The sequence below is a fragment of the Bos taurus genome, chromosome 1 (assembly GCF_002263795.3).
Source record: "Bos taurus isolate L1 Dominette 01449 registration number 42190680 breed Hereford chromosome 1, ARS-UCD2.0, whole genome shotgun sequence".
Classification (NCBI taxonomy): Eukaryota; Metazoa; Chordata; class Mammalia; order Artiodactyla; family Bovidae; genus Bos; species Bos taurus.
In genome coordinates, this window is record NC_037328.1 from 99,804,178 (window position 1) to 100,065,887 (window position 261,710).

Here is a 261,710-nt window from a genome sequence, read left to right on the forward strand (position 1 = left end):
TTATTAATGAGGAGTAGGCCCAGCTGAATCAGTCTACCCTGGCTGTCATGAAATATCATAGCCTACATGGCTTATACAACAAAATTTCATTTTCTTGCAGATTTGGAGGCTGGAAGGCCGAGATCATAAACAGGAAAGAGGATCAGCGAAGAGAACGCTAGGAAAACTGTTGAACTTCAGTTATGTTAAGGAAGACCTAAGATAGACGGTCTCATTTGCTAAAATTAATATTAAAGGAGGGAGGGAACCCATGAAAGAAACACACAAGAATTTAAAAATGAATTTGCATACCATGCCTTTCAACTACAAGAAATAAGCAGAAAAAAGAAAATGTTCTGAAGATGATTCTAAATAACATTACCTTGTAAATGTGCTAAAATGTTTCACTCAGCATGAAATAATCAAGATATTTGTTTTGTTTTGTAAAGATGCTAAATAAGAGAACAGAATGCTTCAGAAATGATGTCTCATCACCTGGCACACTGCATGAAAAGCTAAAAATTATCCACAGGATATTATTCTAAATGGAATTTGAAAAAAGAAGAAATTATATAGATTGAATTCCAAATGAAATTAAGATTTAAGGTGGGGGCAAGTATAGTGATCTATTTCACCTATTTTCTTGATTGACATTTATATTTGACCTCTTTTATAATGTTTATGCATTTCTCTTTGCTATTACACATTTTCCAGAAATTGTTTTAGAGCATTTTTATGATTTTGACAGTTTGACATTTATATTCCAAGCAGAAGCGCTAAGCTTTTTCAAGCATGTGTTACTAAGGTCTTTGAGAAAATAAACCCAGTCATTTGATACCACTGCAGGGAAATAGCAGTCATCTTTCTAAATCACATCAGCTATTCATAACAGCATATTTAATATCTCATTTCATCTACAACTACCCTTCAGGGTCTGGCTTTGTGAATATAGTTGGAAAATTATTCTCCAAATACCATTATACTTACCAGCATATTTCTTATTTTCCTCTTTTTTTGATGGTACACACAAGCCCCCCATGAGTTACTTCCTCCAGACTCTATCCTTGAAGGAAACTGCTCCATTCATGGTCATTGCTGAAGAAAAGGGATCCTGGCTGTTTCAATGTGACGTTTCCCATCTACACTGATTGGAACAGGGGTGGAAACCTTATCCAAGGACAAAAATTACTGGGATTGGCTTTTGAGATAGCTGTTCTGTAGTACATCTCTGCTCAACCATGGCCACTACAGCCAGGCCACTTCAATCTTGCTCTAAATTCTAAGCTAGGTAATTCTGAAAGTCAGCTGACTATGGGAAAGGAAACTGAAATGATACAATGACGCTATAAAGCAGAAGAAGCACATACCAGCCCACAGTAGGAGGAAGCAGAAAGGATGAGGTGGAGAAAATTGGCCAGAAGATAAATTGTCAGTTTGTAGTGAAAAAGTAGGTGTAGAAACAAAAATAAACAGCAGAATCACTCAAGTTACAATTGAGGTGAAAATTCAATTGACTGCTATTGAGAGAAAATAATCCAATTCTCAGCCCTAGTTTGGTTCTAGAATGACCTTCCAGTGCTGCATCAAACTTGGCTCTGCTGTGCAGACATATCTCAGAGATGTTGCAGGTTCAGTTCCATATCACCACAATAAAGCAAATCCAGTTCTTTCATTTCCCAATGTATATAAAAGTTACATCTATACTGTAATCTAGTAAGTGCACCATAGTTTTATGTCTAAAAAACAACACACATGCTTTAATTAAAAAATACTTTATTGCTAAAAGTGCTAGCCATCATCTGAGCCTTTGAAAGATGAAACTGTTAGTCATTCAGTCATGTCTGACTCTTTTGTGACCACATGCACTATAGCCCGCCAGGCTCCTCTGGCCATGGAATTCTCCAGGCAAGAATACTGGAGTGGGTAGTCATTTTCTTCTCCAAAGGATCTTCCTGACCCAGGGATCAAACTGTGATCTTCTGCATTGCAAGCAGATTCTTTACCATCTGAACCACCAGGGAAGCCCATCTAAGCCTTTGAGTTGTAATCTTTTTACAATAGTAATATCACAGATAACTGATTACAGATGACCATAACAAATACAATAACAATGAAAAAATTTAAAATATAAAAATTACTGAAATGTGTCATGAAGATGCAAAATGAGAGATGCTACTGGAAAATTTGCTTGACACAGGGTTGCCACAAACCTTCATTTTGTAAAACGTGCAATATCTGTGAAGCATAGTAAAACAAGGTATACCAGTAATTCCTTACTTCTTCAGGGGTGCCCAATGTGTCTCTCTCCTTGCTTTTAGTCATATTATGTAACAAATCCCCATTACTTGGTTGTCGGAGCAAGCCTGGTTCTTACAACCCATATAGCCTGACCTACATTGCCTTATAGTAGTGTTTCAGTAGCTCTATTGTGAAGTATTGGAATATAGGTACTCAATTTTCTTAACCTATTATTCTCTTTTAATTTCTCTATTCCCCTCCCCCCACTTCTTTTTTTTTTTTTTCCTGTAAGTTACCACTGAAGTAAAAGCTCTATTTGTGGAGTATTGGTATTTAGGTACTCATTTATTTTCTTAACACATCATTCTCTTTTAATTTCTCCATCCCCTCTTTTTTTTTTTTTTTTTGCTGATAAATCACCACTGAAGTAAAGGGAGGAAAAGAAGGTGGGCTGATCTGGAGAGTTATCAGCTATAGAACTCTCCTGACTAGTCAGAATTTCTTTCTAATTTAGAACAGAATGGTCTCTCAATTGTACTTACCACTCTCAAATAAAAGACAACTAGATTTCTAAAAACTGTTTCTCATTTTTTCTTTCCTAACTAAGAGAAAAAAATATATATATACAACAGGTACTTCCCAGGTAACAGAAATAGCACAAAGGAAAAACAGTCCCCACCTGTTCCTTCGCCTCCTGTGTGTTCAAAAATACAGAAGGTGGAGAAATATGGGAAAATGATTTCAGGTGTCACTTATCTGTGATGAGTGCTCAGAAGGCTGATGTACATCATCCTCTCACCTTGATCTCCCTCCTTCCTCCCCTGAATCCATCATTCCAAATTCAAAATGCCTAAGGAAACACTCCAGCACTCATAGTTGCTTCTTGATTGGACACCCCAGTTAGCTGGTCCTCAGAAACCTAGATTCAAAGTCTAAAGCTGCACTTGTTGCTTGTGTATTCTCTAGTATTTTCTAACAAGGCGAATGGTGTGATCATCTTCCTAAAATTGTATCTATTAAGAACATGAGGCTTCCGAGGTGGTGCTAGTGGTAAAGAGCATGCCTGCCAATGCAGGAGACATAAGAGACATGGGTTCAGTCCCTGGGTCGGGAAGATTCCCTGGAGGAGGGCATGGCAACCCATTCCAATATTCTTGCCTGGAGAATCACATGGACAGAGGAGCCTGGCAGGGTACAATCCATGGAGTCACACAGGATCGGACACAACTGAAGCAACTTAATGTGCACACACACATTAAAAACATACTAGTTTGTGAGCAGCAACAGGAGGTTTTTATTTTTTTTTTATAAGACATTTTTTTAAAAAAGAAAGTTGCTGATGTTGGTTAAGTGACACCACTTACAAGATTTTTGAAGTGTTTCCTTCAGCTGCTTCAGTGGTGGAGTCCAGATTCAGGGCAGGATGAAAAGAAGAGGGGGTGCCTTTCCTATTTTATCATGTAAAACAAGAACCTTTCCAGGGCCCTGTTAGTCTTCTACCTATAGTTTCATTGACCAGAATTATGTCATTGTGTCATGTGGTCATCTCTGCCTGTGAGGGAGTCTGGGAAAACAACCTGTCTTGCCTTGTGTTGGGTACAAATTTCTTCTCTATGAAAAGGGGATTCTCTTAGCAAGGAAGGGACAAGGAAGGAATGTTGAGGGGGAAACCCAAAATTCTTGCAAGATGGTGAGAAAAAATTTACACCTGGTTCAGTGGCTTTTTCAAGCCTTGAAATGCCTTGCATTTGACCTTTTTTAGAATTGCTCTTGCCACATTAAGTCTAGGATTTATAGGGAGTTTATGTATCCTGGACCTAAGAGAAACGAGTTTCTAAGGACTCTAACAGTAGGATTTATAGGGAGTTTATGTATCCTGGACCTAAGAGAAACGAGTTTCTAAGGACTCTAACAGTTCAAGCACCTGTACTTGTGTTGTGCTTAGTCACTCAGTCGTATCCAACTCTTTGGGGTCCCATGGACTGTAGCCCCCCAGACTCCTCTGTCCGTGTAATTCTCCAGACAAGACTACTGGAGTGGGTAGCCATGCCCTCCTCCAGGGGATCTTCCCAACCCAGGGATCACACCCAGGTCTCCTGCATTGCAGGCAGATTCTTTCCAATTTGAACCACCAAGGAAGTTGCAAATGACTTTGTAAATGACTTTGGAGAAATTAATAACCAGTACTATGAGAGGCAGGCTGTGCTGGAGAGTGGGCACCTGGGTTGGAGGAGGATGCTGGGTGACTCCTAACTGTAAAAACTGAAGTGACCCCAAAGTCAATGGCTTCCCTGAATGAAAATGTCCTCAGACACTCAGCTGGGCATCGGTGGGCACTTCCCCGAGCTCAGGCTCAATCCTGAAATTTGCTCTTTATCTGAAAAAAAATGTAAAGCTACAGAATTGTAAGAATAATACAATAACATATGTCTATGTATCAATATTTAGAATTGTTATATAATATATGATCATTATTGTTGAGTCCATTGCAAACATTACAAGCATCATGAACCTTATCCTCAATACAACAATCACCATGTATCTCTAAGAGTAAATACATTCTCTTACATAACCACAGGTCAGTTATCAAATTTGGAAAATTTCATATTGATTCATAACTATTTCCTAACAGACAGTCCACATTTAAACGTTGCCTCTCCTCCCCATGCTGGTCCCTCCTTCACGCAACCCCGATTCGAGGAGCCAATCAGGGATTATGAGTTGCATGTAGTTGCTTTGTATCTTCAGTCTCAGTGATTATCTTTTCATGACACTGATTTTTTTTGAAGAAGATGGTTGGCTGTATGGAATTCTGTCGATTTGGATATGTCCGATTGTTTGTTCATGACAGACTCAGGTCTGGGTTTGGCAGGGATGTTGTGGAAGTGATGCTGTGTCCTCGGCACATTGCATCCAGATGCACATGGTTGTCAGTCTGTCCCATTGTTGGCCGTGTTAACTCCGATAACTTACGCCCCTGCAAGGTACCCCTTTGCCTTGTGCAATACAAGTAATCTGTGGGAAATATACTTTGAAATTGTGTAAATATTTTATTTTTTAAGAATATTTAGTCAACTGATCTTTTCCTGAATCAATTATTAATAAAGTTGGTTATAAAATAGTGATTTTCTAACTCTATCAAAATGTACCTCTTTTTATCCCCTCCCTGTCCTGTTCCTTCCTTTCATCCTTCCCTTCCTCCCTCCCTCTCTTGTTTCCTTCTTTCCACTTTCTTTATATATATACAAATACACATATATTTGTGTCAATAAAGAATGATGGACTGTTCTTGAAAGTTCTCTGTTACCCATTCCTCTCATTCATTTTGTTGCTCAAATTGACCCCAATTTGGCCAGTGTGAGTCCCTTTGTGCCTTCTCCTATTCCTTTTTTTATGTCTCTCATTTTTAAAGCATTTTTTAAAACTTTCTAGCAAACAAGATACCCAAGGTTTATCTCGTACTGCTTCTTTCAGGGCTCAGAAATCATTTACTTCTCCAAAGAGAATGGTATTTAGAAATGAAGGCCTAGGCTAGATGTGCTTATTGCATTTGAGATGTCAGCAGTCAGAGCTAGGAATTAAGTTTGTGTGTGTTTGTGTGTGTGTGTGTGTGTTTGTGATTAGTTTATATTTTTATCTTTTAATTCCAATGCAATATTATAGAATTCTTCTTTGCCATGTTTGTGTCTCTCTTCTGCTACAAAGAAAATCCTGATTCCTAACAAAATCAATGTTCATTTATTGGTGCCACCCTGCAGTAAACACAAAATAGTTTTAAAATAACTGAAATCCATGTCACTGCTGTCAAGAAAACTATTGTTCAAGATACTTTGTAGTTCTGTTTGTCCTTCAGTCAGTTAGTTCAGTCACTCAGTCGTGTGACTCTTTGCGACCCCATGAATCGCAGCACGCCAGGCCTCCCTGTCCATCACCAACTCCCAGAGTTCACTCAAACTCACATCCATTGAGTCGGTGATGCCATCCAGCCATCTCATCCTCTGTCGTCCCCTTCTCCTCCTGCCCCTGATCCCTCCCAGCATCAGGGTCTTTTCCAATGAGTCAACTCTTCACATGAGGTGGCCAAAGTACTGGAGTTTCAGCTTTAGCATCATTCCTTCCAAAGAACACCCAGGACTAATCTCCTTTAGAATGGACTGGTTGGATATCTTTGCAGTCTAAGGGACTCTCAGGAGTCTTCTCCAACACCACAGTTCAAAAGCATCAATTCTTCAGTGCTCAGCATTCTTCATAGTCCATACAAGACCACTGGAAAAACCATAACCTTGACTAGATGGACCTTTGTTGGCAAAGTAATGTCTCTGCTTTTCAATATGCTATGTAGGTTGGTCATAACTTTCCTTCCAAGGAGTAAGCGTCTTTTAATTTCATGGCTGCAGTCACCATCTGCAGTGATTTTGGAGCCCATAAAAATAAAGTCTGACACTGTTTCCACTGTTTCCCCATCTATTTCCCATGAAGTGATGGGACCGGATGCCATGATCTTAGTTTTCTGAATGTTGAGCTTTAAGCCAACTTTTTCACTCTCCTCTTTCACTTTCATCAAGAGGCTTTTTAGTTCCTCTTCACTTTCTGCCATAAGGGTGGTGTCATCTGCATATCTGAGGTCATTGATATTTCTCCCGGCAATGTTGATTCCAGCTTGTGCTTCTTCCAGCCCAGCGTTTCTCATGATGTACTCTGCATATAAGTTAAATAAGCAGGGTGACAGTATACAGCCTTGACGTACTCCTTTTCCTATTTGGAACCAATCTGTTGTTCCACGTCCAGTTCTAACTCTTGCTTCTTGACCTGCATACAGGTTTCTCAAGAGGCAGGTCAGGTGGTCTAGTATTCCCATCTCTTTCAGGATTTTCCACAGTTTATTGTGATCCACACAGTCAAAGGCTTTGGCATAGAGGTAATATAGTCAAAATCCTGTGGACTTGTTCTGTTTTTGTTTTCCCTGTAGTTTTGTTTTATCTTTGGTTAAGTTCACTTGTTTCTATTTGTTCTCAATTTTAGTTTTGCCCCCCTCTTATTTAATTAGTTATATTTTAAAATATTTAAACTATTAAAGTAGTTTCTGAAATCTAAACCATACAATAAGATTTCAGAATTGTGCCAATGCTTATCCTGGATTTTTCTCTCCTCCACACTTATCGAATATTCTCTCTTGTATTTATGATAGTTTTCTGGGAAAAAATAAAAGCCATCATCAGCTCTCAGCTTTATTTCCTCAGTTGCCTCCTAGCTGATCTTGCCTCCTTTTGATACAGTAGTTCTGAGTCTTAGTTGTACAATCTTAGAATGGAAGCATCTGAGGAACTCTAAAAATTACTGGTGACTAGATTCTACCTCCAGAGACTGTAAATAATTGTTCTGAAGAGGAACTTGGGCATTGGATTTTTAAAAGCTATCAGATCACTTAAAAACTACTGAGATGAGAGCCACTTGGCATCAGTGATCTTCCATAAATGCACATCTCATCATGTTACATCCTCTGCTTAAAATTTTCCATAACTCCACTGCCCTCAGCGTGAACACCCGACTCCCCAGCAGGGCTCTTACAATCTGGACCAGCTTACTTCTCCAGCCAGACTTCCATCCCTTCCCGCAGCCCTCCTTCCCTATGCTGTATGAGCCATCCAGACTAAATTGTTTTTATCCCCAGGAATCCACCATGAACTCAGTCATCTCCAGACCTTGGCTATTTCTTCTGTTTAAACTCCCTTCATCTTATTCTTTATCTGGCTAATACTTACCCATCATTTGGTAGCCATCATGATTATAACTTTTTTCAATAACACTTTCCTTTTCCATTCTTTCCAACTCTGTTAAAGCCCCTGTATGTTCTTCCTTGAATCCACTTGCTCTATTGAGTTGTAAGCTTTATGAGAGTCGGAGCCAGTCTGACTTCATCCCTTGATAGCACCAGTACCTTCCACTATGTGTAGGCCACTCTGTCAATCACTATATGGTGAAATGGATGGCTGGGTGAATAAGCAAATCCATTTGAACTGTATTCTTTTGAGAGAATCCTTTTGCGATAATCAAAAGCTGAAATCTCCACTGCTAATCCAGTGAGAGAAACAGGTAGTCTTGGGGTGAGAGTGTGGCAGGTGGGCAGATGCTTGACTGACAGGTCCCATTAGTTAGTCCATATGATAATTTATCATCAAAAAAGTATTTATGATGTCGAAAGTTGTGTCTTGGGTACTGTGGGTAAACATGAAATACTACTACCTGGGACATGGACTATTTTCTTTTTCTGCAGAGCTCACAGGGTTCTTATGCCCCCCCACCCCACTTCTTAAAATTAGGTAATAGAGGAAACTTTTAAAGATCATATGATTTAATCTTTTGATTTTATAGATGAAGATTCTGAAACCGGAGAAGTTGAGTAACTTCCCCAAGGTCATGCAGCTGGTTATGATCATAGATTTGTATCATTTTCCTGTTCAGTTGAAAATCTGACTCACTTCTATAAATTTAGCATCCCACTTGGTAAATTTGTGTTCCTGACCATTACCACAGCTATATTTTCCCAATAGGTGGATGAGATTTTTCCTGAGCTAACTGGCCCCCTACACACACACATCTGTAGAAATATGAACACAGTAATCAAGCCCTCCTGCCATCTGCTCTGAACATGCCCAACTCCCTGTCTCATTCCAGAGTGCATTTTTAAAGCTTTCTTTGAAAGGGCCTTGTGTTTTTTTCAGACATTGTCAAAAATTCATCTTGAAAATTACAAAACCAAAATATGTCGAGTAAATTAAGATCCATTTTCTCTGACAGCATTTGGTCTAGGCAATGATTGCAAAAGTTCCATCTGCATTTTATAAGACGCTTCTCTATGAGTACAGTTTCAATGACTTGATTTTGGAGTGTACTTCCGATGTGAATTTGACCATTGCTGTTTCTGCCGCAGACAAATAGAGGCCTGTGGTCTTCAGGGCTTTTCATCAGAGCACCATGTCCGAGAGCATTCCTTTCTCTGAGAAATATTTGTTGTGGCAGTGTTCTCTCTCTTGGGATCATAGCTCTCAATCTTTTAAAGTGCTATTTGTCTCAGAACTTTCATTTTTACAAGTTTTGAATTCCTTTTTATTGCCTTTTTTTATTTCTTTACTTTCCTAGACAGAATTTCTTGGAGTAAACACAGGGGAATTGGCAGCATTTTTCATAGGAGTGTGGATTTTTCTTTTTCTTTTTTTTTGCATGTGTGATAAGTAAAGGGTTGGCCTGGAGAAGAAAAGAAAGTATGAAACAGATAAAAAATACATATATTTGATGCCAATCTATTCCTCTTTCTGTGATCTCCGTTTTATTTATTAAAATATTCATTCAATAAGTATTTATTTGGTGCCAAGTATGTGCAAGCACTGTGCTAGGTGCTTAATATTATATAATAGTATATTACCTAATATACTATTGTAAAATCTGTCCATGGGATTTCCCCGGCAAGAATACTGGAGTGGGTTGCCATTTCCTCCTCTAGGAGATCTTCCCGAACAAAGGATCGAACTTGGTTTCCTGCATTGCCGACAAACTCTTTATTGATTGAGCCACCAGGGAATCCCACATAAAATATTATCAGTTCAGTTCAGTTGCTCAGTCATGTCCAACTCTTTGTGACCCCATGAACTGCAGAATGCCAGGCTTACCTGTCCATCACCAACTCCTGGAGCTTGCTCAAACTCATGTCTATTGAGTCTGTGATGCTATCCAACCATCTCATTCTCTTTCGTCTCCTTATCCTCCTGCCTTCAATCTTTCCCAGCATCAGGGTCTTTTAGTTACCATATTATTGTATTATAAATATTGTATTTACATTTTATTGATTTAATAATAATAGTAAATATATTAATAACACACATTTATATACATAAACTGTCTTTCTTGTATTACCATATAAACAACTGTATGAATTTCCAAGGGCTGCCATAACAAATTACTATGGACTGAGTGGCTTCATTAAACAACAGAAATTTATTATCTGAGTTCTGGAGGCTGGAAGTCCAAAATCGAAGTGACAGCAGGCATGCTCCCTCTACAAGCACTAAGAAAAGATCTGCTGCAGGCCTCACTTGCTTCTAGCTTCTTCTAGTTCCTTAGCTTGTAGCAGAGTAACTAAAATGCCATTGTGTGTGTGTGTGTTTATGTACAAATTTCCTCTTTTTATAAGGACACCAGTCATACTGGATTAGGGGCCTACACTACTCCAGTATGTTCTGCTGTTCCTGCATGCATGCATGCTCAGTTGCTTCAGTCATGTCCGACTCTTTGCGATCCCATGGACTATAGCCCACCAGGCTCCTCTGTTCATGGAGATTCTCCAGGCAAGAATATTGGAGTGGGTTGTCATGGCCATCTCCAGGAGATTTCCCAACCCAGGGATTGAACCCAGGTCTCCTGAATTGTAGGCAGATTCTCTACGTAACACTGAGCCAACTGGGAAGCCACCTTATCTTAATTTAACTGATTGCCTCTGCAATGACCCTGTTCCAAATAAGGTTACATTCTGAGGCATCAGGGGTTAAGACCATATGAATTTGGGGGATACATAATACAAGCCATAACACCAAGTTTAATGCCACCTCTTTTAAGGCTATCTTTGCTCCATCCAAAATGCCTCCTCAAATATATGTAAGCAATCTCTTTCTTTACCACTTCCACATAGTACTTCATCTATAACACTTATTTTACCTGAATGAATCATTTTGTAGACTTTATGTCCTTTACTATAGGACCCATGACTGATAACCATGGGTATCATGACAGTGATACCTTGCACATGTTGGCATAGAAATATTATAAAATGAATGAATGAATCAACATCAATCAACATCAAATATGTATTCACACAGCTGTCTCTGTTTTCACATATGTTGTCCCCTTTGAGCCTTAAAGTGAGTCTTTGAAGTAGGCACATAGGAATTACTATTTCCATTTATAACTGTAGAAAACTGAAGCTCATAGGTAAATATCCAGTCTTACATGGAATAGTGGAACTACATTAAAATCCTGGTCTCCTGACTCTGACTTAGTGCTTCTTGTCTCCTTATATTTTATCTGTTCTGGATATTTTTGTCTCCTCTGGATATTTTTATCTCTGAATCACACCTGGTTAGTGATCAGTGCTCACCCAAAGGTTATGCTTGCCCACGACTATCCCTTGCTTTTGAGATAACTCGTCTAGAAGCTCCCAAAGTTACACTCCTAAACATGTCTCCTCCTCTCTCTCCTTCTCTCTCTGTATGCATACATATGTGTTTAAATTTATGTACACATATCCTCCCTTGAGGTTAAGCCATCCAGAGAGTTCATATTGAATTAAAAATCCAGTTCCCTTTTAAAACAGAGTTTTCAATGCTTTATAAACAAAACATCTGATTCTGGGGATTTGGACACTTGAATAGTAAGAAAGAAAGACAGTAAAGTCTCTCAGTCATGTCCAACGCTTTGCGACCCCATGGATTGTAGCCTACCAGGCTCCTCTGTCCATGGGATTTTCCAGGCAAGAATACTGGAGTGGGTTGCTATTTCCTTCTCCGGGGGATTTTCCCAACCTAGGGATTGAACCCAGGCCTCCCATATTGCAGGCAGACCCTTTACCCTCTGAGCCACCAGGGAAGTCAAATAATAAGAAGCTCATGTTATGACAGACAGTGGTTACACGGTTTCAGTGATGGGAAATAACTATTTCCATTATTATTAAAGACAGATTCAGCACCAAGCAGATTTCTGTAGTTACCATCAGCTCTAACTAACTCCACACAGAAAATGTTTTTTCAAGGTGTTAAATATAACATATACACACACATAATAAATATTGTATTTAATAACTAACCTTGAAATTTTTTATATGGCATTGATCTCTCTGGGATGGATTCAGACATAAGAACTAGGAGCAATGAAAATTCCTAGGAGCAATGAAAACGATGATAGAATATCAGCTTCAATAGTAAATGTCATGACATGGATAATTTTGCTTCATTCTGCTTTACTTACAGTATTCCAGCCTCTCCGTGAACTCCTACACAATCTTTCTGAGTTTGAAGGGATTTCCCTTGCACTAACAGTGTACTAATATTAATGCTAATTCATGTGCATAATGTTTTTACCGTTGACAGACTTTCATCACCTTATGTCATTTCAACCTTAAAACTACTCTGAGATAAGCAACACTATCTTCATTTTGAGAAATGATCCAGCTTGCTCAAGAAATAAAGGATTGAAAGGGAGAGAATTAAGACTTGAACCTGGTGTACTGAGTCTAAATTCTAAGTTCCTCTGACTTTATTACCAAGTATATGCTTTCTCATTTCCTCACTTTTCACACATCTCAGCTGCTAAACTAGATCACAACTTAGTCTAGTGTCTAGCAGAGTACTCTGCACAGGGTTTTGCACTGTGGAGAACATAGAAGGCTGAGTTTTGAATTATAGTTTGCTGGGTCACCTTAGACAAGTTATTTAAGTCTCAATTTCTTCACCTATAAAATGGTGACCATACGATGCCCACATCATAGGATTTCAAGGAGAATTAAATGAAAAATTAAGTGTCAAGTCTTGTTGTTGTTTAGACTCTAAGTCATGTCCGATTCTTTGAGACCCTGCCAGGCTCTTCTGTCCGCAGGATTCTCCAGGCAAGAATACTGGAGTGGGTTGCTATTGCCTTCCCTAAGGGATCTTCTGGACACAGGGATCGAATACATGTCTCCTGTTTGGCAGGCAGATTCATTACCACTGAGCCACCTGGGAAGGCCATGTATCAAGTCTTAGAAGAGACCATAGTATGATATTATTGTGTTATACAATTTCCAAGTTGTGTGAAGTTGGGAAAGATACTTCCTCTTGTTTAGTACCATTATCAGTAAAAATCAATTTGGAAAATATTAAGTATCTTGCAGGGATATTATGAGGCTTAATAAAATTACCCTTGCAAAAGTGCCTAACACAGTGTTTGGCATATACTAGGGACTCAATAATTGTTAATCTCCCACCTACCTGCTTTCTTTCTTTATTTAAGGGTGAAATCAATAAATGTTTACTGGATTTTCAGTGAGCCCTTTCTTGCAATGATTTTATGACTACTTTTTAGTGTTTCTATACATGGATGCAAGTGTTCGATATCAAGGTGACTTTGACTAACTGTTTGCAAGCTCCAAGTGGAATAAAATGCAGCATTCTCTCAGAGAGGCAACATAAAGGAATTTGGTTACCTAGTTCAGAGTAATTGTCCAGAAAGTGGCTCCCTGGTGAAAATCCCACTGACAAACAAGTCCATGTGTGACTTTGAACATGGACATTGGATTTCTTTTTTTTTTTATTTTAATTTTTTTTTTCTAGGGACAGAGGAGATGAAGGCTCAGTGCGGGCAGTTGATTCCTAAGTCCCAAGTCTTCTGGTTAGGGCGTGTAATCGTGAGAAAATGAGAAAGTGTGTTTGGATGCAGAAACTCTCTGGACATGGACATTGGATTTCAAAGACAAAAATTTGTTAAACCAAAGAGGGCCTCAAAAACTGATTAACTGTTGGGAACACCTGTCAGGATTTACATAAAAATTGAACTTTAGAATATTTTTAAGCACTGATTCTCAATATTTAGTTCAGTGGATCTGATGTATCTACTGGTAAAATAAAATCATAGTTGCTTTTTTCAAATGAGTAGGAATGCTTAAGTCAAAAATTAGGATTTCCCCAGTTTTACCTTCCACTTCCACATATTGAAAATTTAGCTAACATTGCTTGCTTAGACTAGAACTTGACATATGATGATATGCAATTTATTGCACAATGATAAATTTAATTATTTTACTATATAATAAATTACTATTTAATGAATTTTCAGTATTTAAATATTTGAACAGTCTGAGAAGTGCTGTTGTATAAAGACAGTTTTCTTAATTTGGGCATTGTACAGCAGATCAAAAAAATAAAAGGCAAATATTATGTGGCGTAAGAGTTAACAGGGGACCTGCTTTCTCAAAAGATAAAATTAACTTAAAACCAAAATTGACTTTTTAAAATTTTTGTTCTGGGTTTGGGTTTTTGTTGTCTGTTTCTTTTTGGCTGTGTCGCATGGCTTGCAGGATCTTAGCTTCTGACCGGAGATTGAACCTGGGCCCACAGCAGTGAAAGTGCCAAGTCCTAATCACCGAAACCGCTAAGGGATTCCTCAGAGTTTACTATCATGTCCCTGAGCAACAGTGAGCACAGAGCACTAGCTCATTCATTTTTGCTTTTCTGGTGTCTGGATCAGTGACCAGAACAGAGCAGGGCCTCAACAGGTCTGCATCTTATGTAGAAATTGCATGTATTAAATGGAACACTTTGTTTCAAGTGTTCTCAAACAGTTTTTTCTAAGAGCCTTGAAGATACAATGGCAAAGTTGGTTTCCCTCATTAATTATTTTATTGTGGAATTCTACCTCTATTTCAGACTCAATACCACCCAGGAAACTGTCCTGAAAACTCAAAGCCACAGGAGAATTTCCTTTTCAGCCCATCTTATTTTACAAATAAACACACACAACCGTGCCGCTGTGCAGTTTATACAAAGCTCTGTGTTGGGCCATGTTAGGCTGTAAGCTTTAGTGAGGTACTGTCCTTGTTTTTAGGGAGTTAGTGTGGTGGGAGAGAGACAGAAACACAGGCAATTAATTATATTGCAAGGCAGAAAGAAAAACTGCTGTGGTTAAAGTGTAAACAAAATGCTGTGGTTGCAGAGTGAAAGGAGTAATTAATTTGAGCCAGGAGGATCTGGAACAAGAAAGGAGAGAAACTAATATTTATTGAGGGCTTAAAATGTGCCAAGGGTGGAGCTGGTCCTTTCTCTCAAGCTCCGAGAGGATGTGATGTTTAAGTGAGCTGGGAGCTGAAAAGAGAGGGCTGTAGGGGTGTGTTTGGCCACTGGGACCATGTTGGGAAGGTGTGTCTTCAAGAAGCAAGGAGACTGTGGGAAAACACCCTGCTACTGGCCCCAAGGGAGGGGACTGGGGCAAGGAGCAGCCTCAACTTGAGATGGTTTGGTGAAAAAGGGGGTTTGTAAGGGGAAGCTGGTTTCTCTTATGTGAAGGAGATGGAGGGAGAAATTTTGTCAAAGATTATGGCTCGGTGGTAAAGAATCTGCCTGCAAATACAGGAGACTCAGGAGATGTGGGTTTGATCCCTGGATTGGGAAGATCCCCTGGAGGAGGAAATGGCAACCCACTCCAGGTATTCTTGCCAGGAAAATCCCATGGAGAGAAGAGCCTGGCGGGCTACAGTCCATGGGATCACAAAGAGTTGGACATGACTAAGCGACAGAGGGTGCACAAGAATGTTGATAAGAACAGGCCTTGGTGTGCGGAGAGGAGAAACAAAGGGAAGGAAAATTGAGAGGAAAGGCGGGGCCTGCTCTTTGTGTTGGTGGGTGTGAATTATGGGGGAGGAAGAGAGCAGAGATTTGGGGGTGGACTGGGAATTGTGACAAGGACACATATGGGAGTGTCTATTCAGTGGGGATAATGATGCAGGCCCAAGGTTCCAAAAAAAGCAAAAGCTAGTGATGTATCTGCTTGCATGGTCCTCTTGGGTGCCTAGTGCTCTTCTGTGCTGGTGACTGTTGGCTGGTCCCTGCAGGAGAGAGGGGCAAGTGTTAGTCAGTCAGCTTTCTCTCCAAACTAGAGCTCCCACTTTTAAAAACAAAAACTTTAGGCTGCACTGGGTCTTCGTTGCAGCGTGCAGTCTTCTCTTGTTGCAGCGCATGGGCTCAGTGGCCACATGGCGTGTGGGATCTTGGTTCCCCAACCAGGCATTGAGCCTGTGTCTCCTGCATTGGAGGGCAGATTCTTAACCAGCGGATCACCAGGGACCTTCCACTTTTTAAGAGCACAGACTGTCATCACTTCCCTGTCCCACACAGAGCCTGGGATGGGACTGGGCAAGTGGCAGATTTTCACAAACTCATAACTGATGCTTGGAAAACAAGGAGGGTAAATTTCAGCATAGGCAAGAGTTGCAAAGAGTTGGACATGATTGAGCACAGGTACACACAAAAGACTAGGTATAGACTTTTTAAAGTGGTAGAAGTTTAACCTGAAAACTAACCACACCATTACAAAGAAGGTGAAAGCCATGGAAGGCTTTGTAATTGAGAATGATTTCTAATGCCATGATTTTACAGGAAGGAAGCTGTGTGAATTGATTAACTTCTACGGTAATTTGTTGGCTGCTCATTATAGTCTCCTGTTTTGACTAATGAATACGTTTAGAGCTTCATCTCTGTGCAAGCTAAGGCATCCAGGCAGTTTGACTGTCTTAGAATAATTAGAGAATTTTGCATTGTCAGCCAGTGGGATACTTACCTCTCCCGGTGAGCTTCACAGAGTATTTTTTCCTATTTCCTCTTCCTTCCCTCATTAGTGTCTGTTATGGAATTAAGCCCAACTCTCCAACAGATCACTATAAAACATTTTATAGACATTTATAGGACTGATCTGACTGAACTAAACTATTATTAATTTGCTAATTAGGATGGTAAGAAGACAGATGTTATTCTTATGTGAGATAATTTAGGGGAATTTATCATATTAGGGCTTAAAGATGTTTTATCTAATTTACTGAAGGGCTAAACCAGGAAAGTTAAATGTGTGATAAACATGCCCCCCTCAACCCTTTTGTGCCTGTGATACACATTTATAATTTATAATGCCGCTCTTTTCCTCTGAGCCTGCAAATGACTTCACAATTCTGCATACAGCACTGGAAACAGCAAGAGCTTGGGACCTGACATGAAAGATGAACCAGACAGCTAATTGTTCCTACAAGACTGTAAGTCCCTCAGGGGTAGGCACCGGGTCCAAGTCAGGACTCGACACACAAGAGACTCTTAATAAATGGTTTTCGGAATGAATGATAGAGAGATGGATAAATTAATGGGTGGGTGAATAGTATTTCATTTTTTTTACTACTGGTTCAGGAAAGCCTGTGGGATGCATCTATCTCTGTGTTGTAGGGAACGTGCTTTGCATCACCTTGCGCCTGTGAACACTAGCTCACTGAATGATGTTGCTGGAAGAAAACTTAGAGAACATCTTTTCAGTTTTACAGAGATGAGAATAAGGTTCAGAGGAGGCATGCATCTAAAACCAGGAGCCACTCTGCCATTTCCTACACCTTACTAACTGTGAGACTTTTGGGGTCAATTTTGCCGCTTCATCTGTAACCTGGAGTAGGAAATGAAAACCTACTCCAGCATTCTTGCCTGGAAAATTCCATGTATAGAGGAGCCTGGCGGGTTACAGTCCATGGGGTCGCAAGAGTCAGACACGACTGAGTGACTTTCCCTTCATCTGTAAAGTGGGAAGAATGAGCTTGTCTGCTTTTCAGGATTATTGTGAAGCTTTAACAAGATAAGGAACTACAAAGTGCTTAGTGTAGTGCCAGGACTTCCCTGGTGGCTCAGGCGGTAAAGCGTCTGTCTACAATGAAGGAGATCTGGGTTCGATCCCTGGGTTGGGAAGATTTCCCTGGAGAAGGAAATGGCAATCCACTCCAGTACTATTGCCTGGAAAATCCCATGGACAGAGGAGCCTTGTAGGATACAGTCCATGGGGTTGCAAAGAGTCGGACACGGCAGAGCAACTTCACTTCACTTAGTGTAGTGCCTGGTACATGGTAAATGTGAAAACAAAATGTTAACTTTCTCCTTTTTCCTTTATTTTCATTAATATTAGCTGAACCAGTGATGGTACTCGGAGAAGGCAATGGCACCCCACTCCAGTACTCTTGCCTGGAAAATCCCATGGACGGAGGAGCCTGGTAGGCTGTGGTCCATGGGGTCGCGAAGAGTTGGACACGACTGAACGACTTCACTTTCACGCATTGGAGAAGGAAATGGCTACCCACTTCAGTGTTCTTGCCTGGAGAAGCCCAGGGAAGGGGGAGCCTGGTGGGGCCTCACAGAGTCGGACACGACTGAAGTGACTCAGCAGCAGCAGCAGCAGTGATGATACTGTAGGTAGTTTTATCATAAGATTTATCATATTATGTTATACTGTGTTCTCCTTCCATATTTTCAGTGAATTGAAAACCTATGCTACCTGTGGATACAGAGCACCTACTGTAGACTGATGATAATTTTACTTTCAGATGGGACAGAAAATGAAATATTTGCTTGGAGAGCTGGATTAATCTCTTATATGAAGTAATTAGCATTCCCTCTGACATTTGCCATTTGGAACTGCGCATTGTTCCCAGTGCTGTCAAAAGTCCATAGTAGAGTACACACTGCTATATTCGAAAGGGATAACCAACAAGGACCTGCTGTATAGCACAGGGAACTCTGCTCAATGTTAGTGCCAGCTGAGATGGGAGTGGGGTTGGAGGAGAACAGATACATGTTTATGCACGGCTGAGTCCCTTCCCTGTTCCCCTGAAACTATCACAGCATTGTTAATCGGCTATACCCCAATACAAAACGTTTTTGGTATTAGAAAATAAATAAAATTTAAAAATATATATAGTAGGTGCTCAATAAATATTTATGAAAAGAATGAAAAAAAACAGGCTAAACGATTCCCATTTTATACACATAGAAACTAAGACAAAGAGATGATAAGAAATGGGTTCTTATTAAACACAAATGAAACATTTTTTACATAGAAAATGTAAAATTCCTAAATTCATTGTTGTTTTCTTTGAATAATCATCTTGCTTCATAATACATTACACGTTTCATAGAAAATACGTTTATAAAAATTGTCTTTAAATAATGCAGTGATGAAGTTTAATTTTAAAAAATGAGTGGGCTGAATTGTCCTTGAAAAAAAACCTCAGTGTTTATATTGTTTATTCAAACCTTCAGGTCAGTCATTAGTTGCTGGACGGGATGGGGGTGTGAAGAGGAGGAGAAAAAGGAGAAGCCTTAGTTGGCTTCACACTGGTTGCCAGGAAGCACACAAAGACAGCATGCATGCATGCAACAAACAAGGCCATGTTGCTGGGAAGGTAGTCATCAGAGGCACACACTTCACTGGGACAGAAACCCTACGGCTGTGTCACCTTACACCTCAAGACAAGAAAACGGAGTTTAAATCCATGACATATGAATAAAAGCAAGGTTAGCCAAAGAGATTTTGAAACATTGCTTTTCTAATGCATTTTAAATGAGTATTAGAAGTTGCATTTTGTGTCAGTTGCTATAAACCCGGCAGAAAGCTTTTACACTCTTGTAATCAAGCCAGGTTAAACAGAATATCAGTGGTGGTGGGGGGAGGTGTTTTAAAAGGATTCAACAGTGGACTTGGAAAATAAACTGGAATTAAGGAAGAGTGAGGGTCAAGAGCTTTCATTCCCTGCCTCTGGGCTTGAATTTTTTGCCTCCTAATTGAGTGCCTTTAAAAGTACTTTTATTTTGGAATTCGATTGCTAAGTTGTTTCTTTTCAAAGGCACCTGTTGAGGGATAAAGAAAAAAAAAACTTATAGAGAGAGTTGAAGACTGCTGAAAAGAGGTGAAGCCATTATGAGTTGCCAGAATGCTACCCCTGGGTTGAACAAAGGATCTCAGCCCCGGCCAGAGAACCTGGAGAAGACTTCACACGGTGCAACTGCAAAGGAAGACGCCAGCACAGTGCTGCTTGAGAACCAACTCACCCCGGGCGACTTTGTCCAAATACAGAGAGCCTTTGAGGTAAGCACTCATCTTATTTTCTGGAGAGTTTGAGTTGTTTGTGAAAGGGGCAGGGATGGAACAAAGACTTTTCTCTTAAAAGATTTTTTTTTTTTAAATATACTTAATAGTTAAAAGGGCTTCACAGGTGGCTCAGTGGTAAAAAATCTGCCTGCAATGCAGGAGACACAGGTTCAATCCCTGGGTCAGAAAGATCCCCTGGAGCAGGAAATGGCAACCCACTCCAGTACTCTTGCCTGGGAAATGCCACGGACAGAGGAGCCTGGCAGGCTAACAGTCCATGGGGTCATGAAAGAGTCAGACACATTTGAGAGACACAACAACAACAGGGAACTGAAGAGAATTAATCCGACTTGGATTTAACACGAAGTAACTTTATCCATTGGTTCACTGGGTGAGATAAAATTATTTAGTATGAAATTGCTGCTACTGAATATCATTACCATCCAGGAAGGAAAATGAATTCCTGGACAATTTTTTTTTAAGAGATCAATGTACTTTTGGAAAATAGAAAATTATGATGCTAAGAAGGGGAAGCCAGATCTCTAGGGTGACTCCCAGTAATAACCCTATCCCTCTGCAAATGCAAATAGGCACCTCCAGGTATATGGGCTTCCCAGGTGATGCTAATGGTAAAGAACCCACATGTCAGTGCAGGAGACACTAGAGATGCAGGTTTGATCCTCGGGTTGGGAAGATCCCCTGGAGTAGGAAATGCAACCCACTCCAGTGTTCTTGCCTGGAGAATCCCACGGACAGAGATGCCTGGTGGGCTACAGTCTGTGGGGTCACAGAGTCAGACACGACAGAGCGTGCTCCCACGCATGCACCTCCTGTGTGAAGACATTCTCCCCTGCCTCACCCTAAGCAACATGGCTCCTTTTCATAGCAGGTAATGGCACTTCATTGTCCCAGATCTCCTGTGAGGAATCAGTCTGCCACTCTTTTTTGCAAATATTGGAGCAATGCCAATGAAAACAAAAAAATTTAAATTTTAATTCTACATATAAACCTTAGGAATTTTAGCTATAAATGAATAAGTCCCTTCTCTCTATCTCAATTAAGTTGGAACTCTGCCGATGTGCAGAATGAACAGCGTACATCAAAATGACTTTTAGCCTCTGTGCTGATAGGAAGTATTCTTCCATGCTGTGGAATTTCAGTACATATGAGCCTCCATCCTTTCTACTTCATTACACTTGCTAAAATATGCTCTCAGGGCTTCAGGATGTCCTCTGAGGGTGCTTGAGAATGTCATGTTAATTTGAAACAGACATACAATGTTTGGGAATACCACCTTGAAACTAATAAAGCATGGTGAAATCTAACCATTCTATTGCCCTATAATTGGCACAAATTTTAATCTTTACCTACCCCCCAAATAGTTGCTAGCCACTGAAAAACAACTATATCCTATTTTGTATAACCAGTTAAATTCTACCTGTGTTGATAATGTCCCATTAGTATCAATCATCTCTTTTTAATAGACTCTATCATATTTAGTAGGACAGACATGCTCTACCCTACACTTTTCTCATTTTAATCTTCATGTTTTTGCAGTTCACCCAAACCCACTGGTCTGAAAAGACTTTTAGTGCTGCTCATGTCCAATGCCCTAAATGAATCTGGCATATTTTGATAGACATTGCAAACATTTTGACAGCTTGAGGGCATTCAGAAAAACGTAACCACAGACTTTGACAGCTTTGACTCTGGAATGAACAGAAAAGTGGGCAGTTTTGTTCTGGTGCTCAGAACATGAAGTAGAGTACTAGGGTCTGTTAGGAGAGTCTATGTTATAAAGTCCATGGGTTAGAGAGGGAAACTGCTACAAAAGGTTGGGGGTGGATGTTCTTTCCAAATTACTGATTAGTCTGGAGTGAACCAAAGTAAAATGGGACAATTCAGTTTCAAGATCTTTTTTTTTTTTTTTTTTTTAATCTCTAAATGTTTCAAAGACTGGATCACTTTTTTTGAAATTAACCACTTTGAAGATCAGGTTACCACTAATGGATCGAAAAGGAGAAAGAGATTACTATTCAGAGCTTGCATGAACCTAGAGAATCTAATGACAGCATTTAAAAAAGAAATTGAGCTTTGCAGGCTTACTTCAAGGAAAAGTGAAAGTCCATCCAATTTTAACAGACTCAACAGACAGAATGGAATCATCCAATGGCAAATGTACAACCAGGAATAAAAATTAGGCCCTCGATACAACACAGTTTCCACAAACACCACAGACACCTAGAGAAGAATGATACACTAGATGATTTCCACAAACTCCCTTCCATCTGTCGTGAGGGATGGGCCCACAGGTCACAGGTGTAGACTGCTGTAAAAGGAAAAATTGCCCTCAGGGGTTGTTCTGCATCATAGAACTCCGAAGGCAGTTATTTGTAGTCCATTCATTAAAGACACACTCTCAGAATGCCACAATTCTGAAACTGGATCCTTTTATCTCTTGTTTTGTTTTCTTGTACCCAGATTGCTTATTCGGAGCTGAAGAGTTGTCAGGTAATAGGCGAAGTCCATGTTCTTAAATAGCAGTAGCAATGCTTACTTGAAAAATGGAAAGATGAGTCTTTGAATTGTGTAGTGAATGTTTCACATGTTTCCAGATGAGTTATTACGTACCATATAAATCTTAGTAGTAACATTTAGAAATAAAGTGCTTGGGACTTCCCTGGTGGTCCAGTGGTTGAAACTTGCCTTCCAAGGCACAGGGTGCAGGTTTGATCCCTGGTTGGGGAGCTGAGATCCCACATGCCCCGTGGCCAAAAAACCAAGACATAAAACAGAAGCAATATTGTAAAAAATTCAATAAAGATGTTAAAAATCAGTTCAGTTCAGTTCAGTTACTCAGTCGTGTCCAACTCTTTTCGACCCCATAAATTGCAGCATGCCAGGCCTCCCTGTCCATCACTAACTCCCAGAGTTCACTCAGACTCACTTCCATTGAGTCAGTGATGCCATCCAGCCATCTCATCCTCTGTCGTCCCCTTCTCCTCCTGCCCCCGATCCCTCCCAGCATCAGAGTCTTTTCCAATGAGTCAACTCTTCGCATGAGGTGGCCAAAGTACTGGAGTTTCAGCTTTAGCATCATTCCTTCCAAAGGAATCCCAGGGCTGATCTCCTTCAGAATGGACTGGTTGGATCTCCTTGCAGTCCAAGGGACTCTCAAGAGTCTTCTCCAACACCACAGTTCAAAAGCATCAGTTCTTCGGTGCTCAGCTTTCTTCACAGTCCAACTTTCACATCCATACGTGACCACTGGAAAAACCATAGCCTTGACTAGACGTTAAAAATGGTCCACAACAAAAAATTCTTAAAAAAAAACAAAAAAAGGAAAGAGAACCTGAGTAGTGCTTACATTGTTTGGTGGTATAAATGAGTCAGAATCAGTGTTTAAGAGTCGGGGGTCAGACTTCTTGGATTTGATTCCTTGTTTTGTCACTGACAATATAACTTTGTGCAAATCACTTAATCTCTCTGAGTCTCAGTTTCTTTTATTTCTAACCTGGGGATAGTAGGGTTGTTGTGAGGATTAAATGAAATATTACCTGGAAAGCACTTGAAAGAGTGCTTGATATAGAAAAAGTGCTCAGTCAACATAGTTATTATATTTTCAGTGAGTAGAAATTGAACAACATGGCCTTTAACAGTCTCTTAACTTTAACACATACATACCCCCCTAAAAAATTAAGCTTTGAATAACACTCACAACTATTCTTTTATATTCCTTTTGGTTGGGGTAGGAAGTGGAAACAATGAGTTGCAAAGACACAAATTCACATAGAAAAATACAAAAGCTCATCTTTTCATCTCGTATTTCATATTTGATTAGCATGTGAAAGATGTCAAGATATCTTGATCCTCTTCTTTAAAACAAAGGAGTTATCTGGATAGAAGTACTAGAAAAGTAACTATGAGTTTTGTTTTGTTTTGTTTTGTTTCTTTTAAGTGATGGTATCCAAAAAGCCATATTTCAGTTTGCAGGGAATGTAACTTGTATTAGTCATAGAACTGTAAAATGCTTGTTACCCAAACTTCCCTACTTAAAGAAATGATGTGCTCTCTGGATAGTCACATTATTTTAATGTTGAACATACTTTACATTTTCTTAGATACTTCAGTAGCCCATTATTGTGTGAAGAGGGATGCCTATGATTTGCTGATCTGATAGGAATCTTGAGAAGTAGAAATTAATGGTCCAAGGGAAATGGGATTTTGGAAATGCTGCATTGAGACTTGATATATTTTGATTTTTTTTCCCCAAGACTGTGACTATGTAGGTTCTTGATATTTCTTTTCTTGACTTCTCCATCATTGACTTCTTTATATCAGGACAATCTGCTCTTTGATCTTGGAAGCCTTGTTGCCTGTTTGGCTTGGGTCTATAATTTGCTATGCTGCTGGACTCCCTGGATTGGGTCCTGACCTGCCTCTGTCAGCCGCGCTGTCTGTAGCATCCCTTGGTACATCCTTTTTGGCCCTACCCTGTCTGCTCTGTGCTGCCATTTGCCCAGTTCAGTTCCGTTCAGTCACTCAGTTGTGTCTGACTCCTTGCGACCCCGTGAACTGCAGCACGCCAGGCCTCCCTGTCCATCAACAATTCCTGGAGTTCACTCAAACTCACATTCATTGAGTCCGTGATGCCATCCAGCCATCTCATCCTCTGTTGTCCCCTTCTCCTCCTGCCCCCGATCCCTCCCAGCATCAGAGTCTTTTCCAATGAGTCAACTCTTCACATGAGGTGGCCAAAGTACTGGCGTTTCAGCTTTAAAATCATTCTTTCCAAAGAACACCCAGGACCCATCTCCTTTAGAATGGACTGGTTGGATCTCCTTGCAGTCCAAGGGACCTCAAGAGTCTTCTCCAACACCATAGTTCAAAAGCATCAATTCTTTGGTGCTCAGCTTTATTCACAGTCCAACTCTCACATCCATACATGGCCATTTGCCCAAGTCCTACTAAATCTTAAGCTTCAGTTCAGTTCAGTTCAGTTGCTCAGTCGTGTCCGACTCTTTGCGACCCCATGAATCGCAGCACGCCAGGCCTCCCTGTCCATCACCAACACCTGGAGTTCACTCAGACTCACGTCCATCGAGTCAGTGATGCCATCCAGCCATCTCATCTTCTGTCGTCCCCTTCTCCTCTTGCCCCCAATCCCTCCCAGCATCAGAGTCTTTTCCAATGAGTCAACTCTTCACATGAGGTGGCCAAAGTACTGGAGTTTCAGCTTTAGTATCATTCCTTCCAAAGAAATCCCAGGGCTGATCTCCTTCAGAATGGACTGGTTGGATCTCCTTGCAGTCCAAGGGACTCTCAAGAGTCTTTTCCAACACCACAGTTCAAAAGCATCAATTCTTCAGCGCTCAGCTTTCTTCACAGTCCAACTCTCACATCCATACATGACCACTGGAAAAACCATAGCCTTGACTAGATGAACCTTTGTTGGCAAAGTAATGTCTCTGCTTTTGAATATGCTATCTAGGTTGGTCATAACTTTCCTTCCAAGGAGTAAGCGTCTTTTAATTTCATGGCTGCAGTCACCATCTGCAGTGATTTTGGAGTCCAGAAAAATAAAGTCTGACACTGTTTCCACTGTTTCCCCATCTATTTCCCATGAAGTGGTGGGACCGGATGCCATGATCTTCATTTTCTGAATGTTGAGCTTTAAGCCAACTTTTTTACTCTCCTCTTTCACCTTCATCAAGAGGCTTTTTAGTTCCTCTTCACTTTCTGCCATAAGGGTGGTGTCATCTGCATATCTGAGGTTATTGATATTTCTCCCGGCAATCTTGATTCCAGCTTGTGCTTCTTCCAGCCCAGCATTTCTCATGATGTACTCTGCTTAAATAGTTTGAAATAAAGCTCCTAAACCATATGTAAAAGGTGAGCTATTTATGCTTAAAGTCGGAAGGGCCAAAACAGTTCAGTGTGAGAAAGGCATGGTAAAAATCCTAACAGGAAGTCCCCAGAGATGTTCAGGGAAGGTTCTCAGAACACAGTTATCTTGGGAGATGAATGGAATCTAAACACAATGCACTTGTGCTCACTTAACCTCGATAGACCAAAGTTCAGGAGGTATTTGCAGTTCTGAAAATTGTGCTTAAGGTATAATAAATGATTAAATCCACAGAATTTATGATGTATTCATGCTTGATTGTCTCTATAAAAATTCCCAACATTTTTGTCTACAGCAGGGCCTATGAACAATGTTTCCCTTGTACCAACAGGACCAAATCGAGAGTTCTGATGCCCTGCTAGGCAGGGTAGACTTTAAGGAATCCAGAAAGTCACTGTTATCAAAAATTTAATTACATGCATTTACAGTTAGATAAGTCATATTAAACCCCTCTCCAAACAAACAAACAAACAAGAATGATCTCGGTCTGATCCTCCTGTTCCACCCCTTCCACCCTCACCTCTCCCAGACATGAGAAGGAGAAATTACTTGAGTAACCCAATTGATGGTGACAGTGTTGGTCTGTATTTTTAAAGTAAGTGGTGGGTGGGTGGGTGGGGGGTAATCTATTAAAAGGATATGAGATTGAAAAAAAAAAAGATTCCCACTTTTTCCATTATTTGGCCTTTCTTTTATATATATAAATGAATTTGTTTTATTTATTTATATCTTGTCCATGCCACTTGGCATGTGAGATCAGAGTTCTCTGACCAGGTATTAAACCCTAGCCCCTGGCACTGGAGGTCAGAGTCCTAGCCCCTGGACTGCTAGCGAAGTCCCTGTCCTTCTTTCTAAACTCTTAGGACTCTCCCAGTTCATAAGGGACTTGCCTTCTCATTTCCCACTGTATCTTTGCTATTAATTTACCCAAATGGACAGGCCTTCCTAAATGTAGCTCCTGTTCCAGAACTCTTCTTACCTCTTGCTTCTTTTTTTTTCTACTCTAGATATCACCATCCCAAATGCATAAATAAAACCATCCATCTTTGTTTCACCTCTCCTCAGAACTGTTAGATTTTGCTTGTCTCTGTCAAAATATGATACAGTCCATGAAGATCACTTAAAAATTATTTTTAAGGTATCACTGATAGTTAACAACTGTATAGTATGGTATCCAATGAAGTTCTGAAATTAGAAAATTTTACAGGGTGTACAAATTGTGTAAAGTATATGATAGCACATTCATGATAATGGTTTATTTATCACTCATGTAGAGGGCAGATATTTCTAATTGGCAGCAGCTCCAAGTAGGGATTCTAATAGGCAAGCTCCTTCCATCTTCTGCCTTCAGGCTGGCTGTGTGTCAAGCTAGTCGTGGGAGTAAGAGCTTGAAGGAGCACATAGGGGAGGTTTCATGGGCCAAATTCCCCTCTCTACTGCCAGGGCAGCTGGAAAGGGGAGGCAGGCGTGTGCCCAGAAAACAGTCTCACTCACTATCCTCAGAGTGTAATGGTAGGAAAATTTACATCTCTCCTAATAAACCTGTGTGCTATATTTCATAGATTAAGGAAAGCTATGTACCTAAGGATGCTTTATGTTTTGCCTTTGTTGCCAGGAATTTCAAAGTTAAATTTAATCTTCGATTGATACAATGATTCTTAACATAAATTTTTCTGAAACAATTATCTTCTATTTTCATTCTATAATCCTTGTTCTTTTATCTTGATTTTAATGGTCTGACTGCCTATGTACTGTAACTGAACACTCAAGTTCTTTCTGGAAATCAGTGGAGGTAAAAATGATGAATAAAAATTTAATGTCTTTGAAGTATGGTGAGATTTTACCAAATACCTCTGTAGGTATTGTGTGATTTGATCCTCTCACCAGCCTGGAATGTAGTCAAGGCACGTATTTTTATTTCCCGTTTACACATGAGGATAATAAAGCTCAAAGATATTTAACTGAGTTACCCTATAGAGCAGAGCCAGGGCCCTGAAGTAGATTGTCAATCTTCTAGCCCTTCCTATGGCAGGGCTCCCACTGGCCACCAGGCACCCATCCTTTGGGATTTGATCTAAGGAACAGGAATCCAATAGGATACGGACTTTAATAATCAAATGAACATGTCAAGTTAGTACCACACAGACACTGTGCCTTGGTCACTTGGAATTAATGCAAATTAGCAAATAATAAGCCACGTCCGAGGTCAGCGGCAGAAGCTGGGAGGACCCCATGCCCGAAGGGCAGCGGCCAAGAGGAGTTACCCCACATCCGAGATCAGGAGCAGCAGCCGAGAGTACCAGACTGCGATGGCGCAGTAACAGCCGAGAGGAGCTACCCCGCATCCGAGGTCAGGGGCGGCGGCCAGGAGGAGATACCCCACGCCCCTAAGCCCGAGGCCAGGGGCGGCGGCGGGGAGGAGCAACCCCACGTCCAAGGAGCCCTGGCTGCGGGGGTGCAGGAGGGCCTAGAGGAGCTATCCCACGCTGAAGGTCAGAAAGAGCTGCGGTGAGGAGATACCCCTTGTCCAAGGTAAGGAGCAATGGCTGCGCTTTGCTGGAACAGAGGTGAAGAGATACCCCACGCCCAAGGTAAGAGAAACCCAAGAAAGACGGTAGGTGTTGCAAGAGAGCATCAGAGGGCAAACACACTGAAACCATACTCACAGAAAACTAGTCAATCTAATCACACTAGGACCACAGCCTTGTCTAACTCAGTGAAACTAAGCCATGCCCGTGGGGCAACCCAAGATGGGCGGGTCATGATGGAGAGATCTGACAGAATGTGGTCCACTGGAGAAGGGAATGGCAAACCACTTCAGTATTCTTGCCTTGAGAACCCCATGAACAGTATGAAAAGGCAAAATGATAGGATACTGAAAGAGAAACTCCCCAGGTCAGTAGGGGCCCAATATGCTACTGGAGATCAGTGGAGAGATAACTCCAGAAATAATGAAGGGATGGAGCCAAAGCAAAAAGAATACCCAGCTGTGGATGTGACTGGTGATAGAAGCAAGGTCCGATGCTGTAAAGAGCAATATTGCATAGGAACCTGGAATGTCAGGTCCATGAATCAAGGCAAATTGGAAGTGGTCAAACAAGAGATGGCAAGAGTGAATGTCGACATTCTAGGAATCAGCGAACTGAAATGGACTGGAATGGGTGAATTTAACTCAGATGACCATTATATCTACTACTGCGGGCAGGAATCCCTCAGAAGAAATGGAGTAGCCATCATGGTCAACAAAAGAGTCTGAAATGCAGTACTTGGATGCAATCTCAAAAATGACAGAATGATCTCTGTTCATTTCCAAGGCAAACCATTCAATATCACAGTAATCCAAGTCTATGCCCCAACCAGTAATGCTGAAGAAGCTGAAGTTGAATTGTTCTATGAAGACCTACAAGACCTTTTAGAACTGACACTCAAAAAAGATGTCCTTTTCATTATAGGGGACTGGAATGCAAAAGTAGGAAGTCAAGAAACACCTGGAGTAACAGGCAAATTTGGCCTTGGAATATGAAATGAAGCAGGGCAAAGACTAATAGAATTTTGCCAAGAAAATGCACTGGTCATAACAAACACCCTCTTCCAAAAACACAAGAGAAGACTCTATACATGGACATCACCAGATAGTCAACACTGAAATCAGATTGATTATATTCTTTGCAGCCAAAGATGGAGAAGCTCTATACAGTCAGCAAAAACAAGACCAGGAGCTGACTGTGGCTCAGATCATGAACTCCTTATTGCCAAATTCAGACTTAAATTGAAGAAAGTAGGGAAAACCACTAGACCATTCAGGTATGACCTAAATAAAATCCCTTATGATTATACAGTGGAAGTGAGAAATAGATTTAAGGGCCTAGATCTGATAGATAGAGTGCCTGATGAACTATGGACTGAGGTTCGTGACATTGTACAGGAGACAGGGATCAAGACCATCCCCATGGAAAAGAAATGCAAAAAAGGAAAATGGCTGTCTGGGGAGGCCTTACAAATAGCTGTGAAAAGAAGAGAAGTGAAAAGCAAAGGAGAAAAGGAAAGATATAAACATCTGAATGCAGAGTTCCAAAGAATAGCAAGAAGAGATAAGAAACCTTCTTCAGCGATCACTGCAAAGAAATAGAGGAAAACAACAGAATGGGAAAGACTAGAGATCTCTTCAAGAAAATTAGAGATACCAAAGGAACATTTCATGCAAAGATGGGCTCGATAAAGGACAGAAATGGTATGGACCTAACAGAAGCAGAAGATATTAAGAAGAGATGGCAAGAATACACAGAAGAACTGTACAAAAGGAGCTTCACAACGCAGATAATCACGATGGTGTGATCACTGACCTAGAGCCAGACATCCTGGAATGTGAAGTCAAGTGGGCCTTAGAAAGCATCACTACAAACAAAGCTAGTGGAGGTGATAGAAATCCAGTTGAGCTATTCCAAATCCTGAAAGATGATGCTGTGAAAGTGCTGCACTCAATATGCCAGCAAATTTGGAAAACTCAGCGGTGGCCCAGGACTGGAAAAGGTCAGTTTTCATTCCAATCCCAAAGAAAGGCAATGCCAAAGAATGCTCAAACTACCACACAATTGCACTCATCTCACACGCTAGTAAAGTAATGCTCAAAATTCTCCAAGCCAGGCTTCAGCAATACGTGAACTGTGAACTTCCTGATGTTCAAGCTGGTTTTAGAAAAGGCAGAGGAACCAGAGATCAAATTGCCAACATCTGCTGGGTCATGGAAAAAGCAAGAGAGTTCCAGAAAAACATCTACTTCTGCTTTATTGACTATGCCAAAGCCTTTGACTGTGTGGATCACAATAAACTGTGGAAAATTCTGGAAAAGATGGGAATACCAGACCACCTGATCTGCCTCTTGAGAAATTTGTATGCAGGTCAGGAAGCAACAGTTAGAACTGGACATGGAACAACAGACTGGTTTCAAATAGGAAAAGGAGTATGTCAAGGCTGTATATTGTCACTCTGTTTATTTAACTTATATGCAAAGTACATCATGAGAAACACTGGACTGGAAGAAACACAAGCTGGAATCAAGATTGCCGGGAGAAATATCAATAGCCTCAGATACGCAGATGACACCACCCTTATGGCAGAAAGTGAAGAGGAACTAAAAAGCCTCTTGTTGAAAGTGAAAGTGGAGAGTAAAAAAGTTGGCTTAAAGCTCAACATTCAGAAAACAAAGATCATGGCATCTGGTCCCATCACTTCATGGGAAATAGATGGGGAAACAGTGTCAGACTTTATTTTTCTGGACTCCAAAATCACTGCAGATGGTGACTGCAGCCATGAAATTAAAAGACGCTTACTCCTTGGAAGGCAAGTTATGACCAACTTAGATAGCATATTCAAAAGCAGAGACATTACTTTGCCAACAAAGATTCGTCTAGTCAAGTCTATGGTTTTTCCTGTGGTCATGTGTGGATGTGAGAGTTGGACTGTAAAGAAGGCTGAGCACCAAAGAATTGATGCTTTTGAACTGTGGTGTTGGAGAAGACTTTGAGTGACCCTTGGACTGCAAGGAGATCCAACCAGTTCATTCTGAAGGAGATCAGCCCTGGGATTTCTTTGGAAGGAATGATGCTAAAGCTGAAACTCCAGTACTTTGGCCACCTCATGTGAAGAGTTGACTCATTGGAAAAGAGTCTGATGCTGGGAGGGAATAGGAGCAAGAGGAGAAGGGGACGACAGAGGATGAGATGGCTGCATGGCATCACTGACTCGATGTACGTGAGTCTGAGTGAACTCCGGGAGTTGGTGATAGACAGGGAGGCCTGGCGTGCTGCGATTCATGGGGTTGCAAAGAGTCGGACACGACTGAGCAACTGATCTGATCTGATAATAAATCAATGCAGAGAAGGGTGGAAGAATGTAAGGGAAGGATAGGAGTAACTCATTGCTTTTTTATTACTTTTTCCTTTCTGAAGGCATTCACTGGAGGCCTGTGAGAAGTTAAACAAGTAAAGCTTAATCTACTACTGTATTCCATAGTACAGCGTGCATCCAGCAATCTCAGTCAGTCCATCACTTGCTGACCAAAAGCAGCAGGTCAGAGCATTTCTCACTCCAGCTCCCTTAGAAGAATCAAAAAACCTCATTTTTTATGGCAGCAGAAAATCGGTGAACCCTGCAGGTGCCCATCCTCATCATTAAGGTAATAGCATGAAGACAAATTTCATAGCCCTGCAGTTGGCACAAACGGGAACGACAGAGGATGCTTTGGTGGTTTTGTCTGAGTTGTTAGAATTCATGGGGAGGTTAACAAAGGATGCCATCATTGGAACACAAGCAAGTGAAGTTCTCTGTCAACACACATGAAAAATCGGCCTTCCTGAACACTGCTGCCCTTGTGCTGAATTTTGTGACAAGTTCTAACAGCTTCATGTCTTTTCTAATTTCTCTGTTTGCTTTCAGAAATGTCATTTATAAAAATTAATCTAGATCAGAAAGGGTGATGAAGAGTACTTTTGAGGGACAAACATTTTAACCTTAAGCTTTGGCCAGGATTGGAGTAGAGAAGGCAAGCAAGAAACTTGTTATAAAGGAGAAAGAAAGCAAGCAAATATGCCTACTGCTATTCATTTGTAGTATATCAATTTAACGAGACCTTTACACCATGGGCCTGTGTGCTTCCTCAGTCACTTCAGTTGTGTCCAACTCTTTGTGACCCCATGGGTCATAGCCTGCCAGGCCCCACTGTCCATGAGATTTCCCAGGCAAGAATACTGGAGTGGGGTGCCATGCCCTCCTCCAAAGGATCTTTCCAACCCAGGGATCGAGCCTCATCTCTATGTCTCCTCTATAGCAGGCAGATTGTTTATTGCTGAGCCACCAGAGAAACCAAGATGAAGGGCACAGCCTACCTTTTCAAATTTCCTAAAAATTAAGAAAGAAAAATGAGGAAAACAGACAATTGGAGAGATATAATTTGCGCTGTTTTGATTTTGCATTTGTGCTATGTTAGCAAGTATAGTTACACCCAATGATTAGACAGGAGCCCTCTGAATTGCCCTTCATGATTTCTGATCTTTCCCTGAAGCTTTGGTCAGACACAAGTCCCTCGGGTCATTTTTTCCTCTCATCAGGTGTTACCAACATATTATGGAAAAGAGTCTTGTTAGATCTTGACTCTGGGCACCAGCATTCTCTGCTGAGGACTTCCAGGGATACAGTTTTCCTATACTCTATTGCTTCCCATGTTCTCTCTTCTTAATTCTCACAACCTCTGAGGCCAGCTTCTCACACTGGTCTTTCTCCAGATCTGTCCAATATGGCAGCCTTGAGCCAAAGGTGGCTATTTAAATTAAAATGAAATAAAGTTCAGTTGAGTTCAGTTGCTCAGTCATGTCTGACTCTTTGTGACTCCATGAACTGCAGCACGCCAGGCCTCCCTGTCCATCACCAACTCCTGGAGTCCACCCAAACCCCTGTCCATTGAGTCGGTGATACCATACAGCCATCTCATCCTCTGATGTCCTCTCCTCTTCCCGCCCTCAATCTTTCCCAGCATCAGGGTCTTTTCAAATGAGTCAGCTTTTTGCATCAGGTGGCCAAAGTATTGGAGTTTCAGCTTCAACATCACTCCTTCCAATGAACACCCAGGACTGATCTCCTTTAGGATGGAATGGTTGGATCTCCTTACGGTTCAAGGAACTCTCAAGAGTCTTCTCCAACACCACAGTTCAAAAGCATCAATTCTTCAGCACTCAGCTATCTTATAGTCCAACTCTCACATCTATACATGACCACTGGAAAAACCATAGCCTTGACTAGATGGACCTTTGTTGACAAAGTGATGTCTCTGCTTTTTAATACGCTAAGTTGCTCATAACTTTCCTTCCAAGGAGTAAGCATAATAAAGTTAGAACTTACTTAATAAAATAAAAGTTCAGTTCCTCACAAGCACCAGCCATGTTGAAAGTATTCAGTAAGTACATGTGGCTAGTAGTCACCACAGTGGAGAGTACAGATTATAGAACATTTTCTTCATCAGAGAAAGTTCTATTAGACAATTAGACCTTTTTCTTGGTGTCCAAGTAGCTTGCCCCCTTTCCATACTTCTGGTCATATATATATGGCCAACAGGCTACTCTCAGCCCCTCAGTACCCCCTGGAAGTATACCAGACTCCTCATTCCTTAGAGCCTGGAGGCCAAACTGATTATTAGCTCCGGTGATTGTTGGTGTTGTTCAGTCACTCAGTCATATCCTACTCTTTGCGACCCTGTAAACTGCAGCATGCCAGGCTTCCCTGTCCTTCACTATCTCCCGGAGTTTGCTCAAACTGATATCCATTGAGTTGGTGACACCACCCAACCATCTCATCCTCTGTTGCCCCTTCTCCTCCTGCCCTCAATTTTTCCAACATCAGGGTCTTTTCCAGTCAGTTGGCTCTTTGCATCAAGTGGCTGAAGTATTGGAGCTTCAGCTTCAGCCTCAGTCACTTCAGTGAATATTCAGGATCGATTTCCTTTTGGATTGACTGGTTTGACCTCCTTGCTGTCCAAGAAACTCTCAAGAGTCTTCTCCAGAACCACAATTTGAAAGCATCAATTCTTCAGTGCTCAGCCTTCTTTACAGTCCAACTCTCACATCCATATATGACTACTGGAAAACCATAGTTTTGACTATATGGACTTTTGTTAGCAAAGTGAATGTCTCTGCTTGTTAATATGCTGTCTAGGTTTGTCATAGCTTTTCTTCCAAGGAATAAGCCTCTTTTAATTTCGTCACCATCTGCAGTGATTTCAGAGCCCAAGAAGATAAAATCTGTCACTGTTTCCGCTTTTCCCTCATCTATTTGCCATGAAGTGATGGGACCGCCTGCCATAATCTTAGTTTTTTGAATTTTGAGTTTTAAACCAGGTTTTTCCACTCTCCTCTTTTACCCTCATAAAGAGGCTCTTTAGTTCCTCTTCACTTTCTGCCTTTAGTGTGGTATGATCTGCATATCTGACATTGTTGATATTTTTTTCTGTCAATCTTGATTCCAGCTTGTGAGATATCCAGCTTTGCCCCTAGAGATACCAGAAAATATTTTCCTTTTTAATTTAGTCTAAGACCCATTTCTCCATTTTACCAGGACTGTAGAGAATGGGGACATCCATTTCTCTCTAAGGAATCCTTACCTCCCCCCTTCAAGCCCAGAGCTCACCTCTCCCCACTGGTATTCAGTTAGGCTTACAGTTCTAACAAGTCAGTCACAAAATTATCTGACACTGGATGGAGCATTACCCATATTGTCCATTCTTGTAGCATTTTAGTTATTAAGTGTATTCCTGTTTTAGAACCTATCATATGCTGGTGCCTCAGGTTGAAATATTCCTGCTTCTCTCCCCACTATCTCCAGCTAATTCCTATTCATACTTCATGTTTAAATACTGCTCTCCCCAGAAAGCCTTCTCTCTCCACCCTGGCTGGATTAATATCTTAATATCTATTCCTGTCTCCTTTCCTCATAGCTCCTGTATGTTCTTCTCTTGTACTAATTGCAGATGCTCTGATTAAGTACAACTAGAGCCAAGTAGAAGGATCAGAAAGGCAGAGAGAAATCCGTGTGGGATCCCGGAAGGTGGAGACCCTGGGTTCAAATGAGATCATCTTGAGGAAAGAGCCCAGTGTCTAAGACTGGATCTTAGGGAAATCCTTCAAGGGGGTAAAGAAACAACTGGAGTCCTTACATACAATACAATACAGAAAGAGAAGCAGGGTTATTTCCTAGAAATAACCTAGGGAGGAGAAACAGGAAACAGGAAAACAGGCAAACAGGAAAAGTTGGTGCAGCCAGTCATACACAATTTCATTTAACAATCCTTTTAAAAACAAGTTAGAATGAATACAACATTTTCATGGTTATAAAATCAAATGTATCATGTGAAATCCCCTCTGGCCCACCTTCAGTGACGAGTCTGGGTAACTACTCCTTTTTTTTTTTTATGGTAGTTGTGCTTTTTTTTATTGTAATGGTTTTATTTTTTAATTGAAGGATGATTTCTTTATAATGTTGTATCACTTTCTGCCATACAATAATGCGATTGTTAACTATTCAATGCTGCATCCTTCCAGTGTGTTTTTTGTTCATATCTACCCATATATGCACATATACATATCATATGTAGCTTTATTTTACATACAATGTTATTTTACATATAATATATATTACATACTTCGTCATATTTTGTGCATTCAAGGAAAAGTACCATATAAATAGCTGCTAAACATGTTAAAAGATGCTCAAATTCACTAGGAACTGGATTTGAAGTTCTAAGCAAGAAAGAAGACAGGCTTTTCATTCATCAGCTTAGAAAATATTAGAAAGATAGATGATATTTTCTGTTGGCAAAGAATCAGGGAAATGGACACTATTACTAAGACTATAAATTGTCAAGGCTGTTTTTGGTAGGCAATTTTCCAAAATATATCAAATGTACAATTTTTGAACCAGCAATTCTAATTCTACAAGCTGTCCTAAATAAATTATGACAGGGGCAGAAATAAAATTTGTATAAAATGTTCATTGTAATATTGTCAATAAAATGGAGTATTTAAAATAGCCCACATGTTCATCAATAAATTAATGGATAAATAAATTGAGGTAAACTTCTACTACTCTGCTATTAAAAAGAATAAGGAAGACACCAAATTGCCATGATTTACTATTCAGTGAAAAGAAGAAAATAACAGAAAAGTGCATAATATTATTCTAAAATGAAAAATGTGTGTTTTTGTGTATGTGTACAAGGTCTCAATTATGGAAAAATAGAACCATGCCTGTAGCAAGGTAAGGTATGCCAAATGGCTTTGTGGGCTTTTTATCTATACCATAATTCGATGCAAAGATAAATGTTATTAAAATGTCAGTATATCTTAATAGCCTAAAGACTTGTTGCTACTATTTTCTAAACATATGGTCTAATGATGCTGAATTTAAAAGCAGGACCATTTTTGGACTTTCCTGTTGGTACAGTGGTTAGGACTCTGTGCTTCCATTGTAGGGGCATGAGTTCAATCCCTGGTCAGGAAACTAAAATCCTTTATGCTTCTCTGTGTGACAAAAAAAGATTAAAAAGTTAGAGTTAAAAAAAATAAAAATAAAAGTAGCATCTCCTCTAGATATGTTGTCTTAATATTACGTAGTTTTCTTCAGGAGAAGGAAATGGCAACCCACTCCAGTGTTCTTGCCTGGAGAATCCCAGGGACAGGGGAGCCTGGTGGGCTTCCGTCTATGGGGTCACACAGAGTCGGACACAACTGAAGTTACTTAGCAGTTTTCTTCATCACTTTCCTTTCACTGAGCTTTAGCATCAAGAGAGAGACTACAGAGACCTATTTTATTGCCTATATTTTACAGATGAGGAAACAAAAATCCAAATGAAAGGATTTATCCAGGTTCATTTGACTTGTTGGCAGAACCAGAATATCACCCAAAGTAGTCTGATATCTATTTCTGTCTGTTTATTCTTAGTGAAGAATGCTAAACTTCACTCAAACTTACTTCTAATTTTCCAATGTTATTTTATACAGTGTTATCTTATAATTTGGGCTTTCTTTACTACTCTGACCCCCACAAAGTGAAAGTCACTCAGTCGTGCCCGACTCTTTGCGACCCCATGGACTATACAGTCGATGGAATTCTCAAGAATCGAACCCATGTCTCTTACGTCTTCAGCATTGGCAGGCAGATCTTTATCACTGCACCACCTGGGAAGTCGAGTGTGGTTATGTGTACACACACACACACACACACACATATACATATACATATACATATATACAGTGTCTTACTCCTTCCAGGAGACTTAATACAATATGACAGATGGGTAGCTTACAAACAACAGAAGTTTATTACTCACACTTCCAGGGACAGGGAGTCTGAGATCAGGGAACCAGGATGGATGGGTGAAGACCCTCTCCCAGGCTGCAGACTTCTTGCTGTGTCTTCACACGGTAGAGAGGGCTAGGGAGCTCTAGATGTCTCTTATACAAGAACACTAATTCCATTCATAAGAGCTCCATATTCATAAACTATCAGTTTCCAAAGGCCTCACTGCCTAATATCATCATGTTGGGCATTAAAATTTCAATTGGTGAATTTTGAGGGGACACGAATATTCAGACCATAGTACATCGTTTTACCTCAGTCATTTAAAAGTGAGTTCAGGCATGATAATAGTTTGCCCCAGTTAGCTCAAAATATATCTTTTAAGAACAAGGGCCTTCTTCTAAATTTAACTTCATGTATTACCTAATAAAATGTGTATATTAAAATATCCCCATTTGTCCTAATGTCTTTCACTTTTTTTTTAATTACAGATCTTTTCCAGGATTACACATTTCCTTTAATTTCCTTTAATCGAGAAGTATAATCCTACTTTTTGTGATCTATCATGATATGGACTTTTTGAGGAGTCATGCCATGTCTAGAACATCTCACAATCTGCATTTTCTCGTTAATTTGATTTAGGTACACTGTTAGATTTAGGCTCACCATTTTTGGCAAGAATACTTCATAAGAAGTGTTATGTCTACCTCTTGAGACATCAGAGGCACAGCATGTTGCTTTCCCATTACTGGTGATGCTATAAGCTGGATCCCTTGATTAAAGTGGGTCCACTAGGGGTTTTGGATTCCCAGGGGGCACAGTGGTAAAGAATCCGCTCGCCAGTGCAGGAGATACAAGAACAGAGGACAGAGGAGCCTGGCGAGCTACAGTCCATGGAGTCACAAAGAGTCAGGCATGACTGAGTGACTGTTCTAAACATAGCATTACTCTGTAAAAAAGAGGCTTCTTCTTTCTCACGCCTTTTGTTCTCTTCCCTCATTATCACTTTGTCTCTGTATCTCGAATATTACTACAGACTCATGGAATCATTGATTCTATTCAATGCATTATTATCTATTATCATCATTATTCTTTCTGATACTGGAAATTACCCCAAATTTGATCAGTGTCAGTCCCTTCAGACCAGCTCCCACATCCTTTTTACAAGTTTCCATCAATCTTTTAGGGCTTCCCTGTTGGCTCAGATGATAAAGAATCTGCCTGCAATTCAGGAGACCTGGATTCAATCCCTGAGTTGGGAAGGTCTCCTGGAGAAGTGAATGGCTACCCACTCCAGTATTCTTGCCTGGAGAATCCCACGGACAGAGGAGCCTGGTGGGCTACTGTCCAAGGGATCACAATCAATCTTTTATTACTTCCTTGCTTTCTGGCAGAGCTTCTGCCCAACAGTCAACCTTGATCAACTGTAGACTTTGGTCAGTGAACAGACACTGATAAATACTGCCAGAAACAAGACTGGAGCTTTTCCCATCACTAATGTGGTGTGATCAGGCTACTGTGAAGTTCTGGGGAAGGGAAAGCTCCCAAAGCAATCGGTCATGAAGACCAAATTCTTCAGCAGAAGAGCAGAGGAAGGGATTGAGAATGTGTGTATATGTGGAAGCCTTTATCCTAGTGGCTTGAAGTCACATGGAGGGAGGTTCATGAAAAGCTAAGTATTTATATGTATAAATTTTTTTTGAGCTATGTTGCCCGTGGAATTTTCTCAGTGGCCATGTCACCACCTGCCATCTTGTCTCCCATCTTGTCCACCTCCCCTATCTGACGCTATTCTCTTCCCAGCTGTTTAATCAAACAGCAAAAACTACCAAATTCTTCTTCTCTCCTTTAGAGCAGCTTGAACCTTTTTCTTTCTTGATTGATGTCTTTCATGTGCCTCAAGTTTCACTTTCTAACTAAATAGGAGTATCAAGAATCTGAAACAAAGATATTTTGGCATCAAAATTAACTTGGTATATTTTTCCTTATAAGAATTGGAAAGAATCCACTAGAAGATTTAGCTACAAGTTATTAATCCTCATAGTAAGAACAGCTTCAGTGGAGGGGAGGGGAAAGAAGCTGGATTGCAAAGACTGAGTAAGTTGGAGGAGAGAGAATTGAAACAGTGAAAGAATATGATTCCTTCAAGATGGCTGTTCGAAAGGACAAGGGTGGGGCAGTGGCTAAAAGAGATGGGAATGTCGGGTAAAATTTTTAACAGTTCAAGTAATTTGATTATGTTGACATGCTAATGAAAAGGAGTCAATAAACAGCAAGAGAAGATATTCACTGAGGTGGTGGGGGAAGGACATATCTAGGAAACAGGAGAATTTCTGTTGCCACAGGAAGGAAGAAAGAAATGGCTACAGACACAGGTCAATCTCTGTGTGTATGCAGAAGACTGAGGAAGTTCCCATCTGGTTGATGCTCCCCAACCCCCCGTTTCTTCTCTCTATTCTCCTTCTTCTTCATTTCTGTGAGTGAGTAGTCAGATTTCTGTTAGGAATAGACAAGGAAATGATGAAGTAGGTGTTTGAGGAAAGCAAATGAGTTCAGACAGGAAACATGGAAGGGTTCCTATTAGCAAAAGAGGGAGTTTTTGAGGTTGGAGATCCTGTATTTTATCATAGTGGTACCATTCAGCCCATTTCTGTGATGTTTGTTCAGCAACCTGGTTGTAGGCATGGAGAAGACGGTTTTCCAGGGTTAGTGTTTTGCTGGACACCTGGGACGAAAGAGTGACATCAAAGAAATAAGTATAAGGACCAGAGATTGGTTGAAGTATTGGATTTCTGGTTTGAAAAGGATACAACAGCAGGAAAGAGCTAATCATTTGGTTTAAAAAAAAAAATGTCCTTTAGAGCCTGGGATGGACTCTTTCTCACTCATTTCCTGCTTACTTTGTTGATTCAGAGTTCATATGTATATTTTAAGTACCTCATCAGAAAGCTTCAGTGTGAAATTGAAAGTATTAGTTTCTCAGTCGTGTCTGACTCTGCAACTCCATGGACTGTAGCCCACCAGGCTCCTCTGTCCATGGATTCTCTGGGCAAGAATACTGGAGTGGGTGGCCATTCTCTTCTCAAGGAGATCTTCTTGACCCAGAGATTGAACCCAGGTCTCCCACAGGCAGTTTCTTTACCATCTGAGCCACCAGGGAAGCTTCAGGGTTCTCAGTAAATAGCTTTTATTAAAATTTCATGAGGCTATTTGCTGAGCCACAAGGGAAGCCCATTTTTTTTTGGCGGGGGGGAGGGTGGTGTATGCTGCTGCTGCTGCTAAGTCGCTTCAGTTGTGTCCAACTCTGGCGACCCCATAGACGGCAGCCCACCAGGCTCCGCCGTCCCTGGGATTCTCCAGGCAAGAATACTGGAGTGGGTTGCCATTTCCTTCTCCAGTGCATGAAAGTAAAAAGCAAAAGTGAAGTCGCTCAGCCATGTCTTTCTCTTAGCGACCCCATGGACCGCAGCCCACCAGGCTCCTCTGTCCATGGATTTTCCAGGCAAGAATACTGGAGTGGGGTGCCATCGCCTTCTCTGGTCGGGGGTGGGGGTGGTTATGGGAGAGCTTAATTCTAAACCTTCAATTCAGTACAGGGGTTTCAAGGTTTGTGTCTTTGTTAGTCACAAAACTTTAACTCCATTCAGATTTCTGAATTCTTCAATCATTGATATCATAATGTAAATGAAAATTATAACCAACTAAAATCCATTGAAGCAAGAAAAAAGAGCAGTATGAACTTTGGCTGGCAGACTAGTCTCTTCTGTTCTGTTGTTCAGTCTCTTATGAATGTTCATGGGTAGATGAAAATTGCAGGGGATGATAGAAAATGATGCATCTGTTTTGAAATAACATATCTAATCTTCTGCTCCAGAAGATGTTCACAATGTTTGACAGCAAACTCTAATACATATTCATAACCAACGCACTTTGTAACCACGGGAAATTGAGGCAAGTGCAATGGAATAAAGTGTGAGGAAGCAGCATGCTAATTTTATATTTAATTAGAGAGATGGGGAGAAGGATGCATTGAGATAGTATATCCTCATTCAGCTGTCATTGAACCTTACCCAAAACTCATGCCACAAGTTTGACAGAAAAAAAAAATAATAATTTTGGTGAAGTGATTGATAAAACTAGCAGTTCTGGGGAAAACAAGATTCTGAGATCCTACTAGAAACTATTTTTTTAAATTTATTTTAAGTTGGATAATTGCTTTACAATAGTATGTTGGCTTCTGCCATACAAAAACGCGAATCAACCATAAATATACTATTTTTTTTTAATGTAGAGAAAAAGAAGCACTGCAGAATTCTAATCATTTTAAGACAATTTTTTTTTTTTTCAGAGAAAAGAAAGATTTCTGGTCCATGAAAGATTTCAGTTCATGGAATGTCTTTGACATGTTTAAATCCTAAATTCAGTTTGAAATTAGGAAAAGCATTAATTACTGTGATTCTTGTGATGTTATTACTTTGGGTAACCCAGAACCACATGTCATTCAGTGTGATCAGTATGTTTGGGATCCTCACTGCAGTATAAGGATTCGAAGAGCAGAGACCTCTGCTGTCTTTTTTTTTTTTTTTTCTCTGCTGTCTTATTCAGAGCTGGTTTGGCATGGATCAGACGTTTTACAAATACTTGTTCAATGAATGAATAAATAAATCTACCTCATGCTGCCTTGTATGGGCTACATGTTCAATATATGTTAATAAATAGGTCAATGGGTAGATGGATGGAAATATTTCTCTAAGTGACTTAAAACTCACCATTTGATATTAATTTTCAGAATCGAAGGAAAATGCTTAACAATGGGTAAGGGCAATGAGTGTGACGTATTAACCCACTCTCAGTTTTGAAAAATACTCCAGATTTCTGACCAGATTGGATTGTGCTCTGTCCATGGTTTTAAAATTGTGCTCTCTCCATAGTTTTAAAGCAGAACTTGTATTCTTGTCTTAGGCAAGTCCCTGGTTACAGAATAGGAAAAAAGAAGAAAAATTATCTTTCTTTTACTCATTATAAAATATTGCTATAGGAAAAAGTTAAAGAAAAAACAAACATAAACAGCATTTCTAAGAGTTGGTGTATTTTCAAAGAGTTAAATGTCTGGTTTGGGAATATTTCACTCTGTATTGCCAGCAAGTATGTCAATGCTCAGGCTAACTAGAACTATTTTTTAGAAACGCATCAGTGACTCTTAAAAAAGAATAAGAATACCCCAGCTTGGTGAAGGTCTCGCATGTAAGCAATATCATACTTTGTTAATGAAAATGTAAATTTTTTTGGTCTTTTGCAGGACGATTTGGCAAAATATACCAAAAGCTTTAAGAATGTGCAAAGTCTTTGATGCAGCACTTCTAAGGAATTTCCCTCAGGAAATAATTTGATAACTAAGCAAGGATGTATCTGCAAGAATGCTTGTTGCAGGGTTGTTTACTTGGAATGGGAAAGCACTGGAACAATTGAAGTTTTTAATAATGGGGAGTATAATTGTATTTCTTCTCTACAGAAGATTGTGTGGCCATTAAAATGATGTTAAAGACAAATATATATTACACAAGGCATAGCTAGAAGGTATGATATAAAATGGAAAAAGCACACAAGGTATACATTAATAAATCATGACACCATTTCGTAAATAATGCATAAGTATTTCTATTTCTGCCTAGGAAAAGAGTCTGGTAGGCTGATGGCATTATGGAGGATTTTAAATTTTGGCTTGTGTATATTTTGTCTTTTCTATAGTAAACATGAATTATTTCATGCAAAAAGTAAATAATTTTAAAAATGGGTTGGCACCCTCATATGTTCTAATTGAAAGTACATGATCTCTTCTTGATGAAAAGAAAGGGCTGTCAAGTATTTTAAAAAGCTGTATTTTCAGAAATTTGAACTTAGGTTTAGTGCTCAGTTTTTATATAAGTTACAGTGAAATCCAAATCTTGACAAAGCTGAAAAGCTGAAGAGAATTTTATAGAGTTCATGCTTTTTAATTTTTTTTTTTAATTTTAAAGCTCACAAGGACTGACTGTAGCTGCAGAAGATGCTTTCCAGGCAAAAGAAAATGATTTTTAGAATATTCTTTGAAAGGGATTCAGGAAGACAGGAAGACTTTTAAAGGTCTAAAGTTGTGCTTGCTGAGATAATCAATCAGACATTCTGAGTATATTAGCTTCCTTGCAGGAGCAGTTGGAAGCCTTCGCTGGTTATTTTCTTACTCAGTCATTACATAGACACAGCAAAATAAATTTATTGGCATTATCTTAGCAAGGGCTGAATAAGAATACGTTTTTTAATAGATCATTCACCCTTTGCTTTTATTAGAAGAGGAGTTCTAATAGATGCAGGGGTACTAATTTTTACTTAAAAAGATTGACATGGTCATGACTAATAGGAGCAAAACTAACAGGAGTGAAAGGGTGTACTTTAAACACTGTGTGGTAGTTTTTATTTGGAAATCCTACATTCAAGTTAGAACAAGCTGTCTATGGGAAGACAGATTTGTTAAAGCCATACTAATTACATTTTTAATTGAAGAGAGAATTATTTTGTACTCTGTTTTATAATGAAATCTGATTTCCTAAATTCTTAATATTTTGCCAGCTATACTAACTATATGCTTGTGAATTTAACTTGATGTGGATGTCTTCAACAATAATAAATATTGCTTGAATAAAATCATTTAATGCAAAAAGTGTTAATTGCTGAGTCATGTCCAACTCTTTGTGATCCCATGGACTGTAACTCACCAGGCTCCTCTGTTCATGGGATTCTCCAGTCAAGAATACTGGAGTGGGTTGCCATTTGCTTCTCCAGTTTAAAGATGGCCTTGCTGCTGCTGCTGCTAAGTCACTTCAGTCCTGTCCGACTCTGTGCGACCCCATAGGCGGCAGCCCACCAGGCTCCCCTGTCCCTGGGATTCTCCAGGCAAAAACACTGGAGTGGGTTGCCATTTCCTTCTCCAATGCATGAAAGTGAAAAGTGAAAGTGAAGTCGCTCAGTCGTGTCCGACCCTCAGCAACCCCACGGACTGCAGCCTTCCAGGCTCCTCCATCCATGGGATTTTCCAGGCAAGAGTACTGGAGTGGGGTGTCATTGCCTTCTCCAAAAGATGGCCTTATATACATATTATTTTACTGAAGCCTTATAAAAACCCTGGGAAGATTATGACTAACCTATGGTCACATAAATATGTTGTAAATTCAGGCATAAAACTCAGATGTTAACTAAATTAGGACTAATTTAAGTACATGCCAAGCCATGCTAAGTTGCTTCAGTGTGTCTGACTCTTTGTGACCCTATGGACTGTGGCCCGCCAGGCTCCTCTGTCCATGGGATTCTCCAAGCAAAAATACTGGAGAGGGTGGCTGTGCCCTCCTCCAAGGGATCTTCCCCATCCCGGAACTGAACTCATGTCTCCTGTGGCTCCTGCATAGTAGGCGGGTTTTTTACTGCTGAGCTACCAGGGAAGCCCAATTTAAATACATATCTATATGTATATAAATGTTAATATATAAAAATATAAATGTAAATTTATGCATACCTACATATAAACATATAAAAATATATCCAAAGATGACTCAAAGATAAATTATTTTGCCACTTAGCACTGAACCTAATACAGATTGAGAGTTTGTAACAACTAAATCATGGTATGTGCAAACTCATTTTTAAAATGAAGGATTTTCTTCCTTCTTTCCATGAAATTATCTATTGCCAAGAAGAGAGGAACAGCAGGCTCACCTGAAATTCATAGAGTGACACTATAAATAGCTCAAGACAAGATAGGAGCTGCAATTACGGTGATGAAAAGTCAGTGTTATATATGTGAAATACTCTTGGTTGCTGAGAAGAGGTAAACTTCACTTTCAGTGGACTCACTGAGGACAGTTTTATATTTGTGCCTCTGAGGAAGAGCAGCTGAAACTGTGTGCATTTGCTGTTCCATATTAAGGCAAAAACAAGCATCTGCTCCTGTGACCGCAGTGGTCATAGAGAGCTTCATGTAACCCTGTGAGTGGACATATTCTTCAGACCCACTAAGATCATTTTTAAGACCATCTAGCTAGTAATTAACCACCCCTGATAGATAAGATCAATTTACTAAAATTAGTAATTATGCATACCTCCCAAGCCTTACACACACACATACACATAATCAACAAATGAGTTTAGCTAAATTCTCAGGGAATAGTCATTGCCGGCATGATGACTCAATTTATAGCTCTTTTTCTTTTTTAAGATTTTTGATGTGGACTATTTTTAAAGTCTTTAGTGAACTTGTCACAATATTGCTTCTGCTTTATGTTTTGGTTTTTTTGGCTGCAAGGCATGTGGGATCTTAGCTCCCAGGTCAGGGATCAAAGCCATACCGCCTACATTAGAAGGTGAAATCTTAATGACTGGATCACCAAAAAGTCCCAATTTATAGTTCTTTTCTTCTTTAAACTCTTTAGTAGTCAATCAATAATAAATAAGGGCTCCCTTGGTACTTAGACGGTAAAGAATCTGCCTGTAATGCAGGAGACCTGGGTTCGATCCCTGAGTTGGGAAGATACCCTAGAGAAAAGAATGGCTATCCACTACAGTACTCTTGCCTGGGAAATCCCATGGACAGAGGAGCCCGGCAGGCTACAGTCCATGGGGTCACAAAGAATCAAACACCAATAACACTTTCACTTTTTGACTTTCAATAGTAAATAAATAGTGACATACAAAGGATGGGGAACACGTGTATACCCGTGGCAGATTCATGTTGATGTATGGTAAAACCAATACAATATTGTAAAGTAATTAACCTCCAATTAAAATAAATAAATTTATATTAAAAAAAAAGAAATGTGTTGAACTCACGTTAAACGACCCCATGTGGTATACATACATTAAATTATCAACTAATCCTGATAACAGCTCTGTTATCAGGGCTGTCGCTGCTGTCACTTCAATTGTGTCCAACTCTGTGCGACCCCGTGGACGGTAGCCCACCAGGCTCCCCTGTCCCTGGAATTCTCCAGGCAAGAACACTAGAATGGTTTGCCATTTCCTTCTCCAATGCATGAAAGTGAAAAGTGAAAGTGAAGTCGCTCAGTCGTGTCTGACTCTTAGCGACCCCATGGACTGAAGCCTATCAGGCTCCTCTGTCCATGCGATTTTCCAGGCAAGAGTACTAGAGTGGGGTGCCATTGCCTTCTCCAGATAACAGCTCTAAGCATTAGTTATTAGCTCTACTTAGAGGTGCAAGCTGAATCTTCAAGCTCCTATTATGCAACCACACAATCTCCCTACTACAACTTGTGATACAAATAATACAATGGAATGAGTGAATGAATTCTAATCCTAGAGCATAAGTGGAGGCCACTGATAAAATGAGAATTAATTGTTCAGTAAAAGTTAATGCATTTATGATTCTGAGCTTGAATCAAAGTTCATATATTTAATTGTACATTGAATTTATTAAAACTGGCATAAGATAGAATTAATAAACACAAATCTCACACTGATCAAGGCATAATGCTTCTTGAACAAGTTAGGATTTTTTAATAAACAGCTTTCTAAATTATAACCAAATGTATGGCAAAATCATGGTTTTAGTTTCAGACTAAAGCAAATAAAGCTAGCGAGTGAACAATCAGTAATAGAATTGTCAAGAATATGGTACAATTGCACATTTCTGTCAATTTCATAAATTGGAAGTATTTCTTAAATCTTCCCCCACTGTATATTGGCACTATCAATGTACATAAAATTATGAAGTTGATTGTATGTATTACTTTGGGGAAGAAAATTTATTTTTGTCCTTGTTTATGTTCCATTTGCAATTCCATATTCTAGAATGTAAAAAAGAAATTGTCTTGGTATTTGTCAGTCAAAACAGTTTATTGATTGTAGAAATAAAAGTAAATTACAAACACAGGAAGAGAATATTTTGATTCAGCTTTAAAGTGTTTTTTTGTTAAATGGATTAATAACATTAATAAATGGATTAATAACAACATACATTTGAGGCATGGATTGATGTCATTATGTAATAGTTCAAAGGGTCTACATCTACTTAGCTTTCAGAAACAGTTTGCAGTTTGGCTCAAATGGAGTATTTTCAGGATGAAATTTCTTTCCACATTGTTAATATCTGGGTCACTGAAAAGTTTCCACCTCTTTGAACTTTTAGATTAAAAATAATTTAACAAAGACAAGAATGATGGACTTCTGAGTAGTTCAAATTTGCATTTTCCATTTAGGTCTGTGATCCATTTTGAGTTAATGTTTGTGAAGGGAATAAGGTCTGTGTCTAGTTCACTTTTTTGCTATATGAATGTCCAATTACTCCAGCACTGTTGAAGATGTTATCTTTTCTCAAATGTATTGCTTTTGGTTCTTTATCAAAGATGAGTTGACCATATTTGCTGCTGCTGTTGCTAAGTTGCTTCAGTCATGTCCAACTCTGTGCGACCCCATAGATGGCAGCCCACTGGGCTCTCCCGTCCCTGGGCTTCTCCAGGCAAGAACACGGGAGTGGGTTGCCATTTCCTTCTCCAATGCATGAAAGTGAAAAGTGAAAGTGAAATCACTCAGTCGTGTCTGAATCTTATCGACCCCATGTTTACATGGGTCTATTTTTGAGCTCTCTATTCTGTTTCATTGATCTAGTTTATATTCTTATGCCAATATCACAAATGTCTGGGTTACTGTCATTTTTTAATAAGTCTTGAAGTTGGGTAGAGTCCGTCCTCTAACTTTGTTCTTATCCTTCAGTATTGTGTTATCTCAGTATTTAGCCTCTCCATGTTGACTTGGAGTCAGTTTGTCAGTATTAATAAAATGACTTATTGAGATTTTTATTGGAATTGCATGGGAGCTATAAGTTGTCTTGGGAAGAATTGAGGTCTTAGCAAAAGTGAGTTTTCCTATCTATTAACATGGAATATTTCTCCAATTATTTATTCCTTGATTGTGCTGATAGGAGTTTTGTAGTTTTCCTCATATAGATCTTACACACATTTTGTTAGATTTACATGTATTTCATTTTTGAGGATGCTAATGTAAAATGGTATTGTGGTTTTAGTTTCAAATTCTTCCTGTTCATAATTGGTGTACAGGAAAGCAATAGACTTTTGAATGTTAATCTTGTGTCCTATAATCTTGCTATAATCACTTATTATGATGGTTCCAAGGGTTTTTCCATTGATTCTTTCAGATATTTTACATACATAATCATATCTTCTATAAACAGACAGTTTATCTTTCTTTCCAATCTTTATACTTTTACTTCCTTTTCTTGCTTTATTTCATTAAGTAGAGCTTCCCATATGGTGTTGAAAAGCCATGGTGAGAAGACATCCTTGCCTTGTACCTGATCTTAGTAGGAATGCCACAAGGTTCTCACTGTTAAGTATGATGTTTTTGGTTAAGCTGTATGTTTGTGGTAGATACTCTCTTTCAAGGTGAGGAATTTTCTTTCTATTATTAGTTTACTGAGAGGTTTTTTTTTTTTTGTAATTATAAATTGGTGTTGAATTTTGCTGAATGCTTTTTCTTCACCTATTGATGTGCCATTTAACATTCATAATCATTTTTCTGAGACTGGCATTTTGCTATATCTACTGGCATATATGGTTTTTCCAGTGGTCATGTATGGATGTAAGAGTTGGACTGTGAAGAAGGCTGAGCACTGAAGAATTGATGTTTTTGAACTGTGGTGTTGGAGAAGACTCTTGAGAGTCCCTTGGAATGCAAGGAGATCCATCCAGTCCATTCTGAAGGAGATCAGCCCTGGGATTTCTTTGGAAGGAATGATACTAAAGCTGAAACTCCAGTACTTTGGCCACCTCATTCGAAGAGTTGACTCATTGGAAAAGACTCTGATGCTGGGAGGGATCGGGGGCAGGAGGAGAAGGGGATGACAGAGGATGAGATGGCTGGATGGCATCACCAACTCGATGGAGGTGAGTCTGAGTGAACTCCGGGAATCGCTGATGGACAGGGAGGTCTGGCGTGCTTCGATTCATAGGGTCGCAAAGAGTTGGACACGACTGAGCAACTGAACTGAACTGAACTTTGCTATATCTACTGGCATATCTACTTTACAGATGGGAAAATTAAGCCTCAACAATGAAGTAACTTTCTAGTAGTTCCCACATATCTGGTGAAACCAGGATTAAACCTACAATTGTTCGACCTCCTCTACAACATGCTGCCTCCCAGTGATTACTGTCAAATCTGATGCTTTGGCTCTGAGACAGTAGGAAAACAGATTCTCTCGCTGTGAAGCTCACCAAACTAACCAGCCTATCAGTATTAAACTACATAGTTATTTGGAATACAGATGGTTCTCATCATTGTCAGATTTTGTATTTGTGAATTTGCCTACTTGCTAAAATTTATTTGGGTCCCCAAAGTCAAAACTCAGGTCACCTTCATGATCATTCACAGACATGTCAGTCAGTCAGTCAGAGAGTTCAGTCACTCAGTCGTGTCTGACTCTTTGTGACCCCATGGACCGCAGCACCCCAGGCCTCCCTGTCCATCACCAACTCCCGGAGTCTATGCAAACTCATGTCCATCGAGTCGGTGATGCCATCCAACCATCTCATCTTTTGTCGTCCCCTTCTCCTCTTGCCTTCAATCTTTCCCAGCATCAGGGTCTTTTCAAATAAGTCAGCTCTTCACATCAGGTGGCCAAAATATTGGAGTTTCAGCTTCAACATCAGTCCTTCCAATGAACACTCAGTACTGATATCCTTTAGGATGGACTGGTTGGATCTCCTTGCAGTCCAAGGGACTCTAAAGAGTCTTCTCCAACACCACAATTCAAAAGCATCAATTCTTCATTGCTCAGCTCTCTTTAGAGTCCAACTCTTATATCCATACGTGACTACTGGAAAAAGCATAGCATTGACCAGACAGACCTTTGTTGGGAAAATAATGTCTCTGCTTTTGAATATGCTGTCTAGGTTGGTCATAACTTTCCTTCCAAGGAATAAACGTCTTTTAATTTCATGACTGCAATCACCATCTGCAATGATTTTGGAGCCCAGAAAAATAGTCTCTCACTATTTCCACTCTTTCACCATCTATTTTCCATGAAGTGATGGGACTGGATGCCATGATCTTCATTTTCTGAATGTTGAGCTTTAAGCCACCTTTTTCACTCTCCTCTTTCACTGTAATCAAGAGGCTCTTTACTTCTTCACTTTCTGACATAAGGGTGGTGTCATCTGCATATCTGAGATTATTGATATTTCTCCTGGCAATCTTGATTCCAGTTTGTGCTTCTTCCAGCCCAGTGTTTCTCATGATGTACTCTGCATAGAAGTTAAATAAGCAGGGTGACAATATACAGCCTTGATGTACTCCTTTTCCTATTTGGAACTAGTCTGTTGTTCCATGTCCAGTTCTAACTGTTGCTTCTTCCGCTGCATACAGATTTCTCAGGAGGCAGGTCAGGTGGTCTGATATTCCCATCTCTTTAAGAATTTTCCAGTTTATTGTGATCCACACAGTCAAAGGCTTTGGCATAGTCAATAAAACAGAAGTAGATGTTTTTCTGGAACTCTCTTGCTTTTTCCATGATCCAGCAGATGTTGGCAATTTGATCTCTGTTTCCTCTGCCTTTTCTAAAACCAACTTGAACATCTGGAAGTTCATAGCTGGAAGTTCATATTGCTGAAGCCTGGCTTGGAGAATTTTGAGCATTACTTTACTAGCATGTGAGATGAGTGCAATTGTGCGATAGTTTGAGCATTCTTTGGCATTGCCTTTCTTTGGGATTAGAATGAAAACTGACCTTTTCCAGTCCTGTGGCCACTGCTGAGTTTTCCAAATTTGCTGGCATATTGAGTGCAGCACTTTCACAGCATCATCTTTCAGGATTTGAAATAATTCAACTGGAATTCCATCACCTCCACTAGCTTTGTTCATAGTGATACTTTCTAAGGACCACTTGACTTCATGTTCCAGGATGTCTGGCTCTTGGTGAGTGATCACACCATCATGATTATCTGGGTCATGAAGATCTTTTTTGTATAGTTCTTCTGTGTATTCTTGTCACCTCTTAATATCTTCTGCTTCTGTTAGGTCCATACCATTTCTATTCTTTATTGAGCCCATCTGTGCATGAAATGTTCCCTTGGTATCTCTAATTTTCTTAAAGAGATCTCTAGTCTTTCCCATTCTGTTGTTTTCCTCTATTTCTTTGCATTGATCACTGAGGAAGGCTTTCTCATCTCTCCTTGCTCTTCTTTGGGACTCTGCATTCACAGCCATGTGCAGAATGTCAAAAAGTTGCAGTCTTCCAGTGTGTCTATTTCATGCTGAGATCAAACTTGATGACACCCTGCCTTCTTTTATTTTCTAATTTATTTACTTTAATGGAAGGATAATTGCTTTACAGTGTTGTATTGGTTTCCTCCATACATCTACATGAATCAGCCATAGTTATGCATATGTCTCCTCCCTCTTGAACTTCCCTCCCATCTCCTACCCCATCCCACCCGTCTAGGTTGTCATAGAGAACCAGGTTGAGCTCCCTGTATTATACAGCAACCCATTAGCTATCTATTTTACGTACACACTTTGCCTTCTTATTCCAGTTCTTGCACTTTAAACAGGTATTCTATTTGTGCTCCACTTAGGGTAAAGTTTTTGCATTTTGAGCTTTTTTTCTTGGTGATTTTCACTTTTTAAAATGACTCCCTAAGTGTAGTATAAAGTTCTGTCTAAGTGCAAGAAGGCTATGCTGTGCCTTTTGGAGAAAATACATGTGTTAGATAAGCTCCATTCAGTCATAAGTTATACTGCTGTAGGCCATGAATTCAATGTTAATGAATTAACAATATATATTAAAATGTCTTTCAATGGAAACAGACATAAAACAAAATTACAATTTGACCAGTTGATGAAAATATTGTGACCAGAGGCTCATAGAAACCTAACAGTCTCTTTCCATAAAAGTCATCATTCAGTATCTGCTAATTTTGTGTTTGTAGAACATAACCATTATAGTACATAACTATCATGAATAACCAAAATCAACTTATAATGTTTCACTGGTTTTGTAATTCTGTGTTCATAGAGGTGATTTCTTGCTCTTGGATTAAAGTGTTACTGTGATACTATTTTACTGGCAGTGCTAAACTCTCCTCAGGTATTCATCTATTTTCTCTAAACCATTATATTCATTTCCTATTGATGCTATAACAAATTACCACAAACTTAGTAGCATAAAACTCATAACTATATTATTTTACAGTTCTACAGCTCAGAATTCCAAAATGGGTTTTCCAGAGCTAATATAAAGGTATGGTCAAGATGGTTTTCCTTCTGGAGACCCTCTGTTTCCTTGCCTTGTCCAGCTTTTAGAGGTCACCTGCATGCTTGGTTCACAGTCCTGTGTCACTCTGACCTCTGCGTCCACCATCATATGAAATCTCTGGCTTTCCTGCTTCCCTTGTCAATTCCCTCATCTGTGATTGAGGATGTCAACTTGCAGATCTGTCAATTATTTGCTTCACAGCCCAAATTCACTTCAGTATAACACCATTGTAAGGTAAAAGGTATTCTTTGCATCTTGGAAGAATTGCTGATGAGATTCACCTTTGAGGGTAGCACAACGGTCTCTTTCACTGATATCTTATTTTTGTTCTTGTTTCTAGCCCTCAGAGCCCAGTCAAACCATTTGTATGTCCAGAGAAGAGTTTGTGCAGAGGATGACAGAGATTGTTGGCTGGGGTACAGAGGAAGAATATGGAGAGCTCTTTGATAAAGTGGATGTGGCCCAAGAGGGCTTCATTAATTGGGACAAGCTGACTTCATTTCTGCTGTTAACACTTTATGAGAAAGATGAACAAGCAAAGGCAACTGTGGTTCCCCAGTGGAGAGACCTTGAATTTCTCCCAGTGAAACACAAGGATACCATCCAAAGAGTAATTTTCTTAAAAAGTTCAAGTCGTTATCTGACCATAAGTAAGGAAGGTTCAGTAGGAATCTGGGGAGAGAATTTAAAGCTGCAAGAAATGCTTCCCATCACTTCAGATGCCACCAAGCTAAAGCACCTGTGGGTGACAAGTATGGTTTCTCTGGAAAATGTAAACAAGGTACAGAGGCTGTATAAATAAATTTATTGCTTGTTAAAGGGGGGAAATGATGGGACAGGACTCCTGATAAATAGCAAGTGTAACACTAGCAATGATAGAGAACTGCATTATTCTTCCATACCTTTAATATGACCTGGAGGGAACACAAGTCAAGCTAAGTGAATATTTCCATTTCCCAAACTTTTCTGTTGTGTGCCTTTAAATGACAAAACCGGTGGTGACTCAGATTCTTGGCTCTGTCCCCCAGGAGGTCAGTGTACATTACTAGTTGATAAGACCTTTATACCTCTGTAGTTTTTAGCAGTCTGAAAGTATATACATTTATATGCAGAGTTGAGAGGCTGTATAAGTGCAAGGCACAGATCAGAAAATTTCAGGAAACCGCTGATCTGATTTTGACTGCTGGATTAGTCAATTTCTTAATTTTGATGGGTAGGGCCCATTCAGTCCAGATACCCTCATGTAACCATACCTATATGGAAGATAACATACTGAAAGGAAAGTCAGTTTCTGAGGGAATAATGAAGCTTAAATAACCCATATTCTTATTATATTACATTAAACAGATGGTAAATTTTACTATGAAAAAATTAAAGTGCACACACAAGCAGAGATAATCCCATTAAGAGCCAATATTCATCCTTAGCCATTTCCAATCCACAGCCCTCCTGTTTCTTCTACATCTCCTCTTTATACTGAAATCCAAAATTCCAATCATTTAATCTGTAAATACTTCAGTATTTCTGAAAAATATCTCTTTAGCACAACCATAATACCGTATCACATTTTATACCAATAACAATAACTCCTTAATATAATGAAATATCCAGTCATGAACATATTTCATTGTCTTATGATTTTTTAATAGTTTGTCATTTGTTTTGATAGTTTGTTTGACTCAAGATATGAATAAGGTCCAAACATTATGAATGGTTGATATGCCTTTTTTGATTCACACATTTTCCTCCATCTCATTTCTGTTTTGTATTTTGTTGTTGTTGCTATTGCTATTGTTCAAGAAGCTAGGTGTTTGTCCTTTGGAGTTTCTCACAGTCTAAATTTCTCAGACTGTTTGCATGGGGTTGTTTAACATGGCCACTTGCTCTCCGTGTTTCCAGTAAATTGGTCCCCAAGTTGAAAGCCTTGATCATTTGTATATTTTGGAAGAGGTGTTCTTCAGTCACAGGGCATAGAATGCCTGGTTCCATCTCTTCTTGGGATGTTAACAGATATTATGGATTATTCTTAGATACATCAATTTATCAGGAGTTGCAAGATGGTGATATTCTAATTTCATCATTTCCTTTTTCTTTATAAGCTGGAATACCTCTATAAAATAAAGAAACTCCCTGTCATTAGCTACTGTGTAATACAAATTGTTAACAAAAGCAGAATAAATGCCCAGGTCTTTCCTTTTATTCACCAGTATTCAAAATAATTAGCTAGTTTTCTAATGAGATGAAAAATGAGTGCTATATCATTATTGTTATCAATATCATTATAAACTCATGGGTTTAAACAAACTTGATATATCTCAATCCACTGAGGTATTATCCTGCCCCCTAAATTATACCATCTTTGGACAATGGAACTAATACAAGTTAGCTGGAGTCTTTTCTGATATAATCCTATCTGTCTTTCAAAGCTTCCTCGTTTCCTGGTTAGACTAGACGTTCCAGGATCATCTTGTGTATTTATTAGAGCAGACCCAGGACCAGCCATTTGAATGGCTCCAAGAGCCAGATTCTTTCAAGTGGGGAATAGCATGTTCTACTGCCAAGAATCATCAAAAAATAATCATCATGAACATTAGCTTTCTATGTACACATGCCTTGCTCTGTTAATCATCTCCAGATCACCTTGTTGTTCAGTCACAAAGTGGTTTCCAACTCTGTGACCCCATGGACTGCAGCTTGTCAGGTTTCCCTGTCCTTCACTATCTCCTGGAGCTTGTTCAAATGAATTTTCATTGATTCCATGATGCCGTCCAATCATCTCATTCTCTGTCACCCCCTTCTCTCTTGTCCTCAGTCTTTCCCAACATCAGGGTCTTTTCCAATGAGTACTCTTGGCATCAGGTGGCCAAAGTGTTGGAGCTTCAGCTTCAGTCCTTCTGATGAATAATCACTTTTGAGGGGATTTATTTCCATTTTAAGAGAGACTGGGCAAGGAGAGGTTGTGAAACGTGCCCCATGTCACACAGGATGCAATCAGCGTTGCAAGAGTTGTAAACTAAGGTGGCTTGATTTCAGAACGTGTGCTTCAGAATCTTTGCTGTGTCCCTAGTGGCAGTTGACATCATATCCAGTTCTTTCTTGCTAAGGATCTGATGTTAATGTTTAGCTGGCGTGGATTAAAAATGTTTCTAGTTTATCCTTTTTTTGGTATGTGTGTGTAGCATTCTGTGCATGAGTGTGTACTCAGTTGCTTCAGTCATGTCCTACTTTTTTGCAATCCTATGGACTGTAGCCTGCCAGGCTCCTCTGTCCCTGGGATTCTCCAGGCAAGAATACTGGTGTGAGTTGCTGTGACCTCCTCCAGGGAATCATCCCAACCCAGGGATTGAACCCACATCTCTTACATCTTCTGCATTGCCTGGGTTCTTTACCACTAGCACCACCTGGGAAGCCCTTGTAACATTCTGTATTATCATGTAATGCTTGTGTTGGTATTGGGTAATGACTATGTTGCACTGTTTCTGCTTTCCAGGACTGATCATTAAATCTTAGCCTTTCCTTTGTTTAGGAAAGCTTTGTTCAGGTGTGATTATACAAAATCCACTGTATATATTAAAAGTATCCAAGTTGACAGATTTTAATATATGTACATAGCTGTGAAAAATCAATAGTATGATGAAGATAATGAATGCGTTTTTTCACCCTCAGATTTTCCTAGAGTAGTTTTGTAATCCTTCATCCAGCCCCTCCCTTCCTTACTTATCAAGTAACCACTGGTACGCTTTCTGTCACTATAGACTAGTTTGCATTTTCTCATCTGTTATGTAATTGACATTATACAGTGTATACACTTTCCTTTTATGGTCTGGCTTCTTTAACATAATTAGCATAATTATTTTGAGATTCATCTATGCTGTTGGATATATGAGAAATTTATCTTTTATGGTTGTGTAATATTCCATTTTTGATATAACATGTTCTCGCCAATACTTGGTATGATCAAGTTTTTTCCTTTCTCTTAATATTAGCCCTTTTAGTAGGTTTGTTGGAGAAGGCGATGACAGCCCACTCCAGTACTCTTGCCTGGAAAAGCCCACAGACAGAGGAGCCTGGTAGGCTGCAGTCCATGGGGTCGCGAAGAGTCAGACACGACTGAACGACTTCACTTTCACTTTTCACTTTCATGCATTGGAGAAGGAAATGGCAACCCACTCCAATATTCTTGCCTGGAGACTCCCAGGGATGGGGGAGCCTGGTGGGCTGCTGTCTATGGGGTCGCACAGAGTCGGACACGACTAAAGCGACTTAGCAGTAGGTTTGTATTTTGTTTTATCGAGGTTTGATTTCACTTTTCCCTAATGAGTAATAATGTTGAGCATATTTTCATGTGCTCGTTTCCTACCTGTATATCCTTTTCAGTGAAGTGTTTGTTCAAATTCTTTGACCATTTTTATTGGGTTTATTTTGTTATTATTGAGTTTTGAGAATTCTGTACATATTCTATGTATGTGCAATTATGTGATAGATAATTTACAAATATTGTATCCCAGTTTGTGCTTTTTCTTTTCATTCTGTTAACATCCTCTTTGATAATTTCATTTTCAGATTGTCCATTGCTAATTAATATAAACAGATTTATAAACTTGATCTTATACCCTGCAACTTTGCTGAATTCATTTATTAGTTTTAATTGGTTTTGCTGTTGTTTATTTTTCATGCTTAATTTCCCTGGATAGAAACTCTAGCACAGCGTTGAATAGAAGTGGTGAGAGTGAACATCCTTGTTTTATTTCTGATCTTAGGGAGAATACACTGTTGTTCACCATCAAGTATAATATCAGCTGTAGATTTTTGCTTTCTTGTACAATCTCTTTATCAAATTTCTTTCTATTCCTGATTTGTTGAATATTTTTATCATGAAAATGCATTGGGCTTCATGAAATGCTTTTTTGCAGACATTGAGTTGATAATATAGCCTTTCTCCTTTATTCTTTTAATATGGTGTATTACATTAGTTGATATTTGTATGTTAAACTAACCTGGAATTCCTGGTGTTGGGAATAACATGTATATCAGAAGTATCTCAGATGAACTGAGTAACTCACCAAAATGTCCAAAGCCCTCACCTTAAATACCATCTTTGTTGTTGATGTTGTTTGGTTGCTAAGTCATGTCTGACTCTTTGCAACCCCATGGATTGCAGCATGTCAGACCTCCCTGTCCTTCACTATCTCCCAGAGTTTGCTCAAACTTATACCCATTGAGTCGGTGATACCATCCAACCCTCTCATTCTCTGTCAACCCCTTCTCCTCCTTCAGTCTTTCTGAGTATCAGAGTCTTTCCCTATGAGTCAACTCTTCATATCAGGTGGCCGAAGTATTGGAGCTTCAGCCTCAGTATCAGTCCTTCCAATGAATATTCAGGGTTGATTTCCTTTAGGATTGACTGATCACCTTGCAGTCCAAGGGGCTCTCAAGAGTCTTTTCCAGAAACACAGTTCAAAAGCATCAACTCTTTGGCACTCAACTCAGCCTTCTTTATGGTCCAACTCACATCTGTATAGTGGAAAAACCGTATCTTAGACCATACAGACCTCTGTTGGCAAAGTAATGTCTCTGTTTTTAATATGCTGTCTAGGTTGTTAAAAATACCATCTTTAGGAAAGACAGAAGAGGGTGTTGGAGTGGTGGTTTAGTATTTCGAAGGGGATAAAGACAATTTACATGAAGACCGAAAAGTCAATTTTTGGTGTACAAAGGTTTGCTGGGCCATACAGTGATGCTGGGACCTGGATCTCTTAGACCCTGAGTTTCTGCCACCACACAACTAGCCTGTAGTCTTTGCAGATATCTCTGGTGACACCTCTGTTCTGGTTTTTGTTGTTGTTCAGTCGCTCAGTCATGTCCGACTCTTTGCGACCCCATGGACTGTAGCATGCCAGGCTTCCCTGTCCTTCATCGTCTCCTGAAGCTTCCTCAAATTCATGTCCATTGAGTCAGTGATGCCTTCCAACCATATCATCCTCTGTTGCCCCTTCTCTTCCTGCCCTCAATTTTTCCAACATCAGAGTCTTTTCCAGTCAGTTGGTTCTTCACATCAAGTGGCCAAAGTATTGGAGATTCACCTTCAGCATCAGTCCTTCCAAAAAATATTCAGGATTGATTTCCTTTAGGATTGATTAGTTTGATCTCCTTGCAGTCCAAGGAACTCTCCAGAGTCTTTTCCAACACTACAGTTCAAAAGCATCAATTCTTCACTCAGCCTTCTTTAAGGTCCAACTCTCACATCCATACATGACTACTGGAAAAACCATAGTTTTGACTTATATGGACCTTTGTCAGCAAAGTAATGTCTCTGTTTTTTAATATACTATCTAGGTTTGTCATAGCTTTTATTCCAAGGAGTAAGCCTCTTTTTATTTCATGACTTCAGTCAACATCTACAGTGATTTTGGAGCCCAAGAAAATAAGTCTGTCACTGTTTCCATTTTTCCCCATCCATTTTCCATGAAGCGATGGGACTGAATGATTTGCATGTCTTCTTTTCATTTTCATTTCACTAAATCCATCAAAAATGTTTTCTGATTTTATTCTTTGTTACTTTAGATAGCAGTGGCTTTTACAAGTAAAGAGATTTGTTTCTATGATCTACTGTCCAAAGAAGAATTTCCTTGTCAATATAAACTCCAAGGCCTGAAAGGAACACCAATTTGTATGGATTATTGGTACAACCCTCTTGATGCCAATGAGTCAATTCTTTCTTTTGGGGACATAACTGGAAAGGTAAGTGAGGGGAGGATAAGGTTGAACATTATGGATTCAATCATCAAGCTATAGCTCAAAATAGAAGTAGAGTGCAATGAATGTGACCTCCTAATTGAACTGCTTTATAGATGACAAGGCCACATACCATGGATATGAAAAGATGGACTAGGTCATAGTTCCTCTTCTTGCCTATGAAAACCAATCTTCACTGTGGTTTTCTTGCCTAGGTATAGACTCATTTTCTTTGTTTAGGAAAGAGTATTTGCTAACTTTTTCACCATAGGATGCTTAATCTATTAGATTCCAATGTGAATCAGCATATAACGCTAAATGTCTAAAGTTATGTCTCACAACCGTTTCATATTGATTATTCAGATTTTTATTCACAAAGTTTCAGGCTTCTCAGTAGCAGACTCCCTGGACATGCTTATTTCCTGTCTCAAGTGACGAAGGAATAGATGCATTAAAGAGAGCAGCACCAAACCTCAGACACTGCATACAGTGATTTCTGTTTTTCCATCAAATTCTATGACTCTGAAAAATGATTTTTAATGAATGACATAGACAGAATATGTCTATGAATGCTGAAATAGTCTAATTTGAACAATTTCATTTCGTAATTATGTAAGTTTTTCATCCTTACTGTTTTTAATGACAAATATATCATAAAAGCAAACAAATAAATGCCCTTGGTAATTGCCTTAGCAACCTTGTAGTGTCATGCCTTTCAATATAACTGCCTGTGACCTTTAAATAATATTAAATAAATGCCTATTTGTTCAATATCTATTCCTTATTAATCTTAAAAAACATAGAATCTTCTATCGACAATCACCCTATGCTTATTTATTTTTCTTGCAATGTCTCTCTCAAGGTTCAAGTAATTGCTTTCACAACGGCCTTGATTTCCCTTTTTGAGCATCCTGCTGGTGCATGTGAAGATGAAGAAGCAACAGTGACCATTAACTGGGTAGAGCTGTGCTCTGGACATCACAAATGTTGCTATACGTTAGGGCACAAACTTCATCATGGAGACTGGGTCAGACAAGGTACTTAACCTAAACAGCAATGAAACAATCACCTTAGCCTTCTACATTTGTATTTTTTCATGAAAATATTTCACATACAGTGTTCAAGTCTAGAAACTAATAATTGATTCCCAGGAGGTTCTGACCTGAACTCTGCTATCCCCTACATGCTAGCAGGAATTACTTCTTTCTTTCTAAAATTTATGCCTCATACAATTAATTCAGATGGACTGTGCAGTCAAGAAATCTCAAGAGAGAGGAGAAAATTATCACAGAATCCATTTAACTTCACCCCAACTCTGATGCTAACTAATTTTGTGTAGTCACATTCGGATCTACTTAATAAAAGAATTTAACAAGAGCCCTTAAAACACTCCCTTGTTTTCTTTATATTCTCATGAGAGGTGTATTAGTTTGACTGTCTTCAAAATGGAATCTTCTTAATTTTCTTTTCTTGTTTCTCTTTTTCTATGTAATGACTGAACTGCTTTGATCTAGAGTACTTGAGTGGCAGTTCTCTGTGAGATAGGAGTGTGTTATAAAACAGTATCTATGGAAGGTCAGGACTTTTTTAAAACCTAGTCAACAATGAGTTTGCTAATTTTGTATTATGCCTAACTTTTACAAAATTTGCATATGATGGTTTAAGATCCAAATGTGCAGTATCTGCTCTGATATCTGTTTTGGTCCAGACACTAAGAGTATGGTATTTTTCTCACTTTAAAACTATTACATAAACAATACTCACTGAAAAGAATGGATCAGTCTCATTGTTATATTGCAGGTATATTCTTAATGTACTTTGAAGAAGAGATAGTCAAAATGGACCCAACAATTGGCTGGTGTGATAGCTTTACCCTCTTTGAGTTTTAGGAGTTTGGAACTAACTCTTTAATGCATGACCCATGATAATAATATCCCACATGATGAACTGTAAGTTCTGCATTTTTTTCTTTGGTACAAATCATACCATGTCTTTTGTAATTTCTGTGCTGTGTTGTGCTTAGTCGCTCAGTCATGTCTGACTCTTTGTGACCCTATGGATGGTAGCCCACCAGGCTCCTCTGTCCATGGGGATTCTCCAGGCAAGAATAGTGGAGTGGGTTGCCATGCCCTCCTCCTCCAGGGAATCTTCCCAACCCAGGAATCAAATCGGGGTCTCCTGCATTGGAGACAGATTCTTTAACAGCTGAGCTACCTGGGAAGCCCTTTGTACTTTCTACCTACCCTTAATTCTCACATGATATTAATCATGGGTAAACAAAAAATAAAATTTTTGGTCATCCACTATGTGTGACAGGCACAAAATTCTGTGTTATGTTTTCATAACATGGAAACAAGTAAGTACTAGAAAGTGAAGAGAGTACTTGAAAGTGATGGAAGGTGTTACAGCTGCTTCCAAACAAGTATTATATTTTCATATATAAACTAAAGACTTAATATTTTTTGTGCTTTAAAACTGTCTTAGGCATTGGTGGCAATAGAAGAAAGATAAATTACAGACTTATTTCAAAAAACTTAATATACAAATAAGAATGAAAGAGTAATATAAAATAACTTATTTAAACATTGTACAGTGGTGCTGAAAATTAACTACTAAGTCATATAAACAAGATTTTGCCTCTTTCGGAATTTGTAAGCAGGAAAAGACACGAGAAAAAGCTTCAGGGGTCAGTGGAGGTAGTTGAAAGGATGAATGAGGGGAGAGGAAGAGAGCACAGTGAACATGAGGAAATATAGGCAAGCAGGCATAGTAATGCAGCAGAGATGAACATGAATAGATTAGACATGGAGTATTAAGAAAATAACAACGCCAAGATCGACAGGGATATCTATTGGAAGATCTTGACAACCAGACCAAGTTCACATTTAAAAGAAAAACGAAACAGTGATGCACTGAAGGTTTTTGAGGAAATCTGTGCAGACTTGATACAGATAGCGTTTAGGAAAAGTTTATTTAATAGTTCTGTCCAGCATAGATTGGAGGACAGAGAAAGAAACTGCAATCAAATTGGCTAGTTGGTCATGAGAAAATGGAAATGATAAAGCAAGGAGAGAAACAGGCAGCCTTTAGAAATGGGATCTTCAGAACTCAAGGTCAGAAATGTGGAGTGATGAACAATATTAGAGTATCTTATAATGACTTCGATTCCCAAGTAGGGAAATGTTCTTTTTACAGATGACAGATGCTCTCTGGGGGCCAATGCTTGGACTCTCCCTAGCTCACTTTCTCAATGTTGACTACTTCTGAAGGAGTATTTATTCTGAGATATTCTAGATCTGCCACCAAAGAAGAATCTTCCTTGCCAGTATTACTACTGGAACTTCTCTTCCCTTTGTCAAGCATCATATTTGTCTCTTCAGCCATCACGTGCAGGTGGACTCTTCCTCGTGTAATTTGCAAGCTCCTCAGTTCAGGCTCTGCTCTTGGGTTCCTATAAACTTCTGTTCTCATATCAGAATCTTGGTTCTGTCATAACCTTCCTAACCCCAGCAGGAAGTTTGGATGCCTGACATGCAAATCACACTTATACAGAAACTGAAAATTAAAACACTGTATTTAGGGCAGGAAATACGTCCTTTATTCTCATTAGGGTGCACTCTAACACATAGTACAATGTTCTTATGGTCCTTCCATTTCTCACTGATTTTAAGCAATTTGATTGTAATGTGCCTTAGTTTTCTTGGGTGTGTGTGTGTGTGTTTATGCTGTTTAAAATTCACTGGGATTCTCAGATATGTGGATTTAGAATATTCATTAAATTTGAAAATGTTTCTATTGTTATTTTTTCCAAAGGTTTCTGTTTCTCTCTTTTTCCCCCAGGGACTCCCATTATTTATATGTAAAATGCTTGATATTGTCCTACAAGTTATGGAGGCTTTTTCATTTTTATTCAACAATTTTTTTTTAAATAACTATGTTTTAGATTTGTGTGTGTGTGTGTTCAGTTGCATTTGATTCTTTGTGACCCCATGGACTGTAGCCCACCAGGCTCCTCTGTTCATGGAATTTTCCAGGCAAGAACAACAGAGTGGGTTGCCATGCCCTCCTCTAGGGGATCTTCCTGACCCAGGGGTTGAACCTGCATTTCTCATGTCTCCTGGATTGACAGGCTGGTTCTTTACCACTGCGCCACCTGGGGAACCCATGCTTTAGTTGAGTTAGGTTCTATTACTGTGCCTTCAAATTCCTGGATCTTTTTGTCTTGAGATATTGCAGAGTGGTTTCAAAGGTGAGTGAGGCTGCCTCTGTGGTTCAGGTGAGCCAGCATGCCCCGGCCTAATGCCTTGGTGGGGGAACCTGGCAGAGACCTGGTGTAGGCTGCATCCAATAGAGCCCTGACATGAGTGGAGCCACCTTAGAGAGCTGTGGCATGGGTGGGGCCACTGCCACAGCACGGACAGTAACTTTGAGGGTGACATTGCTATCCCAGTGGGTCTGGAAGGCAGATAACCAGACCAAGAGGGCTATTCTTGATCCATAATGTTTAATGGAGGTTTCCTTGTCAGGTTTTGTATTTACTTGAGACCTATCACTTCCTTTTTCCTCTCTTTTGGAATAGAAATACTTATCACATGCCTGTTCTACCATTCTATTTTGGAAGCATAGAACTCACTTGGTTCCACAGTTCATAGCTTGGAGAAGGATTTGCCTCAGGATGGGTTGATTGTATCCTGAGTCCTACCCAAGTCTGATTTAGATATTTAGATGAGATTTGAACTTAAGACTTTAATGTTCTTGTTGGAATGAGTTAAGACTTTCAGGATTGTTGAGATGTATTTTTCGTGTGATAAGGACATGAATTGGGGGAGAGGGCTAGGGGAAGAATGTATGGACTGGCGTTTTGTGTCCCCTCCCCCCAAATTCACATGTTGAAGTCCTAATCCCAGTCCTCCCTCCTCATGATTGTGCCTTTGGGACATGATTAAGTCTTGAAGGTGTGGCTCTCATGAATAAGATTTGTTGTTGTTCACTCCCTAAGTCATGTCCAACTCTTGCGACCCCATGGACTGCAGCCTGCCTGGCTCCTGTGTCCATGGGATTCTCCAGACAAGAACACTGGAGTGCATTGCCATTGCCTGCTCCAGGGTATATTCCTGACACAGGAATCGATCCTGTGTGTCCTCCATTGGCAGGTGGGACAGGTGTCCTTTACTGCTGAGGCACCAGGACAGCCCCATGAATAGGATTCAGTTCAGTTCAGTTCAGTTGCTCAGTCGTGTCTGACTCTTTGTGACCCCATGAACTGTAGCACTCCAGGCTTCTGTGTCCATCACCAACTCCCAGAGTTCACTCAAACTCATGTCCATTGAGTCGGTGATGCCATCCAGCCATCTCATCCTCTGTCATCCCCTTCTCCTCCTGCCCCCAATCCCTCCCAGCATCAGGGTCTTTTCCAATGAGTCAACTCTTCACATGAGGTGGCCAAAGTATTGGAGTTTCAGCTTTAGCATCAGTCCTTCCAATGAACACCCATGGCTGATATCCTTTAGGATGGACTGGTTGGATCTCCTTGCAGTCCAAGGGACTCTCAAGAGTCTTCTCCGATACCACAGTTCAAAAGCATCAATTCTTCGGTGCTTTCTTCACAGTCCAACTCTCACATCCATATATGACCACTGTAAAAACCATAGCCTTGACTAGATGGACCTTTGTTGGCAAAGTAATGTCTCTGCTTTTGAATATGCTATCTAGGTTGGTCATTACTTTCCTTCCAAGGAGTAAGTGTCTTTTAATTTCATGGCTGCAATCACCATCTGCAGTGATTTTGGAGACAAAAAAATAAAATCTGATACTGTTTCCACTGTTTCCCCATTTATTTGCCATGAAGTGATGGGACCAGATGCCATGATCTTCGTTTTCTGAATGTTGAGCTTTAAGCCAACTTTTTCACTCTTCTCTTTCACTTTCATCAAGAGGCTTTTTAGTTTCTCTTCACTATCTGCCATAAGGGTGGTGTCCTCTGCGTATCTGAGGTTATTGATATTTCTCCGGACAATCTTGATTCCAGCTTGTGCTTCTTCCATCCCAGTGTTTCTCATGATGTACTTTGCATATAAGTTAAATAAGCAGCATGACTATGATTAGTGCCCTTATAAAAGAGACCCCAGAGGATTCTCTCACTTCTTCCCCATGTGAGGGCCCAGTGAGGAGAGGGCATCTGTGAACTAAAATGTGGACCCTAACCAGACACTGAATCTGTCAGGACCTTGGTCCTGGATGTCCTAGCCTCCCGAACTGTGGGAGATAAACATTTGCTGTTTACATTACTAGGTCTCTACATTTTCTTATAGCAGCCTGGAGTAAGACATTGGGCAAATATTATTAAAATATTTAAAAAGAAAAGAGAAACCAAGAGAAATCTTGCTAAATATTGGTAGCCTTCTTTTTTTTTTAAGAGGGATAATTTATGGTAAAGAGGAAAATGTCAAAGTGAGAAAAATACATTTACCAATAATGTGTAGTTTAATACTTTGCAATGGCTGTTGAGGAAAATGTAGTAGAAGAGACGATAACTGAAAAAGGAGAAAGTAGAGTGTGTAGAAAGGTGAAGTATCTATATAAGATTCTCTTCTTTCAAAGTTGAGATTTGAAAGGGGATCTGCTTCAGTTTAAGGCAATGGGTGACTGCCTTTCTCCAGGTTTAGTCACTGGGACTTGAAGCTTAACTACAACTGTTTCTTGGCTTCTTTGCAACTCAGGTGTTTTGCTATGAGACAAAGGGAGGAAGGCTGAAATGAGGAGGCAGAAAAAAGAGGAAAGCAGGCTGGAATCAAACACAGGACGATGGTCGTGGTAGCAATTATGCTCCTTGGTCTGCTAGCCTTGCTCTGTCAGGAGCAAGCAAACACTGGTTGCTTTCAAGTGAGGCTTTTTTTGACCCCAGCAACATGAACTGATATTCTTAGACCTCCTCGAGGAACATTTTTACTGATTTCCATCTCAGTGTGAGGAGGGAATATACAACAGACAAAAGAAGCTAATACATGGACAAGCTTGGTAATACTGTTTCACTGAAGCTAAGATAAAGGTATCTGTAAAACTGAAATATAAGAAATACTCACTTTCAGACATAAGGATATTAGCTTACTGCTTTGAGATAAGGTTAGGTTTATTTAAAACTTTGAAGGAGAAAATGCTTTCATCTCATCTGAGTAGTTCTGTGTTGTATCTTAATGGAAAAATAATTACCTTCTGAAATGTAAAGTAAGTGCAGAGTAAGTACAGAGATTTTGAGCAATAGTGGCAAGACATAAATATCTTGAACCTCAGAGAATTTTCTCTCTCTTATTTGATCATAAAGAATTGCTTTTTCATATAGATAATATCATTGGAAACCTTGAAACCCACAGACTGGAAGTTCAGCTCTGGAAAGAGTGAATACTAAATTGCCTACAATAAATATAATTGCTTTTCTTTATTATGTTGGAAGGTGTTTTGCCCTCTTTGTTTGACTATGGCTATGAGAAGGTACAAAACAGTTTGAACTGATAAAATCACTAATTGCTGAGCTGATTAATGAAAGGGTGCCAGAGAATTTAGAATACAGAAAGCAGATTGTTTTCTTAGGGAGCCTTTCTAATTGATGCAGACTAAATCTGGAAAAGAAGCCAGATTTAGTGTCTTGCATGTGTGTTTTTCCATTTCCCTACATCTACGTCAGTTCTCCAGACAAAAACGGTGCACCACAGAGTCAGCTGGAACATGCTGCCCTTCTGGGCAATGCTCTTGCTGGGTTTAAAGCAGTTGAAATCAGCTGTGAGTGACTGGCCAATATTTGCAGTAAAAGATCTCTTCCTGTAGATTTTCCCATAGTGTGACAGAAGGGTAAGATCCATTATAAGTCTAGTCTAGTATTTTGAAAATTCATTAAACGAATGGCATTATTATTTTTAATATGCCTACCAGGGCTGAGTTAGATTTTTTTTTTTTTAATGAAATAGCTAGCTTTATTCTTTCTTATCTTTCCTCTTTGAAATGGTAGTTATTCAGAATGTAGAGAGTCCCGGGGTGGTCTCAGAGAATGGGACTACTCCAACTTCAAAATAGGGAATACAACTGAGAATAAACTCCCTCAGACAAGACTCCTTCAGACAAGAAACCTTCCCTGATAGTTCAGTTGGTAAAGAATCTGTCTGCAATGCCAGAGAATCCGGTTCGATTCTTGGGTCGGGAAGATTCACTGGAGAAGGGAGAGCCTACCCACTCCAGTATTCTTGGGCTTCCCTTGTGGCTCAGCTGGTAAAGAATCTGCCTGCAATGTAGGAGACCTGGGTTTGATCACTGGGTTGTGAAGGTCCCCTGGAGAAGGGAATGGCTACCCACTCCAGTATTCTGGCCTGGAGAATTCCATGGACTGTATCATGGGGTCGCAAAGAGTCAGATAGGACTGAGCGATTTTCACTTTCACACAGGAGAACATCAAAGAAAGTTCCAGGTAGGGAGTTTTCCTAAGTCACATGACTCATAAAGTGAAAACCTGAAAAATGATAATAAGAATTTTTAGTTAGAAATGGCCCAGTTTTCTACACTGCTATAGTTCATGGGATCGCAAAGAGTCGGACACGACCAAGGGACTGACCTGAACTGATAGCTTCCGTCTGTTGGCAGATGATAGAAAAGGGCCTCATTCTAACTTCAGAGAAGGCAATGGCACCCCACTCCAGTACTCTTGCCTGGAGAATCCCATGGATGGAGGACCCTGGTGGGATACAGTCCATGGGGTGGCAAAGAGTCGGACATGACTGAGTGACTTCACTTTCACTTTTCACTTTCACGTACTGGAGAACAAAATGGCAACCCACTCCAGTATTCTTACCTGGAGAATCCCAGGGACAGAGGAGCCTGGTTTTCCCAGGGACAGAGGACCCCATAGCTGCCGTCTATGGGGGCACACAGAGTCGGACACAGCTGATGCGACATAGCAGCAGCAGCAGCATTCTAACTTACTCTAAGTGCACTTAATAGCATTACTTACTGAGTTTTTAGGTATCACTTTTCATTTTCAAATCACTTTTTCCACATAAACTAATTGGTATTACACAGTATTTTGATAGCATCACAAGGGTGAGGATCTGTGATGACAGCTTCCCTTAATGCCTTTTTTATGACTAAAGGGCAAGACAGTGGAAGAGTTGAAAGTTAGCATCTTAAGGAATGGACAGACATGATCAAATTGTCCTTTTTATCCCTCAACATATCATCTAAAAGTAATTTTAAATATTTGCTACCAATCCTCAAACTCATTGAGAATATTTAAAACAAATCATTTATTTTGTCAGTTCTTTCCATCCACTAGCTTGATATTTTAAAAACTTTTTCATCATAAACCCATCATTTCCTTTTCTCTCTTCAAGAAATGAGGAACACATTTTTATCTACCAGGTAATTTGATTTCAAGGAAATGGCTTTACTTTTACCTTTTGCTCGGGCATTCTCAGGAACTCTGGCATTCTACAGTTTAACCAGAAACGAGTTACATCTTGGTTTAGAAACAAAGTGTGAATTGTTTGAACCTCCAGTATGGAAGACTGCAGGTCCATAAATGTCACTTGCTATATTTTGGCCACCTCATGCGAAGAGTTGACTCATTGGAAAAGACCCTGATGCTGGGAGGGATTGGGGGCAGGAGGAGAAGGAGACAACAGAGGATGAGATGGCTGGATGGCATCACTGACTCGATGGACATGAGTTTGAGTGAACTCCAGGAGTTGGTGATAGACAGGGAGGCCTGGTGTGCTGCGATTCATAGGGTCGCAAAGAGTCGGACATGACTGAGCAACTGAACTGAACTGAATCTCCAGATTAAAATCTTAAAGCAATACTTTAAATACAAGGACAGAATGTACTTCTTTATATGTCTTTCTTTAAAGCCTTAAAACTGAAGAAGATACCTGGATGTAATGTGGAAATGACAAAGCAATTTTCAGGGTAGAAATACTTTATTTTGATTGTATTGTAATGACATTATGGAATGTCCATGGATTTGAAGATATAATTATAGTGCTCTGTAGTATCCTTCATGTGTTATACTACTGTTTTATTAAGTCAAGTTATAATAACTCTTAGCATTTTCTTTTTTAATTTTTTTTCTCTTTTTTTTCCTAATTTTATTTTATTTTTAAACTTTACATAATTATATTAGTTTTGCCAAATATCAAAATGAATCCACCACAGGTATACATGTGTTCCCCATCCTGAACCCTCCTCCCTCCTCCCTCCCCATACCATCCCTCTGGGTCGTCCCAGTGCACTAGCCCCAAGCATCCAGTATCGTGCATCGAACCTGGACTGGCAACTCGTTTCTTACATGATATTTTACATGTTTCAATGCCATTCTCCCAAATCTTCCCACCCTCTCCCTCTCCCACAGAGTCCATAAGACTGTTCTATACATCAGTGTCTCTTTTGCTGTCTCGTACACCGGGTTATTGTTACCATCTTTCTAAATTCCATATATATGCGTTAGTATACTGTATTTATGTTTTTCCTTCTGGCTTACTTCACTCTGTATAATAGGCTCCAGTTTCATCCACCTCATTAGAACTGATTCAAATGTATTCTTTTTAATGGCTGAGTAATACTCCATTGTGTATATGTACCACTGCTTTCTTATCCATTCATCTGCTGATGGACATCTAGGTTGCTTCCATGTCCTGGCTATTATAAACAGTGCTGCGATGAACATTGGGGTACATGTGTCTCTTTCTCTTCTGGTTTCCTCAGTGTGTATGCCCAGCATTGGGATTGCTGGATCATAAGGCAGTTCTATTTCCAGTTTTTTAAGGAATCTCCACACTGTTCTCCATAGTGGCTGTACTAGTTTGCATTCCCACCAACAGTGTAAGAGGGTTCCCTTTTCTCCACACCCTCTCCAGCATTTATTATTTGTAGACTTTTGGATCACAGCCATTCTGACTGGTGTGAAATGGTACCTCATAGTGGTTTTGATTTGCATTTCTCTGATAATGAGTGATATTGAGCATCTTTTCATGTGTTTGTTAGCCATCTGTATGTCTTCTTTGGAGAAATGTCTATTTAGTTCTTTGGCCCATTTTTTGATTGGGTCGTTTATTTTTCTGGAGTTTGAGCTGTAGGAGTTGCTTGTATATTTTTGAGATTAGTTGTTTGTCGGTTGTTTCATTTGCTATTATTTTCTCCCATTCTGAAGGCTGTCTTTTCACCTTGCTAATAGTTTCCTTTGATGTGCAGAAGCTTTTAAGGTTAATTAGGTCCCATTTGTTTATTTTTGCTTTTATTTCCAATATTCTGGGAGGTGGGTCATAGAGGATCCTGCTGTGATGTATGTTGGAGAGTGTTTTGCCTATGTTCTCCTCTAGGAGTATAACTCTTAGCATTTTCTGTAAACAAAGGGAATTGTTTCATTGAGGATGCTCCTGATAAGGACATTATCCTCAGATTTTATACTGCTGGTACTTCTAGTAAAGTAGTAGTATTAATGTAGCAAGTGATCAGCAAACTTTATGCTCCTGAAATTAATTGCTCCCCAGTGAGGTTCAAAGGGGCTTCCCCAGTGGCTCAGTGGTAAATAATCTGCCTGCAATGCAGGAGACACAGGAGACTCGGGTTCTATCTCTGAGTCAGGAAGATCCCCTGGAGGAGGAAATGGCAACCCACTCCAATGTTCTTGCCAGGAAAATCCCATGGATAGAGGAGCCTTGTGGTCTAAAGTCCATAGGGTTACAAAGAGTTGGACACGAGCAAGTGACTACACATGCATGCACACAATGAGGCTCAATAAATGTAATTGGTAATGGAAAGAACTTCAAATCAGATAATAGAAAAAACCTGGCATACATATGGCAGTGTAGCTTAGTGGAAAAGAAAGATTGTTGTTTGCTGTTCAGTTGCTAAGTTGTAACCCCATGGACTTTGCAACCCCATGGACTGCAGCATGCCAAGCTTCCCTGTTCTTTACTATCTCCCTCAGTTTGCTCAAACTCATGTCCATTGGGTCAGTGATGCCATCCAACCATCTCATCCTCTGTCTCCTTCTCCTTCTGCCCTCAATCTTTCCCACAATCAGGGTCTTTTCCAATGAGACAGCTCTTCACTTCAGGTGGCCAAAGTATTGGAGTTTCAGCTTCAGCACCAGTCCTTCCAGTGAATATTCAGGACTGATTTCCTTTAGGATTGACTGGCTTGATCTCCTTGCTGTCCAAGGGACTCTCAAGAGTCTTCTCCAAAACCAAAGTTCAGAAGCATCAGTTCTTCAGTGCTCAGCTTTCTTTATAGTCCAACTCTCACATCCATACATGACTACTGGAAAAACCATAGCTTTAACTATACAGACCTGTGTCAGTAAAGTGATGTCTCAGCTTTTTAATATACCATCTAGGTTGGTCATAGCTTTTCTTCCAAGGAGCAAACATCTTTAAATTTTGTGGAAAAGAAAGGTGCAGTAGTACAAATGAAAAGCTCACAGCCAGTCAGATGGCACTCAGTCTCATCTCTATCCTCAATTAGCCACATGACCTAGGGTGATATGGCTTTTGGACTATTTCCTCATCAGTAAATTTGGGATATCTACCCACTAAAGATGATTACAAGATCAAGGCATGGTTTGATACCTGGTAGTGGAAGGGATTTAAAAACATTACTCTAATAATACTTTTAAGTAATCCATAGATTGAGGGAGATTACATGATGGGGGATGAGCAAGAAACAACAGTCCAGGTGAATTCTGGGCTGAGTGGAGAAGTAGACCATTTTGGCCCTTAGCAGTCCTTTTGTGTTTCACATTTCACAGCACACTGTATGGTGAATTATTCTTCTGCCTGGAGCTCCTTTCTAAAAGTCTCTTTGCATTATCAGAGCCCCTTCTTTTTTCCTTAGAAATTGTGTTCTGATTGGCATTGACTAGTAGAAACTTGGCATCAAAACTCAGCTAAACTCATTTACTTTAAGAAGTAGAAACTAAAAAGACAAGCCCAAACTCAGGTTCGGCTGCTCACCAACTGAAAGTCAATGCTTGAGAGACAAGTGCTGGCAAGAAAGGAAGTGCCTTATTCAGGAAGCCTGCATCCTGGGGTAGAAGGTAGACTTGTGTTCCAGAACCAACTCCAAAGATTCTGCTTGGCCTTGAAAGCTTTTAAAGGGAAAAAGGAGACATAATCTCATTTAATCATCGAGGTAGGGGGTTAGATTCATCACTATCTCCCACTGCGTGCAGACTCGTGGACTCCTTGTGATCTTTCTTTAGATGCTGTCTCGTTCCCATAGGTAGCTTGAGGGATTACGGAAGGGGAAGCTGGGGAAAAGATCTACTTCACTGTTAATTACTTACCCTTCATTTCTATTTCTTTGATCTAAGAAAAGTATCAACAGATTAGACAAGGCACTGTGTGATCAAAGGATTTGGAAGGTGTGCTTGACCAGGAGATGAGTAGAGCATGGGAAAGCCTGGTTTAAAGGTTAGTTACAATATAGCTTTTCTAAAGTGACAAGACAAAAGGGGCCTCCTGCAGAGAGTGGCTTCCTGCAAAGAGCTATTTCCTGCCAAGAGATACTTACATGGGCCTTGATTAACACAAAGCATATGCATCATTAGTAATAGGAACTTTAAGAATCATTTGAGAAAGCAGGTGAAAGTTTTGCAATCCCAAATTACCTTGTTGCTAGAGATTTCTCATTTGATTTCTTCAGATCTATTATTGTTGGGCTTCATGAATAGAGGTGGGGAGGTTGGGGAGGTTCCTCAAATCCTGATATTTTATACAAACTTTTGTGTGTGCACATCTTTTTGATGGAGAGGGTCTACAGCTTTCATCAGATTGCCAAAGGAGCATTTGATCTCCCAGATTTTGAGAAAATGAAAGTGTTAGTTGCTCAGTTGTGTCCAACTCTTTGCAACCCTATGGATCGTAGCCCGCCAGGCTCATCTGTCCACGGGATTCTCCAGGCAGGAATACTGGAGTGTATAGACATTCCCTTCTCCAGGGGATCTTTCCAACCTAGGGATTGAACCTGGGTCTCCTGCACTGCAGGTGAATTCTTTACTGTCTGAGCCACCAGGGAATGGTTTAATTCTCTAGAGTATAGAAGGAGAGCCTTGCTCTTAGTAATGTATTCTGCTGCTGCTGCTGCTAAGTTGCTTCAGTCATGTCCGACTCTGTGCGACCCCATAGACGACAGCCCACCAGGCTCCCCTGTCCCTGGGATTCTCCAGGCAAGAGTACTGGAATGGGGTGCCATTACCTTCTCCAAGTAATGTATTCTAGTGTCTTGCTACTCAAAGTGTGATCATCACCAAAGAGCATCACCAGCCACAACTGGGGATTGTTAGAAATGCAGCATCTTAGATTTTCTGAATGAATATCTGCATTTTAACACCAGTTTCTAGGTGACTGTTTTGCTTATTACAATATGAGAAGCCCTGTTCCAGTGGTCAAGAGGTCAGGTCTGAATTTGTACTCTGACTCTGCCAAATGCTAGTTGTCCTGAGCCTGGATCTTTAATATAGTATGCTATATAACATTAAACCAAACTTAGAGGCTAAATGCTTGGGCTCCAGTCCAGAGTTTGACAACAATCAGTTGTTGACTTTTGCCAAATACTTGAATCTGCACAGGTGTCTATTTTTCAGTCTGTAAAATAAAGAAGTAGATAAGTCCTCTTTCAGTCCTGAATTCTGGAGTTTACCTTTTGTTTCCCACCCATGTGTTTTGTTACTGCTCAGACTGTAAAGAAATGCAATGTGAGAGACCTGGGTTGGATCCCTGGGTTGGGAAGATGCCTTGGGGGAGGGCGTGGCAACCCCCTCCAGGATTCTTACCTGGAGAATCCCATGGACAGAGGAGCCTGTCAGGCTACATTCCACAGGGTCTCAAAGAGTCGAACACGACTGAAGCAACTTAGCACACACAAAGCACAACCATGTTAAGACATATATTTCATAGTGAAATAACTATGAAATATGTTAAATTAAGCTATTCACATGTCAATTGCAGTTGTTTTAGTTGCTAAGTTGTGTCTAAGTTAGCTCTTCCCTTTTAGTTTATTAAGTGTATTGTATTAAGTGTATAATGTATAATAAGTGTATTATTAAGAGTATTTAGCTACAGTTCTGCCTCTCAGAATACTTGCCTTTACTAATTTGGAAATATATATATATTCATATATATGTATGCATATATGTATACATACATTTATATAAAGCAAATTAAATTCTTCCAACCAAAATAGTAGGACTGTTTCCAAGTTAGTTACTAGTAAGTTAGCTTGCCATTTCCAGCACAGCCAACAATACAAATACTGTGGCTCTCACGCGGAGAAAGAACTTTTAAAATAATCTTAAAATGAGAGAGGACATAAGACTCCTGTGTTGCAGAAAATAGGACTTCATTATTCACAACACAGCAACCCCCGTAAGTATCAGCATATTCATGTCAGTTCCCCTTGACACTCAGGTCTCACAGAGGCAAAGCAGAGAGTTGCAGATGAATGCCTGCACAGTGGGTTATGTTATAGGAAAAGAACCCTGAGCTTATAGAATCTGAATCTTCTGCAGTGGGCAGGATACATGCTGTCTTTGGCTCCAGAGTTATTTTTGGTAGTAAATTTGTCTATCGTTTGCTACAGAAAAAGAGGCAAATATGAGACTGCCATGTCTCATATTCTAAGGTGTTTTCTATGCAAACACTCTTGACAAGATAGTGAGGAACAGTGCAGTCAAGGATTAGTTTAATAAGAAGCGCAAGAATTCTAGTGATCCCTGAGAATTGTATTACAAGAGTGTTATCCAGCTCTTGATGCTGGATAATAAACAGATCAGAAACATTTTCAAGAGCCGTTCTATTAAAACAACTTGTCTTAAGCTGTACGGAGTTACAACATCCCTCTTTGTGTGAGGCAGAAATTTGGGTTTGAGATCAAATTGGAAATCTTTCACCTTGGGGCACAAATATATTGTCTCAGCCAAATGTGAAAGAAAACTGTCATCTAACCATGGAGGGAATAGTGGTGAGAAGTTTGTGGCAGAGCAGCTATGTCTTTTGGAGCCTGTGAGTCTATAGGAACTCACAGGTCTTTCTGACAAAAGACAACAGAATCATTCTTCTTGCTTGTGGGGTTTTGCTGCTCATCTAGTGTATCCTTGCCTAGACAATCCCATGGGCAGCGAAGCCTGGCGGGTTGCAGTCTGTGGGGTCGCAGAGTCGGACGTGACTAAACACGCATGGTCCTCTCATACTCCTATTACTAGATCATCAAGAACAGGAAAACTGCCAATCGATCTAGATTTCTAGCTGTGAATCTTGGCAGAGCTTCAAGTCCTGGCCACCCCACTCTCAAACATTCTAGACCAGTCAAAACATAAGCAAACCAATGGTTTGGGCATGAGCTGGACCTTGAGAGTAGCAGATGTTTGCTCAACTCCTGTTTGCCTACTTTAGACCCAGGAAGAAGCACCGAGCATTTTAGCCAGTTACTTATATCTCCAGAATCCCATGTAATTATTGATTCATATTGTTTCCTGTCATGTGTTCTAATTAAAATTTTTTAAGCTATCCTTGAGGTGGAAGAAAAGTCTGATTGCAGATTTTTTGGTAAGTTTTTACTCTAAGTTTTTTGGTGGGAGAAGCAGTTAGTGAGGTGTTTTCTAAGTATCAGGTTGTATCATCATAATATGAGTTTAATTTTTAACCTCATGTATTAAAATAATACTGTTCTCCCTGTGTCTTGTGAGAAATCAACTAAAGATTGTTTTTTTTCTTTTTTCTTTGCTCAGTTACTTACAATGCATCTTTAGATGCTATTATTTCCAGTACAACCAGCAATACAAATACCGTGGTGCTGGCCTGGAGAGAGAAATCTAAAAAGCATCTTAAAATGACATCCTTCAACATTGCCCAGGGCATTCATGGTTTTGATTACCACTCTCAGCTCAATTTAATTGGTATGTAAAATAAATCACGATAACTATGAGAGACTCCTGAATAGTTTGCTATGCATATTTGCATGCATGGGGCCTCTTCACCTTGTTGCTTTTATTGCCGGAGAGACCAGCTTGAGTAGCTCACATTTTATTACCTGAGAATGTCTGATAATGATGCATTAAGATGTGCAGCATATATGAACTACATTGGGGTGAAAATATGAGAAAGTGCTCCAATGCTTTAATGAGCCTTTTGCTCAGCATTGGTGGGGAATGTAAAATGACATAGAGAAAGAAGACTATTTGTGCAGTATCTGCCTTCTGCCATCTTCTTAGCATAACCAAATGCTCAACCCAAACAATGGAGAAAGAAATGGCAACCCCCTCCAGTATTCTTGCCTGGAGAATCCCATGGACAGAGGAGCCTGGCAGGCCACACTGTATGGGGTTACAAGCAGTTGGACATGGCCGAGTGACTATCACTCACTCACTCTACCCAAATACATCATTTTCTTTGTTCATGTACACACACACACACACATACACTCACTAGAGAAATGTAAAATGTAGAACATTTTCTAATCACCTTTCAGAATATAACTTCTGATACTTTTTGAAAATTTTCAAACTTGCCCTTTAGCATACTAAGGGAATTTTCTTTAAGTAAATTTTTATTGGAGTACATTTGCTTTACAATATTGTGTTAGTTTCTGCTGTATAGCAAAATGAATTATCTATAACATATAGATATATCCCCTCTTCTTTGGATTTCCTTCCCATTTAGGTCACCACAGAGCACTGAGTCAAGTTCTCTCTGCTATGCAGTAGGTTCTCAGCTATCTATCTTACACAAACTAGTGTATATATGTCATTCCCAACCTCCCAGTTCATTCCACACTCCCCTTCCCCACTTGCTGTCCATACATTTGTTCTCTATATCTGTGTCTCTATTTGTACTTTGCAAATGGGTTCATCCATACCATTTTTCTAGAGTCCACATATGTGTTAATATACACAATATATATTTTTTCTTTTTGACTTACTCTACTCTGTATGATAGCCTCTAGGTCCATCCACATCTCTGCAAAAGGCACAATTTCATTCCTTTTATGGCTGAGAAATATTCCACTGTATATATGTGCCACATCTTTATCCACTTCTCTGTTGAAGGACATTTAGAGGAGAGCTCTTTTTTTATATGTAAATTTTAGCTGAGGAAATAAGCAATAAAGATTTTCAGGTGTTGTCTATTTAAATAAATTTTAGGCATTTTGAAAGCTGATAATTTGATTTATATGATATTAGTTCAAATATGAAAAGTGAGGTGTTATTCTAAACATTGATAGGGTAGTTACAGAGAATGAATACACATGGCCTACAGAATGGGTCTTATTGACCCTCTTTCAAAAGCTGTCATTTATATAAAGAGTATTGATATCAGCTAAGGGGCTGAATCTCTAAAATTCCCAACAATCATAGCTGCCATTCATGATAAAAGAGACTGACTTTGAAGTCAGAGATAGGCGAACAGCAAACTTTCAAGGAGGATTGTAGATTTATTAGAGAAAGCTGGACGAGTTAGTGAATTGGGCTTAAAAGGACTCAAATATCAACCAGTGCCTTGGTTCATTATTATTTCAGCCCCTTTGTATTGATCTCTAACATATACCTGGCCCACTGCTGGAATTACATGTTACTGTATGCAGTAATACTCAGGGTAAAATTTATCATTTACTAATTTCATACTATGGAGTAAAGACTTGAAACAAAAGTACATTCAGTTCCTCTTATTTCTGTAACCCTGGGCTATTAATCCAAATAGGGGTCTGACATTTATGGCAACTCCATAAATGCGAATAGATTCAGCTCTTCAGTTAGCCCTAAAAATGGGAACAGCAGAGAGGGCTCCGCTGAATTTCCTCAGAACTGAAGAAGCACAGGCACCATGCTCCCAGTTTCTGATGCACGCCCTGAATATAATTAATTTGTATTTTTTTAAAAGCCTTATTCTTTCAATAGAGCAGGTCAAACATATATTTCTGCTGCTCATTTGCTTACAAATTCTTGATTATTTACATGACAGTGAAAAATAATTGATTTCCTTATAATTTTTCATTAATTTGGAAACTTTAAATATTGTTTTAGTTCTCTCTTACTCCTGGGATAACTTTAATGTGATCTGCATTCCTAGGCTGTGCAGGCTGGAGAGGGAAACACTGGGACCGGGAGGAAGAACTTTCTGTCCTCCTGCTTGGGCTGCTGGCACCTTTTAAAGAAACTGTTGTCCTTTTACCCCGTGCAGACCCATCTTCCCTACACCTTCCATTTCAACTACTTCCAGTGTTAGAACTCATGCCCTATTAGCCTGGACTGTTGCACAATGATAGAATTTTCCTTCCTTCAAAACAAAGGTGTGTTAATGCTGAGAAGGCTTTTATCAGCCTATGGTGATATAGTATGTGATATACTCATTTCAAAAAGAAAGTGTTGTGGGGTATTCCTATTACTAAAAACATTTTTTTTCTTTCTAATTCTGATTAGCAACTGCTGGCATTGACAATAAAGTTTGCCTTTGGAACCCCTATGTTGTCTCTAAGCCGGTTGGTGTCCTTTGGGGTCACTCAGCCAGTGTGATAGCTGTCCAGTTCTTTGCTGCAAGAAAACAACTTTTCAGCTTCTCCAGAGATAAAGTAAGTAACAGTGTACATTCAGTTTATTTAGTTCTGCCTCCCCACTTCCTACCCAAATCTATCTTTGGTTTGAAATTCCTCTTAGAGATGGTATAGATTTTTAAAATATAGTGACTTACTACTATGGTTTGGAAATCTATATTTAAAAAAAAGATATTGATGATAATTTAGGATCGTCCTGGGCAACTGGATGAGTTATTTCATTAAAAAATTTTTTCAAACCATGTGCTCATAAATTAAATCCTTATTAATGAGTTTTCGATGGGTTGTTTTAAAAGTTTCCAAAGTATTCATTAACCCAATAAAAAAAAAACAGAAATGGGAATGATAAATGTTACTTTGATAAGATATGGATGAATAGGATCACAGATGTAGGAAATGGACTTGTGGACACAGTGGGGGTCGGAAAGGATGGGAAGAATGGAGAGTGGCATTGACGTACATGCACTACCATGTGTGAAATAGATAGCTAGTTGGTGCTCCTGGTAAAGAACCCACCTGCCAATGCAGGGTCAGGAAGATCCCACTGAGGAGGGTACTGCAACCCACTCCAGTATTCTTGCCTGGAGAATCCCATAGAGAGAGGAGCCTGGCAGGCTGCAGTCTATAGTGTCGCACAGAGTTGGACACGACTGAAGAGACAACATGCGTGCAGTGGGAAGCTGGTGTAAAACACATATGTCCTCTGTGATGACCTAGAAGGGTGGAATGGAAGGGTGGGAGGGAGACTCAAGAGGGAAAGGACATGTGTATATATGTATATAGCTGATTCACATTCTTGTACAGCAGAAACTAACACAACACTGCAAAGCAATTACATTCAAATTAAAAAATATGGAATAGACACAATCAACCAGCGTTGCTTTGCTATTGAAGAGTCTCATAAGTTAAAAATCAAAGTTAATCTGCAGGATATTACATTAAGAAATTTCAGTTAAATATGTCTGTCCATTCTATTTGATGACATTGATACATATTCTATATAGGGTGGAAAAAACATTGTACCAGAATCAGATAGTCCGGGTTATACCTTGACCACATTATTTACTACTCATATCTCCCAGGTAAATTTCTTATCTCTAATAATCTAGTCATTTGTTCCCCTGTAAAGCTTCTGTTTTACATAATGCCTGACATAGATCCAGTAAACACGTGATAGATTTCAAGAAACCTGATTGTGAGAACACGGATAGGCTATACACTTATTGGGGACAGCCCTTGAGAGTTTTTCAGTGACTCGGACTTTTAACTTTATTCGGAAGTGATACACGTATTTGTGAAAATTAAATAGAATATAATAGAAATTCACCTCAACTCCTTAGCCTCACCTTATGAATAAAGGGAAACAATGGAAACAGTGAGAGATTTTATTTTGGGGGGCTCCAAAATCACTGCAGATGGTGAAAGCTGCCATGAAATTAAAAGGTGCTTGCTCCTTGGAAGAAAAGATATGACCAATCTAGACAGCATATTAAAAAGCAGAGACATTACTTTGACAACAAAGGTCCATCTAGTCAAAGCCATGGTTTTTCCAGTAGTCATGTATGGATGTAAGAGTTGAACTATAAAGAAAGCTGAGGGCGTTTTTGAACCGTGGTGTTAGAGAAGATGCTTGAGAGTCCCTTGGACTGCAAGGAGATCCAACCAGTCTGTCATTAAGGAAATCAGTCTTGACTATTCATTGGAAGGGCTGATGCTGAAGCTGAAGCTCCAATATTTTGGACACCTGATGCGAGAAGCTGACTCATTTGAAAAGACCCTGATGCTGGGAAAGATTGAAGGCAAGAGGAGAAGGGAATGACATAAGATGACATGGTTGGGTGGCATCACCGACTCAATGGACATGAGTTTGAGCAAGATCTGGGTGTTGATGATGGACAGGGAGGCCTGGCATGCTGCAGCCCATGGGGTCACAAAGAGTTGGACATGACTGAGTGACTGAACTGAACTGATACATAAGTCCTGCCAAACTTGCTTATTTTAGTATATTATGTATCAGACTGTAAATCTCCTTCACCACTGAACTACCAATTCCAGTTGATTCTGCCATCAAATATATTCATCAACTTCACCTCTCTCTCAGCTGCCACAGCTCTAATCCAAAATCTCATCTTCTTTTGAATTATCTCACCCAAACCATGGCAAATTTTTCCTAACATGTCTTTCTTCTTGCAGATGGGTCTCATTTCAATCTGGCCTCCATCCTGCTAATTCAGTGGTTTGTAAGAAAAATTCTTCAACAGCTTCTCTTACCCTCATTCTAAATGTCAGCACTAAAATTCTTAAGCTTTTCTATAAAACTCATCCCCAGACCAGGCCCAGCTCACTTCCTGCTTTTCTCTTCTGTTCATTCGGTGTTGCAGCCATATCACGCTTTGTTCCCACCATGCTGCATCATGATTCTGCTGCATGCCTGCTCTCTGTCTTCAGGTCCCTCTCCTCCATGCTCGACTGGCAAAAGCCTATTTATCCGTGAAGTTTCAGACTTTTTTGGAGTCTTTCATGGAGACCTAGGTGTTTGTTTCTCTGCACTCCCACACACCTGTGTCCCTTCTTAGAGCATGTGTCTTGTTGTACTGAAGTTGTTAGTTTGCTGTCTTAAGCTGGGTCGTATCTTTTCAGCTTGTGTGTTGGCATCAGTCATAGTGCTTTGCACCTCGCAGCATTTGTTCAGTGGTTATTTGTTGACAGTTTAAAGTGAAGACATATTACTGTGAATATCAAGTCACAAAGAAACTCAGAATGAAAACTCTTCTGATGCCTTAGTCTTATTTAGTTGTTCTATTTCCTAACGTCTTTTAGCTCTAACTCCTATTATTGAATTTCACACAATCTGACAAGTATACTTGAAGATTGTATATGTATATTGTGTCTTTCACTAGATTTTGAGTGCTTAAAGGCAAAGATTATTTGCTGAATTCATTTCTTTGAATTTTTTTTGTTGATGTGTATTGTGGTTGTTTATTTAGTCGCTAAGTCGTGTCTGACTCTGTGACCCTGTATACTATAGCCTGCCAGTCTCCTCTGTCCATGGGATTTCCCAGGCAACAATACTGGAGGGGGTTGCCATTTTCTTCTCCAGGGCATCTTCCTGACCCAGGGATCGAATCTGTCTCCTGCATTTGCAGGCGGATTCTTTACCACTGAGCCATGAGGGAAGCCCACCATACACATAGTAGGTCCTTAATAAATCTTAGTTAAGGAAGTAAATCTTTATCAGAGCTAAGTATGAAGGAAATAACAGATATTTTATCATTACAGAATTCCCTGAAAGGTGGTATACCTTTAGAAGCAAGTGGAAAAAAATGTTCTTAAGAGTCAGAATTAATTGCATATAGCTATCATCAATGTTAAGACTGCCTGGTCTCTTTAAAGGCAATTTTATCATCCTATTTTTGCTTTGACTTTTAAATCATTATGGTGTAATAAAGCTTGTCATGCTGTCTTTCACATTAGTCTAAATCCATTTCACTTCGATAAATGCATAATAATCTTAGCCTGTATGTCTTCACAATAAACAACAGGTTTTCAGCTACCAGGTTAATCTTTGGCTTTATTGTCATAAAATTCTTCTGTATATTTTATAGGACTAGGGTTAATTTAGGGAATGGGGAAAATGAAAGAAAGCATTCTTTTTTCAAAAAGTCTTTGATTGAACCATATTTATGCCTATGAATTGCTAATAGAGGATTTTCAAATCAAAGCAATTTAGATCTAAATAACTTCCTCCAATAATGACCTGAGACTTCAACTGTTTTTTTTTGAAAACTGCAGTACTGTGCTTTCCAATGATGATTAAACAATAAATTTATCTGTAGAATTTAATATTATACTAAGCAATAGTCCAATTGCATTTTGTTTCTGAGCCCTAAATTGTCTCATAAAATGGTAATCACTGATTGATAGCACGGCCCTGCTGGGAACCAATAACTTGGTCATTTAAAGGAGGAATCACCATGGGAAGTAAAAGGATTTTCAAAGCCTCTGGGAAATACCTCTGCTGGGGGTTGACATTCCAACCAGGAAATCTGATTAGGCTTTTCTATTGCTCCTAACTCCTCTCTTAGGCTGCTCATCCTGAATTGGCCACCAGAATCAGATCAGTTTGTAACTTAATATTTTGTTTGAGGTTTTGATTTTTTCCAGAGTGTAGTTTCTATACTGTGGTCCCACGGTTGGGAAGGAAAATACAAAGGCTCTTGTGCTGGTGACTAGTTCTTACCTGTCTGTCTTCCTTTCTGTCCTGCATACCATTTCTCCTCAAATTTCCTCCATCCATCTAGAGACAAAGCCGGTTTCATTTTGTTTAAATTGTACAAGTAAACAGATTAATGATCTTTTGTAGAAATTGCAAACGAGGAAGCAAGTTGGAAAGAAGTAAATATTCCTTTTCTTCACCCTCTTAAAATCAATTCCTCTTCCAAGAAATAGCTATTATTAACACTTGATCTGTATAGTCTCACATTTTTATCATATACTTACATATTATAGTATTGATATATTACATTTTAATATGTGGTGGTGTCATAATTTGTTATTTATGTCCCTTCTTATGTGTGTATACAAATTCAAAGTACTATTTATTATTACTTTTATATAAATGGCATCACATGATATATATTTTTCTGCCGCTTCCTTTTCCCTAAACAATATCTCCTGCAGATCTTTCATTATGAGTGTACATATACCTGATTTTTTTTCCTGCTGCATAATAATTCATAGAATGGATGGTCAACCTTAATTATTCAATCGCATGTTGATTATAAGAGATATCGTGTCTATGACACCTACACACACATGCACATACACATCTTTAAGACCACATAAGTTGATTTCTTTGTGATATGTTCCTAGAGATGAATTTCTAGAAATGATGCTATTGGGCCAACAGGGATTCAATTCTTAAAGAATGATTTAGATCCAGAATTTGTGTCAATTGGTATATTCATCAGAGTTGTGTAAAGGTGTAAAGGTATTTGTTTCCCTGCACTCTTGGTAATGATGTGTGTGTGTGTGTGTTGTGTGCTCAGTCATGTCTGACTCGTTGAGACTCCATGGACTGTAGCCCTCCAGGCTTCTTTTTCCAAGGAATTTTTCAGGCAAGAACACCGGAGTGGATAGCCATTTCCTACTCCAAGGGATCCTCCTGAGCCAGGGATCGAACACTCACCTCTTGTATCTCCAGCATTGGCAAGTGGATTCTTTACCACTCCGCCACGTGAGAAGATCCTTTGGTAATGACAGATACCATTAATGTGCTTATTCTTTTGTGAATCTAATGGACAAAAAATTAGAATGAATTTCTTCAATTATTTACTGACCATTTCTATTTCTATTTTTTATGGTGCATTATCTGATCATGTTCTTTATTTTTTTTCATGATTTTAAAAAACTTTATTTATTTTTAGTCGGAGGATAATTGCTTTAAAATGTTGGATTGGTTTCTGTCTTACATCAACATGAATCAGCCGTAGGTATACATATGTCCCCTGTCTCTTGAACCTACCACCTCCCACCCCATCCCACCCCTTTAGGTTGTCATTGAACACCAACTTGAGCTTCCTGTGTCACATAGCAAATTCCCACTGGCTATTTGTTTTACACATGGTAAGGTATGTATTTCAGTGCTGCTCTCTTAATTCATCCTATCCCCTCCTTCTCCCACTGTATCCACAAGTCTGTTCTCTATGTCTGTGTCTCTTTTGCTGCCCTTTAAATTCTTTTATCTTATTAACTGAACTCAGGACTATACTATCAGCAGTTGTAGTTTGGAAAATAAATTGATTATCCCTTATTATATATGATGCAAGTATTTCGCCTCTGTCAAGCATACTGCTTTTAACTTTGTTCATGTGAGTTTTAAAAAATTATTGTATTTATTTATGTATTGCTGTGCTGGATCTTCATTGCTACCTGCAGGCTTTCTCAGTTTTCAGTGTGAGGGCCTCTTACTGCAATGGCTTCTCTTGTTACAGAGCACAGGCAGGCTCTAGAGTGCTCAGGCTTCAATAGTTGTGGCACATGGGCTCAGTAGTTGTGGGGTAAGAGCTTAGCTGTTCTTCCACATGTGGGATCTTCCCAGGCCGGGGATTGAACCAGTGTCCCCTGCATTGCAAGGTGGATTCTTAACCACAGGATCACCAGGAAAGACCTGTTTATGTGATTTTTATCATTCAAAAGTTTTGTTTTTGCAAAACTGAGTCTAAGAAATGATTTTCTTTATGGCTCTGGATTTTGTATCTAGCTTAAGAATGTGTTCCACACATCATATTTATAGAGGTGTTCTCCTTTGGTTTCAGCTAATACTTTTTATATTGTTGATTTTTTTTGCATTTAATTTTGCAGTTTATTTTTATGTAAATTTTTTGTTCTACAAATGGGTATCCAGGAGGTTTTTGAATAATTGTTTTGAATAATTTGTTCCCTGGTGGCTCAGATAGTAAAGAGTCTGCCTGCAGTGTGGGAGACCCCAGTTCGATCCTTGGGTCCAGAAAATCCCCTGGAGAAGGACGTGGCAACCCATTCCAGTATTCTTGCCTGGAAAATCCCATGGATGGAGGAGCCTGGCAAGCTACAGTCCATGAGGTCGAAAAGAGTCCGACATGACTGAGTGACTTTACTTTCACTCACTGGTTTCAAATTCCATTGTTATTATTTGAATTTCCATGTATACATGAATTTGTTCTTGGATGCTTTATTCTTTCCATTAGTCTGTCTTTTCTTGCATGCATATATCACCGTTTTAACCAGCATAGTTTTTTTATATGTTGTGATACCTGGCAGAGAAATTCCTACTTCTGTTTTTTTATTTTAATTTTAACAACCCCCTGGCATTCCAATCCCAAAGAAAGGCAATGCCAAAGAATGCTCAAACTACTGCACAACTGCACTCATCTCACATGCTAGTAAAGCAATGCTCAAAATTCTCCAAGCCAGGCTTCAACAATACATGAACCATGAACTTCCAGATGTTCAAGCTGGTTTTAGAAAAGGCAGAGGAACCAAAGATCAAATTGCCAACATCCTCTGGATCATCAAAACAGCAAGCATTCCAGAAAAATATCTATTTCTGCTTTATTGACTATGCCAAAGCCTTTGACTGTGTGGATCACAATAAACTGTGGAAAACTCTTCAAGAGATGGGAATACCAGACCGCCTGACCTGCCTCTTGAGAAACCTGTATGCAGGTCAGGAAGCAACAGTTAGAACTGGACATGGAACGACAGACTGGTTCCAAATAGGAAAAGGAGTACGTCAAGGCTGTATATTGTCACTGTGCTTATTTAACTTATCTGCATCATGGGAACATCATGAGTGCATCATGGGAACATCATGAGTACATCATGGGAAACGCTGGACTGGAAGAAGCACAAGCTGGAATCACGATTGCTGGGAGAAATATCAATCACCTCAGATATGCAGATGACACCACCCTTATTGCAGAAAGTGAAGAAGAACTAAAGAGCCTCTTGATGAAAGTGAAAGATGGGAGTGAAAAAGTTGGCCTAAAGCTCAGCATTCAGAAAAACTAAGATCATGGCATCTGGTCCCATTACTTCATGGCAAATAGATGGGGAAACAGTGGAAAGAGGGGCTGACTTTATGTTTTTGGGCTCCAAAATCACTACAGATGGTGATTTCAGCCATGTAATTAAAAGATGCTTACTCCTTGGAAGGAAAGTTATGATCAACCTAGATAGCATATTGAAAAGCAGAGACATTACTTTGTCAACAAAGGTCTGTCTAGTCCAGGCTATGGTTTTTCCAGTAGTTATGTACAGATATGAGAGTTGGGCTATAAAGAAAGCTGAGTGCTGAAGAATTTATGCTTTTGAACTGTGGTGTTGGAGAAGACTCTTGAGAGTCCCTTGGACTGCAAGGAGATCCAACTAGTCCATCCTAAAGGAGATCAGTCCTGGGGGTTCATTGGAAGGACTGATGTTGAAACTGAAACTCCAATACTTTGGCTACCTCTTGCGACAGGCTGATTCATTTGAAAAGACCCTGATGCTGGCAGGGGGAGAAGGGGACTACAGGATGAGATGGTTGGATGGTATCACTGACCCAATGTAAATGAGTTTGGGTAAACTCTGGGAGTTGGTGATGGACAGGGAGGCCTGGAGTGCTGTGGTTCATGGGGTCGCAAAGAGTTGGACACAACTGAGCGACTGAACTGAACTGAACTGGCATTTTATCTTTCTAAGTAAATGTTAGGATCAGTATTCATGTTCCATGAAAAACTACATTAATTTTTGAACTGGATTTCCCTTGATTTTGAACATGACATCGTTAAAATACTGAGAATACATATTCTATATTTTACTTATTGATTCTTTTAATGGTCTTTCCAGAAAAATTGTACACTAAGTTTCCATTCCTTGTTGAGGTTTTTCCTCCACATTTCAGAAGGCATTTTGTCATATTCTTGACTTTTATGGGGGTGTTTATAATGGGATGTGCCCACTTTCTATATAACCTATGCATTTAGTTTTTAAATGTAACAATTTTTTTTCTAAACATTTTTTAACTGCCTGTTAATTGTATATACTCTTTTGTTGTTTGCTCATTTGGGGGATTTTGACTTTTAGGTCTTTAATTTCATTTTAATTACTGCATTTTCTTGTCAGATAATTTTAATACCTGGAGTCATTGGAGAACCAAATTTGATATTTGCTATTCTGGTGATTCTCCCACATGGTGACATGTTTCCTTTTTATGTCTGGTTATCCTTTATTGTTACCTCATTTTTGGTTGTTGCTAAACTATAGACATTCTGAAGAATGAAATTGAAAATGCTTTCCTCCAGAGAAGATTTGTGTTTGTTTCTGCAATATGGAAGTAAAGAAAGCTATTGTCCTGAGGCTACTGCATTTCCTTTTTCTTTGTCCCTTTAATTGAGCAATCTTGCTTCAGTGCCTCGGTTGTCCTGCTGGTCCAAGGCTTAGGCTCCTGGTTATAGTCTCTTCATGTATGCATACTGTTCACTGTCTCCATATTAAGTTTGCTTCTTATACCTCTTTCTTTTTTTGGACCTGTGGAGATTGTTTTCAATCCCTGAAGATCCAGCAAGGCGACAGAAATTATGTTTTAGTCATAGCTATTTTTCTTTGAAGCAGTAAAGCCCCCTACAAAAACCTAGTCTGCAGTGATACTTGAACCAGAGTTCCCTTATTTTAGTTGGTTTTCATTTACTTTCTTCAAAAAAGGTTGTTAGTATAACTATTGAGCTTAAAAAAAGAAAGAAGTTTAAAGTGTTTATGTTTACTTTGTGAAATAAAAAAGAGAGAGTAATCTTTAAAACACCAAGTTTGAAAATTTCTGTTTAAAGCCTGGGAAAAAAAACCTGGTTATGTTTTTCAGTGTTATGTGAGTAATGATAATAGCCAAAAAATCAATTTAACTGAAGTTTTAAAATCCCCAAGTGAATTTTGTTCTGGAAAAAAAAAAAAAAAGCAGCCTTTGAAACAAAATGTTGATGTTAGTTAAATTTATTGCCGAACTTGAACTGGGAAATTAGTGAGATTTTTTTCAAAACAATTCATAGTGTTAAGAAGCATTTTGACTTTTTCAAGGTCAGTGATAGAATACCAAACAGACACACAATAGAAATCTGTGTCTTAGAGCTGTATGTCTTCTCTCATTTTTATTGAAAAGGATGAAAATAAAAAAAAAGATGATAATGGCTATGGTAACAATTTAAGGGTGAATAGCACAACAGATTTTAATTTCCAACTAATATCTTAAATTAGATCTCATCCTGGGGGGAAAAAATGGCAAAAATATTTCTTAAAAGAAGATCTGTTATATGAGTTAAAGATAAAAACACTAACTGAGGTGTTCAGTAGAATACTATTGCTAGCATATATCATGTCAAACAAAATTGCCTCTAAACATTCACTGATTATGCCTTTGTGGATTATCCCAAGGCTGAAATTCTAAATAAATAGACTTGTTAATACATAAAGGTATATTCAGAAGAGCCAATGCCCTCAGTTCCTGTTATCCTATTATCTGCAAGTAGGCTATCCATTTTTGTGGATTATCCTGGAGAGCTGAGCTGCTGCACTGCTGTCTTCAAAATCCCCTAGTGCTATATTCTCTCTCTGTCTCTCTTTCTTATTGTCATTTTATATCTATGCCCTGCAGGATGGCAGGACTTAGTAGCAAATGTTTGATGCAGTCAAACAAGTCTCATTTAGATACAGTTGTCTGTCTTCTACTTTTTTCTCATTTTTCTATCATTATTAGGAAACTTTACAGCTTTTCCCCCAACCGCTTTGAATAAAATTTGAACATGTTGCTAATATGTAAATAATACTGGTTTGGTTTTAAAAAGTGCACTGAAAACAGATTCTATATCCATCCATACATCTATTTGTGCATCCAACCTTCCCACTTAATAAGTTACCCACTTAATAAATCTAATATTTATAGGATAAAAAAAGTTTTATTTATTTATTTATTATAGTTGTATTAGGCTTCCCCAATGGCTTGGCAATAAAGAATCCACCTGCAAAGCCCAAGCCACAGGAGATGCGGATTCCATCCCTAGGTCAGGAAGATGCACTGGAGGAGAGCATGGAAATCCATTCCTGTATTCTTGCCTGGGAAATCCCATGGACAGAGGAGCCTGGTGGGCTTAGGTCCATGGGGTTGCAAACATTATAGTTTTGTTATGCCTGTGTGAAATGATTCTGCCCATCTCTAGCAGGGACAAGAAAGAAATTCCTCAGTAAAATTAGACTACATTTCTTTAACCCAATTTTCACAATACCCTTTCTTGAAACTGCTTCCATTTTGTTATTTTGGAACCTATAGATAATGGATCGAGCAATTTCAGTACATTCCAAAAAAAAAATGGTAGAATTTCAAAGCTGGCAGGAGCCCATTCTGTATAAAGATGAGGAAATGGAAAGGTAATATAATACACCTAAACGGACAGACCTGAGTAGTATTAAAATGAGGATCAGCGTGTCTGGAGTCTCCATCTTTGATTTCTAGTGCTAGTTATGATTTGTACTGGATTTGCTTTCATAATCCTGCATTATCAAGTGGTAGCAAGATAAAGATTAAGTAGAAAGATGTCTTCATCATTATGTGAAAAGCTAAATTCTGTCTTGATATATAATCACAAGCTTGGATATTTATTCCTCCTAATACTATAAAAATGGAGATGAAATAAAGAGCCGTGCATAAATCATTTCAAGGACTAGACTTAGTAAGTCTGTGTTTGGACAAGCATCACAAGTTCTCAGGTATCGTGATGAAAATAGAAGGTACAGTTTAGATGAGAATTTATGGAAAATATAAATTAAAAAATAATCATTTATCCAATGATAATTTTTAAGTCTGGATGTTTGTCCAGTTCTTTATTTTACCTACTAAGAATAAAGGAAACATCTCTAAGATATTTGGAATGGAAAATGATATTAAATATACTCCTTTCTGAAATGTGGCATAACCCTCTTCCAGAAGTCAACATGAACATATAAAAGAGGAAAATGAAGAATTCTCAATAATAAATAGTTATTTAAGTGATATTTTACAAAGAAAATAGAATTAATGTGAGATATTTTTCATGATTAAAGAGATATAGGCTGATTAGGGGAGCACAGTTATCTGGCTTTTAAAGCCAAGTCACATGATATTACTTATTTAACTTATATGCAGAGTACATCATGAGACACGCTGGGCTGCAGGAAGCACAAGCTGGAATCAAGATTGCCAGGAGAAATATCAATAACCACAGATATGCAGATGACACCACCCTTATGGCAGATAGTGAAGAGGAACTAAAAAGCCTCTTGATGAAGGTGAAAGAGGAGAGTGAAAAAGTTGGCTTAAAGCTTAACATTCAGAAAACAAAGATCATGGCATCTGGTCCCATCACTTCATGGCAAATAGATGGGAAAACAGTGGAAATAGTGTCAGACTTTATTTTTTGGGGCTCCAAAATCACTGCAGATGGTGACTGCAGCCATGAAATTAAAAGACGCTTACTCCTTGGAAGGAAAGTTATGACCAACCTAGACAGCATATTAAAAAGCAGAGACATTACTTTGTCAACAAAGGTCTGTCTAGTCCAGGCTATGGTTTTTCCAGTAGTTATGTACAGATATGAGAGTTGGACTATAAAGAAAGCTGAGTGCTGAAGAATTGATGCTTTTGAACTGTGGTGTTGGAGAAGACTCTTGAGAGTCCCTTGGACTGCAAGGAGATCCAATCAGTCCATCCTAAAGGAGATCAGTCTTGGGGGTTCATTGGAAGGACTGATGTTGAAGCTGAAACTTCAATACTTAGGCCACCTCATGCAAAAAGCCAACTCATTTGAAAAGACCCTATTGCTGGGAAAGATTGAGGGCAGGAGGAGGAGGGGACGACAGAGGATGAGATGGTTGGATGCCACCACCGACTCGATGGACATGGGTTTGGGTGGACTCCGGAAGTTGGTGATGGACAGGGAGGCCTGGTGTGCTTCGATTCATGGGGTCCCAAAGAGTCGGACACAACTGAGCGACTGAACTGATCTGAACTGAAAGCCAAGGCAAATGATATTACTGATTAAGCTGAGAGAAAGAGACCTTAAAAGCAAGTTGAAAAGCTAAAGTATAAAACAGTGGAAAATACTTGGGAAATTAAAGAAACCTCATGCTTGAGCCCCATCCTCAGAGAGTCTGATTTAATTGGTTTTGGAAAAGGGCCCAAACATGAGCATTTTCTCAAACACCATTGGTATTTTTAGTGTCAAGATTAATAATCACTATCATAGATTATGTAAGTATAGGAAAAAATGAAAATCATATGGGAAGTCACATGCCATGACATTATTTCTGGGAGAACTGAAACACTGTTGCAATGGAGTATTACTCTGCCATTAAAAAGAATACATTTGAATCAGTTCTAATGAGGTGGATGAAACTGGAGCCTATTATACAGAGTGAAATAATCCAGAAAGAAAAACACCAATACAGTATAATAACGCATATATATGGAATTTAGAAAGATGGTAATGATAACCCTGTATGTGAGACAGCAAAAGAGACACAGATATATAGAACAGTCTTTTGGACTCTGTGGGAGAGGGCAAGGGTGGGATGATTTGGGAGAATGGCATTGAAACATGTATACTATCATGTGTGAAATGAATCACCAGTCCAGGTTTGATGCATGATACAGGATGTTAGAGGCTGGTGCACTGGGATGACCCAGCGGGATGGGATGGGGAGGGAGGTGGGACAGGGGCTCAGGATGGGGAACACATGTACACCCGTGGCGGATTCATGTCAAGGTATTGCAAAACCAATACAATATTGTAAAGTAATTAGCCTCCAATTAAAATAAATTAATTAAAAAAAAAGAAACACTGTGTTGTACATTGATGACACTATATAAATGTTGTTGGCTTTGATTCTTAGCAGAAAGAAAAATTAGATAGTTAAAGATGGAAGGGAACTTAGTAGGATCACTAATTATGAGAATTAAGGGTTCTTCAAGGGAAGGAGGGAAAGAAGAAAAGTAAAAATTAATTTTAAGAAAAATTAATAAAGATACACACTATGATTTTTAAAAAGCACCTCTAATTTTGATTGCTGATAGCAGGAACTCACCTGTCATAGAGTAGAGGTTCACTCATCTATTTTTAATTTTTCATTTAATTAAATGTGACTAAATGTCAACAAAATATTAAAGTCAATATAAATTATTTGAACAACATGTGGAAAATGATTCTGGGGAAATTATAATCCATTAATATTGTTGGGTTATCTTGCCCCATATTGTTTTTCTAAAATGAAGTTAATTCTCCTGAAATAAAGTTAATTTCAGCTTTTTTAGGAACAAATTCATACCAAACAAGACAGGATTTTGAACAATGGGGATATAACTATTTTAAGTTATATGAGAGTTTGAGAGTGATATAGATGTGTTTAATCTTGTGACTCTAACATTCAAAATAATAACTTATCAATCCTATTATATTTAGAACACTTTGAAATATATTTGAAAGTCTTAGTTCTTACAGGATTTATAGTTTTGAAGATAAACATTTGCCTCAGAGTTGCCAGAATGTTTTAAATAAAAATTATAAGGTTTAAGAATTAGAATGAGTTGTTTAATAAAAATATTCTTGTCAAGAAAACCCAGTGTACTTTTATAAACATATAGTCTTGGGGTTAGAAGGGTTGGTAATGCTTTTTATCTGGGAGGGTTTGACTATGTCAGTTTAAGTTTGTTACAAGCGTTAGTACATGGATACATTACCCAATACATCAGTTCAGTTCAGTTCAGTCACTCAGTCATGTACGACTCTTTGCTACCCCTTGAATCACAGCACACCAGGCCTTCCTGTCCATCACCAACTCCCGGAGTTTGCCCAAACTCATGTCCATTGAGTCAATGATGTCATCTAACCATCTCATCCTCTGTCATCCCCTTATCCTCCTGCCTTCAATCTTTCCCAGCATCAGGATCTTTTCAAATGAGTCAGCTCTTCACATCAGGTGGCCAAAATATTGGGGTTTCAGCTTCAACATCACTCCTTCCATTGAACACCCAGGACTGATTTCCTTTAGGATGGACTGGTTGGATCTCCTTGCAGTCCAAGGGACTCTCAAGAGTCTTCTCCAACACCACGGTTTAAAAGCATCAATTTTTCGGCACTCAGCTTTCTTTATAGTCCAACTCTCACATCCATACATGACTACTGGAAGAACCATAGCCTTGACTAGATGGACTTTTGTTGACAAAGTAATGTCTCTGCTTTTGAATATGCTATCTAGGTTGGTCATATATTTTCTTCCAAGGAGTAAGAGTCTTTTAATTTCATGGCAGCTGTCACCTTCTGCAGTGATTTTGGAGCCCAGAAAAATAAAGTCTGACACTGTTTCCACTGTGTCCCTATCTATTTGCCATGAAGTAATGGGACAGGATGCCATGATCCGGTTTACCCCAAGCATACTCATTTCTGCAAGATTTTTGAAAAATCCTCATAACATTTTCTTGTGAATTAGATGAGATCTGCAATTGGGTAAATAACCATGTAGAAGTTGAGGCAAGCTTTGTTTATGGAAGTGTTATATTTTTCGACTTATCCTAGCTAATATTTTTCATCAGTGAGCTGGATAAAAACATAGTTATTAGATGAACCACAGCCTTCAGAAAATTAAGAAAATATCTATTTACTATTTACAGTATTCCATGGGATGTGTGGACAAATCAGGGAGGAGTTATCAATATAATATAATTAGGATTCAAAACTGTATTCTTATACTTTGAACCTAGAAAAATCCTAACTTTAGCTTACAACATCAGATTTTTGAAGGTAGAATATTAGATGTTTGCCTTGTTTATTCATGGGAATAAGATTTAGAGTTTTACTCAGTCAGGACCTCAAGGTAAGGGCGATGCATATTGGAATGGCTTATTCAGCTAATGTAAAAATAGAGTTTTTAAAGAAGTCACAGTGTCTGTAACAGTGGTTAGAACACACTTGAAATATTGGCTCAGTTCTGGGGACTCTAAGGTGTTCATGCTATATATTGGTGAGTAGAGATATACTGTCTTCTATTGATGGTACATTAAACATTGTGTAAATATATTATTTTAAAGTGTACAACACTAGGACTTCCCTGGTGACTCAGTGGTAAAGAATCCACCTGCCAGTGCAGGAGCCACAGGAGACAAGGGTTTGATCCCTGGGTGGGGAAGCTCCCCTGGAAGAGGGAATGGCAACCCACTCCAGTAGTCTTGCCTGGAGACTGGAGGAGCCTGGCAGGCTACAGTCCATGGGGTCACAAAGAATCAGACACAACTGAAGCAACTTAACACACACACAATGTTTAGGACTAAAAAATACAATGTTTAGATTGGGGCAAGGGGATGAGAAAGGGAGAATAGGAGTGTAAGTAAGTATTTCTTTCAGAAGAGAGTGTTATTCGATGTACAATTAATATATGCTATATTCACACAGGCACACATGCATGCACACCCACACAAACAGCTATTATTTGGTGTTATGGAGAAAACCATAACTCAGAAACAGTCAAAGAAGGTTGTCTCTGAGATGGGGGGTGGGGGGGATGGGGACTTGGGATTGAGAGGGATGAATTGATTTAAAAAAAAAAAAACATTTTAATGCTATTGGATTTTACACAATGGACATATCTTATTACATTTTTTAGAAAAAGTTATCAAGGCCTGGATGACCAACCTCCCTGGAGAGAAAGTGAAAAAAAAAAAAAGACGAAGTGAGAGAATCAAGAGTGGGATCTACAAATGATGCTATGATTTAGAAGGAACTGGGGGTCATCTACCCTGGACAAGAGCTGTATGAAGAGACTTATGTAGATGTAGGGAAAGAGAGTAGAAATGTAAGAGATGTAGGGAAAAGAGAAGTAGGGGAAGAGAAGGAAGGCTTTGGCTTATCATAGTGCTATAGGAATTCCTATCCCATGGGATCCCAGGATCTGCATGGGAGACTCGTGTATCTATGTATCCAAAGAAATTCTATGGAATATTGTGCTCATATATGAATATGTGCATTTAAGAGGAGGGGATGCACCATCGTTTTCAACTGATTTTTTTCCCCCAAAGGAGTATAAGATTTAAAATAGGTTAAAACTACAGGGTCACTTGCCTTATGGAGTAATAAACACTTGTGTAAAGAGGCCATCTTTTATAGATAATTTAGAAATAATTCTCACACTGGATAAAGCACACTAGTTTATTTGAAAGAAACTTTTTCTGCTCTAAGGTTCTAATATTTATATAATAAAAAGGAATAAAATACATTTATAATAAAACATTTATTGGGCACTTGCTACATATAGCTCATCATGCCAAATGCTTGACATGGGCTCTCATTCAATCTTTATAGGGTCAGATTACATAGGTACCAGGCTTCCCTGATAGCACAGTTGGTAAAGAATTGCCTGCAATGCAGGAGACTCTGGGTCGATTCCTGGGTCAGGAAGATCCACCGGAGAAGGGATAGGCTACCCACTCCAGTATTATTGGGCTTCCCTCAGCTGGCTAGGGGGTGGCTCAGCTGGTAAAGAATCTGACTGTAATGTGGGAGACCTGGGTTTGATCCCTGGATTGGGAAGATTCCTGGAGAAGGGAATGGCTACCCACTCCAGTATTCTGGCCTGTAGAATTCCAAGGACTGTATAGTCCATGGGGTTGCAAAGAATCGGACATGACTGAGTGACATTCCCTTTCACTTTTCAGGTAGGTATCACATCAAAAACTCAGAGAGACAAAGAAACTTACTAGAGTTCACTCTGCAGTAAGGGACAGAGCTAAGATGACAGCCAAAGAAGTCTGGCCCTAGAACTGGCCTGAAGCCCCCTTTGGAAGGGTTTTTCCCTCTCATTCTGACTCGCCCTCACTGAAAGAATTAGTCGCTCAGTCATGTCTGACTCTTTCCAACTGTATGGACTGTAGCTCGCCGGCTGCTCTGTCCATGGAATTCTCCAGGCAAGAATACTGGAGTAGGTAGCCATTCTCCAGGGGATCTTCCCCACCCAGGTGTTGAACCAGGGTTTCCTGCATTGCAGCCAAATTCTTTACCCTCTGAGCAACCAGGAAAGCCTGATTCTCCCTCACTGCACTGTGTTAATTCTACTCCATGACTGACAGTGGCAACACTGGCATCTGCAGAGCTCCTCTTCCCATTTCCTTCAGTGCTTGTCCACGTGTGTGGCATTTTGGTGCCTTAATTGTCTGTGTTATCTGAACTTGATTTCCTTTAATGGACTTCCCTGGTGACTCAGACAGTAAAGAATTTTGTTTCACAAAAAATACATATATTATCTACCTAGCTAGCTATTATCTATTCTTCTATCTATATAGAGAAAGAGATTGTTTTCATTTTCTTTTGCTACTTTGACAGATAACCACAAACTCAATGGTTTGCAACAGCATACCTTTTATGTTTTGTAGGTTAGAATTGTAGCCTGGTTCTCAATGGAGTAAAATCAAGGTACTCACAGGGCTGTCTTCTTTTCTGGAGGCACTGGAGGAGAATTTGTTTCCTTGCCTTTCCCAACTCCCTTGGTTCATAGCCCCTTTTGTCCATCCTCCAAGCCAGGAACACTGGTGGTAGTTTTAATTGCCGAGTCGTGTCCAACTCTTGTGACCCCATGGACTGTAGCCTGCCAAGGCTCTTCTACCCATGGGATTCTCCAGGCAAGAATACTGCAGTGATTTGCCACTTCCTTCTCTGGGGGATCTTCCCAACCAAGGAATCAAATCCCAGTCATCTGCATTGCAGGCGGATTCTATACTGACTGAGCTACCAGGGAAGCCCTAGGCAGAGTTTATCTTACATTCTGGAACTTTAATCTCCCTGTGGTTATATTGTTGTTTAGTCACTTCAGTTCAGTTCAGTTCAGTCACTCAGTTGTGTCTGACTCTTTGTGACCCTGTGGGCTGCAGCATGACAGGCCTCCTTGTCCATCACCAACTCCCAGAGTTGACTCAAACTCATGTCCATTGAGTTGGTGATGCCATCCAACCATTTCATCCTCTGTCGTCCCCTTCTCCTCCTGCCCTCAATCTTTCCCAGAATCAGGGTCTTTTCAAATGAGTCAGTTCTTCACATCAGGTGGCCAAAGTATTTGAGTTTCAGCTTCAACATCAGTCCTTTCAATGAATATTCAGGACTGATTTCCTTTAAGGGGGACTGGTTGGATCTCCTTGCAGTCCAAGGGACTCTCAAGAGTCTTCTCCAACACCACAGTTCAAAAGCATCAATTCTTCGGTGCTCAGCCTTCTTCACAGTCCAACTCTCACATCTATACATGACTATTGGAAAAACCATAGCCTTGACTAGATGGACCTTTGTTGGCAAAGTAATGTCTCTGCTTTTTAATATGCTGTCTAGGTTGGTCATAACTTTTCTTCCAAGGAGTAAACATCTTTTTATTTCATGGTTGCAATCACCATCTGCAGTGATTTTGGAGCCCACCAAAATAAAGTCTGACACTGTTTCCTCATCTATTTGTCATGAAGTGATGGGATCAGATGCCATGATCTCAGTTTTATGAATGTTGAGCCTTAAGCCAACTTTTTCACTCTCTTCTTTCACTTTAATCAAAAGGCTCTTTAGTTCTTCTTCACTTTCTGAAATAAGGGCAGTCTGTCTGCCCTTCTCCATCAGAGGGCAGACAGACTAAAAACCACAATCACAGAAAATTAACAATCTAATCACATGGACCACAGCCTTGTCTAACTCAGTGAAACTAAGCCATGCCGTGTAGGGCCACCCAAGATGGACGGGTCATGGTGGAGAGTTCTGACAAAATGTGGTCCACTGGAGAAGGGAATGGCAAACCACTTCAGTATTCCTGCCTTGAGAACCCCATGGACAGTATGAAAAGGCAAAAAGATAGGACACTGAAAGATGAACTCCCCAGGTTGGTATGTGCCCAATATGCTACTGGAGATCAGTATAGAAATAACTCCAGAAAGAATGAAGAGACGGAGCCAAAGCAAAAACACCACCCAGTTGTGAATTTGATTGGTGATGGAAGCAAGGTCCAATGCTGTAAAGAGTAATATTGCAAAGGAAACTGGAATGTTAGGTCCATGAATCAAGGCAAGTTGGAAGTGATCAATCAGGAGATGGGAGGAGTGAATGTCGACATTTTAGGAATCAGTCAACTAAAATGGACTGGAAAGGGTGAATTTAACTCAGATGACCATTATATCTACTACTCTGGGCAAGAATCCCTTAGAAGAAGTGGAGTAGGCATCATGGTCAACAAAAGAGTCCAAAATGCAGTACTTGGATGCAGTCTCAAAAATTACAGAGTAATCTCTGTTCATTTCCAAGGCAAACCATTCAATATCATGGTAATCCAAGTCTATGCCCTGACCAGAAATGCTGAAGAAGCCGAAGTTGAACAGTGCTATGAAGACCTACAAGACCGTCTAGAATTAACAACAAAAAAAAGATGTTCTTTTCATTATAGGGGACTGGAATGCAAAAGTAGGAGTCAAGAAACACCTGGAGTAACAGGCAAATTTGGCCTTGGGATACGGAATGAAGCAGGGCAAAGGCTAATAGAGCTCTGCCAAGAGAATGCACTGGTCATGATAAGCACCTTCTTCCAACAACACAAGAGAAGACTCTACACATGGACATCACCAGATGGTCAGCACTGAAATCAGATTGATTATATTCTTCATAGCCTAAGATTAAGAAGCTCTATACAGTCAGCAAAAACAAGACCAGGAGCTGACTGTGGTTCAGATCGTGAACTCCTTATTGCCAAATTCAGACTTAAATTGAAAAAAGTAGGGAAAATCACTAGACCATTCAGGTATAATCCCTGATTATACAGTGGAAATGAGAAATAGATTTAAGGGACTAGATCTGATAGAATGCCTGATGAACTATGGACGGAGTTTCATGACATTGTATAGGAGACAGGGAGCAAGACCATCTCCAAGAAAAAGAAATGCAAAAAAGGAAAATGGCTGTCTGAGGAGGCCTTAGGAATAGCTGTGAAAAGAAGAGAAGCGAAAAGCAAAGGAGACAAGGAAAGATATACTCATTTGAATGCAGAGTTCCAAAGAATAGCAAGGAGAGATAAGAGAGCCTTCCTCAGTGATCAGTGCAAAGAAATAGAAGGAAAAAATAGAATGGGAAAGACTAGAGGTCTCTTCAAGAAAATTAAAGATACCAAGGGAACATTTCATGCAAAGATGGGCTCAACAAAGGACAGAATTGGTATGGACCTAACAGAAACAGAAGATATTAAGAAGAGGTGGCAAGAATACACAGAAGAACTGTACAAAAAAGATCTTCATGACCCAGATAATCATGATGGTGTGATCACTCACCTAGAGCCAGACATCCTGGAATGTAAACTGAAGTGGGCCTTAGGAAGCATCACTATGAACAAAGCTAGTGGAGGTGATGGAATTCCAGTTGAGTTATTTCAAATCCTCAAAGATGATGCTGTGAAAGTGCTACACTCAATATGCCAGCAAATTTGGAAAACTCAGCGGTGGCCCAGGACTGGAAAAGGTCAGTTTTCATTCCAATCCCTAAGAAAGGCAATGCCAAAGAATGCTCAAGCTACCACACAATTGCACTAATCTTATACACTAGTAAAGTAATGCTCAAAATTCTCCAAGACAGGCTTCAACAATACGTGAACCATGAACTTCCAGATGTTCAAGCTGGTTTTAGAAAAGGTAGAAGAACCAGAGATCAAATTGCCAACATCTGCTGAATCATGGAAAAAGCAATAGAGTTCCAGAAAAACATCTATTTCTGCTTTATTGACTATGCCAAAGCCTTTGACTGTGTGGATCCCAATAAACTGTGGAAAATTCTGAAAGAGATGGGAATACAAGACCACCTGACCTGCCTCCTGAGAAAACTGTATGCAGGTCAGGAAGCAACAGTTAGAAATGGACATGGAACAACAGACTGGTTCCAAATAGGAAAAGGCTGTATATTGTCACCCTGCTTATTTAACTTCTATGCAGAGTACATTATGAGACACGCTGGACTGGAGGAAGCACAAGTTAGAATCAAGGTTTCTGGGAGAACTAGCAATAACCTCAGATATTCTGATTACACCACCCTTATGGCCGAAAGTGAAGAACTAAAGATCCTCTTGATGAAAGTGAAAGAGGAGAGTGAAAAATTTCAGTCACTAAGTCATGTCTATTCTTTTGTGACCCCATGGACTATATGTCGGGCTCTTCTGTCCATGCAATTTCCCAGGCTAGAATACTGGAGTGGATTGCTATTTCCATCTCCAGGGGATCTTCCTGACCCAGGGATAGAACCCACATATCCTTCATTGACAGATGGATTCTCTACCACTGAGCCACCCGGGAAGCCCTGGGATTATCCTGGACTGGTCCAAATCAACCAGGATTATCTCTCCATCTCAAAGGCCTTAATTTATGACATCTGTTTTGCCATATAAGATAGCAATTTCACATTTTCCAAGAATTAGCACATGGATATCTTTGAAGACAATTATTCTTCCTAGCACAAGCACTTAATGCAGGCATTTTTTTCTGAGGACTGAGACAAAACAAAATCCCTTCCCTAGAAGAGATTACATTTGAGGAAATACTGAAACAGAGAAGGGAAATACAAAAAATGTGTTCTATGAGATAAGGATGAACAGTTAACAGCACTATGGGGAGCCTGCCTGAGGTTGAGGGTGAGCTAGAGAAAATTTGGTTAGAAAATTAGAATAATTCTTGACATAGTCCTATGACTCTGTTACTTTTCCTGCAGGTTTTGAGACTCTGGGATATTCAGCATCAACTGTCCATCCAGAGGATCTCTTGCTTTTTCCCCAAGAGTCAGGACTTCAGGTGTCTCTTCCACTTTGATGAAGCCCACGGACGACTCTTCATCTCGTTCAATAACCAGCTAGCTTTGCTGGCAATGAAAAGTGAAGCCGGCAAGAGGGTGACAAGCCACAAGAAAGCAGTCACTTGTGTACTTTACAATTCAGTCTTGAAGCAGGTAACAATGCTTTTCTGTCACTCTCCTAACATGTGCCCACATTCAGTTCCTTAATTCAATCTGGGGACAAATATAGAAAAGGAAAGGTGGGAAAGAAATGATTTAAGCTGTGTGCTTTTCTGCAATAATGTGTATTCGGGTGGATTTGGAGAGTTATTTCATTTTCAACCAGCAACCACAGCAGCACTGATAGAGTTACTCGGAGGCAGTATTCCAGCTAAAGCAAACACAGCATGGAATGTAATTGAACTTATCTTTGTTACCCTCTAGTTTAGCTCTTGATGCCAAATGCAAGTGAACCTGGCTGTAAAATTCCCTCTTACGCACACCATCACCATCCCCCTGCATCCCTGTGGAAAGATCTGAAATATGCATGAAATGTAATTAGCAAAGATCCATTTTGCCGGCACAGTTTCGGCGAGTGGCTCGCTGTGGCAGGCCCGGAATGTATTCATAATAAAATGATTCTGTTAAATGTGCTGCCACTTGGTATGCAGCTCGAGTGTTGTTTGTCTCCCCACCACGTTAATGACGCTTTGCAGCCTTTGCTTATGGGAGCGCTCCCTGCATGTCAATGAGAAAATGGGCTGCTCTGGAGTGGAGATGCCACAGGGACCACAGCTCTTCTTAGAGGACAGGGAGGGCCAGCCTGTGGGTATTGTGGAGGGAGTGGAGCAATCCTTTTCATTGCCCTTGGAGCTTAGTCTGTGGCCATGATCACCCCAGGCCTGACAGTCACAGAACAGCAGGAGCCAAGCTGACAGCCAGTATCCAGCTTGTGGCCGATTAAACAATAACTCCAGCCCATCCTTCTTTCCTTTCTGCAGAAGCTTCTGCATCCACGCAGAAATGAGTAGTTCAGATGGTGTGCAACGGGAGGAAAGGCCTTTGTTAGTAATGAGTAGTGTGTCATGTCACTACTTCAAATACTCTGCTGGTTATTCTAGGAGATAAAAGTCCTTTATAAAACAATCCATTTTGAATTCCATCTGTGGGGGAAACATCCCCTAGTAAATGTTTTACTGAACTGTATGAAGGCAGCCAGTTAATTTGGCTCCCTGGTGGCCACTGAGAGATATATTTCTTTCCAGAAGAATGTTCTGCTAATGGAGATTTGCAGAGTTAAAGTGCTGAGTTTATGTGTAGATGTTATGATCCTATATTGCCTGACCATAAGATGAGCAATTTTCCATGAGGCATTCAGAAAATAGGACACAAAGAAGGTCTGGAGTCTTCCATTTGGAACATGAAGATAAAGCCAAAATAACACAAGGATATGCCAGTTATAGGCAACAACGGAATATGCACATGTGGAATATTACATGCAAAGAATCTCTGTACAAATGAGTTGGATATTGATGCCTCTTTTATTTCTGAGATCAAAAGTATAAATAATTAAATGCAATGTTAAAGTATATATAAAGTACATAGAGTTGTGTATCATCAGAAATGTTTCCTATTATCAGCTAAACTATGGAGAAACACTTTAACATTGTGTAACATTTATAATTGCAAAAAATATATATTGCAATCAAGTACAAAGGAAACAATATCACCCACAGACCCATAAGCCAGTGATAACTGATCATTTCTAAGTAGTTAGATAAAACAAATGAAACTGTTTTGAACAAGTGTCAGGTGCCAGGAACGAGGGATCAAAGATTCACATACCACAAAGTTTCTTTACCCTCATAGTTCAAGGAGATTTAGATACAGAGAATCTTCCCAGAGCTCACTGCTGGGCAGGTGCTCATTACAGGATTGTGGGGTGATATCAGGGGACCAGACACATGACTCACTCACAAAGAAACAATGGAATAGAGTCAAATGAAGAGAGGAAAAAGCAAAGTGCTATACTTGGAAAGAGGACCATTCTGCCTAGGGCTGAGTGGGTGACAGTTTAGCAGAGCCCTGAAATCTCCAGTGGGAACCTCTGAAAGGAGAGAATGAAGTAGCTCCAGACAGATGGTACAACATGACCGCCTGTTTAAGCACAAACAATGCATTTTTTTTCAGGGAGAGGGTTTATTCTGATGTGACTAGTTTGTGGGTACTTAGCAAACACTGGGAGACTTGAGACAGTGGAGGGAGCTTAGAGTCAGGTTGTGAATGCCATTCACTCAATGAACCAAGGTCTAGTCTTGGAAAAATACAGACTTGAGGTTAGAACAGCAATTCTCACAGTGTGATCTCAGATTTCTGGGGAAGTCAGACCCTTTCAAAGGGTCAAAACTATTTTCATCATAATATTCATCTATTGTCCACTTTTTCCACTCTCATTGTTTCATGAGTGCACAGTGGTGTTTCCTAGAGGCTATGTGATGATTGATGGCACAATGTGCTTTTGTATTTATGTGTTTTAACGATTTCTCAGTTTAAACTTCTAATATGGTAAATAAATATATGTGTTTATCTGTTTTTGTCTTTATCTCTATCTCTGTCTCCCAGATAAATAGAAGCTATTTGGATTCTTCTGTACTTTTTAATAGTGTAAAATCAAAAGATCAACGTTTTGAGAACGCAGAGAGAAAAGAGTTCAAATGTTTGGCAGACTACGTCCTGTGTCTAAGCTTCGGTTTATTGATTTTCACCAGTGTGTGGCTGCGTGTTGGGGGCAGGCATAGACATGATGATGGTAGCAATGGCTGTCTCTGCAGCATCGCCCTGCTGTGTCCTGCTTCTCAGAGGTAGTTCTTCTTCCTCCCAGGCAGTCAGCCCAGGCAAGTCTCCCCGGTCCCCCCAAACCTCTCAGGTTGAAGGGTGATGCTTTTAATACACCTCTTCCTTATTTACATCTTGATATTTCTTACTCTTTATTTTACCCATGTGACATATGAAAGCAGAAGTTGGAAACAGTTAGAAAGGCAGAGGGACCCCTGAATAGGGCTTTGTCTCTGGCTCCGTGAGATGAGGAAGTGGTTTTTCCTGCTCCTCCTCTTCTCTGCCACTGCAGTTCTTGCTGGTTAACATTCAGTTCTGGCACTCCTCTCTGGTCCTCTCTGCATCTGATGTCTCCAGGAACATCTTCTGCCACACCTCTCTCCCTTGCATTTCTAGTTGTTATCCAGCTAAACAGTTACCTAAATTCTCACTTTCTCTCCTCCCATGTTTGATAAAAGGGAAAGATTCTTGTCTTTCACTTTCGTATTTTCCTACAACTCCCAACACTCTTCTGAACAGCAACAAATGCTCAATTCTAGATTTGGTCGATTGTTGCTATTTCTAAATCTAAGTTCAAAAGGAACCCATGCTTTTTCAGTCTGCTGGTGCTCTTAGGTTATTTGGTTTGGTGTCTTTTTGAAATACTTTCCTTTTATCTGAATTAAATGAAAACATGACAACATGTTGTCATTTCAACACTTTGCTACACCTTATTATTATTTCATTCTATTTGGTCATCAATGAGAACTTCCCATTATTCCTATATGAAAGTGACATGGCATATTTCTGTGACTCATCTTCCTGCCTTTTGGTACCTTCACATCCTAATCTAAGAAAGTGATGTTAAGCCACACAGAGACTTTGAAAATGGATTGTGAGCTTTATTTCACTCAGCAAAGCTTACCCTCTCAGCTAGTGGCAGAACAAGTTGGGACAGGATGAGGGAGTCCTTGGAATGCACAATTTTGAAAGAATCAAAGTCACACAATATCCTGGAGGTAGTTCTAATGAACTGTCTGCATAGAATTCTTAAGTGAAGCTTTTCTTAAAAACCCACGATTGTTGGGGCACTTTAAAAATGTGTTTGTAGATATCATATAAACTGAAAAAGAGAAAATTTCTGACTTATCCTAATGATGTGCTTTTGTAAAACAGGTGATGTTTCGGTGCTTTTTACATCTGGACATAGTTAGGCTAAATGTAAATAGGCATTATCAAATCTTGACAGTGATATTCACTATTTTTCCCATTGAAATAATTTACTTTTTGTAAAACAATACTTTCTTATTACAAGAAATTAAAATAATGCTGTAAAGTTCAAATAAGGAACTAAATATTGCTGAAATATCATCAACATGTTCTAAATACCTCTCTGTGCATAGACTATTTCACCTGAATATGGTTCTATAACCTACATTTTACCCTATGACATATTGGAATTAATTCCTTGTTTCTAATGTAGATGTCCTTCATCATTTAAAAAAAGCAGCACAGAGTCCCACTGTATGTGTATCATAATTTACTGATGCATTTGCCTTAATGAGCATTTTGCTATTATGAATTTCTTTATGCATAAATATATTCACACTCATGACTTTATCTCTCTAAGGCAAAATCTTAAGAATGAATTTCAAAGTTAAAATATATGTATATGAGATAATTTGGTACACAAATTGCCTCCTGAATCTTACTATGTTACCCAATCTTTAAGAGTAAACACATTATTCATATAAAGAGACATGTCAGACAGCAAATGCCTGGCAGCCTCTGGCAGGACTCCTACAATCTCTGACATTGTTCCTGTTATTCACCAGGAAATGTTGTCTTTGAAAATTTGAAGATTAGACCTTCTTTACTTTACTCAGACTAGTGTCTGTTTCTTGAGGACCAACTCTTACAAGAAACATGATGTCAATCATTCATTTAAAATGGGGTTAAGGTATAATTTTTTAGTGACAGTGCATCTCCTGTCCTTTTTTCTACATGCGATTTTGGGGGAATTGTGATGTTTGAGAGTCTAACCAATTCAATACATAGTTCCTATGGGAATTGTAAAATCTGAGTAGAGGGAAGTGGACAAGCTTGAGGGAAATTTATCTCCACTTTACAAGACATTATGCCTCTTTGTGCTTGTATTTAGGGCAAAATCAATGAGTTTCTCCTTGATAAGTAGATAAACACAGATGAAAACTTTCTCCTTGCCTGCTTACTGCTGGGCTCCAAGTGACTTGTGTTAATGTGGCTTTTCTTCACTGGTCAGATTAAGGTTGTACTTGGTTACATGTCAATACTGAGGCTATGAGCTCTAGTCACTTGTTGAAGACATGGGAAATGCCTTAGTGTTAAGGGTAAAACTCCCCTGGTGTTCCAGTGGTTAACACTTCATGCTTCCACTGTAGGGGACCCAGGTTCGATCCCTGGTTGGGGAACTAATATTCTGCTTGCCAACATATATACACACTTACATGCGTGTGTGTGTACATATACATACATGTTTATTTAAAAGTGATTGCTTGGAAGGAATACCACATTTCAGTGTTACAAAACTCAAAAAGACAAAGGGTATACAGTAAAAATTTCCTTTTATCACTGTTTCTATCTACCAGTTTCCTTTGCTTGTAAGCAACTAGTTCATGAGATCCATGAGCACCCTTTAAGAGCTGTTGTATTCATACACAAGTAAATACATATTTGTTGTAAAAAATATGTATACTCACTTTTAAATAGATGTGTATAATAATTCTTAATATTTAAGAATGTTAATTATGTGGTTTTACAAAACAGTTGTATGTTATATGCACAGCAACACTGCTCTGTACTTTGATTTTCCACCCAACAATACAGCCTAATGATCATTTTATTTATCTCATTACCCAGAATATCCTCTTTATTTTTGACAGCTGCATGGTATCTATTTAATGTGAGTGACAAATGTTGAAAAGTAGAGACATTACTTTGCCAACAAAAGTCTGTCTGGCCAAAGCTATGGTTTTTCCAGTAGTCATGTATGGATGTGAGAGTTGGACTATAAAGAAAGCTGAGTGCTAAAAAATTGATGCTTTTGAACTGTGGTGTTGGAGAAGACTCTTGAGAGTCCCTTGGACTGCAAGGAGATCCAACCAGTCCATCCTAAAGGAAATCAGTCCTGAATACTCATTGGAAAGACTGATGCTGAAGCTGAAACTCCAATACTTTGGCTACCTAATGTGACGAATTGACTCATTTGAAAAGACCCTGATGGTGGGAAAGATTGAAGGCGGGAGGAGAAGGGAAGACAGAGGATGAGATGGGTGGATGACAGCACTGACTCGATGAACATGAGTTTAAGTAAGATCTGGGGGTTGGTGATGGAGAGAGAAGCCTGGTGTGCTGCAATCCACGGTTTGCAAAAAGTTGGACATGACTGAGTGACTGAACTGAACTGATGGGACCAGATGCCATGATCTTTGTTCTTTGAGTGTTGAGTTTTAAGCCACCTTTTTCACTCTTACTTTCATCAAGAGGTTCTTTAGTTCCTCTTCGCTTTCTGCCATAAGGGTGGTGTCATCTGTATATCTGAGGTTATTGAGATTTCTCCCAGCAATCTTGATTTCAGCTTGTGTGTCATCCAGTCTGACATTTTGCATGGTGTACTCTGCAAGTAAGTTAAATACGCAGGATGACAACATACAGCCTTGACGTACTCCTTTCCCAATTTGGAACCAGTCTGTTGTTCCATGGATGTTCCAGTTCTAACTGTTGCTTGTTGGTTTGCATACAGGTTTTTCAGGAGGTAGGTAAGGTGGTCTGGTATTCCCGTCTCTTTAAGAATTTTCCACAGTCTGTTGTGATCCACACAGTCAAAGACTTTAGTGTTGTCGGTGAAGCAAATGTTTTTCTTGAATTCTCTTGCTTTTTCTATGATCCATTTGATGTTGCCAATTTGATCTCTGGTTCCTTTGCCTTTTCTAAATCCAGCTTGAACATCTGGAATTTTTTGGCTCACTGTTGAAGCTTAACTTGGAGAATTTTGAGCATTACTTTGCTAGCGTGTGAGATGAGTGCAATTGTGCAGTAGTTTGAACATTGTTTGACATTGTCTGTCTTTGGGATTAGAATGAAGACTGACCTTTTCCAGTCCTGGGCTACTGCTGAATTTTCCCAATTGCTGGCATGTTGAGTGCAGCCCTTTAACAGCATCATCTTTTAGGATTTGAAATAGCTCAACTGGAATTCCATCACCTCAACTAGCTTTGTTGTAGTGATGCTTCCTAATGCCCACCTGAGTTCACACTTCAGGATGTCTGGCTCTAGGTGAGTAATCACACCATCGTGATTATCTGAGTCATGAAGATCATTTTTGTATAGTTCTTCTGTGTATTCTTGCCATCTCCTCTTAATATCATCTGCTTCTGTTAGGTCCATACTGTTTCTTTCCTTTATTGTGCCCATGTTTGCATGAAATGTTTCTCTGGAATCGCCAATTTTTTTGGAGAGATCTCTAGTTTTTCCCGTTCTGTTGTTTTCCTGTATTTCTTTGCACTGATCACTGAGGAAGGCTTTCTTATCTCTCTTTGCTATTCTTTGGAACTCTGCATTCAGATGCATCTAGCCTTCCTTTTCTCCTTTGTCTTTCACTTCTTTTCTCAGCTATTTGTAAGGCCTCCTCAGGCAGCCATTTTGCCTTTTTTTTTCATTTATTTTTCTTGGGGATGGTCTGATCACAGCCTTGTGTACATTGTTACTAAACTCTGTCCTTACTTCTTCAGTACTCTGTCTATCAGATCTACTCCCTTGAATCTATTTGTTACTTCCACTGAATAATTGTAAGGGATTTGATTTAGGTTTACTTGAATGGCCTAATGGTTTTCCCTTTTTTCTTCAATTTAAGTCTGAATTTTGCAATAAGGAGTTCATGATCTGAGCCACAGTCAGCTCCTGGTCTTGTTTTGCTGACTGTGTACAGCTTCTCCATCTTTGGCTGCAAAGAATATAATCAATCTGATTTCGGTGTTGACCATCTGGTGATGTCCACGTGTAGAGTTGTCTCCTGTGTTGTTGGAAGACTGTGTTTGCTGTGATGTGTGCTTTCTCTTGGCAAAACTCTGTTAGCCTTTGCCCTGCTTCATTTTGTATTCCAAGGCCAAACTTGCCTGTTACTCCTGGTATCTCTTGACTTCCTACTTTCTCATTCCAGTCCCCTATGATGAAAAGGACATCTTTTTTTTTTTTTTTTTTGGTGTTAATTCTAGAAGGTCTTGTAGGTCTTCATAGAACCGTTCAGCTTCTTAAGCATCAGTAGTTGATGCATAGACCTGGATCACTATGATATTGAATGGTTTACCTTTGAAACAAACAGAGATCATTTTGTCATTTTTGAGATTGCATCCACGTACTGCATTTCAGACTCTTTTGTTGACTATGAGGGTACTCCATTTCTTCTAAGGGGTTCTTACCCACAACAGTAGATGTAATGGTGATCTGAATTAAATTCACCCATTCTGGTGAATGATATGATTATATTGCATTAATTTTATGATAATATTGCATTGATATGATAGTTTGCATTAATATTCAGAAGTTGAACTAATCAAATGCTTCTTACACTTTGTTGGATTTGAAATTATTTTGTTGAGTACTTTTGCCACTATGTTCATGAGGATATAAATACTTTTCTCTACTTGTATGTCTTTGATTTTGGTAATGCTGGTCTCATAAAATGAGCTTGGAAGTATTTCCTCTACTTCTTTTCCCTGAATAAGATTGTATAGAGTTGGCATAATTCCTTCCTTAAGTGTTTGGTAAAACTCAACATCTGCTGCTTTCTGTTTTGGAAGACTATTAGCTATTGATATAATTTATTTAATATTCGGTGAACTCTGGGAGTTGGTGATGGACAGGGAGGCCTGGCGTGCTGCGATTCATGGGGTCGCAAAGAGTCGGACACAACTGAGCAACTGAACTGAACTGATGGGCCTATTCAGACTCCTTCTTGTGTGAGTTTGGACAGATTATGTCATTCAACAAATCAGCCCATTTTATCTAGGTTATCAGCTTTGTAAGCACAGAATTGTTTAGCATACCTCTATAATCTCTTTAATGTGTATGGGGTCTTGGGTGATGTTCTCTCTCTGATTTCTGATGTTGGCAATGTGCATCTTTTGTCTTTTTTTTTTTTTTTTTACTTAGCCTGGATATATCATCAAATTTTAAATTTTTTTCTAAGAACAAGCTTTTGGTTTCATTAATTTTAATGATTTTTTATTTTTAATTTCATTGATTTCTATTCTAATTTTATTTTTCTTTTCTCCTGCTTATTTATATTGTATTAACTCTTTTTTTTCCTACTTTTGTGAAGTAGAATTTTAGATGATTGATTTTAGATCTTTCCCCCGCCCAGTACATGTATGTAGTGCCATAATTTTTCTTCAAAGCACTGCTTTCTCTGACCTGGGACTTAGAAGAAAATCTCATAAATTTTGATAAGGTATATTTTCATTTTCATTTAGTTAAAAATATTTCAAAATTTCTATTGATGTTTCTTCTTTAATCCATGCTTTATTTGAAATATGTTGTTTAGTCTCCAAGTGTTTGGGGGTTTTCCAGTTATCTTTCTGTATATGTTCTGAGTTTAATTTTATTGTGATCTATGATGAGACACTGTATGATTTTTATTCTTTTAAATTTGTTAAGGGGTGTTTTATGACCCCAAATGTGTTCTATCTTGGTCAATTTTCCATGAGCGCTTGAGAAAAATGTGTGTTTTGCTGCTGTTGGGTGAGGTGGTCCATAGATGTCAATTATATTCAGTTGATTGATGGTGTTGTTGAGTTCAACTACATCTTTACTGGTTTTTTGCCTAGAATGGTTCTTTCCATTTCTGATAGAGGGATGCTGAAGTCTCCTACTATAACAGTGGGTTCATGTATTTCTCCTTGTAATTCTACAAGTTTTGCCTCACATAGTTTGACAAAGGTTTTAGTCATATACACGTTGGTGATTGTTATGTTTTCTTGGAAAATTAACCTTTGTCCTTATGAAATGCCCTGCTTTATTCTTAATAACTTTCCCTGCTCTGAAGCCTGAACATGAAGTGAAAGTCATTCAGTCGTGTCTGACTCTTTGAGACCCCATGAACTGTAACCCATCAGGCTCCTCTGTCCATGGTATTTCACAGGCAAGAATACTGGAGCGGGTTGCTGTTTCCTCCTCCAGGGCATCTTCCCAACCCAAGACTGAACCCCAGACTCTTGCATTGCAGGCAGATTCTTTACCATCTGAGCCACCAGGGAAGCCCAGTTTAGAGCCTTCAGAGGACAAAGGCTCTGAAGTCTGATTTTTCTGAAATTAATACAACTACTTCTGCTTTATTTTGCTTAATGTGAGTATGAGATACCTTTCTTTATCCTGATCTGTAACCTCAAAATAATACTTGTAAACTTGTGGGAGAGCTCCCTATGACCAGCTACTCAGAATTTTTGACTCTCAGACTTGTCCACTTTGAGCTTCCAGCAATCCATCAGTTACAGTTCTGATTTTCTTCTCTCAGCTTCCTTCCCCAGGGAGTTTTTGGTTCATGAGTTTCTGCTCTGGTAGGTTGTGATTTTCTCGATCTGCTTGTTGGTCTCTCCAATTTGGAGAGCAAAGATCTGCCCTATGATCTCGCTTCTTGGAGTGGTCTAAGAAGAGTTGATGTTTCAGTTTGTCCAGCTTTTTACTCATTGTTAGGATGAAATAAAAACTTCCAAGCATGTGGCATCAGGACCTGCAAGTCCAATGCAATCTCAACTATTTTTGGAAGTAGTTTTTTTTCTCAGCAATTTTTCAGAAGGAAGGAGGTGGTGAGGTTTTAGACTCAGAGTTTTCCAATGATTTCTACTGAGCAAGTAATTTAATTTCTTTAAGCAAAGTTTTATTATCTATAAAATAAGAATTTATAATACCTCCCGTGTAGATTTTCTTTAAAGGACAAAGGCTATTGTGTATAAAGATACACAGAACAAAGCAGGAGTAAAAGCTAAATAAAGACTAGCCAAAAAGGGGAAGTGATGCTTTTCTGACTTCATACCCTAATCCCTGTGTGTGCCTGGTCGTTTGGGGAGTATTTTGAACACCTGAATAATGAGCACAGATGGTCCCAGCCCGTGGCCCGTCTCCTGATTTACATTGCTTAAGCCTTGCTGGCCTCCTTGCTAGTCCTTGAACATGCTAAAGACACTCTGTCTCGGGGCTTTTGCATTGCTGTTTACTTTGCCTGGAACTCTCTTCACCCAGGTATCTGTATGGCTCCCTCCTTCACCTTAGTCATATCTTTCTTCAAATAATTCCTCAGGGAAACCTCCCTTAGCCTCCCAAGTTTGTACCCACTCCCAGTGATCTCTGCCTTCTTCTTGGTTATAGTTTTCTCCATAATGTTTTTCACTGTGAAATATTGTGTGTGTATGTGTGTGTGTGTGGGCACATGTGTGTGTATGTATGCATGCCTTTTTTGTCTTTCAGTTGCATCGCTTCCAATCTTCCTCCACTAAATATAAGGGCAGGAATTTTTCACTGTTGAATCACCAGTGCCTAGACCTTGTGCCTTGCATACTGTTGTTATTGTTTACTCACTAAGTTGCATCTGACTCTTTTGTGACCCTGTAGACTGTAGCCCATAGACAGAGGAGCCTGGCAGGCTACAGTCCATGGGGTCACAAGAGTAGGACACTACTTAGCGACTAAACCACCACCATCAGACAAGAATATTGGAGTGGGCTGCCATTTCCTTCTCCAGGAGATCTTCCTGACCTAGGGATCAAACCTGCATCTCCTGCATTGGCAGGATGATTCTTTGCTACTAAGCCACCAGAGAAGCCCTTGCATATTGTGGGGGTTCAGTAAACTCAAGGAATGAATCTAAAAAGTCCAATTATAAATTCATCTAGAAAGAGGTGATACCTGACAAATAAGATTTATAAATGGAGAATGACGTCCTTAAAATATTTGCATTCTTTGTCTGTACCAGTCCTCTGAGATATTATTATTCTTCTCACCTCACTACTTACTGAGTTGTAACTTCTAGAGATTTGATGCAAAACAGAAATAAAAGAGGTAACCTGCTTTATATTATGGAACTATAAACAGCACTGACTTAAAAAAAAATAAAATTATGAACAGCAATTCAATCAAATGTCCTGATCCCTTGGTAGGCAAGCAACACCTGCCACTGCAATTCTGTAATTTTTGATTCTTCTTGCCTAGACCTAGAAATTGAGATGCATATAAAATAGAACAGAAGTTCTTATTGTTGTTGAAATAGCAAGAAGACATTCAGGGGGCATGGATAGCGCCTCCCATCTCTTACAATTTTCTGATTGACTGTGACAGCTTCAGATGAAAGAGACAAAAAGACCTCTATATTCCTAAACAGCGATTAACTCAGGTACATAAGGTGGAGCATTTCTCCATCGGAATGATGTGCTCACAAGGTCCATTTGCACTGAAGTGTAGTTATTAAGACCATGCTATTTTCTGCTCTGCAGATGCCAAAGCTCGGTCCTTAACGGTTTAGGTCTCATCTGATGAGAAGCAGTCAGGAGTAAACTGAAAACTTAAAGGGACTTGATATCATCAAAATGTGGCATCTAAATGTGATGCCAATACTTATTTCTGGGTTTTATCACTGATAAAAACATTTTGCTATAAATACCATCTTCACAGTCTGATAGTCAAACCTCTTCATCTGCCAAGTAATGTGAAACACACTTCTCTCTCACTAGACTTTGAATGTCTTTTCACTTGTCTTGTTATTCTTGTATTCTGATATTGTCATAGTGAGAGTAGATTCTGGTTAATACTGGGTGTGTGTTTGTGACATAGTCAGTCCTTGTATTTCAACACATGGTTTTCCTGAAGACTGCGCCTTAAGGCAGATTGCTATAGAATGAAATCTGACTGGCTGTACACTGTTGTCATTATTGATTCAGATTTCATGAGAAATTGTGAAATGAGTAGAGAAAGGTGCTGAAAAGTGATGAATGGTATGTTGGGCCTCAGCCAGTTAAGGCAGAGGAAGGGGAGTATAAAGCAGCAAAAAGCGAACGTTCCTAACTCCTGATTAAACGTCTGCATTAGATAAAAGCAGTGGGTGGATGATGAGATGCTTTGCAATATGAACGAGGCCAGTCTTGAACAAGTAAGCACATCTTTCTTTGAACATAGTTTACTTTCTTTTTCTTTTTTATTGTTTCTGTCAAAGGATATTTTTTAGTGCTGAAATGCTTAGCATATAATAGATCAATGAATATTTTTGAATAGATGGTTCCCAGGTGGCTCAGTGGTATAGTATCTGCCTATCAAACAGAAGATGCAGGTTCTATCCCTGGGTTGGGAAGATCCCCTGAAGTAGGAAATGACAACCCACTCCAGTATTCTTGCCTGAGAAATCCTATGGAGAGTGGAGCCTGGTGGGTTGCAGCCCATGGCGTCTCAAAAGAGTCAGATATGACTTAGCAACTAAACAACAACAAAAAATTCCATAACCTTTCTTCAAAGATCACTATCAAAAATTTCCCTTGAGGGGACATAAATAGTATACCTAAGGCTGATTCATGTTGATGTTTAACAGAAAATAACAAAATTCTATAAAGCAATTATCCATCAACTAAAAATATATATAAATTTTAAAAAAGAATAAGGGCAATTAATTAAACATTTTTTCACTCGTTTGGAGTATTATGTTTTCATGACTTTGTCTTTAATGAATACAATCCAAAGTCTTAAGCAATTATGTGCAAAATCTTGTGTGACATAATTTTAAATTTCAAGGTTCATCTAAAAGGCTGGTTTCTCAAATGTAACTGTCTGCATTCATTCTCATGGCTGGAAGAAACCAAGTCATTAAATATTTTTATTAAATTGGTTTGGATATGAAAAGTGACATTAATTCAAATAAGAGGTCAGGTTATTAAGCTTAAATGGAATAGTAATACTAGCTAACTTTTATGAAGTATTTATTGTATGCTATATACTGCACTAAGTGCTTTACAAGTATCTGCTTACTTAAACCTCTTAAAAACGGTTTGAGGGATAACTATGAATCTCTCTGGTTTATAGGTGAGGAAACTGAAGCTTATAGAGATTAAGTAATGAATCCAAGTTTAGACACTGACATTTAAACTCAAACATACTGGCTCCAGGCCCAGTACTTAACCACCATGCATATTGCACAAACAAAAGCGGATAGAAACACAGTTACATGGAATGATAACTAAAGTGTTACATCATATTATTATGAAGATCCAGGTCATTTGCTCTAGAAGTTACACTCTAGGGTATGTGGCAGCCTGGATGGGAAGGTAGTTTGGGGGAGGATGGATACATGTTTATGTATGATTGAGTCCCTTCACTATGCACCTGAAATTGTCACATGATTGCTAATCAGCTAAATACCCTGATACAAAATAAGGTTAAAAAAAAAAAAAAAGAGTTTGTATAAATTGGGTAAGTATGGATGTTCAGTTCAGTTCAGTTCAGTCGCTCAGTCATGTCCAACTCTTTCTGACCCCATGAATTGCAGCACGCCAGGCCTCCCTGTCCATCACCAACTCCCAGAGTTCACCCAAACTCATGTCCATTGTGTCGGTGATGCCATCCAGCCATCTCATCCTCTGTCGTCCCCTTCTCCTCCTGCCCCCAATCCCTGCCAGCATCAGAGTCTTTTCCAATGAGTCAGCTGTTCGCATAAGGTGGCCAAAGTATTGGAGTTTCAGCTTTAGCATCAGTCCCTCCAATTAACACCCAGGACTGGTCTCCTTTAGGATGGACTGGTTGGATCTCCTTGCAGTCCAAGGGACTCTCAAGAGTCATCTCCAACACCACAGTTCAAAAGCATCAATTCTTTGGCGCTCAGCTTTCTTCATAGTCCAACTCTCACATCCACACATGACCACTGGAAAAACCATAGCCTTGACTAGATGGACCTTTGTTGGCAAAGTAATGTCTCTGCTTTTGAATATGCTATCTAAGTTGGTCATAACTTTCCTTCCAAGGAGTAAGCGTCTTTTAATTTCATGGCTGCTATCACTCTGCAGTGATTTTGGAGCCCCAAAAAACAAAGTTTGACACTGTTTCCACTGCTTCCCCATCTACTTCCCATGAAGTGATGGGACCAGATGCCATGATCTTCATTTTCTGAATGTTAAGCTTTAAGAAAACTTTTTCACTCTCCTCTTTCACTTTCATCAAGAGGCTTTTGAGTTCCTCTTCAATTTTTGCTGTAAGGGTGGTGTCATCAGCATATCTGAGGTTATTGATATTTCTCCTGGCAATCTTGATTCCAGGTTGTGCTTTTCCAGCCCAGCGTTTCTCATGATGTACTCTGCATAGAAGTTAAATAAGCAGGGTGACAATATACAGCCTTGACGTACTCCTTTTCCTATTTGGAACCAGCCTGTTGTTCCATGTCCAGTTCTAATTGTTGCTTCCTGATGTGCATACAGATTTCTCAAGAGGCAGATCAGGTGGTCTGGTATTCCCATCTCTTTCAGAATTTTCCACAGTTTGTGGTGATCCGCACAGCAAAGGCTTTGGCATAGTCAATAAAGCAGAAATAGATGTTTTTCTGGAACTCTCTTGCTTTTTCCATGATCCAGCAGATGTTGGCAATTTGATCTCTGGTTCCTCTGCCTTTTCTAAAACCAGCTTGAACATCTGGAAGTTCATGGTTCAAGTATTGCTGAAGCCTGGTTTGGAGAATTTTGAGCATTACTTTACTAGCTTGTGAGATGAGTGCAATTGTGCAGTAGTTTGAGAGTTCTTTGGCATTGCCTTTCTTTGGGATTGGAATAAAAACTGCCCTTTTCCAGTCCTGTGGCCACTGCTGAGTTTTCCAAATTTGCTGGCATATTGAGTGCAGCACTTTCACAGCATCATCTTTCAGGATTTGAAAGAGCTCAACTGGAATTCCATCACCTCCACTAGCTTTGTTCATAGTGATGCTTTCTAAGGCCCACTTGACTTCACATTCCAGGATATCTGGCTCTAGGTGAGTGATCACACCATCGTCATATTCTGGGTCATGAGGCTCTTTTTTGTACAGTTCTCCTGTGTATTCTTGCCACCTCTTCTTAATATCTTCTGCTTCTGTTAGGTCCATACCATTTCTGTCCTTTATTGATGCCATCTTTGCATGAAATGTTCCCTTGGTATCTCTGATTTTCTTGAAGAGATCTCTAGTCTTTCCCATTCTGTTGTTTTCCTCTATTTCTTTGCACTGATCGCTGAGGAAGGCTTTCCTATCTCTCCTTGCTGTTCTTTGGAACTCTGCATTCAGATGCTCATATCTTTCCTTTTCTCCTTTGCTTTTCACTTCTCTTCTTTTCACAGTTATTTGTAAGGCCTCCTCAGACAGCCATTTTCCTTTTTTGCATTTCTTTTCCATGGGGATGGTCTTGCTCCCTGTCTCTTGTACAATGTCATAAACCTCCGTCCATAGTTCATCAGCCACTCTGTCTATCAGATCTAGTCCCTTAAATCTATTTCTCATTTCAACTTTGTAATCATAAGGGATTTGATTTAGGTCATATCCGAATGACCTAAATCTAGTGGTTTTCCCTACTTTCTTTAATTTAAGTCTGAATTTTGCAATAAGGATTTCATGATCTGAGCCACAGTCAGCTCCCAGTCTTGTTTTTGTTGACTGTATAGAGCTTCTCCATCCTTGGCTGCAAAGAATATAATCAATCTGATTTCAGTGTTGACCATCTGGTGATGTCCATGTGTAGAGTCTTCTCTTGTGTTGTTGTGCTGACAGAATGTGGTCCACTGGAGAAGGGAATGGCAAACCACTTCAGTATTCTTGCCTTGAGAACCCCATGAACAGTATGAAAAGGCAAAATGATAGGATACTGAAAGAGGGACTTCCCGGGTCAGTAGGTGCCCAATATGTTACTGGAGATCAGTGGAGAAATAACTCCAGAAAGAATGAAGGGATAAAGGCAAAGCAAAAACAATACTGAGTTGCGGATGTGACTGGTGATACAAGCAAGGTCTGATGCTGTAAAGAGCAATATTGCATAGGAACCTGGAATGTCAGGTCCAGGAATCAAGGCAAATTGGAAGTGGTCAAACAGGAGATGGCAAGAATGAACGTCAACATTCTAGGAATCAGCGAACTAAAATGGACTGGAATGGGTGAATTTAACTCAGATAACCATTATATCTACTACTGTGGGCAGGAATCCCTTAGAAGAAATGGAGTGGCCATCATGGTCAACAAAAGAGTCCGAAATGCAGTACTTGGATGCAATCTCAAAAATGACAGAATGATCTCTGTTCGTTTCCAAGGCAAACCATTCAATATCACAGTAATCCAAGCCTATGTCCCAACCAGTAATGCTGAAGAAGCTGAATGGTTCTATAAAGACCTACAAGACCTTTTAGAACTGACACTCAAAAAAGATGTCCTTTTCATTATAGGGGACTGGAATGCAAAAGTAGGAAGTCAAGAAACATCTGGAGTAACAGGCAAATTTGGCCTTGGAGTATGGAATGAAGTAGGGCAAAGGCTAATAGAGTTTTGCCAAGAGAATGCACTGGTCATAGCAAACACCCTCTTCCAACAACACAAGAGTGTGGATGTTAGAGATATTGATATAGGTATAAATATGTGTTTGTGTGTAGATATAAATAAAATTCAAGTGTATTCAGGAAAAAAAAGAGGAGTCTCCATTCATTCAGTCTAACATCTGCTCAGCCTAAAGTGGAAACACCTGTTAGTTTATTAAATTGTAGAATTAATTCATGTGGAAATAAGAGAGGAGGGAGAAAGGAGGCTTTAATTCATACCAAAGGGAGGAATGAATATATATATAAAGAAATTATGCCATAGTTTAATAATGGTAATTAAACACTGAAGCTACTTTTGGTTCACTGAGAGAAAATGTGTAGCATAGATATAGTTTTACATCATTTAAGAAATTTTCTGATTGAGAGCTGCAATATCAGGGGAAAAAAGGGCTGCAAGAGCACCCATGCAAATAATCAGTTCTTTGTTGAGGCATAAAGATTGTTAAACGGTGGCCCTTTCATTCAATCCCTCTTCTTTTTTTGCTTCTGGGAACTACTGCCGTAGGTGAGCATCTCTACCTGGACTATAACAGCAGCCTCTGAATGGTCTTCTCACAACCTGTTTGTTTTCTACACTGTTGCCAGAGGTATCTCCACAAACTAACTAATAAAAGATGCACTTTTTCTCTCTTCCCTATGAGAACAAAGCAATCATTCTTAATTTTATTTTGAGTCATACATGCCACTGATAACCAATGAAGATATGAACCCTTTCCCAGTTAACAACAAAAACTTTATACATGCTATTATTCTCTGCTCAGTAAAGATTTCAAATCTGTTGCTATTTTGCATCCTCACCTGATATTCCATCATTTATCTTATTGTCTGCACTCTGGCTTCATGACACTTCTTACTGCTTCTCATGCTTGAAAGGGACTCCAAGTTCTCTCTTCTAAGCACTTTAACTACCTAGGGGTACAATGATGAAACAGAGGAAGGCTTTTGATGTGTTTGTCATAGAAGGTCTAAGATTCAAACCTTGTTACAAGCTTGGCAATGGTACTTAGCTGATTAGAATCTCAATTTTATCGTGGTAGAAATAGAGTGATAACATAATTTTGCAGGGTTTGTATAAAGGTCCAGTGAGATAATGAAAGTAAAGGGCTTGGCACTCATTGTTCCTACCTTCAATCCCCGATTGAGCCTCCTTACATTTTATCCTCATGCCCCACTCCAGTGAATGGATTTGGGGTTTTAATCTTTGTGTCCCCAGATCACGGAGTGCTGATACCTCTGTACTTGTAAGATTTGGGGACATTTATTTATTTCTTGTCTGTTTCTCTCTCTAGCCCAGTAGCTCATGACCCAGGCTGCATACTTAAGTAACCTTTATAAATTCCACTGCTGGTCCAATTAGTCCGGTTGGTCCAATTCCAACTCTGGTCTGGTCTGAAATTGCGATTTTTAAAGTGATTCTAGTGTACAAGCCTAGGCTACAGGCCCCTTGAGAGCAGAGATTCATCAGTGAAGCTCCACTGTCCACATGGAGCTGGTGCCCAGTGGGTGTTCAATGAATGCCTGTAGGGTGAATGAATGAATGAATGAGTAAATGGATGAATACATGCATAACAGCCAGTTATCTAGGTCTTCTGAACATGCATTTGATAAACTTTAACCCATTTAATTATGAAAATGTGACACTCTAGTTTAACAATTTCCTGATAAGTTTATATTTATACATTGGCAATCAATACGTAAGTGGATAAAGTTATGCTTTAAATTTTTAAAAAATCTAGATATTGCTCCAGGCAATTTTCTACCTACATATTTCTATGTTTAATGGTATTTTGTTTTTTCTTTCCTTCCTTTGCGTCCCTATGTCACATAAGCAAAGTAATTTTAACCTATAAATCTCTTAAAGGGCATCTAACTACCTAGAGCTTAAATAAGCAGTCTACTTGACACTGTTCTTACTGTGGGACTATTGCATGCAATCCTATCCTTGCATTTATTTTGTTGCCTTCTTCTTGGAGTTTATATGCAGATTTATATTCAACCTTCCTGGATTCTTTGTTTTTAGTGACCCATCAATAATTATGCTGATTGTGAATATATATGCAGTACCTTGAGGAAAGGAACTAATGGCGTTAGAAGCAGTAGTTCTAGCAATCAGCTGATGTGAACTTTTCCCCATAATGGCTGGTGGTGCTTTCCCTTCTGAATGCTAAATGAAAGCTGATATGTAATAAAAGTTTTATTTTCATAGAGTGAATAGTGTCAGAGCATCATGACTGATAAAATCAACTTTCTCATCTAAATGTGAAAGATTTATAAGTTTATTTTCAGTAGGATTCGATTTCAGGATGGTCTCTAGACAGTAAGCTGAACAGTGGGTAAGGGAAGAAGATTCCTATCTTTTCTGATAAAGGGAATCATGACTTCATTACCTCAGTTCTGGCCTAGAAATAGAAATGTTATCAGCTTAACAAAAGAAAGCAAATACATTACAAAAATGTCTCTAACTGTTGGTGGAACTCACTAGCGGAAATGCACAGGCTGGATATTTTGATTGAAATAAAAACGGTGGGTTCTGGGACTATATTTAATTTCTCTACAATGTTATTTTCTTGTAGGTAATCAGCTCTGATGTGGGGTCGACCATTTCCTTTTGGATGATAGACACTGGGCAGAAAATCAAACAGTTTACCGGTTGCCATGGCAACGCAGAAATCAGCACGATGGCCCTAGATGCAAATGAGACGCGGCTTTTGACTGGCAGCACAGATGGGACCGTAAAGGTGCGAACACAGTGACGCTTCTTTATCCAGATAGGAGGGGGCTAAAACATTGTGCGAGGAGACACAGCTTTGGCTATATCTGTGTTGGTATTTTTGGTCTTGGAAGAAAAGAGATGAGACAAGGAAGAGCTAAATAACTCAAACCATCTAATAACAAAGCTGTTAGGAAAATAAACCTCTGTGGAAAAATGAATAAATGATTTTTCTGAATAAATTATTTAGAATCAAAGCACAACTTGTCTTACTCATTTCAGAAAGCCTTTTCCAGTGTTCTAGATAGAGGACCACTTTGGGGAATAAGAGGCCTGAATACTTTTCGTGTGGTTTAGCTAATGTCTTTGATTTCATTTTTCTCAGTTTATAAAATGAGAAATCAGGGCAAGTACATAAATTTTAAAATGACATGAATGCAAGTTTTTCAGAAAATGAATATCTTAAAATCAACCTATTTTGTAAATTGCATTTTTATGTGAAGGTAAGTATCAATAAGATAGTAAAGAAGGATAGTAGGAAGGACAATCATAATCTTATTTGTTATCCATCCTAAACTAACACTATTTTATCCTCTCAGTTATCAAATTATTATTAATTTCTTCTGGGAGGAAAGTGCTATATTATTTTGCAGAAATCATCAAAATTTCAGGTAAAGCTAGATTCTTACAATCTAAAATCATGCCCAGCGGTGAATCTTCTCTGCTCACCTCAGCACTGAAAGTGATGACAATATCGGATTGGAGATGACTTGTGACACTTTGAGTCAACAGAAGGCAGTTTCCTGAATAAGCTTTGAATTGTTCTTAAGTTTCTGTCATAAGTGGGATCAGAAGGCTATTAATTAGAGGTACCTCCTGTGTTAAGGTGTATGATGCATTCAGGTAGACTGCTGGGGATGGTAGTGGAAAGCTACCTAGATATGTAGGTAGGTAGGTAGGTAGGGAGTGAGTGAGTGATAATTGCTCAGTCATGTCTGACTCTTTGTGACTTCATGGACTATAGCCTGACAGGCTCCTCTGTCTATGGAATTCTCCAGGCAAGAATACTGGAGTGGGCTGCCATTGTAGGTAGAACATGGTGGAATTTGGGGGCAAGTATTTAGGAGAATTCCAGCATGCATCGATCACTGTGAAGCATGCTACAGTGAGCATCTCTGGAAATTAGCAGAACATGACCTCTGGGAAGGATAATGGCTTGAAGTATGGACTAGGAGCATGGGTTTAAGTCAAGTTACATCTTCATGTGAGAAAATGGTTAAATGTGTGAAGATAATGGGATAATTCTAATCACAATAGTCAGGTGGAATAAAATAGAAGTAACTGGAACTGGAGTATTAGACAGTGACTTAGGCAAAAAAAAAAAAAAAAGTATCCCACATACCAGTCCTTGGATACAAGACTAGACTGAAAAAAGAAGGCAAAGGATTAGACTGTTTTTATCCCTATGTTGGGAACTAACTGGTCATAGAGTCCAGGGTAGGGCAGACTTGTAGATGGTTGCAAAACTGGTCCCAGTTAAGGGGCTTCATAGGATCTGGGGACAGTCAAATCCTTATATACTTTTCTGTGGGTATTATTTTAGGTGGGCTTTATAAGAGCCCTGTTTAGAGAAAAACAAGACGACGTGGGTGAAGAGCATGCACACCCCTCAATGTCTCAGCTTGAGTCCTGACATCTTAGAAGTTAATGTGAATTTAGTATTACAATCACAGCTTTTGAAGGTACATTTATCTTTATCACAACAGCACAATAGAATTCTGAAATCTGGCAACTTCTGTGTAGGATGCATAAATCAAGGTTGAGCTGCACAGGCCATATTCTAAAAAGAAACAAGAATGAATGATATTTTCCCAATCACATTTATAATTTAGAACCCCAAATCCAGTACTTATGCAATCAAAGATTTAAAAGTATTGCCCTACTTATCATGGTTTTCAAGTCTCTGTTTTTAAATTAATTGTTTTGAATAATGTATGCACACAATAAAATTTTAAACCTAAAAGATATATACAGTGAGAAGAAAGTGTCCTTCTCAACCCGTTCCCTTCTCCTCACTTGTGGCTACCAGTGGGACTAGCTTCTTGCACATCTTTCTAGACTGAGCACCATTTGCTTTTCAGTGGCAGTCCACTGTCCATACTGTTCTGCATTTTACATTTTCTGCATTAGACTGATTTATATGAAGGCAAACAACACCAATAATAATATTAGTTAAATTTGATTGCATATTACTATGAATCATGCACTGTCCTAAGCACTTTACACACACACACACACACATACACACACCTCTATATGCTTGGTACTATTATTATACCAGTTGAGAAAACTGAAACCTAAGGAAATAAACAACTTGCTGAAGGTCCTGTGGCTGATTGGCTTTGGACAAAGCTTAGACAACTGGAGATGACCCATTCTTTGTAATAGCTGTATTATATGCTACAAATGTGGAGATATTCCACATTTGGATGTTCAATTCCTTGTTAATGAGCAATTAAGTTGATTCAAATTTTTAGCTGTTATGAACAATGCTTCCAGAAAATCCTTTAAAATACATAATTTCACATATGAGTATCTCTGAGTAATGATTTTCTAAAAGTTGAATTTTTGAGGCAAAAGGGATATGCATTTTTATCTCGATAGAAAGTGCCATCTGCCCTTTGATGATGTACCAATAATGTTTCATAGCAGGGCTTAGTTTTAACAGCTAATTACTTTCTCTCTTAAAGTGAACCGATTGGTCTACATCCTCATCCCACGGCCTGAGGAGGTAAACTAGAATTGCTTGTGCTTCTGTGGATGTGGGTCTGGTACCCACTGTCAACAGGAGGTTTTATTGGCAGAAGATAGGAAACCTCGGACGTGATGACTGTGTTTCAAGCTCTGTATTATATGTTTACAATTCCAAGCATCCCTGAAATAGAGGTCCTATGTCATAAATAAGAAAATCAAAATTTAGAAAGATACTTGGAGAAAGAAACAGGATTTTGACAGACTCCAAAATGAAGCTCTTCATGTTTTTATACTGCCTCCCCCTTAAAAATAAACACTGATGTATTGCCTTTGAATCAACTATTATCAGAGTAGACTGATAAGGTTACAAATAGAGTAATAAACATACGAGCTAAATTTAAGTGGTGAGAAGGCTTTAATTATTATGTGTCTCAAGTGAATCAACCCTAGTGCAGAACATAAACAAAAAACTGTAAAAATCCTATTACATCCTGTTGCTGTACTCATTGAGAAGACATTTTCTTTTCTTATCTCAAAGCTGATTTTAACTTCTCTTTTAAAGGTCTGGGACCTCAATGGCTGTTGTCACCACACACTCAATGTTGGGCAAGAGGGAGCTGTGGATATTTCACACATCCTGGTTCTTAAGAAGACAATCCTAGTTACAGGCTGGGACAGGTATGATAGACTTCATGCAAAACTGTAGGAAGGTAAAAGGAGAGAGTTTTATAATCCCCTGAAAAAGGGAATGGCTACCCACTCCGGTATTCTTGCCTGGGAAATCCCATGGACAGAAAAGCCTGGTGAGCTACAACCCATGGGGTTGCAAGAGTCAGACATGACTTAGAGACTAAACCACCACCACCACCACAAAAGGAAAAAGAACCCAGAAATCCTGTTTTCTGCTTCAGCTGATTTAATCCTAATTCTGAGTCTTTAACTTGCTGGTGACCTTGATGAGTGAAACTGGAACTGGCTGGATGCTTAGTGAATAAAATATTTTAAGATCATGTAGCTTGAGCGGCTTTGAAAAGTGTTAACAGTGCTTTCTCCTGGTTTTAGGAACCTGTCTTTTTCTTTAACCATTTCAGACAGAAACATAATACCACTTCCTGAGTGTTAAATCCAAAACTTTCCCAAATTTTACAGTCAATAAATTCTTAATGTATAAACTTCATTCCTTCAACTGTAAAAGGAACTCATTCCTTCTTCTCTTCTTAGTTTCAGTTGCAGTTGCAGCACAAGAGGGAAGCAGCCTGCTGAAATCTGGGTTAGCACCTCCGTCACTTCAGAGTGGAGAAGGGTCTTTCACATTCCACTTACTGTACTCAAAGAGCAATTTTTCCATTTCATTTATAAAGAAAATTACTTTGCTTTCCTCTTTTCCTGAGAGAACTAAGGGATCATAAACAGGGGCTTTTCTATGGCATTGTATAAGCCCTAAGAAAATTAAAGTGTGATATGTTTCAAAAATACATTGTCCATAAATTCAATAGTTCAAGAAATATTGCTCTAGTAGGTAATTTGCCCAAGATTATTCACTATGGAAATATGATTGTAATGGTTTGAAGCTAAGATTAAATCAGATTTTATACCTAGAAAACAAGCAATATGTATTTGGGAATTTTTATCACGCTTAGGGAAGGGTTGTGTCTAATGCAAATATGAACATCCTAGACTAGACTAGAGAATACAGTGCCACACAGAGCTTAGTTTTCAGAGGTAGTTTGACTATAAGGAAAGAAAGTATAGTTCAGATTGTTCTACTTGCTATTAAGAACTAATTTAATCATCTTCACCTTTGAAAGAAAGCTTCTTCATATCCCTGGGAGCAATCATGATCCATCAATGACTCATAACTACTCCTGTAGACTATGGCCTAATGCTCTCTATAATTAGGCTATGGCAATGAATAAGTGGAATTATCTAATATCGTGGCAGAGTAGATGTGTAGTATACACTTTAATTTTGCACATATCAAAAAGAACTTTAAAAATTAATGTGTTGGTCAAAACTTTGGAGACACCATTTTCTTAGTCATATTTTTTAGACATCCCTGGTTAGAAATGAGCATCAAATGTAAGGCTTTTTAAAAAAATTGGTCACAGGGTGAAATTTCTAAAGATTAGATATATAGAGTAATCTAAAAGTGATTTAAAAAGAACACCCAATGATATGATCTGTATTGGGGGTGATCACTTTCTATAACCCTGGGGAGGAATTTTGGGGGAGATTGAAATGAGTGGAGGAAAACATCACTCTTCTCATTTTTCTCCATGCTTTCCACCTTCCATAAGGTTGTCAGGACTTGGATCCTATAGTTGGAATTGAAAGTTGAATGACTATGTTCCCAGTTATATTGTTTTACTTTCATATTGATGAATTTGAAAATGATAATTTTATATTTTCTAAGCAATATGTCTTACATTAGAATGGATTTTGCAAAATCTTTGCAGGATCAGTTTTTTTTTTTTTTTTTTAACCAAGAGGCATTTAACAAAAGAGGCAAGAAAACAGGTAAGTTGTTTGGTTATGTCTTGGGGAGGATAGTCCATTAAGCCAGCTCCCTAATAGTTTAGTGACTTGAGAAGAAATAAGTGGAAGTTTGAGAGTCTTTATTAAGCTTTCTTTAAAATCCAGAGAAGGCTGTTAAGTTACACTGTAACTTTAACTTTAGGCTCTATTTAAATAAAGAAATTGGTCTGATAATTCTGTCCAAGATGGAATAGAAATTACATTTATTGAGTTCGGTACATAAATATGCCATCAATTTATTTTATTCATAGAGCTTTGTAGCATTATGCACTTTACATACATTATCCAACTTAATCCTTAGCTTCATCTTGGAAGGTAGGCAATATTTTGTAGATATCTCTAATCTCTGTCTTCAGCTCTTATCTTTCTAAGCTCACTCATCCGTTTGCTTGCTGAATGTATCTGACTGTGATCCCAAATTCTTCATATTCTAAACTGAGTGTATTATGCATGAAAGTGAAAGTGATAGTCATTCAGTCATGTTCAATTCTGTACTACCCCATGGGCTGTAGCCTACCAGGCTTTTCTGTCCATGGAATTCTCCAGGCAAGAATACTAGAATGGGCAGGCATTCCCTTCTCCAGAAGCTCTTCCTGACCTGGGGATCGAACCCGGGGCTCCTGCATTGCCAGCAGCTTGTGTATAGTCTGAGCCAACAGGGAAGCCCATTTTATTCATTCCCTTCCCTAAACCTACTTTTCTCTTAGATGCAGAGCTTCAGTTAATAGCTAGACATCCTGGTCATCCACCTGGTCATCCCTCTTATTCAACTTCACAGTCAAGTAGTCACTAAGCCTTATCTCTTTTCTAGTCTAAATATTTTTTTTCAAATCTATTCCCAATACTACTAGACTGCATACTTCAGAGCATCATTTCTATGTACATGAATGTCACGGTCTTCTCATTTGCCTTTCTCTGGTAAATGTCTCTCTTTTACCTCTTAAATAGATTTACTCATTTTAATGATTTCTACAGTGATTTCTTTCTATAATACCATTTATCTATGTCACTTCCTTGGTTCAATGATTTTTAAAATGTCTACAACAAAAAAAAACCAAAGATCCCTGTGTCCCAGACCTATTCTGAGCTTCATTTGTACACTCCATTCTTGTGTAAATTCTAAACTCAAATAGAAACCTGCTGTCAGAGTGTTCCTATATAAGCCGTACCATTTCACACTCCCATTCTCTCCCCTTTTCTAGAAATCTCTCTACAAATATTTTTCATGTAGTTAATGTTTATTCTTCTTTGAAGTCTTGTTCATATAGCTTTTCTACCAGAACCTTTTTCTTTCCCCCTATGGTGGAAATACGCCCCCATTTGTCTTTGTGCTTTCTAATTTCCTGCACTTTATTTAACCTAGGAATATAACTACTGAACATCTAATACGTATGTATGTCTAATATGTGCTTATTAGATGTTATATGATACTTGTCGAATGACTTAACATTTATTGAATAGATAGGAAATCTGAAGATTAAAGAGATTAATTGGCCATCTATGGGGTTGAAAAAAAAAAATAAAGAGATTAATTACCCATGGTCACACTCCAAATAAGAGGAAAACAGAATTGATATTCCAATCTATTCTTTCATTACAATAAGCCAGAAAGCCAAGTATTACCAATTCTCTTTCACAAAGGAGGAGGCGAGGCTTGATGAGTAACCTTGCCAAACCTAGTAGGCAGCTGAGTTAAAAGTCTATGCCAAAGTGCATACTTTTTCTACCATTCCTGAATTACGGGTTTGCATTCTTTTAAAGAAATAATTTGACTAAGTTGATCAGGTCAATCAAAGCTAATGAATCAGTTTTGTATATTTAAAGGGAAAAAAAATACCACATATTATTAACTTAATAATACCTCAGAATTTTATCTTACCATAATTTTCCCCTTTCCTTTCCACAAATATCTTTAAACTGCACCTAGATAGAAAACATGGAGTTCGGAAACATGGTGTGCTGAATGTGAAAAAGCAGGATTCCTTCGCTCAAGGGCATCACATTCTAATTGAGGAGTTGATGCATACAAGGCTGGATATGGAAAATGCCCCTTTCTGCTAAACAAAGCCTGAATCAGAAAGCCCATTAGGTTGTTTAGGAGTACGGTCATTCATATCTAGAGATTACTTCCACCGGAAAAAAGAACCCAAATTCAGAAATTCTACAATATGTTTCTTATCATCGTAAGCAAAGTGTACTGAGAGACAAAGCTGTAAATTGACATTGAGTCAGTTAAAAAATACTCGGTTAAATACCTAACCATGTTTATGTTGGTAAAACTAAGTGAAGAGATGATGAACTATCTTTGCATTTGTTAAGTAGTCATATAATATGTATAGTTCTGGTAAAATCAAATAAATGATCACAATAAAGTTTAAGATTTTATCTTATTTTTATCTTAAATTTATGCCCTGAAACTTTATGATTCTATATTTATAACTCTGTATAAAATAAAAATAAGTTCTTCATTTATTTCTCTTCTTTCAGTTAAAGGAGAAAACTTTGTTTGTGAAGGTTTTATGTCTGTAAAATATATAAGTACTTATATAAATATGTATATATAATATATAAAGATATAAATAGAGAAAAGAGAATTTTTCATATAATTTCAAATAATTCTGAAAATATGATTGAGAGTAGCATTCTTCACAGAATTCTTTAAAAAGTAGGTGCTCAATAAATAGCTGTTGATATAATTCTATTTCTAAAAGTATTTTTTAAGGGAGCTGAAATTAGGGATTTGAAGTTCCTCAACAATAAAACTTACCTATCACAAGATATTAAATTCTTAAAATAATTGCCTTGCTAAAGAACTGTATGTAATCTTATATATGACTCAATCATCTTTTATTATTAGGATGAGAATCAGAATGAGTACTTCCAAAGCTGTGACTTATTCTGGATAATCTTGTTGGAGGCTGGATGGGGGCGAGTATGTGTGAAATTCACAAATAACCCTCAAGACTAACTTTGTGATGGTTTCAGTATCCAAAATTGGGCTCCACAAATTTTAGGAAAAAGCATGAAAAATAACATTTATTTTGAACTCATTCCCTACCTTTGAGATAACCTTTTTATCCTAAAAACAATGGATATGTTCTTTTGGACTAACAAGACATGAACAATTAACCTCTGAGGGAGCAGATGTGTAAAATGCATGTCTGACTCTGTGACCCCATGCACTGTAGCCTGCCAGGCTCCTCTGGCAGGCTTTTCTGGGATTTCCTAGGCAAGAATACTGAAGTAGGTTGCCATTTTCTTCTCCAGGGGATCTTCCCAACCCAGGGATCGAACCCATGTCTCTTGCATCTTCTGCATTGCTAGGTAGATTCTTCACCCAACTGTGCCACTGAGAAGCCCCAAGAGAACAAATAATTGACTTTGTTCTTTTGTTCTCAATGTTACAATTTCTACATGATAAGTTTTGGTAAAATTTATTATCCTATCTCATTCATCCTAAAAGAGATTATTTTTAACACATTGAAAATGTTTTTTTTTTTTGTTCTTGTCAGGCAAACTAATTTTACTTTCTCAGAATTGGTCATCATATCTAAATTCTGAATTAGAGATAAGGCCGTCATCAGAAGAACACAGTGACTCAGTAGCTGTCCTCCCAGGACTTCAGATGTGAGGTGTGGAATGGAACTAGTAACCTGCTTCAATGTCAGAAAGAACAAATCTCTCAGACTCTTAAAATGGCCTAAAAATTGGCTCGTTCTGCACTTCAATTTTACTCTTGGCAAAAGTACAAACTTAGAAAAAAAGTTATATTGAAAATGTACAAAGTAAGAAATACAGTGTGGATTCTGAAGGTATTTTAAGGATAACTGTCATTTCAAATGAAAGTTTCAGGTTAGGTTTCAAGGGAAAGTAGGCAGCTAATTAGCTTCTCACCACTGTGACACACAAGGTCAAATATCAGAATGGCTACTTTTTATACCATGTTATGAAAAGGATTTTGTGCTTTGGGGTGTACTCCTTAAGTATATCCAGTTAAAATGGTAGCTTGGCAAAGAAGACAACTGACATTAAATATTGGTGGAGAGATAATAGAGGAGATATGGACTGACCTCTTCCATCTCACTCCCACCTTCATACGCTCCCTTATCAAAAGATAATCTCTTTAATCAAACATACCAATAGGTAAAGAGGAAATTTTAAATATATACGTATAAAACTCTTACAAAATTCATGACAATTTCAGAACTGCAAATTACCTTACTTATACTATCTTGTCTTGCTAAACCTTGTATTAATATTATTAAAATAACATTGATATTAGATGATTGATTTAAAAAGTAGAATAATTCATATATTGATTCATCAAATTTTTATGAAATGCCTATTATTTTCTAGGTACTATTTTGGGTACTACTGATGCTGAGAGGAAAAAAAAAACTTTGCTCTCCTAGAGCTTACTTATGGTAGGAAATACAGAAAAGAATCAGACAAATAGATATAGATTCCAATATCACATAATGATAATGTAATCAAAATGATGTAGGTGAGGAATGAGAGACTCAAGGAAGTCTTTAGCTTGGGTGGTCAGGGAGGGTTTCCCCATGGAGGTAACATCTGAGCAGAGAATTTTTCATCTGATCATTTGAAAATGTTTATTGAATATTCAATATGTGTAGGTCACTATGATTGCTACTTAATATGTATAGGTCACTATGATAAGGTTGTAGAATAAAACACGATCCCTGTTTTCTGTGAACTTACATTAGAGCAGAGGAGCAGAGACTATATAATATGAATTAAATGTTGTGAATAAAATGTAAATTATGTAAGAGATCAAAAGAGGGATATATTTCTTTCAACACTAGTTATTGACCCATTGGAAAAGACTCTGATGCTGGGAGGGATTGGGGGCAGCAGGAGAAGGGGACGACAGAGGATGAGATGGCTGGATGTCATCACTGACTCGATGGACGTGAGTCTGAGTGAACTCCGGGAGTTGGTGATGGACAGGGAGGCCTGGCGTGCTGCAATTCATGGGGTCGCAAAGAGTCGGAAACGACTGAGTGACTGAACTGAACTGAACTGATTAAGGAAGCCTACAGAACAAGATAGGACTTAATGAATGGGTGTATAGACAGGTAGTGTGGGTATGTGTGTGGAAGGAAATCCACAGAGGGATGGAAGATCCCACTGTGAATAAAAACAAAGCAGCTAGAAATGCAAAGCATATTTAGAGAGCAGTAAGAATATTGCTTAGGTCTTCTCGAGTGGCACAGGTGGTAATGAATTCACCTGCCAATGCACAAGATGCAGGAGATGCAGGTTCAATTCCTGGATCGGGAAGATCCCCGGAGGAGGAAATGGTAACCCGCTCCAGCAGTTTTGCCTGGAAAATCCCATGGGCAGAGGAGTGTGGTGGGATACAGTCCACGGGGTTGCAGAGAGTCAGACATGGCTGAGCAACTACATGCACACACATACACACGCACAAACACACATGAGTACTGATTGGCTTGAACATGAGATGTGCTTCAGAAACAACCTCTAGATACTCCTAACAGCTTAAAATAGCTCCTGCAAGGAGAGAATCTATTTGAAACCTTGTATTCTATCTATAAAATCCAGGTGAATTTTGCTTTCTATTGCATTTATTCATGTATTCTTATTTTAATATAAAAATATTTTCTCCCAAACTCTTTGAGTAAAATGAACACTTAGGAAGGTGTGTCAGCTCTACCTGTGGTTTCCAGTAGCCCTGTCAAACATTTAACTGAACATTCACATTTTACTCTGAAAACCAAGGACAGAAGAATAAAGGGAAAAATGCTAAAAGAGTTGATTGGATCCAAGTATTATTGGGTCTCAAATAATAGGTCCAGACATTTGATTTTTGTCATGTAAGAAATGGAAAAACTAAGAAATATTTTTTAACAGGGTATTAGCCTTATCTTTTTGATTATGTTGTTTCCCCACACTGCTTGGAGTGACTTCCTCTTCCAAATCTTACCCATCTATAGGGTTAGGCTCTGTAGGTTCTGTTCCCTACAGCACCATGAGCAGGGACTTTCATGGAGAAAACAAGAAATGTTTGTAGAATGAATGTATATCAAGAGCTCCTGAATGAAATGATTAATCTGGTAGCAGGATGAAGGATGTACCAGAGATGGGTAGCCTAGAGACAGTGAAATTTGTTAAGAGTCCTTTACAATTGTTCAGCCTTGAGCTAGTGAGTGCTAAGCTAGAAGCTGTCATTGATTATTCAAAATAAAAAAGGAGGAATGAATATATAACATCACAGAGGCAGAATCTGAGGATTTTATTTGACTAAGGAAGAGAAAGACAAGCAGGAATTTGGAATTCTGGTCTATTAACCAATTTTGAGAATTTAGTGAGTCCTCCTGTGGAGGGAAGGTAGAAATTTTAGATTTTTGATATTAGCTGATGGAAACTATAATGGAACTGTCAGCTGTCAAGTGAGAACAACTCAACACTGGAAAAAGTCATGAATGAAGATAGATTTAAGAACCACATTTATAGAAGTGAACTGGAAATTCACTGGTGGTGAATATAAAACCTGCCGGGGTCCAGCCCCGGCTGATCCAGGGTATTCGAAGGAGAGACGGCATCCGCGACCTATTTATTTAAATATTTATCAAAGATATAAAGAGTAATAGAATGAGGATAGCTCAGTGAGGAAATTCAGTGGAGAAAAGTGGCTGAAATAAGGATAGCTCAGTAGGAAAATTCAGTGAAGAAAAGAGGCTGAATAAAATTCCAAAGCAAGGAATTTACGTCACCTGTGAAGGCCGCAGGCGTCCTTCCGTTCTCCCGAAGGAGAGGAGACACTAAGGCCTCCCTGGTCAGATCTTAGAAGCCCAGGCAAAATTAGTAGGCTTGACGAGCTTCCCCGCCTCAGAGGAAAAATTCAGCCAGAAAGTGAAAGAAAGAACGACATGGGGAGACCAAGTTTCGGTGAACAAGGCCCACACTTTATTTTCCAAAGTAGTTTTTATACCTTAAGTTATGTATAGAGGATAATGGGGGAAGGGGTAGGTAGAGTCATGCAGTAAGCCAGGCTTTCTTCCTGCAAACTTATCATATGCAAAAGTTTAGGTGATTTGCACCATCTTCTGGCCTGGAGGCCTGTTAACATTTTAAGACCCTTTCTTCAGAAAACTTATTTTTCTCTAAAGGTGATTAGTCAGGCGCCACCCTCCAAAAGCATTAAAGTTGCATTCCTATAGGGCAAAGGTGTGGTGGGCTATAACAAGAAAAAGAATTAACTCAAGGGTCCAAGGTTACAAACATTGAGGCTACTACTTACATTTCTATACACCCATTATATCAATCAATACACTGCCAAGGACACAGTAGGTAAGGGATATGGAGATTTAGCAGCAAACATTGGCCCAACAAGTGAAAAACCCTTCACCAATACAATTTCTAATCAATCTTTTAACTACTCAGAGGAATCTGTGTTTAGACAGTTTAGAACATCTCCTGCCTCTTACAGTTGGGAGGCTCTGAGCAATCACATGTGGCCGGAAAAACCTATTCAGGCAGGCTAGAGGATTTCCAAAGGAGTTTGTAGGTTGAAACACTGTCACACCCAGGAATTATTAACTGGAGCTGTAAGCTAACTCTTTTTTCAGAGAGAGGTAGTGGGGGACAGCCCCCGTAAAGTCAGAGGTGTAGGTGAGAGCACAAAGCAGAAAGTAGGCAGACTCTGGTTTGGGGGTAGATGCTCGAGAATTTCCAGGGGGACTCCTGAGGCTCGATCCCGCCTTTGCGTATGCCGAGCCTCCTTCCTCATGACCTTTGCCACGGGCGGAGTTCCTCACGCTGGCTCCTGGCAGTGATAGACTTCCAGTTGAGCTATTCCAGATCCTGAAAGATCATGCTGTGAAGGTGCTGCACTCAATATGCAATATGCTGGATCCCGGCAAAAACCCAATACAAAAATAATACAAAAACAATACAAAAACCAATACAAAAACAATACAAAAACCAATACAAAAATAATACAAAAACCAATACAAAAATTGATGGTTTACAAAACCCCTGCACAAGCCCTTTTGATCAGAGAGAGGGGAGTGGAGGAATGATGGTCAACAGTGTCCATATGGAAAGGTGAGAGAGAGAGAAGGAAGGGGCAACAGAGTACAAGGAGTGACAGGTCAGGGAACAGGAAGAGAAGCAGGGCATTTGGCAACAGAAGAGTTTCCAGAACAAACTCATCCATCAGAGGGTGAGGAGTTGGTAGGGCAATTGGAGACCTTTAGTGTGAGTGAAACAGAAGCAAGGTTTCAGAAAAGTGAAGACAGAATGTGGGTGGAGACACCAAGCCTGGGGTTACAAATGCCCCTTTGAAGTGAGTGTGGCTCTAGAAGTGGGGAGAGGCTTGCCAGAGGCTGGTAGCCAGAGTTCAATCAAGAGGAAACAAGGTGGTCCTATAACTTGATGCCTCCAGTATGTAATTTTTAAGCTCCTCAACCAGGCATCAGGCATTTCATTCTCTGTCCTTTCTGATCTGTCCTCAAATTCACCAGTAACGCCTCAGGATACTGACCTTTAAAAAAATTTTCTGTTGAAAACATCTCTGTCCTCCATCCCATTCCTTTGAAGCTGCATTTTCAAGTGTTCCACAAACAGTTGCTCAAGATGCCGTATGAGAAAGTACTCTGTGGTCAAGTAAGTCTGGAAAATGCCACAGGGAATATAAACATGTTAAATATCTTGGATGAACTGATGAAAAGAAACTTTAATGATTTTGTCTAAACTATCCAATATTATTTGTTCACAGACTCTACTCTTTTGTCTTGTTACTGCCATGAAATTCTTTGTGGTTCCATTTTGGAGACATTTTATTTTTAAGGTCTTGGTGGTGGATGATTAATCTGATAAATGCACACATGTTTGGTATTAATGATTGTGAAAGGAAGATTAACCTTCTGATATTCATAATTTACCAGGGAATTTAAGAGAGACTTCAAAAGGAAGTTCAGTGTTGGGATTTAGCATAATGGATGACAAGTAGGGATAAAGTTTTGGATAGCATCATCTTTTTTTATTTTTTAAAAAATATTTATTTATTTGGCTGTGCCAGATCTTAGTTGCAGGATCTTCGATCTTTGTTGTGGCACATGGGATATTTTTTAGTTGAAGCAGGCAAATTCTTTAGTTGCAACATGTGGAATCTAGTTCACTGACCAGGAATGGAATCCAGGCCCTCTGCATTGGGAGTGTGGAGTCTTAACCACTGGACCACCATGGAGGTCCCCAGCATCATCTTTTAGACTTCTCAAATCACGCTATTCAACTGTGGGATGGCTACTCCATAGCTATATCACTTTTATTTCCACGGCTAAATGCTATATCCTTTTTTCACTAGGTCTATTACTGTGTTTCGACCTCAGAACTTCAATCAGTTTTCCATCCAGCCTGAAGAATGGAAGGGAGGAATTCAACACCATGATGATATATTATGTGCTGCATTTTCACCTCCACAAACTCTTGTTACAGGTTACTTGAATGTTCACTTGACAATCAGTGGTATAGTTTCCTTTGCCTCACTTTTAAAAAGCCTTTTCTCAACTACAAAATGAACAGGTTTCTTAAAGAAGCTGTCCTTGTACTTTAAACTAAATCTGGTCCTTATTTCTAGGGCTGTACAACAGTGGTTACAAACACCAGCTCTGAAGCCTGGCTACCGGGCTTCAGATCCTGGTTCTACAACTTGCCACTACCTCATATTGAGCAAATTATTTTGACTCTAAAATACCATTTTCTCTGGCAAATAATAATTTACCAGCATGTTGGTTTATAGTGAGGATCACATAAGATAATCTGTGTATGGGTTTAATCCAGTGCTTACAATAATCCCGTCAGTAAATACTAGCTTTCATTTTCATTGTCCTTTTCTGAGGAGCAACCTCAGGGTTGTTGGGTACAAATCACATTTCTGAAGCACTCAGATGTTTCATAACAGGAACACCCTCTTGGCACAGTTTACTCTAAGTAATGTTGGTTAACGACTGGTCTCACAAAAAGTCTATAAATCCAAGCTCTTGACAGGATCCATGGGCATACTTTGATGTGGCATATTAAAGAGGATCAGAAATTGTTGAATTATTTCCAACCAAAGAAAACAATTTATAAAGACAGATTGCACCATGAAATTATAAAGTTCGTATTTTGACAGCCTGATTTGTTTTATAGGACCAAAAATGTCATTAATTAAGATGAATGAAAAATTACAGGAAAAGAATATACTTTTTATATCCAAGAACACTTGGATATCTACAAAGTGTTATCATATGAGGTTTTCTGCTTCATCTACACTTAGAATTTTGTTTTCAGAAGTTCCAGGAGGGCCAACTCTGCAGTTGAATTTGCTCTAAAGCTGCTGGAAGTCTACCCTGCAGCACGTACCATATACTGAAATGTGATTAAAACAATATCGCTGTGTAGTTGATATTGAAGTGTCATAAAATACCATTGTAACTGGGGAATAAAGGATCTCTTCATTCACTTTCATTCCTTCAATCCTATGTGAACATGCTCGGTCAAACACTTTGCAAGTGAAGCATTTTAAAATGTTAAGAGAAGGTGGATGTTCCCATGAACAGCTAGCCCGTGGAAGCTTATCATCTTTGGCCGGTTTGTGAGTTACACAGGTTGCCTCTCTGCGACAATACAGAGTGCAGTAGGCATTACTCGCTTCTCTTTTCAAATCCCAAGAAGGACACCATCAGTACATACCACTCAGCTCTTGTCTTTTGCTCTCCTCTTGCTGTTGGCCCTCTGCTCACTAGGGAGCTCTTCTCATGGGGCTGCTGAGAACAGTGGTCTGGGTATGCACTGCTCCTTCTAAAACCAGCTTGGTCAGACTTAGCCTCACTGTTTGGACTTTTCTGTGTTTTCTGCATGGAACAGTATGAAAAGACTTGTGTAGGGAAAGTTCTAGGATTGGAGAAAGCAATATTCAATAAAGAACATATAAAAAATAAACAAAACACACACAACAAAAGAACAGATGTAGGAAACAAAACTTAGAAGGAAAATTCGTTTGCCCTCAATAATAAACCAATAATATAGTAGTTATTATTACTATTTCAGTATTTGTAATATTCTAGGCAGTAGGTGCTTTTCATTCTTCAGAGCATAAATTCATTTATCAGACAAAAACTTTATTAACCCATTTTTTAGGTGAGGAACTTGTGGCATCAAGTAAAGTTAAATAACTTGCCAAGGTTACACAGCTGGTAGGTGGTAGAACCAGGACTCAAACTGATGAAGTACAAAGCCTTTATTCTGAATGCTTTCTTAACACAAAATAAAAAAAGATATAACAATAATCTCTATCAAACTTACTGAATGGTATTTTGTGAAGTTTCCAATTTCTAAAGTTTAGTAAAAACAGTAGTAATTACTATTCATTCATGTCTCCAAATATACAGAGAAAACTTACAAAGTGCCAGATTCCATGTAAGTTATTATGATAATGATTTCTTCTAATTGTTGTTGCTCATATTTTCTATCTAACTTTCTGGTAATTTCTATTCTCTGTCTTGGCTCCTGTAGGGAGTTATGATGGAGAAATTGTTCTGTGGAACAACAGCACAGAAAATGCTCACTATGTCCTTCACCCTGATTATCAGAGGCTGCTAAAATCAAAATCGGGTGAGTGCAAGTTTGAAACTAAAATAATGTGGCCTGGTTGTTTGTGCATGGGCCTGCTGCAGCTTGCTTCTGAATTATAGATGATTGGCTGTAAGCGCAAGGGATTAGTGATACCGTTGTCTTGTCAAAGTGACTAAAAAGAACCTTGAGATTTACTTGGCTTAGCAAATTCTCCATGGCTGGCTGTTCCTTTTCCTTATGCTACATCAGCGCTTCTGAATTACTGATGGTGGGGAACAGGACTCTCATTTTTATCTAGTTTATTTTTTGCCAATAAACCTCGCCAAATTGCCTTTGAGTGAACCTTGGGTACTCCTTGGTAGGAAAATGGGAACTCGTATTCACTTGATAGGCTGCTCAGGCTTAGTCTAGAGCTTGTATTAAATATTATGCCACCTGGAAATCTTAAATTATTTCTTGCTTTAGAAACCTGTGTGAAGCATTAGATGGAATTATATTGTATTTTATGGAAGTTTAGCAGAGCAGATGAATATTTTATGCTTAAGCAAAATGTCTTGACAATTGCCTCTCACATTTTATTTTAGTTTCCTTAGATACTAAAGGTTTTTCCTTAGACTAATTTATTTGGGTAATGAATATGTCATACCTCATGTCCCAGTGACGTTCTGTTGTATCAACTGGATAAACTCACAGAGACTGAATTAGATTAGGAAAGGACTGGTCATCAGATACGGTTTTGCGTGTGTGTGTGTGTGTGTGTGTGTGTGTGTGTGTGAAAACCTGAGGGAGTAATTTGTTAGGAGGAAGAAAACTAACAAGAAATTTGGAGTTTACTTGGCTGCAGGCATGAAACTCTGACTTGCTTTATGTTTTCAATACAAAGAGCTCATCATTAGGGTTCATTTGAATCCTCAAGGGAGAAAGTGGAATTCTGCCTCTTTGCCACACCGGCCCTCAGGGGAATAGTCTTGTTCTCACAGCAGACTTAATTGTGACTGTGATTAAAAACACAGAGAGACAAATAGAAAAGAAAAGCAGATAATGTCAAATTTTTAAAAGACACAAGAAACATTGCTGTAGATTTCTGGCTTTGAATGTTTGAAGATACCTCTGTATACATTTTTCATAAGTATGTTCAGACTATTTATAGATTCTGAGATGAATATCCCCAGCTTTTATTAGTGTGACATGAAGATGGTATCATTAGATCATGGAAGTACCATTAAGGATATCCTTTTTAGGGTAACTCACTAACAAATAATATTGCTTAAAAATGATTTAAATACATAGTCATTATATCTCAAGTTCATTAAATTATTTACAAGCTTAATATTAATGATTAATAAGTTGAAAGTGGCATGATATTAGGATCACATTTGTCTTGAACATATCAGTATCTCTAAGATGTTATCAGGGACTACAAAATGAAGTCCCTATTAATTCATATCAAGAGAAAACACAATAAACTTATATGCAGTATGAGAAACAAAAATGGGATCAAACAGTCTGTGAAGTTGAGGTTGAGGAAGTGAACTGCAGGGGGCTCCATGGATGTTGACTGGAAGCCCATTGTAAGACTTGCTGGAGTCATCAGAGATTGTGATGGGGGTGGCCTGTTGTTTTTCTTAAGTGTTTGAAGAGCAGATGCTTCTATTCATTAAGTCACCTGGCTTGTCTCCATCTCAGATACAGGGCCTCAAAAGCTTCTTGGTGCTGGGAGGAGCCCCTCTACCCACCCCACCTATGACCAGGCTACCCTGGGAGCCTGTTCCTTTGAGATGGACACTGAATGCAATCATGCTGTTATGAGGCTTTGCTTCCTTGAAGCAAGAAAAAACATCACAGAGACAGGTAAAATACATATTTATATTTTGACTATAGACTGCTTTGATACATTGTAAAATGTTGGGACAGGGAACCATAAAGAAAGTTCAATCTAATTTGATCTAGGTCTTGTAGAATTTGACTGCATCTAGCAAACAGTCAGGACCAGATTACAGAAGTCACAGGCCACGGCCAACAAGGTTAAGGCTCAGGAGGATGGGTCCAGGAGCAGAAGCTAGACCAGACTCTGCCAGAAATTTATACCATGTGGTATATGTCAGGATCAGAGAGACAAAAACTCTAGGCAACAATCAGAAATGAAGAAAAGCTATGACAAACCAGACAGCATATTAAAAAGCAGAGGTGTTACTTTGCTGACAAAGGTCTATATAGTCAAAACTATGGTTTTTCCATTCGTCATGTATAGATGTGAGAGTTGGACTATAAAGAGAGCTGAGTGCCAAAGAACTGATGCTTTTGAACTGTGGTATTGGAGAAGACTCTTGAGAGTCTCTTGGACTGCAAGGAGATCAAACCAGTCCATCCTAAAGGAAATCAACCCTGACTATTCATTGGAAAGACTGATGTTGAAGCTGAAGCTCCAATACTTTGGCCACCTGATGCAAAGAACTGACTCCTTAGAAAAGACCCTGATCCTGGGAAAGATTAAAGGTGGGAGGAGAAGGGGATGACAGAGGATGAGATGGTTAGATGCCATCACTGACTCAATGGACATGATTGAGCAAACTCTGGGAGTTGGTGATGGACAGGGAAGCCTGGCGTGCTGCAGTCCATGGGACTGCAAAGAGTCAGACATGACTGAGTGACTAAACTGAACTGAATCTAGCCATGGCATAGAGATTTGTTAGGTATAGGGCTCAGCATGGGCTTCCCTGGTGGCTGAGATGGTAAAGAATCCACCTGCAATTCAGGAGATCAGGGTTCAATCCCTAGGTTGAGAAGACCCCTGAAGAAGGGAATGGCTACTCACTCCGTTATTCTTGCCTGGGAAATCCCATGGATAGAGAAGCCTGGTGGGCTCCAGTCCATAGGGTTGCGAAGGGTTGGACACGACTGAGCAACTAAGTACACAAGCACAGGGCACAGCATGAAATATGCTCCAAATGTATGAGCCAAAGCCTACATGGGGTACAAGAGTTGCATCTGAGATGAACACACTGGCACATGTTATCAACATGGGCTAGGAGAAAATAGTGAGAAACTCGGAGATTGGAAACTATAGTGAAATTTGAAATGGCTGCTGCTAATTGCTGATCCCAGGTCATGAGAACTGCCTGCTCTTTGTCTTAATATTTTTGGTGGGGGTTAGTAGGTAATGCTTTGGGTGTCTATACCAACTGTGCATTCTTTTCAGAATAAATCTGGTTAGAGCTGCTTCTAAGATACATGCTAACATATGATTTACCACAGTTATTTGATATTATAATAGATGAAATAACTATTTGCTTAATTTCCTTTTTGTCTTCAGTGGTGATGTAAACATGGTATTGATGCAGCCTGCATCTTCCCAAAATAAAAATCTGCTTCTGAAAGCAATGCATATACTTTTCTTCTGAAAAAATAATTGTTTAATTTTAGAAGTATTTTTCCTTAATGTTAGAAATCTAGATCTATATGTATAATAAGATTGAAAAAAGAAATAAACATATCTGAACCCTGTTTTCCATATTCACTTTCTCATATTCAATTTGAAGATAGAAAATCTGCATGATTTTCATGTAAAATTTTTTTGCATTAAAAATCAATAAAGGTGTATACCCTTATAGAGTTCTAGAATCATTGTGGAAAATTTAGAATAGACCTTGAAATGGTTAGAGTCTAAAACTTTCTATTTTCCAGAATGCATCTACACTCACAAAATGAACTGTTATCCTGAAATTGCTCTCATTTCCTCAACACTAATTCTTCTTAATGTTATCAGTATTCCCAAATTGTTTCCACTGAAGCGGCTACATACCATTATTTCTACCTTAAACAGATATCATTGTTAATAGGCAGCTCATTTGTGAAGCAAATTGGAAGTCATCTACAGATTTATCAAATAATAATAGGAACTTTGCCACAGAAGAATAATTTAGGTAAAGTACTTCTACATGCGTATAAAAATGGAAAATGAAAAGGTTAGTTCTAGGCCTGTGAACCAAAAAAGTGTTCCATAAGAACTTGCAATGAATTCTTGATGAAAGATTAAAAAGCAAGCTCATAAGTAGATTTCTAAGCATATGGCTGCATAGAGAAACCCATAGCTGTGCTACTGTAACTATACATATATGCACAGCCAGCTCTGTGCATGAGGAATTTTACTACTTTGGTATATGTGTCCAATGGGTAGTTAAGAAAGATGGATTTTCTGTAATTGGAATATTATCATAATGTTGAAATTAATATTTTGCAAGTATGTCTGAAGTAACAGATCAATTTTATCAAAATTTTGAAACCCAAATAATATCAAAATAATGAATGAAGGAGTGGTAACTAGATTTTATAGAACATCTTATGTATCCTACCTCACTTAATACTCAGCACAAACCAGTGAAGCTTTCATTGGGCTTTTCCCAGTGTATATTTGAGAGAATCAGAGTGCTGGGAATTGATCTCAGGGCTACTCCCCTGTCCAACATCCATATGCTTTCAACAAGGAAACTGAGGAGAAAGTTGTTTCTTGTGTTTGTAGTTTCCTAATTAGGTGTTCTCATATATTAGGGGGAGCCAACCTGGTATCATGTGGAGGATCTGGGTATGTCAGATTCTGGGATACATTTAAGAAGCAACTTTTGGCTGAATTTTTGGCTCATAGTGGAGTTGGTTCTATTATTATGTCTACTGATAAATCAAATCGATACCTCGCCACAGGAGATCTGGAGGGCTGGTTAAAAATCTGGAATATAGAGGTATGTTGAAAAAATTTTCACATTATCATTATAATTTTTGATTGTCTTTTGTTTCAGATAATTATGAATCAGGTCTTGTCTGTTTCTAGATAAAGGAAGAAACATTCAGTAGTCTAAAGAAAACTTATGTATTGATCAGAGACTTCTTTAATTTATGGAGAAAAACAGATTTTTCTCAATATTGAAAATCCTCTATTAATATAGTCAGGTCAGTCTCCCAATTTAGGAATGCAGTATTGTTAGTACGGTTCTACAGCATTGTTTGAGAATAAATAGTTAAGATACGCCTCATTTTAAATGAGATAGTAAACATGATCTAAGTAGTGTACTGCCTTTTATCTAACATTGTTGTCATCTGAATTTGGGATTTTTTGTGTCACTGATTACCTGCTCAATTTTCTAATAATGCTGTAAAATTGTATAATATGTGACTACCTATACATGATAAAGTTCATCCACTTTATCTAATAGCTGACTTTACTGCTTATATTTTTCCATCCTTCCATTCCCCGTCCTTCCTTTCTGTCTACTTCTCAAGTTAGTCAAATCAGTTAGAAACATTTTCTTGAATGTGAATACCATTTTTCTAACCTCTGTTATCATGAGCTCTTCTTTTGCATTTGTATCACAGATTGCTATTCCCAAATGCACCTTTGTTCAATTTCTGTATCAGACTTTTTTTTTTTAAAGTGGTATATCACTGTAGTCATTTCATATTTGGACATTTTAGAATTCTGGCATGTCTTTTCATTCAGGAGTACTGTCTTAATTCCAGCAAGAACAAACTCACACAGGCCCCAGCTCTGATAAGATCCGTCCGGCCTCACGAAGACTGGATAAGCTCCTTAGAGATGTGTGAGGCGGGCGGCCGCTCGCTGGTTCTCTCTGCCTCTGCAGACTGCAGCATTTGTGCGACTGATGTCTGTGGTGTTCCTGTCCAGATCTTTGGTCAGGTAGAAATATTGCTTCTTTACTATTCTAATATTTACTTGACATTTAGTATGAACTTGGCTTGGTTTCCATTTGAATCCCATCATCTAGTAAAGTTCATTAGTCATGAAAGAACTGACTTCCATTTCTGCAACTATAGCTCCAGGCATCCCTTATTAACCATGGCAGTTCCATCAAGTAGAGGACACTGGAGACATGGAAAGATGGGGGACCTAAGCAGCTTAAAATATGTAAAGATTTCTGAGCAAAATTTCTCCTCCAAAATAAGTGGATCTCTTCAGTTTCAAAATTCAGTAGAAATACAGTGTGGATAATTGTACTGCATTATTATAAAATAGATGACTGTGACAGTCCGATAATAATCAGGCAGTGATCAAATACAGAAATAAAAAAACAAATCTTTTGTGTTCATTGTCTGATTTATTCCTGCCAAAATTGCATTCATTAATGTTTTCTGAGTTTTTCCTGTTCTAAGGTCTCTAAGGGCGTGCTGTGTTGCTTCAGGTGTGTCTGACTCTTTGTGACTCCATGGACTGTAGCCCGCCAGTCTCCTCTGTCCGTGAAATTCTCCAGGCAAAAATACTGGAGTGGGTTGTCCTGCCCTGCTCCAGGGGATCTTCTTGACCCAGGGATTGAACCCTCATCTCTTACGTCTCCTGCATTGGCAGGCGGGTGCTCTACCACTACTGCCACGTGGAAGCCCTACATGAAATATTTCATTTAATCTTTGTAACTGCCTGTCCTTGGGAGGAATGCTCATTGCTCCCATTTTACATATGAGGAAACAGAGGCACAGAGAGTTTAAATCAATTGCTGAGGTCACAGACACTAATAAGTGGTATAGTTTGGCTTTGAATTCAAGCTGTCATTTCACAGCTCATGTTTTTAATTTCTTCCTCCCGTGAAACTAAGCTCTGATTTATACGAGCCTACCAAAAAATGGAACCAGAGGTCTTGGAAGAAAGAAAATATTTATTGTCTCACATTTCTTTTTTCTGTTTGTTTTCACGGGTACTCGGTTCCTAGTCCCTTTTGTTTGGGTGACAATGTAGCAGTTTGTTGTATTTCAACCAGTACTGTTCAGACATGGTGGTATGAGCTCACCCTGGAACTTCAGCTTCTGTCTGGCTGGTTGACTTAGTCCTAGTCAGCAGCCTTGGATGCCGCTCTCATGCCCTGAGTATGGCGGTTCCCTTCATGCTGGGAGACAAAGTCTGTTGTTCCTTTTGTGGAGTCAGCTTGAGGATGTCAAGCTGTGCTGCCCCAGTTCTGTACAGCCCCTGAAGACATGGAGGGTGGTGGTAAATCAGAAAATGATGGTAAATTGGTGGGTGGATTGGCTGGGAAATGTGGGAGTTGCCACGTGACAGCCAAGAGCTGTATAGCCTTTTCTGCTCTGTAAATAAGGCAAGTGCTAGACTTTTCTTAGCAAAAAGAGTGTGTGAGTGGGAACGCAAATGGGTGAGTGGGCAGTTCTGGTGAGAGAGACAACGTGGGGTATGGCTGGCATTCTGAACATGAAAGGAGTTGAAAAGCTGTCTGGCAGCTCTAGAAGTTACTGCAATCCTGACATTGCTACAAGGCCACGCCACACGGGCTCTGGTAAAAGGAGGTGCAAAGAAACAAAGTCATCTGGCAGGTGGTGTCTGGAGTATAAGTACCTTTTATGTGTGTGTGTGTGTGTGTGTGTGTGTGTGTGTTAGATGCTCAGTTTTTTCTGACTCTCTGGATCCCATGGACCTTAGATGATGCTACAGCAAGAAATAGGACTATTCTAGGTATGGGTGCCACAAAAACTGTGTCCAGAAAGCACAATCTTTGTGGAAATTTTATTAGGATTAAGAAATATATGCTAGTAAAACTGTTCATTTGTATGCCTTTGGTCGTCTTCTTTAGTTGTTTTGTAAAGTCTTTTGTATTTCGAAGGACTTTAGCCTCAAAAAGCCTCCGTGAAAATAGTTTGGTTTTATCCCTTCTGTTCAACATAGGAAAAGAGCCACTAGAGCCTGGGTAGTTTTAGAAAGTAAAGGCTGGCAAAGCAGAGGACAGCTGGCTTTTCTAGTCCCTTCTGCCTGAGCTTTAATTTTTTTTTTTTTTTTTTGAGAGCTCACTTTTATTAAGCTCTTGGATATGGTGCTGCTAGTTTCAAGGGCCAGAGGAGGCAGTGGGAGGGGAGGGACATCAAAAGGAGGGGAGGAAGAAAAAGGAAATTAGTAGATAACTGGAAAAAAGCAACAGTGAATGTTCTTCTCATGGTTTGAGCAGAGGCATGCTTTCACACAAAGATATGGTAGGCAGATGGAAATACTTAGAGAAGAAGAGACTCCATGTGTAAATATGACTAGGGTCAGAACAATTTTTTCCTGATCCACCTTGATTTGTATAGCATAGTGACCTTTGATCTATATTTGAATGTTGCATTTGTCTTTTAGTTGAATTAATTTTGGTCTAGTAGTTATAAAAACAAAAGGAAAGGCAATCATGTATTTTAATTTCCTTCATTAAGGCTTCATCTTCCGATTGCATTCAATTTGATTAACGTATTCAAAATTTCATGTAATTGTGGTTCAGGATATTTCATAAAAGAAGTTTTTTTTTCCTTAACAACTGTGAATCAGTTTTACAACATGGCTATTCATCTGAGGTTGGTTTTCAAGTCAGATTTTTAAACGTAAGTAGCGCGCTATGTCTATTTCTAGAGTTGGAGAGATGGAGTGGGGATGTTTATCTGTGGAGATACATTTATCCCAGGAAACTGTCAGACGATTGTGGTATAAAAAGAAGTGAGATGGTTCGTGTGCTTCTTCAGTGTCCATCACAGCACTGACCACTGTTGTGCTCTGCAGAACTTGTGTTCTGGTGCCCGCTCCTCAGCTGATGCTTCTGATACTCAGTGACTTTGATTGAGCTTATTTACCCAGTGTTTAAAATTTAAGTTTCCCATGTTTGAACATGAGTTTTCATATAAGATCCGTATTTCTTACTTCTCTCGGAAAAGAACATATGTCATTCCCTGAGAGTTGCTATGGCTCCCTTAATGGAAAATGGGCTTACTCTAAGTCAGTGTAGTCCCATCTTTCTTTCCCTTTTGTTTATGAACACTGAGGCTGAATTTAATTTACTATTTATCATCCTATATGAGACCTGATCATTCATTGACACTATATTCCTGGGCCCTGGAGGCATTCTACTCTGTAAATCCTTCTGACAAAGGTTGATCAGTTGCAGGTGAGATATGCTGGGGATCCCTAATGTTCTCTCATCATACAGGCTGTGTTCCCTGAGGCATTCCTGTGGATGCAGTGTGAACTGGTAGAAGGCAAATTATAACTTCAGAAAATTTCTGTTTGCTTCTTATGATGCATCCCTTTCTAATGTTATTAAACTTACATGTGTATGGTCCATCTCCCTTTTAAGCCTATAAGCTCCTTGAGAACAAGAGCCATATATCCTTCATTTTTGATGTCCTGAGGATTTCAATAAAGAATCTAGCACATTTAGTCACTTCACTCCTGTCCCAGTCTTTGCTACCCCATAGACTTTAGTCCACCAGTCTCCTCTGTCCATGGGATTCTCTAGGCAAGAAGATGAGTGGTTGCTATGACTTCCTCCAGAGGATCTTTCCGACCCAGGGATCAAACCTGCATCTCTTATGTCTCCTGTATTAGTAGGCAGGTTCTTTACCATTAGCTCCAAGTGGGAAGCCCAAATGTTCAAGGAAAGTACAGTTTATAAAAATAAATCTCTCTCTCTCTCTTTTTTTTTAGGAAAAGCATTGGCAACTTGAAAACTGTTCTTCTGTTCCTAAAAGAGACACTAATTTAATGGGAAATAAGATTCAAGAGAAAAGCATAAAGGAAATTCGTTTATTTTCTAAGGAGGAATCATGTTTAGACCCATCAAAACATTCGCTACTTGATAAGAAAACATACAGGTTAGTACATCTTACCTGTAAAGGGTAAAATTGGCCCCCAGTTCCTTCTATGCTCTGTGGAATGTCTAATAACTACCTCAAGATTTCGCTCACATTGTGATCATTGGTAGATGTGTGTGTGTGTGTGGCAGGGGGAGAGCTTATATTCTCAGGCTGATATCTGATTCTTACTTCTTGTCTCTTTGTAATGATTGATTTCTATCCTGTCTTCTAGTCTTCTGTGTCTATTCCATCATCAACCTAATTTTGGAAATTAACCCTTTTCTTCAAAAGCAATATATGTGTGTATGTGTGTATGTACGTGTCTGTCTAGCTAGCTACCTCTCTTAGAATGTATGTCAGATTTTACTTCTGGTTTTGGTAAGGCACACAGAGATTTGTGGGCTTCCCAGGTGTTTCAGTGGTAAAGAATCTGGCTTTCAACGCAAGAGCTGCAGGAGACGAAGGTTCAATCCCTAGGTCGGGAAGATCCCTGGAGTAGAAAATGGCAACCCAGTCCAGTATGCTTGTCTAGAGAATCCCATGGACACAGGAGCCTAGCAGGCTACAGTCTATAGATTCACAAAAAGCTGGACATGACTGAGCATGCCTGCATTCACAGAGGTTTATGTGACAGAAGGTCAAAGAGCTTAACTTTGAATATTGAACATTACTCTCATTCTTTGACTTCTAGTCTTTCCTTCCTGTTGTTCAGCCATTTCATCTCTTCTGCCACTCAGATGGATCCCATTCTTACATTCCTCTAACTCTCTAACGCCAGGCAGTTTTAATTTTTTTTTTTTTTGGTTTATTTGTTTTCTATATTCTTCATAACTCATGGTCTTGTAATTTCATCTTTTGTATTAAACATTTTTTTTAGAAAACAATTTTATTCATTGTATTTTCTTTGATACAGTTGGCATTTCTATTACCACATGCCTATATTACTTTTTTAAGCTCTATAGAAAAATTGCATAGAAAGTAGAGAGTTCATACGTACTCTGCCCTCAGCCCATACAGTGTCTAATGTTAGTGTGGTACATTTGTTACAATCCATGAACCAATATTGATACTTTATTATTAACTAAAGTCCATAGTTTACATTTAGAGGGTAAAGTTGAGCATTCTCTGATGACACTACCCAGAGACCTCTGCCTTGCACTTTTCTAAATTAATGCACTCTTTGACTAAACTCTTGGGGCTCAGACCCGCCAGTTGGGGTTTTTCTGTTCCAGTCTCCTCACCCTGGCAGCCTTGCCTCTTGCATAACTTCCCTTGGGTTAACTTCTGCTTGGCCAATAGGAAACCCACACATCCTTGCCACCCCAGCTACTCGACAGTCACTCCTTCTCCTCCTGCTCGCTGGGGCAGTTTCAGTCATAGTAGACTTTTTCAGATATTAATTCACTGGTTCACTGTGTCCCTCTAAGGGTTATCCTGGGCAGCATATGTTTAGCTTTTTGCGTGGCTTATGTGAATGGAAGCTAAAACTGAGAGGAAGAGTCCTTCCTCTTCCATGAGGGTGGGACTCAGTCCTTACCTGTGACTCTCTCCAGTGCAAATCTCTCTCAGAATTTCTGCATCCTTAGTCTTTTTTTGTCCTAGAGTGGTGGTTGATCTGAGCATCACAAGATCAGTTTTGGAGCCACCTTCTTGACAAAGGGAGCAAGCACAAGGAATTGATCTAGCACCTCAGTTTGAAATGTGGGAATGCTGTCTACCTCCTAATTAATTAATTATTTTGCTTTCAGACTTTTTGGACCTCTGTTGATAAGGAGGTAGAGGAAAAAAAATTCCCTTTTAAACATCCTGTTACACTAAATTACCCTTTGGTATTTGTTCTTCCATTTCCTTGAATTATGGCTTGCTAAAATGTCAAGTGGCATTTTGCTTTCAGTCAGAAGAATCTTTCAGTTTAGAAACATAGCATGACTGATCCTGTACAAGAATAGAACACTGAGAATGGAAAACTTGGGGTATGGTAAAATGCCCCCACCCAGCCGCCCAACTTAATCAGGAAATAAAGTTACCCCAGGATAACACCGATTGATCATTATTTCTCTTTCTGTGACACTTCCAGAAGACTGAATCCAAATGTCCACAGATTCTTATTTATTTCAGCCAAATACTAATTTCCCATTCCTTATGACAATCTCAGTCATTTAACTTTAATCAACCTTTCCTTAGAGTTCAAAATTGGCCTCTTGAACTCTTTACTTCTTTTTGGACTTCTGTCTCATCTTATTTCCTTTCCTGTTGTCCCATGACACTTGTCTTCTGAAAATTAGTGCTGATGTGTAGATACTTAAATTCACAGATTTCTCTTAAAACTAGAGCTTTGCATCTGCTAGATTAGATAAGACTACAGCAGAGTGATCTTCTTACCTTTGTTATATATTTCTGTGGGCCTTGGGAGAGGTTTCTGGCAGTAAAAATCGAAGTTATCCCTGTTTACTGCATCTTTTCAAGTGACAATATACCCCAAAATATCTGTGGTCTTTAAAATTTCTGCCTTTAATTCAAATGGGTAGTTGGCATAATTTTAAAAATTTGTAGTAAAGAGATAGTACAGAATAAAGTAATTTTGAAATTTTTGAACTAATGGGAAGAAAAAAATTAAAAAACATATCCTTAGAATTGACTTGGCAGGTACAGCCCTGACTTCTCCCAGAAATATGTTCATGAATCCTATGGAGAAAACCTAAAAATGCAATACAGCTGTCAGATGTAAAGTATCTTTTGTGCTCTTCATCCAGTATTGAAGAGATTATAGATTACCGTTTACCTAAGAAAATATTATTCTGAAGAATGTGCCCTATTCCTAATCAGATCAGGAAATCCAAGGAGAAATCATGCCAGTTCTCATCTATATGCAAAAGTATGAATGAAAAGTAAATACATGAAAGAATTTAGAGAGACTAAAAGGGGAAAAGCACATTTGGTGAATGTATGCAGGTGGGGAAATGTTTAAATGGAGAGGGAGGAAAAATAAGAAAGATAGAGATACAAAAAGAAAAAGCCGTTCAGGATGGGGAACACATGTATACCTGTGGCGGATTCATTTTGATATTTGGCAAAACTAATACAATTATGTAAAGTTAAAAAAAAAAAAAGCCAATAGGAAATAGAAGAAGCAGGAATAATGAAGGAAAAAATTAAATCATGTAAAGCCATGTTCTCACCTTAACTCCTAAGAGTCTCTTTCTAGGATAAAATCTTTGCATTTATTATGTTCTGTCTTATACATAAACATCAGGTTTCCATAGACTTAACATATTTTATGATATAATGTGTGAGAAGAAGGTAGGTGGTAAAACGTCATCTTCAATTTAAACCTGAGGAGATGAATGAAGATGAATATGGAGTTTAACAGAGAATAGGAAGTTTTAATGCTTAGTTAACAATTGACCCAAAGAAATAGATTTTTCCCTTCTATAGTTTCTACAAATGTCATATTACCATCAGAAAATGGGAAAAAAATAAAATGACTAAAAAGATAAAATAGAGAAAGAAAACCGCAGTGTACATGCATTTTTCTTAATGTATAGCAATATTTGGTTTCTGGACTCACACAAAAGTATTCTAATCTAGATAAATTACAGATAAAATGAATAATTTAGGCAATATAGCCTTAGAATACTTCTTTATTATGAAAATAATACATGTCCATTAGGATAAAAATTGGACATACAAATAAGCAAGACGAAAAAGATGAAAAGAAATCATTAACAGCAAAACCACCGCTAACACTTAGGCATTTCACTCTTCAGGTCTTGTTCCGAGCATGCTAATGCAGCTAAACAAATATGCATTTTATAAAAGTGAGGATGTAGTACACATAGTTTGTAACCTGTTTTACAACCTAAAAAACATACAGGTAGTACATTTCCATGTTATTTAATATGAGTGTCCCCAGATGTCAATATTCACGACAACTCCTTAAGAATTATCATGTAGCTTTCTAAACATTCTCTTCTTTTAAATATTTAAACTGTTTACAAGTTTTAACTGGGAACATTTCTTTAAATACCTTCATGCATACGTGTTGGAATACCTGACCACATTCATCATTAGAATAAATTATTTGAAACGGAGGTGTTGAGTCAAAGTTTTAAAGGTCTCTGAGTCTTGCTAAATTGCTGTCCCAATGATGTGTGGGCTCTACCACCAGCAGGAAAGGGAAATGACTGTGTCTGAACGAACACTGCATGTTGTCATTGTCTTAAAATTGTTGCTCTGATAGACTGTCAGTGTTTTAAGTTGGACTTTTAAATTATTTGTGAGAATAAACATTTTCACATGTTTATTAATCTTTAATAATTCAGTAACAAACTTGAAAGAGGTATCTGATGTCTGGTAGACTAATTCCCAATCCAGCCGTAAGAGAAGCATATTCCAGCCGTATCTTGAATAAATCCCATAGGCTACACTCACCATTGTACAGATAGACTTCTCTGTTATTGAACCACTCTTCATTTTAGAATGACTCTATTGGTAAGTCAGACCTATCCATCTGAACACACTCTAATCCATCTTTATTCTTATGCTAGGGCAACAAAGAGCACTCTGTCTTTGGAGTGCTCCAGAGCACTCCGTCTGCTATGATCTGACACACTTTTCTTTGGCTACCATTAAAAAAATATTTATGGTGAAAGGATTATTTATTAGAAGCCAGGGTAAAAGAATTAGTTGAGAAATGAAATGTAGATTTCCATTAATTTCTCAGTAAATTTGTATAAAACAGAAGGCACACTTACCGATTCTTAAACATACGAGATGATTAGGTTCTAGAGTCCATATTATTATTAGAAGGGAATTTATATTTAGTATTATTTATATGATGTTGATTTTCTAATTATTCTGCCAGTAGAGCTTATGTGATAAAATAGGAGTAATTGTAAATGTAAAAATTTTTAATATAAGATTAAAAAAAAGAATATTAGAACTGACTGCATATACATGTGCTTAGTGTATGACTCTGTGTGACTTTATGGACTGTAGCCCACCAGATTCCTCTGTCCATGAGATTTTCCACGCAAGAATACCAGAGTGGGTTGTCATGCCCTCCTCCAGGGTATGTTCCCAATCCAGGTATCAAATTCTCATCTCTTGCATTGGCAGGCAGGTTCTTTACTGGTGAGTCATTGGAGAAGCCCCAGAATTGGCTTTTGGGAATATTGGAACACCTAATTTGAGTGGTAAATATTGTATTATTCTGTCCTAAAGTGATAGTAGTCAATACTTAATGAGCTCTTACCATATTCTAAGCATTCTTCTAAGGTTTTTATGGTTTAGCTCATTTAATTGTCACTATAATCCTTGGTCATGTATGGACATGAGAGCTGGAGCCTAAAGAAAGCTGAGCTCTGAAGAATTGATGTTTTTGAACTGTGGTGTTGGAGAAGACTCTTGAGAGTCTCTTGGACTGCAAGGAGATCCAACCAGTCAATTCTAAAGGAAATCAATCCTGAATATTCATTGGGAGTACTGATGCTGAAGCTGAAGCTCCAGTACTTTGGCCACCTGATGCTAAGAGCTGACTCATTGGAAAAGACCCTGATGCTGGGAAAGCTTGAAGGCAGGAGGAGAAGAGGACACAAGAGGATGATATCGTTAGATGGCATCACCGACTCGATGGACATGAGTTTGAGCAAGCTCTGGGAGTTGGTGACACGGAGGGAAGCCTGGTGTGCTGCAGTCCATGGGGTTGCAAAGAGTCGGACATGACTGAGCAACTAACTGAACAGAACTCAACTGATAATCCTTGGTGGTATCCACAGTTGTAATCTCCATTTCATGACTAGGAAAGCAAGACAGAAAAAAGTTAAGTGACTTACACAACCTATAAGAGGTGAGCCAGGGACCCTAAAGCAGGCTCCAGAGTCAATACGCTTTGCTGCTGCTCTATTCTGCCTGTGCAACAATCAACATGTGGCAGTATTGAAATTTTGTTGGTCTCTGAGTCAAGTGATCAAACGTTTTGTTAAGCATCAGCTATTGGTAAGCAACTCCTCTAGGCACCTTCACTTCCTTTAATGCCCAATAGGGCACTTGGGAACTTGACAGTCATCATTCCTCCCTTGTACATCCAGCACTGAGAGACGGGAAATATGGTCTTCCCTTCTCATAGAATTGATGGCAAGGATGCCATAGTCCATAGTAGGCCCCCATCTTGCATCACCCCATAAGACATTTTTGCAAAAGTTTTAAACTCTATCTATGCTCTGTATTAGCTTCCCAGGTAGACAATCCCCAAGCTAGTGATAAAGAACAAACACCCCCTGCCCCAGCCTGCCCCAGCCAATGCAGGAGATCCAAGAGATGTGGGTTCAATTCCTGGTTCAGGACGATCCCCTGGAGAAGGAAATGGCAACCCACTCCAGTATTCTTGCCTGGAGAAACCCATGGACAGAGAAGCCTGGCAGGTTACAGTCCATAGGGTTGCAAAGAGTTGAACATGACTGAAGAGACTTAGCACATGCACACATTTTCTTTATTTCACTTCTGAGGTGGCATAGTGGTAAAGAATTTGCCTACCAGTGCAGGTGAGGTGAGTTCAAACCCTGGGTCACGAAGATCCCCTGGAGGAGGAAATGGAAACCCATTCCAATATTCTTGCCTGGAGAATTCCATGGACAGAGGAGCTTATAGCCCTGACAGGCTACAATCCATAGGGTTGCAAAGAGTCAGACATGACTGAGCATGCACACATGCATGCTGTTTATTACATCCTTTAGTTTCTTTGTATTTGTCCACCAGGAATACTGGAAGCTTGGGAGTATTCACCTCTTTCCAGTTCCCTGTACATTTTCATAGTCACCGTTTTCCCAGGAGTCAAATGTCTTTGGAAATGAAGCAATAGATTGGCCTTTGTGGTTTGGGGAAAAATTTCCATCTACCCTCAGTCTTTTGGATGGCAAAGATTTCCTTTAAAAAAGTTATAATTCTAAATAATTTATGTAGATACTCCCCCCAGTCAAGGAGGTAGAACTTAACTTTCTTCTTCATCTGCCTTCAGGGAGTATTGTGTAGACATTTAGGGAAAAAGTAACTTTGCTGAGACCTGGCAAGCAACCTTGGCCAGTTGATAAAGTTTACATCAAACAGTGGTAAGTCAGGTCAATAGCAGGTGCCCTTGATAAATTGTGGGCTTCCCCGTGGCTTAGTTGGTAAAGAATCTGCCTGCAATGTGGGAGACCTGTGGTTCAATCCCTGGGTTGGGAAGATCCCTTGGAGAAGGGAAAGGCTGCTCACTCCAGTATTCTGGCCTGGAGAATTCCATGGACTGAATAGTCCATGGGGTCAAAAAGAGTCTGACATGACTGAGCGACTTTCACTTTCACTTTGATAAGTGGTAATGAACATAACACTTCACCTCTCTTATCTTTCTTCCAACAACTCATAATCCCCATCTAAGCACTAGAAAAGCATCAGTTCAGTTCAGTTCAGTCGCTCAGTCTTGTCCGACTCTTTGCGACCCCATGAATTGCAGCTTGCCAGGCCTCCCTGTCGATCACCAACTCCCAGAGTTCACTCAAACTCACGTCCATTGAGTCAGTGATGCCATCCAGCCATCTCCTCTGTCATCCCCTTCTCCTCCTGCCCTCAATCCCTCCCAGCATCAGAGTCTTTTCCAATGAGTCAACTCTTCCCATGAGCTGGCCAAAGTACTGGAGTTTCAGCTTCAGCATCATTCCTTCCAAAGAAATCCCAGGGCTGATCTCCTTCAGAATGGACTGGTTGGATCTGCTTGCAGTCCAAGGGACTCTCAAGAGTCTTCTCCAACACCACAGTTCAAAAGCATCAATTCTTTGGTGCTCAGCCTTCTTCACAGTCCAACTCTCACATCCATACATGACCACAGGAAAAACCACAGCCTTGACTAGATGGACCTTTGTTGGCAAAGTAATGTCTCTGCTTTTGAATATGCTATCTAGGTGGACATAACTTTCCTTCCAAGGAGTAAGTGTCTTTTACTTTCATGGCTGCAGTCACCATCTGCAGTGATTTTGGAGCCCAAAAAAATAAAGTCTGACACTGTTTCCCCATCTATTTGCCATGAAGTGATGGGACCAGATGCCATGATCTTTGTTTTCTGAATGTTGAGCTTTAAGCCAACTTTTTCACTCTCCACTTTCAGTTTCATCAAGAGGCTTTTTAGTTCCTCTTCACTTTCTGCCATAAGGGTGGTGTCATCTGCATATCTGAGGTTATTGATATTTCTCCCAGCAATCTTGATTCCAGCTTGTGTTTCTTCCAGTCCAGCGTTTCTCATGATGTACTCTGTGTATAAAGTTAAATAAGCAGGGTGACAAAATACAGCCTTGACGTACTCCTTTTCCTATTTGGAACCAGTCTGTTGTTCCATGTCCAGTTCTAACTGTTGCTTCCTGACTTTCATACAGATTTCTCAAGAGGCAGATCAGGTGGTCTGGTATTCCCATCTCTTTCAGAATTTCCCACAGTTTATTGTGATCCACACAGTCAAAGGCTTTGGCATAGTCAATAAAGCAGAAATAGATGTTTTTCTGGAACTCTCTTGCTTTTTCCATGATCCAGCAGATGTTGGCAATTTGATCTCTGGTTCCTCTGCCTTTTCTAAAACCAGCTTGAACATCAGGAAGTTCACGGTACATGTATTGCTGAAGCCTGGCTTGGAGAATTTTGAGCATTACTTTACTAGCGTGTGAGATGAGTGCAATTGTGCGGTAGTTTGAGCAATCTTTGGCATTGCCTTTCTTTGGGATCGGAATGAAAACTGCCCTTTTCCAGTCCTGTGGCCACTGCTGAGTTTTCCAAAAGCATCAGACAAACCCAAATTGAAGGAGACTCTACCAAAAAAACGGACAGGTGTTTCTTAAACCTGTCAAGGTCATCTAAAACAAGTAAAATCTGAGAAATTGTTTTATACCAGAGGAGACTAAGGGGTCAGAAAACTAAATGTAATGTGGGATCCTGGGACAGGAAAAGAGCAGTTAGAAAAACTGGGAAAATCCTAATAAAATACTACTAATAATGTACCAGTATTGATTTTGAAATTGTGACAAATGGTAATATAAGATGTTAACAATAGGGAAAATTGGGTGAAGGGGTTCCAGAACTCTCTACTATCTTTATAAATTTTCTGTAAATCTATAACTACTCTACAATGGAAATTTTACTTTTAAGCTCATTTAAGTTTGAGAGATAGTCAACTAGGACAGAGGAAAAGGAAGGAGGGAAATTAACATTTATTGAATACTATTATTTATTAGACACATCACTCAGCATTCATCCTTCTTACCTCCTTTAACACCACAGTAAGAATCACACGCAGAGCAGAAATTGAGGCTGAGAGAATAAGAAACATCTCAAGGTTCTATGAAAAAGTGAAAGTGTTGATCACTCAGTCGTGTCCAACTCTGTGACCCTGGGGACTGTAGACTTCCAGGCTCCTCTGTCCATGGAATTCTCCAGATCAGAATACTGAAGTGGGTTGCCATTCCTTTCTCCAGGGACTCTTCCCAATCCAGGAATCAAATGTGTGTCTCCTGCATTGCAGGCAGATTCTTTACCATTTGAGCCACCAGAGAGGCCCCAAAGTTCTATAGCTGCTCAGTATGTAACAAAATTGGGAATAAAGGTTAGAAGGGGGAGTAGTAATCACAAAGGGTTAAAGAATGCAAGGAGAGAAGGCAGAAGGAAGGGGGCAGTCCCTGTGACTCTCAACAATTTTGTGAAAATAGGGATGTTTTCTGACCAGACACTTCCCAAGAAAATAATAATTTTTGGCAACATGGCTTGTAGCTGTTAAGGCTGAGGTCTATGACAGTAAATGTTAAATATATTTGAAATCATTTCCTGTTTGCTGACTGGAATTATATACAACCATGTAATGGTTTCCCTTCCTGTGTTTTATTGATAAAAACTTTTTCTGTAAATTTAAGCTAATCTAAGGTTTTCATGTAGATTTTATATGACAAGTCTCAAAAATACTGAGTTATTTTTTTCTTTTTGCATTTTGGATACCATAAGTGAAGATGCAGGCATAACAATGGAGAAAAGAACTTTTGATCAATAACAGTAATTAGCCCATATAATTTACACATAGGGCAAGATAGTGTGCATTTCTGTGACATTTTCTTCTGAGGACGGGACCCTTGCTTAAACTGACTTCTCCTTCTCTGTGACTCTTCCTCTTTTATACCATCACCTGGCTAGGCCTTGTACTCGAAGGTGTAACTTGATTAGTGTAAACAAATGTCACTACTTAAGTCCACAGGATAGAGATTTTTTTTGTTGTTGTTAAAGGTATACATTTACAGCCAGAAAGTGTCTGTTCATCCTTTGTGGTTGATTTTTATTTCATCATAAATTATTTTCTTCCAGTGTCAGACCTTCAGAAGTCATAAACTTAGGTGTGAAATATATGGAAACACATGACCTTTACGATGGTGGAATAATACGAAAATCTTGCAGTAAGTTATCACTGTTGATATATTTTTATTATGTTATTATTTTATAGATTGTTATGAAGAAAACAAATAACTATGCTATGTGCCAGGAATATTGGTGGTGGTGGTTTAGTCGCTAAGTTGTGACTGACCCTTGCAACCCCCAATGGACTGTTCGCCAGACTTCTCTGTCCATGGGATTTCCCACGTAAGAATACTGGAGTAGGTTGCCATTTCCTTCCCCAGGGGATCTTCTTGACTCAGATTGAACCAGGAATGTTGGTATTCCATAATAAACCTGAATAAGGTCTTGTGATCTCCATTGAATAAAGGGAAGACAAAGAGGCTCAGAGATATTAAGTGACTTGTCCAAGCCTTCACAATCAACAAGTGGAAGAAGTGTAAAGTCTAAGCCAGAAAACATGTGGAAAGTGCCCAGTATAGTTTCCAAAATAGAGTTGGCACTGAAATGTTAATTTTCTCCCCTAAATATTTAAAAGATAAAAATAAAACTAAAAGTTTTTTTTTTTTCTCAGAAAGTCCCAAATCACACAGAATAGTGTATTTTTTTTTTAGTTTTGGCAGACCAGATAATTATTTAAAAAATTAATTAAAACAAAAAATTGTTATCATACTGAAGTGTATTATTTAGAAGAGAAGTGAGAATCATTCTGGAAGCTCCATCATATAACAAGAATATTTCACTCATTACAAATCTTTTGTCAACTTATGTCCAAGGGGGTGCTGCACTTTCATAGAGCAAATATGCTCATTTTTGTTGAAATTTTTGTTGTCAAAAGGTACATTATTATTTGTTAATATTCAATGCATATTTATAAACTAATTTGCTCCATAGGGGTTTTGCCAAGATTACATGAAATAATTATATGTGAAACACTTTAGTGCTTGGCATATTATAAAAACTCAATACAATTTTATTACTAATATTATTAATTATTATTAGTATTATACCTTGGAACACAACTTTTGGAATTAAATATGTTTGAGTAGATGTCCAAGGTCTGCCATTTACCAATGATACTTTACAGGTTGTGAATATTTCTCCTTTGGTTTGACATACACTGGTTCCCAAAGTATGTTCCCTGGTCTACCAGAATTAGCATCACTGGAAACTTAGAAAGGTAAATTCTGGGGCCGTATGCCCACCTGCTGGAGAAGGAAATGACAACCCACTCCAATATTTTTGCCTTGAAAATCCTATGGACAGAGGAGCCTGGCGGGCTCAGTCCATCAGATTGCAAACAGTCGGACATGACTGAGCAACTAAGCATCCCCACCCAACTAAATTAGAAACAGGAGTGGTGCAAGTGGTTTATGCTTAAACAAGCCCCACAGATGACTCTGATATCTGGTATAGTTTGAGAACCACTGACATAGCTTGTCTCTGAGTAGATGCTGGTTACAAGACAGCACAATGAAAAAGCACAGTTTTTACCCTAGAGCTAACAATCAAGAACACACAGAATCACATCTTTTTAATTAATTATTTTTTGGCTGAGCCATGTGGCATGTGGGGTCTTAGTTCCCCAACCTGGGATCCAACCCATGCCCCCTGCAGTGGAAGCATGAAGTCTTAACCATTGGCCTGCCAGGGAAGTCCCTAGGGTCATGACTTGAATTAAGTTTTTGTAGACTTCTATTCCATTTGCTAGGGGCTTCCTCAATGGCTTAGCAGGTAAAGAATCCACCTGCAATGCAGGAGATATAGGAGGTTTGGGTTTGAGCCCTGGTTGGGGAGATCCCCTGGAGAAGGAAATGGAGAAGGAAATACCCAGCCCAGTATTCCTGCCTGAAAAATCCCATGGACAGAGGAGCCTGGTGGGCTATGGTCCATGGGGTCATAAAAAGTCAGACATGTCTTAGCGACTAAGCACACAAGCATTCCATTATCCATTTATCCCATGAAGCAAAAAGAAAACTTTCCACTCTTCTTCTCATTATCTCATCGTGTGAATCATAGATATAGTAACACAGCCCTGGTTTACATTATAGCAAAATGAAATTGTACCTGCATATTCAAAATTTTAGATATATTGTTAAATTAAATACTCAAAAATAGGTTTCACCTCACAAAGCCTGCAATTTTCTTGCAGAGAAACTGGGCTTTTTCCAAAATTGCAGAATACCCGTTTTCAAAGGAAGATCGCAAAAGAATACAAAATGAAAAATAAATGAATGGGGAGTCTTGAGTTTCTTTTCGTCCCTTTGAATAAAAGGACCATGGCTTTATCTTGAACAGCTGTGTTTACAGGGTTTGCTGATCACTGCAGCTGTACCAGCTGAGTAACAGGAAGGTTAAATTTAAAAAAAAAGAAGTTAACTTGGAAATGTGCTAGCTCTTTCTGAGGAATTAATGATATTATACTTTTTTTTCCCCATCCTCCCTTAAAACTTGCTGTTGTGAAGGCAGTTTTAGGTCATTAAGCATTGGAACGTTGAAAGAGCTACCTGAAGTGAATAAACCAGCTTTTCTTCTAGACCCTGAGAAATACTTTAGGGAAGGCCCAGAGGAGCAGTGTCCCCAAATTCCAGAATTTCCATCACTTTCTGAAAGTAAGTCCTCAACCACTGTACCACTTCGTCCTTTCTCCTCAGGAAACTCAACCAGTTAAGAAAACAAAATGGAGAGACATGAAGGGAACACATGTTCACCTTGTAGATGGCAGTGAAATGAAGTGTGGTTTGACTATTAAGATTTATAGCTTAGTTGCTGGTCAGTGCTCACAGAAAGGACAGCTAATGGGCTGAAATACACAAAAGGAATATTTTTATTTTGCCACTTTTCTGAAGTCAGAAAGCCATAAACAATATGATTCTGCTATGAATAAGAACCTTTCCCCCCCAGTAATCTGAATTTTCAAATCTGATACCAGAGAAAGAGACATCCTAAGGCTGCTGCTGAACAGAATCTCTGCCAATCTGGGTTTGTTCTTTTCGTGTGAAACTCTATAAATGGCGGCTACTTAAAGTGTATTGTTTTAGAGCCTTCCAGCTGCAACACTAGGCTAATAGGATGAGAGGAAAAGAAAGCTTATCTTAGAACATAGAAGTGAATGGGTTCTGAACATTTGGAAACAAGATGTGCATAAGAATGCTCTATTTTTTTTCAGATTGTTATAGGGTTCCAAGTTTCCAAGAATTTAAAGAGTAATTCTGTACAAACATCCTACCCGCAAAGAGGGACACAACGGGAGTGCAGGCGATACAACCTGCTACTCAGCGAGGCACTCGGAAAGCATATGGACACCACAGGGAACTCATTTAAAATAATTAATGAAAAGAGACATTTTCAGCTTGTAGTAGTTAAAAGATCAGAACTGCACTCTAACCATCTGAGATCTGTGGTTTCTAAACTTTTCAAATCCTCTGCGATTGGGGTTCAACATCATCCTTGAGAAATAAGGAGGGAGGTGTTTATGCTTACACTTGAGGAAGTTTAAGCCTCTTGTCTCTGCTTGCTTCCCTATTACAGCTGGTCAAAATGTGTGTTTTTTTTTTTTTTTTTAAATTCCACTTGGAAGCAAGGTACAGCTGCCATTCCTCACCACGGTATTTCCACTCTAATTATTATCAGCTTCCTTTGCTTTTTCGCAGTTTCTCTTTTCTAAATCTAGCGTTTATTTGCTCTCAGGAGGATCATCTATGATACCTGCTCATTTCCTTTTAAAAACATGAATCCATAAATGGTAGGGCTTTAAATAACCTTTAGTTCATCCGACAGGGCTTTCAGTCTATCAGGCAATTGCTTTTTCCCCAGGATGATTCATTTTCAAGAATAAACATGGGAGGACTTATCTCATCCTGCTGAGTCACAGACGGAAGAGAATTTGGGGAACAGCGAGTAAGAAAAGATCCAGGGAGCCAGAACAAAGTGTAAAGGCAGTCCAGGCGTAGAACATGTACCCAGGAGGAAACCAAGATGGAGCAGAGTTAGAATTGAGGCAAGAGAAATAGGAGAGGGAGAATGCAGAAACCTGAGAGCCACGAAGTAGGAGAAAGAAATGATGAGCGCAGCAAATGACTCTTCTCAGATCTGGGAGCTCCTGTGTTTTTGAGGAGCCTTGCCGTCTGTGAGGTCGCACAGACACTACTGAAGTGACTTAGCAGCAGCAGCAGCAGCACATTCTGCAGCAGGAAAATTCTCCTTTGTTTTCAGACAACTGCTCCTCATGGGCAGGGAGGATGTGTAAGGGAAGGTTGGGGTGAATGACTGGTTGGAAATACCAAAAGTGCAAAGAAGTACTTTGACAAGTACATTTTCAAAGTTCACAGAGAATTTTTTCTCCCAGATATCTTAATATAAGTTTTCCTGTAATTTCCACACGATTTAAAAGAGATGCTTTCTTTCTTTTGCTTTTCTATTTTATTCTTCAGCTTTTCTTTCTTTGCTCCCTTCTAAATATTTCTACTCATCTGCTTTCTCGGCAAGGAAAACAGTTCCTTTTTGAAAAAGTTTCATCAACTTGAGAGAGACAGATATAAACTATTGAGGGTGACCGAACACATGACGCATGACACCACAAATGGGTTCTGTACCAGGCAAGAAGGCAGATTAAGTCTGTGCTGTGTTGTGCTTATTTGCTCACTCATGCCCGACCCATGGTGATCCCATGGACTGTAGCCCGGCAGGCTCTTCTGTCCATGGGATGGAACCTAGGGGTCGAACCCAGGTCTCCTGCATTGCAGGCAGATTCTTTACTGTCTGAGCCACCTGCCTGGGGCATAATGCTCCCCAGGTGGCATTAGTGGTAAAGAACCCACCTGCTAATACAAGAGATGTAAGAGAAGCAGGTTCGATCCCTGGGTCAGGAAGATCCCCTGAAGGAGAAAATGGCCAAATCCACTCCAGTGTTCTTGCCTGGAGAATCCCATGGATAAAGGAGCCTGGCAGGCTACAGTCCATGGGATCCCAAAGAGTTGGATATGACTGAGGTGACTTAGCACACATGGGGCATAAGAAGGAATTAGTTCAAATTTCCTCTGAGTAGTGAGTGGTGTTAGTCGCTCAGTAGTGTCCAACTCTTTGCGATCCCATGGACTATAGCCTGCCAGACTCCTCTGTCCATGAGATGCTCCTGGCAAGAATACTGGAGTGGATTGCCATTCCTTTTTCCACAGAATCTTCCTGACCCAGAGATTGAACCCAGGTCTCCTGCATTGCAGGCAGATTCTTTACCATTTGAGCTACAGGGAAGACCCTGTGGACTTAAAATGGGTAGGAGTTCAAAGGGTGAGGAAGGACAAGAGGAAGTCTAGACCAAAGAAACGTAAGGAAAAACGTAAGGAAATCAGGAGTGAAGTAGGGCAGATGTCCAAATGATTTCAAGCTGGCTGCAGTGGGTAACTCAGACAGTGTCATGGTGACTGAGTTTGACACAGATGAACAGAGTTGAGTTTGGAAGGTGTTGAGTTAGAGGTACTGGTGTGCTAGTTAGAAACAAAGGTCTGGAGAATGCCCCAGGATTGTACCATGCTCTGCATAATAATGGTCTTCAACTAGCTGATATAGAAATCATGTCTGCTCATGTGTGTATTTAGCCTCCCTGGTGAATACTGAATGCCTTCTCTGCTGGCACTTGTGTTGGATGGTGAAGGGACAGAGCTGACATGTAGAGGGACAGCCTTCAAAGTTCTTGAAGATTAGTTGGGGAAATAGATAAGGAAACAAATCATTACGTTGCAGGAAGGGGGACGTCTTCCAGGGCCCGAGAGTGGGCCTTGTCTAATACTCAGAAATGAATTGTCTGAGGAGACATGTGTGCTGACAAAGGAAGAGACTTTATTGGGAAGGTGTGCCCAGGTGGAGGGCAGGAGGGTAAGGGAACCCAGGAAGACGGCCTTGCCATTTGGCTCAAAGTGGTCTTATGGTAATGGGATTAATTTCCAGGTTGCCTCTGGCCAATCATTCTGACTCAAGGTCCTTCCTGGTGGCATATGCATCACTCAGCCAAGATGGATTCCAGTGGGAAGGATTCTTGGAGGGTGGAAGAATATATGGACTGGCGTCTCCTTTAGACTGTCCTTGTTGATGGTGGTGTGTTGGTTCCGTGTTCCTTACCAGGACTTATGGTTATTATGGTGCTTGGCCTGGGTGGGTGGTTTTAGTTAGTGTTTCCCCATCGCAATTATGTTTTACAGCAGAGGCTATAATAGCGATAAGCCCTGGGCACTGTGGGACCATATGGAGATTCATAGATGATTCTCCAGAGAAACCAGATCATGCCTGAGCTAGATAGTCAAAGTTATATGTGATATTATTCAGATTAAAAAAAAAAGGAGTATATGTTTCTTGCAAAGGAGCAGTGTATGCAAGGGTAAGGTGGTATGAAAAAGATGGATGGTGTGTGTATAGGGAGCTATGTGTAGTCCCATTTAAATGGCTGGGTTCTAGAAGGAACATGAGAATTAAGGCTAGAGAGGCAAATGGAAGCCAAAGCATAGAGCACTCAGCTTGCTATGTTAAGGACTTTGGTATTTATTTTACCAGAAATGAGGAGACATTGGAATGTTTCAGTCAACTGTTCTGAATTATCCCATTTTATCTCTTCTATTAATTCTTCAGTTTTTATATCAGTTTGTGTTATCCTTTTAATGATTATTATAAAGGTTACAATACTCTTTCTTTTTTTTTTTTTTGAAAGTTAACCTTTTAATTTCCTTTGAATCAACTTTATCTGACTCTGAGCCCTCATCCAAGCAGATGAACAGAAAACCCCTTTCTGGTCATTGTGGGGCCGTTCCTCCTCCTTGGATGACTTCAGGATCCAGGAAGTTTCTCTTTAGTCTTCTGGTTGCCACAGACATCCTCCCCATGATAATCCTTGAAGGTCCCTTGAAGTCAGAGTTGGGAGTTTATCTGCTTCAGCACTCCATGGGATGTGGGAATCTTTGCCAGGCTGAGAGTCCTGGTTTGGGGTCCTGCTCCTCAAGACAGCCACACCAGAATTCCCTCCGAGAACGTGTCTTCCTGTTTCCTCAGGGCAAAGCACTTGATACCCGCTTCCTCAGCACAGGGGGAAGTCTCTCCCTTCATCTTCAGGGTTATTAAAGCCTTTGTCCTGTACCCTCCACCCATTATGAGCATCTGCTGGGCTTTGTTGGTATTTAGTCACACAGTCGTGTCTGACTCTTTGCGACACCTTGGATTGCAGCACACCAGGCCTCCCTCTCTCTCACCATCTCCTGGAGTCTACCCGAGTTCATATTCATTGCATTGGTGATGCCATCCAGCCATCTCATCCTCTGATGCCCTCTTCTCCTTCTGAACTCAGTCTTTCCCAGCATCAAGGACTTTTCCAATGAAATGTCTGTTTGCATCAGATGACCAAAACACTGGAGCTTAGATTTTTACAAATGAGCCTTTGAATTCAGGCTACTTCTGCCTTCAGTCCTGCAGAAATACTTGAAGTAAGAACACACACACACACACTCTTTCTTGTGTCCTTTAGTTCTTCTTGGGGTACTAGGCTTCCAACTGAGATTACTTTCTTTCATTCAGAACTTCCTGCAGTATTTCTTATAATGTCTGATGGGTCTGATGGTTAATCATTTTCCAGGCTTTTTGTTTCTGAAAGATGTCTTTATTTCATTTTGACTTTGAAAGGATACTTTCACTGGATTTAAAACTCTAGATAGCAGTATTTTTCAACTTTTTAAAGATACTATATCATTGCTTCCTTGCTCCCATAGTTCCTGTTTATAAAGTTCCACTCTTCATACTATTGTTACTTCTTTGAATGTAATATTTTTTTCTGACTGTTTTAAAGGTTTTTCTCTTTATCTTGGTTTTTAGCAGCTTTATCATGCTGGGCATAAATACACTTTTCTCTGTATCTATTCTGCTTGGGGTTGATAGGAATTTTTGAGTGCATCTTTCTTCAATGTTGGATAATTCTCAGCTATTATCTTTATTTCTTTTCAATTACCACTTTCCAGTCCTGCTGGGATTGCAATTACACATATTTTGGACTTTAATTATATCACAAATGTTTCCTGTGTTCTTATATTTCCATTTTATTTTCCTCTCTGGGCTTCATTTTGGATGTGTTATATTGATTTATCTTTGCATTCACTAATCTTGTCTCCTCTGCAATTCTTTTAAACCTATGATATTAGTTTCCCATGTTAGATTATATATATGTGTGTGTGTGTGTGTGTGTGTGTGTGTGTATATACATATATTCAGTTCTAAAATGCCATTTGAATCTTATATATATATTCTAATTCTCAGTTGAAAATACTTATTACTTATGTTTTAAATTACTTTATGTCATCCATTTTGTCCAAATACTCTCTCTGTTTTCTTTAACATATTTATAATTTAAAGTCCTGGCCTGCTGACATCAATATCTGGATGATCCTTGGATCTGCTTCTAATATCTATTTTTCCTTTTTGGTTATTGGTCACATTTTATTTCTTTCTTGCAAGTCCTATAATTTTGTACATTTTCTGGTACAGTTTTTTTAATTGTATGACAGAAATTGTGTAAAAGTTCTATAGATAATGAAGTTAATGTTATTTTCTTTCCTTAGTTGGACGAAGAGCATGAAGTGTGGTTCGTGTTAATTCAGTTAGGAATTGAGTTCAGTCAGAGCCTGGTCATGGCTGCAGTTAGACTTTGTTCACTTTCAATTTCAAATGTTTGTTTAAGGCCTCTCATGTTAGTGTAGTTATTGTCTTCTAAGTACTGTAAGACTGCGGGAAATGTTAATCTGCCTCCCCAGTCCAATTCATGGTCTCCCACACCATCCAGCACTCAGATTAAGTCCTGTAGGGAACCCTGGGCACAGTTACAAAGTTCCTCTGGATTTCAGTCCATCACATCAACCCACACAGTCATCCAAAGCCTTCTGATTTTCCTTTCCCTTTAGAAAAGTCTCTTTGTCTGTGGCAAACTTGTTTCTTAGCAGTGCCTGGACAGGATTAATCCCCAGAGGGAAGAAAAGATTTGGCAATCTCAGCTCACCTGAGAAGGTTCTACCATCTCATGTATTTTAATTTGATAATCTTTGTTTCCACAGCCCTCTATGGCTTTAAGAATATCGTTTCTGTAATTTTTTTTCCTTCTATCTAGTCCAATGAGAAGGATGACCTGCTGCTGCTTATATCCTACCCAGAAACAAAATTCCTTTTGAAATCTTTAAACAGGAAAATGCCATGTCCAGATTTGCATTTTAGAAAGCTTTCTGGAAACTGTGTGGTGGATACATTATAATGGGGCTAAACTGAAGGCAGTGGATGTATTAGAGCTGTGGAAACTTGTGTGACATCAACTACCTGCTTTTCCATGTTCACTTTGCCTTTTACTAGTTTATATCTGGATAAATTACATAACCTACAAATTCTCAGTTTTCTCATCTGTTGAATGGGACCAATGGTGCCTGGAGTTGTGTGGATTAATTTTAGCAGTGACTAGCCCATAATAAGCATAAATGGTAACTATTATTATTTTGAAGATAAGGAGACCCTGAAAGGAAGTAACTAATCTGAGAAGTGTTGCAGAGATAAATGAAAGGATTATGTGCCCTGGTGAGATGTTAAGACATGTATGATTGTCAGGTTTCTAGCCTGGATAACTGTGTCAATAAAAGAGGCAGTTATTGAGAGAGGACTTATAGGAGGAAGAGATGGTGTAGAGTTAGTTTCAGACTATGTTGAGACAGAGGCACCTGTGGGTCATCAACCAAGGAAAGCTAGCACTTTTCCAAGAAACTGACTATAGTGGGGAGGAAAGATAAAGACCGATAACTGAGAAGCCACTATAAGTCAGGAGAATTACAGTCAAGGCATATTTTAGAATTAGTTTTATTTTTTAGTTCATTTTTTCTTCTGATTTTAGATAGAATATATGCACATTATAAAACACTGGCTAGTAAGAAGTAAAGAGATTCTAAAGAACACAGCAATAGGGGGTCTAAAGAGCAGCCACTACTTCCAGGCCTGAGTTAGATGGGGGAAGATGTGCACTAGGGCTGAGACCCAGACCTTGCAGGAGTGGGTTCATCCCTGTCTCACTGGATGGCAAGATGGCAGAGCTGCTGCAGGTGGAATTTGCAGAAATCTGTTATCAGATTCTCTCCCATCCACAGGGGGTGCAGAACTCACTGCAGAGCCATGAAGGGGGTGCAGGGGAGGCTGTCACAGGGAGGAATCACACTGGTGGCCTTCCCCTTGCCTCCTGGGGTATTATGGAAAGTCATTCACTGGATGGTGGCACACAGGTGGCACTCTGCTGCAGTCACCTGAGAGGGTGACAAGGGAAGCTGCTGGTTCTGGAGAAGCCATACTTGCATAACAAGAGTCTGGAGCTGGAGAAGACACAAGAGGAGCTGGGTCCTTGGGAAGCCACGCTGTAGGTGTCCAGTGCTGGAGGAGCAGCCCTGTAGGAGGCTGGTGAGAGAAGCACCCACTTAGAGAGAAATCCAGTGTCCCTCTAGTGCCCTCTAGTGACAGAGCTCAGCATCATACCAGCTATTAAAGTAGAGCATTTACAAGACTCTGGCCCATTATCACCCGGTGCTTAAGAACCTGCCTGCCAATGCAGGAGACCTAAGAGATGCGGGTTCTATCCCTGGGTCGGGAAGATCCCCTGGAGGAGGGCATGGCAACCCATTCCAGTATTCTTACCTGGAAAATCCCATGGACAGAGGAACCTTGAGGGCTACAGTTCAAGGGTGGCAAAGAGTCAGACACGGCTGAAGTGACTTAGCATGCAGGCACAGACCATTATCACACAGCAAGCAGTGAAGAGTGGAATGGGAACTGAGGAGCAAAACATTGGTAGTTGGCATAGTACCCTGTTCCTTGGCTATTCATGCTTTTTATTCCACTCCTGTCCTTCACATTATTTGGTAACCTTTGAAATCACAGCCATTATCCCTACTAAGTTATAAGGTGTCAATGTTTATGGTTGTCTTTTGAATAAAATCTGGAAGACTCAAAGCAATAAACATATAGTAAGGGCCAAATTTCTAGCGTAAGCATGGCTTCAAATCAAGACTATTTGCTATCTGTATGACCTTGATCAAGTCAATTAAACTCTCTATGCCTTAGTTTCTTCAACTAAAAATGGGCATCATATTTGTTACCCTCCCCATAATGTTGTCGTGAACATTAGGTGAAATAACCCATGTGAAGCCCTTAGCACAGAGCCTGTCACCTAATCAAAGTTTAATACATTTTCTTTATTGATGATATTATTATTCCACTAAATACCTCTATGACATGGGATTTTTATTGCCCCTATTTACTATATAAAGGGTCTCTGGCATAGGCTCCATGGCATAGAAGAAGAGTTTAAATAATTTATCTAGCTTTGCATAACCAGTAAAAGGTGGATTATAGTTGAGAAGAATCCATGTTATTCAGGCAGGTGTCCATGTTATTAATATTTCTAGATGCGGCCCCTCTTGTTCAAATTTCAAATGATGAAATCACAATCCCTGGGCAACCTATTCTTATGATGATTTATAAATCCAGCTATTTCACTTAATATTGCCTGTTTTTATCATTTTCATTTAAAATTGTTCATCTCCTTTTTCATAGGAGGTATTGAATTTAAAAATTACTATCATAAATGGCACTTAAAAAAAACTCTTAAAAACAATCTCAAAAAATCTTAAAAAAACTCAATCACCAATACAGTCCCCCCTCCACATTATCATTACAGAGTCTACCTTAAGTCTTTGCCCTGCATTTTACATACATTCTTGAAATCTCCATAATTACAGTGTTTGGAAGGTTATTTGGGGATTGTACGATGAGAGGCATTTTGCCAGACTTACTTTCAACACTCTAAACTATTATTTTGGAACTTGGGACAGTTTTCAAACACTTTGTAACCCCCAGGTGACTTTTTAATCTTACCTACTGGGTTTTTCAGTGTTCTTTTGTATTTTCTTTCTTTCCCTTTCAAGTTGAAACATCTTTCACAATCTCTCTTTAGCTTCCAAGTTGTTCCCTGTGGGTTCTCAAACAGCTTGAAACTCCTTTTTGATATGCTTTATTCAAAAAACTGGAAGCTACTTAGAAGTGGCTCTGGGTCAGATTTTGTCAATAAATTCCCCAGAAGTCATTCAAATTGTACCTATAATATCTTTAAAACTTCCAGGGTAGAAGAAATGCTGCATTAGTGATACCTCGGGCGAGTTGTTTTGTTGTTGTTGTTCTGTCAAAGACAAAATGCACAGGATAAAGTAAGAGATAACTGTATTCAAGCTATTGCAAGAGGAAGAACATTCATTAAAGAGGAATATCTCAACAAAGGAAGGGGGCTTGAGCTCTTACAGAGACAGGTCGAAGAATCTCAATGAATCCAAGTCTTATCAGACTTATGAGGAGGGTGGAGAAGGCCTTATCGCAGAAGGAGAGAGAAAAGAGTGGTCTTTTGTTGTCATCTGTTTCCAGAACATGAGAGAGTGTGACATTTCTTAACTGCCTCCATGTTCTGGTTTTACAGGATCCAGGTAAGGTTCAATGTTGTTAGCCACCTTACTTCTGTTCAAGATGAATGAATACCGCTCATTGTTGGACAACCCAGAGGTGATCATGAATTCACTGGGTTGGGCAAAACAGTGTCTAAGAAGTCTCTCTTGGGGATTCTTGCCGGCATTGCTCCAGCAGAACCAGTTGAGCCCGATGTTAAGAGGGAGTGGCAAAGGTCAGTTGTTTCTAAGTCCGGGAGGTCCTGACAGCAAAGGAGAGCTGCAAGGCAGCCTAGAGACTTGGACTGTCAGGTTTTAGTTCTCAGTTTTAGACAGATGTAAGAGGAACTGAATAAGTTTGGAGGATTGTAGTCAGATACTGAAGAAAACTAGAACTGAAAAATTGGTTCAGTTCAGTTCAGTTCATTCGCTCAGTCATGTCCGACTCTTTGCGACCCCATGAGTTGCAGCACGCCAGGCCTCCCTGTCCATCACCAACTCCTGGAGTTCACTCAAACTCATGTCCATCGAGTCAGTGATGCCATCCAGCCATCTCATCCTCTGTCATCCCCTTTTCCTCCTGCCCCCAATCTCTCCCAGCATCAGAGTCTTTTCCAATGAGTCAACTCTTCGCATGAGGTGGCCAAAGTACTGGAGTTTCAGCTTCAGCATCAGTCCTTCCAATGAACACCCAATACCGATCTCCTTCAGAATGGACTGGTTGGATCTCCTTGCAGTCCAAGGGACTCTCAAGAGTCTTCTTCAACACCACAGTTCAAAAGTAGGGGTTAATAATTTGTACAAGATAATAGCCTCTGACACAACTTGCAGGTAGAGTACCAAAACTGGTGTTTTCAAGGAACAGGAGCAAGTCCGTTAAAACTCTATCAGATGAGACAGAGTTTGCATATCCATGCTGCTGCTGCTGCTAAGTCACTTCAGTCGTGTCCGACTCTGTGCGACCCCATAGATGGTAGCCCACCAGGATGCGCCGTCCCTGGGATTCTCCAGGCAAGAACACTGGAGTGGGTAGCCATTTCCTTCTCCAATGCATGAAAGTGAAAGGTGAAAGTGAAAGGTAAAATGAAGTTGCTCAGTCGTGTCCGACCCTCAGCGACCCCATGGACTGCAGCCTTCCAGGCTCCTCCATCCATGGGATTTTCCAGGCAAGAGTACTGGAGTGGGGTGCCATTGCCTTCTCTGTTGCATATCCATGGCAACCTACAATTTACAAAGAGGGGAAAAATAGTTCCAAAATAGTGAACTCAGCTAGAATCTGCCTACTTAGAAGGATATGCTAGAGTCAGTACTGTCAAATACTGGGTTTTCATTGCTCTCTATAGTTCTTAAACTATAGGTAAGACATATACATATAAAATCCACCCTGCTTTATAATATAATCTTAAATCTAATATCAATAAAGAAAAATAATCTGATATTATGGAAATCTTCTTACTTGAACAAATATTTAAGTAAGAAATAAGAGATTTCTACATGTTATTCATTCCAGGAAATTTTAGATAACTGAAGGTCCAGATTGAGCACAAAACTCAGAGACATCTTAGAAGGAAACAAAAAATCCTTCCTATTATATCTTTGCTTACATGATAGCACCATAAATTGAGTGCTACAAAATAGAAGTCATTAATGTGTGAAAAACATTTTTTAAAAGATCCAACAGATGGTTCACATCATATGTCATCAGGGAAACTCAAAGTAAAAAAGAACAATGAGTTATCACTATGCAGTCATTAGAATGGCCAAAATCTAGAACATTGACAGCACCAAATGCTGGTAGGGTTGTAGAGCAACCAACCAACTATCTTCCAAAGTGGCTGTACAATTTTGCATTCTCACCACGGGGAAAGAAGCTAATCTGTGAGGTGCACACTGTGTGATTCCCATGACTCCTACTCTGTGAGATTCTGGAAAAGGCACTGTTGCTCATCTGATATATAGTTAGTCTTCAACCAGGGGGCAAAGGGGAGATCAGATGACAAAAGATTAACTTTGCTTTATTAAAATCAATGGATCATTTTATTTTCATGAAAATGTTTGAATAGCTTCATGACCACCACATTTTTCATTTTCATAATTTTTAAAACACCTTTTGGTTATCATTATTAACAAATCTTGTTGGGCAGCCAACTATAAAATAAAGTGATCAATGTATAATGTCATCATTTCCTGACTAGGAAGTAGAGACTGTAAATGTTTACTGATAACACTTGATGTTAATTTTTAAGAGCAGGTGTTATGGTTAGTGGGTGGATATACAGATTTGCGACATGGAAATCCACCCTTCTATTACCATAACAGAGTTCCTCGGGTCTCTGGAATGTAGGAATTTCAAAGCGTGAGGAGTGCGCCTGCCCTTTACAAGCCTGGAGAATCTTCATTCATTTGTCCATTTATTCAACACACACACACACACATATATATATATATATATATATATATTTTTTTTAACCATCTTCTAAATACCAGACACAATGCTGCATGCTAAGGATGTATGGGATATAAAGGCAGACGTGGTCTGTGCACTTATTGAATTTATCACCTAGGAGCAATAACTAAATAACTGAATATAAGAAGGTACATTTGGATAGTGATATGGATAAAAGGCAGCTTCCCAGGTGGTGCTAGTGGTAAAGAACCCACCTGCCAATGCAAGAGATGTAAGAGATGCGAGTTCGATCCCTGGGTTGGGAAGATTCTCTGGAGGAGGGTATGGTAACCCATCCTAGTATTCTTGGCTGAAAAATCCCATGGACAGAGGAGCCTGGCAGGCTACATAGGGTTGCAAAGAGTCAGACACGACCGAAGCGACTTAGCATGCATACATTAACAAATGGTATGAAGAAAACAAAGCAAGATAATGTGATGGGATGTGACTAGATGGAGCATCAGTGAAAGTTTCTCTGATTGTTGAGCTGAATCCTGAAAGATAAGAGGAAATAGTTCTTCAAACAATTGAGGGTAGAATATTCCAAGGATGGGAACAGAAGTGTAAAGCTACTGAGGTGGGGACAGTGTTGGTGTATTCTAGGGACAGAAATGTCAGTTTTGCCGGAGCAGAGTGAGAGAGATGCTTGTAGGGGGCATGAGGTGAGGGTGGAGTGGGTTAGGGATCAGGTCACATGGGGCCATGTAGCCTAGGCAATAAACCTGGGTTAATTTTAAATGTGAAGGAAGTCTTAGAAGGCTTAAAGATGGAATGTGACCCAATGAATCCAAATACACTGGCTGTTACTAACCCTTCTGTGTGAACCACTCGCCAAGATTACAAGTAAATTGTTGGGCCCAAAGGACAAGAAGTTTGAGGCTTGAGGTTCTACATGACACCTATATGGGAACTTGAAGGTGCTTTAAGATAAGCTGTATGTTTGAATAAATATACATTTTCTTTACAAGGAGTATCTGACAGATTCCAGTCACAAATCACAAGAACTTTGACAAACAGTCTATTTGTCTTCATAAGAACACTTCACCCTTCACAACTGTTCTGCCTTAAACAACACACTTTATGGCAAGTGTATCAGTCAGGGTTCAGGGAAGCCAAAGTAGCAGGACCATGTATTGAAATTTATGACAAGGAATCACCTTATGCGGTTGTGAGTCTGGTGCAGCAAGTCCAAGAAGAGTAGGGCTGAGTCAGGAAGAGAGATTGTGGGCAGATTGAGCATAGGCTAAAGCTGTCATCCACAGCAGTTAAAACAGGAAGAGCATGGAACTCGTGGGCACAAGCAGAAGCCTTTATCCAGTATGTTGGCATTTCTTTTCTCTCATAAGGAAGCCTCAGTCCTGCTTTTGAGGTCTTCTAACTGGCTAAGTCTGGCTTTCCCAAATTATCCAGGATAATCTCCCTACTAAGAGTCCATTGATTAGGGATTTTATATTGGCAAAATTCTTCAGAGATGCTGGGAGCCGGAGTGAGGACCTCCACCCATGGCAAAGGTCACGAGGAAGGAGGCTCAACATACGCAAAGGCAGGATCGAGCCTCAGGAGTCCCCCTGGAAATTCTCGAGCATCTACACCCAAAACCAGAGTCTGCCTATTTTACTACTTTGTGCTCTCACCTACACCTCTGACTTTACGGGGGGCTGTCCCCCACCACCTCTTTCGGAGAAGGACTTAACTTAGAGCTCCAGTTAATAATAATTCCTGGGCGTGTTAGGAGTGTTTCAATCTACAAACTCTCTGAAGGTTCTCTAGCCTGCCTGACAGGCTTGTCTGGCCACATGTGATTGCTCACAGGCTCCCAACCGTGAGAGGCACGAGATGCTTTAAACCTTCTAAAAACCGGTTCTTTAGAGAAGTTAGAAAACTATTAGCGTAAGTATAGTGGGCTGATTAGAAATTGTATTGGTGAAGGGTTTTTCATTTGTTGAGCCAATGTTTACTGCTAAATCTCTACATCCCCTGCCCTTATACACATTAATGAATATATAGAAGAAATAAGTATTAACCTTTGATATTAATCATGTTAGACCTTAAGCTAAGCAAATTCTTTCCTTAATTAAAACCCACTACACCTCACCCTATAGGAATGTAACTTTATCTGGTGCCTTCGGAAGGTGGCATCTGTTTTAAGAATAATCACCCCTGGAGAAATAAGTGTTCTGGTTGACTGACTGCTGTCACAAGGAGAGGGTCATAAATTGTCAGCAGGCCCCCTGGCCAGAAGATGATGTAACACCCCTAAGACCTTTGTATACATCTGTATGAAGCACCTGACTTTAATAAAAGTCAGGACGGCTGACCTCGCATGACTTTTGTATAACATCTCAGTGTATAAAAACAGACCCTGGAAAAATAAAAAAATGGGATCAGTTCCTCGAAAGACTGGTCTCCCCATGTCGTTCTTTCTCTCACCTTCTGGCTGAACCCCCATCTGGAACGTGGAGGCTCGTCAAGCCTACTAATTATGCCTGGGCTTCTAAGATCTGACCGGGGAGGCCTTAGTGTCTCCTCTCCTTCGGGAGAATGGGAGGACGCCTGCGGCCTACGTAGGTGACGTAAATTCCTTGCCTTGGAATTTTATTAGCTTTCCACATAAACCAAGTTATTCAGACTCTTTTCTCCACTGAATTTTCCTGCTGAGCTATCCTCATTCTATTACTCTTTATATCTCTAATTAATATTTAATTAAAGCTATCGTATCCTGATCGCCGAAGCCGTCTCCCCTTCGAACTCCCTGGATCAGCCGGGGCTGGACCTCGACAGAGCAACACCTAGATTAGTGTTTGGTTGAATAACTGAGAAGAGTCTTCAGAAGAGTCTGTGATGAAAACGAGTCGTCAGAGCAAGGTTAAAGATATTCTTTTATAATCTTAAAGAGGTTCAATAAATGGATAATGGTTTCTTACATGTATCGTAATCCATGGCAGACTCACTCATATGCAAACATTATGCCATGAATCCAGCAGGTGTTGTTACTCTGAATAGCGAGATGAATTGAGGACCATTATTCATTTGGAAGGTGTTAGGTTAATGACATGACTTTTGCCACATAAAGGAGTTAGTAAAGCTAATATAGGTTAAGTTATATAAGTTTTATCCACAAACACCCCTGTGAATATTAGGAGTTACAATCACTATGGTGGCTCAGATGGTAAAGAATCCATCTGCAATGCAAGAGACTGGGGTTCAAGCCATGGGTCAGGAAGATCCCCTGGAGAAGGGAATGGCAACTCATTCCAGTATTCTTGCCTGGAAAATCCCATGGACAGAGGAGCCTGGTGGGTTACAGTCCCTGGGAGTGCAAAGGGTTGGGCACAGTTGAGTGACTAACCCTTGCCTTACCTTATCACTTCATGGCAAATAGATAGGAAAAGTGTGAAAATGTCGCAGATTTCATTTTCTTGGGCTCCAAAATCAATGTGGATGGTGACTGAAGCCACGAAATTAAGAGACGCTTGCTCCTTGGAAGAATAGCTGTGTCAAACTTAGTGTTTTAAGAAGCAGAGACATCACTTTGCTGACAAAGGTCAATATAATCAAAGCTATGGTTTTTCCAGTAGTCACGTATGGATGTGAAAGTTGGACTGTAAAGAAGGTTGCACACCGAAGAATTGACACTTTCCAACTGTGGTGCTGGAGAAGGCTTTGAGAGTCCCTTGGACAGCAAGGAGATCAAACCAGTCAATCCTAAAGGAAATCAGTCCTGAATATTCATTGGAAGGACTGATGCTGAAGCTGAAGCTCCAATACTTTGGCCACCTGATGCGAAGAGCTGACTCACTGGAAAAGACCCTGATGCTGGGAAAAATTGAGGTCAAGAGGAGAAGGGGGCAACAGAGGATGAGATGGTTGGATGGCATCACTGACTCAATGAACATGAGTTTGGGCAAACTCAGGGAGATAGTGATGGACAGAAAAGCCTGGCGTTCTGCAGTTCATGGGGTCACAAAGAGTCGGAGACCACTTAGCAACTGAAAAACAGCAACAGCAAGGACTTTTAGGGTGTTCTGGGTAAGGAGAGGAAGTCAGATTGCAAGCAGGGATCATTTCCAGGTAAACATTTCAGGTGCCTTTTGTAAAAGAAATCTGAAGACGAAAAGGACTCAGCTCTACAAAGCGTCCATTAATTTGTTGAGATTTATTTTCTCATTCTAAATACATAGCCACTTTTATGAATAATTTTGTATTTGTAATTTTTTGTTCATTTTCTTAAAGAAGGCCCAGGAAATAGATATCCAACCTTGCATATGAATTTTTATTCATTTGTTTTTTAACTCAAAAATAAATAAATAAATTATCCCTGACAAGAACTTACAAAGGCCTTTTGGTTCGTTATTGGTTGAATGGTCCCCAAAACCAGTCAGTTACAATGAAAGTTCCCCATCTAGTTGTGATACATCTCAGCAAAATACTAGTGTTTATTTCAAAAGCAACGTTTTGGCTTTCACAGTGGTCCTCAGGAGAATTCTGAGGCCTTCAGAATGCCTTGTGATGCTACAGTGCTTACCTGCAGGCACAGATGACAGAATCAACTACGAACTGGCAGGAATCCACACCATCTTGTGTTGCTGGTATTAGGGCAATGGAAAGTGTTTTCATTTTTAGCTTTGCTGATGAGGTAGGTCCAGGTTGCATTTTGTCTTATTAACAAAATATAGGGCTTCCCTGGTGGCCTAGTGGATAAAAGTCCACCTGCCCATGCAGGGGACATGGATTCGATCCCTGGTCAGGGAAGATCCCACCTGCCTTGGGACAACTAAGCCCAGGTGCCACAACTACTGAGCCTGTGCCCAGTAGCCCCGACCAGCTACTGAGTCCACGTGCTGCAACTGCTGAAGCCCATGCATCTAGAGCCGCTGCTTCGCAGCAAGAGAAGCCACCCAAGGAGAAGCCCATGCAGCACAACTAGACGGTAGCCCCCAATCGCCACAACAAGAGAAAGCCTGCGTGAAGCAGTAACTACCCAGTGCAGCCAAAAACAAATAATCAACATATACATATGTTCTTATATGAAAAACAGCGTATGGTCCTACTGCCCAAATATTAGAATGTATAAAACATTATTCAGTGAGAATTCTCTCTCCCATGATGCTGAAGTTTTCACTGGACCTGTAATCTTTTTCTTTATTGTTATTTGGGGGGTTGTTATACATTTGTATTGGTAGTACCTTTATAGTCAGAGGTTTATATAATTCTTCTAGTGCTTTATTTTTCTAGGACAGTAACAATTAGATTCATGTTAACTGATGATAAAATGAACATGTTTCTTCATTCTCCTCCCCCTCTTCCACCACACAATTTTATTTAGTAATATGATCTTTGTGCTTCTGTTAAATTTGCTTTTGCTGCTATCACTTGACTTGGTTTAAGTCCCTTGTCTCTCAGCTGTTACTGAATTATCAAAAATGAAACTTCTTTCTTACTTTCCCAGTTTTTGTTAATTGTATCTGGCATTTGCCTTCTAATTTGTCATCCGAGGCTATGCTGTTTTAATCTCACTTATACATTTAAATTCCCATCTCTTTCAGAATTTTCCACAGTTTATTGTGATCCACACAATCAAAGGCTTTGGCATAGTCAATAAAGCAGAAATAGATGTTTTTCTGGAACTCTCTTGCTTTTTCCATGATCCAGAGGATGTTGGCAATTTGACCTCTGGTTCCTCTGCCTTTTCTAAAACCAGCTTGAACATCTGGAAGTTCATGGTTCATGTATTGCTGAAGCCTGGCTTGGAGAATTTTGAGCATTACTGTACTAGCTTGTGAGATGAGTGCAATTGTGCGGTAGTTTGAGCAATCTTTGGCATTGCCTTTCTTTGGGATTGGAATGAAAACTGACCTTTTCCAGTCCTGTGGCCACGGCTGAGTTTTCAAAATTTGCTGGCATATTGAGTGCAGCACTTTCACAGCATCATCTTTTAGGATTTGAAATAGCTCAACTGGAATTCCATCACCTCCTCTAGCTTTGTTCATAGTGATGCTTCCTATGGCCCACTTGACTTCACATTCCAGAATATCTGGATCTAGGTGAGTGATCACACCATCGTGATTATCTTGGTCATGAAGATCTTTTTTGTACAATTCTTCTGTGTATTTTTGCCACCTCTTCTTAATATCTTCTGCTTCTGTTAGGTCCATACCATTTCTGTCCTTTTTCGAGCCCATCTTTGCATGAAATATTCCCTTGGTATCTCTAATTTTCTTGAAGAGATCTCTAGTCTTTCCCATTCTGTTGTTTTCCTTTGTTTCTTTGCACTGATCACTGAGGAAGGCTTTCTTATCTCTCCTTGCTATTCTTTGGAGCTTTGCATTCAATGGGAATATCTTTCCTTTTCTCCTTTGCTTTACGCTTCTCTTCTTTTCACAGCTATTTGTAAGACCCCCTCAGACAGCCATTTTGCTTTTTTGCATTTCTTTTCCATGGGGATGGTCTTGATCTCTAACTCCTGTACAATGTCACGAACCTCTGTCCATAATTCATCAGGCACTCTGTCTATCAGATTTAGTCCCTTAAATCTATTTCCCACTTCCACTGTATAATCATAACGGATTTGATTTAGGTCATACCTGAAAAAGCCTCTTGATGAAAGTGAAAGAGGAGAGTGAAAAAGTTGGCTTAAAGCTCAACATTCAGAAAACTAAGATCATGGCATCTGGTCCCATCCCTTCATGGGACATAGATGGGGAAACAGTGGAAACAGTGTCAGACTTTATCTTTTTGGGCTCCAAAGTCACTGCAGATGGTGACTGCAGCCATGAAATTAAAAGACGCTTACTCCTTGGAAGGAAAGTTATGACCAACCTAGATAGCAAATTCAAAAGCAGAGACATTACTTTGCCAACAAAGGTCCGTCTAGTCAAAGCTATGGTTTTTCCAGTGGTCATGTATGGATGTTAGAGTTGGACTGTGAAGAAAGCTGAGCACTGAAGAATTGATGCTTTTGAACTGTGGTGCTGGAGAAGACTCTTGAGAGTCCCTTGGACTACAAGGAGATCCAACTAGTCCATCCTAAAAGAGACTAGTCCTGGGTGTTCATTGGAAGGACTGATGCTCAAGCTGAAACTCCAATACTTTGGCCAGCTCATGCGAAGAGTTGACTCACTGGAAAAGACCCTGATGCTGGGAGGGATTGGGGGCAGGAGGAGAAGGGGACAACAGAAGATGAGATGACTGGATGGCATCACTGACTCAATGGATGTGAGTTTGAGTGAACTCTGGGAGTTGGTGATGGACAGGGAGGCCTGGTGTGCTGCAATTCATGGGGTTGCAAAGAGTCGGACATGCCTGAGCGACTGAACTGAACTGAACTGAATGGTCTAGTGGTTTTCCTACTTTCTTCAGTTTAAGTCTGAATTTGGCAATAAGGAAGGAGTTCATGATCTGAGCCACAGTCAGCTCCCAGTCTTGTTTTTGCTGACTGTATAGAGCTTCTCCATCTTTGGCTGCAAGGAATATAATCAATCTGATTTTGATGCTGACCATCTGGTGATGTCCATGTGTAGAGTCTTCTTTTATGTTGTGAGACGAGGGTGTTTGCTATGACCAGTGTGTTCTCTTGGCAAAACTCTATTAGCCTTTGCCCTGCTTCATTCCATATTCCAAGGCCAAATTTGTCTGTTACTCCGGTGTTTCTTGACTTCCTACTTTTGCATTCCAGTCCCCTATAATGAAAAGGACATATCTTTTGGGTGTTAGTTCTAAAAGATCTTGTAGGTCTTCATAGAACCGTTCAACTTCAGCTTCTTCAGCGTTACTGGTTGGGGCATAAGCTTGGATTACTGTGATATTGAATGGTTTGCCCTGGAAATGAACAGAGATCATTCTGTCGTTTTTGAGATTGCATCCAAGTACTGCATTTCAGACTCTTTTTTTGACTATGATGGCTACTCCATTTCTTCTAAGGGATTCCTGCCCACAGTTGTAGATATAATGGTCATCTGAGATAAATTCACCCATGCCAGTCCATTTTAGTTCACTGATTCCTAGAAAGTCAACGTTCACTCTTGCCATCTCCTGTTTGACCACTTCTAATTTGCCTTGATTCATGGATCTAACATTCCAGGTTCCTATGCAATATTGCTCTTTACAGCATCAGACCTTGCTTCTATCACCAGTCATATCCACAGCTCGGTATTGTTTTTGCTTTGGCTCCATCTCTTCATTCTTTCTGGAGTTATTTCTCCACTGATCTCCTGTAGCATATTGGGCACCTACCAACCGGGAGAGTTCCTCTTTCAGTATCCTATCATTTTGCCTTTTCATACTGTTCATGGGGTTCTCAAGGCAAGAATACTGAAGTGGTTTGCCATTCCCTTCTCCAGTGGACCACATTCTGTCAGACCTCTCCACCATGACCTGTCTGTCTTCGGTAGTCCCACACAGCATGGCTTAGTTTCATTGAGTTAGACAAGGCTGTGGTCCATGTGATCAGATTAGCTAGTTTTCTGTGATTATGGTTTCAATGTGTCTGCTCTCTGATGCCCTCTTGCAACACCTACCATCTCACTTAGGTTTCTCTTACCTTGAATGTGGGATATCTCAGCCACTGCTCCTTACCTTGGACAAGTTTTCTCTTGAGAAACCTATATGCAGGTCAGGAAGCAACAGTTAGAACTGGACATGGAACAACAGACTGGTTCCAAATAGGAAAAGGAGTACATCAAGGCTGTATATTGTCACCCTGCTTATTTAACTTCTATGCAGAGTACATCATGAGAAACGCTGGGCTAGAAGAAGCACAAGCTGGAATCAAGATTGCCGGGAGAAATATCAATAACCTCAGACATGCAAATGACACCACCCTTATGGCAGAAAGTGAAAAGGAACTAAAAAGCCTCTTGATGAAAGTGAAAGTGGAGAATGAAAAAGTTGGCTTAAAGCTCAACATTCAGAAAACTAAGATCATGGCATCTGGTCCCATCACTTCATGGGGAGTAGATGGGGAAATAGTGGAAACAATGCTGGACTTTATTTTTTGGGGCTCCAAAATCACTGCAGATGGTGATTGCAGCCATGAAATTAAAAGATGCTTACTCCTTGGAAGGAAAGTTATGACCAACCTAGATAGCATATTCAAAAGCAGAGATATTACTTTGCCAACAAAGGTCCATCTAGTCAAGGCTATGGTTTTTCCAGTGGTCATGTATGGATGTTAGAGTTGGACTGTGAAGAAAGCTGAGCACTGAAGAATTGATGCTTTTGAACTGTGGTGCTGGAGATGACTCTTGAGAGTCCCTTAGACTGCAAGGAGATCCAACTAGTCCATCCTAAAAGAGACTAGTCCTGGGTGTTCATTGGAAGGACTGATGCTCAAGCTGAAACTCCAATACTTTGGCCAGCTCATGCGAAGAGTTGACTCACTGGAAAAGACTCTGATGTTGGGAGGGATTGGGGGCAGGAGGAGAAGGGGACAACAGAGGATGAGATGGCTGAATGGCATCACTGTCTTGATGGATGTGAGTTTGAGTGAACTCCGGGAGTTGGTGATGGATACAGGGAGGCCTGGCGTGCTGTGATTCATGGGATCACAAAGAGTTGGACAGGACTGAGCGACTGAACTGAACTGATACATTTAAATGTTAAATACATTCAATATCACCACCATATCTATTTCCATATTTTCCACAGTCATTTCTCAGTTTGTGTTGTAGTAATTTCCTAAAAAATACTGTTGGGAGCAGTAACCCCTGAAATCCCCACATGTTGCAACTATTGATAGTTTTCAGAGTTGAAGGGCAGCTTGGATGTTTGTCATATTCATACCTCACATATTGTTTGCTTGCTTATCTTGTGGAAGTTGCTCTGTCTTGAAGATATCTAATGCCTGACATTTATTTCTCTTCACTTGAGTGACTAGATCATTGAGGTTTGACTCTCAAGTGATTCTGTCTTTATCTTTAAAAACTAGTGATTTTGCTATTGTTTTTGGCTATTCTGAGTCTATTATTTCTCACACAAGGTATGTCTTTTTTCCCCCCAGACTAAAACAAAAATTAGGTTTTTTACTTATATCTTTTTTGCCCCCAACTCCTTCTTTCCACTAGAGATATCACCAAACTCCATCTTTCCCACAATTAAAAAAAAATTGTCTCAGGCCAGTAACAAAGTTTGCCTGTCTCTAAGCTATACAAAACATAAAACTATACCAAGAAATATCAAATTTACCAGCAAATAAAGGGATCGGGATTTTGGAAAAGTGAAGACATATTAATAAAACTGTGATTATGTTTGGAACTAAGTTACCAAACATGCAGAGGCAAGACTGAAGCTTCATTGGAACTTGAACGTTCCAAAATACATGCTATGGGCTGAATTATGTTTCCCCAAGTGCCTAGCCCCCAGCATCTCACAATGTGACTCTATTTGGAGACAAGGCTATTGAAGAGGTGATCAACAGCAGATCTTTTCTGTATGTCAGGTCGTCTCTTATTTGAGGGTAGTTTTACTACATAATGCTTTAAAATATTTCTGCTTACATTTTCTTTAAGACTCATCCCATTTATGCTTGCTGGATCTTTTTTTCAACATCTCTCATTTCCCTCTAATTTATTCTTTTAGATTTTCATCTCCTCGTATTTGTTTTTCTCACTTGGATACTCTATGCTTCCCATTGTGTTACTGCAGTCTGTTTTCACTTTGGTATTCTTTTCCCCTAAGTTCTGCCAGTTGACTTTTCATCATTTCCCGTTGTGTCTTCATCTCTTCCCTGAGTTCTTTCACTCTTGCTCTGTGATCTTCCATACAGAGATAAGCACTTTTTGCAATTTTTGAAATTTAGTTTGTCTCAAAATTCTTAGTAACAATATTTGTCTACTGGCAACGTGTTCCTGGTGGTGATATTCATATTGATGAGTTTTGCTGCTCTTTTAAAAATTCACTTTAATTTGGTTTATAATACATTTGTGTCCATGCTATGCCAGTTTTGTTCTTTTTTTTCAATTTACCCTTTTAATTAATTATCTTTAATGAGGTTGGTTTTCATAGACTTGAAATTTGTAGTAGGTCCCTGGCTGAGAGCCTGGGACATGTGATCAGTGTGGCCTTCAAGTTTTATAACCTGTAGAGATGGTCTTCTTTAGCAGGAAATGGCTTGTAGGTGAGATTCTTTATATAGTTCTTCCTCATATGTTTCTCTGAACCGCATGAGAGCTTGGGGAGACCTTTTGCTTCCAGCTTCCAGCCTTGTTCACCCCATGTAGCATCCATAGGTATAAATGAAAGATACAGTGTTTGGACCGCAGGGTGAGCTCCTCATCTTTAATGAGCGTCTCTTTGCCAGCACTTTCTGAAATGCTGCTGTTCTCTCCATACTTAGCAATTTATCTTTGTAACTTCTGTCCAGTCTCTGCTGTTTGCTGCCCTTCTTCATGGTTTGTAGGCTGCAGGTTAGGTCTACTTTGGGGTTTTGCTAAACATAGAATTTGTGCAGTTATTTCCTCTTACTTTCCTGGTTGTTCTTGTATAATATCCAAGAACAAAGAAGGCAAGATACCGACTTTTATAGTTATGTTTGTATGGGAAGTGGAGAGTTTGGGTTTTCTTTTTTTTTTTAATCCAAATGTATAAAGATGCTTCTATACTGTGAGGTTTTTTAATGTCTATGTAGTTTCTTTGTTTTGTATTTTTTGGCTTAGTATTTAAAGTGGCCCTCAGTCCAGCTCAAATATCATTCTGTTTTATATATCTTACACTTCTGTTAGATCTTTCTGAATTACTCAGAGTGGCCAGAAGAGTAGCTCTCTTTCTCCATACTTGTATTTACTTTGACCCCAGTAGTTGGCTTTCCTTTTCTCCCTTGCAAATGTTTCCTCATCTCCATAGTCCTCGCTATCAGTGATAATTCTCTCTGGGCTTCAGGGTCTATTTCAAATAGCATCCAATTCTTAAAATCTTTTCTCTGATCTCTGTGTATTGTTACAATCTCATTATGTGTTTAACCACCGTTTACATTGCTCATATTCTCTTAGAACAGATCCTATTATAGATGATATTTTGGTTATTTGGCTACAGCTCCCACTTTCTACCAGTTGGAAGGAAGCCTGTGACTTAGTCATATTTGTGCCCCATTTATACCTGAGCATAGTACGTAATGTATATTCAACAAGCATTTGTTAAAATGACAAAATTTAGCAAAAGGCCAAAAAAATTTTTTTGGAGCGCAAGGCACAATTTCCTCCTGCTTGTCACTAACACATATAACCATTCATGGGGCTAATTTGGCTGTCTTCTGAAGCCACAGATCCCTGCAGATCAAACTATCCTATAATGATGTAATGGCAGATGTACTTGTTTAGTCATGCATTCACACTGTGTTTTGACGATTTTAATTGTTTTATTTCAATACAGAATAATTTGTTCTTTGCTTTGTACGAGTCCTTGATCATTGTTAAGTAGATGAAAAAACAAAAATGGAAAATGCAAGCTTCTTTAGTCTTTTCCTGTTAAATGGTAGATCTCTATCATGATATAAATACATTAATAGATGAAGTCTGTTAAAATTTAACTTCTAAATTTAAATTGAATTAAAAGGAATAGAAGAAGTTTAAGAGAAAAATTTCCCAGGAGACGCTTGGTTTGAAAACATCCACATTTCAAGAAGAAGTGAAATTTGAAAATTTCTCCCCACTATTTCATTTAATTGGATCTTTTACCAAGCACAATTTATATGTCATTTTCTACACCATTTTGCAGCATTGAAAGCAATATTTGATGAGAAAAACCTGTTCCCCAAAGAAATTCTGGATCATGAAAGAAGAGCCAAGCAGTTATGTCAAGAAACAAGTAGTGAAGTGAAGATAAAAAGAAATAAGAAACCATTGTAATTGAAAGAAAAATAAATATTTCATCATCGCGTGAAGTATGTGTATAAAATGCACAAAAAATGGAATCAAGAATATTGCTCCTTTCTTTTACTCTATATTTGAACTCCAGGAAACTTCATTTTGAAACAGTGTTTAAGTGCTGCTTTTATCCATCACATTTCAATTTCTCTCCCTTTTTAACAGAAAAATATGACTAAAGAGGGGACAATAGCACCTGGTGTCTATTCTCATGTTGTTATATAAAAGTTCCACATTTTTTTCTAAACAATTCCAGAACACAGTGTTCTAACCAGTCACACTTCTTGTTGCTCCTGTAGACAAATATGTTTGTTCAATTTTCATTGTAAAATCAGTTTGTGTTGAAGTTAAATATGTACTGACACAGAGAATATAAACTTGACTAAGAAAAGCATTCAGGGTTATTTATGCTCTTTTTGTTTTAAACAATGATTCTGATAATGCAATTAAACCTTGTCAGTAACAGCTATTACTATTAATTTTTTAATGACACGGCCATCTTCCAGGTGCTTATTGAGAAATCACTGCATATGTTCTATACTTCGTTATGTGTTGTGCAGTACTTAGTCCCTCAGTTGTGTCCGACTCTGCGACTCCATGGGCTGTAGCCCACCAGGCTGCTCTGTCCATGGGGATGCTCCAGGCAAGACTATTGGAGTGGGTTGCCATGCCCTCCTTATACTTTGTTATACTGTACTCTAAAATTTAGTGGCATAGCACAGCCAAAGAGGAAAAGGCCTCAGGGAAAAAAATAGGAGACTGGGTTGTATAAAAGACTCATTTTATGTGGAAGGTCAAGTAGGGACTATTTGGTTTGGCTTATGAAAGAGAATTCATGGGAGATACAAACTATTCTCAAACATTTCAAAGCTGCCTTGAAGAAAGAGAGTAGAAGTAGAACTGATGGGCACACTTGTAAGAGGGCAGATTCTGGAATTGCTTCCTAATCCTTGTTAAAACTTGAAAAGATTTCTTATTTCCCCTTTCCTTCCCATATTCATTTCTCATCTTGATACAGAATTGTTGGCAGCAGTCCTGCTGCATGGCTAGGAAAGAAAGTAGGAGGACCTGAGAGAAAACCCAGCAGAGATAAACTAGACCCAAGAGTATGGGTGGGGGAATTTAGTGGGAAAGGGTATTAGTGGATGGAAAGGAAGAGGGTTGAGCAGAAGCAATGACCAGCATAGTTGAGAGATTGGTTATGTTGTAAATAAATATTGTGTAAATAAAATGAATAAATTAGTAAATATATTGAGAAGCAGATCAGATCAGATCAGATCAGTTGCTCAGTCATGTCCCACTCTTTGTGACCCCATGAATTGCAGCACGCCAGGCATCCCTGTCCATCACCAACTCCCGGAGTTCACTGAGACTCACGTCCATCGAGTCAGTGATGCCATCCAGCCATCTCATGAGAGCCAAGTATCTCACTGTTATAGAAGGTATTTATAGGACTTCCCTGGTTGCTCAGTGGATAAGAATCTGCCTGCCAATGCAGGGGACACTGGTTCAATCCCTGGTCTGGGACGATTCCACATCCCGTAGAGCAACTGAGCCCCTGTGCCAAAACTACTGAGCCCACATCCTAGAACCTGTGAGCTGCAACTAATGCTCTCATGTGCCACAACTACTGAGGTCCCCGCACGTTTAGATCACATGCTCTGCAACAAGAGAAGCCACTGCAACGAGAAACCCACCTAGGCACTGCTCTGCTCTCCGCAGCTAGAGAAAGTCCATGCAAAGCAACAAAGACCAAGTCAGCCAAAATAAAGAAACAAAGAAAGAAAGAAAGAAAGGTATTTATAAATTTTGAAAGGAAGAAAACTAGAAAGAACCTTGAGCTTTGGGCTTTGGATTATAGATATCAGTTTGAACTCATGATTTTAGCTGACTAGTTAGCTAGATAATAGAATGAAATTTTTAGGAATACTTCAAAACTGTGATTGCAGCTTACTTTCAAATGATTCAGAAAGTACTAATTATAATGTTTATATATTTATATACATAAAAACACACCACATATATTTATCCACACATACACCCATAGATATATATATAAAAGGAGAATAGTGGAGGACACAAGAGCCTGGCATGCTGCAGACTGTTGTATCATAAAGTGTCAGACATAATTTAGCAACTGAATAACAGCAACAGTGAAAGGATAAAGAAAGAGAGGGAGAGAAAGAGAGATTAGGTTTATAGATAGAGCACATATATGTGGTGAAACGTTAACAATTGGAGAAACAGAGAGAGAGGGGATGGTTGTTCTTTGTATTATAACAGCAACTTTTCTGTAACTTTAAGGTATTTCAAACTAAATTATTTTTTAAAAATGCAAGTTTGCCTTAGTACAAAGGGCTCCTTGACATGTTAAAACAGAGGCTGAATAACTCTCACAGGGAGTTTGCAGAGAACTCTTGCACTGGTTGGGAGGTTTGATTGGATAATCCATCATTTCTAACTGAAAGCATGAATCATAGATTGGTGACAATACAGTGGAGTGAAATTTGAGCCTTATTTCCAGAAATTTAAGGGAATATTAAGATGTTAAAGAGATGTAATATGGGTGCCAAATACTTTGAGACGTTCCTTTCCACATCCATCCATCCATGTATATCTATCCAACCAATTATCGAAGGCATATATTCAAGGCACTGTTTTCCATACCAGCTTTATGCATATAAGTAGAGTACACTTTTCCTGCCATCAGCTTTCTGGAGTGAAGGCACATAAAATGCAGTGACTCTAAAGTGAAAATTGAATGAAGCTTCTAGTTTTTCTGTTGTAATTTGGAAATTCTTTTATTAGACCGATTTTATACTTTTTTTAGCCCTGGAGATGACTTTGTTTGAAGTGATGATTCTGAAATAGCCTGGTTTGTGTAGACAGAACTTCTCTCTGTAACCTACTATATGTTCATGGCACTATGCTGTGTGTGACCCTAATTCCATCCTTAATTAATTCAGGGCCTCTTGTATAAAAGGAATTAAGAAAGGCTTTCTCATAAGTATATTTAATGAGAATAGAGCTTTTAAGAGTATGAAAGTCTCTTTTAATGTTACTGTTTTTTAATAATTTAGAACAAAAACACAAGAGGAAAAAATAAAAAGACATTTAGTTATTATGTCTTACTGTCTTATATCTTACAGAAACTAATTGTGCTAGGCAGGTAGCAGGGTCTCACCTATCAAATGTTAATAGAACTAAGACTTTATAAGTTGTTTCTGAAATTAACATTTAGGTTCAATTATTTAAGATCCATTTTTCTGCAGTGAAAGAACTTGTCACATTAAAATAGGATGTGCCATAATTTTCAATGGGCTGCTTTGTTTGTGCTGTGTAGACTTACACTAAATATAATTTAACCTAATTTTTTTTACAGAACATTTTCCTCTTATCACTCACAATATACAGAGCAAACTGACAAAGAAAAGAATGCCTGAAATTAACCCATGCTCACATGGAAGAATTAGCTTACATGTCCTTTACAGATGAGAGCATTTGCTTGTGAGTTTTTAGTTTAGAATTACTTTAAAATAACTATAAAATGCTAAGAAAGATAATGAGATTGAACCTGCAACCCTTGCTACTCTTTTTTACACATATTAAAATGTATTTTTTACAGTGGGAATAGTGATACTGCTCAAATTTATAGCAAATGCTCTGGTTTTCACTAATGAATTTTTCTCTAATGATCTAGGGGCAAATAGAGTTATAGAAAAAGCAGGTTTGTGAAAATATTTTAAAGATTTGCAACAATATTTTACAGACAACTGTGGTATCTTTATTGTCTATTAAAAGAGCTTAAACCATGGAAGAGAAATTCATGATCACTGTTTTTCACTCCCCAAGAGACAGGAAAATATACAATCTGCTTGAACTGCTCCATCATAAGGTTCTTACCGAACAACTTCATTAACTGATCTTACTAACACAGACTGTCTGTCTCTGTCATCGGAAGGAAAAGTAATGAGCTGTCCCTGGGTAAATCACATTGTAACCTGAGTAATGTACAGACATAATAATTTGGTAGCCAAGGGTATTTGTGATGGATATTTGCTGGTGTCACTGCATGGGTAGAAGAACACTGATTGAATGATAGTCTTAGGCATTCAGACTTATTTTTGAATTGCAGAGTAGACCAAGAGGCATGATAATGTTGCTAAAATTAAGAATTTTAATAAATTAAGAGATCATGTTCTTTGTCATCAGGCTTCTCAGTCCTGAGCTATTGCCCTGTTAAGACACTGAAAGAGGTTAACAGGGTCCTTGCAGAAGTATTTTTTTTAAGAATTTTAGAAAGGTATTTACATTCATTGTATTTCTTTCTCATAAGGATATCAGAAATATTACATTTAGTGATCAATAGTGAATATTTGTTTAATTGAAACTAAACTGAATTTTCCTTTTCAGAAAGGCCTCTGATAAATAAACCAATGTGTTTAATATCTGATTGCCATTGATATGATTGATTTGAATTAGAAAAATGAGATCAAAACCCATTCAATTATGTATACATTTTTATTAATAACCTGTTTGTAGAGAACATCATATAGAATTTTAAAAGCATTTAAAAGTAACACCAATGTTTATTATCAAATTATTTATATTTAATAATATCTTGATAATTTGGTAAATCGATAATCTTAATCTGGTCTTTTTGCTCAACATAAAGACTGTACTCCTTTTCCTAAGGCTTCAAATGGCCTTGTATCCACAGGAAACTCCTCTGACTACTGTATAATTTGATGAATTGTTGAGTTCTCTGTAAACACAGCAGTAATTTGTCTCTGCATTTTGGATTTGATTTAGCTTTATTCTTTTCCTTATAGGCATTCTGAAATATTTGTGATGGAATACACTGGTAATCTGATGTGAGAGTCCTATAAAAAACAAAAAGAACTAATTACTAGCAAATTTACAACCACTGGCACATTCTTCCACATTTTGTTTCTACTTACTATGTGTGTGTGTGTTTGTTGTGCAATCATGAAATAATGGATGAAATAATAATTCAAACTTAATGATTAAAAAAATTCTATTGTTTTCTCCTCGATGCTTGCATATTTCATAATTGATCATTAACCTGGTCATGTTAGTCCTTCTGTACAAATGTGAACACCTGCTTTGGTTTTAGAGGAATTAATTGGGCAATGTTCAAGATAAACAGAGTTGGCCTTGTCTGATCAGGTGTCCTATGTCCTAGTGTTTCCCAGCAGGCACATTTTAGCTGTACCATTACAGTGAGTAATCAGAAGCCAATTTTGGGGTAAGTATCTTAAAATTAAATAGCTTTTGAATGAAGTATGTATGCAATAACTTTGGCCATGAGTGTTAATAGAGGAATGGCGTTTCAATTCACGTTGGTGCAGGTATAATTTACATGTGTCAAATTAACACATCGTTTTATTTTCCTATAAAGACTAAAATTTCCTTAAATTTTCACTATCAGTTTGAAGGTCAGATTCTTATAGAACTATTTATCAGGTTGCTTAGTTCACCAGTCCTTCATGTTTTCTGATGAGACACAACCTGAAACCCAATGAGGTAAGTGAATTTTAAAAACATATTTTTTTTTTCATGAGCTTGTAGTTTATTAAGCACCTAAAATTTTTCTGGGAAAACAGATGCTCAGAGGATATATACTTTAATTATTAAGATTGTTAATAGGACAACTCCCAGATTCTATTACTAAGGAAAAATTGCATCCTTCATAATATTTATTACTGTAATATAAACCAAGTACTTAAAAATATGCCAAATAAGTTGCCAGTTTATGACTTAAAAATATTAATAACATTTTGATGACTTACATGTCTACAAACTGATATTTCAGTCAGAAATCTCATAAGATGATGAATATATTAGAAAATGATTCACAGAAATTAATTATTTTGTATGTGAAACTTCTTTTACACTCTGGCTTTTACTATTGTTGTACTACCAGTCACAAGCTGATATACTGATTTAATTCTCAATAAGGCATTTGCTTGATAGCATATATTTATATTTGTAGTTTGTTAACATGTTATTTTCTAAAAACTGTTTAGCTTATATTTTGAGAGTTTTTTTCCTTTGTAAGTTGTATATCTAAGCAAATAGAGTTTAACTACACATTTCAGAAAAGAAATGGAAATATCTAGATAATGACTTTATAGCTTAGTTTTGGGAAATAATTGACTATTAGTATCTTTATGCATGGAGCTTCTCTGGTGGCTCAGTTGGTAAAAAATCCACCTGCAATGAAGGAGATCTGGGTTCGATGCTCAGTGTAGGAGACCCCGGCTTGATCTCTGGGTCAGAAAGATCCCCTGGGGGAGGGCATGGTAACCCACTCCAGTATTCTTGCCTGGAAAATTCCATGGACAGAGAAGCCTGGTGGGCTACAGTCCATGGGGTCAGAAGAGTCAGACATGATTTGGTGACTACACCACCACCACGACCATCTTTATGTATAATGGTGATTCTTAGTGACTCAACCATTTAGGGGTCATGGAAGCCTTCCTAATAATTTGCAGAACACTAGAAATATAGTTCTTCATTTTTTAAATATGAGACTAATAAAACATTATTCCAGAGGTTTTCACTTTTTCCTCCAATAGATAGTTACTTCCTGAGATGGTTAAACTAGAAGTTACTTAAAGCTACTAAAATATATTATTTGTAAGGTAAAAATTAGTGTTACTTAAATTTAAAATAGTTTAAAAATTAATTTAAAAATTTATTTAAAATACTTAAAATTTCAAGTACTTCAAAGTCACTATTCCTAGAGTCTGCAGCAATATGGCAAAAATCACACTATTCCAGATGTAATGAGATGGTTGGGTTTCTTGCAATTTTTGTGGAGAGCGTTTTAATAGGATGTCATTAGTGTTGTGAATTGGTTACAATTTTCAATTGCAACTTTCTTATATTTGTTAATTTATTTGTCAAATTATTCTTTGATTTTTTAAAATGCTTTCTTATGTTGTTGCTGTACTGTTTGTATTTGATTGCAATTTTGTTTCTTTATAGTTTTTTCTGAGCTTTTTTGTGTACTTCCCTTGGAAAAGGGTGTGGTGGGTTTGGGAGTTCTGTCATCCTACAGTAGCAGGATTCTGTAATGTGTGAGACTTGTTACTGTAAGAAGTTAGCCAGATTACTCAACTGGTTTAGAATACTTTAACTTCCTAATGTTACATGTTCAAAACCACACTGGAATGTATTTAGTTTTTATTCCATTTCTCCTTTGTTCTTTTACCTGTTTTAGAATCATCTGGACAGAAGTTTCCCTTGATATCAGAGCCACAAGTGTCTCATTTAAAACCATGGGAAAAGATGCAAAAAAGTATCCTATTGCTATTCAGAGATAGTATTGCTGTTGATAATGTTCCAGAATTATAATTTCTCCTTTAATTAAAAAAAAGCTGCAATACATTCTATACTGCTTGTTGAATGCATGTAAAAAATGCTGATAGCGTATGACCCATTTCTCCTAATAGATGATGCTTAGTCTGAAAATTTGCATTAAAATGATTTCGTGGTAGTTTGTTCCAATAAGATGGAAAGTTCTAATAGGTAGAAATCTTTCCGTTGAACTTACTATGATAAACTCTGATTACTTTAAAAAACTAATAGATTTTGAATTAATGAATGCACAGAGGTCAAAATGGATAAGATCCTGCTGTGGAGTCTTCTACTGACTTTTTCTGGAAGTCAAGCCTCAAGCCCCTGGGCTCAAAGAAATGCTGAATTTGTAGTGGATCTTTATCAAGCTGTTGGTTTATCTCATAAGAACAACATCATAATTTCACCTCTTGGAACAACTTTGGCCCTTGGAATGGTACAACTGGGAGCAAAAGGAAAAGCACAACAGCAGATAAGAAAAACTTTAAAATTTCAGGACACCTCAACTGGTAAAATTCTTCCACATGATTATTTACACTGGATAAGATCTGGGCAAATTTATTTTTAAACTATTAGAGAAGCTAAGGGTCATACAACTTTAGTAAATTTTGAAAGTTATGAAAGGTATAAAATTATAATAATATGGAGAATTTTAAATGCAAATAATTATCAATGTAAGCAATTTTTTTGTTTCTTAAGGAAAATATTACCAAAATAATTTATAAAAAATTGATTCTATATACATAAAAATTGTGACTATGTCTATATATTTTCTTCTGGCCTCTTTTGGCCAGTTTTCATTGAGATCAGTGTGTGTGTACATGTGTGTGTGTATGAGTAGATATACACCCATATATATGCATACATATATACTTCTACTAGCACTTTCTGTGTTCTGATTGTTTTTTCATATCATGCAATTGTTTCAGAGTATATTTTTAATTGCTGCATTTTATTGTCTCTAATGGAAACACCATTGCTTATTTACCTAATCTTTCCTTATTAAGTAGTTTCCAGTCCTTCTTTTATAAAAATGCTTCAGTGACCAACCTTACCCAGAAATCTTTGTGTGTCTCATTATTTTGTAGGCTTTTAAAAGATAGTTTTTTAATTGAAATTTAACTTTTTCACTTAAATGAGACCAAGAAAAAGCATGTACTTATACAGTTTCAAAGCTTATTTAATAGCTTCTAAATATTTTTTCAAAAGAATCATTTACATGACTCATCAGAGACCCTTTTGTGTACGAGCAGTTGTTATCTAGTCTCTCAATGGCCTACATAAGACACTGTGTAGACGCTTTAGTGCTGTTATCCCATCTTAAGGTGTGGTTGTCCATCTCCCTAGCTATCCTGTGCTTCCAAGTTCTATAATGATTTGAATTTTAAATTTTTATATCACTGTCAGATATCATATCCTAAATATTAGAGGCAATATACAGATTTTTTATTTGGGTATTTAATCACTGTAACTGTAACTAACTTCAGTATGTCTGCCCTAGCGTAGAATAGCTGTTGTTTAGTTGCTAAGTTGTGTCTGACTCTTTTTGACCCCATGGACTGTGGCCCACCGGGTTCCTCTGTCCATGGAATTCTCCAGGCAGGAAGACTGGAGTGGGTTCGCATTTCCTTCTCCAGGGAATCTTTCCAACCGTGTCTCCTGCATTGCAGGCAGATTCTTTTCACTGAGCCACCAGGGAAGCCCAGCATAGAGTAGTTACATTTAGGAAACTGTTTTCCTGAATAAACAATTTACAAAGTTCTATTTGCTTCATTTTAAAGGCAATTTTATGTAGAAAAGAAACTGGTGATAGTGAAGTTACTTGACAGAGTTCTCCTTTGTGGATAATGTAAAATGAAGTCACTGTATTCCAGATCTAGTCTTCATTGTCTGTGTTAATTTCAGTAAATCCCACGATACAGTCCCAGAAACATTTATATCACATGATATTGCTTTGAAAAGTAATAGAACATTCATGAAAATATGTAAAGTTGATTCCACGATAAACTAGCAAAATTAGAGCCTTTGAAATTTAAATTAAACGAATCCATCTTATAGAGGAACATGGGAGTCTTAACAACTCTGGATTGTGAACATAATAGTAACAATGCTAAAGCTGTCATATATATATAGTCAGTCACTGTTTTATGTACTCAATATACTTTATTTTATTTACTCTTCACAATTACTCTGTGAGCCAGACATAAACCTGCTATACAGATGAGGACACCAAGAAAGGTTGAGTAACTTGCCCAGAACTAATTCCAAAAATGATTCACTGAGGGTTATAGTTCGCAAGACCAACAATCAAAATTTTAATATTTTCTTTGAAAGAGTATATATGCATAAAACATTAACTTTGTAACATACACAACAAAATCCACCAAATTTGCTATCTCTTGTTGTTGTAGTTGTTCAGTCACTCAGTTCATGTCTGACTCTTTGCAATCCCATGGACTGCAACATGCCAGGCTTCCCTGTCGTTCACCATCTCCCACAGCTTGCTCAAACTCATGTCCATCGAGTTGGTGATGCCATCCAACCATCTTATCCTCTGTCATCCCCTTTTCTTCCTGCCTTCAATCTTTCCCAGCATCAGGGTCTTTTCTAATGAGTCGGCTCTTTGCATCAGGTGGCCAAAGTGTTGGAGCTTCAGCTTCAGCATCAGTCCTTTCAATGAATATCCAGGGTTGATTTTCTTTAGAACTGACTGGTTGGATCTCCTTGCTGCTATCTCTTATACTTTGTTAAAGGAGAGAGAGAGGCGCAGATGGTGAATATGTGCAAAAAGAAAAGGAAGACCAAACAAAAAGGGAGAAAATATAAATATTAAACTCTGGAAAATTTTTAGAAAGAAGTTAAGAAGGAGAGTAGCGAGAAAAAAGTGCAGGAAGATGAAAAGAAAGAGATGCAAAATGATTTCAGGGTAAAACAAATGGTGCAACAGATCAGAAGGTAGTGCCTGGCAGGGCCATACTGGAACTCAGGGCAAAAAGAAAAATCAATAATTATGATCTTGCCTTTACTTTAAATTTTTATGTTTTGTTCATTGTGGCTTTCTCTGTGTTAATATTGATATTTAAAATACATTTCAGTAAAATATTGTTTATCCTGATTACTGAATATGTTGCCATCTCCTTAAACTTTATGCCAAAATGAGGGTCTCATTGACCCATCTTGGTCCTGGCCCTGCCTTCAGTTCCCTCTGATTGTCAAATGGTGCTATCTGTTGAATCAGGCTATATTTGCCTTCCCTGCTACCAACCTGTTTCATAACCTGCTTACTCTGCAGATGGGCTTAAAGCTTCTGGCATCCTACCCACACTGGGGCTCTCAGTGTCCTCACTTACTCTTCTTTCCCCATTGCTAAAAGAATCTGTCAAAATTTACCTTCTCCTGTTTACTGAGCATCTGATAATACTCCATTTTGCTTTGCTTCTAATAAAGTTGCTTATTAATTGAAGACTAATTTAAAGGTGTTTCTTTATTCTAAGCAGTTTATAGAAAGAGAACTGCCATGAACTCCTGGTTTAGTTATGTGTCCAAATGACGCTGTGATGGGGTACCTTTCAAGCTATCTTATCTCTCGGGATTTTAGATTCTTCATTATAAAATGAGTTTGGATTAGATGATTTCTATGGGCTTCCCTGGTGGCTCAGATGGTAAAGAATCCACCTGCAATGCAGGAGACTTGGGTTTGATCCCTGGGTTGGGAAGATACCCTTGAGGAGGGCATGGCAACCCACTCCAGTGTCCTTGCCTGGAGAATTTCCATGGACAGAGGAGCCTGGGGGTCTACAGGTCATTGGGCCACAAAGAGTCGAACACGACTGAGCGACTAAGCACTGCACAGCATACATGGACCTTTTAGCTAAAACAATCTATAATCCTATGACTGCCTTTGTTTTCATCTTTGGATCTCTCACATTGTACACACAGTTGGCCTTAAGGCTTTCAATAGCAGGAGAAGTAAACATGTACCAAAATTTAGAAGTTTTTTGGAGGTCTGGTACAACCAAACCAGAGTCACATTCACCAAAAGTCACATTCACTCCATGACCTGTAGGATTTCCATGGCTCTATTTTAGGAAATGAAATTAACTTACTGCTTATTAGGAGCCATGTATATATATTCTTTTTGATCTATGCTAAAAGAAGCTGTTAATCTGTAAATTAAATTTATAAGGCAGATAACTTTATATTCTCCAAACTTGTGCTATTGGTTATATTTTTTCATTGACTTCGGAGTCCAGCAATTTATCAAAGAGCAGCTGACAGTCATACAGTCTTAGACCAAAAGTACATGACATAAATTTATTTGCTCTGACAAATGAGTTGGAACTACTTTTTTTCCTCCTCTCATTTTTTCTCCCAATCCTTTAAAGATGTTCATAAATTATGAACTTCTGAAAATTGGTTTCAAAGTTTGTCATTTTATTCCTGACTTTAATTAATTCTTTTGGAGAAGCTCTCGTCTTCACCCAGAAAGTCATCTTGGTAACTTTTCAGCTATTGAGATAATATTTCAGCTTCCAATAGCAAGAAGTGATTGCATCTGAAATAATTGTATAAATAAGTAAAATAGATTAACATTCTTCATTATGTAAGGAATTCCAGGGTTGTAAAGAATCACTCATATTCTTCAGATCCAATCATATGGAAGAAAGTTTTTATATCTAAAATTGTTTACGTCTGTGTCTATATCCCCATGAATGGGGAATCATGGAGTTTGAAATGTAATGCAATATACCTTCCAAGTCTGTTCTGTGGTTATGTAGGCTGAATTTGCACAAGAGAACCTTCCCAGATGGCTCAATAGGGTTTGACCCCTGGGTTGGGAAGATCCCCTGGAGTAGGAAATAACAACCCACTCCAGTACTCTTGCCTGGAAAATTCCATGGAGAGAGAAGCCTGGAGGGCTACAGTCCCTGGGGTCACAAAAGAGTTGGACACAACTGAGCCAGAACAAAAGGACAAGTGGGGACTGAAATGTGGCCTTCACTCAGCTGGACAAAATATGAGGTAATGGGGATGCTGTGCCCCCACAACCCACCCAGTTTGTGAGAGCACAACTTATTTGCACAAAGATATCCTATGGGCTACTGCTGCTGCTGCTGCTGCTAAGTCGCTTCAATCGTGTCCGACTCTGTGCGTCCCCTCAGACGGCAGCCCACCAGGCTCCCCCGTCCCTGGGATTGTCCAGGCAAGAACACTGGAGTGGGTTGCCATTTCCTTCTCCATGGGCTACTAGCTCTCTGATATTAATAAAACGTTTACACACACATGTACACATCTGATTTCCAATAGACACCTCATAGCAAGTTCCTCTCAGTCTTTTATTCTTTATTCAGTGGACATTTCCCAATGATGAACCATTTGTGTTTTCTTCAATAGAGATAAATTGCATGCAATCAAATTTTAGTTGTGAAAGTGGTATTTTCAGTATTTAACTCAAAATAAACAAAGGCTCTGAAGAACTGTGGATTTGAAATACAGTTCCTGGATTTAATGATTGAGTTCCAAAATGAAGCCAGAAGGAAATATAAAATATTGGTGCCCTCTGGTAATAAATTGGAAGCCACTGAGCAACGATCGGAGCTGAATTCTTTCATAGCACATACACCTTCCTGACAACACTGTAGTCAGAATGACCTGACGATAAATAAGTATAGGCCAACGGTAATTCTTAGCTGACTCTAACAGATGCATTTGGCTAGTGGTTATAGTTGGAATGGTTAAATATTTTTCTTGTTTACATAGACAACCAAAGTATAGAGACTCATGAACCTGGAGAAATAGGCAATTCTGATCCTTAGCATCTCTAGAGATGATTACAAGGGTTACCTCATAAATTTCAAAACGTGGACAGGCACAGTTCCTTATAAGAGAGCAATTCTTTCTTAAACTGAAATAAAAGTAGTATTGAAAAGGATTGTTTATCACTGTCTTAGCCCTCATCAGCATTCATTAGTATTCCTCCTTCACAAATATCTCATGTTATGTATAGGATGAGATTCTAAAGATACCTTTCCAACAACTAAGAATGAGCTAAATTTGACTAAAAGAGGGAGTTTCCTTCAACCTTTTTGAATGCATATTCTCATTTTTGACAAATTTCAAATTTATGTGGACAATTTTTTTCCTGTAGGAGAGCTGGTTTCTTTACAAAATGCATATTCCACAAGAGATAAATGCTTAAAATATTTATACTAACTTAGAAAATGTCGTTAGTTGTACCTTAGGGTGCTAAAAAATGGTGATATGAATCAGAGTGCTTAAAAGTAAAGCTGAGAAGCTGTTGTTTTTATGTTGTTCAGTATGTCAGTGTACATTATAATTATTTTTCAGGAGAAGAATTTTCTGAGCTGAAGTCATTTTTCTCTGCCATCTCAGAGAAAAAACAAGAATTTACATTTAATCTTGCCAATGCCCTCTACCTTCAAGAAGGATTCACTGTGAAAGAACAGTATCTCCATGGAAACAAGGAATTTTTTCAGAGTGCCATAAAACTGGTGGATTTTCAGAATGCAAAGGCTTGTGCAGAGACAATAAGTAACTGGGTAGAAAGCAAAACAGATGGTAAAGTTTCCCATTTCCATAAAGTCATTATTTGCCATTGTATTCATGGTTTTTAATATACTAAAGTAAAGAATGATTGAATATTTTCCTATTAAACTGTGGCTCAGAGGGATCAGTTCCTCTGTTTTGCTTCCCTGTTATTCAAATTAACACTGAATTGTAAAATGGAGAGACATTGTAAGCGGCTTTGAAAAGTATACAGATTTTTTTTTTTTTTTTGACAGGTAACCTGTTTAAGAATTCTTACAGGAAGAATTTTAATAGTAATCTTTTATTAAAGTGTGTTTTTTAAAGTATGACGGCAGGAATAATATCTTTGGCCAGATAAGACTTAAATCTATCCATCTCAGATGCTTTCTTTCCCACATACACTGTAAATAATTAACACATATTAGTTGGATGTGTTAATGTTTCATAATAAACATTGATAGTTCTATCATAGAGTTGTAATCTAAACTTTTAAGTATAAGCTAGCAAAATTCCAAGGGCACTACTGAGAGACATAGTAGAACACAAAGTTTAAGCTCATACAGATCTGAGTTCAAATCCTGACAAGTTCTAAGCCATGCCCCATTTAAAATGAGGATACTATTATAATGTTTCAGGATTATTGAAAGATTAAAAAGAATGTGTGTGAAGAGACCAGTATATATCAGGCCCTCAATTAATAGCAACTTGTTTCTGCATTCATTCATTCTGCTATTTAAGCCAAAAAAAATCTGTGATGTATAAGATGAGACTCTGTTATACATGGGGAGCCTCTGATGGAGAAGCATAAGTTGAAAATGTGAGATAGGTATTGTGAGCAGTGTTCACAGGCGAGTACTATTACTGGGATACACATTAAGAACATCCGTAGACAGCTCCATGGCAGCTAATCATGCTGTGGACTCATAGCTTTGAAATACTCATTAGACATAAAAATCAGAGACTGAGTTTTTAGAAGAGGAACATCACATTAGCAACTCCATTCTTATCCTTTCTCAATGGTCAATGGCTACAGATGCAACAGCAGAGAATTTGAGTGGACCACTAATTTATTAATTCTGATTGACTTGCTGAAGAACTTTGAAATAAAGTTTGAAAAATAACAACAGATATGAAGAGATACTTGATTTTGTTCTTTCTATCTGAAAAACAGTTTATACAAATGATTTCACCAAAGAGCAGCCATTGCTAGGTCTGTCTAAATTTGTCTAAGATAATTCCGTATCTCCTGTTTCCTAATGAAGTCCTGTTTGTACCTGTTTCTTTGTGAATATTTAATAAAGCTCCTCCTTAACTCCTCCAAAATTGCCACATTTAAATGATAAAACACCCTATTTTTAATTGATTAGCAAGATAAATTTTTGTTTTAATTTAAATTAAATCAGTTCTTTGAATCACTGTTGCATGTTTCTTTCTGCTTCTTCCTCTATACCCTCCCCAGGAAAAATTAAAGACATGTTTTCAGGGGAAGAATTTGGTCCTCTGACTCGGCTGGTTCTGGTAAATGCTATTTATTTCAAAGGGGATTGGAAACAGAAATTCAACAAAGAGGACACACAACTGATGAATTTCACTCTGAAAGATGGCACAGCAGTCAAAATTCCAATGATGAAGGCTCTTCTGAGAACGAAATATGGTAATATGGAAAAAAAACCACACTCTAAAGGACAACTTTGGGAATTGCTAAGTATATTAATATTTTATTTTCTCTGTTTCAGGTTATTTTTCTGAATCCTCCATAAACTACCAGGTTTTGGAATTACCTTATAAAGGTGATGAGTTTAGTTTAATTATCATACTTCCTGCAGAGCACACGAACATAGAAGAAATGGAAAAGCTAATTACTGCTCCTCAAATCCTGCAATGGTTCTCTGAGATGCAAGAACAGGAAGTGGAAATAAGCCTTCCTAGGTTGGTAATGTCATTTTATCACTCTGGCTCTTATGTTTTCACTTATAGACAGATTTCAATAGCTGGCTGAAAGATAACTAATGCTTAAAAAGTCTATTGACAAAAATAAAAAGAAATACCTGTTAGGAATAGTTACTTTACTTTATGGATACAAAGCAGGTCTGAACATTGCCAGCATTGTTTTGCCATGAGGAGGATAGAATTTAAGTACTCAATATTCTCTGAAAGGAATGAACAAATGTAAGTCTTCAAAACAGAATGCTGGGATTAAAAAGAATTACTACTCTTTTTATTATACAAACTTATTTTTCTCTAACTTTTTTTTCTGGTTGAAATTTAAAATATTTTATCTTCTCTTATGTTTAAGGAAAATAAAATTCCCAAGACACTTGTGATATTATACAGTTAAAAAATATGTTGTTACCTTTGATAGAAGGTGCTCTCTGTTCAGTTCAGTTGCTCAGTTGTGTCCGACTTTTTGCAACCCCATGGATTGCAGCACTCCAGGCTTCCTTGTCCATCACCGACCCCCAGAGCTTACTCAAACTCATGTTCATTGAGTCAGTAATGCCATCCAATCATCTCATCCTCTGTCGTCCCCTTCTCCTCTTGCCTTCAATCTTTCTCTGCATCAGGGTCTTTTCCAGTGAGTCAGTTTTTCGCATCAAATGGCCAAAGTATTGGAGTTTCAGCTTCAACATCAGTCCTTCCAGTTAATATTCAGAGTTGACCTCCTTTAGGATTGACTGGTTGGATCTCCTTGCAGTTCAAGGATCTTCTCCAACACCACAGTTCAAAAACATCAATTCTTCAGCGCTCAGCTTTCTTTATAGTCCAACTCTCACATCCATACATGACTACTGGAAAAATCATAGCTTTGACTAGATGGACCTTTGGTGGCAACGTAACTGGTCATAACTTTTCTTCCAAGGATCAAGCTTTTTTAAATTTCATGGCTGCAATCACCACCTGCAGTGATTTTAGAGCCCAAAAAATAAAGTCAGCCACTGTTTCCGTTGTTTCCCCATCTATTTCCCATGAAGTGATGGGACAACATGTCATGATCTTAGTTTTCTTAATGCTGAGTTTTAAGCCAACTTTTTCACTCTCCTCTTTCACTTTCATCAAGAGGCTCTTTTGTTCCTCTTCACTTTCTGCCATAAGGGTGGTGTCATCTGCACATCTGAAGTTATTGATATTTCTCCCAGCAATCTTGATTCCAGCTTGTGCTTCATCCAGCTCAGCATTTCTCATGATGTACTCTGCATATAACTTAATTAAGCAGAGTGACAATATACAGCCTTGATGTACTCCTTTCCCGATTTGGAACCATTCTGTTTTTCCACGTCCAGTTCTGACTGTTACTTCTTGTCTGGCATACAGATTTCTCAGGAGGCAGGTCAGGTGGTCTGGTATTCCCATCTCTTTAAGAATTTCCCACAGTTTATTGGGATCCACACAGTCAAAGGCTTTGGCATAGTCAATAAAGCAGAAGTAGATGTTTTTCTGGAACTCTCTTGCTTTTTCAACGATCCAGCGGATGTTGGCAATTTGATCTCTGGTTCCTCTGCCTTTTCTAAATCCAGCTTGAACACCTGGAAGTTCACAGTTCATGTACTGTTGAAGCCTTGCTTGGAGAATTTTGAGCATTACTTTACTAGCGTGTGAGATGAGTGCAATTGTGCGGTAGTTTGAGCATTCTTTGGCATTGCCTTTCTTTGGGATTGGAATGAAAACTAACCTTGTCCAGTCCTGTGGCCACTGCTGAGTTTTCCAAATTTGCTAGCATATTGGGTGCAGCACTATCACAACATCATCTTTTAGAATTTGAAATAGCTCAACTGGAATTCCATCACCTCCTCTAGCGTTGTTTGTAGTGATGCTTCTTAAGGCCCACTTGACTTTGTACTCCAGGATGTCTGGCTCTAGGTGAGTGTACTCCAGGATGTCTGGCTCTAGGCTCATAACCACACCATCATGGTTATCTGGGTCATGAAAATCTTTTTTGTATAGTTCTCCTGTTTATTGTTGTGACCTCTTTTTAATATCTCTGCTTCTATAGGTCCGTCCGTACTATTTGTCCTTTATTCTGTCATACTCCTTTCCCGATTTGGAACCACTCTGTTTTCCATGTCCAGTACTGTTCCCTTGGTATCTCTAATTTTCTTGAAGAGATCTCTAGTCTTTCCCATTCTATTATTTTCCTCTAATTCTTTTCATTGGTCACTGAGGAAGGCTTTCTTATCTCTCCTTGCTATTCTTTGGAACTCTGCATTCAAATGGGTATATCTTTCCTTTTCTCCCTTGCCTTTAGCTTCTCTTCTTTTCTCAGCTATTTGTAAGGCCTTCTCAGACAACCATTTTGCCTTTTTGCTTTCATTTTCTTGGGGATGGTCTTGATCACCACCTCCTGTACAGTGTCATGAATCTCCATCCATAGTTCTTCAGGCACTCTGTCTATCAGATCTAATGCTTTGAATCTATCACTTCCACTGTATAATCATAAGGGATTTGATTTAGGTCATACCTGAATGGCCTAATGGTTTTCCTTTCTGTTTTAAATTTAAGTCTGAATTTGGCAATAAGGAATTCATGATGTGAGCCACAGTTAGCTCCTGGTCTTGATTTTGCTGACTGTATAGAGCTGTATAGACTGTATAGAAGGTGTATAGACTCTATACACCGTTTAGACTGTATAGAGGGATATATATATATATATATTATATATACATATATATGTATAGACTGTATAGAGGGTGCTCTGCTGCTGCTGCTGCTGCTAAGTCACTTCAGTAGTTTCCGACTCTATGCGACCCCATAGACAGCAGCCCACCAGGCTCTCCCATCCCTGGGATTCTCCAGGCAAGAACACTGCAGTGGGTTGCCATTTCCTCCTCCAATGCATGAAACTGCGACCCCTTGGACTGCAGCCTACCAGGTTCCTCCGTCTATGGGATTTTCAAGGCAAGAGTACTGGATAGGGGTGCCATTGCCTTCTCCGACAGTCATTAAATTATAAGTAGGATCCTAGGATAATATTTATTATTGGGGTATTTATATATATATATTTAAAACTTCTCATTTTTATGCAATTTTAAAGGTTACTTTCCATTTATAGTTATTACAAAATATTGGGTTCTTTTTGGACAGTTATTACAAAATGGAAATCACAAATGCATATCTCAAGAAGCCGTCATTATAAACACTAACTTCTTGATATCATGCTTCTGGGAGACAGGAGAAACTTCAGAGCAAAAGATGTGTCTAAATAACTCTCAACCTGAACTTTTAAAAGGAGAGATGTCTAATAGATTATTTTCCATCCTGTCATTCCTAAATTTTTCTTCAAACTTATCAGAGCCTGCATGTGCCCTGATATGCAGTGCCCCATTTTCCTGGCTCTCTGTCTCTCCACCTGCTTGACTTTTCTTTCTGTTTGCACTTAGCTAGGATCTAGTTAGTTGTTTGAATCGTACTGTCACCAAACATTTGCCATATTTTTGTCACCCGTCTTTACTCCTTTGTAATTCTCTCCTCATCCTGAATCCTCAATCTACTCAAAAAATCTCTTGGGTTCCTTAACTACTGATTTTGTTAAGCAAAAGCCCCAGAGCAGTCACTGGCCTCCCTTAGGCTGGAGCTTAACAGTCTATCTTCAGAGAATGTTCTTTTCTAACACTCCACCAAGACTTTACCTCTGCTCTCCAGGTACTGCTTCATGTTGATTATCTTACTCTCAATGTATATCTCAACTCCCTGTTTCTTAAAGAAAACATACTATTATGTAAACTCACGTCTCTACACTTCATCTCAAAAATTGTATGAATCTTTGCTAAACTTCTCTTTCTCTATCTTCATTGATACTCAGGAGAAAGAAGTATCCTATGCTTTCTTCACCTTAACTCTGGGCTCTTGATCCACATATTTTTAATCATCCCTTTTTATTAAAAACCTTTCTTTCTTTAACCCCTCTGGCATTACTTTTATTTATTTTTCTCTCTTTCTGTGAAATTTTCCTGCTCCCTGACTTACACATTTTTTCTTTCTGTCCCCAGATAATGTTTACCAGATTTCATTTTCAGAAATTTCCTATTCCTACTCTTTTTATTTTTGTTCCTTATATTTCACGTCTCTAATATCCAACTCTTAAGTTCCAATCTCTCTTCTAATTCTCTACTGTCTATAAATCTCTATCTGCATGTTATTTGGTATTTCAGAGTATTTTTTTAAGCTCTTACTATATGCCAAACATTGGGTATATAATGGTGTATGTGACAGATAATTTGCTTATTAATCATAGAAATAATAATTTTTGAAATTGTTTATTTTCAAATTTACGTCTCTCTCTCTCTTCCCTTTGGGAAGATTAGTAGAAAAGGATGTACATAGAAAGCCCTGAGTTTGAGGAGTGTCTATACTATTTACTAGCAGTGGGGTCTTAAGAGAGTCACTGATGTCCTGAGTTGTGGTTTTATTAGCACAGAATGGAGATAATGGTATCTATAACCAAGATGGCTGCAGCTTCTTCAGTCTAGATATCAAATATCTAAGTAGGAATGCGATAATTTCCAAGATCAATTGACAATAGAAAATATAGGTTTTCACCAGAATTTCTTTCTTTACCACATTAGGAATCCCCATAGCAATGGTTCACAGTGCACAAATCCATTTAGACCACTGCAGTCTGGACAGCCCTTTTCAAACTTCAAGACCTGTTATTAGCCTTTCCAAACTGTAGCAACATTTCTCATACAACTTCTCCCATAGTGTGGACACAGACTTTGCTTTTAATTTCTCCAAGAACAACTGCTATGAGCTGAATTATGTGCATCTCAGATTTGTATGTTGAAATGCTAACTCCCACTACAACAGAATGTTTTCTTATTTGGAGATAGAATCTTTGTAGAAGTAATCAAGTTAAAGTGAAGTCAATAGGGTGGACTCTAATCCCATGTGACTCCTTTATAAAAAGGAGAAATTTAGATTCAAAGATACACAAACAGGGAAGGTGTTATGAAGAGACCCAGGGTTAAGATGGCCATCTACAAGTCAAGGGGAGAAGCTGGAATAGATGTTTTCCTCACAACTCTCATAGGAAACCAATCCTGCGGATGCCTTGATTTTGAACTTCCAAACTACAGAACTGCGAGACAATATGTTTCTGTTATTTAAGCCACATAGTTTGTGGTACTGTGTTAGGGTAGCCGTTGACAAGTCTATACAAACAAGATCAACTTCAATGTTTAACTAAAGTCTACTGAAATCTAATATGGGGCTTCCCTGGTGGCTCAGATGGTAAAGAATCTGCCTGCAGTGCAGGAGACCAGGGTTCAGTCCCTGGGTGGGGAAGATCCCCTGGAGAAGGGTGTGGCTACCCACTGTAGTACTCTTGCCTGGAGAATTCCATGGACAGAGGAGCCTGGCAGGCTACAGTCCATGGGGTTGCAAAGAGTCGGACATGACTAACACTACTAAAATATAATAATAAAAAAGGCTTGTGAGGTGAAAAGTAGTTTAAAACCTGTTTCCAGGGATGAATATTCCTAGAAGAAGAAGAAGAAGAGAAGTCATTCAGTCGTGTCCAACTCTGCAACCCCATGGACTGTAGGCTCCTCGATCCATGGAATTTTCCAAGCATGAATACTGGAGTGGGTTTCCATTTCCTTCTCCAGGGGATCTTCCTGACCCAGGGATCGAACCCAGGTCTCCCACATTGTAGGCAGACACTGTACCGTCCAAGCTACCAGGGAAGCTGAATATTCCTAGACTGTAGGCCATTTCTTTGTACTCGGAGTCTTCTGTCTGTTACTGTCCTTAGCCTACCATTATCATGATGTCAGGGCCCACTAATCCAAAAGGGGTATCTTTCCCATCTCTATCAGCATTCAGAATCCTCCAACTTTTCCCAGCATAAAAAGAAGGTAAGCCAGATTTTCTTGCATCCCCTCTTAGGCTAGATTCCTAGTTATGATTAGAATCTATAGCAGTAGAGTTCAACCCTCATTTTAAATTCCAGACACCAAAGATTTTTTTAAAATGTGGTGGTAGCTTCCATTACACTATCTCATTACATACTTCTACTCACAGCACAAAGCCTAACAAGTAGAAAATGCTAAATAAGTGACTTATTTTATTTGGATGATATCTGCTCAGCCAGCAGCAAATGGGAAAGAATTCCTCTGACTTTTTAACCTCCATCCCTCCTATTTCCTTGGTCAGGCCCTTCTCCATGGTGTCTAACCAGTATTTTCTCATTCATCCTTCAGGGTTCCCTTAAATAAATTACATGTAGGTTTCTCACCATATTCAGTTAGAATCAACCATTCCTTATTTTTATTTCCATAACACTTTATGCAGATTCACACTATAGCCTGCATTACATTGTGTTTTCGTTTCTTCATCACATTCTTGTCTGTCTTATTAAAACGTGAGTTCTGTGACAGTGGCAGGCCATAAGGTCAGTGGACTTATGGTCCAGTCCATAGGACAGTGGCTTGTGACATTTTGGCCTCCATAGTCCCTAGCACATTTCATGGTACAGATTAATAGTATGGGCTTCCCAGGTGGTGCTAGTGGTAAAGGACCCGCCTTCCAATGCAGGAGACATAAGAAATGGGAAGATCCCCTGTCAGAGGGATGGCAACTCACTCCAGTATTCTTGCCTGGAGAGTCCCATGGACAGAGGAGCCTGGTGGGCTACAGTCCACAGGGTCACAAAGAGTCAGACAAACTGAAGCGACTTAGCACATGCACACACATTAATAGTATATTCTGGATGAATATTATTGGGCTAAATTACATAAATGTAGTCAAAGAGGTTCTATGTTATTTCCATTTATCTAATTTTAAGTATCTCAGAAATCAGAATTCAATTTCTTAGTCACTCTCGGATTCATTCCTTGTGAGGATCTGAGAGAGGCCATCCTCCTTCCCATCCATGCAGCATAACAAATGATAGGATATCAGTTATTTCTTGGGAAACTTCTCTCTAGAGAAATAAAAATGAGATTTTTAAAATTCACAAGACTGAAAATTCTGTTATCAATTATTCAGTCACATTAATACAACATTACATTTAAAATGTATTCCATTTTCTATGAAAGGATGAGTCTTCTGATTTCTTAAAGGAATGATTTGCTTATGTGTTAAGTTCATGAATAATTTTAGTCTATCAGGATGCATATATTGAATTAAGGTTCCTGAGTGCTCAGATCATGGATTGAAAGCTCTGAAATACGTTTCTCTCAAAATGCTTTCTCTCAATAAAAAGAAAATTACCCATTCAAAATCTCTGGTCAGTGCAGAAGAGGAAAAGTTGTACAGGCTCAATAAAAGCTTTTTTTTATATTTTATTACTCAATGCTGTGATCCTTTTATATTTGAATGAGTGAATTATGGTTTCAAACTGATAGCTAAAGATTTTGATGAAATAGATTAGGGAATTTATTAGTTTTCCAGAGCTGTATTAGTTTTCCAGAGCTGTTGTAACAAAGTACCACAAACTAGGTGACTTAACACAAGTTTATTTTCTCAAAGTTCTGGAAGCTGGAAGTCCAAAATCAAGAGGTCAGTAGGACCATGCTCTCTTGGAGACTGTGGAATTGTCCTAGCCTCTGTCTAGCTTCCCGTTGTGGTTTATCATCCTTGGTGTTCCTCTTCTTGTAGAGCCATCATGCCAATCTTTCCCTCTGTGGCCATCTTTTTCCAAGTGGCATCTTCATTTCTTGTAAGTCATATTGGATAAAGAACTGGCTCTACTCCAATGTGATCCTTTGATCTGAAACAGATAGACTGCCAGATGTTTCTCCTGCAAAGATAGGTTTATTTGGGATCAACAGAGAATTTCAATTTGGAATCTGTAACTATGGCAAGCCACGTGCAAGTCCTCCGAAGGCAAGGGAAGGAGAATGATTGTATATAGGAGAAGGAAGTTGGGAGGGCTGTAGTAGACAAGGAATCCATGATTTTTCACAGGCTGAGTCCTTCCTAATAAGGAAGAGGAGTCTTTCTTCTTTTAGTTGGGCTCTGCTATTATCTTCAAAAGCATGTAGGCTCCCTCTTCTGATCTCCCAACTTTATTTAATTGCTCTTTTGGTCTGTTAAATTTTTCACATCCTCAACCTAACTAATTATATCTGCAATGACTCTGTTTCCAAATAAGGTCACATTGTAAGCTGTTGGCAGTTAGAGCTTTGACACATGAATTTGGGGATGAGGGGATGCACTTCAGCACTTAACATATACTGTGCAAAATTTTGTCACTGTAAAAATAAATAAACAAATGCATCTTCGATGGCAAAATTAAGTAAATGTCAAGAAAAGAAAAATTAATCATAAGAATGCTTGTATATAAGCAACAGTAGGCAAGATTGTGTGAGTGATTATAGTTATTGTTAGAAATAGTATAGAAACAGTTCTTCCTCTCTTTGATGTATGACTCATTTAGATTTGAGGCCAATAGGACAGAGCATAGTCTAAAAACACTAGGGTGGTTTCTGTTTACTATTTGTAACATACTGGATACCTAATTTTGGACATTATTCTGCAGTTGGATACCAAAAATCACAATACCTTTTTCTAAATTTAATATGAAATTTTATAAACATCTTAATAGTTAGATTTCCTAGGTTGAGGAGTCTAACACACCCTTATGTATCAGATTCTTCACTGCATAAGAAAAAGTTTGAGATTGTGTTTTTATGATTGTGTATATGTGCAAAGTTAATCATTTAATACATGTAAATAAGGTAAATAAACAAGAAACTTTCATCTACATCCATTTTAACTTTGTAAAGCATTTAATATTTACATTTTAATACTAAATGCTACAGTTCTGTAGTCTGACTTGGTTATGAATTGTATTCTACAGATAAGGAAACTGTCACTCAAAAAGTAAATTGATTGACATTCAGTTAAGTTCTGGGAGACAGGTTAGCTCTCATTTCCATTGTTTCATAGCCTTATGATACTATTATTAGTTTACTACTTATTAGAAAATGTATTTCCTGTTCAAAAGCAGAGATTGATTGGGACCCCACTATGAACAATGAACTGAGACACACGCAAAATGATAGACAGGATTTCTATTGAGAAGATAGTTGCCACTTAGGTGGGGTGGTGCAAGATTTGCACAAGTTTACTAATAATTAAATACTGAAAGAATGGTATAAGTAAGAACTTCAAGGTTCATGGAAAAAGAGAGGAGAGAAGGGAGAGGAAGCACCAGAGACTGGAACTGTATAAACAAAGGCTTCAGTAAAAGGGAGGATTTGAACTAGGCTTGTTGTAAACTTGTTGAGGTCAGAAGCTATGCATATTTCCTTTCTTTGATACCATAGCAGTGCATGCATCTGAAAGATAGTAGCTGCTCAATTTGTTGCTTTAATTTAAATAGTCGTGATGTTTGGGATGTGTTAGAGAGGGAAAGACTGAAGCCCAAAAGATGTTAAGAAATCACTGCAACAATTCAGGCACTCAGTAGCGAGCACTTAAGGGAGCAGCTTCACTGGGAATGTAAATGGCAGGTGATGCAGAAAGACATTTATTGAAGTGTATGACTAAGTACATATGGGCTAAGAAGGAATAGATCATTCTGAGGTTTTAAGTTTGATTGTAGGAAAATGAGAAGATATTGACTTATTTTCTTCTTTCGTAGCAGTCCTTAACCTGGGCACCATGGACTTCTAGGATTGCAGAGTAGAATTCAGAGTCCCTGAGGCTGTTGAAATTATTAGCAAGTTTATGAGTTATTAGGGAGAGTCTAAGTTTTTGGCAGTCTGAGTCTTTGAACTTATTAAATACTATGTTTTTATTCAAAAGTATAGTGATAACTGGGATTCCCTGGTGGCTCAGACTGTAAAGAATCTGCCTGTAATGACAGTCCTTGGGGTTAGAAAGAGTCAGACACGACTGAAGAACTAACAGTGTCACTTCACATTCACTTTCATAGTGATGACTAAGCAAGAGCTGCAATTCTTCAAAGAAGTATCCCTCTTTAAAGATATTGACTGATGTGACATCTCACAGTATCTTTTATCAACTGTTGAATCAAGATTATGGAAAACAGAACATAATATTGTAGACCAAGAGCTTTGTCATCTCTATACTGAAAAACTTTGTCTTGCCTAAGATTTTTCTCTTACTGTTAGATGAGAGACTGACAGTATCTGCCTCTTAGGGTTGAAAAACTTTGTCTTGCCTAAGATTTTTCTCTTACTGTTAAATGAGAGACTGACAATACCTGTCTCTTAGGGTTGTTCTCATTATGAGAACATGTTTGTTGCATTTTTAGTACTCAGTATATCTTATATTGTTGGTATTGTTTATTATTATTATTCTCATTCAGCTTTTAAATTTCTTGACAATCCATTATAGTGGATTGCTTTCCCTGTTTGCCATGTCTCACTTAATCACCACCATAAATTTGATAGAAATCTATTTTTAATATTTAGGTTGCAGTTGAGATGGAGACAGGTAAATGCCTTGCCAGAGGTCACACAGCTAGCAAATGGCAGAGTCAAAATTGCAGGAGTCAGGAAATGCTTGTGTAAAGTGGGGCAAACATGAAGGAGGGCACAGAACAGAGCAAATGGCCAGTGACATGATGAGCAGCTGGGTAAGCTACACGACACAGCAGTGCCACAGAGACTCAGAAAGAAATCACACATTCCATAGGACATCATGTTCTTGCTAGGCTAGTAATCCATCCCAAGTTGGCCAGCTTCGGATCTCTGAGTGCATGAATGTGAACTGTGTGTGGGTGAGAGAACATGACCTCAGGGAAAATGAGGTTGGGTGTGAGAGTAGATAAGTTATGACCAGCTGCAGTGGTGCTTACAAAGGTTCATTTACTTTAACCTATCAGACACTGATACAAAGCAGAATCCAAGTTTACATTGACCATTGTCCAGATAGGTTTCCTATGTGACAGAAAGCATTTTTAATTCAGCTCTCAAGGCTGATAGAATATTTTATACACACACACACACACACACACACACATGGAAGTGACACATAATAGTCCAAGTTGAACACTGTCAAGGATTGTGTTATTTTTTATCCTTGTGGGCAGCCCTAAGACTTGGTTTGGTTGTTTCTAAGCCTGAACCTTTCAGTGATGGCTCAAGGCCACTGTATCAAAACTGGGATTCCAAACAATTAAGGATAGGGACCTTGAAGGAAAACAGCCAAAGACATTTTGTCATTAAACAAGAGTCCTGTGTATAAAGGAGGAGAGACAATAGAAATCCACAGTAGGGCCTGCAGACCAGGAGTGAATCCTTCTTCAAACAGAAATTCTAAATTGTTATCCTTTGTTTTCTGCAGCTTGAACTTGTATGAGACCACTTTAAGCACAATGGATGCCTATGGCAGTAAATTGCTGCCTTCTAAGAAGGTGTATAATATTTACATACGCTAAAACATTCATTTCATGATTGCTTACTTGGTAATTGTCTATTGAGTCTTTTTTGCTGCTCATTCTTTAAGCTTTAGCTGTATTCTTTTGACAATTTTAGAGGAGGGTCAGGGAAAAGAAAGAAAATGAGCCACATCTAGAATAAATATTAAGACTCACAAAATTTGGAGGAGGTACATAATTAACACTATACATATATATATTGGGGCTTTCCAGGTGGCACCTGTGGTACAGAACCTGACTGCCAATGCAGGAGACATAAGAGATGCGGGTTTGATCCCTTGGTCGGGAAGATCCCCTGGAGAAGGGCGTGGCACTCTGCTCCAATATTCTTGCCTGGAGAATCCCCTGGACAGAGGAGCCTGGGTTACTACTGTCCATAGGGTCACACAGAGTCAGACACAACTGAAGCGACAGCACAGCACAGCATATATATGAATTGATCGAGATTACGATTTTGAATTATATTTTGATTAGAAGGCAGTGGAGGTTAGCACATCAGCTTTAATTGGAATGGACCTGAGTTTGAACGCTAGCCCTGTCGATCTTGTCCTTGGAAATCAACCTCCTCAAAACCTACACTTTCTTATATGTTAATGGGAATAATAATGCTCACTTCCCAGGGTTTTTGTGAAGATTAAAAACTATAATCTCTATTAAGTACCTAACACATGGAAGTGCTACTTCACACCTGACTATTCATGGCTCCAATAATTATGGCTAATTAGAAATTGGCTGCAGATTATATTTTATTAAATGGTTGAATGGGTTTCTATTGCTGTAGGTTTCATTGCACTATATTATGAGCAAGACTGTTACTTAAATGACTCTCTGGTATAATTAGGCCTTATTAGAGGTTGTAATAAGTCTTGCAGTATTCTTGTCATTATTCCCAAATCACTGGACTATTATACTAAAAATAGTCAAGTTACAGATGGACTAGAACATTTATCCTCTACCCTTTAGAAGCCCATACTCCATTCTGTATAAAAAAGAGTGTGCTAATTAAAACAGAATAAAAGCACAACCCCAAAGCCTCAAAACCATCATGCTACATATTATCTTTCTTAGCAGGAAGTTAAAAAGAGGTTGAAAATGATTGGCATAAAACAAGTTATTTTCATTATCAGTAGGTTCTAACGTGCACATTGTGAGTTGTGCCACAATTATGCACAATTATGCTCTAGAATTATGCAATTCCAGTTAGCTAGGGTTCTGAATGAAATAACATCTTCCAAAAGTACATAATAATTTGCCAAGAAATCATTTAGGCCCAGTAAATTTTTGCTACAGCATGTTCATTGTTTTGAAGAATCATAATTATTATGAGAAGCTTGTTCAGTATTTGGCAATTAAAAAAATAATTTAATTAGACTGATTGTGCAAGCTAATTTCTGGCCCCAGATGTGGGCCTGTTAGCTAAGCAAGGTTCCTGTGCTTAAGCAATCATGTCTGCATCCACACCAGAAGGTACCAACCAGGGCAAAGGTCCAGCAAGGGAACGGACAGAGCTCCTGCGGCAGGAACCGTCCTGGGATTGCCCTGAAGTCGGAAATAGACTTAGCTCCCTGTTGAAGGACTTTATACTCTTTTCTTTCATGAACAAAATTTCCAATCTGGCTGTAAAATGTAGATAGATGCTTTTAGCATCTATAAAGTCAATAATTTAGCTTTTGTTTTTCTTCCATTTTTTTTAAAATGGAAGGTGAGGGTCATAGATTGCAGTTAACATAGAATCATAGAAGGTCAGTGCCTGAGAGGATCTTTGAGATTCTTTGGTGAAGTTCCCTCTTCAGGCAAACTGATGCTTGGAGACTTGCATAGAACCTAGAGTCTTAACTTAGGGCCTTGCATTAGAAGTATTGGCAAGCTCTTCCTTTTTCTCCCCTCCTATAATTTTCTACTCTATTTTACTGGAAAGAAATTTAGTCCCCCTTCAGTCTTTTACCTCTTCTACAGGGCTTATTGGAAAGATGTTAGATATGTCATAAATTGAAGGAAGTCACATCAGCTGTGACAGCAGATATGAAAGGATCATAGGCTACTAATGCCCCCTTTCTGTACCTCAGTAGCCAATGATCTTTTTAATGAACTGTTGGCTTCTGTTTCTGGCTCATAATATCTTGGATGCCTGCCAGGAATGATCTTGGATGATGTGAAAAAAAACTTGAGTGTGTACAGTTGCTGGAGGGAAGTTTTACAGTTCTAGGGAAGAAGCCAAATAATCGAAAACTTAGAACTCTCACCCTGTTTTGTTGGGTAATTGTTACCTCAAAAAATAGAGTATTTTCTTCTCCCTTCCCAAGTAACCATTTATCTGGGAAGCTTATTAGCCATCCAAAATTGCTCAGTGGAGTAGTGGGGAAATGGTGTGAAAAATGAGGATAATGAAAACAAAATATTTCACAATAAAACATCTTCCAAGTCATCCATTTTATAAAAAAGAAACCCTTTTGGTAGCCAATGTGTACAGTGTTTCACAAATTTTCCTCTTCATTTTTTTAAGCAGATTTAAAGTAGAACAAAAATTAGACTTCAAAGAAGCTTTGTATTCATTGAATATAACTGAGATATTTAGTGGTGGCTGTGACCTTTCTGGAATAACAGGTAATGTGAAAAATTATTCTTATATTATCAAGTAAATGTGTTCTCTTAGAAACTTAACTGACTGATCTTAAAACTGAAAGAGCATTTGGCCCCAGAAAATACGTACATGGGGAATAAATGTCATCGTCGTGTCAAGCTGTCTGTAAACAAGCACTCTATTTTGCATTTAAGTAGTTTTACTTAATGAGAGTCAGACAGCATGTTAGAATGTTAGATAAGCTTTCTAACCACACTTACAATGAAACTATGTAGGCAAAGTATTGTATGGGGTTTTATTCCAGCTCTGTTTGTATTTCCTTATCTGAATATTGGGAATTACAACTTTGAGGCTCTCATCTAAGCAGAGCTAATAAAACTCCCAATTTGCAAATGTTAATTTGGTAATATTAGAGCCCGTGAAATAGGCATCTGCAAGCTGTTGGATGATGAACACAGTCTAGAAATTGTACGGCTGCAGCTTGTAGATTTAGCTTGAGACTGACAACACATCAGAGATGGAGCTTTTATACTAACTGGCACTTGGGAAATTGTGCATGGTTCAGATGCTCACTTTCACAACAAAGCCCAAGACACTCTTTATTTCTCATCCTGGCAGTACCTACTAGTTCAAAAATAACTAAAGAGAAAAAAAAAAAATGGACGAAGAGGGACAAATTATCCCGCTATTTTAAATTCTTTTAAATTCAGTCTTCTGTTTTATAAAGAAAAAATAAAGTTCTAATGATACAAGCTTATCTGTCTGATGGGGTTGGATATCCCAACCTAGAATTATTGTGTATTCCTATATAAAAGGTGGGCTTTGGAGAGGTATTCATTAACTTATTCACTTATCAATTATGTGGGTAAGTGAACAGAATGAATGAGTTTTCCTGGTGGAGGAGGGGGGGGGGAGGTATACAGGTGACATGGATGTTCGTTATCACCTTCACACATGATTTAGCTGCCTGTTCTCACACTGACAGATAGATCTGACTTCTTTGACAATTTCATCAGCATCAGGAATGAGGCAGTCAAAATTAAATACTGCAACAGGATTCTGTCTAAGTGTGCCCTGGAATGCAGCCACCTTACCAACTTGAAATAAACCAAGCCATTTTTTAAAACACCTCTTCCTCTTAAATTTCTTTCTGGCCTTCGGAAGCTCACTTGCTATATCTCAGGCATTTCAAACAGCCACTTGCTCTGCAAATTCCCAGCAATTTGCAACTTCTATAAAATCTCCTTTTACATCAATAAAATAACCCAAAATGTTTTATAAGAGAATTTGTATAAGAGAATAACCCTGAACAGAAAAGAGTAAGTGTCCAACATTTTTTGCTCTGAGTTACCTCTTTGAGTTGATTTAACGACTTTGGTTCTGTCTTATTGCTTGAAATAGAACAACCACAGCCAAAGCTGGCACTATTTCTAGTCTTTAGGAGAACAGTGAATTAATTTCCTGCTATTAGTACGTTTTGTGCAATAAGCGTTTTCTAAAGGCTATTGTGGCGGCTCAGTGATAAAGAATTCACCTGCCAAGCAGGACACGCAGGTTCCATCCCTGGGTGGGGAACGTCCCTTGGCGAAGGAAATGGCAACCCACTCCAGTATTCTTGCCTGGGAAATCCCAAGGACAGAGTAGCCTGGCTGGCTACAGTCTGTGGGGTCGCAAAGAGTTGCACACGACTGAGTGACTAAAACAACACAAAGGCTACTGTGGATCAGTCCAATGCTACTGCTATGGGATACTTACACAAAGGAGACACTATCTTATACTCAGATTGTCCACAAATTTTGAATGAAAAATGTTTTTGAAAGAGTTATTTTTGCAACTTTGAGATGAATATTTGACTTCTGTCACCCTTAGTAAAATATTTAACCTTTCTGAACCTCAATTTTCTAATCTATTAAATAAACAATATATCCCAGTGGCAGAAATAAATAAAAGGACATACGTAAATCACGTTGTTCACCATCTGTTATATAATAGATGGGCTTCCCTTGTGGCTCAGATGGTAAAGAACCCACCTGCAATGAGGGATACCTGGGTTCGATACCTGGGTAGGGAAAAGCCCTTGGAGAAGGGAAGGGCTACCCACTCCAGTATTCTGGCCTGGAGAATTCCATGGACTATATAGTCCATAGGGTTGCAAAGAGGCGGAAACCACTGAGTGACCTTCACTATATAGTAGATACTCAGTAAATGTTAAATGCAAAAAGAAAATTGAGCAAACGGCACATTAATATTTACTCGCACATCTTCTAGCAAAGCTACTGAAAGTTTCTTATCTTCTTAACTTGACGAAGACATGCTTGGAATCTTCATAGAGAATTAAGGAAAGGAATAATTACAAAGGTATAGAAATCAGTAAGTTGATGAAGTTCAGATCCCTTGTTCTAATCTAGCATCTTCCAGGTCCTGTTCTTTTTCTAAGACCGTGCCCCCTCTGTAGAAGATGGAATACAGAAGGTCAAATTGCTCAGTCTACTAACCAAAGGCTCACTTGATTTGGTGCCAGTGGTAAACTGCATGTATGAAATTCTCCACTCAATCCCAACCTGCTATTTGGTCTTCATTCTTTGTATGGGCCCCTCAGTTATCTACTCTCTGCTCTATATGCAAATCCTTATTCTAGGCAGCCGTGGGGGAAAAAATGTGCTTATTTGCATGACCTTAAAAGACCACACTCCTGCATTTTAGTTAAACCACACTCATGATATGGACGCCCCCCTTTCTCCATCTGAACTGTTTCTATCACTGGACATATTCTTATCCACTGATTTATTTATTTGGCAAGTATTTATATAAGCCAGCTAGCTATCTGCCAGGCGATTTTCTAGAGTTGAATAAAATCCACAAATTCCCTCTCCTAATGAAGTTTACATCTGTTAGGGCAGATGGACGATTAACAAGTAATTAATTAATTAAATGATGAGGTGATAGATGGTATGAATTAACTCAAATAGAGTCATGGGATAAAGAGATTAGATCAGATAAGAGGAGAATTAGACATGGTGGAAAGAGAAGATTGCTTTGAGGAAGTGTCATTTTTATTGAGACCTAAGTAACAGGGGACCCAATCAGGGTAAGTTCTGGGAAAAGGGATTTTAAGCAGAGGGATGGATGAGACTAAAGCCTTGATGCTTGACCTTGTAGCTGGAGTTATTGGGTGAGGAAAGGAGGGTAGGAGATGGGGATCAGAGGTAATCAAGGGCCCAGACAAAGTCATCACACACAGGGTCTGGAGTTATTTTTAGGAAGCCATTTTTTATGCAAATCACCCTTTGATGACTTCTCTCTATCTTGCCTGAGGGGATTTACTTTTCTGTAAACTGTCAGAGATGGTTCCCCTTGAACCATTTTTTTTTCATGAAAGCGTTAGTCACAAAATCGTGTCCAACTCTTTGCAACCCCATGGACTGTAGCCTGCCAGGCTCCTCTGTCCATGGGATTCTCCAGGCAGTAATACTGGAGTGGGTTGCCATGCCCTTCTTCAGGGGATCTTCCTAACCCAGGGATTGAACCCCAGCCTCCTGAATTACAGAAGATTCTTTACCACCTGAACCACCAGTGTAGCCCCTATTTCTGCATAAACTCTTCTAAATTTGGTTGTCTTGATGGAGTCCACCTGCATCACATCAGCTTTCTCTGTCAAGAGGGACGAAACACCTTCATCGCCTTTCTCTTCACGTGTCAAGGCTCGCCTCGCTTTCTTCCACCCTCTCGCCCTCACTGAACCCACCACCACCTTTCTGTTGTTTCTGTGAGGAACGTTTTCAGGTCGATCTGGACTCGACGCAGCAGGGACGGCAGATGGCCTCTGAACTTCCAGTTTCACTTCCCCTTTCTCAAGGAGATGCTCCACAGGTCACTGTATCAGAAAGGCTTCACACATACATCAGTTTCACCGAGGGGATGAGTGGGGCCTTCTCTCTCAGCTTGTTTCCACAGCAGAACAAAATGTTGTTAAGACACTGTCTTACACTGAGAAATTTGACAGGTTTTAAAGCCTAGCTCTGAAGTGGCTTTGGAACAGATGACACAAAAGCCCTTTAGACTTTTATCACCTCACCAGTCTGGAAGGAAAGTAAATTTTGTTCTAAACTCAAATCAAAACCCAATACAGAATTTAAAAGGCAAGTTGGCTTTGAGGTTGAAAACACAGGGTGGGATTAATTCATATCTGTAAAGCCTTTTTCATCTTATCTGTAGACCATGACGAAGGGGAGCAAAATGCTTGATCCATTGAAATATTTCACTTAGTGGGGTACCTGACTTGAGGTTGATCCCCTTCTATCTTTACCTTTCATATCTGAGCTAAACTTGGTCTCTTCATGTTTTCTCTGTATCATCTCTGCCAGAACTAAACCTAAACCACCTTTATCTCTAGAAAATTAACTAACTTGGAAAGAATTTTTTTTTTTCCTTTTTCTTTGTTCATTTGAAAATGTAATGGGATCCAGTAAGTAATGGTTCTTAGTTTTAACCCTTAAATGCACTTTCATATTTTCTAACAGATTCTTCTGAGGTGTATGTTTCCCGAGTCATGCAACAAGTTTTCTTTGAGATAAATGAAGAAGGCAGTGAAGTTGCAACATCAACTGGTAGGACAAATGATGTCACAGGAAGCCAGGAGGAAGGACTGGGGAAATGAGCAAGAGGATGCTGGCCCTTTGTGGCTCTCTGACCTCCTACCCCCTCCTGCTGTTCAGTACACGATAGGAAGGGCAAAGTGGTTATTTAAGCTATTTATGCTTCTGTGTGGCTGGAGTTTAGGGCAAAAAAAAAAAAAAAAAAGAAAGAGAAGGGACTGATATCTACTTATTTGTGAACTGGATTACCTGCCCAATAGCAGTCAGGCTCAAACCTGAAATCATGATTGCTCAGGAATATTCACTCTTAAGTGAATTCACTCATTTCATTCTTCCTCTGTACTCTTAGTTCCTCCTTTTCTAATTTGATTCTTGTTGTTAATGTCTATGGCAGTGGCTCTCAAACTTAGCTGCATGTGAGAGTTAGCTGAAAAGCTTTAAAACTTCTGTGCCCAGCCGAGAATACTGTATATTAAATTGAATATTGAACACCCTAAAATATTGAATCAGTATCTCTGGTGATGAGATTTAGCCTTCAGCATTTTCTTACATTTTCCTAAGTGATGACAATGCACATTAAAGGTTGAGAACTGCTGCTCTCCAGTGACTTGCAGCTTATCCTTGGTACTATGAGTATAATGCATAGACCAGCAGCATCAGCATCATTCTGGAACTTATTAGAAATGCAGAACCTTGGGCCCAACTCCAGACTGACTGATCCAGCATCTGCATTTTCCAAGGTCTCTTAGTGACTTGTATGAACATTACAGTTTAGGAGCTGCTCTTCTATATCTCCTTGAACAAGTGGCATTTTGAATAGTATCTATGCTGCATAAAAGTAATATTCAACAAATAATTGGAGAAAAAGCCTTAAATTCAATTAGAAATGGGAAGGCAACTTTAATGAATTCCTCATAAACATATTTTAATTTTTCAGACTATTTGGATGTTAGCCAGTATGTAAAAGATACATATCTTTTAAATAGTCATATTGTTAAATTTATACCCACATTATTAATGCCAGTGGATTTTGACATCTGGGTGGGCACACTGGGCTCCCTAATGTTTTGTCATCTCCTGAAGGGCTCCTGTATGGGCTATTACAATCCTTAGAGAAATCAAAGCTGGTGTTGGGATGAAGTTGCTAGTTCATGTAGAAAAAATTTTCACTTGCTTTTACATAGAATTGGAAGAGTGCTTGTAGATCATAGTCTGATCCTCTCATTATGTTGGTGATAAAACAGACTCACGTGTGGAGCAGTTTGCCTAAGGTCATATTAGTAAGAAACAGTAGGGTTTGGAATGAAACCAGATTTCCTGATTTCAGGTTCAGAACTCTTCTGCCTTGGCCAAGGCCTCTTGTTTTTAGTATAGAGTTCTCTAAGAGGAGATAACAATCATTAAGGGGTCAGCAGTGACCCTGATGTATCACCTTTGTTAGTGTGAGTATTTTGACTTTCAGGCATCTTCTCAGTGGATTTACAAAATACCTGGATAGGAATTAGGAGTACAAACACTATAAATTATCTAATGTAAATAAAAAGTGAGCAGAAAGTTACTGCTTAAAAGATGAAATTTTCAGCTGCTGTCACTAAATTGAATCTAGTATCTGGCTTTCTTCTTCATTAAGCATAAAGTGTGAAGTTAGAATTATTCCATGAATTCCAATATCTTTTCCTCTGCTCTTCAATTTTTAGATTTATTCCAAATTTTTGTATTTAGAAAATGGTTATTTTTCCACATGTTAACTCCTCAAACAAAAATGGCCTTTCCTGTCTACAAAAAATATTGTGAATATTATGGATATATTTTCTTTACTGATCTTTAAATGTGAACATCTAAATAACTCTTGTCTCTATTTCATAGGCATAAATACACCTGTGATCATGAGTCTGTCAAGGAATCAATTTATAGCAAATCATCCATTTCTGTTTATTATGAAGAATAACCCAACAGGTACCTTTTTGAGAATTCCCTGGGGGAACTGTTTAAGTTCAATAGACCTAGTCTATTGAATATGTTGGAATCTTGCTATTAATCACAATCTGTTCCAGCTGCAAATGACAGTCTGAAGTCATTTGTTCTTTCAATTTATTGAATTTATTTTATTTTTTTCCAAAGTTTTTTTAGTGATTATTTGTTGAGTGCTTGTTTTGTACTAGGCATTGTGTTTTAAGAGATGCCAGTGACCTAAAATGGGAGAAGGCAATGGCACCCCACTTCAGTACTCTTGCCTGGAAAATCCCATGGATGGAGGAGCCTGGTGGGCTGCAGTCCATGGGGTCGCTAAGAGTCGGACACGACTGAGTGACTTCACTTTCACTTTTCACTTTGATGCATTGGAGAAGGAAATGGCAACCCACTCCAGTGTCCTTGCCTGGAGAATCCCAGGGACGGGGGAGCCTGGTGGGCCGCCGTCTATGGGGTCGCACAGAGTCGGACACGACTGAAGCGACTTAGCAGCAGCAGTGACCTAAAATAGATCAGTACTAGTAATAGCTGCTAAGATAGTCTGTATAGGTGCTGGTGATGTTAAATACCAATCTGTACAGTTAACACCATTCCAATAAGTCAGATATTTGATGCACAAAGACATAGAAACTCAAAGAGAAGTTGTGTAGTTTGCCTAAGGTCATACAACTGAAAAGTGGCAGAGTGAAAATAAGACCTGTTTGTCTCAGAAGTCAACTTTCTTTCAATAGGAGTAGAACTTGAAGTTGCACAGTTGTGAAAGGTTTCCTAGGTAGATTCCAAGAATAAGTGACTAGCTATAGGCTCTGAGTGGGAGGGAGGGGTCAAACATTATTCCAATTCTCTAATTTGGGCAATTCTAGAAGATAATGCAGTTAGGTACAAAAGGTGGGGGCAGTAGTCAATTGGACTGGCATTACAGACACGGTGGACACATAAATGCAGATGGTCTGGATAGATGTTTTTGCATCTTATGAAATGAAAGAGGCCATAAATATGGATGGTGAGGAAGCTTTCTTTAAGTATATATTTAGGACTCCTCAAGAGTCATAACCCGATGACTGTATACCTGTATATTTTATCTGGAAAAGAGAAAATACTTACTCATTTCTGTATCCCGCCCAGAATTTGGCAAAGTGCCCTGCACTTAGTATCAGTATCTCTAGAGATTGAAGGTTTGGACTTGGGTCCAAGGACGAGTTTAATGAACTAATAGTTCTAAGTCACTATACTTTCTAAGCTATATTTTTCCCACCCCCTATTTGAACATAATATTAGTACTTATGTCATGCTGTGCTGTGCTTAGTTGTGTTCGACTCTTTTCAATCCCATGGACTGTAGCCAGCCAGGATCCTCTGTCCATGGGGATTGTCCAGGCAAGAATACTGGAGTGGGTTGCCATGCCCTTCTTCAGGGGATCTTCCCAACCCAGGGATCAAACCCAGGTCTCCTGCATTGCAGGTGGTTCTTTACTCTCTGAGCCACCAGGGAAGCCATTATCTCATGGAGGTAAATAAAGAATATATTAAGCCTGTGACACAGTGCCTGGCACATGATGTTCATTGTGAATACATCAATAAATATACATAAAGGAAGGAAGAAAAGTGGAAAAGCTTCTCTAAATGAATTGATTTACATGGAGAAGAGACATAGTTAATTTCAGAAACTGAATCTGTTAGTTTACTGATATTAGTTTAACTGATATTATTGACCCCTGATGAGATGGCTGGATGGCATCACCGACTCGATGGATGTGAGTTTGAGTGAACTCCGGGAGTTGGTGATGGACAGGGAGGCCCGGTGTGTTGCAATTCATGGGGTCGCAAAGAGTCGGAAACGACTGAGCGACTGAACTGAACTGAAGGGATATATCAGTCTCTTTTTTTAGGTTGTGTGAAACTAATGCTGAATGACTATTCTGAAAGTTACATCTTGGAAACAATGGGATAGTTTCAGATTTGCTGAGGCTGTATTAAGACAACTTCAATTCTATAGGGGATGAGTCACTGTTACAACTATGTCATTTGATTTATACATCCTTAACCTTAGGATGTATAAATCAAATGACATAGAGTCGGACACGACTGAGCGACTGATCTGATCTGAACCTTAGGATATCTCTAATTTCTTACCTTTAGTGTGTAATTATTGAATATGCAGAACAAAAAGAACTGAAGCTGCATTGGGCATCAATGCTCAAGGAAATATGGCGTTTAGAATAATATTTGACTTTATTTTCCAAATTGATGACTGAGGGGTTAAGGATATGTAATAGCTATCAGTTATATGGTAGTGAAAATTCAAATTAATTCACTTATTTACTTATTTGTGATAATGCTTAAGTGTCAGACCCTTAATGACAATTTCCACTGTTTTATGATCTTTATTCTAACGAGACTTTCTAAACTAGCGCTACTCCCCTAAAGTGTTGTTTCAAATGAATGGCCACTCATTTATAGGAGGCTGTAAATTGTTGCCATATATAATGTAGAATGGGCTATTATCTTAAGACAATACTCATTCAGTGATTTATTTATTTTTCCTTTCACAAATGAACTGAAGAAATCATTGGGATTAACGAAGCTGGTGATTTACCATGGCACAGTGACCTACCAAATGGCATAATGATTTATATAAAATATATTCATTTGACAATTCCTGAAGTATGAGAATGAATGTTTTTAGTTTTAGTAAAACCAATTTTTACCTAGATTTAAAATTTTCCTTTGATAAAACAACCTTCTTAGGCAAAATCCATACATTATTTGTATTTTCGTATCAGTATTTAACTTCCTATCATATATACATTTCAGTATGCTCATCCAAATCTCTTACTGAGCCAAACTTCCAGGGAAATGGAGAACAATTCTTCTTCTTTAAGGTTGAGGGTATAGGACAGCATTAGAGACTTTTAGAAGAAGGTTGTGAAAAATGCTACATGAAATGTGCCATTTCCCAGAAAGTAGTGAATCATAGTTTTGAAACTGACAGTGCTCCATACATAACAAAAAAATATTGTGTTTAGAATGTTTTCAGGTCCTGGGTTGAGGGGAGAAGCAGACTGCAGGGTATTAAAAATCTTTTTTTCTAGGCTGTTAGCTTTCGTTATGCTATTGTATTTTTTAGATTATGAACTAAAAAACTGCTTCTGACAGAGATGTTTTATAGCTATATATTTAAATATGAGGGATACCTCTTTAAGAAGTGGGCATGAAAAGTGGAAACAACAATGAATCTGCTTCAGCTTGCCTCTATATCCATTGAGACAATGTCAAGGAAGGTTTCACTAATCCGTCCAGTTTTGTAGTGAGTAGATTGGCGATTGCTTGTAGACTTAATTCAAAATATGGTTCTCCTTGGTCAGAAAAACAGATTGAAAAGACTAGGACAAATGGCTTTTATGTAATGTCCTATACTTCTGATAGTTTAAAATTTTAAACTATTGTCTTCAATTTATGAGGTTAGTTACTTTAAAAATTCTTCAAACAAGCATTTCTGGTAACCATTTCAATACCACAGAATTACAAAGATGTAAGAGTTATTGTTGATTCTTCTTGTGTCTAAATGCAGTATACAGCCTGGGGAAGTTATTTATGTATCCATGTCTGTCTGAAAAAAAAAAAAAAAGTATTTGTTTTCTTGTATTGTTGGAATTATTTTGAGATTTTTGTGGCAAAGTATTATTAATTTATAATCATAAAAAGAAGAAAAAATCTGCTAGAGATTATGTCTATTTCTGTGTTAATTGGCTTTATTAAGACTGTGTCTTGGACTGAACAATAAAGAGTTCATGAAGAAGGGCTCTTCCTTTTTACTTCATTTCTGCCATTGTTATTTCAATACTTGTAAGTGTAATGTTCATTCTCTTTAAAATTATGTAAAATTTTATTTTGTAACTTTTGAAATGAACCTTTATTACATATGAGTTTAAAGGAGGTAACCCAAAGCAGCACGACATTGAGCCATTCAAGCCATTTACCTTATCCTAGTTGGCAAGAAAGGTGAATGGATTTTGATGTGTCATTTATTTCTGTTTTGTCCTCTAGTTCATAGTTTCTTTTCACTTGAAAAACACAGAATGGCTGGAAACAGGTGTTTACATTTATGCTGTATACTATATCACTTTGGTGAGGATGTAAAAGTATGAGAGATGTGAAAATATTGCCTTTAGCAGTAAGCTTTGATTCAGAGCTGAAGGAGAACTGAGAAGCTGCACTTTTAACCCCAAGGGTTTATATTACATACATAAAGAGATGACTGCTAATGCCTTAAATTTAAAACGTTTCCTATGCTCATCACCATTTTATTACTCTATGTTTGCCTGACTGAGTCTCTATATTTAGACGAACACCTCTCTGTCACTTTAATTTTGCTTTCCTTTATGAAAAACAGAACTAATGCATTTTCCATGACAAGCTGTTGTAGGTGTCAATATATTTCATAAATTATCAAAACGTGATTAATAATGATATAGTCATCTGCTTTAGAGAAGTGGGCTTTGTTATTAGACATTGCCAGTTTACCTTATAAGTAAAAAGACTAAATGACTTGTTAAAACATTAAGAAAAATTGATTATTATCATCTTTTTCTCCAGAAATTCCTAAAGAAATTTTTTTTCTTTTCCTAGATTCAATTTTGCTTATGGGAAGGGTGACAAATCCTGACACCCAAAGGATGAAGGGAAGAGATTTAGATTCACTGTGAATGGAAAGTGCGGCCTCAGAATAGAAGGTTATTCCTGGAAAATAGTTGACTGGCAAAATATCATCAAATATTTTCTATATATCTTTTTCTGTCTTAAACAGTGGCTGTATTAATCTGTATCAATGAATAAATGAAATTATGCATGCATTAAGTGTTTTTGTGCTTTCTGTATTTTTATAAAGTATATATGAATAAAAAGCAGTGAACTTACATAAAATATTAATACATTAGAACAGTCTGTCTATGATATCTTAGATATAAAAGTCCTGTCTTAGATATCAAAGTCTCTATATTCCTACAAGACCGAACTATCTGACTCCCAAGTATAGCACCTTTATCCAGACCATGGGGAATTGAGTCAAGAGAGAGAGTGCATGTGCTGGTACCTCTCTGGGGTGCCACTTGAGATACCAAGATCCAGTACCTATGATAGTAAATGAACTTTGAGTATTTAGTTTATCTTAACTTGACATTCCATGTGTTATGTTTAATAGTTTCATTGTTTCAATACATATCAATTTGTTCTTCTGATTTATGCCTTAAACCTGTAAAAGAAAGTAGAAGCAACAAGAACTTTTTAATAAAGCTTTCCTGTACATGAAATTGGCAGCTAAATTAGTGTAATTTAGGAGGCTGACCATCCATGATTTTATAACACTGAGCTAATGGAAGTATTAGAGCCAAGATTGTAATCTACAAATATTAAATGCAACACACTTCCTCTGATGTCAAATGTAAATACCCCCAACAATACTACTTTCAAATGATTTTATATAACATTTTGTAGTTTTTATATTTTCATGTTAGTAATGCAAAGTGTCCTTTTGTTTGTGCTGGCAATTCTCTGCAGAGTTTAATGATAGTGGCTTTCCATTGTTGAGCCCTGATTTTGTGTCAGGCACTGAAGTCAGCACTTTTTGGACATTATGATAAATGCAGGAAAGATCCATGAGCTACTATTACCCATATTCCTGATGAAGAAACTGAAGCTTAAGCATATTATATAAGCAGTCAAGGACATATAACAAATAAGTATGGAGTCTTTACCATATTTCAAAGTTTGAGCTCAGGACTATCTGTATCAGGAGACTCTGACCATAATCACTGAGTTATAATCCCTCCTAAGTAAGTCCTTTAAAGTAGTGCAGATTTTCCCCTGAAACTTCATGCTTTCTGGTCTCCAATGTCTAGATGTCCATCTGTAGCAAAACCTAGAGCAATACTCAAGACTATATGAAGAGAGCTTTACAACTAATTGTGATGGCTTCAAACCATAACATAATCAAAAGTAATGCTAGCTTTCCTAGACTGTAAATTGCATCTTACTTAGATATAACACAGTGAATGCTAATATATATGTTAGTGATATATCACAAGTTTGTTCTTCATCATGGAACTGATTTAAAAATATGTTTCCTTAATTTAGGAAGAAGAGCATAGTACACTATTAAAAGGACAGTAGTTTTATTTTCAGGTGTTTTTCTTGGGTTAGGTAAATTTGTACATTCCCTTCTATGTGTTACATGTTAATCTGCTCTGGAGATTCATTCATCCCTTCCACAAATACTTACTGAGCTTCTATGTTCCAGGCACAGTTGTGTCCAGCTCTTTGTGACCCCATGGACTGTAGCCCGCCAGGCTCCTCTGTCCATGGGATTTCCCAGGCAAGAACACTGGAGCGGGTTGCCATTCTCTCTCCAGAGGATCTTCCGGACCCAGGGATCAAACTTGTCTCCCGCATTGCAGGAGGCGTCTTTACCACTGAACCACCAGGGGTAAACTAGTAAACAAAACTGACAAGGTCTCTGACCTCACCAAACTGACAATTTGCCAGTGGTAGAAACATAGTAAATCAGTGAAAAAATAAAGTAGGATAATGAAATAGCAAGGAATTTATAGCATCAAGTAATGTAATAAAATGACTGTCCAGGTTTCACTTTATGTTTTCATAATATGTTCCTAATATATATGCTTCTCTTAAGTAAGATCTATTAAATGTCTGCCTCGGTTTTCTCACTATGGAGTCCAACTTTGCATTGTTGCTGTTTTTCTCTGCCAATTTCGTGCTCTACATCTGGTAGGTATTACTTGTCTTACAAAAGGAGATGGTTTAAGCTCCTTATAAAAGAGAATAGCCTTCTGGTGTGGATTCAAGCTTAAAATATCGCCTTTCCCTGTTCTAGACACATAGTTGTCACAGCACTTCTAAGATTAAAACCTTAATCTTCACCTTCATTGCATTTAACTCAGTGGTTATTATAGTTCCATATTACAAAGGTTAGAAGTGTCTGGAATGTATTTATAATATATATGTGTATATTTATTTATGAAATAAAGTAAGTATGAAATAATTTTCTCTGCCAAGCTATATGAAACCATTAAAATTCACAACAGTATACAATATATGTGGGATAAAAATATTTTCAAATTAATAACCCTCATAAAAGCTTAATATATCATATATACATATATATAAGCTTAACATATCATATATATATGATGTAATTTCAAAGTTATTAGGAATTAGGTTTCATTGACTTCACACAGTTATAATACATGGCATATTTTAGAGGAAGGAGTCTGTTACATTAGGAAATGGGACCTGGGAGATCAAAGGTCTGAGACAATAAACAATTTCTATTTCAGGGGTGAGGTTTAGAGAAGTCTCTTGAATTGGTTAATAAAAACATGGAAACCTTGAAAGATACAGAGAAAACTTTAGGGCAAGTTTTATTAGAAGCCAGTGTTTTGGACCTCTGTAAAGAAGATATTTTCTCTCAGGATGGCGTCAGATACACCCTATATGGGGTAAGTCCTCCTGAGCTATGCGTCCTGAGACCGACTCCACGCTTAGGGTGGGAAAGGGGGTCTACTGAAAGTCTGCTCGTAAGAGCACTCTTTCTCCCTGTGGTTTAGTCACTAAGTTGTGTCTGACTTTTGCGACTCCATGGTCTGTAGCCTGCCAGGCTTCTCTGTCCATGGGATTCTTCAGGCAAGAATACTGCCATTTCCTTCTCCAGGGGATCCTCTTGACCCAGGATTCAAACCTGGGTCTCCTGCCTTGCAGGCAGGTTCTTTACTGACTGAGCTACTTTTTTTCTGGCTCCTTGTGTGATCATCTCTTAATCTGAACCTGAAATTTAAGAGATCAAAAATCTAGTTTCTGTCTCTTTTTTGATGCCTCAAGTGACCACCTTGATGTTATAATGTAAAGGAAATGAAAGATGATATATTTTTCACTAACATATTTTTGGCCTATCATCTCAATTTTCTGGAACTTCAGTGTCCTCATTTGTACAGTGAAAGGTTGGACGAATCCTATTTAAGTTCCTTATTCCAAAGTCCTATGCTTGTAAATCTCAGGATTTATCTACAAAGACACATTTGGAATTATGTCTTTGGAGTCAATATTGTTTCTATAAGCAGTGTTTCTGCATAAATGAAGCAGAAATCCAGGATGAACTAGAGTTTTAGTTCATGATACTATCTTTAACTATTTATACTTATTTCTTTTTATAATTCTATTGGAGTATAGCTGATTTACAACATTATTAGGTTTAGGTGTACAGTAAAGTGATTTGGTTATTCATATATGGATACTCATTCTTTTTCAGATAGGTTATAAAAATGATAAAATTGTTTCTTCATAGGTTCGAGATTTAATTTTTAAAAACAATGCACATAAAACAATCTTACTACTGTGGCAGAGACTCATCTCTAATGAAGGTTTTTGAACGTGGTTTTGAGATGTTGCTGGACAGTGGGAGCCTAGCTGAGCACTTCATTTCACCTATCATTGCATTTATTGAAGTGAAGCCTTGTAATTAGTTCTCCTTAGTGGAATTTGATGGAGGTGAGTTTCACTTATGAGTCTGTTTTTGACTGCTCTCTTCTCCTGTACCAGCTAGATGCAAATGCTCAAGGCCACCCCAGAAGTCCTATTTAGAAGATGACAGAGGTCTGCTAGCCTGGGTACCTCTGTCATCGTATGTTACAGATCCTCTTGCTGCTGGGTCAAAGCCAACTAGAAATACCAGCTTGGGATTCATGTAAGCAAGAGTTCCATTTTCACTGGAGTTAGGTTGTTAGTGACAATGGTGAGGGTTGATTTGGTACTTTAAAGTGGTGATTCTACAAAGTAAAGAAAGCATGTGGTGTAACTTGAAATTGGATGCAAAAACAACAAGAACACAGACATAGCAGTCTGAAAGCAGCAGAGTTTGTTAAGCTGTGGAACTGTTTGGTAAACTGTTGCTTGTGATAATCTGGAAAGTAGAACATATGTGTACAGACCCAGTATCTAGCCAGAGATGACATTTCACATCTCTCTTGAACTTGGTGGAGTACTGGGTCAGGAAGATTCCCCTGGAGCAGGAAATGGAAAAATTCCAGGATTCTTACCTGAAGAATCCCATGAACAGAGGAGCCTGATGGGCTACAGTCCATGGAATTGCAAAGAGTCGGACACACCTGAGAACTAAGCGCGAGCGCACACACACACACACCCCAAGCAGAATATGAGCAGAAATGTTCCCTGTTCCCTCTGGCCACAGTGATTAGGAAGCAAGTGAGCCTACTTTTCTTTCTCTTTTGTCCACCCTGTTTGCTGCATATCAACTCTTAGGATGAAAATGAAAACCTTAGAAGACATCTGGGAGATGGCTTATCTCTATCAGCCTGAGTCCCTGAATGATTGGATAGATCACAACCACTCTATTCTCTGTTATACCATCCTTGACCAGAGATTCCCGCACTGTACTAGGGGCAAGAAATACACCATACAATGCTAAGCCATGTTAAGTAGGCAGATAGACCTCACCAAAATAATATAATGATGTTTTCAATACATACGTTCCATGTGTTAACTTGTAGTGTTTATTTTCTCCTCCTGGCACTTGACACTTGGTAAGACAATATTCTGGAATGCTATTTCACTTTGTCTGATTCATGAAAGAAACTCAGGAATTATCCAGCACATTTTCTCTAGCAAATTCCTTATCTCTGTGATAAAAATGTATCTTTACCCAAAGAGACAAAAGTTTATAAAATACAGAAAGCTCACTAATGGGGTGCTTTTCTGGCTGCCACACAACTCTCTTAGTAAAAAAGCAACCTTTACCTCCTAATTACTCTGTGTGTGTGTGTGTGTGTGTGTGTGTGTGTGTGTGGTGGAGATGGGGGCGGGGGGTTGAGGGTTGAGGGTATCTTTAAAGATTTGTCCTGAAAAGATTTTTGACTAATATAAAAAGTAGGCATCATTTGCTTGCTTGCAAAGGATGCAGATGTGGCCTTGCTAATGATAACTTAAAAGCATGTGCTCAATGCTTCAGAGAAAATGACCAAAAAAAAGGTTGCAAGTCTTAGATCTCAACAATCATTTTTGGAGATCAAAACATATTATTTTGGATACTAATATACATATTATATTTGTATTCTTTAGCTTTTCATGGCTTGTATCACATTATTCATATTCTTTGTGTCCATGAAAATATATAGGAAAAAACATTTCTGGCAATTAAGTTTCTGTTTTGTAATTTAGAGCTTATACTCACAGAGATCTTACTATCACTAAGTAATATATATATATACAGTATCTTATATAATCCTCACATTTCTCTTTCACTCTTTGTAAAATGATAAAATTGAAGTCAAAATATTAAGACACTTTGCTCTGGGGCACATGTGGAGTATAAATAATAGAACTGGTATTTGACTTCTGATACATCTACCTGCCAATGCAGGAGACGCAGGAGATGCAAGAAACTTGGGTTCTATCTCTGGGTGGGGAAGATCTCCTGGAGAAGGTAATGGCAACCCACTTCAGTTTTCTTGCCTGGAAAATTCCATGGACAGAGGAGCCTGGCAGGCTACACATGGTGTCAAAAAGTTGGACACACAATTCCTGGCTTCTCTGACTCCAGACCTCACTTTTAATTACTAAGCTAGTAGTTCTCACACTTCGATTGCATTGGAATCATCTGGAACCCTTGTCAAACCAGGTAGTTGGTTCCTGCCTCCAGGGTTTCTGATTTGGGAGGCCTGGATTGGGTCCTAAGTATTTATATTTCTAACTAGTTTTCAGATGGTGCTGATGCTGCTGGTCTGGAAACCATACTTTGTGCACCACTGAAACAGGATAAACTTACTTCTCTTCTATGATCTTTTATTTTTTTTTTTGCTATACTCAGAATGACCTGATAATCAGTATGATCAGAAAGGAACCACGAGAACACATGATTCAATGAAGAAAGAGGCCAATGACAAAAGATTACATTAAAATCCAAATGAAAGAAGGTAAACAAATTGCAAAGGTGATGATTCCTCATTGCATGAAGAATGAATGCAAGACTGCAGCCAATATTTAAAGTCTCTTATAAACTAACCCCAGATTTCTAGACTAATCTTCACTCATCTGTGCTTGGTCATCCAGCACATCTACAATCTCTCACCTTGGGTGATATCTACTAATGGGTACTAAAGGATACCTCCTCTGCCTAGAAATGCTTTTCTCTCCCTTCCTGCAAAATCTGTCGAAGGTCTAGTTGTGCTTCAAGATTTAGTCCAAATCAGATCAGATCAGATCAGTAGCTCAGTCGTGTCCGACTCTTTGCGACCCCATGAATCGCAGCACGCCAGGCCTCCCTGTCCATCACCAACACCCGGAGTTCACCCAACTCACGTCCATCGAGTCAGTGATGCCATCCAGCCATCTCATCCTCTGTCGTCCCCTTCTCCTTTTGCCCCCAATCCCTCCCAGCATCAGAGTCTTTTCCAATGAGTCAACTCTTCGCATGAGGTGGCCAAAGTACTGGAGTTTCAGCTTTAGCATCATTCCTTCCAAAGAAATCCCAGGGCTGATCTCCTTCAGAGTGGACTGGTTGGATCTCTTTGCAGTCCAAGGGACTCTCAAGAGTCTTGTCCAACACCACAGTTCAAAAGCATCAGTTCTTTGGTGCTCAGCCTTCTTCACAGTCCAACTCTCACATCCATACATGACTACAGGAAAAACCATAGCCTTGACTAGACGAACCTTTGTTAGTCCAAATAGTTCCTTTCATAAAACAGCCATCCAAGTCTCTCTTGATATCTACTTCTTCCCACTAAAATTCTTCCCTGTATCACCAAAATTATTTGAGTTGTTCAAATAAGAATGGGTCCAGGAAGAGTTGTGTGTTTTAATTACATGTAATGAAGTTTCATTCGTATTTGTTTCCCATAGGATTTAGGATTCTGCTGCATCCTGGCAGTTGCTTAGCACTGCTGCTGCTGCTAAGTCACTTCAATAGTGTCCGACTCTTCACAACCCCATGGACTGCAGCCCATCAGGCTCCTCTGTCCATGGGATTTTTCCAGGGAAGAGTATTGGAGTGGGTTGCCATTGCCTTCTCTGGATTGCTCAGTCAGGGCTCATCAAATCCAAGTAATTAAAGAAACTTGTTAGAGTCACCAATTCAGGTATATATTTGCCTTATCAGACTGTATGAGGGCCCCCAAATGATAGATAATTGTATAAGGTAGAATTTTTTGACTATGAATAATAGTATTTCAAAAAAACTGACTTAAAATGACAAAAATTTACTTCTGTATCAGATCAAAGCAGACTGGAGGTTCAGTCCACAGCTGATATAGAGCTCTCATGACTGTACGAGACTCAGTCTCCTTAAGTAATTCCATCTCTGTGGTGGTGTATCTTAGCTCAGGCTGCATCAGTGAAATGCCATAGATTGGGTAGGTTAAACACAGACATTTAATTCTCAGTTAGTGAGGTTGAGAAATCCACAATGAAAGTGTTTCCTTTAGGTAATGTGATCTTGTTTTCTACTTGCTTTTCAGCTATTTAGTTACAGTGGGCTGTGATGTTATCTTCATTGCATTCATTCTACTTGGGGTTGTTGTCCTTATTGGATTCAAGGATTAACATCAGATTTGGACTTTTTGGCCATTATTTTTTCAAGCATTTTTTTTGTCTCCCCACATCTGGACTTCCACTGCATGTAGGTTAACTGCATTACATCACTCCACAAGACATTGTGGCTTTATGTTTTTCTTTATGAATTAGTGTGCATTGATTCTGTTTTAATGTCTTTCAGTTCAGTTCAGTCCCTCAGTCGTGTCCGACTCTTTGCAACCCCATGAATCGCAGCACTCCAGGCCTCCGTGTCCATCACCAACTCCCGGAGTTCACTCAGACTCACGTCCATCGAGTCCGTGATGCCATCCAGCCATCTCATCCTCTGTTGTCCCCTTCTCCTCCTGCCCCCAATCTCTCCCAGCATCAGAGTCTTTTCCAACGAGTCAAAGTTCAATAATTTTTTGTTTGGCAGAATCTAATCTTCATTGAATTCCATCCAGTAAATTTTTTACTACAATTTTTAGCTCTAAAAGTTTCATTTTAAAAAATATTTTCCAGGCTTCCCTGGTGGCTCAGTGGTGAAGAGTCTGCTTGCCAGTATAGGTGACATGGATTCGATTCCTGATCTGGGAAGATCCCACATGCCTCAGAGCAACTAACCCTGTGCACTGCAGCTACTGAGCCTGTGCTCTAGAGCCCCGGAGTCGCAACTTCTGAGTCCACACACTGTAGACCCTGTACTCCAAAAGAGAAGCCATCACAACGAGAAGCTCAAACACCGCAACAGAGTAGACCCCACTTGCTGCAACTAGAGAAAAACCCACACAGCAACAAAGACCCAGTGCAGCCATAAATAAATAAATAAAATTATGCTTAAAAATCTTCAATTTTTCTCCAGTTTTTATTTAGGATTCCCTTTAAATCTTTAAATATGTTTATAAAAGCTATTTTGGGTCCTTGTCAGTCCTATTCACTGTTATTTTAGGGTCTACTTTTCCACTGGTTAATTTTCCTTTAATTGATGGATCACATTTTCTGCTTCTTTGCACATGTAGTGGTTCTGATTAGATGTTGGGTGTTGTTAATATTGTTATTATATGACTGTGATCTGGATTTTGTTGCTTGCCTTTAAAGAGAATTGAGTTTCATTCTAGCAGCCCTAAAATTACTTGCAAATCAGCTTGATATTTTCAAGGCCAAAGACAGGAAATTCAGTTAAGATTCAGAAAATGATAACATGAAATGGAAGAATATGATTTACGTGTAAAAGGGTTAAGTCGTCAAAGAACTGGAAACTTCTGACACTGTTTTCCCTGCTGATAGTTAAAGTCAATACAAATAATTATTTAGTTTTATATCCATATTTTCTCATCTTGTCGCCACTTTGTAAAAAAAAGTCTAGAATTAAACAGAGAATATGTGGATACATATTTTTCCTCCATATCTCCTGCAATTTCACTGCAATCCAGATAGGCTACTTCTCGGGCTATTTCCTGACTTTTAACATCACCTTGAGGAGTGTGCATGCCTAGAGTGGAGAAACGAACAAGAAGGTAACTTTAGATACCTTTGTAAATATCAAATTTAGCATGGAACTAATCACCTAAAAACAGACAGAATATGATTAAGTGAGTTTGACTCTGGTGTACTTTCAAAAGATTGTTAAGAGATGAAATTGAGTCTGATCAAATTATCTAGAGATTATTGAAGAAAGATAATTTGGAAGTTGGGATATTTGAATTTTCTCAAATAAACCAAATCACAGCATATATTCTCCTTTTAGAGATGTATAGAATTCTACAATTCAATTTTGATTAGTATATTTATTTATGTACTTCTTGTACTAGGAGTGTGTGTATGTATATACATATATATATATATATATATATATATATATATATATAAAATATATAAACTTGTATATGGTAAAAAAATATCAAACTGAAAAATGCTAGAAGAGTCCAGTTCTATATGGGAGCATTCAATGGAAAAAGTGATGCTAGTGTTTGAAGAGATTTAATAAAATAAGTTGCTAATTTGTTCATTCTGTCTACCTGATAATGAAAAGTTAACAAACCAGCCCACTGTATGAATAGATTATGTAAGCTTTTTCAGATTCAATTTAAATTTCACCAAAGTATATTATGCATTGGCAAACTTAAAGTAGGAAAGTAATTTCCCCTTCAGAAACTAGTGGTGTAAGATGCCACAAATATGTGAATTTGTTCAGTTTAGTTAAAAGCCACAACGAAAAGATTTATTTTTGGAAAACTGCTTTATATTTTATGTTTTGACTCTTAATATTGTTTTTTTTTAGTGTTTGGCTGTATTTTTCAAAGTATGGTCTGGGAATCCTTGGGAGCAACTGAGACTGCATGAGTTCAAACTATTTTCATAACAATATGAAGTTATTTGCCTATTTCACCCTCAGTCTCTCATGAATGTACAGTGGAGATTCCATGGGATGTGGACAAATGACATAATACTGCAACAGACTGAATGCAGACAGATACAAAACTATAGCTGTCTTCTATTAGACAAGATATAAAAGAGGTATGAATAATGTGAAGATATGCTACTCTTTCCTGTAGTTTTAAAATTTGGAGAACAGTTTGTTTTTTTTTTTAATAAAAATACACTATGTAACACATCATAGATGTTTAATGTCATTTTATTTTGTAAAAATATTTATTTATTTAGTTGGTTGACCTGGGTCTCAGTTTCTGCACATGGAGTGCTTGATCTTTGTTGCAGCATGTGGGATCTTTAGTTTCAGCATATGGGATTCAGCTCCCTACACCAGGGATGGAACTGAGGCTCCCAGCATTAGGAGCATGGAGTTCCAATCACTGGACTACCAGGAAATTCCAATATTATTGCAAATTTAAAGTGAATTAATACAATTATTTTAAAAATTGTTCTTTTTTTCCCTCTAGAATGGAAAAAACCTTTAACTATTCAAAATGATCTTAAAAATGTGATTTTTAAGTGTAGATACCTTAAGACCAAAATGCTTATAGACCCCTAGTGTACATGTACATAGGCTACATTGACATGAGATAGTTAAAGATTGTGCCATATGTTCAGTTATGTCTGACTCTTTGTGACCTCATGGACTGTAACCCACCAGGCTCCTCTGTCCTTGGAATTTTCCCAGGCAAGAATACTGGATTGGGTTGCCATTTCCTCCTCCAGAGGACCTTCCCAACCCATGGATTGAAACCATGTCTCCTGTGTCTCCTGTGCTGCAGGCAGATTCTTTACCTGCTGAGCCATTAGGGAAGCCCCTAGTTAAAGATTACAAAAACAAAAACAAATAAATGAGACGAAAAGCCAAGAGTATATGACACTGTGAAACAGGCACATCGCAGAGATGTGTGTATAATGTGGATAACTATTTCAAGTACTGTCGCATCTCAGTCCCCTGTTTTTTTTCTCCTACCAGAAAAGGAAACAGAATAGCTATACAATCTTTTATGTGATTACAGGATAGACTGACTGCAGAGCATGGCTCCAGAGCAGATACTGCCATAGGAAGGGCAACAGAAAATTAATACAATTAAAAAATACATGAGAGTGAATAAGATGGCTGAGGAGTAGGTGTACGTGGAGTACATCTCTCTCCACGGATACATCAGGAATACACCTTCAGACACAGAAGTTCATGCAGAACACCAGCTGAGAGTGGACAGGAGTACCTGACCAGTGGAAAATAATACATAGACCCACACAAAACTCAGTAGGATGAAGGAACTAGGAGAGAAACAGGAGTGTTACTAGGACTGGACCTGCCCTCAGTGGGTGGAGGAACTAAAGCAGGGGTCCGATCGCCACATCAGGGCAGTTGTCGGAATCAGAGGAGAAACATTTAAGGCTGAGAGTGAAACAGCTGATCTGTGGCAGCCTAAATGAAATGAGAATCAGATAGTCCTTGCCGCAGCCATACATACCCTGGACAGGGACGCAGGTCCCCTAGAAGGCAAAGCGGCTGGCAACTGGAGCTTAGGGATGGGAGGAGATTGAGGTGGGAAATGCCTGTGGAGGAAAGCCAGGCAGTCATGGAAGCAAGGCAGTAATGCTGAGTCATGCATAGGGGGTGAAGCCATCACCATAGCCTCTCTCTCCCCATAGGCCTGCATGGGCAGCTGAACAATAGAGAGGCTGGCCCATCAAGAGCCTGAGGCATGGAACTACAGAGTAGGACTCCACCCATGGTGCCCCTTTAAGTGCCTGATGTACTGATCTACAGAGTAGGACCCCAGCCTCAGGGAGCCCTCTATGTTCCTGACATGGTGAACAACAGAGAGGGACCCCAGGCAAGGGAGCCCTCTAAATGCCTGAGTGGGTGGAACTATGGAGAAACAGTAGCCAAAGAGTCCTTCTGATTGCCAGCTACCAGAGGCTCAAAAAAAGACTTTAATAGGGCCATAACTCTAGCAGCTGAGGCAGTCCATGTCCCTGCACACTTGGTGCCACTAGGGTCCCCGTGACCCAATCAGCTGTGGCAAATTCATGCTCAAACCTCACTGGGGCAGAGCTGCCACAGGAGGAAAAAAAAAAGTCTTGCATTGGTCTTGTCCAACTCTTTGTGACCCTGTGGACTGTGGCCTGCCAGGCTTCTCTGTCAGGGGGGTTCTCCAGGCAAGAATACTGGAGTGTATTGGCCAACATTGGTTGCCATACCCTTCTAGAGCACTATATTTCCTGCTTCCCTAGCCACCAACACTCCTGAGTACCTGGTGCTGCCAGAACCCTTGCAACCCAAGCGGCTGCACTACCTCCATACTTGGCCTTCACTGGGGCAGACCCAAGTCCTTCAGGGCAGCCTCAAGAGCAAACCCCAGTGAACAACCCATATGCAGGGGTGGAAATAAAACCACAGTTGAAACCCAGGGGCAGTCTGGCTAAGGAAGAAAACCCAAACCTTCCCACCAGCTGTACAAGCTGCAGATTAAATCCACATTATCAACTAGGCAGACTCTGTCTACAGAATATATAAAAGGACATTGAGAGTTCCCACAAAAGAAAGCACACTAGCTCTGACAGCTGTGGACATTGGAGGCAAGAACACACAGGAGTAGGACCAGATTAGAATCTGAGCTGCCCTCACAGCAGGTCCAGAGACCACACAGTGTTGGAGGGCATCCTAGGGCGGTGAGGTAGACTGTGACTCCCGCCAAGGGAAAGGATCCTGACAGCAGTGACTCAAGAAAAACATTCATTATTCTTATATTTTGACTTGTTCTGTAGTTTCTTTCAGATTTTTCTTTTCTTTTCTCTCTTTTCCTTTTCCACCCCCTCTGTTGTAGTTGTTGATTTTATTGGCACTATGAAATCTAATTAAGCTTTTGAGTTTTTTGTATTTTTTTCAATCACACTTTTTATTGTTGTTGTAAACTTCTGCCTCTACTTCGGTCTTTTGCAGTTCTGTGGAGTTTTCTTTTTTTTCTTTCCTCTTCCTTTTTTTTCTTTTTTAAATTTTAATTAAAAAATTTTTAAACCTATTATTATTTTTTCTTCATTTATTCCTTTGTTTGCTTTTCCTACTGTTCTTTTCCCCTTGCAGTTAATCTTTAATGTATATGAATCTTCTTTATCTACCTTTATTTAGCTTTGCATATCTATTCTTTCTTTCTTTCTTTTCTTTCCTCTCAATATATTTGTTACTTTTGTTTTCATAGCTTTATCCACCAGTTGGCACCTTGCTTTAGTTTTGTTTTCCAGTTTGTGTTTTAGTTAGTTTTGTCTTAATTGGTAGATATAAGTTTTGGTTTCCTTTATTCGCTGGGTCAATCTATTTTACTTTATTTTTGTTGAACTGTTTTGATTTTGCTTATGGATGTATATAGGTATATTACATTATTTTTATTATGTGCCTGATTTTATAACTGCCATTTGTGTGAGGTTCATCTTTGGTTTCTCATTTTTGGGTATGTGTTTTAACCTCATTTAATGCCATAATACACCACTTGTGGAATCATCGTTCCTAACCAGAAATCAAGCCCTGAGCCTATGAAGTGGGAGCACTGGCTCTAAGACCCTAGACTACCAGAGAACTAACCCTTGGGAGTATCAAATAGTAAGAACTCCCACAAAGGAAACCACTTGAATACAAGACCTGGCATCACCCAACCACCAGTAGCAACCTGTGCAGGATGCCTCATCCAAACAACAAACAAAGCAAAAATACAAACCCAATCATCAACAGACAGGATTACCACCTCACTCAGTCTTGCCCATCAGAGGAAAAACAAAACAACAACAAAAACAACAACAACAAAAACTCAGCATAAGTCTCATCCTATGAGAAGCTTAAACAAACCACTGCACCAACCTTAGGGGGGACAGAAACCAAAAGGAAGAAAGGAATTCAACCTTGAAGCCTGCAAAAAGGAGACATCAAACACAATAAGTTTAAAAAATAAAGAAAGAAAGAAAAGGCAGAGAATATGGCACAAATGAAGAAACAAACTAGAAATACAGAAGTCCAAATAGATGAAGAGGAAATAGCAAACTACCTGAAAAAGAATTCAGAATAAGGATAGTAAAGATGATCAAAAACCTTGAAAACAAAATGGAGAAAATGCAAGAATCAATTAATAAAGACCTAGAAGAATTAAAGAATAAATACACAGAGACAAACAACACAATTACTGAAACTAAAAATACTCTATAAGGAATCAATAGTAGAACATACGAAGCAGAAGAACGAATCAGTGAGCTGGAAGATAGAATGGTGGAAATAACTTTTGAAGAGCAGAATAAAGTAAAAAAATAAAAAGAACTAAGGATGGTCTCAGAGACCTCTGGGACAAAATCAAACGCACCAACATTCGAATTATAGGGGTCCCAGAAGAAGAAGAGAAAAAGAAAGGGTATGAGAAAAATTCTGAAGGGATTATAGTTGAAAATTTCCCCAATATAGGAAAGGAAATAGTCAATCAAGTCCAAGAGATGCAAAGAGTCCAATATGGGATAAACCCAATAAGAAACAGGCCAAAACACACTGATCAAACTAACAAAGATTAAACAAGAAAGAAAATTAAAAGAAACAAGGGGAAAGTAACAAGTAATACACAAGGGAAACTCCATAGGTTTAACAGCTGATCTTTCAGCAGAAACTCTGCAGGCCAGAAGGGAATGGCAGGATATATTTAAAGTACTTAAAGGGAAAAATCTACAATGAAGATTCTCTACCTGGAAAGGCTCTCATTCAGAACTGATGGAGAAATCAAAAACATTTCAGACAAGCAGAAGTTAAGATAATTCAGCACCACCAAACCAGCTTTACAACAACTATTAAAGGGACTTATATAGTCAAGAAATATAAGAGAAGAAAATGATCTACAAAATCAAACCCCAAATGATTAAGAAAATTGCAATAGGAACATATATATCTATAATTACTTTAAATGTAAATGGATTAAATGCTCCAACCAAAAGACACAGATTAGCTGAATGGATACAAAAACAAGACCCATATATATTCTGTCTACAAGAAACCCACTTCAGACCTAAAGACACATATAGACTGAAAGTGAGAGGATGGAAAAATATATTCCATGCAAATGAAAAGCAAAAGAAAGCTGGAGTAGCAATCCTCATATCAGACAAAATAAACCTTAAAATAAAGAATATAACAAGAGATAAGGAAGGACACTACATAATGATAAAGGGATCAATCCAAGAGAAAGTCATAACAATTGTAAATATAGATGCAATCAACATAGGAGCACCTCAATACATAAGACAAACACTAACAGACATGAAAAGAGAAATTGACAGTAACACAACAATAGTAGGAGACTTTAATACCCCACTCACACACATCATCAAAACAGAAAATTAATAAGGAAACACAAGTCTTAAATGATACATTAGATGAGATGGATCTCATTGATATCTTCAGGACATTCCATCCAAATGCAGAAGAATACACCATCTTCTCTAGTGCACATGGAGCATTCTCCAGGATATACCACATCTTGGGTCACAAATCAAACCTCAGTAAATTTAAGAAAATTGAAATCATATCAAGCATCTTCTCCAACCACAATACTTTAAGACTAGATATCAATTACAAGAAAAAAAAAACTGTAAAAAATGTAAACACATGAAGATTAAACAATACGTTTCTAAATAACTAACAGGTTACTGAAGAAATCAAAAGGGAAATCAAAAAATTTCTAGAAACAAATGACAATGAAAACACAACAACTCAAATCCTATGGGATGCAGCAAAAGCAGTTCTAAGAGGGAAGTTTGTAGCAATACAATCCTATCTCAAGAAACAAGAAAAACATTGAACAGACATCTTAACTTTACACCTAAAAAAACTGGAAAAAGAAGAACAAAAAACCCCTAAATTAGCAGAAGGAAATAAATCAGAAAGATCAGAGCAGAAATAAATGAAAAAGAAATGAAAGAAATAGTAGTAAAGATTAATAAAACTAAAAGCTGATTCTTTGAAAAGATAAACAAAATTGACAAACCTTTAGCCGGACTCAAGAAAAAAAGAGAGAAGAATCAAATCAGCAAAATTAGAAATGAAAAAGGAGAGGTTACAATAGACGATGCAGAAATACAAAGGTGTATAAGAGACTAATATGAACAACTATATGGCAACAAAATGGATAACCTGGAAGAAATGAACAGATTCTTAGAAAAGTTCAATCTTCCAAGACTGAACCAGGAAGAAATAGAAATTATGAACAACCCAATTACAAGCACTGAAAATAAAGCTGTGATAAAAAATCTCCCAAAAAACAAAAGCCCAGGACCAGATGGCTTCACAGGAGAATTCTATGAAACATTTAGAGAAGAGCAAAGGCCTATCCTTCTGAAACTCTTCCAAAAAATTTCAGAGGGAGAAAAACTTCCAAACTCATTCTACAAGGCCACCATCACCCTAATACCAAAACCAGACAAAGACAACACAAAAAGAAAATTACAGGCCAATATCACTGATAAACATAGATACAAAAATCCTCAACAAAATTTTAGCAGACAGAATTCAACAACACCTCAAAAAGCTCATATACCATGATCAAGTTGGATTTATTCCAGGGATGCCAGGATTCTTTTATATATGCAAATCAATCAATGTGATACACCATATTAACAAATTGAAAGATAAAAAACATATGATAATCTCAATAGATGCAGATAAAGTCTTTGACAGGATTAAGTATCCATTTATGATTAAAACTCTTCAAAAAATGGGCATTGAATGAACCCACCTCAACATAGTAAAGGCCATATATGATAAGCCTACAGCAAACATTATTCTCAGTGGTGAAAAACTGAAAGCATCCCCCCTAAGATCAGGAACAATACAAGGGTGTCCACTTTCACCACTATTATTTAACATAGTTCTGGAAGTCCTAGCTACAGCAATCAGAGAAGAAAAAGAAATAAAAGGAATCCAGATCAGAAAAGAAGACGTAAAGCTCTCACTGTTTGCAGATGACATGACACTGTACATAGAAAACCTTAAAGATAGTATCAGAAAATTACTAGAGCTAACCAGTGAATTTAGCAAAGTTGCAGGATACGAAATCAATACACAGAAATCACTTGCATTTCTATATACTAACAATGAATAATCAGAAAGAAAAATTAAGGAATCAATCTCATTCACCATTGCAACAAAAAGAATTAAATATTTAGGAATAAACTTACTTAAGGAGACAAAAGAACTGTACACAGAAAATTATAAGACACTGATGAAAGAAGTCAAAGATGACATAAACAGATGGAGAAATATTCCATGTTCTTGGGTAGGAAGAATCAATATTGTGAAAATTACTATACTACGAAACACAATATACAGATTCAATGAGATCCCTATCAAATTACCAATGGTAATTTTCACAGAACTAGAAAAAAAAATTAAAAATTCATACGGAATACAAAAGACCCTGAATAGCCAAAGCAGTTTTGAGAAAGAAGAATGGAGCTGGAGGAATCAACTTTCAAGACTTCAGATCATCCTACAAAGCTACAGTCATCAAGACAGTATGGTACTGGCACAAAAACAGAAATATAGACCAATGGAACAAGACAGAAAGCCCAAAAATAAACCTATGGACCTATGGGTGTCTTATTTTTGACAAAGGAGGCAAGAATATACAATGGGGCAAAGACAGCCTCCTCAATAAATGGTTCTGGGAAAACTGGACAGCTACATGTAAAAGAATGAAATTAGAACACTTTGTAACACCATGCACAAAGATAAACTCAAAATGTATTAAAGACCTAAACATAAGACCAGAAACTATAAAACTCTTAAAGGAAAACATAGGCAGACACATAATGACATAAATCAAAGCAAGATCCTCTATGACCCACCTCCTAGAGTAATGGAAATAAAAACAAAATTAAACAAGTGGGGTCTGATTAAACTTAAATGCTTTTGCACAGCAAAGGAAACTATAAGCAAGGTAAAAAGATAACCCTCAGAATAGGAGAAAATAATAGCAAATGAAACAACTGGCAAAGGATTAATTTCTAAAATATACAAGCAGCTCATACAACTCAATACCAGAAAAACAAACAACCCAATCAAAAAGTGGGAAAAAGACATAAACAGACATTTCTCCAAAGACATATGGAGGGCTAACAAACACATGAAAAGATGCTCAACATCTCTCATTGTTAGAGAAATGCAAATCAAAACTACAATGAGATATTACCTCACCCCAGTCATAATGGCCCTTATCAAAAAGTCCACAAACAATAAACACTGGAGAGGGTATGGAGAAAAGGGAACACTCTTACACTGTTGGTGGGAATGTAAATTGATATAGCCACTATGGAAGACAGTATGGAGATTCCTTAACAAAGTAGGAATAAAAGCATCATATGACTCGCAATCCCACTCCTAGGCATATACCCCGAGGAAACCAAAATTGAAAAAGACACATGTACCCCATTGTTCACTGTAGCACTATTTACAACAGCTAGAACATGGAGTCAACCTAGATGTCCATCAACAGATGAATGGATAAAGAAGTTGTCATACATGTACACAATGAAATATTACTCAGCCATAAAAAGGAATGCATTTGAGTCAGTTCTAAGGGGGTGGATGAACCTAGAGACTATGAAGTAAGTCAGAAAGAGAAAGATAAATATTGCATACTAATGCATATATATGGAATCTGGAAAAATGGTATTGAAGAATTTATTTGCAGGGCAGCAATGGAGAAACATAAATAATAGAGAATAGACTTATGGACATGGGGAAGGGGGAGGAGAGGGTGAGGTGTATGGAGAGAGTAACATGGAAACTTATATTACCATATGTAAGATAGCTAGTCAATGGGAATTTTCTGTATGTCTCAGAAAACCCAAACAGGGGCTCTGTATCAACCTAGAGGGGTGGGATAGGAAGGGAGATGGGAGGGAGGTTACAAAAGGAGGGGATATATGTATACCTATGGCTGATTTATGTTGAGGTTTGACAGAAAACAACAAAATTCTATAAATCAATTATCCTTCAATTAAAAAATAAATAAATTAAAAAAAAGCAAAATACATGGGTGTGTATTTCTTCCCCTGAGGAAATATAAAATCATTAAAATTGTTTTGTAGAGAACACACATTAAGAGAAAAGCAAGACTAATCTTTGTCTACTCAGTGTTCGCAGAGTTCTTTACAGAGTAAATCAGAAATTCAAGTAATATTTAGTCAAGGCTCTTTGGCTACAGAAACTCACCATATTGAAACAGGAAAGAGGATTTAGAAATATTTTGATTACCAAGGGAGAAACTGTAACCAACTCACAGGAACGATGAGAACCCAGACGTAACCAACGTCTTGTTCAGAGTGTTATTAAATTATCATCCTTCTTTTTGAAACACCAGTTTCTCATCTTTGCTTTTCTTTGGGATCCTGATAAATTCATTTGTCTCTGTAAGTCAGCTTTTTTGCTGCTTCATGCATACAGTTAAGTATATAGTAAGTTCCTACATAAGTTTCCATATTCACAAGCCAACCTACCAGCAGAGGCTGGTTAGCATCATTAAATTTCAGTTCCAGATTATTTCAGTTTGCAATAATCTGATTAGCCCTATTTGGGTTTTGTGTTCAGTCCTGATTAAGATAGTTATTGTCTACAGATATTTAGGGGCTAACATTCCTGAAGAAATGTAAATTAGGTCTCAGAGAAGAGACTTGAGAGCTGGACAAACACTGCCTTTCACTCTAAGTAAGAGAGATGTAATTATATTCTACAGATTTCTACTTATAACTAAGTAACTTAATTACCCTCCTCAGAGTCTCAGCCAATCATGAAACCAACTGCATAATCACTGCAGCTTTAGTAACTAGCATAATCACTTTTTTTTTCTTTAAACATTATTGTAGGTAACTGTTTTGGTTTAAGGTCCCTGGACAGTTCTCTTTATGAAGCTTGGGGCTCCCTAAGCAATTGCTATGTTATAATGAACTTTCCCTCTTTGGGCACCAGACTCTCACCTAAACTAATCAAAATCTATGTATAAATGGGGGCTGATGCAACCTGAGAAAATAACTGTGGGTATCTTTAAGTCTGAAATGGACTCCTGCAGTTGACTTTAAGCATTGGGATCCATGTTTAAAGTATTCTGTTCAGAATGTTCTTTGCCCGAATGCCTCATCACTGCTGGTGATGTTAGAACTACACCCAATTGCAGTCATAAAACGGAAGGGCTAAACGCCACTCCTCCCGTACAGCCTGACTCAATGGGACATGCACCATTTGATCCGACACACAACTGTGGACTTCTTCTAGAATAGCCAGAAAAGCTATTAGGAATGCGGTCCATTCCCTTTCAATCCTGCCTAGAGTATGCTGAGAAAATTTAACGTCCATCTCTCTTCCTTGACTACGCACTTTTATTCCTCTAGTTAAAGGGAGCAATTGGGAGTGGTATTCAAGGTTGCCTGTCTTATCAGTACGGTCTTATGAGTCTCTATGTAAGTACCCACTGAATTAAAGGGGAAAAAAAAATTCTATAGCTCTACACTTGGGACTAGAAAGTCAGATCTTAATTAGACTAATTTAGTACTGAGGGCAATATGACATATGCTGCAGTGATAGTTCTTTTTATAAACAATTCTTTTAAAATTCTCATTTCCAATGCATATCATAGGTATGCCCAAAATTATTTCTTCCTAGTTTTTCACCAGTCTTGGGGATCTGATTTGGTGTGATCAATCCCCATGCCAATGTATAATGTAACTCAAATTGACATGCTTAAGAGGGTCCTTTCCCATATGTTAAGGTCAAGTGGTTGTATCAGGAAAGAGGACCAGAACCCAACTTACAAATCTCCTGGTTGCTTACTGCTGCCCTAGATTGGGTATCACAATTAGATCCAGGCAAGAGAGTTACTGTCCCATGATATAAACCTACTCTGACCAAGGAATTAAAAGTCTGCAAAACTAAAGGAATGAATCCATCCAGAGCTTGGAATCCTCTCATTTAGATCTTTTAGACCATGTTTTAGATACTCAAAATCCTAGAATTCACTTCCCAAACAGTCCCAAGCCTTCTTTCCAGGCTGGTGTCGGGCACTGCCGAGAATCTGTTCTCTCTAGGAATGGTTGCACAGCTAGAGAGACCATCTTGAGACCCAGGAAAGAGCCAAAAGACTGGTGTTCACAGGGTGGCAGATGGAGATTGGCTTTACAGGGTGGGATGGGTATGCAACCAGACTCCCCACAGAGTGAGGCAGAGGCAGGGTGGAAGAGAAGAGAGTGTGTTACTTCCCTGGGGATGAGGGTCTGGCTCTCTTCTTACCACCATGTTTTGCTAAAGGAACCCAATTAATTCAAAAATTCAAATCTCCTTCCAGGTTACTATTAAAGTTTATTTATTAAGCTAAGAGAATAGATTTGCTTCCCTTAAAATTTTGGCTGGATTTACAACTTTTAAATACTTAGACATATTTGTATGTGGGCCTCCATTTGACTCTTCATAGGGACCTGAAAATATTAGCAGTCAGCATGCTCAGATTCTTAAGAGCTTCCAGACCAAGAAAATGCAAATGCTTTGTTAATTTTTAAGCATTTCTATTTTGCCCTAACTGGATAGTATCCTTCTTACAGGCTGAGCTGGACAGAAAGAGACAAAAATGAAATCCTCTATGATAGGGCAGCTTCAACTGGACTCAGATCAGGCAACTTGTTTACATCTCTACCCACCCCATAGCTATGTATCAGCCCTTTAAATTCAATCTTCAAAAGCAAAAGAAGGTGAACCTAAACTCAGATGATAAGAGTGTCTGCCTACAATGCGGGAGACCCGGGTTCGATCCCTGGGTTGGGAAGATCCCCTGGAGAAGGAAATGGCAACCCACTCCAGTACTCTTGCCTTGAAAATCCCGTGGACGGAGGAGCCATGAAAGGATGCTACAGTCCCTGGGGTCACAAAGAATCAGACATGACTGAGCCACTTCACTTTCAAAGAAGGTTGAAAGAGAAAGGGATCAGTATAAGATTCAGAGAACAGCAGACTAAAACCATTCTGTATCTTGAAATATATTTTCTCTATCTATACCTCTCTCTGATTTCTTTGTGAAAAGGCACTGAAATTTGCCATCAAGGTATTATTTGTCTCTCTTGGGCATATATTAAGTCAAGAAATTGCAGGTTGAGTATATTCTTCTATGACTGATTTTGCTCTTATGATCGAGCCCAGAATAAAAATCACTTTCAAAAGTTGTGATTTGGCAACCAAATCACTTGGCAGACCAAATATACAACTGAAGCTAAGATCATTGTGTAGAGCAGACTAAGAAATGCTCTCATGTGGTATCCTTTAGAGAATAATGCTGAAATGAGGTCCATATCTGCTCAGGTGTGCCCTAACTCATTCAAACACAGCCTTCCATGAGGGACCAGAGAAAGCCAGGATTGCTTTAATACAGCATCCAAACAGCAGCATGAATGCTAAAGATTCAAATTTCCTATTATATTTTATCTGGTAAATTTCACAGTATTTATTTTCAGGTTTTTTTTCACAATTTAATTTCACAGTATTTTTTATTAAGCCTATAGGTATCTCGCCATTCATGTTATTTTATGACACCTAATATTAAAGCTTTAAGCCAACTTTTTCACTCTCCACTTTCACTCTCATCAAGAGGCTTTTTAGTTCCTCTTCACTTTCTGCCATAAGGGTGGTGTCATCTGCATATCTGAGGTTATTGATATTTCTCCTGGCAATCTTGATTCCAGCTTGTGCTTCTTCCAGCCCAGCGTTTCTCATGATGCACTCTGCATATAAGTTAAATAAGCAGGATGACAATATACAGCCTTGACGTGCTCCTTTTCCTATTTGGAACCAGTCTGTTGTTCCATGTCCAGTTCTAACTGTTGCTTCCTGACCTGCATATAGGTTTCTCAAGAGGCAGGTCCGGTGGTCTGGTATTCCCATCTCTTTCAGAATTTCCCACAGTTTATTGTGATCCACACAGTCAAAGGCTTTGGCATCGCTTCATGGGAAATAGATGGAGAAACAGTGGAAACAGTGTCAGACTTTATTTTTGGGGGCTCCAAAATCACTGCAGATGGTGACTGCAGCCATGAAATTAAAACATGCTTACTCCTTGGAAGGAAAGTTATGACCAACCTAGATAGCATATTCAAAAGCAGAGATATTACTTTGCCAACAAAGGTCCGTCTAGTCAAGGCTATGGTTCTTCTTGTGGTCATGTATGGATGTGAGAGTTGGACTGTGAAGAAGGCTGAGCACCGAAGAATTGATGCTTTTGAACTGTGGTGTTGGAGAAGACTCCTGAGAGTCCCTTGGACTGCAAGGAGATCCAACCAGTTCATTCTGAAGGAGATCAGCCCTGGGATTTCTTTGGAAGGAATGATGCTAAAGCTGAAACTCCAGTACTTTGGCCACCTCATGCGAAGAGTTGACTCATTGGAAAAGACTGTGATGCTGGGAGGGACTGGGGGCAGGAGGAGAAGGGGACGACAGAGGATGAGATGGCTGGATGGCATCACTGACTCGATGGATGTGAGTCTGAGTGAACTCTGGGAGTTGGTGATGGACAGGGAGGCCTGGTGTGCTGCGATTCATGGGGTCGCAAAGAGTCAGACATGACTGAGTGACTGAACTGAACTGAACTGAACTGAATATTAAAGCACAGTTCAGAGGCCAATAAAGTTAGCAATGTCAATATTACTCACTGATGATCTCCTGATGAACTGCCACATTCTCTGGCAGGTCAAAATGTGGATATATTAGCCATATGGTTTGTTTTCCAGCTTGATAGTATATACATCAATGCAGCAATATTAGTGCTCATAAAGCCTAACCTTTGCAGGGCTCACTCTGTGTGTAAGTAGGTTAGGTGGCTGCAAACCTTTCCTATTCCTAATATTGTAAAACACCAACTCCGAACGTGCCATTGCACTGAAACCAGTGCTAAATGTTAGAACTAGATAGACATGGTTTTTCCCTTTGAATCATTAGTGCTAGGAGAGTAGCAGATGTGTCTGACTTGCTACGGTGTGGGAAATTCTTATAACAGAGCTGCTCCTTGTCATTAAGTAACTAGGTCTCTGGACCACCTGTGTTAAAAATGCAAATGCAAATGAAACTCACTGGTCTATTAACATCTGTATTAGTTAGGTAAAGGCTTAATAGCTATAAAATATAGTAGGTACCAAATACAAGGACTTTAAAAGATCTGCCATTTCCTAGGAAAAGTCTTCATCTCCACAATACAAGCTGAATTGCAGACAAGTGCGTATTCTGGCTGGGGGCAAGCGAAAAGAGCAGATGTCTAGGGCAGGCAATTTTCCTTTAAACTAATGAGGTAGAAATTGCACTTATCACTTCCATGCATATTCCATTGATGCTAAGTAAGTCACATCCCAGCTGCAAAGGAGTCTGTTAAAGCAGTGGTCTAGCTAGGTAACCACATACTCAGTTTGAACCCTGTTACTGTGGAACTGACTTTTTGTGGCCCCATGGACTGTAGCCCAACAGGCTCCTCTGTCCTTGGGATTTTGCAGGCAAGAATACTTGAGTGGGTTGCCATGCCCTCCTCCAGGGTATCTTTCCAACGCAGGGATTGAACCCATGTCTCTTGTGTCTCCTGTACTGGCAGGTGGACTCTTTACCAGAAAAGGAGAGTAGATTTTGATAGAGCAGCAGCAGTATCCACCACAGAATCATTCGGAACATTTTTGGTATAGTTAATTCAATAAAGCAGCTATTGCTTTAGTGAAATCTTGAAAGTATAGGACATACAGCCAGAATATTCGTAATGGGAAGACAGTGAATAAGCCCTCCGCAGGCTAGTTGGGCCTGATTGTGAGTTGGGTATGAGGAGGCAATTGCAGTTGCCTGAAATAAGTTTAGGGGAGAATATAGTAGCAAAGATAAATTTGGAGGCACTAGGAGGGATCACCTTGGGGCACAGTGGAGAGATGTTACACTGAGCTGGTAGGACAAGGTCAGGATCTTTCCAGAGCTGTCTGAAAGCATATCAGTAGTTATAACACATGGATAGGGACTTCCTGGTTGTCCAGTAGCTAAGACTCCCTGCTCCCAATGTAGGAGGCCCAGGTTCAAGCCCGGGTGAAGAAACTAGATCCGGCACGCCACAACTAAGAGCTGGTGCAGCTGAATAAATGAATATTTTTAAAAAGCATGGATACAAATAATAAAAAGCTTGTATATTATTTTCACAAACCTTATTGAACCCGTATTTGCCTCAATGATTGGAAAAGTTATATAGGTACAGACATCACCTTTGGGCATTCCTTCTATATGAAAATATTTTAGCATTAATTTGAAGATGCTCTGGAAAAGGAAATGGCTACTCACTCCAATATGCTTGCCTGGAGAATTCCATGGACAGAGGAGCCTGGCAGGCTACAGTCCATGGTTTGCAGAGAGTAGGACATGACTGAGCGACTATCACTTCCACTTTCCTTAGAAAAATTCATTTTAAAATAATGCATTACACTTGGAGAGATGTAATATTCTTTCTTTCTGGTATCATTATTTGGATTTTGTTAGAGAAATTAAAAAAATAGAGGGTAGTGTATTTATACTTACGCATTTGAAGTTTTTGAAATGCTGGATGCTGCTGGGATTCTGTGGTTATGTGATGATCTGGCGCCACCCAGCAGACCAATTGAACATTGATTCAGTGGACACTTAGGGCAGAGTGGAGTGAGCAGGCAGAAGGCACTCCTAGTGGTGGACAGGGTGGTAGAGCTTCGAGCTTCGAAAGCAACAGCCTGTCGGTCCTTCCTGTTCTCGTTCCTGTCAGTGGGCAGAGAGGCCATTCAGGAATTACTAGGAGAAAAGTGATTACTTGAGTTAGATTATTATTTTTCAAATACTAAGTCCTACCCACAAAATTAAAACTTTTCCAACTTGCGTAATTCCTTACCTTCTTTGCAGAAATAATGTTAGTGTTTAGGTCTTGGTTGCCACTCCTCAAAGTCCTTTCTTCTCTCTTCTTCCTTCTTGGAGATCAAAGTAGAAAAACTGAGAGAGCTCCCTGATTTGCAGTGAAATCTGAAGTGTAAGACCTTTCCTAGATATATCCTTGGTGCTCACATCGAGGGTTATTTTAAGGAGAAACATCATATGAAGGGGTTTATAATTTAGATTTCTCCTAATGTTTACATCTTTTCTGCATACCCTTTCAATCTCATGAGCTCCCTGGAAAGTGTTTCCATTGTATGAAGATGTGTTAAACTTGTTCACTGTTGGGAAGAATGTAAGTTGACTTTTGCCCAAATTGCCTTTGAATGTTTATTGATATTCTTCCTATAAATGTACGCTTTTCCTCAACACTTCACACAGAAGAGCTGCTTATTAAAGCCTATTATCAAGGGCTAATTATATCTGAAGATGTCACTTAGGTTGAAAATCAACATAACATAAAGGGAGATATGATAATCTCTTTTCCAGTTGGGAAGACTCTATTGGTTGTTTAAGTGGGAGAAAGTGACTACTACATCTTTCTCATCATACACTTTTTCATTGTTGGTGACAATGACTCACTCAAATGTCTTCTTCAATTACTAATTTCAAGTCAGGAGTTCCCATTCTGTTTAAAAGTCAAGCTCCCAGAAAGAACAGATACTAACTCTTTCTTCACCTTCATCTTTCATTCAGTCTGCAATTCAGTGCCATGAGGTTTCCATCTCACCACTTCATGAAAGTATTCTATTAGAGTTCAGGAGTGATCTTCTATTCCCCAAGTGATTGAATGTGCTTTAGTTTTCATTCTCTTGCAACATTTACTTCCCTTGGACACTATCCTCATCTCAAATTAATCTCTCTCCTTGTTTTTTTTTTTTTTGTGACAAACTTTTTCTGATCCTCATTTCATTCTTTCCTTTTTTTTTTTCTTTTTTTTGCCTTTTTAAAAGAAATCAACAGGAACATAGAATGCCAAAGAGATTGTGTCAAGTGGATTCCTAATTAGTGTATTATTGTTGTTGTTGTTGTTATTTTGGTCACACCATGCAGCAAGTGGGGCATGGGAGCTTAGTTCCCTGACTAGGGATTGAGCCCAGGCCCCTTGCAATGGAAATGCAGAGTCTTAACTATTGGAACACCATGTAAGTCCTTCTTTCTTTCCTTCTTAGTCTCCATCTCAGGGTCATTATCCTGTCTACCTTTTTTTAATGACAGAAATGAAGAGTTCTGCCACTTCTTTTTCTCATTGAGCTTTTTTGACACTTCCAATGAATTCAAGCGCTGCAATTGTCTCTAACTGGACCTCTTCCCTGTTCTCCAAACACATAATTGGAACTCTGTAAATGACAATTATTGTCATTTATAGTATTAACAAAATATTTGTGAAGAAGTATTCATAAGATATGTACTAAATGAATGACTAATGAATGAGTGAATGAACAATAGCTGTAGTGCTTCAGTTAAATTTTCAACAGCTTTAGCTTTTACTTGGATTATCTCTATAAATTACCTTTTCTTGTATCTGAGATTTGCTCATTCTCATCAGTTTAACAATGGCTCTTAATACAAGGTTTTGAATGTAGCCACACTGACCTATGACAATACCCTGAATATTTAAGAACAATATGTTTCTGGTGTCTCACATGTCCTCAATTTTTGCTAAAAGGTTGTAAATATCAGATATCTAAAACTAAACTTTAATGTACTATCATAACTATTTAGATAAAAAGAGAAGGATTTACAGTAAATACCAACCAACAGCAATTATAAACATTCATTAAGTTTTTATATAATTGATCTATACATATTACATAATAAATTCACTAGATATAGAAAATATTTCTTAGCTAATACAACATACATAGCGCTATTTATGGCCTGTAATTTTCAATTTTGTAAAAATCCAGACAATATTTTTCTGTAGAACTGGGGATTTTTATTTTCCACAGTAAAAGCATGTTATTGACTATGTTATCGAGTCCTTCAGAGAATCTTATCCTTTTTATGTTTGTCTTAGACTGACAATAGTCTATCTGACATTTTGAGATAAAATCAGTTTGCATTTCACAGTTATAGTCAAGTTATCCCTTTTTGCTATGATAAAATATTGAAAAGGAAAAAAAAAGCAAAACAAAACCTCTTAAGGCATCCTGACACATCTACATATTTCTGAAACATAAGCAAAATGAAGAATTTGAGAGCCTACAAATCAATTTTCTGTTGTAGAGATTATCTGTTATCTTGCTTGATTGAACAGCTCTATGGCTGAACAAGAATTAGATCTCATTCATTTTTTTTCATCTTCTTAGAGCACATTCATGCAACAAGGTGCCAGGATGAAATGGGCCCACTCACAATCATGTGGATTTTTCTCTTATACAATAGGACGCCACTGTTGCAGGAAGGGGGACATCTTCCAGGGCCTGAAACTGGGCTCTTGTCTAACACTCAGAAATGAACTGTCCGAGGAGACACAAGTGCTGACAAAGCAAGAGATTTTATTGGGAAAGGGCACCCGGGTGGAGAGCAGTAGGGTAAGGGAACCCAGGAGAACAGCTCTGCCAAGTGGCTCGCAGTCTCAGGTTTTATGGTGATGGGATTAGTTTCTGGGTTGTCTCTGGCCAATCATAATGCCTCAGAGTCCTTCCTGGTGGCGCATGCATCACTCAGCCAAGATGCTATTGAGAGGGATTCTGGGAGGTGGATGGACACATGGTATCTCCTTTTGATCTTTCCCAAATTCTTCTGGTTAGTGGTGGCTTATTAGTTCCGTATTCCTAATTAGGACCTCCCATGGTAAAACAATTCATGTGAATGGTTACTAGAGAGCCTGGCCAGTGGCGGTGGTTTCAGTCAGTGTGCTTCCTCTAACACCACCAGTCCAAATGTGCTTTGTTTCTTTTCTCCCTAACCTTGTTGCTAGATTGTCCTCATCTGAAATTTGCAATTTGCTGAGTTTAAATTCATTCTCATTTTACATGCAAACACAACCTTCTTTTTTTGCCACTGAGTTTCAGTTTAGTATTTAGAAAACCATATAAGATTTTTCCTCCCAAATGCTGCTGATTCAGCAGGGCATTTTTCCTTTTGAAAGGCAAAACCATTTCAAGTGAAAGTTCTCCTAAAGATGATTTGTTTTTTCTTAGCCTTATAAGTTTTGTCATGGTCTGCATTTCTTTTGGCATAAAAGGCTCCCTCCTGCCTTTCCCCTTTATTTATTGTCTGCTGTACTAACAATAGTTTTCTTGGAAGCAGAGAAATTTCTTACCTTCTGACTTCTTGCTGGTCAACACAACTCTTTACTTTGACATGTTACATTGGGAATGAAATATTAATATATGAGACTAGGTACTGTTTCAAGGAAGACAAAGTAAGGAAATAACACGTATCTAATAATTTTCTCTTGACCTGGAAAAGGAAAACTCTGTGTGTGTGTGTATGATGTGTGTGTGTGTGTCTGTGTGCATGTGTGTATGTTAGAATGGGAAAGGGAGTAGTTTAACATGTCCATGAGTCATCCATACAGTATACTAGAGGTGACTGGTGTATCTTTGCAGACCTAGGGCAGAGCTCTTCCTCAGTCAAATGAAACTTGGCAATTTAATTGGTGGCTTGAAGGGAAAAAAATGAAAAATGCCAAGAAATTGAAATGAGGGAAGACAAGTGAGATGTAGAGGAAGTTTGTGGAAAGGGGCCAGATTTCTACCAGCAAGAATCTCTGTGCTTAAAAAATATCTCATCAGTTTTGCAGGCAAGTAGCTGAGTTCCTCATGTTTATAAATGAGATACTCAAGGATTTAATGATTTCAAAAAAAAAAAAAAGGTAAGCAGTGTTATGTTTACCATATGAGACTAGAGCACATAGCCTTCTTTCCGGTCTTTCCTCTTCAGTAACAACAACTAAATCTGACACTGTGATATTTTATTTAAGTCTTGCAAAAAGCAGAGACAATTGGTGATAGTTGAAATTCTCTGAGGTCATTTTGCTATATTTCAGTCTTCTTTACCCTTTGCTCTTTGAAAAAAAAAAACGACAAAAAAGATTGCTAATGTTATTTTTCCAATTAAAGTGTTCATTTGCAAAATCCTAAAGACTTTAGTGTATCATCATCATTGTGTTCATTTTGAAAGGACTTTGCCATTTGCACACTCTCAATCATAAATCATAAATATTTATAACATGTCCAGGCATTCATAACTAGTTTCAACAAGATGTGCGTGCGTGCATGCTAAGTCGCTTCAATCCTGTCTGAATCTTTGTAACCCTATGGACTGTAACCCACCAGGCTCCTCCATCAATGGGATTCTCCAGGCAAGAATACTGGAGTGGGTTGCTGTCCTCCAGGGGATCTTCCTGACTCAGGATAGAACCCATGTCTTTTATGTCTTTTGCATCAGCAAGTAGGTTCTTTATCACTAGAGCCACCTGAGAAGCCCCTTCAACAAGACAAAGCAAAACAAAATAAGTTGCTAATTCTTAAAATAGCTCAAATCTGTGCATAAAATATAACAAGAATCTCTAGGTTTGTGAATCTCAATTTTGCCTACTTATTTGAAATTGTGTATGGGTCCATTTGGATATCAGTTTGACATATAAATAAATAAACACACATGCATATGAATGTGTATACACATATATAAGATATTTCTTTGCTATACAAATAAAATACATTTCAAATGTGATCGAATTAAGATTTTTATGCAACATTTTTTTGTAAGTCATGAAGTCATGTCTGACTTTTTGTGATGCCACAGACTTTAGCCCACCAGGCTCCACTGTCCATGGGATTTCTCAGGCAAAAGTACTGGAGCGGGTAGCCATTTTCCTTCTCCAGGGTATTATCCTGGCCCAGGGATAGAATCCTCATCTCTTGCATTGGCAGGCGGATTCTTACAACTGAGCCACCAAGGAAGCCCATGGAATTTCCTAATAGCATATCTTTTCAAATGTTGGTGAATGGTCCATCTGCATCAGAATTATCTAGTTAAGGGCTTCTTAAGCTGTGTGCCATGGGATCTTTTTCCCCTTAATCTGTAGAGGACTGACATTTTTGTTCTATGATCTGCACAATGAAACAAGTCCACTAACCATGGAGATTAGGTGTTGCAGCAGTGTCAAATGGTTCAGAAAACTTCTAGTCCTGTTCTCTCATTACCTTCTTTCTCCCAGGACTGAACGAATAGTTTTTCTAGTTCATACTGGTTCTTTGAGTCACACTGAATAAACAGGCTTGTGAAGGTCCTAATTAGTGAGGACTTCATGGGATGGGCTTAAAGGATTGACATTGTTAACAAGTCCCCAGGTGATACAAACGCACTCTAAAATTTAAGTATTACTGCCTTCAGATAAATCTAAGTATTGTCATTGCTTTTAATCACAAACCCAGGGAACCTAGTAGCAATTATAGTACTTCATAGAGCAAAAGAATTTGTATGTAGTAGGGAATTTGCTCCACAACCAAGCACATGTTCTCTTAACCACAGTCGTATTAGCTCTCTGATAGTCAGTGTCCAAGCACTGCACTTATCTTGTATCATCTGAAGACCCCCATTCTTTCTATTAGACACATTTGGTCTTCTTTTTTTTTTACTTTCTTGGATTTCAAAGTATTGCATCAGATGATTCATCTCTCCATCTGCATTTCTTTTACTTATTTTTCCATGCTAACTACGTACATTATTCTGGCTCTAAGTTTGCCTGGTGGCTCAGTGGTAAAGAATTCACCTGTCAATGCAGGAGACATGGGTTCAGTTCTTAGGTCAGGAAGATCCCCTGGAGAAGGAAATGGCAACCTACTCTAGTATTCTTGCCTGGAGAATTCCATGGACTGAGGAGCCTGGTGGCCTATATAGTCCATGGGGTCGCAAAAAAATCAGCCATGACTTTCAACCTTATCTCTGTTGTATATTTTGACACATACTTTCTCCCTCAGTGATTTTATCCATCGTGGTGACTTCCTTCTATCCCCTCTATATGAACAATCCTAGTTTCTCCAATTATAATTCTGTGTGTGTTCTTTCCATTACTCCAGTATAAGATTATCATTCTTCAAGCTCTTTTTTCTTTCTCATTTGTCCACATTACTTTGAACAAAGATGTCCAGCACATAGCATCAGTGTGTGTCATTAAAACACTCACCGAATATAGTGCCTGCTACTGTTTTATGTATACGACCTTGTCTTCCTGACTCTGTTGACTGAAAGACCAATAATAGAATATATTACACTTTGAAATGGTAAAGAATGTTGTCTCAGTGATACTTAACATTGTCTAGGAGTTTGGAAAAAAGTCACTTTGAAACAGTTTCCCAGGGTTCTTTGTTTTCTGATCATAACAATGAACAATATCCTTGTATTTATTACAGAATATAGATCCTGCAGTCTATAGGTCTTCAGGAGATTCTGATTCAGTAGATCTGATGTGGGACCAGGAAACTTTAACAAACACCCCAGGAAACACACATGTAAGGTGTCTTTCATTCAAATGGTCTATAATTCTACTGTAGACACCTGGACCATAAGGAATATATCTTTAATGGCTGTATCAGAGTTAACATTTTACTGAGAATAGAAAGGATATTCAGTATTGATTTAATTATTCATTGGTGAGCATTTTGACAGATTCCCGGCCTTCAATTCATATGCATAGCTTACATGCCATAGGTTACACAGTTTATGCCAGTGTTCTTTTAGATGTATTGCCAAAAAAAAATTATTGTGATTTTCAAAACATTTCACAGTTTACAAAGTATTTTTATTATTTGCTCTGTTGAGAACTTCATCCCAACCAGATGAAGTTGTTAAAGCACTATTACTGATATTTTACAAATGTGAGACTTAGGGATGTCAAGAACCGGCCCCTTTTACACTCAGCTACTATATCCAAAATCCAAATTTGAATTCAGATCTTAGGATTCTTTACTCTATGATCTGTGATGCCAGGCTGCTAACACTAGTAATCCTGTCTATACTTACTGTACACCCAGCAAAAGAAAATTCACAGCCTTATTCCTGCATAAAAAGACCAGTATTACGGGTGAAACAAGCTAGGACCAAAATCGATAACAATTACATACAAAATGTGAGAACAAAAGAAGAATATTCAAGAACATTTTTTTTCCCTAAGAAAGAATTTTAGCAATTTCTAATTAACCAAAGAAAATACCTATCCAGAATAATCTGCAAATTCCTGTATCTCATCATTTTCCCACTATAGTCTTAGCCTTCATTCTTCTAAATGGCAAGGGAAGGTTGGGGAAGTGAACCCTAGGGAGTAAGTGAGAAAATCTTAGGTCTTCTTTCAGAGGGTGAATCAATTGGAATTGAAAGGATAATTGAATCAGAAGCTAGTTTTGATACCTCTTTATTTCCTCCTGTGGCTCAAGACTGAAACTAACTGACGGCCGGGTCCCCATCTTCTTTGACCTTCCCTCAGGACGATGCTTTCACATGTGGTCCCTGGACCATTGCAGGTACTTGTAAAATTCTTGAGGTCCACCTCTTATCCATTAAATCAGAATTTCCAGGACTGGGTCCTTGATATTTATGCACACGTGAGTCTGAAATTCTGCCAGAGAGAGATTAACCTGCTTTTGCATGCAGGTACAAAACTTTTTGACAGCTAGTTCCCCAGGGAGGAATCAAACTTGTGGCAACTTTTTGTAGCACGTATTAGAATGGATGAACATTAATGAAGCCTTGTTTGTTTAATGCACGTAGCATTTTGTCTCAGAGGAGTTGAAATATCAGACATTTACCTGGCTTTTTTGATGGCAGAAAAAACGAGTTTGAGAGGTAAAAAGACAGAGCAGCATTTTTTCCTTCACTAAGCCAACTGTTATT

At 38.8% G+C, this 261,710-nt stretch overlaps 2 protein-coding genes across 3 annotated transcripts; both read left to right on the forward strand.

The window, feature by feature from the left end:
* The first annotated feature begins 19,070 nt into the window (after positions 1–19,070).
* On the forward strand, positions 19,071–190,979 carry WDR49 (WD repeat domain 49). The gene is made up of 19 exons (XM_015472863.3): positions 19,071–19,325; positions 19,655–19,896; positions 53,299–53,739; positions 59,523–59,699; positions 60,556–60,730; positions 76,459–76,626; positions 79,147–79,295; positions 101,567–101,800; positions 121,621–121,785; positions 125,074–125,189; positions 136,399–136,529; positions 138,591–138,689; positions 140,337–140,501; positions 143,199–143,386; positions 144,142–144,339; positions 148,105–148,271; positions 158,619–158,707; positions 161,111–161,257; positions 186,282–190,979. The coding sequence occupies exons 2-19, from the start codon at positions 19,729–19,731 to the stop codon at positions 186,410–186,412; spliced, it is 3,108 nt and encodes a 1,035-aa protein (XP_015328349.2). The 5' UTR covers positions 19,071–19,325; positions 19,655–19,728; the 3' UTR covers positions 186,413–190,979.
* A 675-nt stretch (positions 190,980–191,654) lies between these two features.
* Positions 191,655–227,712, forward strand: SERPINI2 (serpin family I member 2). Of its 2 annotated transcripts, none has more exon segments than NM_001102054.2 (9): positions 191,655–191,699; positions 194,071–194,325; positions 200,165–200,395; positions 201,825–202,019; positions 202,102–202,294; positions 216,220–216,317; positions 220,815–220,901; positions 222,756–222,845; positions 227,489–227,712. In NM_001102054.2, coding segments are annotated over 8 exon segments (1,218 nt in total). In that variant the 5' UTR covers positions 191,655–191,699; positions 194,071–194,078; the 3' UTR covers positions 227,566–227,712.
* The last annotated feature ends 33,998 nt before the right edge of the window (positions 227,713–261,710 follow it).

Bases quoted from the DNA above. Each gene is read 5' to 3' on its own strand.
- WDR49 (XM_015472863.3), top strand. From the start codon at position 19,729: ATGAGTTGCCAGAATGCTACCCCTGGGTTGAACAAAGGATCTCAGCCC. The intron at 136,530-138,590 runs GTTACTTGAATG...TGGCTCCTGTAG, and splicing joins TCCACAAACTCTTGTTACAG to GGAGTTATGATGGAGAAATT. The intron at 143,387-144,141 runs GTATGTTGAAAA...CTTTTCATTCAG, and splicing joins TAAAAATCTGGAATATAGAG to GAGTACTGTCTTAATTCCAG.
- SERPINI2 (XM_010801414.4), top strand. From the start codon at position 194,079: ATGGATAAGATCCTGCTGTGGAGTCTTCTACTGACTTTTTCTGGAAGT. The intron at 200,396-201,824 runs GTAAAGTTTCCC...TACCCTCCCCAG, and splicing joins GGTAGAAAGCAAAACAGATG to GAAAAATTAAAGACATGTTT. The intron at 220,902-222,755 runs GTAGGACAAATG...TCTATTTCATAG, and splicing joins TGAAGTTGCAACATCAACTG to GCATAAATACACCTGTGATC.